Source organism: Sphaeramia orbicularis, chromosome 1 (assembly GCF_902148855.1).
Source record: "Sphaeramia orbicularis chromosome 1, fSphaOr1.1, whole genome shotgun sequence".
Lineage (NCBI taxonomy): Eukaryota > Metazoa > Chordata > Actinopteri > Kurtiformes > Apogonidae > Sphaeramia > Sphaeramia orbicularis.
Window position 1 is genome coordinate 28,986,365 of NC_043957.1, and position 243,793 is coordinate 29,230,157.

A 243,793-nucleotide genomic window follows, 5' to 3' on the forward strand; every position below is an offset into this window, starting at 1 on the left:
GAAATGCTAAGTTCATTGATGTGTACATCAAAAAGCATGCTGACTTTCTGCATATATAATGACTAATAAAGATCTATATGTGTGACTGTATGAACATATGACTGTATGTCCATGCTTACATACATGTGTGTGTGTGTGTGTGTGTGTGTGTGTGTGTGTGTGTGTGTAGGTGTGTGTGTGCGTGTGTGTGTGTGTGTGTGTGTGGCCAGCAGGGGAAAATAAACAATGTGCTCTCCTTGTCAAAGACAAGGCCCCAGGGCTGTGGAATATCTCGGACACAGCTCACACAGGGAAGGAAATAAGGCAAGGATGAAGAGGCAAAAAATGACTTTAGTCCATATGGCACATTGCTGAAACATGTCACTGTTATGTGCACATGTCTGCCACAACAGTACGTTACAGTGTTTGTTTCATGTGTGACTGATCTCATACTGGTCAGTGCCTGCACATTATGGGATTGATTTGATTCATTGAAAAATATTTTTCTCTTATGTCAAAATGCACACCCTTAAACACACACTCTCATTTTACATATGCAGACTTCTTGTTCTCTACTGTAACTGCCTAGTAAAACTTTCAGCCAGTTACAATACTGAAAGGTATGATGTGAGTGTTCTACAGTCATGATTTACAGATATCATGGTGGTTCATTAAGTCTTGTACAATGTAGCAGAGAAAGAAAGAGAAAAAAAAAAAGAAAAGGCTGTCAAATATCCTGACATACAGAGCCTGAGAAGAAGACTTAATAAGTGTGAAAGAAGGTGAGGAAGTTAAACTAATATACGAACACTTCACATCATTATTATCAGATCACACCTAAAGACAGGCGAAGTTGAATGAAAGATTGTCCTTATTTGCTTAATTTAAGTCAGTGGTTCCCAACCTTTTTTGGCTCATGACCCCATTTTAACATCACAAATTTCTGGCGACCCACAACATTCAAAATGGAGAATTTTTTTTTGTTAAAATTAATTTGTTTTTGATCATGTAATAGTTTGCTATAGCTACTATGTTGCAAATAAACTTTAATTTTAGACAACATTTAGGCAATAGCCTATAATGTATATTATTATGGATGGAGGCAGAAAAGCCAGGTGTAGATTACTGCACAAAGTGAAAATTTTATTTTCCTTGGTCAGGATATGTACAGTCAGTACAGCTTGTATTTACAAGGCTGCAAATTAATGTTGAACAAACAATAACTTAAACTATGAATTATGAAAGAGCTGCAACATCTTAAACCGGCCGCAGTGATCATTTGAAAGATAAACAGTACCACAATGCTTCAGTTTCAGCTTCACAGTTTGTCATGTCTTTTATGGATTGTGATTTTCCCTCTCAACTCACTATTTATTTATTTATTTATGTATTTATTTATTTATCAATTACTTGAAATTTCAGGCAACCCCATTTGAATTCCAGGTAACCCCACATGGGGTCCTGACCCCAAAGTTGAAAAACACTGATTTAAGTACTAATATCACACCAAATGCTTTACTCAATTACATTTCCCTCGTATTAAAAGCTGTTATTATTGCTTTATATTTTGTGTGCATTTTCAGCAGTTAAAGATGGAGCTGACAAACAGTAGACCACTGGTAAGAAGTTTAATGAATCCAATACATGTTAATGTTAGATGTTCTGTATTACCATTCACTATGTTGAATATTTTCATTACATCAGAGTAAACTTACTGTGTGGTCTTGTGATTAATGGTTCAATAAAGACAGACATTTCCGACAACTGCGGTGACACATGTGACAGTAACGATGCTATGCAAATTCATGGCTATCAATCTTGGCACAGAAGTGGTTAAGTTTCAGAGGGAGGTAGAACAAAAAGCCAGCCATATTGGCGGTGCAGTGTGCCAAGTGGTAGTCATGGCCCCTGCCCAGCCCTCCTATTACGAGGCTGGCAATAAGTTGGCCTGCCCGCTGGGGAAAACAGGGAGCTGACACCAGGAACATATGCAGCAACACCTGATTGCTTTGCCACCGCCATGGACCTGACTGCCAGGGAGCAAAAACATGGCACATGTAGATTCTACACACACACACACATAAACACACACACACACGCCTAAACACACACATCTGAATCTGTACAAACTTATATATGCATGTAGAAATATACATATGCACATATATCAATGAAATGTCTGCAGTATGTATTAAAATGACACAATCACACAATATGCATGAATGTCATGTAGAATATGCAAAACACAGTGACATTTTTACTTATCATCATTCATGCTGTACGAGTATTGTGTCAAATCAAGCACAAGCATGCACAAACACACATTCTGACTTACAGAGCAAACCCACTGGGGATTAATTTCCTTATTCAGAGAGTGTGTATGCCAGGCTTGGCTGGTGTGCCAGTTGCCCGCGGTGCACCACACGCTGCCATGCTGTGCCAGCAAACAGCACTGATGCCCTCCATTTGCAGTGTCACATATATCAAATGCATGCTGCTATCACTTAGCCCTCAGTAGCCTGAACCCTGCCTGCCTGACATACTGTGTGTGTGTTGTGTGCGTGTGTGTGTGTGTGTTTGTGTGTGTGTGTGTGCGTGTGTGTGTGTGTGTGTGTGTGTGTGCGTGCGTGAGTGCGTGTGTGTATGTGTTAGCATCTGGTTTCATCCACTGCTATGTACTCCATTGGATTTTTGATTGACGACAGTCCAGTATAATGCCATGATTGATTGTGTGAAAATCAGAATGAATGAAAGTGTTTTCGGGATTATCTGTGACCAGACAGTCACCCTGCTCTGCCTCAACACAAACTGACATTTTTTGGGATTTTATTTCCAGCCATTTTAGAGAACTTTATAGCGATTTGCAAACCCATGACCTTCTCCACACATGCAAACACACACAAAAAATGATGCACAGGCACACATAAATGGACATATCTGCACATGCACATTTGAAATTACACACATATTTCCTACATCTTGGCCAGTAAACGGCATTAAGTGCATCATTATAGAGCCATGTGTGGTAGTCTGAAAAAAAAGCTTCGGAGAGGAGGAGGTGGAGTTGTTAGAGACTAGGCCTGCATTGTCTGCTCCCTCTCAAAAGGTTTTAGTGTTGTTCATGGTCACGTTCTGAACTGGATGCGACCCTACAGGTGTCCCTGCTCTCTAAATGTGCTCTCCAGAGCCTTCACCAGCCCCCCTCAAGCCGTCCGCCTGTGACCCCTGACCCTACAGACCCCGGGAAGTATGGGTAATGGTAGTCCTGTCAATAAAGTCTAAGGTCGCTAATAGAATAGCTTTGTTCTGTGGCGTCAGCTTCAAAATAGGAAAAGAAGAAGGGGAGGAAAAAATGTCCTTCTAACCCACCTTTCTCATAACATATCTGAGTCTATTCAAATTAAAATGGGTGCGTTTGATTGTAAGCCCACAACCAGGCTCCTTTAGCCCCCCCTCTCCTGCCTGCCTGCCCGCCCGCCTCCCCTCATCTTCCTCCATCTCGTTGCTTGGCTCTCCTCGTCTTTAACTCCAAAGAGGTGCTTTTGCGTTGGGCTAAAAGGTCTTAATGTGTCTGCATTCATGGAGCCAGACCATAGAAGGCTGTTTTTAACCCTGTTTACGGCCTTGCATCCATTTGGCCAGGAGTCCTTCACTTCGTGTCCCTCCCCCTCTCCATATCTCTCTCCATTTTTCAACCTCCTTCACTCTCTCTTGCTCTCTCTCCCTTCCACCCACATCCCAATCCTTTTGTGATAGGATATGAATGCACTTTGCTAGTTGATAATTACACTCTCCTTCTCTGCCCTCCTCTCTCTTTCTGACAGTGGGATCCACAGGCAGTCCTTATTCAGCCAGTAATTTGCCTGTCCTCCTCATTCATTGAGAAGGTACAAATTATCCCTCACACGGGCACTGGCTATTCTCCCGCTCAGCCAGTGTGATGAGGACTGCACTAAAGAGAAAATAGCCAAGAATATGCACTTTGTATCTGCTCTAAGTGTAACCTAAAAGAAGAGATTTGTGTTTGATTCAAAAAGTGCAAATTTTTTGTTAATGTGCTAGGCAAATGGAAAGACGTAATAATGAACTCCCTTAATTGTGGGACATTTCAGAGTACAAATCAGATTATGATAATACAGGCATCTTAGTGGAACTAGCTTCAAACAATTTGTTTTTAATGCTTTGACTGTATCAAATACAAGATGTTTAGCTTGACTACAGTAATTACAGCAAACACCATAGTCAGCTATCTTGAGATAATTCACCGCAATGATTCCTGGCATTACACTGTCCAGGCTTGGGCACATTTGAACATTTGCTCCTCTTTGCCTTCTCATCAAAACCCATAGCTGAGGTCTCACCACTGACCCAACTGTGTTTAAGCCTCGTCCAAAATAGGCAGAGTGACAAACAGATAGTTAGCAAATGAAAGGATTCTACAACAAATTACTTACAGGACTCTGGTTTCTTGTGAGCATATGTGTCTGCAGCCATTTATATCGCCTTTATGAGTGTATAGTTTTGTCAGGATTTATGGTTGGATATGAATTGCATACAGTATAACACCCTTTCAGGCTGGAGTGTTTTGAATCTGCAGACAGGGTGGGTTTTGCTTCAGCATATCTGTGTGAATTTAATTACAAGTGCTTTGCTCAGTTAAGAAGTATGACAGCACCACGGGGCCATTTTGGTCATTTATTTATGGGCTGTGTTGGCAGGGCAGAGGAACCTCATTGGCTGAGAGTAAGGTTCAAGCAGCCGGTGGCGATTACAGGGCAAACATGACCACTGGACAGACAACGACTGGCCTAGGAAGTCAACAGGAAATGCTTTTTTAAAGACCATAATCGTGTTTTGTCAAGTAATTACAGAACAAGGGGGGAAAAAATACAAGGTCCAAAAACATGGTGATAATGAGGTGATGCATTGATCGTAACCGTAGAGAGCGATGCATGATGGTCAGGCAGGGACAATGGAGTACAGACGCATCCATTGTCCCTTGACTCAATGAACTATGCAGCTCGTTAGGTGGAGCTTCCCCAGATTAAAGAGATGGATATGAGCAGAGGAGTCAAGGCCTGAGGTTAGAACTGGGGGCGAAAATCGACACTCTGCCACAGCAGAGATGATCCAGCTCCTGAGCCCCTGACCCCACAGCGGGCTGCAGCCTTTGATTCCTCTCCTCCTTTCTTCATTCCCACATCAAGAACACACATCGTTTCATCTCTTTGCATATTATCAGGCTCCACCCCATCCTCCACATCTCTAATAAGGAATGTCCATCATTTTCTTCCTCTGTTTCCTTCCATTTTCTTGGTCTTTTACAACTGTTGCCGTCTTACTCTCTGTAAGGGGTCTGTAATTGATGGATTTCATTAAAACATATAGGTGTTGTATGTATATCTGCCAAATGCACTACGGCATTGATATTCTCCCCCAGGCAAAGGAAGAGAGAGGGAGAGAGACAGAGAGGGAAAGAGGTGACCCTGCTAGCTGAGTGGCAGTGGCCGTCATGCATAGCATCTCTAAAATGGAGGGAGAGGGGGTGGAGGGAGGGTGAATGTCACTTTCAAGTGTCTCCTCGGCACTCTCCCTTAATGAGAGATGGGTTCTGCTCCACAGACAGCCAAGGGGACCAAGAAAGGGCCCTCCCAGCCTCCTCCTCATTCTTCCCCTCCACCCCTCAGATCTCCAATCCTCCAAGGAGCTGACAGCTCAAAGATCCGTGAGCCTGTGTCTCCTCCACCTGCACAACCTCATTTCCTCATCATAACAACAACAATAAAGTGCATTTCTGTTTACTGACATTCTCCCTGTTTTCAGAAAATGCACATCCCTCATACTGCTACATTTTACTTCATCACTCTTGATCAAATGACCCCTTCTTATATTTTTTTCATAGTGTTGGCTCATATCGCAGCTTCCTATCTCACTCTTTCCTTAAGTGAGGGACGCACACTAATGCTATTTAGCTAGCCTGGCTAGTGATTCATCCATTCCAGCTGAAGGGAAAGGTGAGAGGAGAGATCTCCCAGGACTCCTTGCAGCCCCCATCTGTCAGACGCACCCGGCCCACTGATTTACATTTACCGCAAGGATTTATGGGATGCCCGCCACAAAACGAGTCGAAGCAGCAAGAATCATGGGGCGAGAGACAGAGCGGGGAAATTATTCAAAGCAGTGATTATTTTGGGACGGCCATTACGCATGCACACCTGATCAGGGGGTGTCACCCGTGACTCCCCCCATCCACCATGATGGAGAGGGGCCTCATCCGTGCTGCGCTCTTATTTTACCTGGCTTGCATAAAGGAGAATTCTCTTAGGCACCAAGAGAGCCTACTAAGGCTAAATTAGGCCCCCGGACAGGCAGAGGAGAAGGGAGAGAAGAGCAGATGAGGCAGTTATGTATGCACAGGGGATTGAGATGAGGGATACTGGTCAAATTCACGATCAATCTTAAACCCAACGTATTGTGGCTATATATTCACAAATGCATATTTGCTGCTTCCTGTGTAGTTATTCCTGTATGAGGAATACTAGGCCACATACGCCAGCTTCAACAAATATCACCATATTTAAATTCAAACATACAACCTTACGGTGCTGCAAATCAGAAAGAAAAAAATAAATAAATAAATGCAAATGGTTGTAAATGTGTGTGTTTCAGTATATTTAGCAGATGACAGTTACTAGTCCACCTGTGCTCTGTGCAATTCAGAAGCCCAGAAAATGTCACAATGACAGCCCTCCTTTCAGTGCTGCTGTTAAAGCTCTGTTCACTTAACACTTTCAGTGAGGATCATCACTTATAGTCATTACTTACAGCACTTTACAGTCGTTAGCTGAAAAAGGTTAGTGTAGCCAAGTTTGAGCACATGCTCTTCTGCTGTAGCGTTACAACCGAGGTCAGCTTAACTGAAACTCTCGGCCCTCCTCCCTTCTCTTCCTCTCTGCTCCCTATCTCCTCGCCAAGTTCATTACCAGTGGCCCCCAGGAACGACCTGATTTCAATTCAGACGCACTTTGTTCAATTGCCCTACATGGAAGAACTTGCCGGAATGGGGCCACTTGATTATCCTCTATTACCACTATGCTTATTTTATTTAATGCCCAAAACAGTGGATAATTTTAAAAATGTAGGGCAACTAATCAAGAGATTATTTTTATTCATTCATTTGGTACCTTATTCATCCATTTCTTCTCCTTGTGTTTTTTAACACTCTAAACATGATGAAAATGTTTATGGTACACTTGTGTACCATGTGTCAGAGTGGTGTCAAAGAGCAGTTGAGAATTGGTGATTAGCTGTTAGCAATTGGCTGACCCCAAGATGAAAGGAAATCTTAGCTGTAGTGATGAGGTCAACGTCACTGACCTCTAGTGTAGGCTTTGACCTCTAGATGATGAAGAAATGGCTTCAAACCTAAACTGACTGATAAGCAGCAGGACTAAACTGTAAGTTAGCGGGCGTTAGAGAAGGACTGTTCCTGAATTTGCCACAGGCACTTTCCTTTTCCTTTCATGTCCTCTCAGCACAGGCAGCTTGGTCTCATGAAATTTTGTGAGTCTGATGGCTGAAATGACAGTTCCAGGTTGACCGACTTACATATTTGTTCCATCCTTTAATGTGCTCTAAATGTTGAACATTTTAAAAGAGTTTGGCATGATTGAATTAGAATCCAGAGGCCACAGACAGAAAAAATCTAAATTAAAAAAAAAGTAAGCAATGCTCATGTTTTTACCTGGTTTATCAATCTTAAACAAATATCATACAACTGACTTAGAATTTTTGTTGTTATTTGTTGTTGTTTATTTGCTGAAAGAAAGCGCGTGAATTTTGTCATTTCACCTTTAGTGATTATTCTTTTTTTTAATTTATTTATTGGTTTGTTATTTGTTCACTTGTTTGTTAGCAGGATTACACAAAAATTACACAGATTTTCATGAGACTTCATATGAAAAATATATGAATAGTTTTATAGACCTTTGGTGCTGTAGTTTTTGCATAACCCTGCTGAGAGATAACCCAACAAACAGATCTGTGTGATTACATAACCTCCATGTATGTAACATCAGATAACGAGCAGATGCTGCTAAAACTGTCTTTTTAAGTTGTCAGCACATTTACAGTCATTCCACGTAGTTACATTATTTTAACCATTGCCAAAACCTTACCCTCTAACCTCAACTGAATGTAATATAAATTTTATATATCATACCATTATATATAATATAATGTAATATAAAATTCCCTGAATGTTTTGTTCTCACCTGATTTTAACTTGTGCTAAAATAACTTTAGGCTTCTTTCTGTAACTTCACTCTCAGCTCAATGTCTTTAACTACAGTATTCTTCTAAAACATTTTGAGTAAGAGGGGAAAAAGCCCTTACTGTGTCAGAGGAACTGGAGTGTTTTATTGTGGCTCTTTGGCCAAGGCTGTGATCCCCTTACCTATGAGACACATTTACAGGCATTACAGAACTGGACAAAGTTCAACACCAAGCAGAGCAATATTTCTGTTTTACTACACAGTCTTTCCCCTCCTCATCCACTGCCTGACTGCTATATAAGGGTCTTTATGGAGATGAAAAGCAGACTGAGAGTCACTTTTTGAATCCGATTCAAAGAGTCTTATTCGTTCTATGATAGTCTTTTTCCTGGCAGTGAAAGATCAGCTCGCTAAAAATGGCCTGCTCTTTGTGCCAGCTGATCCTAGGATGATGAGTCGTTTTCACGAGTCCAAAGGAAAGTTGATTTGCCCCCAAAATACAGAATCCTTGTTTTGTCTATTTGAAAATGGAGCACAGAGCAGCTGACTGTAGTCCATTTGTACCACACTAAATCTTACAGAAAAAGAGGTGTGAGCAAAGCCTGCTGCTGCAGGGCTTTAAAAAAGAAGAAGAAGAGGAAAAGCAGCTTGGACAGGAGCGCTGGACTAGGTGGGCAGATTAGTATCGCAAGGATCCTTCTGAGGGATGAATTGATGTTGGAAGATCTTGCTCTGGATTATGTCCAAATGTCACTGCGTATTTAAAGCAAAATTCATAAAAGAGACAAATTAAAATAACATAGAACTTTAACCCTCAATGAGAAATCTTGAAGCTAAGTTAAAACTGCTTAGGACTCTTCTCTAGCATAATTTAACAAATTAACAATAAGCACTGTAATGGTTATCATAATTAGCATGTCCCCAAGCACCCAGCCTCTCAAACCATTGTCTTTGCATTCATAAATGGATATGGTGATATGGCGGAGGGGGATAAATGGCATAACATATGTGGGAAATATTCTGAAGCTTTTGTAGCCTGAATGAGGAACCACCTAATCTCTGGGATTGCTTTGGCTCAGATAGCAGGTCTGAAAGGCTGTAAAGCGTAAACAGGACAAAGGAACTCTTAATTTCCAATACGGCTTCATCGGTTGTCAACCCAATTAACATATCGGGAGGGATCATTCTGTGACAACTGTCAGAGCACAACCTCAAGACAAAACCACCATTGTGACTGAAGGAAACCCACATACTCTGGTTAGATACACGGGTGGGAAGTAGGTAAGGCCAAAAACGGGGTGAAGGGTGAGCAAATGTGAGTGTAAGTGCACACATGCATGTTTGTCTGTCTTTTATCCTGTGTCCTTGCTCATATTTGTATACGTGTGTGTGTGTGTGTGTGAGTAAAAACAAATCTTCTCACACTCATTTATCGCCACAGCAGTATACACACACTGTGAGGCTAAGTGTGCCAGCCATTCTGACGGTATTTCTTGCGGGTTCACGGCAACATTGAGGCTAAGCGCTGGTGACAAAGAGAGATGCCTGGAGGACTCCTCAAACGTCCATCCTCACACGACATGAAGCGGACAAGTCCCGCAGCGGTTCTGAGATAGGATGCCAGTCTAAACATATGTTACAACAGGGACAAAGCATGAGGGAGAAACAAGGGGGCAAGATGGAGACGAGGGAAGCAAAGGGATTAATGAAAAGCACGATAAGAAAGATTAACGGACAGGCCTGCAGACAGACAGACAGACAGTAGGAGTGTAAGTGAGAGAAATAAAAAACAGAGAGTTGGGGGTGGGAGGGGGGAGTGGATGTTGAGAGGTTGTGTGTTAAAGGAAGGAGGGAATAAGGGGTGGGGGTTGTCAAGGGAGGGGGCAGGAATGGATGAGGGGAAAGAGAGGGGGAAGTTTGAAGTAAAACTGTTGGGACATGTGTGACATTAGGACATTGGGGCCCTGGCAGGAGTTGTGTCATTGGTCCATATGACTTGCGTGGAGCTTGGGTGAAGTAACGCGTTTTAACAGTGGTGGAATGGTCACTGTATGTCACTGCCCTTTCCGTCAGATGCCCTGTAATGACATGTCAAAACATTTAGTGGGCCGGTGCTTTGAAATGTTGCTGATGACTAAATGTCCCTCGGCTGACAGAAAGTGCCATTTTGGTTAAACATTTATTCCATATCTTAAATAATAAAGTTCTGAAAAAGAAGAAAAGTGCGTGAAATCCAAGCATGGTTTCTCCTCTTAAAAAATGGAACAAGAATTCTTGTCTCTGTGGGACCTTTGATGGAGGCGTTCAGTTGCTGAGGGCTGATGAGACTGAGCAGAGTCCTTCGGCCATATAAACAAAACCCCTCAGAAGTGAAAATGCCAGGGTGCCCCCGACCCCCCCTAACAAGAAATCTAACTTGACATGAAACAGACGCAGGTTCAAGCCTTGGCCTCCAGGCCCTACTACATTCTTCACCATTCCACAAAACATCAAGTGGTGCTCTTCTTGCACAGTTCCCTGTATTGCAACATAAATTGGTTAAACAAATGAAAAAGCAAATAATCCTGTCTTAAAGTAGTCACATGATGTTGCAGAACTAAGACACAGACTTGATCGGCTTGCAGGAAAAGTATTATATTAATAACATTTTACTATTATTACAATGTTATGTGTGTATTGATATTGAACATTCTGACCTGATCTGATGAAGTCTACCGTGAGACAAAGGATGATTTATGTAAACCTCTAAAACAGAAAGCACATTTAATGGTGAAAGATGCATTGTGTGTCATACAGACATGTTTTTCTTTGAGGTGAATGTTATCATTTAACCTTGGCCAAATGCTTTCCTATCTATAATCTTTAGCAGAGGTGGCAAAAGGTGACACTTTGTCAAACCCAGTAGATAAAAAAGACCCTCTACTGACAACTTATTTATTGCAGGGAAAAAGTACAGGTTCTGAATTGTTCACAAAGTATAAAAGTAATTGTCACACTAACTGAACTTCATATAATTATAACCATTTGTAAAACAATGATAAACAGCAAATAATGAACATTAACATCACTCCAATATTCAAATGAATTTCCAATGTCAACAACAGAAATATTACATGACATTTTCTCTCTGTGGTCCAATCTCCCTTTCATGCTTGTTTACATCTTCTATGTTGTTTTTATCTCATTTCATTTTTTTTAAAAAAAAATATATCATTTGTGTTGTTTTCAATTGTGATGTGCACTGACAGATACACCAAGGGACCATCTTTCAGTTTGCTGTAAAAAAAAAAAAAAAAAAAAAGAAAAAGTGATGCTTTCATTTAGGTTGAAATCAGTCTTGATGTTGTGAAGATGAAACATTGCAGAATAAAATCTATTCAAACCTATTAAATTGAAGTTATAAGTGACAAGTTTGCAATGTAAGTAGTAAAAGAAAGTACAGGTGTAGGGAGTGAACATTCAAAGTTGTTGGAAAAATAAATATAAATACATGAAAACTCCACTTAATTTATATGTATACTTTTAGTTATATTCATACTTCTGTATAACTATGTGTCAACTTCTCTTCTCTTCTGACAAAATATTTGTAACCTTGTACAATCTATCTTTACACATGATTTAAAAAACTAAGAAGCAACATTTTTCCGAATAAATATAATATTGTGTTTGGCTTGATATGTTGTCATATCAGCAAGTCCCTAAAAAGTCTTTCCGTATATCTCATGTTCATGGTCATCTCAGAGGGACAGTGAACAGAAGGATGTGTGTTCAGAAGCGTTTTTGTTTAAGATAAGATCTCAGTAAACTGCAAAACCTTTTTAATACTCTGGTTTTAACTATTATTTCTATGTCTGAGCTGAGATTGTGGATGCTGAAAGGCATTCTGAGTATAAGGTTAATGTAAAAAAGTAGTGTTAACCAGCAGTCAAAGGCCAGTAAAATCAGTTGTTTAATATTCAATAACTTTTTTTTTCTTTTTCCTAGTGTGAAATTAAGAAAAACATGGCAAAAAAAATGAAAGGTTGAAATATTGTGGGTGGACAATGAGCAAAGCAGCTGCCAAGACACTGAAGGGTTAGACAATGACTTTATTAAAATGATAAATGCCTTGCTGTTAACAAATACTGATAACAATAAATATCTCTTGCCCTGTTTTGTAAGATGACTTTGTTTCCAGAGCTGGATGATGGTTTGATAGTACATGAAAATGATACACTACTGTCTTATGGGTTTCTTCTTAGAAATTCCATCAAAAGCTGAGCAGCCTTCACCATACATTGTTCACAAACCAGCGGCAGCTAATTACGCACACTGACCGACCCTGTGTCAGAAAAAACAGGGCTTTGGCTATGAATTGTAAATCAGCCTTGGGTCATGCAGTCAGCTGGGTATTCATCTCTCAGGGTTAAATATGAAGCAAAAAAACCAGCTTGGAGAAGTGAGTGAAACACAGATAAAAGAAGACACCGCAAACTAATAACTTAAGAGCACACTCACTGTGGGCCTTCATGAGGATTAACTCTTTGTTCTCCGAATACTTGCGATCAATAACAAACAGTGCCAGACATCTTTATTCGCAGACAGCTCAAACGGACGAAAAGGAACAGAGCTCCTATTCTGCTCTCTTTGCATGTTTTCAAGGCGTAGTGATATTCCTGTCTCCCCTCCTTAATCTCGCCTGCATTCAACTCGTCCTTCTTTATGTGTAGCATTTATGTGCATGTGTGTGTGTGTGTGTGTGTGTGTGTGTGTGTGTGTGTGTGTGTGTGTGGGTGTATGTAGTTTTATATGAACATATGCCTGATCAGGCGAGTTGAGATCATGACACTAAATGGATTGGAAGCCATAATTATTCTACTGTTTTAAAAGACACACAAGAATAAAGTAAAGCTAAACTATAGGCTCCCTTTAAAAAAAATTCTTCATAGAAACACATTTTTATCAAACATAAAGAAGAAAAGATTCAAATAAAATTAACAACCTGGGGTGAAAGGAGCATTTGGAAATTGCAGATAAGAGATGAGAATAACAATACTGGAGTGCATTAAACACTGTTTGCCTCCATAATCCTTAGGCTTCACTCCCACATCTAGGCTTCTTAAGGCTAATCCAACTATAAACAAACAACAATCTTAATAACACATCTAATTATCAGAAAGATAACTGAATGAAGTGCGCAAGGAGGAAAAAAAAAAAACAAAACAGTTTCATCTTAAATCATGTGTCCTCATTCCTGCCTCCCGATGGTGGACTCCCACAGTCCTTGGGCCTTTGTGTCTGTCTCCCCTTTATGAATAGAGGCTTAACCATGGCCTGAAGCAATGTGTCTTCTGCTCCCTCATTGATAGCCAATGCATTATTCATTTATTTTCATCATATCATCAAATGTGCATAAGCATCACCCAGTTATTTTTGGGGAGTGGCATTTGCTATTATTTTTTTTTTTCCTCTATTACTTCTTAGGGTCTCACACAACACATTGGAGCTTTTCAGTCATTCATGGCCTCTCAACTTTATCAAGACCCCGACCAAGATCAAAGGTAGTCTTTATTATTGATTATTAGACGGATTAGCTCCTAGTGAAAGTTAAGGTTAGTCCCCCAGTGCTATTTGTCAATGGATGGGAGCCAGTCCTTTTTGTCAGGAGAGTGTCACTGCACGCTACCCTCTTATGTGCAGAGTAGAACCTTTGTGTATTTGCAAAGACAGGAGAAAATAATGTTCAAATCATACATGCATTCTTAACAGTCTTTTTTTCCCCTCCAGTTCATTCATTCATTCTTGGGGTTTATAAATCCCAGGCAAGCGACAAAAAGCTTCTTTCCATTTTTTCTGCAGACAAAGCCTGAGCAGGCCAATAGATAAGATGAGGAACAAAGACTTTGAAACTCTGTGTCCTGTTGTCCACAGTCCTGTGTGTAAGTCAGCGCCCTGGACCAATTAGCCATAGCTCATTCCCCTTACCTTTTTTTTTTTTTTTACCTTGAATGACAGACAAACAAAACCCCAAAAGCAGCTGGCTTACCCAGTGCTTGTGCATGAAAGCGCAGCCTCAGTCTCGTCCTCATCCAGTGCCCACAAGTCTACAGTCTTGACCATACATTGTCTTTCAGGCTTCGTGCTCTTCTTCCTCCTCTCCGTTTTCCCTCTTCTCCCCTTTTCTCTACCTCTCCAGGAATAAAGCGCTCCTAATGACCGTGGGCTCTCAAGGGCCTGCTGGTGCCCGGGTACTCTAAAGTGCGGCGCAGTGGAAAAGGGGGGCACCTCCTCCTTCTTTTCCTCCTCTTTTATCACAGGTGAGAATAGAGGGTCAAGAGGGGTTAATGTGCTGCTGTTGCACAGAGGTTTGGGCTATCACCATGGCAGCAAGCATGTTGAAATCCAAGGTGCATTTCCTTCCTCTTAAAAGAGAGGTTTGTTTGTGACTTGTTTTTTTGGCCTTTGGGTTCAACTTCATTTTCAAATTGTAGGTTGAAAAGGTTCAGCTCTGACACTTTCAAGAAAGTTGAGGGTGAAAAGATAATGTTTTAGTAAATGCTGTTGAGCCAGTATTAATGCAACCTTGCCCATGTCCAATAACCCAGCAGAGAGCACTAAATTATCCCTCTCGTTCCTGTTTAAACACCAGCACATTTGTTCTTCCTGCTGTTGTACAAAGCCTGCAGCACATGAACAAAAGGTCACAGGGTCAAGGGCTGAGGTCACCGGATGGGTTCAAGGGAAGATAACAACTGGTCAGTTGCTGGGAGGTTCAGTGGTGCAGGAGTAATGAACGCACACATACTGTACATGGAGGAAAACACGCTTGCCTTGACACGTGTGGCACAGATAGACTCGGCTTTAATCGTGGGAAGCAGAGAAATTGTTTTGCGTGGCACAGACCTGAGAAAATTAATCATTAAAACCCTGCAAGGCTCCATGTGCTAATTTAAATTCCACTTCTACAATGAATTAGTTTGCTCCTTTATTCTTTTCCCCTAAAACTTGAAACAAATGCGGGCAAATCTAAAATAATTAATTTCAAAGGGTGTGAACTAAGGAGAAATTCTATCTAACCATTCCGATGTAATTTGCTTTTTGATTTCTGCGATTTCTGCACTATTTTTTATTTTGCTCCCTCACGCTCTTTCCTCTCAAGGTTCGTGCTTTAATATCAGTGCGGATCAAAAGCCTTTCATTAACGTTTTCTGCTCTCCTTCCAGCATTGTTTGGCTCCTAGGATAACAACAAAGTACTTTCCCCTACTCCAGGGCCAGGTTAGCAAAGAAGAAAGGAACGGTTATTCCTGGGCTAAGTTCACATCAAACACAAGGGGCTCCGAGTGAGAGAAGATGAAAGCGCCAGGCCTGACCCGGAAGATTAGACCAACACTGCTGCCAGCTCTGTAGCACCCAGGGGCCATTCTCACTCCGGGATTCTACCCCTCCTCTTCATACAGTACAATGGACTTTAGCACCGAACAAGCCTAGAAGAAGAAGAGAGTATAATATGAGGAAGATGAGGAAGCAGACAGAGGAAACAAAGGAACAGAGAGAGGCAGACAAAGGAGAGAGGGAAAATGGATGAGCAGAAAATAAAAAAGAAAGAAAAATGTAATATAATTTCAAGAGTGCAAAACTGCAGACTATTCCAACCTACTTTTCTCGCCTCTGCTGCTGCCTCCTCTGACAGATAGCGGTGAGGCTAGGAATAATGCCGATTATCATAATTGCTTAAAGTGTGTGTGAATATTCATGGTTTTTCCAGCCTTATTATAGCAACAAATCCACACCACAATTAATGTAAATTCATTGTGATTATTTAACATAGCGCAATGCCCCCAATCCTTCCCCTCCTGCATCAGTGCGTGTGTATGTGGACTGCAGCTGCGGATGTCAAGGTTGGGTGCTATCTCTAACTGGCCCTCATCAGCTGCTCCATCCTTTCCAATACATCATGTACAGAGGACAGAAAGATCTTCATGTGAAGGAAATGGAGTTCTGCAGGTGTATTAAAAGTAACATAGATGACTGATGAAGAGAGAGTTGGAAAAAACCTTCTCTATAGAAAGTGTGTCTACATCCTGAGTAACTTTTTGTGTCACTGAGATATGTCGTTCCAATCTGAATTATCACCACAGGCGCAACTTTTTGAGTTGCAGTGTCTTTATGCAAAGTACTAAAGATCAGAATCAGCTTTATATAGGGTGTGGAGTGTTTTGAGACGTACCTGATAGAACATTGGAAGAGTTTTCTAGAAAACAAAGACAGTTGTGAGTGATCAAAATGATAAATGTATAGCAAACAAACAAAAAGTGTTTGGAGTGAACCTGCACAGGAAGTAGGGTGCAGGTTCATAAAGATGGGCACGTGGGGTTGATTAAAATGGGCAAAAAAAAAAAAGGACCAAAAATGAAAGAAAACATGATTTTGATGTGCTGAAGTACAACTACAAAGAAAGGAGGGTTGGGCTTAGGGAGCATACAAGGTACATAACAACGCAATACCAAGATGCTGCTCTAATACACGCACATGCTTTCATGCACGGACCTCCTCCTGCTCCCGTGCCCATGCTACTGAGGTGCCAGATGGCACAGGACAAACCCTCCTGAGGGGAAACAGCATGCTGACCCCTCCCGTTCTCACCCATACTTTCTCACACATTGAAGACACATGGAAAGAGAGGTTGGTGTTGGGGGGGTTGGTGGTTGAGGTTATCAGCGATGCCCATCAAGGCATACATACACACACAAACTATGCACTGACTCCAGAGATGCAGCGATATCAAAGCATGCCTTGACATATTCTGAGGCAGGCAAGAATTTGAATGGCCCTTCAAAAAATTTGGCTGGCCTGTGGGCTTCTGCACCGCCTCAAGGAGAAAGCCCTGCATCAAACATTAGCTCCTTTCACTTTGTCTGCCATCCGTGTACTGCTACCTGAAGATACTATCTCATCTCCGCCTGCATTGAAATCATGACCCACCCCCAGACCTCTGCCATGCAGCAGCAGGACCCATGAATCCTGTTCAAAACCTTTCATAAAGCCTGGCAGCGGTTCTGGGTGAGAGACAAAGAAAGAGACGGAGGCGATAAGAAGTTCAGGAATGAATGTGGGTGAAATCAGATGAGCTCAAGCAGACTGCTGATCCTAGTGGTGACCATATTAATCAAAGCACCATCATGACATATGACATTTACTGTATGTTGTAAGTAACGGCCAGTATTGAGAAGGTTACTTTTAAAATATCATGGGTTACAGATTACTTCTAAAAGATCTATGTTATTTACTAAAGCAAATACAAACTATAGCAAACTTAACTAATCTCATTTTTTAACTGAGTAATTAATTTTATTTATTTATTTATTTATTTATTTATTTATTAGGATCCCCATTAGCCAATGCAAGACATCAGCTACTCTTTCTGGGGTCCTTCCATCCCCAACAGACATACAGTATCCATTTACAAGCATAAAAACACTGTGATTCACCCTTATATTACCTTCTTAAGTACACTCAACAGTCAAACAAATTGGAGTTGGTAAACTACAGAAACAATCCTCAAAGTCTGAGCATATACCGCCAAATCACCAGGGCCCATGTAAACAAAGTGACGACACAGGTCCTTATAATCCACCATATGCTTAATGGTTTCTTCCAATGGCTTTGTTCACCTGTGTTGTTAAGACATGTTCTAAAAGAAGGCATTTCCACACACAGAAAAAGCACAAAACAATACAGTAACATTATATATGGATAATTATATTACTAAAATTTGTGATTACCAACATTTTCATTACTAACTTTTTATTTTATTTTATTACTGAAAATGGTTGTGTAAAAGCTGCTTAATTTGCCAAGCTATTAAAAACACAGTAATGCTGGTCAGTATAATCTTACACTCACAAGTAGCATTTTGATATGAGACAACATTGGAATAAACTGGAATGAATCCAGAATGAAAATGCAAATATCACAAATGATTGATGAAAAAAAATATTTTGCAACAGTTAGTACCTGAAAAGTACTTCTCTTTGACTATGGTGTATTTGATTTCCTTTAACTCTTCTCATTGTGTGCATGCTTGAAAGGAGAGACTGCAGTGGGAGGACAGGCCATGCCTTCCCAACGGGCTCCACCACTTATCACCAGCCTTCTGAGATTCCACCAAGATTCACCCCCATATGAATAATCTCACCCACAGGCACAGTGGTGCGTTGGAAGGGGGAAAGAAGAAACAGATTACATAGAATGACAGGGGGAAGGTAGAGGATTGTTTTAATGGGAACGAGAGAGAAAAGAGAATTAGAGACAGAGGAACGGGGGGAAACTAGAAATATATAGAGAAGTCAGGAGAGAGAGAGAGAGAGAGAGAGAGATAGAGAGAGAAGGGGACATGGGGATGGAGAGAAGAAAGGCATGGGGACAGGGGAGAGTGGGAGGGGATGAAGAGTAAAGAGAAAGCGAGAGGCAAGAGGAAGCCTTTTGATGTGTTTCCCTATCCAGAGTAGAGGCATCGGGTGGATGGTGGATCCGAAGCTGGCCTCGCTGCTTGAAGGGACTGACTAGTTTATTAAACGCTCCCGCCGCCCCCATGCCTCCGAGCATGATGGGATTAATGCTGGCATAACCCTTTACTTAATTCATTACAGGAGGACGCTGGCTAATTTGATTTGATATTATTTTAATAAAGTTCTGTGATGATTTGGAAGATTGTTTCAGGCTATCAGAAATAATTTTCCAGTTATTACCGCCGTTCAGGCAAGTCCTTTGATAGCAGCAGTCAGTCTTGGTGTGTGCTGAATACATTAGCCGTAAGTGCAAGTACTTTAGCTACAAAGCTACTGAAGAAATACTAATAATGAGACCACTCTGAATTGCTGAGTGTTGTGAAATGATGTCTAAATGTGCTGTGGGCAGACGCCATGTAAGACAAACATGACAGGAAAAAGGGAGAAAGAGGGGGGAAAACAGAGCAGAGGAGAGATATTTTGTATGCATCGAGCCTACACATGTCACCATTGTTAAATCTCCTAGGGATACATGGTTGCCTTTCAGAGTAGCACCAGTGCTTTGTGTTGTTCATGTGCTTATTGAAGAGTCTACTGCTGGCGTGGGTGTCTCAGAACAAAAAGATGGACCATTTTCTTTTTTCATGGTTGTGGGTTTTGTTTGTCAGTGTGCAAATGATGAGACATAAAGCATGTGGAATGACATGACACAGCATTATCCTCTGAAAACTATGATGTAACTTGTATTTAACACCAAATAGCACCTGATAAAAATGAGTGTATTTTTTGTACTTGCTTAGTTTGTACTACAATTAGGCTGGATCTGTCTCTGTTATACATTGGCCTCTCTGTGTTAGAATAATCCTGTTTTCCACTGAGCCTTTTGTCCACTTTATGTCATGAGCCGTTGCCAGTTGCAAATAATCCCCTCACTGTCTCTTCACCTATTTACATATTCCTCAAGATAATTGGAGACACTGTAGATGTCTCACACTATTTCCTTAAGCCTGCATCCAGACCCTGGAAGTTTTGGAAAAGAAGGGAAAGAAGTGAAGGAGGGTGAGGGGCAGGGGTGAGGGGGGGGGTTGAACTGTATGGTAGTGACAATGTTTTTGTTTTGCTTTTTCCTTAAACCCCAAATGACACACATTTCCCTCTGAAAAGATAAGCTCTCAGTCAAAGACCACGGGACATGTCTGGGACCCTGTGAAAGAAGTGGGGGAATTACCTACCAGGGGTCTGGCATGAAGAGAGGTGGGGGTGAGGACGGAGAAAGAGGTGGTGGTGGTGGGGGCGGCAGGGTTACCCTTATTCATTAGTCCGTCTGGGGTCCAAGGCGGGGTCATACAATGTGACGGTTGTTCTCCAGACCCCCAGACCCCAGCAGACACGTTTAATGGCCACCGTTTCCTCTCCAGACAGAGAGAGACTGGGAGGGGGACGGAGGTTGGAGCGAAGGTGACAGAGGGGGATGGACTTTGAGGGACTAAAGAGGAAAAGGATGAAGAGAGAGGTAAAGACAGAGACACTATAGAATGAGAAAAGGGGGAAAAAGATTCCGAAAAGGGAAATGAACGAAGGGGATTTAAGTGGACATGCACTTGGAACATGAGCTGCATTTTTGGGGCGTTGAGGTTCTCTCCCAGAGCCTGTTAGTACCTGCCCTGGGAAAGAAATGGCATTCCACCTCTGGATGTCTTCTTCTCTGTTTTTTCATGAGCTTAAAAGTTCACAGGTCACAATTTAGAACAATTATTGGGGTCAGAGGTCATGGTTATTGTGGGTAAGTGGAATCACACAAATGTGGAATTTCATGGCTCACAACAAATGTTTCTCCAAAAGAAAGTTCCTAGTAAGTGGATGGTTTCCACTTTACATAAATACTTCAACAGCACTCGGTGTAGATGGCTGTGAAATCCAGTTACAAACTTTGACGTTATCATTAAGACCGACACCTGCAAACCAGAGCAGATGATGTGCAACTTCCGATCACTTATGGAAATGCCCTGCAAATCACATGTATATTATGCTGTATTCTAGTTTCATATGTACGTTCTTACTGAGGCATTTGATAATGTCAAAATGTCAGAGGTTTCAGTAATAGCTAGCTTTCTTTAAGTTCATTATATCCACTGAGATACGCCGATCCAGGTCCACTCGTATGGCCCCGGGCAGAAATCAATGTCCGCAAAAAGGTTTTTGATACCAAAGCAAGTAATCAGGGTTATAGAAAAGGGCACGCATTAACACAATTTCATTGAAATATGCAGAGTTCATGTGCATATGTTCTGAGATTAAATCAAAACCTCAAATGTCAAGTGTAAATGCATGCAGATGCCAGCAAATACACCAGCCCTGCTGATACTGATACCATGACTGGAAGGCTTAGCGAGGTATGTGAATTTAGTTAATGATCAGTCAGTGAATACATATCAAAAATGACTAATGCTTAATACATGTGCTGTTAACAAAGCACCAAGGATAATGGCAAATTATTTTTATCTAATAACCAGTTTTTTGTACCATTTACAATAGAGTTTAAGATGGAATTAAAAGATATGACATTAACTACCTGGGTATCCTTTCCTACATCCATCTCTAGAGGTTCCCTCTTAGTCCCTTGTGTGAAAGGTAGTAATTTGTCACTTTACGCCAGCACCAATTAGATTAATTGCATTAGACAGGCTAGTTTAGTGAAACCCCCTCCTCTGGAGCTAAGAGACATGGGTTTTCTGTCTTCTTTTCTTCTCTCTGTCCTTTATGCGCCGTTTCTATCCCCTTAGGTTTTAGTCTTGATCTTGAAGGATTTTGGTATCCACTGTTGATTCACACAAAGTAAATAGATGCGGGGGATTCAGTTATTTTAAGAAAATTATTTGTGTCTGAGATAAAATATGTGTTTCCAAGTGTAGTTAAATATGCAGCATCCTAATATTTTTGCCTGAAATAAATTATTTTGTTGTTCTCTTTTGTTTATTTGTTTCTTTTTTCCAGTGATAAACCATGGAAAGATACTTGACCCACCTACATGTCTCAGCCGTAACAATGCAAATAGGAACTTGTTCCCCTATAAAACTCCTCCTTGTCTGCACCTTCCTCTTAAACGGCGGGTGTCCAAAACACATGTTGGTGCTGCCAAAGTGTTAGTTAGCACCGTTCAACGCGCTGACTAGAGCAAGAAGATTAGGGGTCATGTCAGCCACAGATTATTGGAGGATTTTACATTTATAAACCTGTGCTGGGTCTAATTTAACTGCACCTTCAGGGACCTTAAAGCGCGGCTGGAATGAGAGAAACAGATGTGGGCCGCTGTTAATGGGGAAGCAGCAGGGAGGGGAAAAAAAAGCAGCGGACACAAAGACAAGGCCAAGGCAGGCTGGGTTGAGCTTCAATCTCCCGTCTTTCCTGTCTTTTCCTCCTCAATCATCCCTCTTGTCTCTTGCCACTTCCTCTCCCCTCATCTCGTCTTCTCAGGTGCATCTTTGCTAAATCTGGCTGGATTTCATGCCATGTAGTATTGAATGGGTTCTCTGCCAAACGCTCAGCATCCGGGGATACTCAGCCTGGCACTGGCTCGCTGGCCGGGGCCCAAGCCTCCGTAGCTTGTGCTCTGGTCAGTTGGCAGAGCAGCTGAAAGTTAAACACCTTGGACTGTGAAATCAAAGGCATTGCAGTGATTTGACTCGTAAGATCTTCGCTGAATATTATGTCACAGAGCCCTGAGGGGAAGACGAAGGAAAAGAAGGAGATTATGGGATGGGAGATACTGTATCCTATTCCTGCAGTGGGTTTCTGAGGGGAAGAGGAGTTTAGCCACCAGATAAGATAACTACAGGGCATTTTAACTGACCCTAAAGAAAGACAGAGCTGAGTGAAGCCACAGTTTTTCTTTGAGGTGTGTGTGGGTCTGCCTAACTGGCCTGTTTCTGTGAATACTGATCAACTCATCTCTCAGCTTCGGTCCCTCTGAATGTCGGTCTCCTTTGGACTTTTTTTTTTTATTTTGAAGTGGGTCAGAGTTGAAAGGATCTGCTTCCCATTTCAGTGCCCTAAGCCCTCACTGAGCCTAATGACAGAGTGCCACTACATTGCCTTCTGCCTCAGACTGAGAGAAATCTTCATGAATGGATGGGCCATCAAAGAGAGGGCTCCGCGACAGCAGACTGCAGGTTTGAAGAGGTGCGTTTGCTATCCATGCAATAAAATGAATAGTATGTTATGAAATGCTGATAAAGCTACTCTGTGAAAATACTATAAATTAGGGATGCACCGATACCACTGTTTTCCAGACCGAGTACGAGTACAAGTGTAACAGGGTCAACTATTTAGCAGCAGTGTGGGTATGTATATTAGGTTGTGTATTGTTATAATTACACAAAATCAGTTCATTTTATTTCAGTTTCTTTTTTGTTGCTACCTGACATTGTGGGCCTCCGGATCAGTGTGTGTGGAACTTTTGGTTTTGGTATGTTCCCCAGCGAACGGTTTACAGTGTGACGCTGTGCACTATAACTTGAGTTTTCGCGCCCTTGCCTCCTCCCTTTTGTTCCGGGTTTCTGTGGGAGAGGTAAGCAGCCGTGTAGTTCATAGAAATTTTTGGTTTAACCTTTGTTAATTTAATTTTTTTTACATGAACCAGCTAGTTTAGGCTGTATTAGGCGCTTATAATGTATTTAAACATATTTCTTTATCATTTGGTTTGTGCAGGAGTGTGTTTTGTGGGGATTGCTGACCGGAGGTCTTTATGTTTTATCATTTTGTCAGAATAATAAACGGAGACTGTCTCCAAGGATATACGTGCGGGTCTCGTCATTAAAAGAAAAAGAACACAACGCAGAGTCCGACACCACCGGTTACACAAGTACTTACATTGAGTACTTGCCGATACCAAGTACGAATATGAGTACTTAATAATACCTTTACAGTTCTTAGTTACTTTTGAAAATGTGCTTTATTGTCATTGTTATTAGTCTGACTAGAAAAAAAGTGCTGCTGCTGACATTTAATGCGTTGGAATGAGCATTCCTCAATCAATCCACCAGAGGGCACCACTCTTAATTAACCATACCGGCCAAATACCACGAAGAAAAGTAAAGTTTTTCAAGAAGAAGAAGAAAGTCAGTAATAAAAAACATACAGAGGAGGTAATGCTAATGTGGATACTAATGTTGATATTGATGAGGGTAGTTGTCATAAATATGTCAGTAGTTTTTCACTAACTCACACCGTCACTCTTTGAGAAGATCTTCTACTTCCATGGTTCCTGGTGGTGTTCTCCGTCTGGGTACGCATCCGCAAGCACCTGGAAAACGATGGAAAGTACGCAGAGGACAGACAGAACACTCCGTCCGTATCAGTCTGTGTCTTTAACATTACTTTTTTCACCGTCATTTATTTTGAAAAATTTCCACACTGCTGACATTACTCCTCCGCTGCGTACCTGCTGCACTTAACTGCGAATGTCACGCTGTGGTAAGTGGTATCGGTGCAGTTATATCAGAGTACTTTTAGGAGTATGAGTTTGAGTACATGCGCTGGGTATAGGTGGATCCCTACTACAAATAAACACTCATTGCCAATAGAAGGTTACTCTTGCATTGTTGTCTTATTGCTCCATGCTCTTTGGTCAGCTCAACTGCAAAAATCACAAATGCTAAGCTGATCCATAAAGGAAAGTATTGGTATAAAATGCACAAGGGTAGGGGTTAGCAACAATCTATTTTATGTCTACTGGGACACAAATTTGCAAAAATACAGCAGGACTCAATGTAATGATAACATTTTTACTGATTCTACCATTATCCAAATAGGGATGTAACGATATGAAAATTTCATATCGCGGTCATTGTGACCAAAATTATCACGGTATTGTTGAAATTGTGCTCAAAATGTTCAAAAAGTATTAATACACACACACACTGAAATAATTTAATCTAGTTGTATTTTGAAAAATAAATAAATAAATAAATAAAATTAAGTAATAGCCACAATCTACTTTCTGTTGGCAGAAACATTAAAATATTAACATGTAAACAATCAAATATACAAATGTGCATTAAAAATGGCACCTTATGGACACTGTTTGACCATTTTCCATATAAAGTTTGAGTTGTTCGAGTTTCTTTTTCATAGATAGATAGATAGATAGCGCCTGGAGTGCTGCGGCTTCAACAGGAAATGAGCAGTACCATGAGTTTTCAAAGTGCGGTAATCAAACACGGTTATCATGATAATTAGAATTTAAACGGTAATACTAACCGTTGGGAATTTTACCGCGATTTATCGTTATACCAGTAATCGTTACATCCTTATATCCAAACAATGTTGAAATATGCCATGTCCACACTGATATGATTATGAGAGAGGTGGCCATGGCTCAGGAGGTAGAGCAGGTCGTCCAATAACCAAAGGCTTGGTGGTTCGAATCCCGCTTTGTACTAGTCATGTTGTGCTTTGGGCAAGACACTTTACCCTCCATGCCTCCAGTGTATGAATGTGTATGCGTATGGATGTTCGGTGGTGGTAGGTGGGAATTGGCGACCACGCTTCCGTCAGCCTGCCCCAGGGCAGCTGTGGATACATATGTAGTTTACCACCACCAATGTGTGAGTGAATGAATAATGGATCCACTGTACACGCTTTGAGTATGCGTTCATAGAAAAGCGCTATATAAATCTAATCCGTTATTATTATTATTTTTCTTCCTCCACCATTTTTCCAAAAATTCAGTTCACTACACCACACCACACTACACCCAAAATACTACAAACCAGTACAAATGCTCATGACAAACCATTGTTTCCAGTGGACTACAGACTGTGGACACAACAAACACAGGCTTTAATCTATCGTAAAGGGGAGCAGTAATGACAAGTTGACCGATCTATAAAGTGTTGGTTCAGGGTGTCAAAGTTTATGCTTCATTTTATGTAGACTTTGCCACAACACCAGTACAATGTCTGTACTGATGTATATACGATCTGTGTTTAATGTTTCAGGTACATGTTCATTGCACAAAGCAACAATTGAGCGTGTGCAAATTGTGGTGTGTTGATGTTTTCTGATCTCGTTGCGGTCTCTGTCCACATGGATACATACAAACAAGAACAACAACAACAACAAAAGTAATCTACAAAACTCCACAAATGTCTCCTCAGTGTTTTGTAAAACCTTTTATATGTGGATGAGACGCCCAAATGTGTACTGTGCTAGAGTGTCAGTATATCAATCACGGATAGTAAGACAATGCCAACAACTATAACACTGACAAGTAATTTTAGCTAGGCAGCAAAACACAGACACCAACTAACAGGCACATGTAAGAACTCAAACGCTAGCATAGACCTACACTGACTCATGACTGTCTGACTCTTCTGCTACTGTAACACCATCTGAAACCCTGTCTGTTTTGTTTTTCTTTTTGATGTTTTCCTCTAGTTGTCATTTTCTTGTTGCTGTCAATGTTGTTCTATTTCAATGTGCAAACCAAATCCACATATGGCGTTGTACTTACATATTTTACATTGGCAAATAAATCCTGTCCACAAAAATGTTATTTGCAACAAGAACTCCTGTTAACACAAGCTGTACTCACCTGGGTCTGCTGGCCACATCTGCAAGTCTGGAATCTGTTGTGTATGGATTTTAGGAAACTGTAAACAGGTGGTGCAGGTGTATCACAAGTTCCTAACCTGATGAAAGTGAAATGAAGAAATGTAAGGTTCCTGGAGCCATCAGGAAACAAGATGCATGATCTTGACAGCACTGCTGAAGCAGAACTGAACAGTTTCTATAGAAACAAATGCAATCACAGAGGTATTTTACCCAAATGACAGGTGGTTTAGCAGAAAACGAAAGGAAACTGAAAAGAAAACTCAAAGAGATATTGTCTGACCACTGAACATGGCAGCTACTTTAACATCAACAGAGTCACAAAACTGTAAGTGTTAAAGGTGAGTGATACTGCTAACACTACCATTAAAATGGGCTTTTGTTACAACACAATTATGCTGCTAATAACATCCTATTATGATTTGTCACCACTTTAAATTCCTCACATGCAGGATTTACCCTAGAGGACAAGAATCTGTCACATCTTTAATACCACGTATAAATGGGATCTTGGTGATGCAATAAAAACAGCTCCTCGACACATTTAGGTCCCAACAATATTCTTACGAAAAGCAGCCCTACAGATTTGATGAAGAAATGTGAGTAGTACAACAGGATCAGAGTTATGGAGTATGAGTATTAAAATCTTACATTCAAGCGTTTTATACAATATTAAAGAAAATCCTGTAGACAAACTAGTAAAATTAGAGCAGGCTCAGAAAACTGTGTTGTGCAAAGCTGTGTATTCTTTGTTTTTATTACTAGTCATTATGTGTCACTGAGTCCATCCGGCTGAGAAAGCGTCATATCATGTGTGACTGTTTGTACGAAGTTGATAATTATAAGCTGTCCCTTTAGATCAACTTACCCAACATGCTTTTGGCTAGTGCTCTCATCCCAGAACCGCAAAACTGAATCATCCTCTTCCACATAAAATTACTGACATAATTTGCACCATCACACACACACACACACACACACACACACACATACATGTGCAGGCATTGACAGTGACTTGGTGTGAGAGGGGCAAAGCGGTGCCTCTATCAGCGGCCAATCAGTGGTTCTGTTCCATATGGCACAGATCGGGAGGCATCACATGCTCGCCGGCTTCCCAGCCTTACTGCCAGACAGGCCTGTTAATTGGGGGACAAGATCAGAGGCAATATTACAAGCCAATTAAAGCGATCGGGACAGATTGCCAAGTGATGAGCTCCACTGCGTAATTGAGAGTGTGAAGTGCTTGTCGCCTCTCCCTCTTTCTCTCTCTATATCTGTCTCTGCCTCTCCCTGGGTCCATCTGAATAAGTGATGAAACTGTAGAGGACTGAAACTAGTTAGCACATTAGTGATGTCACTTGAGGCCCCTTCATCATTACTCTTAGAGCAGGACACAATGGATTTAGGTTAGAGGATTTGCTGCACTGCCTCACTTTAGTCATTACTGTGGTGAGTGGGCCCGTGGTGCTGATGTACCAACATCAGAACAGACGGCAGACATTATACAATGAGACGAAGACTCTCTTCGGACCCATCCATTCAAGTTGGAGGGATTTGTTGTTTTGTGAATCTCCGCTTGTTTGATTTCTGGGATTTGTGATTAGCTGTGTGATTAGATTTTTAGGGGGCTGGTTTTGTCGTTTTCTCCCCGCTCTGTGTTTTTGTGGGATTGTAGTATACATAAATACTATTTGCAGTGTATATATAAATGTGTATATGTATATAAAGTGTACTGTGTATATGTGTGTTTGTGTGAGAGAAAACGAGAGAAAGGGAGAGAGAGAGAAACACACACACACACACACACAGACTGATTCATACGACAGCTACTTTAATTTGTTCTGGGAATATTGTTGTACTGGTGCAGTCCACTGGGTAGCACCTGCATGCCAAGTTTGCTTAATCATGCAAAAAGAACAGAAAAATGCATTACAGATGTCAGACTGAGTCCCGGCAGAGACAGAGATTTGACAAACACCTTGAACCCTGAGAGAACAGCAGTGCAAAATTCATTTTTGTAGCGTTCAGGTAGATCTCGCTGTCACCAGGATGAGAAATCTGCCCCTGATATTTAGTGCACTAGCCATGCACAGTGTAATTAACAATAATTATAATACTTATACTAGAACTAATACTAGAACAAAAAACAAAACAAACTTCATCTGTGTTACTGTAGGTATGTAAGGAAAACAACTCTACATAAAGACAATGCAGTAAAAATACATAAAAGCACTGATTGGACAGTCCACTTGTGGAAAAAGCCGGGCTTTTCAGCTCCACAGCTCCCATTTATGATGCATTTCTATCAGAAGCATAACATCTGAAATCAAATCTAAGATTCCTATTAGGGATGTAACGATTACCGGTATAATGATAAACCGCAGTAAAATTCCCGACGGTTAGTATTACCGTTTAAATACTAATTATCATGATAACCTTGTTTGATTACCGCACTTTGAAAACTCATGGTGCTGCTCATTTCCTGGAGAAGCAGCAGCACTTCAGGTGCTATCTATCTATCTATCTATCTATCTATCTATCTATCTATCTATCTATCTATGAAAAAGAAACTCAAACAACTTAAACTTGATTTGAAAAATAGTCAAACAGTGGCCAAAAGGTGACATCTTTAATGCACATTTGTATATTTGATTGTTTACATGTTAATATTTTAATGTTTCTGCAAACAGAAAGTAGATTGTGGCTATTATTTCATTTTATGTGTTTATTTATTTATGTATTTTTCAAAATACAACTTGGTTAAATTATTTCAGTGTGTGCATAAGTAGTTTTTGAACACTTTGAGCATAATTTCAACAATATTGCGATAATAATGATAACCGTGATAATTTTGGTCAGAATAACCGTGATACAAAATTTTCATATCGTTACATCCCTAATTCCTATGTTTTGGTTTTTTAATATTTTAATTTACCAACTGTACATCTAAAATGAACAACCACTACAAAGGGGCTCATTTCACCCATTTCACATTGTTTTGTTGCCGATGTCCAATTAACATGGACAGAAGGTTCAGGCGCTGAACACTTGGCTTTAGCAGCTCCTTAGGGTTACAATATTCCTAAAAAAAAAACATCTGTGGGACACCGAGGGCTCAACGTCAACCAGGAAAGATCCCTAAAAACTTCTAACAGAATAAAACAGTAGATTCCATTGAGCTCAATGCAAACTCCAAACCTTGGTCTTAGCTTGAAACCCATGAAAAATGTCTTGAACTTAGGAAAAATTACAGCTTTGTCAATGCATTGAGCTGTTGGAGACCACCCGAGACTCCTAATTTAAAAACAGCTGATGAAACACAGTAATACTCAGATTTTGCTTTCATAAACCGATGGCACCAGAGCACATTTAAGCTCTGTGTGATTATGTTATGACAGCTACGACACTGAAGACTTATCTTTGGCGATAGCTTCATGTCATATGTGGTTTGGAGGTAGCTGGTATTTAGCGTAGCTGAAAACCAAAGTCTGTGCCCTTTGCTCTCTGTCTCTCTCTTCCTCTGTTTCTCTATATATCTCTCCCTGTATCTGTGTCTCTCTCAGCCTTTCCCACATCTCTCCATAATACCACGGTAGCCCTTTAATATCCAACGGCTGTGATTATCCAGTCAAGTCAGAGATTTTCTCAAATATTTTCCATCTGATTTTTAAGACTAATGGGGTGTTGGTGCATGTTCTGTGTACGATACACTTTTTAAAGGATTGTAGGGGCTCCTTCTTAGGGCTCGGAGCCATTGCAAATAGCGGCTAATGCTAGACTCAACTGACTTTGTTTGTTTTAAAGAGGGTAGAGTGACATTTAGTGGCTAACCGAGGGGCGAGGGAGAGAACATGAAAGTGAAAGTTTAGTTTTTAAAAAGAAAATGCCAGCCTTAGCTTTCTGTTACAGGCAGGTTGTCATAGTATGGGCTACACACACACACACACACACACACACACACACACACACACACCCTCGCTAACTGCACTTGTATGCACACATCCATGCAAAAATACATACATATGATGATTTAAGTTCCAAACAAAACTATTTCATTTCCTGTTGTGCACATCAGTCTAAGCGTCCTGCAAGGTGCATCCTCGTCACATGTAAGCACACTTCTCTTTAAACGGGCCATAACTTTAAAGGGAGTTGACACCAACTTCCCATTACAAAACAGTTACAACTTTCACAACCTTTTTTATGAGCTTTATTGACAAGTCTCCCTGCGACGTTGAACAGCAGCAGTTCAATAGTTGAATTGTCCCTCTCTCCCCTTTTCCCTCTGCTCGTACTGCTGATGTTGTTCTAGTGCTACTCTGGGAATAAGAGACCTCACACTATGGGGACTTGTAAAACCACTGTCATGTTGATGGGGAGACTCAGCAGTGTGTGTGTGTGTGTGTGTGTGTATGTGTGTGTGTGTGCGCCTTTGGATGAGGGTATGAGCACACTGCAGAGACCAGTAAAATGCTGTCTGAATGAAGTCCCAGTGCAGCAGTGGTGAGTAGTGTTTGATGGCCATGTGATTTGTTTGTTCAGCCCCAATGGCCTTTTCTCCTGGCTAAGGGAGAGAGAGAGCGAGAGAGGGAGGGAGGGCTGATCGCTTCACACCTTCTCCTCTCCTAGCCCCACCAATGAGCCATTTAATCCTCCTTCCTACAGCTAAATCAACACCTCTCACACACTCTGAGCTGGTTCAGACCACCACTGCCGATAGCCTGCTTAGCCATTGGACTGTGTCGTAGTGCTTTTTATATACATACCTATATATATATATATATATATATATATATATATATATATATATATATATATATATATATATATATATATATATATATCACGCCTGGATTTGCGAAACAGTAATGGCCACATTACAAACCACATACAAGAGCAACAGTAAACGGTCAACAGCTTCCATTTCAGCATCTTTCCAAGAAAATGGGAGCTCTCGTCTCATTCCTTCAAGTGTTGAGATGAGAAAAAAAGAGCATGGAAAAAAAAAAGAAAGGAGGAGTCGTAAGGAATGGAAAAAGGCCAAGCAGCCAAGAGTGTGAATGAGATGTACTAATAATGGAGAGAGAAAGAGTGGAGCATCAGAGGAAATGAGAGTTGGAAAGGGTACGGAAGGCCTTTGATGGGCACTGTATCTTGTGGGCGGCACATTTAGCCCGGTGTGGTAATTGTGTCTCTAGGGTGAGATCTTTGGACCTTATTCTGGATAAGATGAGAGAGTGAGGCAGATCACTACAAAGCACAAGAAGAAAGAGAAGGAAGTACAGAAAGACAGAGGGATGAAGATGAGGAAAGTATGCCGACATTCATACATTATGTAAGTTGATGTCATCGTAAGAGTCAGTGAATTAAGGCCATTTTTTTACATTAATAGGCTTTAGACATCTCGGTAGCATAGGTTTGGAGGCAAAAAACTTATTACAACTTCCAACTGATGCAAAATATTGATTACTCGTAACCCTAAATAATATGTCCCTTTTTTGTTTTTTTACAACTTCTTTCTTATTTTTACTGATTTTGGTATCATTATTTTAGACAAAGTTGACTGTTAAATTTAAGAAGCAACAAAGTTTTTTTTAAATTTTATTTTGCATTTTCTGGGTGTAACCACAGTTCTTGTGTAAAATGAAAAATTTGTTAAATCTTCCAAGTGCAGGTTTTCTTACTAAAAAAAAATATCCAACCAAAATAGCTGCCAGAACTGTAAAAACATGAAATAAGATGCCACGAATCCAATTCAACCTTTTGCTGTAACACTTGAGAGGTTTTAAATTACAGTATTTTTATAAGAAAGCTGTTAAATTACATTAGACATCAAGCATGCAAAAAGCAGAAAATTTCCCAAACAGATTACCTGTGATAGTAAAGTCTGAAGTAAACAATAGTAATTGCATTTTAGCGCATCTTCACATTTTTATTGCCCATGTCCTGCTCAGCTAATGTGTGAAAAGCTGGTCTTGGCTATTTTGTTGTGAGCCAATGTACAGAGAGGCCACTACTTTGCTCCCTGCTGAAAGACCAACATACACTTGTGTGAAACACCTCCTTATCTCCCTCTCCCAGAATGACCAGGTTTGTTTCCCTGCAGGCCCACCAGCACGCGCACATGCACGCACACACACACATACACACACACACACACACTGACACCACCCAGGGAGGTAGCATGACTGTTCACAGGCACATGCTGATGCACACATAAAAATGTGTATGCTGTTGGACAAATTCAGACACACACATACTGTTCATGGGCTCTCTCTTCATCTCTCTCTCTCTCTCTCTCTCTCTCTCTGTCTCTCTCTCTATCTGGTGACAGCAAGAGAGCAAGGGGAAACGTGAGCGTTGGCGGTCCAAGTGCCTTGGTGTCGACTGACAGATATAATTACAGGAGCGGTCTCTAAAACCTCACCCCTCCTCTCCTTCATCTCCCCCTCTTTCCTCTCCCCTGCACCCTCCCTATTACTCCTTTTTCCTCTTGCTACCCCCCACCACTAGCCTCACCCTCCTCCCCCGCCACCTCCTGCACCAACGCCACTCTTACCCCCTCGGCCCTAACCATTATTTATTTTAGCAACTCCAGCCCGCTTCAGAGGGCTCAGCAGCACTCACAGGGCCCCTGCCAAAAAGTGGCTTTCTGACTGAAAGCTTTCCAAACAAGCTCCGCTGGTCCATTTGGCTGAGATCCAACGCTGTGCGGTCTCCTTACTACTGCTCCCTCTCCCTCTCTCTCTCTCTCCAAGGAAAGAGGGAGAGAGAGAGAGTCTGGTTTGCATTAGGATGAATATGTGTATATGTGTGTGCAGCCACATGTGTGCCCATACTTTGGAGTTTGTGTATGTGTGTTTCTGTCTGTCTGACCTGGACCCAGAGTGATGGTCCCTGGAACCTGAAGCCACACCGTGCTGTATAAACAATGAGTGGTGTATTTACACAGAGCTAAGAGAGCAGGAGACTGCGGCTCCTCCGGTGCATCACAGTAAAGCCACAACTTTCTGATACTACGCAGACAACCTGTTTATGGCCTTGATGTGTGTGTGTGTGAGTGAGTGTGTGTCTGTATTAGAGAAAGGGGGGAGGGAGAGAGACCTTGCCTGGACCCCTCTCTGGTCTCCCTCCCTCTCAGGTATCTTATCACTGTCAGTGAAGATAGTAGTATATGGAGAAGCTGCTATAATGGCCGCTTAGATAAGTCTGTGTACAGGAGAGCGAGGGGGGGCAGATAACACTTGATTAGACTGAAAATGGTTGTCAGACACCGGAATATAATAAGTTCCATACTGATGCTGGTCAACACTCGGTACTCTTCTATATATTGGGTTTTTTTTTTTTTTTTTTTTTGCATCTACAGCTGAGGCCTAAATGTCTGTACAAATACTGCCCTTTACAGCCATACACTTATCCAAAGAAACATGAATATGTATTTCTGTTTGTAAAATATGAATTCCTGCTCTATGCATTTGACAAGAAAGACCGGAAAGTTTTAAAATTAGAAACCCACTGAAAATGAATAATTTTGCAGTGTGCAGTGAGAGAACTGTGAGTGAATGGAAAAAGATAAGTATGCATGAGCTCTGTTTGTGTTTTGCTGTGGCATTTGTGTGAGATGTTGCAGCTGTCCACTCTTCCAGGAATCAGGAACCAGACCCAATCTCACCTGACCTCCTGTGAGTGCTGGAGTGTGACCGAAAACATTCACATACACACATGCACGAGTACACACAAACCCCTAGAGGAACAGAGCAACAGGACATACACTCTTCCCCAGGCCAGCAGAGAGGAAGGAAGTAAGGGCTGGTGGTCACACAGCACGCCAACAGCAAACCTGCCTGTCACACATCTCCACGTACCAGCAGAACCTCCAAAATTAATAGATGTAGTGATGAAATATGTGGAATTATAGCCCTGACCCCCGAAGGGGAGGCCAGAGGTATTGTTTTTTATTCGGTTTGTTTGTTTGTTTGTTAATACTCTATCAGCAAAACTATTAGCTAAATTCATACCAAATTGGGCTTATAGATTGCCAGTGACCCAGAATAGATCTCATTACATTTTGGGAAAAGCAGGTCAAAGTTCCAATTTTTTATGAATGTTTAAAATCTATTTTTTTCCCCCCATTTAATTATAATTGGTGAAATTTCAAATGTCTGTAGCAGCAAAACTACTGGTTGAATTCATACCAAATTGGGTTTATAGATTGCCAGTGACCCAGAATAGATGTGGTTACATTTTGGGAAAAGTAGGTCAAAGTTCAAATGTTTTATAAATTTTTTAATGGGCGAAATTTCAAGTGTCTCTAAAAACATCAATTTTGTTTCAATTTACTTCAGACTTGGCACATATATAGAGGCAATCGAAATGCTAACATCACCACAGGCATAGACATGATGACAACTTCTGGATCGATGCCAAAATAAGATACAATACATGCTGGGGTGGGGTTTGTTGTGCCTGGCACCACTTGTTCATTTTTTGTTCCATAATCCAACAGCTAGGCTACTAGTTTTATGACTGTGACAAAATATATTCATGCCATTTAGCTTGGCTTTAGACATTTGACATGGAAACTTTTAATATCTTAAAAACTATTCACTGGGTTGAAAGTCGTGTGTTGTATATATTTTTTGCTTCATAAAACACTTTTTTGAAAAGTGTTGATTGAATTGAGCATACTCTAAATACATTACAAAATTCAGGGCAAAATATGTTTTTTTGAGACCTTTACTTGGGGAGCATGAAAAAAAAAAGATTTTTAATTATTTTCAGTCACTGCAATGTTGTTCTGTGATTGGCCCTAAAAAGTGATTCAAGAGTTGATTTGAATATCTAGAATATGTATGTGTTCTGGGTGGGATTATTTTTTATCAGATAATTTCAGGAGTCTGAAGATTCTCAAAATGCTCAAAAATGCTTCAGGATTAGATACATTTTGGCACCATTGTCTAGCATTACATTTTTTGGTCAACTAGACTGATATTTGCATGGGAGAGATGAATGAGGCACAAACATAGACTGTGTATCTTGCAAGTATACTACAAATACTTCATTGTTGTACTTTACCTTTAATTTTCTGAGAACTCCTTCCTACATTTTAACACAAATATCTGTACTTTCTATTTCTTACATTTTCAAATAGGCTTGTTATTTGTCTTAGAAAACAAGTAAACAATCAGTTACTTTTATTTGGCAGCATTGTACACCTCCCTAAGGTCATAACACAAAATGAAATGATCTCTTGGTGTGTCTATCACTAAGGGTTTATAGCTCACACAACAAATTAAACAAGACCAACACGGGGAAAAAATATGACTCAACAAAACAAAACATAATGTGCATGCACTTGAAAACCCTGAGCCTTCAGTCCATGCCAACGTTTTTGCACATACATACTGACAGACGGATGATGTGCCGGACGCTCACCTCCCCCACCCACCTCATCTGTACAAGCAACGTGACAGACCCTAATACTGGAATTGGTTTGTGCAATAGACATATAAAGAAATCCAAGATTTATGTAAAACAGTACATACAGTCCTGCGATGAACTGGCGACATGTCCAGGGTGTACCCCGCCTTCGCTCATAAGTAGCTGGGATAGGCTCCTAGCGACCCCCGTGACCCTAGTGAAGATAAAGCGGGTTCAGAAAATGAATGAATGAATGAGTACATACAGTGATAAAGAATTAATGTAAATGAACGATAAGTAAAAGAGAAGTAAGTCTAAGAGAAACAAGAAAAGCACTCAGAGGGCAGACCTCCGCCAAGACAGATCTGCCCCCCCCCCACCACCACCACCACCACCAAAATTTAACAATTTCTTCCTTGTGCCAGTATCAACATTTCCTGAAAATTTCATGCAAATCCATCCATAACTTTTTGAGTTATCTTGCTAACAAACAAACAAACACGCACGCACACACACACACAAAGCAAAGTGATCACAATACCTCCTGGTGGAGGTAATAAATACACAATGAGAAATAATTACCTCTGCCAAGGAGGTTATGTTTTTGCCGGCGTTGGTCTGTCTGTCTGTCTGTGTGCAAGATAACTCAAAAAGTTATGGATGGATTTGCATGAAAATTTCAGGAAATGTTGATACTGGCAGAAGGAACAAATGATTAAATTTTGGTGGAGATGGAGGGGGGGCACTGATCTGCCTTGGTGGAGGTCTGTGCTCTCCGAGTGCTTTTCTAGTTTAAACTGTTTAGATACTTAGCATGGTTCAAAGATCATGTGAGTTGGTGTCATGGCTTTAATGGTGAATAAGAAATAAATGCGAATGACATAATCCACAAAGTGGGATAAGTGTAAGAAAGATTTGTCATATTGAGGCTTGATTATGATTTATTTAAGAGAAAACATGTCAAGGAAGTGTAAAGGGTGCATTTCAAGTTCAATATACAGATATTGTAATTTATGATGTATTTATTTTATTTTATTTAGTTCTTTTGTCTGTAATTTGGAACCCCCTCCAGCAGATGGCGCCCTAGTCAGCCGCCTGTGTCGCCTTTACTGAGAGCCAGGCCGGACTCTAACATTGCATTATTAACATTCGGGTATTAACATTAGGGTCATTCTCACAGGCTTCCATAAAACACTGGTGAAAGTTATTGTTTAGTTCCATTTCTCTCACCCATTCCTCTGCACTATCGTCAAGCCGCAGTGAAGCTGGACCGGAAGTAGAGACTTCAGTTCGTTTTTCCAAATGATGGTTCACAGAGGCGTTTTCATTCATCCCTCTGTTTTTTTCTTAGCCATGCTGAGCACTGTCATGTCCGATTTGGGTCCACACTGAGTGGAATCCGAGCATGGGAGAACATGCAGATATCCAAGGAGTGTAATCTGTCGAATTCGGCCAAAATCTGTGGGGGTCTGCGCATGGTCTGCCCCTAGTGGCCTGACTGATCAGTGCATGGCAAAGTTTTATGGACAGACAGACAGACAGACGACCAACTGATGACGATACCCTGCAACCAGTGTGGCCAAAGGTAAAAATGACAGAAATGATGTAGAAATATGAAACAGACAGTGAAATGAGAAGGAGTACGGAGAAAATGTGACTTCACTGTAAAGCTTTGTGCTCTGTTGTGATAGTAAAAACTCAACATGGTATCATGAATTGCATACAGATAACACGTCACTTTTAACTGCCATGTTATAAGCCTTCAGCGTGTATATTTACACCACATAAAATAGCATGCCATTAGCACGATTAGCAGCTAGCACGATTAGCTGCTAGCGATTACTAACTAGCCATTGACATACCATTAAATGACGTTAAATAACACGCGAAAGGATGAAAATGTGTACGTATAGCACACCAAATGTAATAAACTGCTGTCACATACAATGCAATTTCATGAAATCAGTCTGGAAAAACTGAACAGCTGTAACAAATCTGGAAAAATGTCCACACTGTAATTTTTTTAGTCTTTATATTAAAATTAGAAGTTATATCAATATGGCTTGAAGATACAGTGAAGAGCATTGCTAAAAATAGTGATATTGATAATATTAGTAATTATAATGACAACAACAATGTGGATTTTTGCCCCTTATGATTTTTTGAAGACAAGTGTCAGCAGTGAAGCAAATGGAAAAGTGAGTGAATAAGTGACCCTCATTTTCCACAGCTATAAAAACCTACACAGAGGTGAAAACCTTTATAATTTGCTATATTTACCATGACATAAAGTGGGAGGTTACTGAGCTATACATAGTGATTCAGTGATGTTTTAACCCATTAAGGCTCAGTGCTACTTTTGTGGCAGTTTCCAAAGGAAGTTTTCTCTTCATTTAACAATTTTTATGTGATTTATCACCATTTATCATTATATTGTGCTCTATATTTTTGTGTTTTTCAGTGAAAATCAGGTATTTTCCTATATTTAATTCACTGATCATGTAGATGTTCATAAAAGCTCAGGTTAAAGTTGAGGATTGTTATATCAGAAACAGAGCGAACTGAAGAAAAATTGCCTTTTTCAGCAAAGATATCAATAACTGAACATAAACCAAGTGTCTCCATCCACTGTTATTTGTCAAACTCCACAGGTTTTCCTGGTGAATTAATGTTGTAGAAGATGACAGTGTTTCCATGGATAACTACAGAGCAAGGTTATTATCGTTGACGAAAACGAACGAAATGACGAAAACTAAAATTGAAAAAACATTTTCGTTAACTGAAATTAATAAAAACTCTAATTAAAAGAAAAAAACGATAACTAACTGAAACTGTATCGTGAGCTTACAAAACTAACTAAAACGTATAAAAATTATGGATACAATTCCCTTAGTTTTCGTCTTTGTCAATGTCAGATTGATATGAAATTAATTTATTTCGCTCCAGCAGTTTGAGCTGGTGACACCATACGACACTTCACAGTCTGTCATGTCTGGTCACTGGTGGTTTCCAGTCGTCTTCTGGTCCCCACTCTACCTGGAACATACAGACTAAAGCTGGGACACAGCAGCACAGTCCTGTCTGGGGTTTACTGCAGTGATGAGTGGGGTCTTTTTTTTTTTTTTTTTGGTGTACCGTGTGTGTGCGCGTGAGTGACAGAGACAGAGCAGAGCTAAGTAACAGTCAGACAGGACTAGCATCCAGGTTAAAACTGGAGAGTTTATCACCATGAAAAGGCCTTCCAAGCCCTGAACTGCACAGTTTAGAAGAGGAGAAAAGAGGAGGATGAAAACTAATCCAATTACAGAGGTATGGAACCTGTTATAATGTTAAAAAACGTTTGATGTTACTAGCTACAGCTAGCTGAACTGAACTGAAGCAAAGTTGGCTAATAATGGAACTGGAGATGATTAAGATATGAGAGATCTGCTAAGGTGTGTGTTTACTGCTGATGAACTGGGTTATTTATGTTTATAAGTGGTTTATATATGTTTCTGTCTGCTTTAACTGCTGGTTAGCTGGTTTATAATAGGCTCCTGTCTGCTTTAACTGCTGGTTAGCTGGTTACCTCCGCCAAGGAGGTTATGTTTTTGCCAGGGTTTGTTTGTTTGTCTGTCTGTCTGTTTGTTTGTTTGTTTGTCTGTCCGTTAGTGTGCAACATAACTCAAAAAGTTATGGACAGATTTGGATGAAATTTTCAGGGTTTGTTGGAAATGGGATAAGGAAGAAATGATTAAATTTTGGTGGTGATCGGGGGTGGGGGGGCCCACGGGGGGGGGGCCACTGATCAGCCTTGGCGGAGGTCTGTGCTCTCCGAGTGCTTCTAGTTTATATATGTTCCTATCTGCTTTAACTGCTGGTTAGCTGGTTTATATATGTTCCTATCTGGTTTAACTGCTGGTTAGCTGGTTTATATATGTTTCTATCTGCTTTAACTGCTGGTTTATATATGTTCCTATCTGGTTTAACTGCTGGTTAGCTGGTTTATATATGTTTCTATCTGCTTTAACTGCTGGCTGCTTTGTGCATCTCCTCTCATGCTTTGCACATCTTCGCATTGTTTCACGTAAGTGACGTTGTGTATGGATTGCAACCCCCCTCAACCTGCTATAGGGAATTTATACATTGTACGGTACATTGTGTCTCTGCTCAGTCCATGAGCCGCCCTAACCCGACCCCCAAATAGAGTGTCCAGGGTAACACATATCCGCGCCTCACTAATTTCTTTGAATAGGATGATGAGGAAGATAAAATATATGAAATAACTAAAACTAATACTAAAACTAAACTAAACTAAACTAAACTAAACTAAACTAAACATTCAGAAAAAAACGATAACTAATAAAAACTAACAAACCTGCTCTAAAAACTAATTAAAACTAACTGAATAAGAGAAAAAAAAAGTCAAAACTAATTAAAACTAAACTATAATTAAAAATCCAAAACTATTATAACCTTGCTATAGAGCCTCTGAATATTCAAATGGGTCTTATTTGACGACCATATAAAGATGACAAACTGCATTTTACACCAATTATTTACATGTATTGATAGGATTAGTGGATCAGCAGGTATTAAACATTTTAGATCAGTAGATGCTTTTGGTCACTGGTGACGGTTTGGGTCTTTATGTGTTAAAGTAATCTTCCTGCTATAAATTAATTTATATATTAAACTGATTCACCTCTAATATAGTTGAATTAGTGAAAATAGTGACAGAAATGGCAAGTTCAGATCCTGGTGGGACTGTCCAATGCTATTATCAGTCACATATGAAACAACAGGTCTAATAATTCGATAATAAAGCCATGTCAAATTGTCCAGTATAATATTCATTAGCCACAGTTATTTACTCACAAATAGTCATATTATAGTCATATAATATTAGATTAATTGTTTAGACGCTATAGTGAACTTTGTATGACATTTGTAATTTGTATAGATTTCCTCACATGTACAAAAGTACACATTCAGTATAAGTAGAAGTACAGATACTTGTATACAAAAATATGGTAAAAGTTGAAGTACTGATTAAAGTTCTTTACTGAGTATGATATATGTAAAAAAGAAAATAAATAAATAAAATAAAAAATAGTGCTGGCTCTAATGTACTCCAAGCATAAAATCAAATATATCCCTCTGAAGGACATTTCTATTGCCTGTTTCTGTGCAAAGGTAAAAGAACCTCACATCATATCGTACCAAGAACAACATTAATTAATATCAATTCATCTATTTAATGTCAGGTACTGAGAATGTGTTAGTTTAATTCATCATATCTATAATAAAAGTGATATAGTCCCTTACAAGGTGACTCGATTAAGTAGTAGAAGATGTCTGGAATTGACACTTCAGGCCACTGAGTCGAATCATTTGCCCAGTCTTTTAAAACGTATGGACAACAATCCAACTCCAGTGGATTTAATGTTTTAATATTTGATCCTTGTCAGAATGGCGACACAAAGTACATCATAACAACTTGTTAGTGTTAGCAAAACAAGTTGAAACTCCGTGTTTTTACATTATAGCGGACAGGGGGAAGGGATTATTTTCCCCCTCGGGTTTCCCTGCCTCCGGCTGTGACGTTGTTGCTGATTGCATCCATGGGGTTTGTATGTTTTATGTATGTTCTGTTGATAGTCATGGAAAGCAAACAATAGCAGCCTTTTGAATTACTTACAAGTTCTATGGCACCAACCAAAAAAAAAAAAAAAAAACATGCTTAGAAGTGTAATATCTGGTTTAGTGTATGAATTCATGTTAATAACCAGACTTTAAAGGCAGACTGAAGGAGCGATGTTGCAGCACAGAGAAGTGATTGTTCAGCTAGTTTGCAGTTGCTGTTTATCAGAGGGGTCAAGGCTGACGGTTATTGTCTGAGTGCAGCCACTGGTCCTCTGCTGCACGTACATGACTGTAATGAGCAAAAGTTCCCCTCACTGATAACTGTCACCGAACCACAGTGTCACTGCTTACATCAATCATTCCTCCGGCTGCTCAATTCACCCCTTTGTATCCGTTCTTTCTTCCTCTCCTACCTCCGTTTTCTTTCTTTTTTTTTTTTTCTCTCAATCTTTTTATTACCATGCAATTATAGCTTATCTGCAGTGGTAAACTTGGCCCCTTCACTTCCTTATCTCCGCGACTGGGCAGAGCAAGGGTCTCTTGAGTAAGAAGACTGGGAGGATAGAAAGACGAGGAAGAAAGAGAGAGTTAAAAAAAAAAAAAAGTGGGGGAGAATCAAGCATAGAAGAAGGAGACTCAAGAAAATGAATGACAAGTTGCTGAAAAGAAGAAGCTTCTACTTGGACTTCCTCCTCTGTAACAGCTAACACAATGCTTTCATTTTATTTTTTACCCTTTTCAATCTGTGAGGCTGTTAAAGAAAAGTAACTGGATTATATGGCTTAATTCAAATTCACCAAACAATGAACTGGATAAGTTCAGGGTTAGGGAAGTTTTTTAGTTCACTCATAGTTATGGCAAAGATGTTCTTTATGAACTAATCTGCCAATTTACTACATATTTGCATACTCAAATATTAACTTGCGTTTTTACCATTAACTCTCTGCCTGTATTCAAACCCATTCCTTTATCCTTTAACCCTCCCCCCATGAACTCCACCTCATGCACCCCCTCCTCCTTGGTGACCCTTTAACCGTTTTCTCTGGTCAGTGGGTTTGCATAGATGTATGTGTGTGTGTGTGTGTGTGTGTGTGTGTGTGTGTGTGTGTGTGTGTGTGAAGGGCCACTGGGGTTAGAGAGTAGACCATGGCCTTGTGGTCTGACCCCGGAGCAGAGACTGGTGTCTGGGTCTGAATGCCCTGTCTGACCTTGCTGTCACAGCTTGTGTGTGTGTGTAAGTGTGTGTCCATTTGACAGGGTGCTTTGTGTGTGTTTTCTGTCACTGCCTGCGTATATTGTCAAGCGTTCACCTTGTTATGGTTTGTATATGTGTGCATGTTTGTGGGGAATCTATATTTTTATCATTTGCACACATGCATGAGCATATCCAAGCTCGTCTGTGTGTCATGTTTGTGTGCGTCGTCAAACCAAACCCTCCCACCGTGTACGGGGGGTGGGGGGTGGGAGCAGGGGAGCAAGGCTCTAGACAGACGAGACAGAAGTGACAGGTATTGATCATCGTTGTTCCAGTCAAGCAAAGACCCTCTCAAGCCTGTGTGCTTTAGGGAGAGTCCTGTCTGCACCCAGGGAAAGAGAGGGAGAGAGGAACAACCACAATCAATGTTTGATCCTCCTCTCAGAGCGGCAGGGTCAGTCTGGATTTACCTCTGTTTTTTTTTCATGAGTGACAGTCATAAAATAAGATATGTCAGAAAATAAACATCCAAATAACAAAAACACCAAGATGTCAATATACATGTTTTTCCCATGTGTCGTCAGTTCAAAAAAAGAAAAGAAAAGGCCTTAAAAAGCAGCAGAAATGGTCAGATTGCTCAAAATATAATGTCATAGGGTCACAGCTGTCTGTCCTAATTGGCTTTCTTAAGAGGCTCCTCATTTCTAACAAATAACGCAAAGAAGAAGAAGAAGACTCTGACATTGTTTGCAGTTGCATGCCTTTCAGCGAGTCGTCTTCAGTCCTCCACAGTCCTCCCAAACCCATCTCCTTGCCCTCACCCCTTCCACAGACAAATTGATTTGCAAGGGTCCAGACTTGGTGAGCCCTCAGAGCATCACCTTTTCTTTTTTTATTTTTACATACAGAGCACTCCAGGGATAGTGCAATGACTCAGCCCAACAAAAGACAAGAGGAGAGAAGGATGAGGAGAAAAGAGAGGGAAAGAGAAAGGAGAGAGAAAGGCGATGTGTAGGGTTGGTGGGGGTTTTTTGGGTGGGGGGTTTGGTCGCATCAGGCCAAACGTAGCAGGAAACAGCAAACTGGCTGGTTCAGGGGTCCACAATATGAGCTAACACACACATGCATGCATACACTCAGACTTGCATATACACACACACTCCAGTGCCCTCATGCCCTCAGCCCTCCCTCCTTGTCCCTTTATCCCTGTCTGGCTGGAAAGGTCAGTGCATGTCTGGGAAAGGGGGTCCCAGGATCCCCAAACCCCACTATTACACTCACAGGCACACACATATGCGATGGTGACAAATGAACACACGTGTACCATTTTGTCCATTCTTTTTTTTTTTTGCCAAAATTTCCCATAGTTGAGAAATATTATACATAGTCAAACAGAAGTACTCAGTGTGTTTGTAGAGTTGCTTTGATGGAGATTTGGGGGTGGGGGATTTATGTGTGCTGGTCAGCATCAGCTGAGGGCCCCCCTTCTCAGACAATGTACTCCCCCCATAACACCAACCCAATCTCCCTCCAACCTCAGTGAAAGAAGAGTGTGAACACATTCAAATGGAAAACATAGTCTATTGTGACCAGTGTTTTGTCTACTCGTGATGTAAATAGCTACATTGGCCCACAAACAGCAAAGCGAAATTGTAGCCACGATACATAAAAGGCAGATTTTCACCTGCCATATGACTGATGATATTTTAATTACAATCTCAGTATTATTTTACTCCAAAGAAGAACAAAATAGTTATACATCTACCTAGAAATTTCTGGTCTGTGGCCAGTATTAAAACATAAACAAACTATATGATGGTTGATATTATACTAAACAAAATGAATATCGGAAGCTGTGGACAGTTAATGGTCTGTTGGATGTTTGGGTATGTAGCAGGATGATCTGCTGTCTGGTTCTCTTCCTTTTTTACTACCCATCCACACACAGACTAACACACTTACACACACAGTCTACGATGGAGAGGGAAACCCACTATATCCTTCATGAACCTCCTGACCTGGAGCCCAGTACAGCCTTCCAGGACAGGGGAGGATAGAGGCGAGGATAGGAAGGCTGAGAGAAGGGGGAGAGACTGTGGCCCAGCTGGGGTGGGGGAAAGAGAATAAGACCCCCCCTATCCCCCCCTTTCTCCCCCACCTCACCCTCTGCACTCTGACCTGCTGCAAAGAGGAGGACTAGCCATGTCTGGTCCACTAAAAGGCTGTCCACCAGCAGGCTGTAGAGAAACCATTACTCTGAATACAGATGGGAAAACAACTTCTCAAAGTTTTCTTTTTTCCTTATTCTGCTTTAATTGTATGATTTGTCATATCATAAAAAGGGGTGACTTGTTATGTAGTATTTAAGATGCATTTTAAGCTAAGGGAAACTAGACAGACTGATGGAAACTGAACAGAAATTCAATGTCTCAACTATTAAAAGATTAGATTTTGGCCATAATAAAACATAAAACATTGCATAAAACTATAGACCTTCATTTTTTTTAATTGTTCTCAAGCTACTATGATAATTTACCACCTCCAGAACTTGGCTGGTTATTTTTAATTTGATGGTGACATTGTCATCCATATTTATTTTGGTCTTTTGTATTACTCGTGTGTTAGAAGTGAGCCCTTTCCTGTTAATGTGTTCTAAGCAATAGATTGATCAGCATCACAGTTACTTTAACTACAGATAAACAGTTTTAACCACTGATATAAATACTTGCACTTAATAATTACTTTAAAATTGTGAATGCCAATAAAAAACTCTTATTTTTTTTGTAATATATTTGCAGTGCAAAATCACCTGTAAAAATAAATTACTTAACAGGAAAAGATCCAATATGCCTAAGATAAAGCAGCCTGGCCAGCCATCCGTCTTTCTCAGTGAGAAATCAACAGTCGTGACGCTTTTTTCAGAGAAACTTAAGAATACAGGCTGTTATCTGTAATTCAATCCTTATTTTTGAATCAACTGACAACAGTTGTAAAGAGATTTGCAGATTTGACACTGACTTTGACTCGCGACAAAAGAAGTCGGTGTGTATGACGCATTACGAAACCCCCCCCCCCCCCCCCCCCCCAGAGAAAACCGGATGGCTGGCCAGGCTAAAGATAAAGTTCATCAGTTAACGCCAACCAAGAAAAAGAAATTCAGTGTGCCTTACCCTTTAAAGAAAAAAAAAATAATGAAAAATCATTTGAAGAACTTCACAAGTGAGTCAGGTAACTTTAGTTTCAAGGTAACACACTTGTACTGAATGAGACTCTGCTACCACATTTCCATAAAGCATCACAGTAACCTCTCATTCACTTATATTGTCAATGTATCTGGCAGTGTACTTTTAAGCAAGATGGGCACCTCTTGCTTCCTTTTCCTTAGGAATATAAAAGCTGTTTTTGTACAAAAACTCCCAGGAGAAAGTGTCATGGCTATTGCTAGACAGAAAAAAACACCTTTTGTGCATAAATGCCTGTCCTAAGTTAACAAAATGAGAATGTTGTAGAGATGTGTGTGCTTGCAGAGTAAAGGTTGCTAGTTGTTGACTTCAGTTTGTGAAGATCTTTTTCCTATTTTTCACTGTGATCTCCGCTCTCAGAACAGCTGCCTGGAGAGACTAAACAGTGAAACGGAGCCTTACGTCTAAGGACAAATATAAAGATAAGTCACACTGAAGAAAATAAAGCTGAGAGAGGGGACATGAAGGCTATATTGTGTCTGAATATGTTTGTCCATGACACTGATGAAGTGCCATCCTTTTGTCTGTATGTGTGTTGTTGTGCATGTGTCATTTCTCTTTAGGGAGTACTGAATTTGTGAAAGCTTGTTTACTTTCACATATTGCATTTCAGCATTAAGCACACTCAATGAAAAGAACAAGGGTCATCATTTAGTTGGCCCTTGAAACATTAGGTGTTTCAGGCACACACACGTATAAATGCACACACCATCAGAGTTTGTGTTGGTCCTGCCCCTGATCTGGGTCAGGCAAGGCTCCATTCAGGTCCATTCCATCCCCCAGAACCCCCTGCTGTTTCTGCGCTCCATCCCCATCCCAGCAGCCTCTCAGTCCTCCATGCCAGGGATTGTTTCCAAAGATTAGACTTAATATGAATATCCATAAACAGAATGGGACTCCCAGACTGTGAAAGCTATCAAAGACATATTTGCATCTAATCCTCAAAGAACCCCCCTCCCACCCCTTATAGAGAGCTCTCTACCCCCTTTCGGCCCCGCAAAAAGATCCCACTAAACCTCCCCCGAAAAACCCCTCAAACCTGCCATTCTCCAGCCCCAGAAACCCTCCCCTCTTGCCCCGGGACCATCCCATCCATTCCCTAACCGTTGGGCCAGACAAGACCAGACCAATTCTGTTGGGGATTATTTGGCTTAGTGATGAATAATGGATGACCATCTCCCCTCTGGCTCTCTACCACAGCAGCACCTCTCAATTGGCCTTGGCATCGAGCCATTCACCGGCCTGTCTGGATGGCTGCTTGGCCGACCGGCTGGCTATCCAACCCACGAGATCTACATGGTGATTGCAATATTGGGAAAGTATAGACAGAATAAAAGTTATGAATAGAAAAACAAGTGGTGATCTGTCTGATCTGTATCATGTTGTTTCAGCTGGTAATATCAGGTGTGGAGTCACATATTAACATTTTCATGTACTTATTTTTGTTTTAAAAATTTTACTTATCAAAAAATAAGGGTTTGATTAGTAACATAAAACCATGTTTCAGTCGTAACATTAAGCATATTTGTAAACGTTTTCCTTCAAAAAACATTAAATCCAGAATCTTCACATTAATCATACAATAACTAAGTGCTTTTGAACAAATTAAACAAACTGATGTTCTTAGACACTAACGCAGACCATGGGGGCAGAGAGAGTGTTGTACAGAGCGTGGGAGAAAGGTCTGAACATTGTCCTTGCCCTGAAAAGCAAGGAAGCCACTCTTCTTTTATACCTCCTCTCATCCTTGTTTTGCACTTTATCTCTTTTCACTCGCTCTGCTCTCCGTCTTATTTTCAATGGAGCACTTGGGGCCAAAGAGATGTCATTGCTGCGGATGCACACACATGTACACACATACACACACAAGGACACACCTGGGCATAAGAGGGCCAGCTGAAAGCACAAGTTCATCCAAAGGGCCTGGCTAACAGTAACACAGGAGGGGCCAAGTCCCTTTGTGCCCCTGGTCCGCTCAGAAGCTTCTTACCCCTCAGTCTTCCTGAAGACAGGCTCCCAAGGTACAATTCGACAAGATGGTTTTTGTACACTCATTATTTGTGACCCTTTTTTGTCTTTCATTTTCTTGTTTTACGGCTTTGTTTGTTTGTTTCTTTCAGGCGAGGGAAGAGTAGCCTTGGGTCTTTTGACGACAGCTGTGCTGCCGAGTGCTGCATAGAAACAACGCAAGTTCAACACAATGACTGACAAGCGCTTTGTAGGACAGGAGGCCCACAATGTGCCCCACTAAAGACCACCGGTTGGCCCCATAAAGACCACACTATTACTGGCGTCTAGGTCCGACTGCACTCCTGCGATCCTCTGTAGTGGTGTGGACAACAGTAAGATCAATCATGTAGAATGGCAATAAATGGTATCAAAAATGAGTTTGTAAAGTATCAGCTAGAGGCCAGTGAGGGAAAAAACGTGAGGATAATTGTGAGGTGTAGTTATTTTTAAGTTTGACAAGTGGGTATGTCTTAAAGAATTAAATGATAGCTATTAGCTAAATGATACACATAGATAACTGTCACTCTGTCTTTGGAGCAACATCAAATACACATTTTCAGAAATGAAAGAAAAATATACTAACAAAACATACTGCAGGAAAAAGGAAGTATGTGCAGGGTGTAATAAGGTCAATATGGCAGGTTAAGCATGTGGCCGCGGTCTTGCAGGATCTCTCCCCCTCTCCTTCCCTGCTCCACTTCCCCCTCAGCCCTGCTCTCTTTGACCCCTGGGCCTCAGGAATGAACCTGGAATGAACCAGGAGTGGCGCGGCAGTTCTCAGAAACTTCCAGAAACTTCCAGAGCCCTCTCACCCTTTAGCCTCTGCTGGTCTTAGCCTCTGTCACCCCAGAAGCAGCTGGAGTCGCTCAGAAAGTTTTGCCGACCCCACAGGCTGGGTCAGTGTTCACCTTTAAAATACACAGACATATAGAAGGACACGCAATGGAGAATACATGTAAAGTCAAATATCAACACAAAAAACTAAAGGTGCACATAAAACAAACGGAGGGGCTCTTTTAACACTGATGTCTAACTCTTTTAGGAGATAGGAACATCAATACGGAGCACTAGAATCATTTTAAGAATCTCTGCAAAAGGGAAGTGGTGATCTCTATTGGAGTACTGGACTATGGGGTTAAGAACGGTAAAAACACTTTGACACTCGTTTGAGGGAAAGGAAAATAATCCAGTTACCTGCTGATTCATCATGCCCACCTCCAAACAAGGTCATTCATAGAGAACATTCTCTAATGACATCCTCCCCTTTCCTTCTAGTTTTATATTTCTTTATATATATATATATATATATATATATATATATATATATATGCCCAGTGCAAATATATTATCTTAGGTGATGGTTCTGAGACGGTTTCAAAGCCATTTCCACTGTCAGGAAATAAATAATCGACAGCTGAATCCTATTTTGATTTATTAACAAAATGGTTGTAGAGGAGCAGTCAGAGAGCTCAAACCTCCACCCTTTTTCATGTATTGCGATATTATTAAACCTCAAATAATACCACAAATTATGAGCTCCTCCTTCATATTAATTTCTGACAGTGGTTTACACCAATCCGAGTTCTAAATTAGTCATCAGTGCAAAAATGAAACAAAAGCAGTTGTAGATTTTTTTTATGAATCTGCACCAACATGCTGGGGTTTTGTCCTCAGCCTGTGCACTAATCTATATTTGTGTAATTCTGAGCACAGATGAACAGAAAAACCAGGTGTGATCATGTAACCTCCTTCGTGGAAGTAAATATGTGATTTAAAGCCACTGAAAAAAACCTCTCTACACCTTGACCTTAATGTCAAAGCTATATTCAGTCCTGGATACAATGACAGGTAAAGTATGGCAAGAGTTTCAGACAAGGGACAGTTCCATATATTTAAGAGAAATATCAGCCAAAATCAATCATTCTCAAAATCCCAACTGTTACAGATGACATAGTTTACAAGCTATAAATCACATATTTGCTGAGTTATTATCTAGCCTTAACTGACACTGAAATATAGTGGCATAAAGCGACCAGAGGATGAACTTTGCCTCTTTATTCACAGGACAGTAAACAGGCGCCCTACTGTCTCCCCCTGCACACACTGTGTAGAGCATGCACACATAGACACACATGCAGGTGCACTGAAAAGCAGATACAAGTCAGAGGGTACTGACAATATGACCCTGTTTTACTGGTCGTATAAATTCTACCAGCAGTGTTGCACCTGGAGAGCACACCTCCACACAAACATGAGCATAAGCATACAGTAGACCAACCCTATTTCAACATATGCATGACCATGTGACCCTTGTGTGTAGGTTTATCCGTGCACATGTAACAAACCCTGACACCCACACATGGACATTTGACTGCAGTGGCCGGGCGCTGAGGCTGTTACAGCGCGGTGCCACTCTCAGCTTCACGCCCCACAGTTCAAGGTCAGATCAGTCCGTCTCTGGAATCTACTGCCCCTGCCCTGCTCCACCTACCTCAACCCCTTACCCTCCCCTCAGCCACCCATGCTCTGGAATGAGCCACCCCTGCAGTGTGCCAAAGGAAACCCCTTCAGCGATAGACCAACCACACACTGATACTGTACAGTGCAGCTTTCACTGAATAGTGCTGACCTATACAAGCCTGGTCCTTATGTATTAGTGTGCACACACACAGCACAAACACACATGGCACTGGATGTAAGTAATATGCAGCAGAGTTATTAGAAATGTCAGGTGTCCAAAAGGTTAGTGATAATGGCAAAACCTTAAGGCTTATGACTGAATCTACTCAATTATGATCGACACAGTATTTTAACATTCCTCCCCCATCACCTCTTAGCCTCTGTCCTTTTTCACTCAGGGGTCAGAGTTTTCACCTTATCTGGAAACCATCAGCAATACCAATTCCACCTCTGTGACTCTTTTAGTTGAGACTGTTGCACATCGTTAAAATACTTCTCCCTAGGTTTTAGAAGTAGAAAACACACACACACACACACACACACACACATACACACAGACATTTAAAGCAATACTTCACAAGCGAGGTAATCCGGGTCTCTGCCAAGATTTTCACTGCCAGTTACTGCACACATTGTCTAGCGGGCAGACTACTACTCAGATGTTGTGAAGGGGGTGGAGGAGGAGGAAGGGGAGGGGGGATTCTGCTGTGATCCAGTTTACTATTTTGGCTGGTGCTTTCTTCTTGCTGTGTGGTCATGGGGGAGATCAGCGCAGCCAGCAGGCACTAAGGACACTGGCTGGCCACAACCCCACACAGAAGCCACATGGCCAGAGAAAGAAAAGGGAAGGAGATGGAGTAAGGAAAAGCGAGAGGTGTAAGGAGAAAAGTGAGCAGAGTCATAGGAGGAAGAATGCAAGTGAGGTTATTCTGGTTTGCTCTTTCATGTTCTTACATTTTCTCACTCTTAGCCCCAGTTTGTCTTATCTGGATTGTTTGCTTCCAATCACTTTTCTTTTTATTCTTGCACTTCAACTTCAGTCGTCTGAACCTGAACAAACTTCAACTTCAGCTGTGTCCTACTATCCATCGCCCTGTCCCTCTTTTCTCCCTTCCCCCTCTCTCTCTTTCCTCAGACAGACACAGCTACCCTCCTGGACGTTTCCTTTTTGCTGGCCTGCCCCAACAAAGGTGCTCAGTCATGTGAAACCTAATCTCCAGTCCCCCAAAACCTGACCCTTGACCCCTTCAGTCTTCACAGAGCCAGAGGGGGAGGGGAGCTGGGGCAGGAAAGGGAGGCTTTTGGGAAAAGGTCACATTCCCGAAGACACTTTTGTGTACACACGTGTGTGTGTGTGTGTGTGTGTGTGTGTGTGTGTTTGAGTGTGCATGCACCCAGTCCATTATGTGGTTTGTGCTCCAGCATTAGCATGTGTGTTTGATTCTGTCTGTCTACAAATGTGCATGAGGGAAGGTTTGCCTGTGTGCTTAACTGCTTTTTAAGTTTTGGCAGTCATGTGTGCATGCATGTGTGTTTTACAGTAGGTAAGAGCATGTGCGTGCATAGATGTACTGTATGTGGGGATGTGCATGTTTGTGAGAGAGCACTTTCAGCCCTGAAGCGTTGCTGCCCATAGACAAAACACAGACTTTGTTTTCCAGCCAGGCCAGACCTGTAAGTCTTGTCTGGGCAGAGCTCCTCTCCTTCCACCCTATACAAGCAATCCTCAGATCTTTGTGAGTGTGTGTGTGTGTGTGTGCGCGTGTGTGTGTGTAGCACAGTGTGTATATGTGTGAGGCACTGGGTGTCAGCTGTCCTGGGTGATTAGTGCTTTTATATTGTTCCAAAGAGCCCGGACGAGGCCCCCTCTTCACTGTATCACAGCACAGCTGCAGTCTGCCTCTCCAACTCTGCTCTTCAGCCTTCTTCTACTCACTGACGCTCGTGAAAGTTGCATGGGCAAAAGAAAAAAAAAATCTGAAACAGAAGCAAGAAGGAAAGGAAATGGACAAACAGAGTCTGGCCAGTGAACATAAAATAGGGAATGAAAATAGGAAAGATAGAAGAGACAAAGAGAGATGATCCACTGACAGTTGGTGTGAGGAGAAAGAAAATGAAGGAGAAAAGGAGGAAAGAAGTGAAATTGAGGGAGCACAGCAGACAGGGAGAAGGGGTATATTAGCAGGATTAGAGAGTCAATTCAACGCGGCGACTCTCTCCTGGACAGGATTTCCCCAGCTATGCCTGGGAGGCCTCCCCTGCTTTAAACACCCGGACAAGTCAGGACAGAGAGAGAGGTGAAAAAGGGGAGGAAGGGAACGCAAAAGAAGGAGGGGGAATCTTTATCTTTCCAAGTGTGTTTGAGAACTAGTTTCGATTAGCATAATGAAGTAATAAATTCTTGCCCTTCAACTGAGGATCTGTGTATCCCCCTAAGACAAACCAGAAATTAGGGTAACAAAAATAACACTTTTTCTCCTACGTCTTGTTTTACAAAAGGAGAAAAACACAAGGATAACTACTCCGGCAACATTTTGAACATTTCAGGAATTATTCAACACATGACAACCTTGTGTAAAGACTCTCTATTCAGTCAAAGAGCTGTGACTGTTGCCTTTATGAGTTAAGGACATATGTCTACACAAGAAAGAGGAGGAAGGGGGCAGGGGACGGTAGGCAAGGGCCAACGGTCTGCTATGGGAAAAGTATGTCTGCTATGCATGGGTTGTTTGGTGGCGGGATTTGTGGGCAGGCATTGTTGCTCTCTTGACATTGAACTTGGGAGATCGGAGATGGGGGGGGGGGTAACCACCCTCTTGAACATTATAAGTGTGTATATGTGCAAGAACACACACGCTAACAATTCCTCTTTCCCAACACCCACCCAACCACCGCCACTTCCTTGCGACTCTGCTTTATCTTAACTGTCAACACCTGGCCTAAGCAGGAACCTCTCTCTATCTGTGAACTTTAATCTGGCCCTGCTAGGCAAACAGCGCCAGGCTCGGACAAGGAGAGCGATTAGTCTGTCACGTTGCCCTCCAGTGCTTCGGCAAAGAGACGAGGAAACAGGGGAGGGAGAGGTCGGAAAAAAAGAGAGAGATCTGAACACGGGAGAATATTGAGAAACACACAATTGAAGACATAAAACAAATAAAATGGGAAAGGACAGTCAAAGAAAAAAAGGAGAGACAGGAAGACATGGGAGGGTCCATGTAGATATAATAAAGATTCCTAGCTGACCTGAGAAGCCCTGAGGAATGTGGTGGTAAACCTCTATTCCATCAGTTGGTGACTCACTCTCAGAAAAGCAAATACACCTGGGCATCATACATCTAAACACATACACCAGCTGTGTATGTGTCAACAAAAAGAAAAGCATCACTTCCAGATATGTATGTAATACTTTTTATTTTTTTTCAAGACAAAATGGCTGAGTGAAGAGAATAATGCAGACAACAGCTGAAAATAGAGTGGCATTTCCATAACTGAAAAATAACAGCAATAAAATCTGTAAGTCGAGCAACAACTAATAACTCTTGGTCAATGACCTTTGGTCATCACACAAAAAATTAAGCCATCAGAATTTAACAGGAGGGAGTGGATGAACTGATCTGTTTAGCCGTGACTCTGTTCAGAACAGAGCAAGTGTGTATATTCATAATAAATAATGTTGACCAATGCTCAAGTCAACTTCAAGTTGAATTCAGAACAAATAGCTTGATAGTAAAAACAAAACAGCATGAAATCAGGCTGAAAATTTAACTGTACCTCAATACTATCAACAATGATAACATGTACCAAATGTGTGTTGTTGTTTTTTTTTCTTTTTATGATTTCAGCTATATTTAGAATATGCCTTGCATATGAGATGTACCATATTTAAATTAGAAAGCACCATGGTTCTTTTGGCAATGAAAAAACAAAAGGTAAATAAAAAAAAAAAACTGTAGCAAAATAACATGCTTTTCAGATTGATGTTGGATTGATTGCATATGACAAAAGGTCAAAACGGCTGGAATGTTTTCAGGTGGTACATGTTAAAGGACAGTAAAAAGTTGGCTACCAAGAAAACCCAACAATAGCTTGTATTACTGCATATAAAATGGCAGGACAGAAAAATATATAAAACAAACTAAAAAGATATGTACAACCACCTGTTTTTACCTCATTGTGGTCACTCCAGCGGGACTGCCTGAAAAGGCCATTACATGACCTCTCACCCTTGAGGAACACCACAACTTTTTATTTTTCAAAAACATACTTATTTTCAAGCATACAAATTATTCACACTATATTATCCTGCCAAATTAAGAAAATATACGGTGGCAGCTTGTTGGGATTTTTTTTTTTTCACTACAGAAAAAAGGGTACATTGAAACCTTTAAAGAGTACAGGCAAAACAGTTAAAAAATACAGGCTCCAACATAAATACTATAAGTGCCTACACTAAGTGAACATTAATTTCAAATACCATTCTAAATACAGGAAAAAAGTAGACCATAAATGTGTTTTGAACATAGGAACTTACATGAGTGTGCATTTTCCTATGTGTTTAAGTTCTCTCTATATATTTATATATCATAAATCTCTCCCAAATGCAATGCAAATTTTTGTTCAACCTGAAGACTTGTGTATAGTAAAGGCAAAAAAGATGAGAGACATGTTCATTACAATTCATTACATAGTGATCAAGTCTCGGATTTCACCAAGACAGGAAAGAGAAACACCAATAAACAATAAAAAAAAAAAAAAAAAAAAAAACAAATTTAAATAAGGTTCTCCCCCTAAAGATACTGAAGTGTTACTTAAAAAATCAACAACACAATTTACTTATCTTTTTAAAGTCAAATTTGTAGATTTTTTTTAATCTTTCTGTTCTGAGCAGTATATTTCTATAGTTGGTATGAAGCAGGATATTTCTATGGCTGTTCCTGCATTGATACCCTCATGAGCCAAACCGATGTTTAGTTCTCAGGAGGAGACATGGCTGGCAACAGTTTGAACTCTCTTTTTTCCTTTTTTTTTTTTTTCTTTTGTTTTTTTAATGCAAAAGCAATGACACCACACTAATCTGTCAGCATAAGAGCAAGTTTTCCCTTGAGTGTCCAACTGTAAACTGGGAAAATTGAACAGTGCACGTATTAAGTACCAGATCTGAAATCTGGTCCATTTTATACTCAACCAACTGTACCTCCGATTAGAGAGACAGATACAGAATCCAAGGCAGAGTGACAAGTGCTATATCATCAACAATGATGGGGATGGAGATAAAAAAAAAATCTGCTATCACAATGAGGTCTAGAATAGTGTAACTCAAAAGAACAGTGTTCTCAAAAGAACACAAAATGTGATATTATTGTTAAAACGCTGCATCAAAGGGACCATTCTTGACATTTCATTTGGACTTCTGTTTAAGAGCTTTTCCAATATGAGTTAATTAAAAGGTTTCAGGTTACTTAAGGTTTCTAATATCTAACGCAGTAAAGACAATAAGCGCTATATGGGCATAAACACTTGAATTGTAGAGACACCTGGTCAACCCACTCAACAACCCCCACTCTGACCCACAACCATCTACACCCTCCCAGCCCACACCCCAACCTTTCACCATCCCCCACTCAAACAAAATCTGCCTGCAAATGAAACCCACTCTGTGATCTTCAAGTGACTGCTGGCTACACTGCCGGACTGGTTGACACAAAACTGACATAACTGTGCTACTTACAAAACAAAACCTGCAAATTTTTAATTTCCAAAAAAAAAAAAAAAAAAAAAAAACCACTCCAGAAAAGTAAGAGCTTCAGGTTGGTTAAAACGACTGTTCAGAGTACCCTCTAAGAATGGTACATGAGTACCAGAGAAATAAAATCCCTAAACCAAAAATCTACAAATCAAACTCCTACTCCTTTTTAGCATGTAACATGCCAGCAAACAGAATCTGGAGAATAACAATACACATGAATCAGGCAGATAAATGATTTACCAGAGACACAAATAATTTTCTGTTTTAGTTTCACCTGGTTCCTTACGCTCTGCTAAGTCACAATGTGACAGGGTCTTACAGGTGCTTGATGCAAGGACCTGCTCATTTCACATGTGCACAAAAATGTCCTGTAACCTTCTATAGCAGAAACTCAGAGCTTATAGCAAAAAGGGATGAACTAATTCCGTTAAAATATCCAAGGCACTCTTTGTTGTCATTTCACACCATATTGTTAATTTCATTGCTGTTTTTTAAAAGAAATATTTCATGGCGCCAGTGCCTAGCATTTCATAGGCAGCCCAATTTAATATATATAGGTATATATCTCTTCTCTCAATCTTGCATGGAAAATCTTTCACAAAGACCATGTGTTTAGTGTGACCCTGCTTGTCTTGATGTTTTGATAATATGACACTGTCCACTATGCTGGAACACAAAACTGTACATGATATGTAAAACAGTATGCACTGTATGCAGCATGGGTTCTCATAACTAACTTTTTTGTTGAAGAAATCAAAGTATCAACAGCAACACTACAACAACCAAACCCACCAGCCAAGGACAATTTTCTCTCTAAGTAGCCAAAACACACCGAGCATGCTGTCCAGTTACAAAAAATACAAAACATGTAAATTATTGCACAATAGAAAGGCTCAAAAAGTTTGCGTTTGATGCAATAGTATTGCCCCATTGATGGATCATGCATTCAGCTTTTCCAAACGGGGATAACAGGGATGTACTGTGTACTGGTGTTTAACCCTGTTGTCCTTTCCCCTCACTTATTGGCTAGTTAGCAAGGGTCACTTTTTAGCCAGGGGAGGTGAGAGAGAGCTGCCAGCATGCTACTCTTTGCCTACTCAGACTTAATGTCATTAGCCAGAGGGCGGTCACTGTGCCACTTCTTCATGTGTTTCTCCAGAGTGCTGTATACACTGAAAGGCATGTGGCAGATTTCACATTTGTACACGTCCTTGCCCATCTGTCCATGGGTCTTCATGTGGCGGGTGAGCTTAGAGCTCTGAGCACAGGCATAGCTGCACAGCTCACACTTATAGGGCCGCTCTCCAGTGTGACTGCGTCTGTGCACTGTCAAGTTGCTGCAGTTCTTAAACACCTTGCCACAAAACTCACAAGTGTCACTGCGGCGGCCGTCCTTAGAACTTGGCCTGCCATTTCCACTTCCACCGTGGGGAGTGCTGGCCCCACTGCCGGTGCCACTACGTCCCGAAGGCGCACGTTCCCCATCCAGCTCACCAGGTGGAGTAGAGAACCGCAAGCTGCCGTTCTCCGATGAGTGCTCAGATGAAGAGGCAAAGGGCGATTGTCTGGAGTCCCCACCTGAAAAGTTTAGGAAAGGGTCTTTGAGTTGTCGTGAGGCAGCGTAGCCAGCTAGCCACTGAGAGTAGACGTTTTCTGTGTTTGGGATGGTGGGTGTGGGAGGGTCGAGGTCCTTCTCCACCTTGATACGCTTTGACAAAGGACTGAGGGAGCCAGGGCTCACTCCTCCACCCAACAGTTTCCTTGACATATTGTCAGTGGAGAGAGGTCCCAGTCCATTCATGGTAGTTGTGGTCCCATCGTCTGCCCGGTCTGATTCCATGGCTGAATCCTCATCACCAGGATCCCGGGATGAGTTGCGGCGGTGTGGGTGTAGGGCCTCGCTGTTCTGGTGGTGCCGGGCCCCTTCTAGTCGCAGGCTGAAACGATAGTCATTCATTCCATCTTCTTCTCCAACTCCAGGCTTACTCTCCATTTCCTCCTCCTCTCCCATCTCCTCCTCCTCTTCCTCTTCTTCTTCCTCCTCCTCTTCATCATCATCTTCCTCCTCCTCCTCATCTTCCTCCTCTTCCTCTCCATTCTCAGGCATAAGACCATTATTCTCACTCTTGAACTTTGCTACCACAGACTTGAGAGCATCTGTAGCACTGTTCATCAGCTCACTGGTGCCAGGCTCGGGTGAGCTTGCAGTTGAGAGGCCGTCATCTGACTTTGCATTAAGCACTAACGACTTGTTCTGACAGTGTGTCTTCATGTGCCGTTTCAGTTTGCTGGCTTGGGTGCAGGCATGGTTACACAGGTGACACTTGAATGGTTTTTCCCCTGTGTGGCTACGTCGGTGAACAATTAGGTTACTCTGGAATTTGAAAGTCTTCCCGCAGAACTCACAAGACTTAGCCTTGAGAGGTGTGCCTGGTTGAACAGCGTTGGATGCAGGATTAGGGGTGGAGTGTGAGCCAGAAGGAGACTGAGAGGTGGATAGAGGGGACGTAGCTGAAAATGGAGGCTTAGAACCTGGTTGGAATGGCTGCATCAGCCGTTGCATAGGGTTGGGCCTATTAGGGGAGAGAGGCGGGGATGCTCCAGTGGCATTCCCAGCCAGCTCACGTAGACGTCTGGAGAAGTCCATGCTGGATGGGGGGTCAAGTGGCACTGAGTTAAGTCTCATGACTCTGTCAAAGGCGCTGGGATGATGGGTTGCTAGTGCCAAGTCATCAGGACTGAGATGATGCCGTGGTGGTGGGCTGAACAGAGGTGGCGTTCTGGGATAGCGCCCTTCACGAGGTGTAGACGCTGAATCCCGACCAGACCCAGAACCGGGCATCCTCAAGAGGCTGTAAGGACTGCCATCAGCTAAGTGAACAGCATGCATTGGAGGTTGGGATGAGGCACAGTCACCCCCCATTCCAGGAGCTGTAGCCACTCGGGGGGTAAGGGGGCTGCCAGGCTCACTCTCCAGGTAGATGCGGAAACCATGGGTGTTCTGGGCATGCTGAAGCAGGAACCAGGCACTGGTGAAGGGCTGCTTGCATGTGGTACAGGTGTAACTGCTGGGCTCATCTTTATCTGATAAAAAAAGAACACACACACAAAAATAACTGTGAGTTGATTTGGACATTAAACACTTTAAACACTTTAATATCAACTTAAGAAAAATCTATTTAAACTCGAAGTTATGTAACCAAAAATATCTTTTATTTTTTTAATTTTGTAAAACTGACCAGAAACCCATTTAATTTTTAAACTTGAGTGCAGTGCCATTTTCCTTTCTTTTCTAACTCCTTTCTTGCTCTGAGTTTATTGCATTGATAGTAATTTGACTTAGGTAAAGTTTAGAAAGTATCGTTCTAATTTTCAAATTGCATTATTAATTTTGATGAAAACAATTTCTAATGCAGTAAAACACAGCTAATTTTAAAGTCTAAGATCCTGAAATATCACATGTACAAAAGACTCAATGTGCATTTAACCGGCTTTTACAAACCAGTAACCACTTCTAGTCGGGGTGCGCTTAACAAAAGAATGAATAAAAAATGATAATAAGAGAAATCTCACGAGGCAAATACACAATTTAGACAGTGGTGAAGGCATAGGAATATTTCAAATAATAATTGACTTTCAATAGCTCTTACACAGTGACCCGAGATTTGCCTGACAATGCACGCCTAATCTCATTAAACACACTCATCGCCCCTCCAATGCCTTGTTTACAGAATTAGCAAGGCTAAAGTGGGACATGTATCTGATGCTGCATATTAACGCTGAATACAAATAAGAGGTCACATGTTAATAAATGGTACCAGCATTTATCACAAAAAAACACATTAACAGCAAGCAAAACGGAAAATTGTCTGTGTTTTTGTGTGTGGGTGGGGTGTGTCCTATAAAAATGCATTTCATGCATTACTTTTCTATTTCTGATATTTCATGCCTTATGGATTTATTTAAATCCTCTCAGGTGAATAGAAAAGGAGAAGAAGGGGAAAGCAGAAGTGAGAGATATGCAAAATAAGAAGCATCCGCCACTTGCAAATGTGCTCCCTCTTTCATCTTCTGGCTTTCTTATCCTTTCTTCTCTTTTTTTCTTTTTTAACTGGAGGGCATTTTTCTGAAGACATCTGTAGACACCGAACCCAGAACTATGGCAGTACAGCGCTGGAGAGGGAGAACCACGGAGGAAGTAAAGAGAGGAAGATAGGCCGGTTGTGTGTGATTGCCAGAATGAACAATCCCTAAGATGGTGGATGGACAGCCTTGCATGTTTTAAGCTTGCTGTGGCTAAGAGACAAAGGGGTGAAAAGGGGGCAGAAAGAGAAGACGTCTGCAGAAAGAAAGGAAAGATGCTGTGGATGAGCACTGTGGAAAAGTCCTGTGTTTTCTGGTTTTCCTGTCTATCTTGTGTCTATGGCCATCGCGGCCCCCTCTGAACAATCTTACTTAAAGACCAGAACAAGGCATAAAATGTGCACCCAATCAAACCTCCACGCAAACCTTTTTCTCTTGACTGAAAAGAGTTGGAAGGGGGGTATACTGGTAAATTATGGATCATTACAATCTGCAAAAATTACAGTTAATTGCTGCCACCTGCAAGGGGCTTTGACCCACTATGGAATTTTTCCATCATAAAAAAGCCATTTGCCCATACACGTTTTTGCTCTCCCTTTCTCTCTCATAAGCACAAATAAAATGTGCCCATTACATTGGCTTTAGCTCTATGTATGTTTCCTGATTATGTATGTGTTTTTATAGCTTTAAATAGAGACTCCCATATTACTCGTAAAACAATTGCAATAACCTGGCCTCTCCTGTTCATTTTGCTTAGATTTGCAGCCTGTACACACTTCCTCAACCTTGTCTTATTTTGCAAAAATAGAGTGTGTATGCATGAGGTGCAAAAGAGATGAATATTCTCCTGTTGTGAAGGACAAGCGAGAGATTGGTGGGGTGGGGGGGTTGGCTCGAATGTCGTCTTCTCCTCTGAGACACAGCCATGTCCATCAGAGGAAAGAAAGCACTGAGGGATTATGAGAGAAAAGGAAAGAGGCAGGGAAAAATGGAAGGGAACGAAGAAGTGAAAGAAGTGTGGCGTGAAGGGGACATTTCCTAATGACAACCTACCACATATTTGAAGGACACAAGAGCCACAAAACAACACTTCAAAGCCAGTAGTCAATTCATTTTCTTATGTATCAAAAACATCATGTCTCGTTCTATACAATCAGTTCTTCTATGGGTATATGACTAACTGTGCTCATGCCACAAGCAGCAGAGATAATTGTTACTCCAATCCAGACAGTGGACACATTGATGGGCATCTACAAACCAGTCCAAAGCATGCCCAGATTTACAACAATGGCAGAGAAGATATCTAAATAAACCCGCTGTTGTCCATAATAGCTGTCCTCAAGGGGATGGAAAGACAGTTTTTCAAAAGGCAAGAAGACATTCTGACAAGCTGTTTGATGGCCTTGAGGGTTTTTTTTTTCTATAGAAGAGCACAGACATGTGCAAGGGAAAAGGGATGATCTTATAAACGAGTCTGTCCTCTAATGGAATAACGGAGAATTCTCCCTTGCTTTCTTCATCTGTTTCTCTCCTTTCAGTTCCTCTAAGTCTGTGGTGAGTTAGGATTGGAGAGGAGGAGAGCTGGGGCTAATGCTGGATCTTCAGGTCCCTTTGAAATAGGATCAGGAGAGAGGAGAAACCACACTGACAACCCCTTAGCTGCCATTTCATGGCAAGGGCTGAAAGAGGGGACTTTGGGGGAGAGAAAGTCAGAGGTAAGAAGAAAAAGAGAGAGAGAGAGATTTGGGGGATTCTTCTTCAAGAGAGGAAGAGAATAAAGATGATAATAAGAAAAAACAAGGAGGTAGAACTTAGAGGACAAATATAAGGAAGAAAAATAATGGGTTAGTAATTCCTTCAAAGCCATTTCAGCTTACTGCAACACAAAGCAAAGGGAGGCTATTATGGTGTCTAACGCACACAGTGCACTGCTATCAGAGAGTGAAAATGATCTAGGGCACATGCAAAAAGCACAAGGCCAACTGAAGCGAGGGCAGAAGGGAAATAATGGTGCCTTAAACAACAAACACTGTCATCTGTGACCACCGACACCATATTCATCGTCCTATGCAACAGCTGTGACCAGATGAACGAATACACACAGAAAATCTACGAATTTGAGCCATCATCATGTACAATTTGCTCATACAAATTGCCAACCTCCGAAACCCAGTGTTACACCCACACAGAGTAACCACACCACCCTCTTCCCTCCTCATCCCATCAGTCCCAACACCACCACAAATAAACAAAACAACAAACACCACATTGCCATCTGTTTCTTCCTCCCCTCATCTCACAATTGAACATACCATAAATCTACCACACCTAAAACTTCTTCCACATATCTAAAAGTTAGCCGACTCGGCTTGACCTCCAATTTTGTTGCTTTGTCCTTGACCAACTGGAATCAGACTGTCCTGGTGTGACCATGCAGCTCTCACTGATATTGGTCATTTAGCTAATGGAGGAACAAGCTAACAGGATTAGCTTGCAGGCCTTCCAAAAGGAGAAGGCGGAGGAGGAAGGCACAGAGGCAGAGACACAGGGGACACAGCAAGTCACCGTCATTTCACAAAGTTATCAGTTGCCTTGGCTTTGGGAGCACTCACACACACACACCTGAAAAGTGATTATGCTAATAGCAGGTCTTTGCCAATATTCATAAGTGTTTATTGGTGTTGGAGTGAGTGCCTTGGGAAGATGGAGGATTGTCAATACAGTGCCTCTTAAGAATGCCTCAGCCGTAACTGCCGTTAATGTGATTACCACTCTGTTTATATCATTAGGGTATTCATAGTCAGGGAATGGGCAGGGGTGAAGGGTGAAACAGGAAAGCAGAGGTTGGAGAAGGTATGGAGGTAGATGAGTCTCATGGAATGTCTATTTTAAATATTCCAAACTTCTTTTTAACTTAATGTTGATTATCAAGCTGATCTATCAGTTCCAACATATATGTTTTTCAAATATCTTAAAGAGCAGCTGGCTGGCCTTGACCTTCCTCCTTATTCCTTTATCTATCTGTTTGTCTTTTTTTTTTTTTTCTTTCTGCCACGATCACACAAACCCAGGCTCATACACTCCCTTCTTTGTCCTGGGCAGACTCGTTGTGGTGTGCTAAGCCACTGGCCACAGACAAAAGGTTTGTTTGACCAACACTTGTTCTTGAGACAAAGCCGGATGCAGGAAATACGGTTTACTAAACAGAGAGCCAGCCAGCAAATAGAGCAGGCCTAAATCCCAGCCCTCTGCCAGTCTGAAGTGGCCCAGGGCCTGTAAGCGCAGCGTTGGGAGTCACACATTACACAATTGGTAGAAGTTGAAGCTGACCGCTAACCACTACACCATTTGGAGAGAGAGAAAAAAAATAGTGAGGGAGGCATAGAAAGAGGCAGTGAGAAAAGAGGGGAAAGAGGGAGGTAGACTGGGAGAAGAAAACCCAGCTGGCATGAACAAGTTGGGGTAGGTGGGGGTGGGGGGCAGATCTCCAGATAAAGATGTATGGTCGTCTTTGAGGGTCTGTGCCCAGTATAAAGTAATCTGCTGGCTGTGGCTTTGTCTCCAATCAGACTTTCACACTTCTTACCTTTCCTTTCCCCTTCTCCTTCTCCTGAAAGTTGATAAGAGCAACAGTGGAACTGAGGCGTCTTTCTGAGCCACTAAGAAACCATTATGGACAGATGGCACTCACACAGGAGCTAATGAATGCACGCACCATACACAATAGACAAGCAATGTTTGTGTGTGTAGAGGGGAATGTAATGTATTCTTGATATGCATGTGCTTCTGCATGTGTGTGTTGAGTGTGATCTCTAATGGGCAGGCAAGCATTTTGTCAGCAAGTCTGACCATGTGACTGCATCCTTCTCTGCATGGATTTGTGACTCTGTCTGTGAACATTTGTACATAATACGCTTAAAATCATTTTTAAATTAGCATTGTACTAACCTCTCTCTCCATGTGTAATCTTACTGCTGTTTGATCTTTTCTCAGTTGAACTGTTTTTGAACTGACCATTCACCCACCCATCCATCCATCCATCTATCAATCTTTCTGTCTCTCTCTCAGTATGCCTCTGTCTATCCATCCATTCATCCATTCCAACTAAACCCAGCTGGACAGCTTCGTGCTTGGGTGCGGCTCTGTCCGGCAGACCTTATAATAAGCTGGGCCAGGCGTGTCTCAGATGCAGATCATTATTTGCTCTCTGCTTACCAGCAACAGTGGGGAGGCCGCACACTGTTGTTTCTCATCCTAACTCTAATGGTACAGTGAAAAGACCTCTGGGCATCTATGCTTAACCAGTCTAATTAAATGGACCATCGCTTATGTAAGCATCCGCAGAGATTATTTATTGAGTTGGGATCCACTTCACAGGATCAAACCACAGTCAACAAATGCTAATACTCAGTGAAGTAGGTATTAAATAAAGGAGTGGAATCAAAGAAGCTGCAAACTGCCAAGTGTCAGTTTAAGCACACATATCCAGGTACATAAGAAGACTTAATCAAGCAGGAGTATTTTTGGACTCGGGCAATATCCCAGATGGGCAAGGAGTCTCTTAGCACTTCAGAGGGGAAATGTGAAAAGTGTTCCGTCAAAGAAAAGACACATCTCTATAAACTACAGCTTAGGGATGGAACCGTGGAATAAAATATGTTAACATAGAATACAACAGAGGAGAACAATATTCAATACAGCACAGTAGAGTTGAATGTAAGAGATTACAAGGACAGGCTGCAACATTCAGATGAGTACAGCTGCTGTCTTTCCTTGCAAGCATCATTCCTGTTTGAAGTGCACAGACAAGATAGCCTCCATGAGACATGAGGCCAGCAGCCTGAGCTTCACTATCTCTGCATAGCTCAGCTTATGACAGCCTGGCGTCCCTGCAGAAAGGATGGAGAGGGACCAGGGAGGTCGACTAGCTGCGCATTTCTGCATAAATCTCCAGATAGATAGTATCAGGAGAGGAGAAACGGGAGGGAGGCAAGCAAGCAGCAGAGGATGATAAGGCCCCCAGGGCAAGGCATTCGACACTGTCAAAACTGTTTCGTCTCTGGCTATTGGACGAGTCGAGCGCGTTATGAGCCTGCATACCATTTGCCAGGACAAGATTCGGCTTCACCAGAGCATACAGGGCCCTGTGTGTGACCTCCATGCTTCCTCCCTCTTCAGTCTTCACAGACAAGCAGGGAAATGGGCAAACCAGCACAGTATGCATCAGAAAAAGGCTATGAAGATTTGAAGTTTGCATTTCAATCACTTCTGAGGCACAGCTTGTGAAAAACCCCTTTACTGGTGAATATTCTGAGCTACTGTACATCAGACACTAACAAAAATATGTATTTGCATTAAACAATATCTATTAGAGCTTTCAAGTTTAGGAGGTGTAACATTTAGGAAAAACAGAGCAGGAATTACAAATGTAAGTCCATCAATAGGACTGAAATGAAAGACAATAATGATGTAAAAATGACCACAGAATTGTATCTTCACCTTCATAACTAAGATTTAAAATGTGTTAACATACTGTATGTCTGCCTTGCTCTTTGTCACATGTACTTTACAATATCTAAAATAAACACAGGAGGAGCATTTGCTTTTTTCCTACAGTGAATTGTTTACAGAATTCCTTGTAAAACTTCAAGAAGGATAAACACATAGATTTCTGCACAAAGGCTGGAATATAGAAGTAGAATGGGTGGATTTCCCTTGAATCAAGCACAAATTAACTGTCTTGCTTACTGACACTTGAGAAGGAGTGGCCACCCTCTCTTTTCTTGTAAACATGATTAAAGTTTTATGCAATACGCTGGACAGGAAAAAGCTGCATGTTGGTAAAATTTTGGAAAGTGATACCAAATATTGTTATTTAGTTCATTCATTGTGTCTTCAATCACATATTGGGGGAACAAATGAATAAAATTTAGATGCACTGGAGACAAATTATACAGAGCACATGACAGCATGTGTGTAACGATGCACACTGTCATACATGCAAATAATACATGTTTTATAACATCCACTAGGTTAATGGTGATCCATTTTAGGGTCAGGGCTATATTTGAGCCACGGTTAAACTGGGTTGTGTTTCAGCACATGTTCAACACAGAAACTAGAAGATGTTCCTAACATTTATTTGGGTGTTACACTTCTTTTGTTATAAGTCTAATCCTAGCTCTGGGTTAGGGTTCAATAAAAAAGTGGACTTTAAAAGATTAAATGTAGGAGCCGAAACAAGAAATAGACTAAGTACAAGTTAGGAGGCACTAGTGAGCCTACTGAGACGCTGCTGAGAGAGAGAAAAGTTAGAGCACACTGAAGAGAGAGAGAGAGAGAGAGAGAGAGAGATGAAGAAAAGATTAAAAGAAAGAAATGGGCAGTGAGGGTTTGACGTTGCCTGATCTACAGGCAGAGACCTGCAGCCGGGGTATCTCTGAGTAAATCGAAGTCCGGACACACACCCAGAACCATACACACACACACACACACACACAATCTGTCTGGACTGAGTAAACACTTCAGTCTGTCTGGAGGATAGAGTCATCCCCCCTCTGTCCCTCCCGCAGCCTGCATACTCCTTCGTTACTCCTCCTTCCATCAGCCTATTTCCTTAACACGCTCTGATGACAGCACTGAGAGAGGTTAAAGTGAGCCTGTCTTTCACAATCACATGCACATGGCTCTTTCTCAGCCTGTTCTTTAACCTCTAAAGTACTGTACCCTTGGCCTTTAACACACACAGTGATGTAACACACATGCCTGCATCACAACACATCTCTCGTCATCACATACACATTCATTAAGAGACAGTGACATCTACAAATCCATTCATCTGTCCTGTGTCTGCAAGTGTAGATACTCTGAGGCTTTCTGATGTTGGACATGAGACACATGAAAACAGGAAGGGAGAAACTGATATTCAACAATATCAGAGTTGCTAAAAGTAGTGAACAGGTGCTATTTTGTGCCTAAGTAATGGTTTGAAAGATCCAAATCCTCTATGATTACATTTTCTTTTGTTTTGCTTTGTTTTGAGGCATAAGTAGGGAACTGATAGGAAACATGTTGCTACTTATATTGACCTCAGTTGTTTGTTTCTGAACACTCTTGCAGTAGTCCCAGAACCTCTTAAGCTTGCTGCATCATTTAGATATCAGTGAACAAGGGTTGTTTTAAACATGCAGTTATTTTTCACCCTGTCCTACCACCTCGGGGTTAGAGGACCGGGGCATGTGAGCTTGGGCCAACCATAGCAGCTCGTTATGCATACGAGCCTCAAGGCATTGTGGAGGGACATGGCACTTTAAAACAAGAGGGCCAGTGTGTTAGAGTGTCCCGTGGCCTGAAGCTGTGGAGGCTGAGGGTTGAGCACGCGTCCCATCTGTTGTGTGTGACTGTGCACAGGGTTCTCGAGTGGTTAAGGAAGCATCAATAGCCGGACTCTTTGGATTGAGGGGTATCTTAGGGTCAGATGTAGCTAGAAAATCCATCTTCCTTAGCAGTGGAGAAGTTAAAAGTCAATCGAGTTATGTTGGGGACATGTGATTTCCACACAACCCCACACAATTGGGGTTTGGGTTTTAGATGAAAAAACTCCACTGACATTTTTTAATAGTTAACACATCATCACTTAAGCACATGAAATTGTCATAACTGGTAAGAGTTTTGGCAGGAAGTGCACTAATCTTGTGATAAGACCACAGCTGCTAACAGTGGGACCTTAGTGCCCCAACCCACCACCTTCTATTCATTCTACCCTGCATTCCCAGTTCCATTATTAATTCATCGAGGAGAAAACAGTACTGGGACACTTTTCAACCCAGACGCTTTCCAAATCCTGATTAAAATTGCAAAATGGCCTCCTGTTCAGCCCTAATTCAGCCTTTTCAAGACAATCTGACAGAAGCAGGAAGAAAGGAGGTGCTCACATATCCAAAGCAGCCTATGAATGTTTCCTTCACTATTCTTTTTCTCAGTGCAATAACTTCACATGAATACTGTGAGAAATATAGCCTAAAGGCTTGACACCAAAAGGGGCACGCCTTTATGATGTGTTCTTTTGGATAAATGCCCTAAATACAAATGGTTAGAAAATCAACTGATTCAAGGTTGGATTATTCATTGGAGGATAAAATTTTTATTCCTACTATTTACAATGACATGACTCTGTGCTGTGGTGGCCAGTAAGAAGACTGTAGGGTTAAAACAGGGTGAAGGCAGCCAGTTAATACCAACATGAAACATTTACCATCAATAACAGTACATAAGATGAATAGGCCATATGCTTGGCAATGGCAGGCCACGCTCCACACAATCCTTCATCTCCGAGGCTCACCATACCAGATTCCTGCCGACTAATTGAAGACATGTGGTCAGTAGAGCAACCTGACGGCTGAGTTAAATAGTGGACAATAGAACCTACTAGGTTCCAGAAAGTTTACACCCACTGGCGTTTTACTCTGAAAGGAAATTCAGCATTTTTATCTGATACATTTAACTTTCCTGCAGTGTAAATTCTTATAGGAATCATTGGGACTAAGTTAATGTTTAGTACAGCTACCAGTGTCTATTCAGTTTTGTCCTGCACATACCCATGCTGTCACTGGCCTGTTAAAAATACACCATGTGGACCCTTCCGCTTATTCTCTCCGGAGGTGTGTCAGGAACATGCATAGGTCCAAGCAATAGCGAGTGTGATATTAATTAAGGTAGCCAACCTGTAGGTTCCTTTGTGCCCAGCTGTAGAGCATAAATCAGGCTTTTAACGAGGCTAGGGCCCTAAGATCTCAAACCGTGCTGGAATGCTACCTGCACAGCCATGCCAAAAATCTGTCTGGGTCTAGGGCTCCTATAGATCACTATGTTTATAAGGGGGGGCCATAGCCACCTACCCTGGGGATGGAAAGAGGGAGGGAGAAGAAAAGGAGGGTGGCAAAAGGAGAGCAAGTGCTATTTCTATTAGGTCACTGGGTTTAAGTAAACACGTGTGTTGTTGGTATGTAAGTGGACATGTATTGTGTGTGTTGCATGAGTATGTATTTTACCCAAGCAATCTGTTTCGACAACAGCATGCAAAAAAGACATGAGACAAAAAAGAGAGGTGGAGCCACAAGAGAGATACAGGAAGGACAAGAGGTGTCAGTAACAGGAGCAGATGACTCCAGTGAATCAGCAACTCCTGAGGAATCCTAAACAAAAGCAACAAAACATCTTTTTCTTCCCCATAGGAGGAAATCTAAAATAGCCTCAGACCTGTAAGGTACAGCTGGGAAAGAGTTGATGAGCAAGTTATGTGAAAAAAGTCTGTGTGCCTTTGGTGACAGAAGGATTTATTCACAGACAGCTGCAGAACAGGACACACACATGCACACACTGATTGACTGACTGGTTGTACAGCCTGCCGAGTCCACCTCCAAGCCATCGTTTCAGCTCAGAAAAGGTCCATGAACTCAGACATTCCACAACAGGCACTAGCCTGTCCTTAATTAAATAGTACAGCAGTATAGCTTTCCAATTCACAAGCTAAACTCCTGGACAGCTTACTGGCTAACCAACTGTAAATGAGCCAGTGTGGAAGTGTGGAAATTTGGATTAATGGCTGATCAGGGATGGGTAGAGCTGGTTTCTCAAGCTGCACTCTGCAGCACCACCTGAGATTTATGGGCCAGATGTTTGTGCCATTGCATCTCAGACAACAAGACAGACTATAAAATTTAATTTACAGAAGGCAACAGTAGAGGTTTCATGTCAAGCCTCCACAACATGCTGACATTTTGCTGCATCAAATTTTAACTGTGAAGAAAAATAAAAATAAAAATTAAAAAATCCCACAAAGTGTAATTAATAAACAACTTTCATGACATGTAAATATATGTTCCAGCAGAATTTGCCCCCTTTTCTCACTTTCTCATGTCACATGTACAATGACAACCCTGACAGGAATGTAACTCCACTCCCTGCCAACACGGGCTCAGGTTCTGAAGATCCTCCCTGTCATTTTGAGAGGGGCTGACAACCCCAGAGTGACGCAGAGGTCATGGGGGCAACAACCCCAGTGGACTGCTTGTGTTGCATTCCGAGAACTGAACTTTGTGGGTTTGCACAAGGTCAAACTGTAAAGATCCTATAGGCTCATTCCATACATGTCCAGCTGATATGGTGTTGGCCTACAGAAAATATCCTAGTGGGTGAAAGTGCCCAAGAAAGCTTTGGAGGCGACCCGGTGGCTATCTCATGTACCTTTGACTCTACCGTGTAGACATATAAAGACATAAAAAGATATGTTTGCTCTTAAAACACATGGCCTTTATTACTCTCGTCCGGTTTCATCACCTTTTCCAGCACACACAGGGGTAGCTGATGAAAAGAGGAATTAAGGGCACCGAGAGAACAAGGATATTATCTGAAGAGGAAGTGGTGTAGTTGAAGGGTGTCAAGAATGGTGTAAAAAGCTGTGGAGAGGAGAAGAAGGGAAAAACAAAAGAGTGGTGGACAGCTTTACACTGCAGCACCCCATTCTAGATTACATTAGTGGCAGCTGCTTCCTTTGTGTGGTTTTATGGCCTGGCCCCAAGAAAAAGCTGCTAAAATTTCATTTAATCTGCTGTAGAAACTCAAGTGTCTGTCAGCCACTCAAACAAGTAGGCCTAAAAGCACTATGCTCTCAGATAACTAAGGCAAAATAACGCTAATAATATCTCTCTTCGTGGCCATACAGGCAGACATTTTGTGTAACCAAAGAGGGCTCGCCTGCACTGCCAGTGCATGGGAAACTGGCCTGTTCTCCCTGTCCAGGCGCAGGCCCTTAATGGCGGGTGAGGAAGCCAGACAACGTCCCCCTTCTTCCCTCCCTCTCTTCCCCTTTATCTCCACCTCCTGTTCATCCTTCCAAGTCATTAGCTTATGTTACTCACTAAAACTATGAAGAGTGACCCTCAATTTCATTTAGTATGCCAGTGTACTTAACACCAGATGACAACACAGCTGCCACAGTTGATTTATTAATGTAAAATAATTGCATGAAAAAGCATATATTTGGCGCTAATTCATAATAGTTGCCTAATCTTTCAGATGCTTTGTGCATTGAATGATTGAAAATACCATTTGCATTTCATTTGTTAAAAACATTGCCAAAATAGTAAAAACCCATTTCCATCAAATTCAATAAACTTTCATTTGTTTCTGCAAATATACTTTGTAAAAAGAATCACTAAGGACTAAGGTTTGAAATTATGTTTCACAAGATGAATTCAGCAAAAACAAAAACATTAGTCAGTGAAATAGCATAAAGTTGAATAGGATGTGTTATAAACTGTAATTAAACAATGACAAAAAGTTAGCCAGAATTATCCTTAAAAAAACAAAAAAAAAAAACAAATGCTAGAATTGAACTGCCTTCTCGATATCCTGCCTCTACAGACTTAGATACCCCAAAGTAAACACAGAAAAGCCCACAACATTTTGCTGGCAGTGTTAGCCTGACACAAGCATGGAAGTTTGACAGCAGTGGTAACTGACAGAAAGCAGCAGCACAGGCAGTGGTTAGGGGCAGCTTCCTTCCTGGGCTTAAGGTTCACAGAGAGACAAGTCCATCCACACACATCCATTTTACTCAGATAAACTGAGGGGGAAGAGGCTACTTTGCCATGTGATGCCACTGCTGTAGCTTACGGCAAGAAGCAGAGATGGGAATAAATGCACGAGGCTCCTTTCCTTCAAGCCCTCTTGGATAATAAGATGGCAGGAGTGGAGGCAATGAAGGAGGAAGTGGGAAGTGAGAGAAGCAAAAATGAGAAAAAAAAATGAAAAAAGAGTGCACTAAGTAGAGATACAGAGACAGTTGGAAGTGAAACAGGTCCAAACCAGAAACTCATTCACTTAGACAAAAGTATGTTAGCGAGTTTCTGTCCCATTGGAACAAATCTCACTTGCAAACCACATCCATTAAAATCTAACGTATAATTTAAAAACAGGAAAAACACAACATTAATAAACAATAATCATCCACCTTTCTCCTAGTCTGTAGTAAAAGGCCATGAAAGGTTTATCTTAATTCCCAAATCCACACTATTCCTCTAAAACAGTGTAATGCATTTTCTGCCACTTGTTGAACAACCTGAGCTTCTGAAAACCCTTTCAGAAGCAGTGCATTGTTTTTCTACATTACATTAGTTCTATTTTCACAAACAAACTGAATGGCATCGCATAACAGTTATTCCTCGACTAGGAATGGTTGGTTTAGTTAAAGTCAGAAGCCAGTTTTAATACAAACTGTGCAGCACACTGAAGCAACCGTGTCCTAAATTTACATCCATTATCCTCTTTATTGTACTATAATGGTTTTAAAAATGCAACTGTCTCAATGAGGACAGAAAAGAGATTTGAGAGGTAAAGGAAAACTAACAGTGAGATACAAATTAGTGCTAATGAAGACATAGCAAACTGTTATGGGGGAGGGGTGGGCGAGGGCAAATTAACCTTTTTAATTGGAGAGTGGTAGCCCTCATTGGACCTTGCAGTTGGATCCAGAGTGCTGACAGATGATGAGAGGGAAATGGCAGGCCTATTACAGGCAATCTGGCCCTGCAACTTGGCAGACCACAGCAGTACCAGAGCCTGGGGAGAACAGGGCATGTCCAGCATGGAAAGCACTCCCTGCCAGACCGCTCACTGGCAGAGAAGGGCTTGCCTCAATAAAGGTATAAATAGCGAGTGGTTATCTTGGCACTTTGAACTATGGGGTAAAGGGTTGTCATAAGGGAGTCTGGTTTCTTGTCTGATAACAAAATACTACCTGGTCAAGAAAAAGGAGAAGGGCTTTGCTTTAATGAAAGAGAGAGAGAACCAGTCTGACAGGTATGAGAGCGGAGAAGAGGCCAGGGAGGGAGGTGTGGAGGTGCACAAAGGTACACACACCATTTGGCATGACTTGGTACTCATGCACACACACATGTGAGCGTGTTTTTAAACTCAATACATCTTCCCGGTTTTCACCAAGAAGTCAAATGCAAGAGAGAGACATCAGAGAGGCTAACTTCCTGTACGTCTGTCTGGATGCAAGAGCCATGTTTATGTCTGGGGATACAAGGAAAACAAACATCAAGGTCAGAGAATCTGGAATCTGTCCAAGCGATAGATAACCCCTTTCTTAACATACAGCCCCAGGGGGACACGAGGATTTAGGCCGAGCCCTTAGGCAGAATTTTACATTGACTAGCAGGACCTGTAACACGCTTCGAAGTATTTCCCAAGCTGGATACTTTAAACCTGACATCTGAAAGACATTTGTAAATAAACAACACAAACAAGAAAGATGAAGGTTGTTCATTGTTTTTCTTTTTTTGTATTTGGGTTGTGTTTTGTTTTTCTCAACTGAAATGCTGTTCCCTTAGTGCACACATACAGTCAAACTTAGTTTCATCCCATAGTCTCTACACTATAAACAATACCTCGTCCATTCTTCACGTACTGTCCAGTCGACAGCTGACGTAACCATAATCCTGACGTCTGGTCCTGAACACTGACCCCATTAGCCAGATGTTCATGGACATCTCTAGGTCATCAGCATTAAGACAAAGAACGATCAGTCCTCACCTCCATCCCACTCCAACCTCCCCTTACCCCCTTGTCTTTCTATCAGTTCATGTTTCACTTCACAGCATCATTTCTTCTGGGTACCTCTCACTTTGTCCATTTCAATAAATGCATCATGAGACACAGACAACATGCCATATTTCACTGACATTTTTGCTTTTAGCCACATCATGCAAAACTGTCCACAAAATTTGACACTTTTCACAAAGTTAATGCCTGTGAACACTCATGCTTGGACTGCATTAGCATCCTCTCCCTGCATCTTTCTCCTTCACTTTCGCCGTCTTTGTATCTGTCTCTGTCCATAAATACACGCACACATCCACAACCAGACACATGGCCGAAGAGAGCAGACTACCATCTGGGAGTAGTGGCCGGCTTTGTCTGGGGGGTGAAAGCGCAAATACGACCCCCCCCCCCCCCTTTTTGACACACACACACACACACATATAAACTATACACACAACCCTTGCATCGGCCCCCATTGCCCTCCCTATCCAACTGCTCTAAGTGTGAGAGCTCTTCTCATACAATCTGCACATATACATATGCAAATTCGTAGGGGGGTATTATAAAACAGGCATCATCACACACACACACACACACACACACACACATACAAGCAATATATTTAGTTGGCTTTGGCACCAAAGAAGCCATGCAAGAGTTTTGGAAAAGAAAACATGTTTCTGAGAAATAGAGCAAGAGCTGGAGGGCTGGAAGAAAAGACCAAAGAAGAGGGAAGATGAAAAGAAGAACCTTCTTTATAAATAACAAATTAATGTGAGCATGTGTGAAATACATGCAAAGCAAATGCAAATGGGATTGCATGCATTTACATGGACACACATATAAACACATGCACACAGACACGCAAAGATTCATTATCCATGTTTGCCCCCCAGCATGCATATGATAAACTAAAAAAAAACCTCACTCTATCAACCAGTGACGACTCTTGACACAAGATGCATTACAACTGTCCTTAAATTAAACTTCATATGAAACAGGAGGCCCTCTATGATATTAACAATGACACGCCACATATCACTTAATGATATGAAGTGGACACGTATAAGACTAGAGATGTACAGATTGATGAGTGGCGCATACATGGTGATTATTTGAACATTTCTGTTTCACAAAACAGGCCTCATGGCCTATTGAAATGTGATTAGAAAGGTTTCCCGAAGTAGATCAGGGAACTTGACAAAGGAAAGACAGAAAAAGAGAAAGAGAGAGCACCTGTATGGTGAGCTGAAAAGGGGACACCTTATCTCCTCCTATTCTTGGATAAACCTCCACATAGCACACATTTTCACACAAATATAGTACTCTACAAATCACTTTTCTCAGCACTTTTGTTCTTTTTCACTTTTACATTTAGGCATCTTCAGTGTTGTGCAATTTTTTTCATCGAAGCAGAGATTTTGATTTTACATCTTTCCATAAGCATGTCAGCCTGAGCCTCAGTTTAATGGTCTAGCAAGAACTCAAATGAAGAAATTCTACAATCCTACGGTGATGAACTCCTCTTCCCTGATTCCTCAGATGTTCGTGATGTGACAGAGCTTTTCTGATGTGCCATCTCGAAGCAGGGTGTGTGCGAGCTGAAAGCATTTGAAGTGGGATAGTGAACAGCCTGCTCTCAAAACCCAAGGGACACATGTGAGTCGTAATTTGGAGAGATGTGTCTATATTTCATAGCGTACACAGACACAAACACATTCACAGACACGACTGCCATTACTGCCACACGTGTACATAGGTGATATATGCATCAACGGATATACTCATGCAAATAAAGCTGTCACAGTTAGAAGGCTGCTCGCCCACACAACACAACAGTCCATTATGTACATCTTCCATATCAAATTCTCTCCCCCAGTTTTCACAACTCTCATGTTTGCTGTAATGTTTTCAGTACACAATAGCGGCAGCGGTGTTAAGCTCATGTTGCCCCATCAAGAGAAGAGCACCAACAACAACCAAACACTTTTCCCTCCTCTTCCCACCCTGTTTACGACCGGATCCATTCGTCTCTCACTTTGTTCCCACGCTCCCTCACTTCTTTTTTCTCTCCTCTACATTGTCCTGTGCCCTCAGGTTAGAGGTTCTCTCTGTTTCCTCCGCTAAAGCCTGAAAAACAGAGGAGGGCAAGAAGAGGCAAGCTGGAGAGAAGCGAGAGGAGGGCTGGTCGAAACGAGGCCTGTCCGACTGCCTCCTTCGGCCTGGCTGGCTAACCGGTCTGAACTGGTTCTGACATAGGTGAACCGGAGACGTGTCCTTTTCTGCCTCTGGACAAAAAAGAACCATGGTGGCATTCCATCGGCAGTCAGCAGGTACCAGAGAGGAGTGCATCAATGTGTATGTGCGTGCACATGTGCGAGTGCCTGTCTCCCAAGACCTTTGAGGCCTGGACCATTGCCAAGTTCATCTGTTAATGGACAGCTATGAGGAGAGCTGCCCCATCCCCCTCTTTCTCTCCTCTCTGTCTCTCCAGCAGCCGTGCCTGCTCACGACCCCCCCTTAACCTCCCCAACCCCCAGCCAGGCCTGCCCAGATACAGACCCTCACTCTCCCTCTCCCTCCTCCCCCACTCCCTTTCTTTCCCTTCCCCTGAAAGCTATATCATTCCCTTTCTCCCTCTCCTCCTCCTCCTCCTCACTGCCCCCCAACACTCTGTGCTTCTCCTATTCAAGATAAACAGAGTGCTTCAAGTTCAGGGGACACCCTGGGACCCTTTAACAAAGCCATCTATCATGCTGTCTGCCTGAGACTCCTTTGGCCATAGTCGGCTATGCTGCTGCTGCTGCTACGTCTCTCTCTCAATCTGTATGTGTGTGAGTGTGAACACACACAGGGTGGACATGGACCAGCCAGCCAGCTTTGCTAACTTGGACTAGCTACTTGCCTGAGCTGGACAATTTCCCCATTGTGTCAGGTCCCTCCAAGACCAGAGCAAAGACAGATCCTCAGTCCACCTCTTTGCTCAAAGAAGACAAATTCATGACATGAAGGAATGCCACGGAGCAGAGAATAGCATGGACACACAGACGTATGCTGCCGCTTTCTCTCCACACCTCTGAGACAAACTCTGCTGACCCCTCTCGGATTCCCCGAAGTCATACTGGGGGACGATTAACCAAACTGTCAACAGCTTAATAGTGTGGGAATAAGAGACTGACAGTAGGCCTACGAGCTGTGTGTAAACACTATGGAGATTATGAATGGTGCATGAGACAAATAGACAGTACGAGAAAACACACTGTTAGTACGAGATTCCTGCAATATCTCAGGTTGTTTTTTTAAATGGGAAAATTTTTTTAATCATTCATAAATATAATAACTGTTACAACTTTTGCATCTGGCAAAATATTACTTTTATTTGTTGTTTTTGAAACTATGAAAAAAAGGAAGCACTGAAAAAGACTGATTTAATTTGCCAGAAAGGCTGCAGAATAGTGGACTTAAAAAACTTCCTCCCAATTAGATATAACTACTTCAAACTAATGGAACTGATGTTAGTGGTACTGTCATCACAACATTACACTGAAAGCTGTCTCACATATTGTGATCACTTATCTGATTTCATGTAGTGGCCTCTGCTTTTGGGTCACTATACCTAGCTCACTATACCTTTCCAAAAACTGTCCTTGCTTCTGAGCAGGCTGTTTAAAAGTGTTTTACATGGAAAAATGACTCCAGCTCATGGAATATTACTGGGATATTAACAAGTAAAGGTGCATATACTTATAGGGCCTGAGAGAGACTTTTTCTGGCAAACAATTGTGACAAGAGCTGGCTAATCACCTCTTCACGCCACCAGCACACTACAGCTTTGGGAGAGGGAGTAGCAGTCACGCCATGGTCACACAAACACTCAAACACATTTCACTCTCTCTTGCTCCCCATCCCACTCCCTCGTCCTCTTCTCTCTGCTTGTCCTCATGGCTCTCTCTCTCTGACACACACGGCCACGGCAGCGGCCCCAAAAGCCCAGCAGCTGTCCTCACTAGCCTGCTAGAGAGGGGACTGGCCTGCTGGTTTTAGAGCTCTAAATTATCCATTAGATGTTATCTAGTTGTAGCAGGGCGATGCCATTCTGCTAGGAGCCATCAATCTTTCATAAGTCCCAGGCACAGCATACATTGGGATGCACTGGCAGAACCTCCTAGCACACCGCCTGCCCCAGCCAACACACGCAATGGCACGCAAACTTGGACAAGCACACACAGTCAGGGAAGACATCCATGCTCACAGTCAACAAATACACATGTATGCCGACAGGTACATAGTCTTCTGCGCTCAAGCTCAGCAGAAACAAACTGGACGTAGTTTGCTCAGGGAACAACCAGTTCTACATTTCTTGCTTTGTGTCTATCTTCCCCCCCTCAAGCACCCCTAACCTTCCTCCCTAAACAAATCATTTTGAGCCAAGCGCTGAAATTTTCACTGCCTAAACCATGTTTCACTATACCTTGCACTCTCCTGTTTTCTCTCCTCTTCCTCTCTCCCTCCCTCTACCCACTTTTTACCATGGCCTGGCAGGCAGGCAGGGCAGACATGTTCAGAATGCACTCCAGTAATGGGCTAATCAAAAATGCAAAACAATTGGCAATTACCGCGCGGGGCCCTAATGGTCATTAGAATTTACAACAAGGTAATGAACTGAGAGTCAGCTCAGTCCATGCATATTCATAAAGCAATCAGGCCTTTGAAGATTAAAGAAGCGCTTCAAATTTAAATGAGGGCGCCAGCATGTTATCAGTGAGATTCAGCCTGCAAAAGTAAAGGGTGCCTGGGACAGGAGTGTGCATTTATGAGCGTGTGTCTGTGTGCACTGAAGGTTGGGGGTCAGTTTGGTGTGGGGGAGTGAGTGGAGGTGTAAGTATGTGTGTGTGCATGCATGAATGCACAAGTGATTGTGATGTGTGTGCCGCTCTTAGTGGTGAGCCAGCTTGTGCCTGCATGCTTTTCATACAAGAATGAAAGCAAACTACTCTACACCAATACCCTCATATAGCCTCAAGTCATTCTAATACCCAAATTAAGAGTCTCTGAAAAATGAATGAACGCCCTATCTTAAGATCATCATTTAAAAGACATGGGATTTAAATCTAAGATCAAATGTTCAGTTAACTTGAGCTATTACGAGGCAATGAGCTTTTGAACACAAAACCCCCTGAGGAATACAGTAACCTATTAGTATACATTTATGAATAAGTGCAGCAGTAGACATGCTTTGCATACACATGTACGTGTTAAAGCACTCCAAGCCTATCTCCCACTCACATACAAACATAAGGCTGTGAGTTTTCACAAGTGTAACGTCAGACACAGGGGCCCTCTCTGTCTCGTATCTCTGTAGTAGAGATAAGGCTGGCGAGACACAGCTGTAGACGACCACCCACCCACATACAAAAGGTACAAATAGACACACAGACACACATTTATGCATTATCATACACGCCTGCACCCACACACACATACTGACAGGCCAAACCCAGTGCTGAGACCTGTAGTGGGACAGATAGTGGAGGAAGAACACTAGAGAGACAGATAGTGACCAGGATCAGTGGGTTCAGACTAACATGACGCCCTTGTCTCTGTGGCTCTCCCATGGCCTTAGCATTATCACCATGAGTATGAGGAAGACAAAGCAATGGTCCTTCAGCCCCACAGCTATAAACATTACAGTCACAATAGGAGCAGCATAGGTTGACATGACATAGTAATTACTGATAAAAGATTTTAAAAACACCCTGAGAGAGAGAAACAAAATCAATCTATGAGTAAGGACCTGCAGCATTGTGGCATAATAAATAATTATCTGCAACATGAATTATGTTGTATGCACGCTAACCCCAAACTAAACTCCCTAATTCCTAAAATACCTCTTCTCTCCTTTTTGTTCACATTTGCCACCTCCTGAGCTACAGCTGTATCAAAGATGCTTTTTCTTCCCTCTTTCTTTTCTGTCTAAAAATAAAGTCATTAACCTGCAGGTGGTGAAGCCGGCGGCTGGCGTGACAGGCCCTGACGCTGTCAGATGACCCCTGACCCTGTGATGTGACTGTCTGCCACACTATTGACAGGACGACGGCAGGACACACTTACTTCTGAGAGTACTTTTTCATCCTTTGTGACGTGGCTGTGGACAAACAAGGTTGTTTCTGTTGTATGGTTTGATTTGACAGTAGGTAGAGGGGATTGAAAACGGCTGTGTGTGCGCATTTGTGTTGTGTGTGTCATCTGGCTTGTTCTGCAGCCAATTCTTAGAGAGGGAGAATGAGCTCGAGTGGATGTTGGAAGTCTTTGAGAGGTGTAGACACTCTAATGTAGCCAAAACTTTGCGTTTCGACTCCCCCGAGACAAACTACTGCTTTGAGGGAGTGCACGACAGACGAGGACAGCAAGGCAGAGAGAGAGAGAGAGAGAGAGAGAGACAGAGGGGAACGAGACAAAGAACAGGAGGGGAGGGGGTCGAAATAAGGATCATATGTTTCTGACAGATCTCATCAAGTCACAACACTTCATGGGACCACTGCCACAACACATTTAATACAGACATAACACAGGTTCACAGGAGGGGGTTTACACTGTACATCTGTGTTTGTGTGCATGTGCATCTGGGGGGCACATTGTTGTGTACATAGAACAGGTGTGTGTCTGTGCATGTTTGTGGGTTGGTTAAGTGGGTGGATGCATTAGTGTGTATGTGTGTGCCTTTGTTGTCTACATGTTTGTGTGTTTCTATGTGTGTGCATACTTCAACTAGCCTCCACCTGAATGGCCTGAGGCTGTGGTACCAGGGTTGTTAGAAGACAAACAGAGACACAGGAAGCACAAGCCAGGAGCCCTGAGGACAGTGCAGACACACACACACACACACACACACACACACACACACACTACTGCATACCTACCCTTAGGTACACTCCCGCTGTCTGTCAGACACAAACCCGCCACCTCACCATAAGTTCTGCTTCCTAAACCCACAAAACATCACTTTAAGACACAGATACACCTCCTCTACCTCCGTGTTACACAAACACACACACACACACACATTTATGCCCTGTCTGTCCCTCAGGCCCAGTGCTCTGTGCCAAGTCTGGCCTGGCATGGTCCACAGAGGGGTGTCCTCAGGCAAGCGTTGCCAAGTCAAAGACCCTTTCATGTTCAGCCTGCACGCCCAGGGTAGTAAAGCTTTAACAAACACCTCGATACACACTTTTTCTGCCTCTCACACACACACACAAACTAAAAGCTATAAACAGTTTAAGTGGTCAAAACCGCATTCAAACACACATGCACATACAGTTTCACCCAGCATGCACACTCTGGATGTAAACATCAGCTACACTTTTCAGCACTTTTAATACAGCCAGAGTAGCTAACACTCTGTTTAACACCAAAAAAAGGGGTTGTTTCTGCCGACAACATTTGTGGGTGTTTAGAGCTTGGCTTGAGAAAACAAGAATGTCCTCTATGAAAAATTCATCCTAAAAACCAGTACTGTTCACCTTCATTAAAACTTAGCAGAGCCCACAGCCAAAAATAGAACCGATTTTATCAGAGCCCAGAGCAACTGTAGGATCAAATTAGAGTCAGTTTTAGCAGACAATGGAGTGCTTATGTTGAAAATATTAGCCGGTGTCCAATAATTACAATAGCATGCATCTGTGCCTTTTCAGTATCAATTAAAGTGATCACAGAAAGGCACACACCGCATGTGAACTTGCACCCCGACCCATATGCACACGCACACAGACCGACACTGGCCACAGAAAAAAGATATCACTACCAAGGAGCCTCACCCCCCTCTGCTCACACACTCGCCAGGCACTGCCCAGCCCCCCAGTTCTGCCTGACAGATATCCTGTGTGTATATGTGTGTGCTTATGAAGGAGAGATGGAATGGGGGGGGAGGCTGGTGGTTTGGAGAAAGGTGGCACGGTGCCAATATGGAGCTTGCTAAATACCTTTGTCTCCACAACACACAGGGACGAGCAGGACAGGCAAGCTGCTGCAGGAAGACACACTACAGACATCGCCAGAGAGAGGTGTTGCAAGAAATATTGCTCTGCTGTTTGAATGTTTTCCTCCTCATAGAGAAAAGAAGGGGAAAGGTGGTTGCCATAATTAACTCAGTATTGATTCAGAACCCAGGTTACAATGGAGGCAGAGTGGTGGAAAGAGGCAGAAGTGTGAGATGGTGGTCGATTTGAGCAGCTACAATGGCCTCATTAACACACATGACTACACTGGCAAGAATGCAAGAGGTGTTAATGCTGGGATGGATAAATACACACCACTGTAATGTAGCAATACCAGGACAACATTTACTCATAGTGCAACAGTTAAAAAAATCCAGTGAAGACAAATGATTTGTAAAAATATGGTATGTAGGACATGATAAGGCCTATACACAGTAGTGTAGTTCTTCAATGGTCCTAATCCTAAATTATAACAATGAAAAGCATCTTGCTCCAATTACTTAGTGCAGGAAGACCAAACGATCACTTATCCCACTGATAACAATCCCATTTATCCTGTTCACAGAATAATGAATGTGAATGTAAATACAAACCATGAATCTACTTCACTGGTATACCTCTTTAATTGTGATTATATCCTGTGAAATAAATCCAGTTTTTACAGTACGCTCCAGTTTGTGTGTGAAACCGTCATCTGGTCTTTTTCTGGGCCATCCATAATCTGGAGACAAGCTATGGTGTCCCTATGCATATCTTAAATTGTTTATCATGCAAATGACGGCACACAGGCTGTTCTGCCCTCTTCTAACGGCCCAGGGCTCCAGACTGCAGACCCCAGCCCCAGCTGCAGCCAGAAGACTCCCAGACAGTCTAAGCTGCCCCGTAGAAGAAAACCAAGAGCTTCATCTCTCGTTTTTTAGTGTACTGCAGAGAACACCCTACCCCATCCCACCCCACTACCCCCACCTTCAGGTTCAACCATTCTGGGCATCAGTTCTTCCCTAAATGTAACTAAAACTCTTTTCTACTTAAATCTGTCATCAATGGAGGGAAAGGACGAATCACATTTACCAGCTTAGAGAACATTTTTAAAGATACAGCTTGTGAGAAATGTAATAGATGAATTGGACATGAATCCAGGATGGCAGAGATGCAGCGCAGTGGGAGAATGTGTATTGAGATGCCTCATCTCAGTGTCATCTTCTAACTGAGTGGGGTGAAAGAACATGGCAGCTAGCATATGGGGTATGGGGTGGCGCACTGGCACTGCCAGTCTGGATCCATCAATCTTGGGTATGGAAAACAGAGGTGGGGGAGGCTGACTTCTATGCATATGTGACTGATGTGGAGTCTGATCTGCATCGTGGCTGTATCTCCTGCAACTTCCCTTGCGGGTTTACCTTTTCCTTATCTGTAATCTTGACCTTATACATTGGTCTCTGCTATCACACTGACACGAAAAGGAGTATAGATGAACACAAAGAGCAGGTAAGAGAGGGTTATCGCAGTGAAAGGAAGGATCACAATGCAGATTCTCTCAAAGTGAATGTATTCATTATCAATCCAAGCCATCTTTGATTGTTACATAACATTCAAATACATAAGGCCTAAAAATAAAACCCTGCTCAAAATGCTGACCTTACGATATCATGTGAACTCCAGTGCATGATGATCTAAATGAGCAAAGAAAAACATGTTCGAACAGCTGACAAGGCCAAAAGGCATGTCAGATGTGTGTGTGTGTGTGTGTGTGTGTGTGTGTGTGTGTGATTATGTGTCGTGTGCATGTATGTGCGCTCACACACAGGGAAGACTCAGCAAACCGCACACTAATGAACAGTGGTCATTCTGTATGGCGGAGGCCTAAACACTTAACGAAAGCTGTACTTGCTTTAAAATGTGATCTGAAAAGCTGCAGCCCTTACTAATACAGTACAGCAGTGTGTATTGTTGAGTGCTGTTCTTCATGCATTTATCTTAAATTAAATCCCAACTGCCAGACTATGAATGCAATCTGGCCTACGATATCGGATGTGTTAAAGGAAATTAATACATATTCAGATAAGCTGGTTAAAATCAAACCTCACTCAGTAAGACTAGTCATAAAGGACTCATGCTTGTTTGCACAGCGACTCATGTTTTCACTCCAGCCTCATTTAGCCCCAGTGGACAACCAACAAACCGACCAGCCGTCTTAAGAAGTCCTTAATTACTCAAATCAAGAAAAACACTGACAATTAGTGGCTCTTGGGTTCCTCAAATAAATGCTTCTTCCTTGACAGTTCAGCATAATTACATTCTTTTCTATCTCTTTTTAATTTTAGCATCAGAGTGAGCCTTTGCAGGCGCATATTTGAGGGAACTAGAGATATGGCAGTGTAATAAGCCAGGGAGGGATAGAGACACTGCTCTCACCACCACATGAGAGAAAATGTGGAGGCCACAGGATCTGAGCACATCTGTGATGCAGCATCACACCAAAAAAAAAAACCTTTTTTGTTCTCTTTTATAATTTCTTTCTTTGTCTGTCTCTGTGTGTCTTTTTCACTGTCTGCAAATGTTTCCTTTTCTCACAATCATTTTCAGGATGGCTGGTCTTCATGTGGGTTCATGGCTCAGCTGAGGGAGATTCACTGGTCCTAAATTTGGTCCTAAATGCAGCAGCAGTTTGTTTCTTGCACTCTATTTATGCAGATGGGATACATTCACACTACCAGAAGCAAAACCACACAAATCAGATAATTTCATTCGCTTTACCCCTCTATGAACCTCTTCAGAGTGTGACACACCACATAATCCATTTTCACATTTTTTATTCAGTCATTTACTCCTACAGTGCAGTTGATACAATGCTGTATGTTTACCTGTAATGTTCTCCTGCTTGGGGATTATTCCTGACAAGGGTGCAGATAAACAATCCTCATCTTGTGGCGACACCTGAACAGCCACCTCCACGGGGTGACACACCCTCCGTGGGTGTTGATGGGTCCGCGAGTGTGAGGAGGATGTGGAGAGGGGCGAGGCAAGAGGGGAGGATGGTGGCCTGTCCAAACTTTTGTCCGTACAGAGGCTCCCATGGCACTGCCTCCGTTTATGTTCAATGAACAGCAGGATGTCAGCCAGGGGGAAACGAGAGTGGCACTGGCCGCAGGTCAGCAGGTCCTGGTCCCCTTTTAGGGGCTCACCCTGAGCCACTCCCAGCCTGGGGGAGTCCTGAGAGTCTTCTTCTGGTAAAACACCTGACAGTGGCTCAGCTGGATGAACAGACAAGGAAAAACATGTGAGACACAGAACAGAGAGGCTGTGGTTCTGTGCAGCTTGTAAACATGTACATCAGTTATATAGCACAGTACAGCTGAAATAGACCAACATCTACAGTAATAAGGTCATGTTGTAAGATGTGTATAAAAAACTTTTAGAAAGAAAGAAAGAAAGAGCACAGAGACTACTTCGATAAGGACTGACATGTTCAGCTTGCAGGCAGCAGCCAAACGATTAAGTTGCTTGACCCTCTTTATTGTGCTGCCAATCTCGCTTTTTTAATGAACCTAACACCTCTGAGAATCAAAAAATAGATTCTAATTTGAGTTCAAGATGATTGGACCCCATTTCGTTAAAAGTGCTGGGATCTCGTGAACCAAGGTTAGACATTGAGGGGTTGGATGTGGAGTAGGTCCCTGAAGTACCGACAGAGAGAGAGAGGGAGAGAGAGAAGAGAGAATGTGAGAGAGCATTTTAAAGAAGTAATCTAGCCACACGGTAAACGACATTGGGTGCCCCGACTGGGATGTTGAGATAAGATTTGATGAATTCTTGCAGCCGGTGCAACCTTTAATTCTGTGTCGGGTCAGATGAGAGGGTGGTGAGGGACTATGCAAGATAGACCCTGTTACCTGTATGTTGAACTGCATTAAAGATGAGGGAATTTGCTCCTATTTTACTGGAGCTTATCTTAACCAGCTTATGTCATGGACATTGGAAAAGATGTGTGAAGCTGGGTTAGGTGGAAAGATTTTCTTCACACCAAATAATCTAATTTTGATGCCAGGCAAGAGTGATGTGAATAAGTTTGAAAACTAAAATGCAATTTGTTTTTTTAGACATCTGACTACACCAGAATTTAAAATAGTTTAGGCCAGTGTTTCCCTGTGGGCTCCAGGAGTAGACCTGTTTTACTCCCATACAAGTCGTTAGGACTCTTTCCCTCATTGGTAATTTAAGTAGTTTACACTTGCATCAACTCAGTCCCTGTAATCACAAAAATAAATAATTTCTCATTTTATACATTATGGAAGTTTTTTTTAAGTTTGGTTTTATAAACACTGTCTTTATGAGTCAGCCCTCACTTTGCTTTATAACAGCTCACCTTAAAATTAAAAAAAAAAAAAGAAAAAAAAAAACAATTATGGATCAAAATCATTTTGCTGCAAACTATATCATTTTACAATGAATTAAAACGATATTGTTTGCTTAAATGTTACAGCCTCTGTTGCGTCTACATCTGCATGTTTTAAATAACTCTTTAAAATTTCTACATATTTTCCTTTCCCACATAAATAACACATGAGGATGACAAGGAACATTAAATATAAAATTGCTGTTTCTCCTAAAACGATCTTGCTTGCGCTTGGTCAAGCAGCACAGGGATAAAGTGGATCAAGTTCAAGTTCATAAGTGGCCTACATAGACTACAATCATATTGCGCCCCCCACTGGTAAAACCTTTTGCAATTATTCTACAAATGAACACATATATGTTGCGAAACCATAACTGGTTAAAAAAGAGGAAAGCGGAGACCGATGACGAAGAAAACATATAAAAACGAAAGACATGCATGTGCTCCTTCTGTTCACCATGATCTCAAATGAGGACAGTATGTGTTTCATATCCTTTTCGCATCCACTGAGCGCACATGACCGTATGAATATGCAGTTCCTTCTATCATCACATCAAACCTGAAGAATAATTTCAGCACAAATACAGCTGTGCCATCATACTATGAACATCTCATCATGCACTTTTTATTAAAAGCATGCAGTTTATCACAGCACACGCGTAAAACGACTTGCCTCCGTTTCACTCCATGTTCGTAAAATAAAGAGTATCGCGCAGGGAGATATCTGTGGATTTATGCAAATGCTCTATATTAATGACATCGCATGACCTCGTACACATTTAAAACATTGTGTAATAGTGCAGTTTGGCGGAGGTGAACGGTGGGGCATAAACTGTGCCTTATAGGTAACGCACACGAGGTCTCTGCGCTGTGGACAAGTGGATATGTAAACACCACTTCCCCTTGTCCAAAGCAGTCAAAACCTTTGTAAATACAACCTTTACAGGAAAAAGAAAATAAAACATCAGAAGAATGCGGGTTGTTGGAGTGGAAGTGCTTTACGCACAACACCTCCGTTTGCGCCTGATGAAAACTTATGGACGGACCGCAGCGGCACACAGGCTCCGGCTGCTTTCATATAGGCAAAGGTCTCTGGCCATAAAGGTTGTGCATGTCCATAATGGCGAAAGGAACCTTGAAGGGTGCGTTACACAACACATGAACTACGGCAAGTTTACGCTCTCTGTCACATTTCCTCCAAACTTTCACAGTCAGATTCCATGTTCATTTAAAGAACCTGTAGTCCTGGTCATGTGTTTGCGGTCTGTTATTTCACTGAGGACAGCAGTGGTTCCGTACGTGGCCTGATCGAACCTATTAAACATTTCCCAAGGAAGTTGCCCTTAAATGAAAAAAAACACACAGACAAGAGGCAGGTCGCGTGGATGGGAAGAAAGCAGCAAAATTCATCTCCACTTACGCGAAAACTCCCGTTTGCTCAAGTGCTGGGGTTTGCCTTGCTTGCGGCGAGACATGTTTGTTTAGTGGCGGCTTTTCAGCTGAGTTCACATTGGGAAATCCGTTCCTACAAGGTAGACTCCAAGTGAAATATCTTCATTGATGCATCTGACATCCAAAAGGGGAAAAAAAGAAAAAAGAAAAGAACTGCAGATCATACAGCGGGTGAGGCGCGCGTCTCTGGCTGTGCGGAGCTCTTCATGACTTTTTTCGCAAAGAGAGAGAGAGAGAGAGAGAAAGAGGGAGAGGGTGATGGGGGTACGAAGAAACCCCCCTGAGCTGCAAGTTCAAGTGCGGACGTGACGTTCCTGCGAACTTGAACGTCAGGAGATGGACGGACTGAGACATACAAAACATGGGCAGGGCGAAAGCAGCCGATGGGAGGGGGACAAGCAGTAATAAAAGCAATGGACACTCATTATGGACTACCTATGGAAGGAGGGAAAAAAGGGAAGAGAGACCCCGAAGACACCAATGGACAGAGGGGATCAAGGGGGCTGGGCTAAAAGAGAGAGAGAGAGAGGGAGAGAGAGAGAGAGAGAGACTTGAGTTGTCCTGAAAGCAGCACAGAGCGCGTGAACCAAGGAGTGTAAAACAACTGATCCACGCAGCGCGCATTCATTCATGTTTATTAGAGATGTTTGGATATGCAGCGATTATATACAATTATAGATTAAAGGGCCATTGGAGGCCATTGGATTCTAAACGTGATTATTCAGATGCATTTTAGTGGAAAGACAGTGTTTACTTGCCTGACCGTGAAGCACTGAAAATAAGCAAGTTATCAAACAATAAATCCTATGACTTGAAAGAAAGAAAGAAAGAAAGAAAGAAAGAAAGAAAGAAAGAAAGAAAGAAAGAAAGAAAGAAAGCCATTAAGATTAAATAAGCTGCATTATATCATTACTGTAATAATAATAATTCATAGAGGAGGAAGGGGAAGGTCGCCAAACCTGCTTTATAACAACTAAATAAATAAGACCTCTAAGACACTATACTGACACATTGATTTAACAGTATAATTCAATTTAATATCACATTACCTCAACATGTAAATGTATTATACCCTGAATGTTAACCGTTCATAGAAAATAATCAAATAAAAGTGCAATTCTGTCTTTTTTGTGCTTATAGGACAGAGCATAAACTGGAGAATAGGCCTACAACAGGTAGCCTATTAAAAGCTAGAAGGTGGTTAAAAAGAATAAATTCAGGCATTTGTGGCCAGTGTAAAAGCTGTAACATTCTTTATTTGTGTAGTATATAGAGCGAGAGATGGGACCTATTGACTTGATTTAGGATGTATAGCTGCAGAATCTGTTGATATAGTTATAACAAGCTGTTTAACTGTTTTATTTTGTCTGAAACTACAACACATAATGCAGGGTCACAACACATAGAAGACACTGATTCATGCTTTTTCGTATGCAATAAATGTAAATGTAATAAAGAGCAAAATTAACCCAAACAAAAACCATGAATGACGTTGCATTACTTCTGGATAAAATTCACCAAATTAGACATTTTTTTTTAACACCTCACAGTGAGAGAAATCTGCATTGAAATGTTGTTATTCTGAACAAACAGGTTTAGTTTGCAGAGTTGGTTCCCGTAGAAGTGTCAGTGTTTGTCTTCTGAAGCCTCACAGTAAAGGATCAGGTTGAACTACAGAGCATTCCTCATGTGTCATCTCAATACTTTGGCTCCATCTAGTGTCTAAACATAGGAACATTAAACACAGGGTCACAGCAAATACTCACCTATAGTATGTTGTTACATAGAAGTACCATGGAGCACCTTGATAGTGTGTTCACTGTTGTTGTTTTTTGTTCTTGTTCTTGTTCTTCTTCTTCTTGTTCTTCTTGTTGTTGTTGTTGTTGTTGTTCTTCTTCTTCTTCTTCTTCTTCTCCTTCTTCTTCTTCTTTCTAATAATAATAGTATTATTATTACAGTTCAGATGCTAACATGATTAAATAGATTTAAAGTTGTAACACATTAATTTAGATGTTCTAAAATAATGAAATGCAACTTAAATCATTCAAATAGCCAACTTCATTTCACAGTAAAAGAATATAATGTGTTAAATATTAGTTGAAAATTTTGTTACATTTACAGGCTGTTTTCAGTAACTTACATTCTAAATGCAGTTACATTAACTAAACTTAAGATCATTGCAGTTGTTATTTTATCATCAATAATATAGTTTAAATTGTTCATTATAAAAGAATACAATGCATGAACACATAAGTATCGTCAAACCTTTTTTGATTATTAAGTATTATTTTTTCAAAACCTTCAAAATCAGGTGGAAATTCTAAATGACTAATACAGTACTGAACAGAAGTCTGAGGCCACCTTCAGCTTTGTTATTTTTGCAGGATTTAAATGAACACACATATTTATTCCTTGTTCTCCTTTCTTCACAAAACACAGGAAATATTTTCACACCCTTAAATGACACAAAAAATAAAATTAAACAAGTGGTTCCAGGCACAACAAACCCCACCTCTCGCATGTATTGTAGTTTATTTTGGCATCGATCCAGCTGATATCATCATGTCTATGCATATGCTGATGTCAGCATCTCAGTTGCCTCTATATATGTGCCAAGTTTAAAATAAGTTGAACCAAAATCGGTGTTTTTATAGACATTTGCAATTTCCCCCATTATAAGTATATGGGGAAAAATATTTTAAAAATTCATAAAAAATTTTTTTAACTTTTACCTACATTTCCCAAAATGTAACCACATCCATTCTGGGTCACTGGCAATCTATAAACCCAATTTAGTATGAATTTAACCAATAGTTTTGCTGCTTGAGTGTTAACAAACAAAGAAACAAACAAACCAAACCAAAAACAATACCCCTTGCCTCCCCTTTGGGGGACGGGGTAAAAATAAACTAAATTTGTTCTAAAGGTTAAAGTCTCTATTTAGTGTGACCCCTGACCTCATGAGAAGAAGCAGCACAAACAGTTAGAAACATCTGACATGTGTTGCATGAAACCTGGTATAAAACACCAGAACAATTATGTCATAAATCTATTATTGTCCGAACAAAAAGCTTAAAGACATGTTAAGTGCAAAGAGAGGTCACACTAAATATTACCACTTTGGTTTATAGAAGCTGTTTTTTCCCTGAAACTTTTGTTTTTAATTCTGTAATAATAGCTCAATAACCTATAAACAGTGATGATTATGTATTTAAAATGTACTTATTTTTCTTAATAAATTTCAGGTTGTTCAGGATATTCACATTTTTTTGTGACAGAATAGTGTGTAAATTTGAACGTTTTCATTATTTAATTTGACATTTTTCCACTAAAACAAAAAGCAATACTTTTGTTACATTAATATTCTGTCTTGTCTGATTGTGTTTGTTCCTTGTTTTTTGTGTGCTTGTTGATTGTTATGTTTTGTTTGATTGCTGTTGTTGTTTACCTTGTCTTATTGTTTACTTTATTGCGTATTCATTTGTGTTGCCTTTAATGAGTTATGTATATATGTGTGTACTTATTTATTTATTTACTTTTCTGGTATGTCAGTATGGGTGTGTGTGTATGTATGTGTATGTGAGGATGGTAAGTGAGGTTAATTACTAACAAAATCTAAGATCTAAGGGACTTGACTTTTCATATATTTTGCTAATAGGAAGCTAAAGGATAGACTGTTGTGTGGAGAAGGGGCGGGATTAAGTAAGTTCTACTTCCTCCAACTCCTTTTTGAAAGTGCAAATGAAGTCATGTATAGTATAAGTTTTGTTTTTTGTTTTCTTCCATGACTTCTTACTACCTGTTTTATTTCTAAGGACTAAGTAAGATACTTCATCTTGTTGCATATTCAAAATAAACTAAACTAAAAAAAAGAAAGAAAGAAAGAAAACTTGGACTTATCATTATTTAAAGATTATTATGCTGTTATTTTACTGGTTTGAGATGGAGAGGCTAACCTGCTTTGTCACTGCTTGTGTATTTATCATCATTTTCCACAAATCCACAGCTCGCCCTTTTTAAGATGCTGTTCCAGGCCGCTCACAGTTTGCTGTCTTCAGGCCTCTACTATTACATAACCTTCCGTTCTGTTCCTTCTTGAGGACATAGCGCCACCGTGAGGCCCAGACAGGCCAGTGTTGGAGGAGCAGGGCTGGGCAGCGGGTATGCAGGAGCAGCAGCAGGACCACCGCTTCTCCCAAACCCTCCACATATCGGATGCTGATTGTTTGCACACGGATCAGCTGGTGAGTGACATTTGTGCTCCTCCGTTTGTTTGGCTTTACCGATGCTTCCTCCGGTCCTCGACGGTGAGGATGGACGCGCTAAAATGAACATCGCTGTGTTTGTGCGACAAAACCTATAGGCTATGTCGCCCGGAACCAGAAAAGAGAGCCTGATCTGCACATCACTATCCTAAACCTTAACCCGATTCAGTCTGCGTTCAAACACGTGATTATTGGTATTATGTGTTTGTAAATTAGCCTGCGTTTGGTGGAGAAGCGTGCGTAAATCCACGGGGATATCCTAGTCGTGGATAAATAGGCTGCTTCCATATGACAAGTCGGTAATTAACACACTGGGACAGGCCTACGTGGATTTCCACCATAAAACGCGTGATATTTACTAAAAATCATCTTATTTTAAGTGAATCGTCCACCCTGGAGTGATGTTAAACCGCTCCGTGGTAAACGCTGGACTGAGACATGGCCTAACCGGGCTAATTTTCTGCCTGTCATTGACCGACTATGAGCCGTGGGTTGCCTTTGCTTCCACGCAGGGTTGATGTATGATAATTTGCAGAGTGGATTTATATCCGCCAGTGGATGGGGACCCGTGTGCGGCCAGGCGTAAACACCGAAATGTGGGCCACTGAAGCCAGTCTGATAGAAGGGTTAACCCGTCCATCCATAGAGAGGAAGAGAGAGAGAGAGTGAAGGAGGAGATGTCACGGCCCATTCGGATGGAGTTAATGCACACACACCATGTATAGGCCTACACACACACACACACACACCTACACAGAACACACACACATACATACACAGGAAGCGCAAATTTGACCTAGTGTGCGTAATTGAAGCCCGTTCATTCACCTATGGGTCCCACAGAGCGTGAGTCAGCAAGGCCTGCCTGCTGATGATGGTGAGGATGATGATGATGATGATGATGCTCCCACAGCAGAACCGGCCGCTTGTTTCTGTGAACAGAGCTGTTGTGTTTGTTGTTGTGCTGTTTTATGTGCATGGAAATCATATGAGAGCATCATGGGGACAAGGGATGGATTTTCACAGGAGATGATGATTGCTCTCTTTCTTATCTCTGCTGGGTACTTTTTCTGGGTTTTGTTGGAAATATGTGATGTTGTCCTGTGGTTGATCGATTAAATTAGCTGTTGTGTTCTGCTTTTTTTTTTTTTTTTTTTTTTAAATAATTTCCCCAAAGATATCCATCCTCACTTGTTTCCTCAGTATCTGCTTCCTCTCCCCCCCCCCCCCTGCAGTGACATGGATCTGGATTTTTATGGGTGATTCTGCTGAGTAATTCAATTTGGGAGTTTTGCAAGATGCCTGCACCTCTGTAAGTATACAGCAGCAATTTTTCCCCCCATGTTGTCAGTTGCTCTACAGCAGAGCTAAGTATGTTACTGTCTTCGGGTGATACCTGAAATAGCAACTGTACATCTAACACCCTCTCACCCACATGCTCGTCATTTGCTTGTAATTGCATAAAACAGGATGCCTCTTTGACTCCTGTGAAGCCCTGGAAGAAGTTTTTATCCATCAAAGCATGACTCACAAGATGAATTTAGAAAGATTCAGACACAGAGAGATAGGTAGATACACAGTGGATATTGATGTTTGCTTGTTTGTTTACTTCGAATATAACATTAAAATCAAACAACAAAAAAGATTTGTATTAGAAAAGAAAACATTCAAAACGGAGCGGGATGATTTTTAACTTATATACTATATACACTCCCTTATCCCATCCTTCTACCTACCCTAAATTCCCATGTCAGATCCCATAAATAACTTAAAAATCCTACACATCAGATTAAATTCTGACTAAGCACAAAACACAAAATGCTAAATATATTACAGATGTACTTTGTCCATTTCACAACAGCATTTCACATCAAAATAACTTCTAACAGTAATATACATATCAAAAACAATGTTTGTGTTCTCAGCAGGATGCTTTAAGGGTGAAAGGTGAACCAAGGCAGAGATGAGTCTGACTTCCTGGTTCCTGGTGAGTGGCGGCGGGACACGTCACCGTCTCCCCAGAGAGATGATCTTCGTGGGGAGGGACGACTGTGAGCTCATGCTGCAGGTAAAGCAACTCCAGTGGATACAATCTCTGAGCTGTCATTTCTTCAGACTGCTGTGTCTGATGCATTGAGATTAGCACAGATTACACTGATGGAGTGGATTTTGTGTGATTCAGTCCCGCAGTGTGGACAAACAGCACGCCGTCATCAACTACGAGCCAAATACAGATGAACATAAAGTTAAAGACTTGGGCAGCTTAAATGGGGTGAGTGTGTTATTTATTTGCTGTCAAAACCTCTCCATTTGATGCTTTAAAGAGTTTTATATCATACATCATAGTTTTACAACATATGCTAAAGCTTCAACATTAATTCTAGTGCAATTATCCATATGTAAATCATGATTAATTCTAACACTGAATGGTTTTATCTTTAAATCGCTGCTGAAGTTCAAGAAATCGGTTTGATTTAAAGAATTTACTCCTGTGTATTATTATTATTTTCACTACTACATTCTTTAAAATACATTCAAAGTGTCAGATATGGTATTTTAGTTTAATATCAGTCATAAAATCACATTTGAAGGGGTATAAACTTTTTTTTATTCTATAAAATTCACTTCTATTTTACAAAATTAGCTCCTTTTTTGTTATTTACTGCAGCTACAAACCTTTGGCTAAATGCAGTGTAAATATTTAGACCAATCACAAAATTTGATTGTTTGCATTCAAATACCAGAGACACACATCAGTTTTTACTCTTAACTACACTCACATTCGATGGTCTCATCCCTATAATATTATCATTAAACACAATTTCTTTCTGTTTGTAGACATTCGTCAATGACGTCAGAATACAGGAGCAGATCTATGTCACGCTGAAAATTGATGACAAATTGAGGTTTGGATATGATATCCTTTAAATATGGTCTTGTTTTATGTTTCCGGTGGCAGTGACACACAGCCTTCGGACATGGACTGCTCTGTAACTTTATCTGTTGTTGAATAGCTTTGAATGCTCATTGTACTCTGCCTTGTGCATAATAGATAAGGCGATCAGTGCATGGTTGTCGTTGTTGTTTTTACCTTAACCTGCCTCACATACCAACCTGTTCACTGTGGTTCGAGGAGAGCTACATATTCCCGAGGAGGCCCTGAAGGTTAGCCAGCACACTGTGCATGTAATGAGAAACTGATTGCTGTTATTGAAAGCTCATGTGTTCACGTCAGCATACGGAGTAAATATGCTTGCTCAAAAACATGGCAGCCAGCTTGTGTTTTTTCATCAGTTTATAGAAAGTACCTGAGATGTAGATTTCAGTCAGGGACAGCAAAGAATTCTGCTGAATGTGGGGAAAACAGTACTTTGTCAGAGTGATGAATCTGCTTTTTCATCACAGTAAACTGCACTGGTAGAAATAAAAAGGCAAGGTAGATGCATAATCGAATTCAGAAGTAGAAGGAATATATCTTCGTGACATAGAGTGTTTCATAAAGTTTAGTTTCTTTATAGTTACTAGTTTTACAGTCCTGTTTAATCTTTATCACTCTAAATTCTTTCTGTTGTCATCCCATCTTTCATGAGAAGCATGAGAAGCTCAGCAGCCAGCTGCAACTCAATCAGAAAAAGCCTATGGAGGCGGAGACTGCAAAGTCAGAGGTGAAACCATCAGAGGCAGCAGCAGCTCCAGTGTGTGAGGGGGCTGCCGCTAAGCCCCCCGAGGCCAGCAGAGTGGAGGACAAGACAACAGGTGGGAGTATCAGGGAAAACAGGTCTATTACTCTATCAGCATGGCAAATTTAGGCCTTTAACACAGGTTTACTGAAGATGTAGGTTAGCATATCAGTGGTTGAAAGTTTGAAAAGGAGCTAAATGTACTTACAGATAAACAGTAGTAAATAAACATAGATCCTAGCTGCTTAAATGTGAAGATTAGTGGCTTTTGTCCGTTTTATACCTGTGTAAACAACATACACAAGTATGTATCTTAGAATGACCAGGTGACTGTGCAGTATTTTTGTCCCATGTCCTCACATCCCACACAGTGTCCTATTTAGATTAAAACGGTTAAAGACAATACATAAATTCAAGCGGAGTAAGGTTCACTCATATTACACATTTTCAGCAGATGTTTAGGAAATGTGCAAAAACAGCGGAAAAAGTAAATATCCGCCTCCAAGTTATTTCCTAGACAGAGGGGTCATTGCTCTACCAAAATATTCACTTTGTTGCTTTTTGTTCATTTTATTCATTACTCACTCATAATGGGGTGGCTGTGGCTCTGGAGGTACAGCAGATCATCCAATAACAACAGTGTTGGTGGTTCAAATCCCATTTTATCCCAGTCATGTGCTGCTGTGTCCTTGGGCAAGATACTTCATCCACCTTCCCTCCGGTGTTACTCATCCTGGTGGATGAATCCAAATGACTGTGTGGTGGTGGTGGTGGTGGTCAGTCTGCCCCGGGGCACCTATGGCTCCAGATGTAGTTTACCCCCACCACTGTGACTGTGGAGTCAGTGAATAATGGATTCAGTGTAAAGCACCACATAAACTCACTGCATTATTATTCATTTTGTGCTTTGTTTGTTCATTTGCTATCCTTATCTGCCTTATTTCATTTACTTTTGTACATTTTGTTGTTCATTTACTTGATTTTAGTGTTTTTTTTATGTTCATTATTGTTTGACTAAATCAGAATGAACTCTTTGAACTTTAAACATTCTTTTTACTTTCAGCAGCAGTAGGAGATAATATCAAGTAGTATAAAGTAGAGAGTCAGAATCAGACTGTACTAATGTTTGTGATCAAATACCCCTTAAACTAGATAATACGGCCAATAACCATGTCAGCTATAGACAGAGTGATCCACTATTTTGCTTCACTGTAGTGTTTTCCTCTAGAGTTTTTTCAGAAGTTTTTATTTGTAGCTAATGTAGACATGTCATTTCCATTAAAGACTTAAAAACTAATGCATTGTTTTTCCAGTGGATGTAGCAGTGTTGCACAGGGGCACACCGCTCTATGGTCAGCCTGCCTGGTGGGGAGACGGAGACACTGATGAGCAACAGTCAGGGAGGCCAGAGGAAAAGAGTTCAGATAGGAAGCGAGAAAAAGCTGAAACAGGTATTTAAATATGAAATCATTTTTAAGTTGATAGCAAATTAGCTTTCAGTCAATAAATATATTACATGGTCTTTATACTTTCAGACACCAGGAAAAATGAGACCCCAAAATCTGCCCTGCAAACAATGTCCAATCAGGAGCCGAGCTACTTTGAGATTCCGACCAAGGACACGCCTTCGGGAGGTAAAGCGGATAGCGAGGCCCCCTCTCGAGAGCCAGATGCTTCCTCTGCTGCGGAGCCTGTTCATGGCCACGCTTCCTTCACCATTGAGTTTGACCCCGGGGCATCAGGTAAAGTAACTGTAAAGGATCGAGTGGCCAAGGTGGGACCAGAGACCAGGCCCCGTCCTAAAAGAGCCGTGGGGGAGGAACTTAGCCCACTTCAGACGGCAATGGTGGCAGCAGAGGTTAAAGTTGCAGACTGGCTGGCCCAGAATGAGCTGCCATTGGCTCTCAAAGAGACGGCTGCAGAGGAGGATGGGGAAAGCGTGAAGAGTGATGTCCCAGTGCACCTGAGGAGTCTTAAAGGTGTGCGTGTGTGTGTGTGTGTGTGTGTGTGCATGCAGCCATTTATACAACATGCATGAGTGCATAATTGTACTGTATTGAAAGACAACAGGCAGAGCAGGTGATTACAAAGCTGAAGATGTTGAGATTTTCTTTGGGAGTGACAAGGACTGACAGGATTAGGAAGGAGCGCATCAGAGGGACAGCTCAGGTTGGTTTTGGGGGACAAGACCAGATTGAGATTGTCTGGACATGTGCAGAGGAGGGAAAATGAATATACTGGTAGGAGGATGAGGAAGATGGAGCAATCAGGCAGGAGGCAAAGAGGAAGACCAAAGAGGAGATTTATGGATGTGGTGAAGGAGGACGTGCAGGTCAATGGTGTGAAAGGAGGGGGGGGGTAGTGGCAGCAGGGGACAGGGTCAGACAAAAGCATGTGATTTGCTTCAACCCCTAAAGAGAATAACCTAAAGTAGTAGTAAGATGAGTGGACTGAATTTATCCTGAAATGTGTGAACTCCATTAGGTTCGGTTTCATTCATGCTTCTCTCTTTACATTCTGACCCAGGAAGTAAACACGAGGATGGCACTCAGAGTGACTCGGAGAACGCACTCGGAGACCAGCGTAGGGCTGCGGTTCTGGAGGAGCGTTCATGGGGGCTATGGGGCGGACCAGGGATGAAGATCCGAGAGGGCCGTGCTAATGTACCAGAGGGTCTCTTTGCAGAGGAGGACAGTCCTGCACGACGTCGCAAGACTTCAAATTCTAAAGCTGCAAGTGGGTTAGTGGAGAGGCGGCGGGGTTCGGCACCTCATCAGCAAAGTGGACGTGACGAGTGCTGTCATCACGGGGATGACTTTAGTGACAGAGGGACCTATACCATTGAGCTGGAGAATGGAGACCATGAAGAGGAAGAGGCGAGAAAAATGATTGATAAAGTGCGGAAATAGAAAGTTGTGAAAGTTATAAATGTTTTCCATGTCAGTCAGTATTTCAGTATAAGAGTACCTGTTTGCATGTGTGTCTTTGTGTGGTTCAGGTGTTTGGTGTGGATGAGCAGGAGCCAGTCTGTGTGTCCAGGTTGGGTGTTGGTGAACAAAGAGAGAGGATCACATCCCAGAGGTCTGGAGCAGGAGAAAGAGGAAAGCCCGGGCGCATGGAGACAGAGGTGCAAAAAGAAAAGCATTCTGCTCAAACACTTACAATCTGATCCCAGCTCTAGTCCTGTGCTTCTTTTATGTTGGTGATTTTTAGGCTTCTTTAGACTAAGGTTTTACTTATTTGTCATACTGTCCTCATCCAGGTCCTGCCTGAGGAACTAATGGTTGGCGGTCCTCGCTGGGTCTCACAGTGGGCAACACTAGCTGCCAGTCACATTCGGACGGACCCAGAGGGATCAGGAGGCGAGACTCACATCATGGTCACAGAGGACAGAGGTAGCTATGAATTCCTGTCTGAACCAAGTTGTATATGCTTTGGTTGATCAGTTTAAGTGATTTGCAGAGATATATATAGTGTAAGATTTGGTATTTTATTAGAATTCTCATTACTGCCAAAAAAAAAAGGCCAAAAAAAGTTCCCAAAATTCCAAAAGTTTCTATTTCTTAACATAGGGCAAGTTTTTAAATTAATAGCTTCAGTAAAAACTCATCTGATTTCATTGTGTTTTACTCTATAAATGTATAGTGTCACAATCTAGTGGAGAACTTTGCCCCCTCTGAATGCTTTCTATTTGAGACTGGACAGACCTGCAAAAGAGTCACCAGTCAGAAACAGTGGATGTCTTTGGACGGGGGGGAGGAAGCTGGAGTACCTGAAGAGCACCCACACAGATATTGGGACAACATGCAAACACCACTCACAAAGGCCCACAATAACAGTCAATAATAAAGCTTTAACATTTTAAAATTCACTCTCCTCATGGAGTGGATGTTTTAATGGATGTGAATATAATGCATGTATTAGATGTAATCTGAAAGGGAACGTCTAGTGTCTGTGTTTCGTTTTGTGGCTGAAACACAACCTAGACTACATTGGTCTGAACATGGCTCAGATGTCACCCTTAAGTGGTTAGAGTTGGATCACTCACTTGAGGACAATTTATAGGTAATTCCATTAAAAGGTTGATAGTACCTGAAATCACTTTTTCCAACATCAATGCACACATGAATGATATCTAAGGTTAAGTCTACTTTTATTACCCCGCCCCATGAAGGGGAGGCAAGGGTTATTGTTTTTGGTTTGGTTTGTTTGTTTGTTACCACTCTAGCAGAAAAACTATTGGTTGAATTCATACCAAACTGGGTTTATAGACTGCCAGTGACCCAAAATAGATCTGATTACATTTTGGAACAGTAGGTCAAAGTTCAAATTTTTTATGAATTTTAAAAAACTTTTTTTCACCCATTTACTTAAAATGGGAGAAATTTCAAATGTCTGTAGCAGCAAAACTATCGGTTGAATTCATACCAAATTGACCATCAATTTCATTTCTATTTACTTCAAACATGGCACATATATAGAGGGAATTGATATGCTGACATCAACACACGTATAGACATGATGTCATCAGCTGGATCGATGCCAAAATAAGCTACGATATGTGCGAGGGGCGGGGTTTGTTGTGCCTGGCACCACTTGTTTACTTTTACATAGTTTATGCTTCCCCTTTCCAAGTTGTGCCAAGGTGCATCCAGTGGCATGTCCATAAATGCACTCATACGCATGTAGTGTTGACGGGCATACACATTCACACAGCATTTAACAGTCACTTATTACATTTTTGTCTCACATGCCTGTTATGAATTTTTCAGTTTGTATTTTCTTACATTTTTTTGTCCTTTTGTTTGTACTTGTTTGAGTGAGATCATTTAATTGGTTTTGTTCTCACCAGTATTCTTTGTGTTTGACTTTTTTTTATTGCATTTTTGTACTGAGTAAAAAAAAAAAGGAAATAATTATTGTTTTTGTGCTGTAGTTTGTAGATGTGAGTAGAGCAGTAGAGCTTCATAAATGAGTAACATGAAAGGGCTATTTCTTCTTTGACTGTCAGGAAATCCATCCAATCGTGTGATACAGAGAGCACTGATGAGTCTACGGTTGTCTTTTGCAATAAAGCATAATGCACATCATCATATAATGGATTTACTGGAGTGTTGATTGAATATGAGACTTGAATAAATGTCTACTGTCAAGCACAGTTTGCGAGGACTGATATGACTCAGCAAGAGTGATGTAGGTGCCATTTTAAGTTTTAACGGCAGGGTAGTCTGAATCACTGGTGGAGGTGGCAAATACCTCATAGTTACATAGAAGTACATAGTTACACGATTGAGGACTATTATTAGATATTATTGACTGTCAAAAATTATTTATGTGTAATGAAAATGTGGTGTTATATCATACAGAGAAAAAACCTTTTACTTTAAGATGAAAAGTGAAGTTAACTGAACATGACTTAAATTTTTATTTCACAAACTTGTTAAAACATTGCTTTTTAGGTTCATTTTCCAGTTACTGCACCACATTATCTACTACTATCTACTTCACTAAGAGCAATTGTTTTCTGTATTTGCAGCTGAAATTAGTGAGTCCAGAGATTCAACCTCTTTTGCATCATCTGGATACACAGAGCGTAAGAGGAGAACTCTACCACAGCTGCCTGGTGAGGAGGTTGGTCTGGGAAGGAGGACGCCAGGGTCTGGCCTGCGCATGGATATGGGTGAAAAACAGGACACAGAGCTGCAGGAAAAAGAGAGCCAAGAGGAGAAATTGACCAGGGGTAAGAATCGACCTGGTTACAGCAGTGGAGGTGTAGGCAGTCACAGCGGCAGCCCCAGTCGATCCTCACCAGCAAAGTCACAGGACAGCGGTGGTGGCAGATCGAGTCAGTCAGGTGTTCTGGCCAAGCTGCCCCCTCGTCCGCTGACTAGTGGGGAGAAGAGAATGGAAGAAGCACGCAGGAGGAAAAAAGAAGATGAGAAGGCAAAGGAGAGTGGTGGGAAACCATTGCTGAGGCAGGAGAGTTTTACTGTGGAGAAACCCAGCGCAAATGTGCCCATTGAGCTCATCCCACGCATAGATGGGTACACAGGTAGCAGAACTCAGAGTAAGGAGACTGGTATTGACAGCTCTACACTGCAGAAAGACTCTGAAGCTGTGGCAGCCTTTTTAGAGACCACTGTATCAGACCAAGGAGACCCACCAAGTCAGTCCATCGAAGGCTCCATGTCTCCAGAGTCAGACGTGGACACAACCAGCACAGTAAGTCAAGCTGATGGAGCGAGGAGAGTTGTCCAGAAGCGGCGTACACTTACAGGACAACAGAAGGAGAAAACAATTGTGTGTTCTTCCAGCAAAGGCCCTGCAGGCAGCCAAGAGTCCCAGGAGAGGAGGGTCAAGACCAGAGCAGCTGGTCCTCAACAACCCAACCGCCCCTGGACTTCCTTAGACCTCACAGACGATGATGTCAATTCCAACTCCCTTCTGTCCGACTCCCAGCCCGCCTCCACACAGGGGTCCAGAGGTTCACATGCCAGAGCTCAGACAGGAAGCACCACAGTAGGAGCCAGCACCAGGTCCAGTCGAGCAAAGAGCGTCCAGGCCCCCACCTCTGCTGCCACAAAAAGCAGCAGTGTCCCCAAGCCCAGGCCCACCAGAGCATCTCTGCTGAGACGAGCCAGACTAGGGGACTCATCTGACACTGAAGCAGCTGATATGGACCGGATGTCCGTTGCCTCTGAGGCATCCACCGCCAGTTCCACATCTCGAACAGGGATGGCCAGAAGGGGAATGTCGAGAATAGAAGCTTTGGCTCAACCCAGGAGGCCACGGGTGGGATCACCATCTGCTCAGAGTGACTCAGAGGCTACTGTAACCAGGAGTCGGGGTGTTGGGGCCCGCAGTGCAGCAGGTGATTATGCTCTCAGACAAGGACTAAGGGCATCCAATGTGACACAAGTGTCTGGACCCAGAGCAAGGGCTAACAGCGCCTCCAAGCTTCCTGACAAGAGTAAAGGCAGTTCTTCATACGGACATGCCACACCTGCATGTGAGTGTTCTTTTTTTTTTAGAAAACAATTCACTCTAAACCGTATGAATTCTGTTCCTATCCTGCTGTTTAATGGTTTTTATGCAAGGGATGATGTAGGTCAAGCTTTTGGGGTGATAAAGAAGTCCTGTATCATCCTGTCAGGGTTTATTTCACAATAATGACCACTTGCTGTGCAATATCCAACTCATTACACAAAATCAATAATTTGAGCAAAGTCAATTAAAAACAAGAGGCAAAGCCCTCAGCTTCAAAATGAAGCTAATGTGGAAGTATCTATAAGTTGTAATACCACTGACAGCTACTCGGGTTGACTCCAAAAAGCCCTGGCTCCCTTAGATACATATACTTAGATTTTTATCAGGATTCTGGTCTCATCTGTTTTATTTGGCTCCTTTTTTTAATAAGTGATCTGTTGGCCCATCTTTAATCAGATCTCAGCCAATCAGAAGGCTGAAGGCTGTCTGTCTTGTCAGGCTTTGATACACAGGTCTGTATGGTAGCTCACTCGTCTGCAGGGTCAGATGTTTTGGTTTATTCATTAAAAAACTTTTTTTCTGGATGGACAGCTTCATTATAGTTCAGTCATGACCACTTTCATCAAAATAAAGAACACATTATATTTGGCGGTATGGCTTTGTTCTGGGAGCTCTCTGCCCCTCCATGTGCAGACATCAAAAACCGAAGCAGGAAGTGCACATGTTCAAGAGCAGAGCAGGTATCAGTAGTCGCTTTTCCATTGACCCTCAAATTGTGCGAATGTGACTTGCACATAAAAATTTGCCTAATGGAAAAACGACAATTTCACCAAACTCTTGTTTTATTTGAAAAGTTTTTTCAGTGACAAGAGGTGGTTTTTATATGTTTGGATAGTGAAATTGGTATATCATGCAAAACTGCAATGGAAAGACCTTTTTCCACAACTAGTCACGTGAAAAAAAAAAAAAAAAATGGACATTGATGGATGTTACAACAAGTGAAGAAGAAGAGTTTTAAAACAAACATGGTATGGTATGTGTGAACACAAGAGGAAACTGAATTTTGAATTTAGTACAGGGTAGAGGGGTAACAAGCATTCTGGATTCAAAACAACAGATATTTATGTTTGCCACCATGTTTATGGAATGACTTCTCATGACATCTTGCGGTAATACATAAACAAATCATTCCATTTGTGATTTAATGAAAAAAATGACATTATGCACTTCTGTTTTTTCGACATTTAGTAAATATTGGTGAAGTTGTATGCTTATGTCCAGTGGAAAAGTGATTAGTGACAGCAAATGAGATTCAGTAAGTCAGAAACACAATGAAAAAGTGGAGCATGGGTGGAGGTGGGTTGTGAAAAAGAGCAACAAAGACAACAGGTTGTAGCAGAAGTGATAGCGTAGCATCTACATGAGATTAGCCAATAGGATGTGCACAATAGAATCCGCTGATGTGGGCTGGTATTGAGATCAGCTGCTGTCAATCATCCACCAATATGTGGGCTGAACTTGGTTTGACTGAACTAATGTTAATGTTTCATTTATGGTTAATAGTTCCCTCTAAAAACATTGTAAAATGACTTTGTCACATAATGCTTAATGAAGTTTACTGTTTGAGTTTGAGTCAGTAAGCTAAACTAGCACTTCTAACATATCAAAACTGAACACTACTGGCCTCAAAACAGCACTTCAGAAACCAGTGGATGACATGATGGTTCCTCTTTCCATTTATTTTATAGAGTCTCTGGTTAAAAGGCTGTTCTTCTAAGTGTGTATAGTGGTCTGTTATTCATAGCTGCTTCAATCTGCTACACAGAAATAAAAGAAAAAAAGTAATAAAAAAAAAAAAAAAAAAGACTGTAGAATGCCATTACAGAACATTCTTAATCAAATCTTCAACAAAGACATATCATAAATTGTTACTGTTGATATAGTTATTGTGATAGCTTCTAATTTGTTTTCATTACATATGTTTTTTTAATATTAGCTGGGACAAGATGGCGCCGCATACCTGTGGAGTACGCCTCGACCTCAGAGGATGAGTACGGCTCAAATCGCCACATATCCAAACAGAGCCATACTCAGCCGTTTGCCTCCACACGGGTAGCCCAGCTGGGAGGTTCAGCACCACCCACTCCGAATCCTACCGGCCTGTCTGCCCTGAAGCAGCACTCCAGGGAACAGGATGAGTACATGAGAGACTGGACGGCCCACAGTGAGGAGATAGCCAGGTAGGTGGTAGATGTCACATGAATAAAACATGTTTCTCCTGCCGTTGTAGCATATTGAGAACTTATTTACTGATGTTTTGTTTTCATTTCATATTTGTTCAAAAGGATTAGCCAAGACCTAGCCAAAGATCTAGCCATGCTTGCCAGAGAGATCCATGATGTGGCAGGAGAGATTGACTCAGTCAGTCCTGCAGCCAATGACCCTGGAGCTCTGGTATAATCACTATAAAATTTTACCCCATAAAGACCCAGGCATCCACCAACGACCAAAATCATCTACTGATAGAAACTGTATAATCCCGTTGATTCACTTATCCTATCAGTCCATGTAAATAATTGGTGTAAAATGCAGTTTGTCGTCTTTTCATGGTCATCAGATATGACCCATTTGGACATTCAGAGGTTCTGTAGTGAATGTGGAAACACCGTCATCTTCTACAACATTGATCACCAGTAAAACCCATGGAGTTGGATCAATGACAGTGGATGGACACACTTGGTTTATGTTCAGTTAATGATATATTTTACTGCAAATGTCAATTTTCTTAAATTTTCTCTGTTTTTGATAATGATAGCCCTCAACTTTAATCCAAGCTTTTATGGACATCTACGTGATTAGTAAATTAAATGTTGGAGAATACCTGATTATCCCTGAAAAAAACACAAAATACAGAAGATAATATTGCAATAAATGGTGATAAACCACTTAAGGACGGTTAAATATAGGGAAAAATTCATTTGGGAACTGACACACTGGGTCCTTATGGGTTAGTGATAAAGCAGCTGCTAATAGAGTCATGTGATCAAACAGGACACATGTAAGTCTCATATATGTCTCATATATTTTTTTGAAGTTGGAGGAGCGTGTATTTGATGACAGCTTGGAGCTGGGTGGTCCCTCTGCAGAGCACAGTGGCACTGGGGGAACCAACGGTCGTTCTGTAGAGCTCCGCCCCAGAGGCACTAGTGGGTCCCGTTCTATCCGTCGTCAGACATGGAACAGAGATGATGTGAGTTGCGGCTTTACCAGCTTGGATTAGTATAGGTTGTATAGCTCATTGGTTTACACAACAGGCATCAATGCAAGATGCCAGTGGCTCAATTCCCGCCATGAGTAGAATTTCCCTTACATTGATTTTCTATTTTTTTTAATGCCTTGCATGCGATCTACCTGCACTACCATCACTCCTGGTCTAAATGCACTGTCCATACTATCAGTGGAAAATACATTTGTCAGGGACATGCCTGACTTTAACAATTTGGTTATGGTGCAGCTGAAAACTGACTTGGATACTGTGCCCCTCAAAAAAATAATTTCACCAGCCTCCACTGACAGGCACTAATAAGGTAAAAGCTCTGTTGCACATTGCATCACGTTATTAATAAAACAGAAATCCCGGTTCACAATTCCCCCTCAGTCATACAATGTTAGCCTGGATTCTTACAAATTAATATAAATTAGATTAGGTAAGTGTTGCCCCCAAACACTGACTCTTAGAAAGTCACCATGGGATTGCCTGGAATGTTAATAATTATCATGTTAAACACAGATACCATTATTATTCCACTGGGCTTGTTTCATATTCCCTCTCAGTTATTTTAGATAGAGTTTTTAGATAATATAAAAAGTCTGTCGCTGGAGTTTGACATACCAGACTTTTCCATCTTGTGTCACAAGAGGGAGCCAAAGACATGCTGAATAATTAAACTGTGCTTATTGAGGGGAAACAGAGCTCCTGGTTACTCTGATATTAATGAAAATATTTGTAAATACTAAATTACTTGGTTTGCATCTTTAATTTTCACTCCCCGTTTCCACTTCTGTTCCTCAGATTTACAGTTTATCACTGTTGAATATATGATGAGATATTATTAATTTTATTTATCCCTTAGGGAAACTTTATTTAGGTTGACATTGATGCACTTCTGTTTATTATCCTTCAGGCTGCGCTGGACAGTTTACTACTCGCATCTGTGACTCAACTCTCGACTAGAATACGTCAGTCTGTGGATAAGACAACCTGCAAAATCAGGTACCATCACATTTAATTAAGTCTTATATTATAATTTGGTGCAACTATAATACATAACATGGTTAGAAATGATAACACTGAGTAGAACTGCCACAACAGGAACATATTTAATACTCTGTTGAGATTCCTGTCAATGTTTTACGCTTAAAATGAGGCCAACCTGTGCTTTTTGAGCGACACATCACAAAGATTCACTGACACCCAGTCACAAACCTTACGCATTATCACACATAGGATGGCAAGGACAGTTTTTTTTCCTTGCAATACGCTTGACACATGAATACGATCACTCTCACGCTCACTTGAATATTCTATTAAGAGCTATAATAAACATATTTTCACGTGTTGTCATTTAATCTATTTCTGTAATAGGATCCTCTTCAAAGATAAAGAGCTAAAATGGGAAGAGATCGAGAGCAAACTGCAAGCGGAGCATGACTCCTTACTCCTCAAGAGCTCCAACAAGGTGATTAACAAGTCCAATTCGCACATTTCACCTTTTTTAACTGCTCCGGGCTTCGAAAGTAGAAAAGTTAAAAATGTCTTACACAGCGCAATCGATGAACATTTTGCTAAAAGCCAAAAATGTCAAGTGTTGGAAACTACCTCTCACTCACAAGTTTTGTAAGTGTAACATTGTTTGGTTTATCGATAACAGGGAAGCATTTTAATTATAAGTGATCAGTTACAGGAATGTCAGGAAAAATTAATCATCATAATGTTTATTTTTTAGCTTTACGCTGCTATAATTTAATATAAACCCACATAAAAGTAAACTGATATGGCAACTGTAATGAATGTTGAAGAATTAATTTATGTGAGTAATCCATTAGCTGTACACAAAATAGGACTGATGCCACACAGTCTCAATTCCAATCTTTCCCCTTTTTCTGCAGATGTGCAAAACAACAAAATATCTGATCATACACTAAAGTCATTATAGTGAGTGCTGACATTATTACAGCTGTCAGAGAAACTCAAAGATACTTTAGACTTGTCATTATGAGAAATGTGCAAATTAGTATTTTACTGAGATGCTCCCTTTAGTATTAAGATACGCCCCAAATGTAGCATACACTAACCTGTTTTACAATGATTTCCACATTATCAAAAGTGTTTGTACTTTTTTCTTTTTTGTTTTTTATCTTTTACTTGGCCTCACACTCAATATAATTAAGTATAAAGACTTATGAGCTGTTGTTGCCAATGCAAAAAGTTCCATAAAGCTTTGATCAAACTGTGGCCTCTGCCAGGGGCAGAGTTATAAATGTTGCTTTTAACCCAGCGTGGCCTCAAGTAACCCTTGAAGAGATTTGTCAATCCACCATGCAGTCACAGGGCTCATAAAATATTACTACGTGTACACGGCTCTGATCCAAACTTACTCCTGCAGCAATAGTAAGAAGAAATGAGTTGATTTATCCGGTGGTTGAACTTTCACTTACTTAATCATCATCCTCGACCGGTCTTAATGTTTTATTTATGTTCTTCTACCAGGAAATTTCAACCATCATTCAAGACCTAAGGAGAGTAGAGAGACAGCTGCTTGGTATGGATCTGATGTTTCTCTTGAGAGTTTTTGAGACTGTATGTATGAACATTTGATCTGCATTTTAAACATTTCTAACTGGAAATGTTCACTCTTCCCATTCTGGTAGTCATCGACATGATGGTGGACCCAGATGGTACCCTGGATGCCCTGACCACCCTGGGCTTGACCAGCCCTCTGTCTGACCAGAAGATCAGCCCCAGAGCTCAGCTAGGGGCATCAGGGCTGCTGCAACCTGGACCAGAAACTTCCAGTGTAGTTACTACAGCCTCAAGACCTGAAGGACCTGAACCTTGTGGACCCTCAGAGCAGGCAGAGGTTTGAGAGCAAGAACAAGGGCGCTACAGAGCTCTAGATCCTACAACTGAGGACATATTTCAGTATGCATCCTTTATGTCGGGACATATCCTGAAGCTTTTGAGAGTAGTGTTTGAAGTATTTGGACAAATATGATGCCTATTCAATGAGAAAGCCTGGCAACCCACCACTCAGACTGGAGCGGTATCCTGGAATGGTCTTTGGAAAGCCAGAAATATAAATGAAACCTTTTTTTTTTTTCTGGCTTATGAAGAAGCTATGACATAATATACAATAAGCCTTTTGTGTCTTTGTGTTGCAGCTCGTTCTTGGGATCCGTTATCCTTAAAAAGCATTCTTAAAAAGAACAAATATAAAGGATAATAGGGTATCATGTTAATGGTACATTTTCTTAACACTTTGTATTATTTTACTGTGTTTTACTATTCAATCAGACCATCTCTGACAACTGTTACAAGAAGGGGAACTCTGTCTTTTCATAATATTACAAAAACCTTTGTGTCCAAATGACAAGCCTGTCAATCAGCTGACCAGGGCCAATGCAGAAAGGAAAACCCAAAGGTGCAATGGTGTCAAAAATAATTCAGCACAGTGTGTGCGTGTGTGTGTGTGAAAAGTGTTCTTCTGTCCTGCCATAAAGTTATTTATAAAGAAAAAATAAATATAATATATTATTGCCCTATTGCATTTGCAATTCCCTGTCTCAGTAATGATTTTCCATCAGAAAAGGCTCTGTTGCTTATTTGGTGGGAAAAGAACTGGGTATGTACAGTATATATACCTGTGTAAACAGTTATTATAGTTTAAGTGACAGTTCCCATCCATGCCTTTTTTCTTGTCCCGGTGTTGTTTAAAACCAATATATCAAAGAAAGACTTGTATGTTCATATTAACTATGACTCAAATGTAGCTCCCAGAAATGAGATGTTCCTCCTCCAAATGTATTTTGTCACAAGTGCCCAGAGTCAAACAATCATCGAGATATAGGCTAGTGATGCTTCAGTATATGGGAAAAACCCAGAGGACTTAAAGTTGTTTCTTTGCACATTTCAAACCTGAACTATGTTAGTGTTCGTTCCTGAGAGACTAGGACATGACCTGCCCCATTGACTCTCCTCTGTCATGACTACTTTGATGTCCTCGACCAAAAACCAAGCAGGGTTGAAAGCCAGCTGCCTGTGGAGGAATCGTTTGTCAAAATGATATTCTGATTACAAACGGAATGCTGTGTCCGAACCAGCATCGACAGGGACTACCTCCGAGTCCTGCAGCTGCATTTTACTGTTAGTGATGCAATCGAAAGAAGAACACTGTAATGACTGTAGGTTTTCCAATGTCTTGCCTCATACCAATGTTTACACATGAATGTAACCTGATCAGAACTGTTGCAACATTTTAGCCAAAACAACTTTAATAAAGATTAATAACTGCATTTTGTGCGCAGCAGCTACTGTATTTTGTCTTTGATTATGTTCGAGCATTCAGATTTTTTGTTTGGATGTTTTGTATGAAGTTTTTTTCTTTTTTCTTTGTAATGATGTTAAGTTAGATGTTGACCTTGCAATACCTGTGTATTGTTTGTCTCATTTCCAATAAAATGCATGATATTCATGAAATTTTGTGTTGATTTTATGGATAAAATAGTGATACGAAATATATTCTTGACACTTCAGAATTTAGTATATCTTGTTGACTACTGTATTATATTTAGAGGGACTTGCATTTACATTTTTACCAATCATACTTAATATCTAACACTTTCCTACAGATAAACTGCAACAGATCACATAATAAGACAAATGAGTAAATAAATAAAACAATGATAAAAAAAAAAAAAAATCTGTTAAATGCCAAATTACAAACATGGGCCTTCAGTTTGTTTGCAGAAAATACTAGATGCTGCCCTCAGTTTGTCAGAAAGGTTGAATCATAGACAGTTTTAAGAGGATACTGACTGCACTGCACATGTTTTTGTACTGACATTATTCATAATTAAAAAGTCATTTCCAGAAGACCTGACAGTTCTGGAGAAGGTTTGTAGGCTAAAGTGTATGTGTTACCTGACCACTATGAGCCTCATAAATCAATAAAAGAACCAATTCTGGGGCAGAGTGGCAGTCAGTGAAGAGATCTAAAAAAAAAAAAAAAACTTATTTGATGTGTAGCAACACACATAGAATGAACTATAGTTGATTTATAGTTTTTTTTAGCAAGACATGACAGCAGAGTATTGAAATGGTCAATTATACTGGTAATAAAAGGAAAAAAAAGTGTCATGGAGTTGGTTTTAGAAAGCGGTGATCAAACTTTGACAATGTTTTCATGGTAATATGACAGACAATCTTGGATGTGCTTCTACAGTTTTTTACTTGTCAGCGTGTCTTTACTGCCAGTGCTTGCAGTTTTGTATAGACTTTGATTTTCAAAGCCTCCTCACCAGTGAGCAAGACTTCAGTTTTTATCAGAGATGAGCTGTAAATAAGATGACAGTCCAGAAATATTTATGTTGATCCTTTGTCATCATGAGCCATGACACCTGCTTTTCCCAAACTTCAGGTTGGGACCAAAAATGAGACATAGAGCTTTTTTTTATTGGGTTGTCACAATTGACACTAAATATGTGAATTCATTTTCATAATTATAATACAGTAGAAGAGGAGTGTTCTCTGGAGGAATTTATCAATGTTGACTTCATTAAAGCAATGTGAAATGTAGAAGAGAGGCCTCAGATGTAAAACACAAGCAAGAAAAAGATGAAAAAGACAAAAATGATGTAAAAGACACAAGATGAAAACAGCATCTACTGTTACAGAAATAGATTTACAGATATAGTGTTTTGTAACAGGAAAGTGAGTCGTGCTTTCTCGTGTATGATACCATTTTAGTGTTGTTTCACATATTTGTTAGTTGCTGCTGATGGCCAATATTAATGTCAGTATTAGACACAATTATTGACCTGATCTTTACATGTGATATTCTGACATTCCAGGAAAGAACATTTAGCTCAACACTTTTTATGAAGTCAAAGGGATGGAAAAAAATGTCACCATTAAGCGCTTCATGATTTATCTTTGTAAAATTCTGCCCTGAGGAAAAAGAATTTGAGAACCACAGTTTCAGGGGATTATATTGTTATTATTATCACTGACTTGTTAAGTTGTAGATTAAAATTCTACACACAATGATGAGCTCACTGTATACATAATAACCCAGCAGTGAGTTTGTACTTCTGTAATAAGCACAATGCAGTTTAACAGTTCCAACACAGAGCATGAACTTTACAGATTATAACAAAGAGTATCATATACAGATAAACAATAACAGATGGAGTATGAGACACAACTAATTCCTACAGCCCTGGTAAAAAAAAAAAAAAAAAAAAAAAAAAAAGATAAGTCAAGTTAGATTCTATTTCTACTCTTAAAATGTCCAATATCCAAACCTACAACCTCCCAGGTCCTCCCACTAATTATTGCTCACAGTCTTCCTCCTGTCAGGCCTCTCTCACTCTTAGCAGACGGATGCGCACGTGATAAATTAGGTTTTAAGACCACGAAGCCAGAGCCAGTGAACTACTAATTGTATGTCTCCAGTTATTCTGCTCCACTTCCCTAATCCTTAAAGCTGTGTCAGGGTTTTTTTCCCTTGTGCATAACATTCATCGTGACTGCCGGTGTACATCAGCGCTTCTGCAGGTGTTCACCTCAATGGGAACAGTTTGATTCAATTGTTGCCACTAAGTTTAGGTTCCCTACAGACTTCATTACTGCATTCATAATGCTTGCATTTATTGCATGAGAATGAAATATTCATTCTGTGCTTCTGGTTAGTTCTGAAGTGTCGGTGTGGAACTCACTGAAATAAAAAATGATGTGTTCATTTGCTCCTGTAAGTGCATTAAAAATTAATGTGAGGAGAAAAAAATAATTTGCCAGGTGATGCACAGCATGTGCCCTATGCACTCTTCAGCACTATTTGAGCTGCCATTGATGATTTAGCACTTTAGTGGTCTCAGAGTGAATAAGATGTATGATGCAACTGTGTCTGTTCAGGATACTGGGAGCATTTACATATTCTGCACCTCCTCATTGATGGACTATCACTGCTTATGGGCATTGGGGAGAACAGGAACAGACTGAACACGCTTTGTCAGCAGAATCTGCTGAAAGGGGGTGCAAAATTAGTGCATGAGCAGAAGTTTGGGTAGATTGTTCAATCAAAAGTAATCACGGACTGATCGTTTTCTGCGGTGAAATTACAAGATTAGTCACCTGAGGATGAAAAATCAGATAAAACTGTTCAAATACTGGCAAGTGTAATGGCTTTGGTTTAAAATCAAAGATTATAAATTAATCACAAAGACATCTTTACTGTAATTGACAATAATAGAGTCTCATAGGGATTTGATCACTGCAAAGTCAATTTTTCTTACTTTGGGATAATTTTTGTATCTGTTTCCTAAATTGTGCTGGACTTAAAATTCTGTAACTGTGTGTGCTTCATTTACAGCAAACATATGGTGTCTTTCTAAACTGGTGCAAAAGGTTTCTTAAGGTGAAGTCTGTAGAGGACATCCTATCTCTGCCCATCTGTATTCAGTGTGTGAGCTGCAAATGGTAACAATTTGATTTATACAGTTGAGTGTAAGAAAGTGTGTATGTGTCTTCTTGTCTGACAGCCTCCTCACACTTTTCACAATCAGATTATGCTCCTTCACTTCCTGCTGCTGTCTGTCTTGACCACTGCAGCATCTCCAGTGTAAAAGCCCACAAAACCCCACTGCAGGCGCCTCCTACTCACACACTGACACACACATACACCCTACCCAAGTGTGTGCATGTGTGTGAGGAAGCACTGGTGCTGTGTCCACAAACAGAACAACTGAGTCTCTGGCGGCATGGAGTTATAAGGCCAGTCACTGATAGTGGCTGATTCAGCTGTTTAAAAGAAAGGAAAAGAGGGACGATAGAGTAGGAGTGACATCATCTGTGTGTGTGCAGCTGTGACTTTGTGTGTCTTCATCAAACTGTGTCCACACCCCAACAGTCAGCAGTGCACTGGCCATCAATGGAAATGTCAGATGATCCAAGGTCGAGGGGGCAGGAGGAGGCTCCCCCTGTTCTTATGCCATGTGTGTCCCAAGTGAAAAGCAACAGCTACAGTGCTGTCCAGCAGCAGGGCTACTCTGCATCCATCTTCCTCAGACGCAAAGACAAGCTGGAACAGGTGAGAAAACTAATAAGTATCTCTCCAGCATCCTGACAGTGTGATTTATTTACCTGTACATGGACATTTTTTAAAGTGAGGAGGTGACTGGTCTTCATTGATCCTCCAAATCTCATTACTTGTAATTTAGAGACAGAAAATGGGTTTACAATTAATCATATTCAGCAAGAGATTAAATTACTAAAAATCACAAGTACAACACCAGACACACTGTCGCGTATGCGGTTTCACCCTGTTGAAACTCATTCATTGTGGATGCTTGTGGTGCAGCAGCCTCAGCATTGGTGCAACTGAGCTCCGTACCCCCACAATGAAAATTAATGACTTCTATCGTCACTTATGCCACACACACACGCATACCTAGATTCATGCTACATATTTAGAGATCTTACTATATCACCCTCAGAATAATTTAATATTCTTAAAACATCCCAGTGTGTTTTATCCCTAGCAAATGCTTCCTTTCCCTTACAAAGTACACAGAATTACATGTTATATGCATGTGTTGAGATCTGATTTGGATTTTTTAAAAACAAAATAACGATGTAAGTGTTGTCAAACTACAAATACTATTGATTTTTTTTTTTTTTTTTTTTTAATGTAGTCAGTTTATGGTGTGTGATTCCACATGCCCCAGGGCTCTCCCAGCATGATACCAAAGGCTATTTCCATCCTTTAAGAAATATGCTCAGTGTAACAAAATAAAATCAATGTGTTGGCTTTAAATATATTTTATGAATGATTTTCATAAGTAATGTCGACTCTTAGTTATTGTCAGCTGCAGAGTTATTGCCTCCCATAAAGGCAGAGGCCTATGTCTGGTTTGTGGTGAGTGCTATTATTCTTTTGAAGCTTCATTATGTCAAAGCAGGTTAATAAGGTCATAAGGGCTTAGAAAAATACAGTGAAACTACTGGTGAATGCATTTATTGATTTTCATGAAAATCATCTATGACTAATTAAATGTTCGTTTCTAAATCCACCATCTGTTTGGATTGTATGTATTATATCTTTTTCAGTAAATTTTACCTTTGCTTCAGTAGCTTATTTATTATAATGAGGTTATATTATCTCTGTTTATGTTTATAATAATAAGCTGTCCACACTCTGAGAAAATGACAGTGAAATCATCGGCGTTGCCTTAGCCTTGGTTATGTAAGCAGCAGAATGTGAAAAAATCTCCACTTTACACTCCACTGCTCTTGTTTCTAATTCAGTCAATGTTAAACTAATTTATGAGCGAGACTGTCTAACATATTTTAACGGCTGGATTCCTATCTGTGACCTATCCACAGTCACTTTGGCATGTGACCCAGTTGTCTCCCATAATGTTGTGCCCAGTCAGCCGCCACTCAGCGCATATCACACTGACTGTGACATTAAGGGGGTAAAAAAAACTTTTTGCATGCATGGAAACCTGCTGCTGAGCTTTTGGTGTGAAGGTGAAACCCCTACATCGTGACGTCCTTTATGGGAACTCACAGTGGTGTGTTTAGACAGGTAGGTTGTCAGCACAATTCATGTGTATATACAATGAAAATAGATAATGCTGAATAATCATAAATGTATGTAACTGGGTGCTTCTATGAAACTGGGTATATTTTGGTGCCTGGCACTTTGCCAGCTTTTTCGACTCAATAACAAAAGAGACATTTAGACATATTTCCCCTAAAATGTACCTACTGATGACCTCAGATAAATGCAAAAAAATTATACTCTTGCTCTGAGCCATCCCAAAATTAATGAATTTTTAATAAAATATTGGGGCCAAAAATAGGACCGAAATTGGTTCATGAAAGACTACCTAGGTGTCAGTGCATTTGATCTTGAAAACATTGCTGTAAATGGTCTTATATACCGCTATAAATAAAGACGCTGTGTTAAATTTGACAATCCTGGTGGTTTTTCTAATCCAAACATGCAGGTTTTTCATGAATCAGCAGTCTCATTCCAGGCTTTGTATGTAACCCATCGTGTCCACTTGTGTTACATGCCGAACCTGCCCAGTTAAACACAAATAAATCGCAAATGATTTTGTAACATGGGTAATTTTTGTGAAACACTCTGCCTTGCATAATTAGTTCAATTCCCAAAATGTACCTATGAGAGAATAAAGAGATATTAAAAAAATAGTAGCTCATAATTTTCGTGTCCTTTTGAATATGTTACAAACAGATTTTTGTATTAAATATAACAGAAAATAATATGAAAATGTATTTTATCTGAAATATTGTTTCTCTTTTATCTCACTACATATTTATTTTCTAAAATAGACCCAAAATGCTCCCAAACTTGCTTCATAACATTATTTTACATCTGGTTCGAATTTTTAGTCCCCATTCCCTGTTTTTAGGGACCAGTTTCACAGAAGCACCCAACTACAAAAAAAGACCAATATTTCATTGTTAAAGATAGGATTCGAAGGTATAATAGCTGTGTATGTCAGCTGGGTTTTGTAGCATTATTAATAGCGTCAAAATATGAAGCAGGTTCCAAATCAAAGGCTGTACATAAATAGTAGGATCTGGTGGAATTAGATGAACTGCCACTGGTTTCTGAACTCCTGTTTTGAGGACAGCAGATTGCAGTTTGGCTGTTGTCATGTTGTTTTTTTTGCAGCCAGATGTGATATTTGGACAAATGTCTAGAACTGCAGGAGCCTGAGAGGTCAGAGGTGAACTAAAGTGCTAGTTTACCGATCCAGGTAAAACCATAAACTTCATCAACCACTGCATAACAAAGTAATTTTACAGTCTAGTTGGTGAAATCTATTCATCACAATGCAGTCTATATATATAGGCCTATGTCAGGAAAAATGCTGTTTTATCAAATAACATGAAACTCTGAAAGCCTGTTCCAGTAGAAGCTTCTTATTTGCCGTGAGATTTGATAAACAAAGCAATAATTTAAGCGATTCCAAATCAGATAGATGAACCCTGAATAAGCCCTGGAAAAAAATAATTTAGTATTTTGTGATAGAGGTCCCTTGTAAGTCCATAGGAGCCAGAGCTTTTTGGAGCCACCCTCAGCAGCCTTCAGCTGTATTACAACTGTTGCATTGGCTTCCTTTTGCAGCCCAGGTGGTTGCCCCTTGGCTCAAGTACACACTGAGATGTGATAATTGAAGCACTTAAAGCTCCCAGGGACAGCAATGAGAGGACCCACAGCCAAAATCAGAACAAACATATGGTCCACAGAACTCTATCTCCTGTGTTTCATCTGAATATGCCCAGACAGTTTTTAATTGGGCAATTGTGATGAGGAATGTTGCTGTACACCATCAAACAGATCTCAGAGAGAATCAAGAGGAAATAGGAATGAACTAAAGGTTGCTGTGACCTCTGAATCCTCCTCCTGCAGATAAAGTGCACAGATCGAACACAGCTCCAACATCTGGTCAACAAAAAGGAAAAGGAAATGCACTCTGAGAAATTCCATATATCAGTGTTTGGTTGCATTCACATATTGACATGAGAGTGACTGTGCATTTGTTAAATTGATTACGTAAACAGTTTCTTGGCATGACCGTCGTTGACCGTCGGCTGGACATATCATAGCATGTACTGCTCAGCAAAAACAACTGTACTGTAGTTCTGTGTCTGTTGAAGCCAGCTGTGATCACAACTGTCAGAAAAAACTATCTGCAAAAATTCAATTGGTTCAGTGTTGCTTTCTGTTTTAAAGTGTGTTCATTGTTTTGGCAGCGTTCACCTCTCCTGGGAAGAGACTCAAATATTTCTGTCCCCTCTGTCTCTCTCTATATCTCTTTTGTTTCTCGGGGTGACGTGTAGAGGTCACACGACCCAGACAGACACAGCAGGTTTCACTGCTGTGACTTTGTTCAACTCAAACCAATTACTCTGTGGCGTCTCATGCAGGTCACAATGTATAATTAAAACTGAACTAATACTTACTGTATAGTGGCTGCAATTCTCCATAGTCCTTAATATAATGTACTGCTGTGTCAAAATAACAGTTCTGTTAGATCAGACTCTTAGTTGAAGTTTTAATACATGGAGGAAGGAACAAAGTCAAAGAGAAAATCTTCCACCCATCCTCTCAGTATACCTCTCTCCCTCTCTTCTATTTTTTTCATATCTCATTAGTTTCTCCCTTTACTCCCTATACAGTGCTGGACTCATAAAACAGAGCACCAGCTTGCCTGCAGTCAGCAGCATATGTTGTTTTCTGCTATTGGGCAATGCTATATTCATTGGTGTAAATGGGGCTAGGGCAAATAAAAGAGTGGATGACAGTGTTATAAATTGTGTATTTCCTCACTAAGGCCCACTTTTGTGCTATAGGAGAAAGAGCTTTAGATGTGAAGCTATATTAAATGAATAAAGTGAATGTATGGCCTAGAATCTGGTCTGTTACTGAAAACCACAAGTGATTTAGACACAAGGGGATTAATACAGACAATACTGCTGACTTACAGCTATGTTACGAGTTGAAGTTGCAAAATTAATTTAATAGTAGGCGCAGAACTGTTTTATGCTTCTTTTCTTCTGTGGGCAGAATTGTGCACATATATATTCAACCTAATAAATTCAGAATTTGGAAATTTTGCAGCTGCACTGTCACACACGATGGATCACCACTCGCATGTTTCAGCAGCGAGCCCTCGAACACCAAACCCAACTGCTTTCTGACGGAGGGATTTGTTCACAAGGCAGATAAAAGAGGAAGATAGGAGAAGATGAGAAAGAGGGGAGGGGTGTGCTTAGGATTGGAGCTCCAGCTCTGTATTGGCCATTTGAACAAGAGGGGTTGGTCTTTCTCCATCTCTCTCACTGCCTCGACAGTGTCAGTACAGAGAGGGAGTGTGAGCAGCACATACACAGTTCATGGCTCTAGGCAGCATGTCAGGACATGGGACGGACCTGGAGACGAGGTGCACACACAAGCCTTTCAGGACAGTGAGCGGCACAGGCTGTAGGCAGTAGAGATGAAGGCAGAGGTAGAGTGGGAGAAGACTGGACTGGGGGACAAGGACAAATACACAGACAAAGAAATGTGACTGAGCTACTGTTTTATACCTGTCACAAAAGTTCGAAGGAGTGCTGCTCTCATGGCTGGACAGACTTCCCAGGAGCCCTTGAAGGTGACGTTTACAGCTCTGAACTGCACTGCATGCTCTTCTATGAGACGTTTTCCTCAGTTTGTCTGCTGAAAGCTTTAAAGAACCTGTCTGACATAATTACTTGTTTGAATAATTCCTTTAACTTAAGCCTTATGTTCCTCAATTATCCTACATACACCACATGTATAATTAACTGAATCCAAGCTGGGTAATGTTTTTGCATGATAACAACTCAACAGCTGGAACTCTGTATCCAGTGTGTGTTTATGTTTGTGTAGTGAGGACAGTTGTGTTTCTTACTGCATCAGCAGCTCATGTACTGTAAGATGACTAGCCTGTCATATGCTTGCCAGTCCTCTTTTAGGCCTTTTTTCCTTGTTGCTGGGTGCAAATTCATCAAAAAGTCTCTGATTAAAGCTTACAGATGCTTTGGCATTAAATGTGTTTGAATAAACCACATTCAATAATATTTTGAAATTCCAAACAAACTCTAAGAGTACATTTATGGCTGCTGTGGCAGCCACTAAAGATAGAACTAACTGAATTTAGTGGCGTGTATGATTATTTCATGAATGCGCAAATATGTTTCCAAACAATGAACTCCACTGGTAACAAAGAGTTCTGTTAGTACATGACCATAAAGAACTTTATGAGCAGCAGAGCAGAGTAGAAGACACTGTTGTTGATAAAAACACACAATGTTTCTAAACAACAACTCACATAAAGGTAAAGTAAAGGTTCTAGTCCCAATGCATTAGAATACACACACACACACACACACACACACACACACACACTCAAAAATAGAGATAAATTTGCTACAGTAGACCAAATTGTAATAACACTGGACAAAAACCTTTTCTTTTGCTACTGTAGAAAAATACATATGATATATATTAAATCAGTCATGCTCATTCCAAATCTGAAATCAGAAATACTCCAGCATGTCAAGAGTTTGGGTTATGTGAGCATGTTAAAGAAACTAGAGTTTCCCAATCTTGTACCAACGCCATCCATTGTGTATTCACAATTTGAAGATAATATGTGATAAATTGGTCAAATTTACTTATAGATATGAATCCAATGAAGAGCAAACCTAAGCAGTCGAGCCATCAGCTTGGCTCAAAATGTTTCAAAAATGTTTCAGACACTTTTTCACCAATGGAAACCAACAGTAAACACCATCACTTTTGGGTTGAAGTGTCTTTGGTATCTAGTTTCCATTTGAGAAATATCTTAATGCATCATGCAAGTGGAGGAATTTTGATTGACATTCTGCAACCAATCTGTTCATATGCTTTGAACATGTCTTTAAGTAGATGATTGTAACTTGAAGCTCTGTGGGTGCCCAGAAAATTCTGCACCACTTGCACAAATGAATCCCAAGCTGTTCATTTCAAAGGGCTGAGAGAGGAATATGGCAAAAAGGAATGAGTTCTCCATTCTGGAATCCAATGCAAATTCCAGCCTTCAGCTCTGCATCACTTTGGACTGCAGCAGTTTTTTTTTTCACTGGTATGATACGCCCTTAGTGGCTATGTATTGACTTCAACCTAATTAAAAATGATGGAATTTCATATTTGGGAACACCTTTACCCAGGGGTGTCCAGTCCTGCTTCTTGAGTGCTGGTATCCTTCATGTTTTACATGTATCCCTCTTCCAACACACCTGATTCTAATGATAAGCCTATCATCAAGCTCTGCAGAAGCCTGATAATGACTGTCAGCTGTGCTGGAAGAGCGAAACATCTAAAACATGCAGGATACCAGCCCCCGAGGACCAAGAGTGGACACCCCTGCCTTAACCAATTTACGTAAAATCAGCTGCAAAATTATTATTGACCACTTTGATTACTAATTTTTCTCTCCTATATAAAATTATAATACTCAAAAAGTAATCAAATACATATTTTAAACACATCTAATCTCTGGTTGCATAAATGTGCACATCCACATGTTAGGTAGAGCTTTTGTCTGTGGTAAATGAGATGTAGAGCTCAGGGGTCTCAGTGGATGACAGAGGGTGTGGGTTACATCTGGTTGGCACCAGCCTGTCAGCCTCACTGACTGACACACAGTGTACAGATGGGGTTAACAAACACACTCCATCCCTTGTCTTTTGTAAAGACAGCACAATTTGGTAATGTTAGATTCATAAAACCCATAGTTCTGTGTAAAACTTCAAACATATCAGCAAGATGCAAATTGTTTGACTGATCGAACACCACCAAAAGAGAATATGTAATGCAATGTTGACAGCTCATGTAACCCACAATGCCAAATTAGGCTGGGAATGAGATGGTGAAAATCTGTACACGTAAGCAAAACAGAAGTGCTAAACTGCACTTTTAAACTGTGAAATCAAGGCTCTTCAGCCTGGATCAGGACAATAAGGCTGCTGCATAAAAGCCACTGACCATAAACAAGCACCCTGCCCTTATTACAACCAGTATGTGACACATACTGTGCAAACATACATGCACATCCATACAGACTTCAGTATTGCCTGTCCTGTATGTCACTTTGGCTCTAACCACCCTGGCACAGAGGTCATAAAATCTTGTTCAAATGGAATTTGCATCACCAACAAAGTAACAGAATATAGCAGGGTATAAACCAAAGGCCTTCCAATATTCCTTATAGTGTTTATCAATTTGCCTTCACTTGGAGAGTGTTCCACTTGACTTACCTTATGCTCACTGCATCAAGTGGGATTTAACAATGTAAGGGATTTTTGCTCCAGACACTTGACTTGCTCAGCAGCCTGGCTGTCAAACCAAAGGTCTCTAATAGTCGAAAGGAGGCAGGTTTATTTGTTGTTGTTCTATTGATCACAGACCTTAACCTCACATCAATAATATTGACTAAGAACCTTAGCATTAAAGACCTGATAATTTTCCTGTTGTACCCCATCTATATGAAGTCTCACATCAGTGTCTGTCCATAGGTTTTCTGTCTCTCCACTTTAAGCTGCAAACCTACTGTGAAGTAGAAAGTATTACAATTACCACTTCTACTAATTACTGTGATTCTTTGTATGTTTCCTGAACTCTAATGCAGAACAAAAGCTCTGACAACAGAAAGTATCTCTAATTGTAGTAGTTGTATGCCGTTTGAGACTGGAATAAGTAGTACTTAGAAATGAAAAAGCAATATTTAATGAATAAAATAAGGTAAATGCTCTTTTACAAATGAAAAGAAATTTTGTAAAAACGTCATTCCAATAGAAAAATCTGATAAACAATGTCATGGAAAATGAAAAAAAAAGAGAATTTTATTCAGTGAGTCACTCAGTTCAATGATTTTGAATGTGTACTCAATTCAATGATACTTTCTTTGCACTATACTAAAAAGTTGTGTTTTTTATTTTTGGAAAAATAACCTCAGATATGTAAATTTACTTAAGTAATTTGTCCAGATTATTTTGTATAAATAGAGCTATATGGGAATTTGGTCAATCTAAATACACCTGTGTGAAATATTTAGCAATTGTAACATTGTGTAACATGTTTTTTTATTAATACTTTAGAATTAAATGTAAAAAAAAAAATTACTCATATTAGATGTTATTTGTTGCCATAATGTTTTAAGTAACCAGTGATCTTATTTTTTACGGAACGGTTTGATCTTTCAGACACAACAGAAGTGCATTGCCATCTTTGCCCTGGTCTGCTGCTCTGCAGTCCTGCTGGCCCTAATTTTCTCCTCCGTAGACATTTGGGGGGATAGTGAGGATGGAATCACAGAGGAGAACTGCAGCAGAGACTGTCGGTGAGTGTGACGCAACAAGGGGACGAAAAAAATGTTTGCACTGGTGTTGTGTAATATTTAGAAAAGCATATTTATTATTTTTAGCATCGTTCTTGTGGAGAATATTCCAAACAACCTCTTTCTCCCCACGGATGGCAAACCCAACCTGCCCCTCTCCGCTGGCTTTCACACACTGTTGGACCAGGCAAAGCACTCAATTGAGCTGGTGTCACCTGTCTGGGACTTAAACTCCTGGGACGTGGAAACAACACCAGGCATTGCTAAACAGGTACAAAGTCATGGCCGACAGTCTGTGTACATCCCCTTATCCTCCTGCAGAAGCTGAACCAGCTGTGTATCTTATGAGTTTTCTAAGATAGAATGCAATTATATTTCAGTACAGATGTAAAGTACATCATGTTTTAATGAGATTAGTCCTGCAGAGATATAAGAATTGCCCTTTGAAGTGACATCATGGTTGTTCTGTTCATATGCTGGACTCCAGTAATGCAGAACATTACACTCTTCCTCAGGGTCAGCTTTTGTTCCAGAGTCTGCTCAGCCTGAAATCTCGAGGGGTTAAACTGAAGATTGCAAGCAGTCTGATTAACTCTGCTGAACTGAAGACCTTGGCAGCACATGGTGAGTGACTGTCATTTTTATATTTTCTAAAAGCTATTTATGATACTAGTGTTGGATTTAGTACAAAACCAAAAGGAAGATTTATATCACACTGGTCAGTTTTTTCCCTCTTCAAGAAATAAAAGGTCCTTTACCACACCACAACACTACATTGACTGTACCTATTATAGCAGCCAGTGGTGGAATGGAAGAACCATAATTCTTGTACACATCTGAAGTACAAATTTGTACTATAATATATCTGAAATATTTCACTTTTCACGCACATAGAGTCTGTCTACAGCTTTATTTAAACCCTTCTAGTTCAGTCCAAGCTATGCATTTCCAAGGTATGATTTTCTGTGTTGCATGATAAAGTGAAGGGGAAAATGTTTATGTGTTGTCAAAATTCCTAAACTCCCAATAAATTAAAACTCCGTAAGCGACAACACTTATGTTGAGCATATCCTAGAATATGGTACATCTCTGTAGATAAACTTACTCAATGGTGGATTTACTTTTTTTCTGTAACTCATAAGTTAGTTGTGAAGACATCAGAAGGTTTTTTTTTTATTTAAATATGATTTATTTTCTGTCAGAGGTTGAATATGACAGATGTGCTAAAGAACATTATACAGCTGTTTCAGATAAATAAAACAGGTACATATATTTAAAACTAAACTAAAAGTCTGAGCAGCAGGTAAAAGCTTTCAAGTTTTAAAAGAGAACACAAACAAAACAGATCATCTTCACGAAACAATACTGGGGGTATATACATGGGGGTGCGTATTCCTTAACTGCTGTAACTGGCATGAAACCGAAAGGGAAACTTAAGCAAAGGCAAGCATTTGCATTCGTCACATAGGCTACATTGTTTGATACACCACATATTGTACTGACATGGTGACATGTATGACATGGTTCGCACCCTACTTTTCAGTCAGCCCATCCCCTGAGTTCTCGGTCAAATTTTCACTAACCCTTACACCGCCACTGTGTGCGTCAACCTAACTTGACATTGGTTCAGTGCGGCGCTACGTAATCATGATTGGCTGTTCTTATGTCTGTCAAAACATAGACAAAAGAATTGTATCAAAATTGTAAAAGTGGTCCAAAGATGGCCACATTAGTGAAGTTAAATTGTATTAATTTTATTATGATAATAAAAGGTACAGTTTTAAGCTCCGCCCCTGGACCTCAGCATTTTTTCCGGATCCACCACTGCTTAGTTGATAATGAAGTAGTTCAAATGAGCTCAACCTTATTATGTACAGTAATAAAACTCAAAATGGACATCAATGCAGCAGTAAAACACATAAAAAGCAGCATGGCATCATCTTTAACAGTAAAACATTGACTGGACAAATTTTGCTGCACAATGGACATTTCAACTTTTCACACTTAAGAATATTTATTGATTTGTTTAATTGAGTTTTTAATGCCTATCTTCTACTTTCAGTGGAATAATTTCACACAGTATGATTAGTGCTTAAGTAAATGATGTGAATACTTCTTCCACCCCTGGTAGCTGCACTATACTGAACATATTGCAAACACCATGCAAGTATCCATCCAGCAGCTCCACTGCAAGAGTTATACCACCTTCATGTCTGCCAAATTTCACAATCAAGGTCAAAACATCATGAATGTGCAAATGTGTGTATTCACCAGTATCCTGTCAGAGCTTTTCCCTCTCCGGCTGCATGCTTGTTTTCCTACTTGTCCATCTGACAGGCCAAGGCCAACCTGGCAAGTTTCCAGTTCTCTGCCCCTCTCATTCTCTCAGACTTTTCACACTCTGACCAGCCTGTGGCGGTTCTGTCTCTTTCTGTCCAGATGCAGAGGTTCATTTTGTTAATATGACAGTTTTTACCAGAGGAGGACTGCATTCCTCATTTTGGATCGTAGATCGGAAGCACATTTACATTGGGAGCGCTGATATGGACTGGAGGTCACTTGTCAAGGTAACGACAAGCATCAACAATCTTATATCATAAAAGACAAGTGGACTGTGTGTGTGTGTGCGTGTGTGTGTGTGTGTGTGTGTGTGTGTGTGTGTGTGTGTGTGTGTGTGTGAGGGTGTGTGTGTGTGTGTGTGTGTTTCGAGCATCACACAAAATCTGGAAGGAGCTGACAGCTGCAGTTTGGCATTTGGTGGAGGAAGAGACTTGTAAAAACGGCAAGTTGATAGGCCCCATATTTTGGAAGATATTAGTAATTTTGGAATACAATAGCCTTACAATCATGTTGCTAAGCCCAGAATCACATTGCCTACACTTAGAACAATGGGATAACATTACTAGGGTGTCACATGACCTTCTTTGAGTGACATCTTTTTCCAGAAGTCAGCTGTCCCCAGCATATAAACTACCATTTCTACAACCCGCAGTTCCCCACAGGTCAACACACTAGTGTGAACATTAAACATAATATCAGTACAGGAACAATGGGCCTCTGCTCTCAAGAGTCTTTTCTGGGATGAATCATGGCTTTCATCTCAGAAAAAAAAAAGTGTGAATATGACTAAATGTAAGCCTATGCACACCTATAAGAACCCAAAAACAGCACAGAGCCTTGACGTCAGTGTGCTATTATTTCCACTGTACACCTGTACTTATGCAGTCGCACCAGCAACTCCAAATGAGCATCAAGGATGATTTAAGATTGCTGTCTGTGGTTGGGCCCAAAAGACAAGTAGCATTTCACTTTGCATTAAGTATATAATTCACAATTGGGGGGGGTTAGCATACTGTAACTTGAAGTGATTACCTGGCGCTTTTCATGCCTCAGTGCCAGCTGGAGGTAGAGCTACTGTTGAGTGTAATTAACTAAAGAGCCAGAAGGAAGGACTGGACACATAGAAGTGTGTAGTAGTGGCACATGCTTCAAACACATGCAGAGCTCATGACAGACACGCAGGCATGAAAAAAAGAAGGCAAGAGTGGGGAGGGAGGGGATATATTCACTACGCTACATGGTATAACAGTAGATTGTACTTCATTTGGGGTCAAACATAAAAATAGAACAAATGCAAAAAGACATTTCTGCTGTGTAGTTTAGAATGGTGTAATATAAAGGCATTAATCCTTGCTGGGTAGTTACTGTATCTCTGTTTTCTCTTGTTTATCTGCCTGTAAAAACTATTCCACAGGATTGATTCATTTCCTTTTTTATGTTTACCTCATTATATCCTCTCTCAAACGTATTCCTCTGTAACCCCTACAGAGAAAAGAACTGGGGGTGATGGTGTATAACTGCAGTTGCCTAGCGCTGGACCTCCACAGAGTCTTTTCATTTTACTGGCAGCTCCATCAGCGGGACTACATCCCCTCCATCTGGTCAAAGAGAGTTACAGCTCTGTACAGCAGACATGAAGCCCTGGAGCTCCAACTCAACTCTACCCAGGCCTCTGCTTATGTTTCTGTGAGGAGACAGTGCCTTATGCATGTTCACTTTTAAACTGACCACACAGACAATGTCAAAATTGCACTGATTATGTGTCTGTAATCAAGTCTTTCATTGCTTTATATTTTTCTTAACCCTTTGTAGGGCACTCATAGAAATACTCAAAATTTCAAACTTAGTGTGTTATTGAAGGACATATCAAGACTGTATTACTTTTGTGACATGTTTTAATTTTTTTATTGTCATGTAGAAAATCAATAATAATGAAGTTACCATATTTGTAATAATAATAATAATAATAATAATAATAATAATAATAATAATAATAATACAAGAAAAATACATTTAATGTGAAAGGAACATGTATTTTAGACCACATTGGACCTGAGATTGTTGACTCACTGTCCTCACTTTAACTGTTGCTTTTACTGTCCTGTATTGTATGTGGAAATTACCAAAAATAGTCACTTGTTCGATAAAGGATTAAGGAACCAATTGGCTGACTTTGGCTACTATATGTATAAAACTTTCATTACCAGCTAATGGCAAGACACACATAGGGGGTTATTAATCATGTTAGCATCATGCTGAGGAGTATCTTGAGTTTGAATATCTCAGCACCTCAGTGTAATTTGACAGTAATGAATCTTGTTACCCTCTAAGCGACAAGATTTCTACCAGTTACATTTAGAGCATTTATCATCCTGCAGGAACTAATGGAGCCATGCTGTCACAGGCTGGTAACTCCATGCAGCTCCTGTGTGGCACTTTCTCTAAAAATGACACATTGTTGTGGAAATGTGACTTGTTGTTTTTCTGGGCCTTTAAGAAATCGAACGTAGATGCTGCATTCAGTTCTTTTCATATAATTTAACCACAGATTCCTACTATGTTGTTATTACCAGTGTAACCACACTTGTTGTGTGTGGGCGTGCATGCGTGCGTGCGTGCGTATGTGTGTGTGTGTGTGTCTTGCAGAAAACCCTAGCCACATTTGAAAGTTGCTTAGATTTTTGTGTATCTGATTAAATGAACACTGCAAACTTGTCTAAATGATATATCCTTTCTGCAGACCTCTCCCGAACTCTTCTGCCCTAAAGATCGAACCAGAGATATAGACGCCATATATCAAGTCATCCAAAGTGCAAAGACATTTATCTTCATATCTGTGACCGACTACCTCCCTTTGGTGAGCAGGAGATACAGAGGAACCTCAGTCACAAGGTACAGATGCTGACAGAACACCATAGCATGACCAGCCGTGACACCCAAACATGTTTGATATGTTTTGTCTAACAGCACAAGTTCTTTTATTAGGTATTGGTCACCTATTGATGAGGTGATCAGAGAGGCTGTGGTTCTGAGAAGAGTCACAGTTCGGCTGCTCGTAAGCTTCTGGAAGAAGACTCATCCCCTCACCTTTAACTTTGTGACCTCCCTCAAGTCTCTGTGCATTCACCTTCACAACTGTTCACTGGAGGTGGTACGTAAAACACTCAAAACACTCACACACATCAACACTTTATTTACTTCGGCCAAAGGAATGAAATTCTGATTAGTAATGCACTATCAATTATTGTGCAATATAGTTTATTGTATCCAGTCTACAATGTGTCATTGCCAATTGATTTTTCTCATTGTTTATTATTATTATTTACATACTTATGTTACTTATATATCATTGTCATGACTACTAATACCGTTATCGCTTATACACATATTGTGCATATTATAATATTATAACAGAAGATAATAGTTTTTATTATTATTTTTTTTTATCATTGCTACTACTTCATTATCCCTATTTTGTTATTTGTTGTTTTTGCTAGTACTTACCAATGTGCAGCTGCCTGTTTTTTCACAACTATTTTTTTTTTTTATAGCTTTTGCATTACTATTTTCTTATGATATTTCTTACATTGTACATTCAGTGTTGTGCTGCTATTGAATCCTCAATTTCCTGAGGGCTCTGCCCAAAGGATCAGTAAAGTTCTATCTAATCTAATCTAATCTAATCTAATCTAATCTAATCTAATCTAATCTAATCTAATCTAATCTAATCTAATCTAATCTAATCTAATCTAATCTAATCCAATCTACATATTAAACTGAGGATCAGACCAGTGTCTCCATCTATTTTTTGCAGAGGTTTTTTAGTCACAAGGACCAAAAGGATGACATGCAGTATTTTCTCAACCACAACAAGTATGTGGTGACTGACAACGCCTTATACATTGGTAAGACATTCTTTATTTTGTATACTCTGCACGAAGGTTCAGTGTGTAAGATCAGAGATTTACACATCCACTATTTTTTACAAAACAGGGTTAGAGTTAGGGTTAGTCTTAAAATAAACAAGAGTAAGGCCAGTATGTATGTAGTAAAGTTCATTTGAGAAGGAAAATATTGAGGTTTCTGTGTTTAATATGTTGCTGGAACACAATCTAGACCTAGTGATTTTAATTATAGCTGAAATCATCACTAAAATGGGTAGTTGGTGACCTAATGGATGACAATGAGAGAAATGATGAGTTTCAGAGAAAATATAAATCATTGCATTTTCATCATCTCAGAATGGGTCATTTGTATCTCCAGATGATGTGGTTTACCATTCAGAGTCTGTCATGTTTGTGCAGGTGCTGAGAATGCTCTTTTCTTTTATCCATTTTACAACAGGTGGCATCTAGCATTCAGATGCACTGTTGCCACCTAGTATGCTTGAGTGTGAACCACCATTAATAGTCCTTGAATTGAAGGAGTGGAAGTCACTTTTTAAGGTCCTACTCAAGGTGAAGGTCAGAATGAGGGCAGTGTAGTGCAATGTGCAACTTAGCCACTAGATGTCATTGAATTTTACACACTGAACCTTAAGTAGAATGGGTATATCGTGTGTTGTGCTGTAGAATTTACATATTTTCAGTGTGGTCTTTTTTTTTACTGGGGCGATAATTTCCCTCTACATATATGAGCTTTGTGTGTTAAATGCTAACCCACTTCTTAAGAGCTTGAATGTGTCTTACATGGCTTCTGTTTGTCCACAGGCAACCATGACTGGGTGGGCAGTGACTTTGCCATAAACGCTGGAGTTGGACTGGTTATACAGATGAAAAATAGTCTTAAAAACAGTGGTGTGACGATCCTGGAGCAAGTCAAAGCTGCATTTGAAAGAGACTGGAGGTCACGTTATGCAAAGAACCTACAAGGAGGAAAAGATCAGGACGGCAAATACAGACACCTGAGAAAGACAAAAAAAGTAATGGAAACTAAGGAAGAGAATGAGTGGAACTATCCTTTATCTCTTTAAGCACTGAATGTCTTCTTATATCCAACAGAGTCATAACCCTGAAACTTGCACGTGCTTTAAAATGTACACCTACGACAATTAGAAGTAAGGTTGTTTTAAAGACAGTGCTGACATAATATTCTGACCAATACAAATAATATTAATTCTATTGCACTACTTAATAGTTATATGAGCATGTGCTAGAGCATGAATATTGAAAGAAAGAAATATTCATATTCAATTAGAAGAAATGATACAGTATATGATAATATGTGAAATTAATATGCTCTATGTGAAACCTATTTAGATCCATAAATCCACATCAGACTCAACAAAATAAAGCACATTTGATGTATTTAGCCTGCAATTTGAACATATGTTTTAGAACATTCTTAACATATTGGATTTACATAACAAGTCCAGCCTATGTTGCTTACAATTGTACTAAATGCAGTTTTAACGATATCCAGACACAGTCTAATGCAGTAGTTTTACAGATACAACAGCTGTGCAACATCTCATTGTAATTTTTCATGTCTTTATAAAATCTTCCTTTTTTCTTAGGTGTTTTTGTGATTATTTCAGTGTTATGTGTGAAGCATGACGTGGTCGACATTTACACAGAATCCAACTAAAAGGGTCAATCTGGTTTTATAGATAATGAGACCCCAGTGGTTCACACCCACTTGATGAATTTATTTACAGCACCACTAAATGAATGTTCTGCAAAAAAAAAAAGCATGCACCCACAAAGTTTCATTCAACACATGTCAAATGGTTCTTATTGTTTGGGTCACTTTTTTATCACAGGAACAGAGATCACACTAAATGTTGACTTTCTCCTGTTGATACAATTTGTATTTACCCCATCCCTCGAAGGGGAGGCAAGGGATATTGTTTTTGGTTCGTTTTTTTGTTTCTTTGTTTGTTAACACTTTAGCAGCAAAACTATTGGTTCAGTTCATACCAAATTGGGTTTATAGATTGCCAGTGACCCAGAATAGATATCATTGCATTTTGGGAAAGGTAGATCAAAGTTTAAAAAATGTTATGATTTTTTTTTTTTTTTTTAATCTTCCCTTCTACTTAGAATGGGTGAAATACATGCAAGCGGTGGGGTTTGCTGTGCCTGGCAACACTTGTTTTTCCTATTTATTTTACTATTAGCTATTCGTACAATGTCATAATTTTAAAACATCAAACAGAAATATTTAAAGGAACATTGCAGCACTTCAGGGCGTCACGGTGGTGCAGTGGATAGCACTCGTGCCTCACAGTAAGAAGGTCCTGGGTCCAACACCAGTCGACAGGGGGTGGGACCTTTCTGTGTGGAGTTTGCATATTCTCTGGGTTCTCTCCGGGTACTCCAGCTTCCTCCCACAATCCACAAACAAGCACTGTTAGGTTAAATGGTTAATCTAAATTGCCCATAGGTGTGAATGTGAGAGTGATTGTTTGTCTCTATATGTCAGCCCTGCGATGAACTGGCAAAATGTCCAGGGTGTACCCCGCCTTTGCCTGTAAATAGCTGGGATAGGCTCCAAACGACCCCCATGACCCTAGTGAGGATAAAGTGGGTTTAGAGAATGAATGAATGCAGTACTTCATAATTGTGATATCACTATCATATTTTTAAAAACTGCATAATTTGTGGGTTTATGTGTAAATCATAGACACCCCTCTCAGCCTCTGTTTGCTAAAGCGGGTGTGCTTAGTGTTTACCAAGTTAATCATTTCCAAATTAAGCAATTTATTTATGCCTCCATCAAAAAGCTCTTGCCTCAACATTTCAATAATATTTTTTCCTTTAACACTAAAAACCACAAGTATTCAACTTGTAGTAGCAGTCTTATTAGAGCATCCTTTGCTCGTACCAGTCAGACTCAGTTCAGTGTTCTATACAGGAGACCAAAAATATAGAAGAATCTGCCATCTTCCGGAGCTTTTTTAAAAAGCTGTGAAAACTCTGTTCCTGAGTGACTGTAATTTTCCACATGGGATACATTTATAAGCTTGGTATATCGTGGAATTTTATTTGTTGAAAATGCACTTTTGTGCAGCTTGCAAATATTTCTTTTATATTTTTAATTGCAGTTGCAAATAATCTTTGAAAGCTGGAGGTTGCTGCTTGTTAAGCCTCTTGAGGGTTTTTGGTAACCATCCATCACAATTTTTAACCAACATGTATTATATATGTTTTTTTACTATGTGAATATTAAATGAATAAATAGAAAATAAATTAATAAATAAATTCAGAATAGTGATCTTTTCAGCATCACCGATCCGTTCTCTGATTGACAGCAGAAGAACCAGTAAAAAAGAAGATGATGTAGAACACAGGTGTCAAACACGCGGCCTGGGGGTCAAATACGGCCTACCAAAGGGTTTAGTCCGGCCCTCTGGATGAATGTGTGAACAACAAAAATTACACCAAGATATTAACAATCATTTTAGTTCAGTTTCCACATTCAGACCAATGTGATTTAAAGTGGGTCGGATCAGTAAAATACTATGGTAATAACCAATAAATACTCACAACTCCAATTTTTTTCTCTTTGTAAATCTAAACATTTTCATGTATTTACACTAAAAGTATAATTTCACAAAAACTGTGAATAAGCTGAACAAATATGAACCACCTGAAATGTCTTAAGAGAAGTAAGTGCAATTTTAACAATATAATGTCTATAAATGATAAACTGAAGCATAATATAGTTAAAATTGCACTTATCTATTCAGTTTGTTCATGTTATTCACATGGTTTTGAAGGATAGCTTGTAGATGTAAAAATTTTCATATGTAATCTTACGTTTTTCACACTAAAGCACAGAGGAAAGTTTGGAGTTGACATTATTTGTATATTAATATGTTGTTATTTTACTGGTCCGGCCCACTTCAGATCAAATTTAGCTAAATGTGGCCCCTGAATTATAATGAGTTTGACACCACTGATGTAGAATTTCTCTTGGGTTCCTGGGCTGTAAAAGTTTGTGAACCTCTACACTGAGGTATTTAATTTAGATTATTATACATTCATGTCAGAGCCGTCTGAAACACAGGGTGGCGCTGTTGCACTATTACAGATGAATGGCAGCCAGAGTAGGAGCTGGGATGGTTTGTATTCATACAACAGATCCTCATCAGCTGTGTAATGTTTATAAATGTGTTCCTGTGGTGAACTGTGGTTTATTAGGAACAGCATAAAGTCTGACACATTCAACAGGCTTTATTTCATTAGTTTTCCAAAAGTTGACTTGATACAAGGTCCTGGAGGTTTTATTTCTGTTGTCATCCTTCTAAGTTTCTAGGACAAAGTTTGCTCTGTAGCTGAAGGTGAAGTGGATGTGTATATGTAACAAGCGACGTCCCTTTTGTCGTGGCGTGAAAAGAGGCTGCTGCGGACGGGGAGGGGAGGGGAAGGGAGGGGTGGGGGCGCCGTTGTCATGGTGACAGATTAAAAGAGAAGATATTTCAGATCGGTCTGTTGGCTTTGGAGAGGAGACATCTCACTTTATATGTGTTAATAACGGGTATATTGGGAGAAATTATTACTTTTAGTTGGAATATCAGTGATTACTGCCAACTCTGTCTGTGTGAGTCTGACGGGTATCTGAGGAAGAGGAGGAGGAGGAGGAGGGTTTGGGGAGAGGGGGTCTGACGGCGGATGCCTTTGCAGCGGAGGACCAAGGAGGATGTTATGTTGCGGGACGAAAAAATGCGGACAAAAACTGCCTTATCGACGCTGAAACTGCCAGATTTGATGGATCTCAAAGGAGAAAGGAGTGAAAACCTTCTACCATCCGATATGCAAGCAGCCAAATAGCTTCTTCAGATAGTGTAAATGAGATGGATGGGTCACTTATGAAGACTGAAGAGCATGTAGTCATAATGTGGCTCTGAAAACACCCTGGATATTCTGTTGAGATTCATCACTGCAAACCGTGCTAAAGATGGAAAGCGGAGTTTTAATGCCTTGTCTGGATCAGTTCATGCTGAGTCCACTTGTCACTTGGGTAGGTGATGCAGACTACATCTTTTTTTCCCACTGAATGCACAATGATAACCTCAATAACACCTTTTTTTGGTATTTTAGTTGAAGACATTTGTGCCAAATGATGGAGGCATGCACCTGGACTTCTCTGAGCTGTTGGATGGAGTATTTCTGAATGACATCATGATCCAAATGTAAGTTGTGCTTTTGGTTTTAATGTGTCACTTCCCATCAACTATCCTTCCACTGTCTGTGTTTCTGCCATCCCATTTAGAATCTAGGTTATGAGCTGTGTCCTGATGGGTGTTCAGATGAGCAGCCATGGACCTTGATTATATCTTTCGTTATTACTTGTTTTACTGCAAAGTAGGGATTTTACAGAAATATAAGAAATATGTGAGAAAACTTCATCCAGAATGGAATACATCTCTTCCCTCATACCATCTGAAACATTTGACATACTTATCCCTGGCACCAGCAACAGTACTAGCTTTGTCACTCTACAGTAATAAAGGGGATCTTTGTGGTCTGCAGCAGTTTTTTTAATGTGACTTCCTCATGATTTACAGGTTAAGGCTGATTTAAAAAAAAAAAAAAAAAGAAAGAAAACAAAATAGAATTAGCATGAAAATTATAGACATGCACCGTTTGTGTCAGAGGGATGTCAGTTTGAAGAACAAATCTGCCAAGCCAAGAGGGACATCATACACACTGTCAAGATGCTACTTAAGGGCTTATGATTTGGGTCCCTTATGGTCTCAAGGAATTACCCTCATCCACAACAAACATTAACTAAGTTAAGTGGTCCTGTGACAGTTGAATTGTGATAAAGGGTGCTTTCACACCTGTCTCATTTGGGTTCAGACTATTGGATATTTCAATACATAACTGCGATCTGAAATCAAAATTAAATGGATCATGCATTATCGCTAAAATATTAACCTTGGTTTGTACTAGAAATGGACATTAATCAGTTCTGGTGACGAAAGACCACCAATAAGATACAAACTATTGGGACTGGAATTAGAGAAATTTAAAAGAAGATTATGGCTGCAAAAAAAAAAAAAAAAAGGTTCAATCAAGAGTTTTACACATATTTTAATATTCATTTCCAGGTTGATTATTATGAAGGTGTTCACTTAAATAGTTACACATGTTCCGTTGAGGTCAGAGACAAAAATTTTAGATGGATTAATCAGCCAATTAATCTGTTATCGGCTTTGTCCTGCTCAAACCAATTGTTATTATACAGGGGTTGGACAAAATAATGGAAACACCTTAAAACATCAACAAAATATAATTTAATATGGTGTAGGTCCGCCTTTTGCGGCAATTACAGCCTCAATTCTCCAAGGTATTGATTCATACAACTTGTGAATTGTTTCCAAAGGAATTTTAAGCCATTCTTCAGTTAGAATACCCTCCAACTCTTTTAGAGACGATGGCGGTGGAAATCGACGTCTTACTTGAATCTCTAAAACTGACCATAAATGCTCAATAATGTTGAGGTCTGGGGACTGTGCCGGCCATACGAGATGCTCAACTTCATTAAAATGTTCCTCATGCCATTCTTTAATAATTCTAGCTGAATGGATTGGGGCATTATCATCTTGAGGTGAAGGTGTTTCCATTATTTTGTCCAACCCCTATATCAGTCTTTTAAAATCTACCATCTCAAAGCTTGTAGTGGGACGATAGAGTAGGTAATTAAAAATGTCTTGAACCTCCCTGGTAAGATAAATGCACTGACCCAGATGAACACAGCGATTAAATTCTTCAAATTCTCCAAATACTTATGGCCAAATGCTGACTGGAAGTATATATCCTTAAAAAAGGAATAGAAAGACCAAAACTGATGACCCAGTGGACTTGTGGATAATGCTGTCTAGTCTAGCCAAACCAAGTCGACAATAGCCATTCATCCTGCTTATCTCCAATGGTCACAATAACCTGCTCTAATTGCAAAACAACGTTGTGCTGAGAGGAGGGGAAGAGGCGGGATAATCTCCTGGATTGGGAGACCCTCTGGGATTAGGGCCTGGTTGCTGCTGTTTAGTGGTGCAGATGGGAGGGAGAGGGGGAGGCAGAAGCAGGACAAACTGCACAGACACTCAACCAGACAGACTGTTGGATGCACCAGCATGTTTTTCATCTCTGTCTGTCTCCCTCTGCTTGTTGTAAAATTAGTGTTTGTCATCAGCATATGTTTGTAGTTCATAATTCTTTTTTTTATGGTAGTCCATCTCAGATAAAACTATCAGCTGCCACTATCCAGTCTTTTATTTCATAAATAGTAGGTCTTCTTCTTCTCTGAGCAACAAGGTGAACCCTCAAAGATCTGAACATCCACTTGTGACCAGAAGCATCTAAAATGTATAACTGTTGAGAGACTAATCCTACCAATGCATGTAAATAACATGCAAAATACAGTTTCTCAGCTTTTCATGATCATCAGTTATGACCCATTTGGACATTCAGAGGCTCCGCAGTTAACATGAAAACACCACCATCTTCTGTAACATTGATTCACCACTAAAACCCATGGGGTTTGACAAATCACCGTGGATGGAGACACTTGTTTTTATGTTCAGTTAATGATCTATTTTGTTGAAAAAGTCACCTCTTTCTTTTCTTCAGTTTTCTCTGCTCCAGTATAATAATCTTTGAATTTACCTTGAGCTTTTTTGAACATCTACACAATCAGTGAATAAAATATAGGAAAATACATGATTTTCACTGTGAGGATAATATTATAATACATAGGAGTAAATCACATAGGAATGGTTACACATGTGGAGAAAATCCAATTGGAAGCTTCTACAAAAATAGTTCCAGATCTGTAAGGGTTAAATCTCACTGAGCACCATAAGTAATACAACTTCAGCCAAAGTCTGTGACATTTAAGCCCCTCTCTACAGTAGACCCTCACTACTAGCCTAGGAATCTAGCTAAAGGATTTCTTTGGGATAAAAAGTCGAATGCCACTCAATTTGGCTCCAAACCAGTCTTGTTTGCTGGCTGAAAGGAGTGAAGTCATACAGGCTAAAGTTAGGACTGAATAGATTTCGCATCCATGTTTTCATGGTGATCCTTGTGCCAAGTCTTTAACCAGGCTGCAGCTTCCTCTCATCCCCTTTCCACTGACAAGCATTTGTTTGTTGGTGAATGAGTGGCATGTCTAGAAAAAAATGTTGTAGTGTAGGTTTGTCTTAGTCTGGTGTTAGTCTGGCATTTTTATTATTATTATTATTATTATTATTATTATTATTATTATTATTATTATTAATAATAATAATAATAATAATAATAATAATAATAATAATAGTAATAATAATAATAAAATGCATTTATAAAGCAATTTTCATTCAGCAAAATCTCAAAGTGCCACAGAGAGAAGACAGTCCAGTAGAAAATAGAATAGAGTGATTTATCTTCTCTCACCGGGTGGTCTCGGTAGTTAAAAAGTTAAAAAATTAAAAAGTTTTTGCTTTGGTTAGGAGAAGCAGTGAACAGACAATGCCAGCGTCCTCTTCCACCATTGTCACGACATCAGCCTGTTGTTTAGCGCCATCTACAGTCCCTAGCATTTTTTACTTGGTTTGTTTGGTTTTTGGACAAAGACGATATAGGGTTTCATTTCAAGATCGGTCATGCAGGGATATCACTGCATTCCCAGTGCATTTATTGACTTATTACCAGCCCCTGAAGAGGAGGCAAGGGGTATTGTTTTTGGTTTGTTTGTTTGTTTGTTTGCTTGCTTGCTTGCTGGCTTGTTAACACTTTAGCAGCAAAACTATCAGTTGAATTCATACCAAATTGGGTTTATAGATTGCCAGTGACCCAGAATAGATGTCATTACATTTTGGGAAAAATTGGTCAAAGTTCAAATTTTTCATGAATTTTTAAAATCTTTCTTTATCCCATTTACTTGTAATGGGCAAAATTTCAAATGTCTATCAAAACATCAATTTTGTTTCCATTTACTTCAAACTTGGCACACATAGAAGCAATTGTTATACATCAATCTGAGATAAAGCTAAGTCATATGTATTTTTTCACATTCTGGGGACATTTTTTTCAATGTTTTTTTCCACCATTTATCTAATATTGTGGTACTCCACCATTATAAAGGAGAGGGAAATCAATCCAATCCAGTCCAAATTTATTTGTGAAGCACTTTAAAACAACCACAGTGGACCAAAGTGCTGTAGAGAAAAATAATTAAAAAACAAAATAACAGAGTAAGACACAAGAATAGATGAAAAGACATAGAACAACTGTAAAAAATAAAAAATATAAATAAATAAAAATACAGAAGAATAGATAAAACCTAAATAAAAGAATAAAATACAATACAAAATTAGTAAAAAAATAAATAAATAAATAAAAAATTTGTCATTTCTAATTAACTCATTCTGAAAAAAAAAAAAAAAAACTTGTTTTAATAAAAGAATGCCATTGATTAACTGATTAAACTTGCTGTGGGTTAACTCGTTGTGACCTTGAAATAATATCAAGTAAATAATATCAAAACAGAAAAAAACTCCTGAAAACATATTGTGCATTTATTTTTTCAACTTCATGAGCATTATCACAATACAAAGGTGTATGGTAAGCTACAATACGTGCGAGGGGCAGGATTTGTTGCCCGGCACCACTTGTTTGTTAACATTAGCCATCCATTCCATTACAAACTGCCTCACAGCAATGAATCAATGGATGTGCAGGAACTTTCTGAAATTGAATGAGGAAAAAACTGAAATCCTGCTTGTTGGCCCAAAAGCAAAAAGGGAAATGCTGATGAATAGGATGGGCAAACTCACTTCCTGGATCAAACCAGAAGTGACAAGTCTGGGAGTCATTATAGACTCAGACTTAAACTTGAAGTCCCACATAAAGAAAGTCACTAAAACATCATTCTTCCACCTCAGAAACATAGCCAAAGTAATGCCGGTTATAAATCGAAAGGATGCTGAAAAACTGGTCCATGCTTTTATCTCCAGCAGACTGGACTACTGTAATGCACTCCTTACAGGTCTCCCAAAAAGCACCACAGACAGACTTCAGCTGATTCAGAACTCTGCAGCTAGGTTATTAACCAAAACCAAGAAGAGAGAGCACATTACTCCAGTGTTGGTTTCCCTGCACTGGCTACCGGTAACCTACAGAATTGATTTTAAGATACTACTCCTCATGTATAAAGCTTTAAATGGAACCGGACCAAGTTACATTGCAAACTCACTGATCAATTATGTACAAACTAGAACACTGAGGTCATCAAACGCAGGGTTACTAGCGACTCCCAGAAATATTACAAAGAAAATGGGGGACGCAGCCTTTACTAACTATGCACCAAAGTTATGGAATACAATTCCAAAAGACATTAGAGAAGCCAGTTCACTGAATATATTTAAAACCAAATTAAAAAAAATTTTATTCTCATTAGCCTTTGAAAGGAGATAAAAATGGGGTCACAATTCAGGAACCAGGAATGTGCGCTATTTTTATTTTATTTTATTGTATTTCTGTTTTTATTTTTTATTTTATTGTATTTCAAATTTCATCTTATTTCTTGCACTTCAAAAATTCTATGCATAATCTAATATTTTAATGTGCGCTGTTTTTATTTTTATTTAATTGTATTTCTCTCAAATTTCATTTTATTTCTTGATGTATAATCAAATCTTAATGTATTTTAATATTGTATTTTTTCAATCAGTGTGAAGCACTTTGGGCTACAATTTCTGTATGAAAGGTGCTATACAAATAAAGTTTATTATTATTATTATTATTATTATTATTATTATTATTATTATTATTATTATTATTATTATTTTTAGGTGTAAAATTTTTTTGCCAATTCTTGAATTGGTTTTCCACAAGATTCCTCATTCTGTTACTCACTGTCACCAAGAATTATCTGATCCCTCGTACCACATCAATGTATAATACTTGAAAAACTTGCCCCTGTTGTGCATCTAGTCTGGTCTTGGCATCGATTATGACTGGACTTGACTTCAACCCTTCAAACTCTTGGTCTTGTCCCAGTCTTGATAACATCCTGTCATGATTTCTCAGTTTACATGGTTTTAGCTACAGTAGTTAACTAGTTTTAACTAGTAGTGCTGCACTGAGCAAACATTTTACACCATAAGTAGGTTTGTTGGTTTAGCAAGAGGCAAATGATATGTCTGTACGCATCTCTCAGTTTCTATAACAAGATACAACTGGAAAATAGAACAGCATTAAAAACAAGATTTTCAGAGGGAAAAAGACCAGACAGAAGTATCCAGTATTTGGTGTGACCTTCCCTTGTACTTAATGTGTCTTGAACTCTTCTGCACAGATATTATGAGATTTACTGAACTAATCTCCTCTAGTTTTACACCAGGTTTCATTCAACACATGTTCAATGGTTCTTATTGTTTGGGTCACTTTTTTGTCATAGGAACAGAGATCACACTAAATATTGACTTTCTCCTGTTGATGTAATTTATATTTACCTCAAAGGGGAGGCAAGGGGTATGTTTTTGATTAGGTTTGTTTGTTTGTTTGTTTGTTTGTTTGTTTACCACTCTAGCAGCAAAACTATTGGTTCAATTCATACCAAATTGGGTTTATAGATTGCCAGTGACCCAGAATAGATCAGATTACATTTTGGGAACAGTAGGTCAAAGTTAACATTTTAATGAATTTTTAAAATCTTTATTTTCCAATTTATTTATAATGGGTGAAATTTCACATCTGTAGCAGCAAAACTATTGGTTCAATTCATACCAAATTGGATTTATAGATTGCCAGGGGCCCAGAATAGATGTGATTACATTTTGGAAAAATAGGTCAAAGTTTAAATTTTGTATACATTTTTTACCTCCCATTTACTTGTAATGAGCAAAATTTCAAAGGTCTATAAAAACATCAGTTTTGTTTCAATTTACTTCAAACTTGACAGATATATAGAGGCAATTGATATGCTGACATCAGCACATGCATAGACACGATGACATCAGCTGGATCCATGCCAAAGCTAGAAAACTAGACAACTCAGAGAGCACAGACCACTGCCAAGGCAGATCCTTCCATAACTTTTTGAGTTATCTTGCTAACAGACAGATAAACAAACAAACCCCCCCCCCCCCGATCACCACCAAAATGTAATCATTTGTTCCTTGTGCCAATATCAGCATTTCCTGAAAATGTTGATGTCCATACCTTTTTGAGTTATCTTGCTAACAGACAAACAGACAGACAAACCTCAATGAAAACATAACCTCCTTGGCAGAGGTAATAAGCGACAATACGTGTGTGTGTGTGTGTGTGTGTGTGGGGGGGGGGGGCGCCTGGCACGACTTGTTTTTGTGAGTTTTTAATGCTATGTGTAATATTTACCTCTATTTTTGTTTTAATTTAATGAAGAGACTGAGAAATAGATATTACGCTCTTTATAACCATTACAACATAGCTAAGGGTGGCCTAAGACTGTACAGTATGTGGTAATGTACGCTGTGTTTTTATCATCTACAGAAATCCTTCAGCTACACCACCACTGGGGGAACTGAGCAAAATGAGTCGCATCCAGAGTCTGAACTTTCTAGTCCAGCAGATCAAGACATATTATCTGGTGAGTTCTTTTCTCATACGTACAATATTTTATATAATACAGTATATCCATGCTACAGGCTGCTAATCTCTCCATCTCTTCCTACATCGGCTTATAATATCTCAACATGTAATTTTTTGATTCCAACTCGAAATTTACATCACGCAGTCACGCACACATCAACTCAAATGTGCAAAACCAGAGAGTCGGTGGCACTTGTGTCCCTGTGGATCATCTAGTTCTTCTTAAGATGCATGTCCTAAATATCAGTTATGTACACAGCTGTGTAATGAGAACAGAAGTGAGGTTAGAGCACAGCAGCAAGACACAGTAAAAGCTGAGATCAGAGCCACAGACAGGTTTAGAGTCAGACAGAATCAATCACTGCCGTTGAGTTTTAGATTTTCTTTCTATGTTAGAGTAATTAAGATCACAAGTAATTTCACATAGTCTTGACCCATCTGTATCTTCAGACTTCTAATTATATTTTTTTGCCATACTTGCTCCAAACCAGAATAATTATTTCATTAATGACAACAGTTCAGTCCTACTCAAACCTTCATTAGGTCTGAAGCTTTGGTGAAAGGAAAATACACCTTTATTTATACGGTACATTATGTGAACGAATTGGCTGACAGTTCTATGATTTCACATGAGGATAACCCTCCAGTGATGAATCATAGAAGCTATTAATTAAGTCAGTACAATCACACAGAAGAGAATACATGGAGAAAACACAAGGAATTCAAAAGTCACACTTCAGAATGTCCAAATGTAGATCAAATGTATAAAAATCACAGGATCAGACTCATCATCCCATTTATCTGAGTATTTTTTTACATTTATCATAATATACTGTTGTGTTTAAAGTTGGAATAAAATATTTTTAGCTCTTCTTATGAAATGATTGGGACAATGTGATTTATTTTTGATAGATAAAGTGTAACTGGGACTCAGTATATAATCATTGCACCTGGTCAAAGGTGATCACTGATGTGTATAAATAGGAATAAAAAGAGGAACTGACTGAAAACAAAATTATTTCAACTTTATACGTCATAGTGTATATAAAAAACTATGACAGCTTTTAAAGAAAAGGTTTACTCTCATACTGCTGGTTTAGACTTCCAGATGAGAGAGTCTGGAGAGTTAACATGTTAAGTTATGTTCCTCTTTCGAGGATGAAGAGTTTATTTGTCACCTCCTCTTCTTCAAGGTTTTATATCAATATATCTAAGCGTGCTAGTCGGTTTTTTGTCGGTCCTAGTTTCATGTACAGTTCCTGAAACTGTGATCCCCAGTGGCAGTTAAGTAGGTCTGCTACAGAGCAGTATCTTTGAGTTGAGTTGTCACATAAAAGCCTCATTTAATCCAATCCAGTTAAAGCAGGTTTATTTTTTGCCTCATAAAAAAATTTCCGGAGTGTGTTCTTTCTAGCAATTGTCTTCAACTTCAGGTCTTCACTCACTTTATTTGCTGTTAAATAAACATTTAGGACAAAGAATGATTTCAATGACAGAAAAAAATACTGTATTGTAAGGTAGATGACAACAGACAATTGTATCTCCTCTCTCTTCTCTTAAGTAAAGTGTGTCGATGATAGGCCAGTGTACAAGACACAGTCATACACAACAACATAGCAAGAGTTCACAAGATTTAGTTTATTACCCCGCCCCCCGACGGGGAGGCAAGGGGTATTGTTTTTGGTTCGGTTTATTTGTTTGTTTGTTTGTTTGATTGTTACTCTAGCAGCAGAACTATTGGTTGAATTCACACCAAATTGAGTTTATGTATTGCCAGTGACCCAGAATATATGTGATTACATTTTGGGAAAAGTAGGTCAGAGTTCAAATTTTTTATGAATTTTTAAAATCTTATTTTTCCCATTTACTTGTAATGGGTGAAATTTCACATGTCTGTAGCACCAAAGCTATTGTTTGAATTCATACCAAATTGGGTTTATAGATTGCTAGTGACCCAGAATAGATGTGATTACATTTTGGGAAAAGTAGGTCAAAGTTTAAATTTTTTTTATGAATTTTTAACTTTTTTTTTCTCCCATTTACTTATAATGGGCAAAATTTCACATGTCTATAAAAACATAGATTTTGTTTCAATTTACTTCAAACTTGGCACATATATAGAGGCAATTGATATGCTGACATCAGCACACGCATAGACATGATGACATCAGCCGGATCGATGCCAAAATAAGCTACAATACGTGTGAGGGGCAGGGTTTGTTGTGCCTGGCACCACTTGTTCTGGCAGCATTACAGCAGACATGTCTTCACTGATGCAGACAGGTGGATGTTTGTTCTCATCTACACCAAAATAAGTTGGGGTTTTTTTTTTTGTCATATGAATTGATTTCCACCCATGCACTTTCAGGAAATAGCCAAGCCCAATTTATAAAAACAGATCTAGTCATGATTACCTCCGCCAAGGAGGTTATGTTTTTGCCAGGGTTTGTTTGTTTGTTTGTCTGTCTGTCTGTCTGTTTGTTTGTTTGTCTGTCCGTTAGTGTGCAACATAACTCAAAAAGTTATGGACAGATTTGGATGAAATTTTCAGGGTTTGTTGGAAATGGGATGAGGAAGAAATGAGTAAATTTTGGTGGTGATCGGGGGGGGGGGGGGGGGGGCACTGATCTGCCTTGGCGGAGGTCTGCGCTCTCCGAGTGCTTCTAGTTTTATTATAGTATTGTCACATTTTATGTCCAGTCAGTGGAAGTCAAAATGCAATGTGTTTGGTTAGTTCTTCTTTATCTAAGGCAGTACAGACAAAATAATACAGTTCAGTGGTAGGGTCTCCTTTCGCATCAGAATAATATGTCATTTTTTAAATATTAGAGGGTGTGTGTTTGTCATTGTAACTCATTCACATATTAAACTTCACACACCGGCACAAACAAGAGCCATTGAAAGCCTGAAACAGAGCTGCATCAAACTGCTCTAAAGAACCTCATCACTGCACCAAGGAGACTGGCTCTGCCGTTCACATATTTAGAACACTCCTCGGTTGTTGGCTGTATTTCTATACATGTGTTTAAGAAGCTGCTATGTGCTGTACATACATACGCTCTGTCCTTTCAACCACTTTGGCCAGACTACAAGAAGTGTGTTTTTTCTATCCTTGTTTCACTATGGCAGAAATGTGCTTATTTTCTCTTTTCTCTACTCATCTTCCTCTCTATTTTTCTTTGTTTTTGCAGGATAATCTCAGACAATTGATCATGATTCCCTTGCCAAATGTGTTGCTGCTTGGCAGGACTCCTTACTGTGGTATGCTCTTTTGAAGAAAACCCTTAAGTATTCCTCAGCTCTCCTTTCTATTTGAGCTACTCAGCTGTAGTTGAAACCCAATTTATTGATGTTTACTATAACTCAAATAGAGGCATTCTACTAAAATGAATCGTATAATTATTTTTTATACTTTAATGACAATACTGAATACCGAGATTTTTTAAGAGTACACGGAAATGATTTTTTTCAGATATGTCAAGCTTTCTGTCTGTCTGTCTGTCTGTCTGTCTGTCTGTCATGGCTCTCTGACTGGTTTTAATTCAATTGCACACTATCAGTCTGATAACCACACTGCCATGTGATGGTTAAAGCTTTGACTACTGCTGACCCAAATTTTATCAGTCAGCAAACTTAACTCCCTGCAAGCAGTTATCAGTACTTTAATCGGGTAAGTTTGATTTGAGGTGATTAACTTGGTGTTGCTTTATACAGAACAAAGTCTGGAGGAAATGAAGAAGCTTTTGCTGTTACTACTGGGATGTGCAGTCCAGGTAAATACTGGCTTTCAGAAAATGAACTCAATCATTCATGTGTGTAGACATTTATAGTAAGATTTTGGTTGCAAATAACTATTCATCTATTTTGCTTGTCAGTGTGAGAAGAAAGAAGAGTACATTGAGAGAATTCAGACACTTGACTTTGAAACTAAAGCTGCCATAGCTGCACATATTCAGGAGGTATCTGACATGACATCCATTTTTAACAACAACAGCTTTGAGATACTACAGCTTTGTAGTATTGTAGATCAGTACCAGTAAGACAATTATTTTGTACATGTATTTTAATAGGTTCTCTGTTTGAGTAATCCATGATTTTAAACTTGTGCATTTTTATATTGTGCTGCATTTAATATTTGTTTTGTCCTTTTTCTGTTCTGAGTTTTTTTTCTACAAATTTTCTACCATTTTTAGCACAAGACTGTTGTTTACAATTTGTATCATCTGCCCGTCTTTTTCCTGTTACCATAACTGTTTCTGTTGTCATTACCAGCTGACCCACAGTCAGGAGAATGTGGTGGATCTTCATTGGCTGGAGTTTAATGAGGTGCAGCCAGATGAGCTGGAGACTGTCGCGAGGAGCATGGCCCTGCATCTCCGAAGCCTGCTGGATCAGAGGGATACCCATCTGGAGGTACGGAACTAATGACTTGTGCGTTCAATTGAATCTGTTGCTTGCTGCAGTTCCCTTTAAACGTTATGTTCTTTTCTGCAGACCATAGCAGAGCTGATGCAGGAAAGGGAAGGCATGGGTAGTTTACTGAGTAGCCCCTCTAGTCCACACTCAGCCAGTTACTCTCCCACCACCCAGCAGCAGCAGACAGGAACCCAGCAGCATCTGTCTGTGGAGCTGGCCGACTCCAAAGCCAAGATCAGAAGACTTAGACAAGAGCTGTAAGTACCAAGAGGACAGTTTCATATACACACAATAATAAACAATCTGCAAGACAACATACTAACAAATACACTGAATATGATTAATGTTGAAAATATTCATTTAACTCAGTGTATCTATGAAGGAAGAATGCCTTAAAATAAATCATACACTAATATATAATAATATGATATAAATATGTACTATAATGATACTTCTGATTAACCCGTAAAGACCCAAACATCCATCGTTGACCAAAACTATCTACAGATCTAAACTGTTTAATACCTGTTGATCCACTAATCCTATCAATACATGTAAATAATTGGTGTAAAATACAGTTTGTCATCATTTCATGGTCATCAGATATGACCCATTTGGACATTCAGAGGCTATGTAGTGAACGTGGAAACACCGTTATCTTCAACAACATTGCTTCACCAGTAAAACCCGAGGAGTTGGATCAATGACAGTGGATGGAGACACTTGTTTTTCCATTCAGTCTTTGATGTCTTTGCTGAAAAAGTCACTTTTTCTTCAGTTTTTTCTGGTTTTGACATCATAACTCTCAACTTTAGTCGGCGCTTTTATGAACATGTACATTATCATTGATTTAAATATAGGAAAATACATGATTTACACTGAAAAAACACAGAAAACAGAGGATAATATTATGATAAATGGTGATAAATCACTTAAGAAAAGTCAAATATTGAGGAAAATACTATTTTGGAAGTGCCACAAAAGTAGCACTGGGTCTTTATGGATTAATGGAAGCACAGATTAGTTCTGGTTCTGTTCAGAATTCTCGGATCCCTGATGCTATCTGATGCACCAGCAGAGCAATCACAATCCAGGATGCTTTCAACAAAGCAAAGCACTTACTAACATGAGATATTAACTTGCCTTTTGGGATTTTGACTGTTCTTTTTCAATTTCATAAGCATTCTCTAGTTTAGTTTAGTTTGTGTATTATGTCCTTGCATTCAGGTGAAACCAGCCTTGAGCACCTCCTTGACTAGTTATTCCATTTAATACTACTTTCAGGCTTTTTATGAAACCTCACAATGACCAAAAATGCCACCAAGTGCTGGATTTCATTGCCAAACCAAAGCATATTGTTTTTCTGCCAGTTTCTCTTGCTGTCGTCTTTTCCAGCCTTAAGAATATGAGGCACCCACATCATTTCGCACACAGGTCAAAGATAAGCCTCGTATTTTTTGGTCTCAGCTGGGGATTATCCTTTCAGGGTCCCAAATCATTTGGGGTGAAAAGCCTTAAATGGTTCAAACTTAGGTTTATTAAACCAGAAAATTTCAGCAGAAACATTTGTATGTGCCTGCTTCTTGTGCTTGATTCTCCTCTATATCACAGCACCTCTCTCATAGGTGGATAGTTTCACTCAGACATGCAGGTTCCAATGCAGTTAACAGTGACTCCATTTTGACTTAGTGTAGTCATCAAACAGCAGTTTCTCAGTCACAGGCATAACTCATATCTCCAACGTCTTTTCACCGTAGAGGAGAGGTAACTCGGCATGCCAGGTGCGTAAAATGCAGAGACCAAATTTCCCTACAGGGATAATAAAACAGGTTAACATTTAACCTTTAAGAAGGTGTTGATATATATTTTTATTTAGGGTTAGTGGTAATTGTGGGAAAGACAGATTTATAAAAACTCTCTGTATTTTAGCATAATTGATTTTCTCTGATTTATTATTGAGTTTAATGGAACAGTTAGATGGTACTGCTATCACTTTGAGACTGATTGGTCAAATTCTTTAAGATACTGATTTTGGTAATTCCATTGTCTGGAAGTGCATGAATGTTGTCTTGTTTAAAGTAACTATGGTGTACATGTTATAACTGGCCTCAGAGTAACAGCAGGTTTAAATAAAAAGTTTTAAATATTTCCAAGAATCCTTCTGCCAACATATTTAGTTTTCAATCATTTGTCTACATTTAAGCATGACAAAGAAGATGTGGGTTTTGCCAATTTCATAGTGTTCTGTAAGTTTTGTTGCCGTGGAAAAAGTCACAACATACTAATCTTAAATTTGTCATACGTTGTGATATGTGATGTGCATGTGTTCTTAAAGCTGCAGGGTGGCAACATTCACAGTGGTTGTTAGGGTCTCTCAGTAAACTATATGGTGGTGAGGAGGCTGAGGTAGCCTCTCCTCTGGGGCACTGCCAACAGAGAGCGAGAGAGTGAGAGAGAGGGATACTACAGGATAACAGATGCCCTGGGGAGATTGGCCCACATTACTGCCTGCTTGGCAAGTTCCATAGCTGTGCACTACCACTGACCCATATTGGCTCTGCATTTCTTCAGATTCTGCATGCTCACACATAGACACCACACACTCTAACCCTGATCCAATCAAGATCTCATCCACATCCTCTTCACTGCATTGTCCACGGTTGCTCAGATTCTATCTAATACTATTGCCCCTGAGCAAACAGGGTATGGCTTGACTTTTGTACTTTAGAATGGCTTTTCAGATTCTTTTCTCCATATCTACATCTATAACATGCATCAATTCTCATTCCTTATCAATAAAGTTATACGATTTCAGTGTCTTTACACAGACATGTCATGTTAGAAAATTATCTAAGATACTTTTGAAAATGAAAGTGTAGAGGGCTTAATTATCATGCTGAATTGGATTTCAGCATTTTAAATCCATTATATGAAAGGGGAAATAGGTATTTGGGCTGTTTAATATGAGTATAAAAGCAGTACAGGAAAAAGTAAGTAGTGCATGCTAACTAATCCATATTCTTCTCCTTCTGCACTGCACACTGGACCTCACCAGGGAGGAGAAAAGTGAGCAGATGCTGGACTGCAGACATGAACTGGAGAGCATGGAGGCAGAGCTGAAGAGGATCCAGCAGGAGGTCTGAAATCTAAGGAGACAAAGAACTAATTGCAGCTTCTTCCTCTGAGAATGACATGCAGTAACCTTATGACCCGCCTGCAGATTATACAGATTAATGCACACCATACTTTGTGCAGAGCAGTGCTTAATGACAGAAATACAACCAAGACTTATATGGATTTGAACAGTAGATCTTGATTTGTATTCTCTGTTAAATTCAGATGGCTGCCACAGTTAACATAGTTCATGTGCTTGTAAGGGTTGTAAGGACTTATGGGAAGTGTGAAAAGTACAACAAAGTGATACTGAGTGCTTTGAAACCTCTGTAGAAAATGCAGTTTCATAAATTTTAAGGGTGACTGACATCTACTTTATGTAGGATTTTAGGTATAAATGATGACTACTGATGATACATGGTATGTGACCCTTTACCAGAACTCCCAGCTGCTTGTGGACGCTCGTGCAGCTCGTACTTACCGTGACGAGCTGGACGCCCTGAGAGAGAGAGCCATCAAGGCGGACAAACTGGAGAGTGAAGTTGGACGCTACAGGGATCAGCTGCACAAGATGGAGTTCTACAAGGCCAAAGCGGAGGTCAGTGCAAGCAGTAATAGTTTGAAATTTATTTCTAAAGGGTTCATCCATACCACTAAATAATGTGTTTGCAGCTCAGATGAGAAAGAAGAACAAGATATGATTAGATATGGACATGAAAAGTAAAAGCTGGGGGTGAATATGATGAAATTATGTAAAAACTCTGCCAATGTTTGAAGATTTTAACATTTCTTTTCATGTTTATTCAAATTGAACTTTTTCATTGCAGAAAAATATAAGTACAGTAGTGGAAAAAGTTTTTGGACACCCCATGCATTTGTGATATATTGCATTAAGAATCATTCTTAAGTCACCGGAAGCGGCCGAGAATTGTTCCATTCTCCAAACCCACATGCTCCCTTCTACATATGTTCTTTTCCATTGAGGTCTAAACTGGAGGTTTCAGTAAGATAATGAAACACATCCAGGCCATGACATGTTGAAACTGTCAAAAATGTAGTTATGTTATTTTTTCTTCTTAACAATAAACAAAAAAATAAGGCAATGGCTACTGCCACAGTACTGTGGCATGAAATATTAATTTGTCTAATGCCACAGAGCCAATCAAATGTTAGCATTTGTACCAGAGCCAATCATAGATACTGTTCCATGACCTCATTAGCCTCCTGTTGCCACAGTACTGTGGTGATGTATGGTGTATACTTCAGTGCATTCTTTTGTGTATTTTGCGACCACAGTACTGTGGCAATTGATGGAAGAAACAACAAATTAGTGATAGTATATCATATAGGATGGGAATTATTGTTCTAAATACTCATAATATATGTTGTTTTATGGTGTTCTTTGGTCTGTGCAGTCAGTGAGGCTGGACAAGGTGGGTGGAGCTACATGTTAGATGCAACAGTGTGCCGTGTGACTTCTCAGTTCTGTGTCAGTTCAGTGTATTGAATCCTGTGCTCCACATTCTGCACTGTGAATGTTGTCCCAGTGGCTGATTTATATAAATGTTGGATTTGCCCCCCGCCCCCCCATTTGAACATCTTCAGAAAAAAAAACAAACTGCTATACCAACTAGGAATTGAACTTGAGTCTTCCACATTACAGTCCAGTACACTACTGAGTGAGCTAAGTCTTCACTGGATCCCTGTGAGACCTATTTGCTATCTGATTGTCTTGGTACTTTTTGAAATATAACAAGTTACCAGTCTAGACATGATATAACAAGGGTGCTGACTGGCTCTGTGGTAATAGACAAACCGATATTTTGTGCCACAGTACTGTGTCAGTAGCCACTTTGAAAAAAATAATTTGCATTTGTTTGTGTCTATCTGATGTAGCCACACAAAAAAGATTTTTCCATGAATATTTTATGATAATACTTGTAGAAATATTTGTAAATTTTAAGGGTGTCCGAAAAAATTTTTTCCCCACTGTTGTAAGTGTGACAAGCATTTATTTGGTGTTCCTTTATTGCCTCTCAGGAGCTTAAGGAGGATAATAGGGTGCTACAAGAGACCAAAGAGGTGCTGGAGGATCAGTTAGCGGGCTGGAGGGCACGATCAGATAAAATCCACCAGCTGGAGAAGCAAAACCTTCTGCTGAAAGCCCGGGTTCATGACATGGAACAGGTTGGACATCAGCAGACATTTTACTCTATAAACCAAAACCAGATAGCCCAGCTGGAAATAATGTTCTGTTAAAAGCATTGAGACAGAATTTGTGCTTATATTTATGTCTTCATTTCAGGAGAGGGAGGCAGATCAGAGGCGTATGGAGGAGCTACAGGAAGAGAACCTCGCTCTGTGTTTGGCACAGAGGAGGAGTATGGAGGAATCCCAACACCTAGGGTGGGAGCTAGAACAGCTTTCCAAGACGACAGAAAGTTACCAAGGTAAGCACTTGTTATGGTAGAAGTAACAGTTACAATAGTAAAGTAAATTATGTAGATACAGTACTGTACACAAGTCTAAGGCGGCAACCAAGTGCTGGGTTGTAATGGGCATGTGTCTTTAATTTTAACAAGAAATATGCTGGAAATATCAGAACTAAACATCTTGTGCAGGTAAAGTCAGCATTTATTGTGACCTCCATTTGGATTCAGTTAATGTTAAACTCTCTTGGGTCAACTGTCTGGATGTTTTCTTAAATAATCTTATATTAAACACCTTCAGAACATCCCAGAAACTTTCATGGTTTTCTGTACTTTTCTCTGTCCAGATGATTCCATGTTGCTTTTATAGTACTCACATTTTTTTTTATTGAAATGCATTTTTCATTTTTAATACTTTACATATTTGCTGTATATTCCAGTTGTACATATATTACTACAAAGACTGAAAAATGCATATGTGTGGTCATGCATTTCAGAAAAAAATATGAAGATAAAAGAAAGAAAAAATGGAGGAAATAAAGAAACATAAAAAAAACATCCAGTTTTGTGTTAAACACTTCAATGGACACATGGCACCAGCATGTGGCACATTTTCCATCAATCTTCAAGAGTTACTTATAAAAGTATGAAAATAGGGGAAAATCATTACAAGTGTGATCATGTCTCTGCACACCTTGTGGAGAAAAAAAAAATCACTGACGTCACCTCTGGAACCTCTCGGGTGTGTAGTTTTTTTTACATAAGTATTTTCACTGTCTGATAGTTCAACAGTTTTACAAGAAAATCTAACTTTCTTGATTTGTAAAATTACGTATCATTTGTGTATATTATGTCATATGTCAAACAGGATCCAAAAGTCACCGGTCTCTTGCCATTGACTGTAATGTAATTTTTTTTCCAAAGTAAGGTCCCATGGTGCACAGCTGGACAGGACAGGGCATTTGGCTCAGTACCTTTTCTACCTAAATGCAATTCTGTAGATAGATAGATAGATAGATAGATAGATAGATAGATAGATAGATAGATAGATAGATAGATAGGTAGGTAGGTAGGTAGGTAGGTAGGTAGGTAGGTAGGTAGGTAGGTAGGTAGGTAGGTACTTTATTGATCCCTCGGGAAAATCAAGTATTCAGCAGCTTAGCATACAGCACAAGACAAAAAACAGACAGACCAACACAAAACAAAATGAAAAACAGTGGGTTAGTTACCAGGTTGACATTAAGGTTAGTATATATACTCTAAAATACACTTGCTTAAGAATTTCCTCTAAAAGAGCTTCCTGTACAGTATTGTAAATAAAGACTTTTGATTATATTTACACATTTCAGGGCAGTGATATAAAGTGAAACAGTGATTTGAGTGATCTACAGGGGTATGAAGAGTAGGTGTAGTCCAACTGCATGAGGTGCTTTGATGTTTTACAGTCTCTTCGTGTCAGTCCTAATGTGGTTCTGACTGAGATAGAGATAGAGACCCCCCCGACCACTCAGTGATGAGTTGGACTGTACTAAGTTACTCTCAATTTACATTCTTAAACCAGACCTTTACAATTTACAATGATTCTTTTATTCCTTCAGACATTAGGTTAATTTGTGTGATCTGTTTGTCTAAAGGCCTGCAGACTCTGAGTGAGGAGGTCAGTGAGAGAACCTGTAGTCGGATGCTAAAGCTGGAGAAGGAGAATCAAAGCCTCCTGAGGACCATAGAGGAACTCAGAGCCGCCTTCAACAGTGTACAGCTGAATTGCAGCAACCAAGAATTTCAACATGTCCACCACGTGACCAACAACTACACCTCATCAACAGAAGAACCCGCAGGATTACAAACTCCAAGCATGAATTCAGAAAACCATGCAATTGGTGAAGTAGCACAACAGATGTGGAACAGAGATTTGAAACGCCACCAGCAACCTGACACAGAACATTTGGAGGGAGTCCAGAGTGACATTCACCTCACAGAAAATCCAGATCTTCATTTTCAGGAAAAAGGACAGCTGGGTGACAAAGATGGAGAACATTTTAAAGAACTGATGTCTGATGTCGAGGTGCTAGAAAACAATCACAACAGGTTTCATTGTTTGGTTGGAGGCGATCAGTCCCCTGGATCAAAGAGTGGAAGCCCCTGCCACAACAGCATCTTCTCAGGTCTGCCAACACGTTCCTCCTCTTATGCCAGCAAACACACACAGCGGCTGGAGGCCAAGTGTAGGGCTCTGGACACAGTCAATCAACATCTACAGACCTCCCTTGATAACACTGGTAAGTTCAATATGTCCATATAAAGCTCTAACCCCTATACACACATGTTGAATTTCTAAACCTGAAATACGAATGTGTAAAGCATGTATGCATTCAAGGTTGTATTATTTTTGCTTTTTAAATTGGGGGTGGGATTATAAAGTATGATTTTTATAGGAAAAAAACCTGTTCTGTAATGTAAGGCTGTTTCCCTATCAAAGCATACATGTCTGCTTTAGGTATAGCCTTGGTTTTAGCAAGTTTTGTATGAATATTTTTTTTAAGTATCAGACAAAACCTTATACATTTGAAACATCAATTACCAGCAAATGTAAAGTCTGTTATGTGCAATTATTTACACATGAGGTGGTCAAATTTTTTCTTATGTCTTAATAGAACGAAAAGTTCAGCGTCTGGAGGCTGAGGTTCAGGAGCTGGAGGCAGAAAACCAGAGCCTACAGGCCACCTTGGAAGAACTGCGCATCTCTGCACGACGACTGGAACAACTGGAAACAGAAAAGCAGAGTCTGGAGCAAGAAACCACAGTCTTGGAAAGGGAAAAGAGACAGCTGGAAAAAGAGAATCGACGACTCCGCCAACAGGTGGGTAGTTTGGTAGGCTTAGATTGAAGGTGCAGAATAGTGTAATATCAATGACTCACATTGATTATAAAATGTTCTGTTTTTCAGGCCGAAATCCAGGATGCAAATTTAGATAGCACTAATGTAAGTATGACTAGTCTGGAGAGGGAGATGCGCTTTCTGGTGAAGGAAGTGGAGGGATTAAGGGAGACTGCTGAAAGAGTCAAAGGCCTGGAGAAAGACAACAGAGAACTGACCAAGCAAAGTGCTATCGACCAGAGAACCCTGGCCACGCTCCGAGAGGTGAGCAAGGAAGTGTGTGCTGTCATGATTATGCTGAGTGAATAAATAACCCACCCTGACATAGCCTTCTTCCCACAGGAAAGCAGTATGCTGCATGTAATTTACTGTGTTTTTGTGTTTTGTTTAGGTTTGTTGTTGAATTCTTAGTATTTTCACCCTCTAAAAGTAGTCTTTTATTGAACCAATCCTTACACACCCATATGAAAAATATTTCTATTTACTTTAACCATTAAAGACCCACAACTATTTTTGTCACAACTTCCAAATTATTCTTTTTTTTGTCTTTCCCAAGTCATTTATTATCATTTATTATATTATCCTATGCTTTTTGCATTTTTGGGGGGTGAAAATCAGGTATTGTCCTATATTTTATTTATTAATCATATAGATGTTCATAAAAGCTCAGAGTAATTTCAAAGGTTATTATATCAGAACACAAAAAATGAGGAAAAAATGAGGAAAAAAATGATTTTTTCAACAAAGTATGTAATAAAATGACCATAAAACAAGCATCTCTATTCACTGCCATTTGTCAAACTACATGACTTTTACTGGTGTTTCAATGTTGTCATCAATGGGTCATACCTGATGACCATGAAAAGATGACAAACTGCAATTTACCCGTATTATTTACATGTATTGATAGGATTAGTGGGTCAGCAGTTATTAAACATCTTAGATCAATAGATGCTTTTAGTCGGTGGTGGGTGTTTGGATGTTTATGGATTAAACACTGAAAATTAAATGAAGTGAAGACTACATCCATTAATATTTAACATTTAAGGAGCTGGTGAATGAGAAGCTAAAGACTCAGCAAAAAGACAGTGAACTGGAGCGGCTCACCCATGAAATGGAAACGAAGGCCCTTAACCCAGACAGTTCACAGGAAGCGCTGGGAGAAGCACCAGACAACAGGTACACACATACCTGGAGCAGAGTGAAGATGTATAGACTTTAATATACAATGAAGAATACACTGATGTAACAGCTGCAACTGAAGTTCTTGAAGAAAGCTTCAGGATTCAGGATTCAAAAAATGTATTGTCATATACACAGCAGAAACACATTTAGAAGGAAATTCTTACTCTGCGAGTTCCCTTCACACGACTGAAATAACAATTAAACTACACTAAATAAAGGAATAAACTTAACTCCAACCATAGGAAATAAAGAAAATACCATATACAAAAGGGTAGAGTGCAATCAACAATATATGTGCAATGTCTGTGGTGAGACATTTAGAATGTACAAATATTGTTTATATTATATGAACATGTAAAGGATATGTGCAAATGTCTTTCCTGCAGTAGATTTAAGATGTTGGAGTCAGAACTGGAGTCATCTCTAAAGAAGTCTCTGCAGATTAAAGAAGAAAAAATTGCTGCTCTAGAGGCACGACTGCAGGAATCCTCCACCTTTAACCTGCAGCTGCGCCAGGAACTAAAAACTGTAAGCCATGTTCAAAAGTTCAGGTTTGCTTCATATTTTTTGTTCTTTTTATAAAGTGTGGTTTGTTACACATAGACAGAACCATTTCATTACACAGGTGAAACTAAGCTATGAGGCTCTGCAACAGAGGCAGGAGGAAGAGTGGACGGCACCGAGCTCCACACCTCAGAGAGAGACCAGCAAAGCGATGAGCGAATGGTTGCGTGAAAACCAAGAGGCTACGAAGGAGCTGTTAAAGCTCAAAGACCGACTCATTGAAGTGGAGAGGAATGTAAGTAGAAAGCCATCATTTAATTAGATGAAAGATGGGGTAACTTGAAAAGATTTAGAAGGGTTAGAACTGTTAGCCACAACTTACAGTGACAGCAACTGAAGATGAGTGTGCTGTACCACTGAATCAGAACTATCCTGCAACAGGCTTTAATTCCTTCACTGGAAAAATGCCCCTCTAAAAGCAAGTTTTAAAAAATTTATACAAGATATTTTTGCTTGAATTAAGCAAAAAAATCTACCAATGGAACAAGTGAAAATCATCTTGGTAAGATTTCTTGAAATACATTTTTCAAGATCTATTGTCTAAAAATACGTTTTTATATCTCACTGAAAAATTACTCCTTAGGTGATTATGTCTTATTTTAAGTGTGATGAGATATTTTGACTAAAAATGAGACAAATACACTTGGTAAGATTTTGATTCTTTTTCCAGGGTTTAATTTCCTCTTTTTTTCCTCTTAGCCTTTATACATTCATACTTTCCACCTTGAATTAATAAGAAGTGATAACTAAATGGCTCCATAACAACATCAGTGCATAGCATTAGCATTGTCAAAAAAATACAGAAGCTTCACATCATTGCTACTTTGCTTCGGTTTTTCAGCATTTTATCTTCTGCTGATTCATTGTTCACAAAGCCCTCACACTGTCCTGAGGTGGTTTTTGTGCACACTCTGTCCTTCGTCCTTTCTCCTCCAGTTCAGCAACAGACCTGTGTCTCTGCTCTCTCATGTACAGAATGCAACACTGGAGGCAGAGCGCCAAGCTATGCAGACCCATCTGAAGCAGCTGGAGACTCAGTCTGACAGCCAGCAGGCTCAGATCCTGGCCCTGCAGAGGCAGGCTGCCACACTGCAGGAGAACAACACAGCCCTGCAGACACACAATGCTAACCTGCAGGTACTATTACAATACACAGTATTTCCTGGACCAAATGTAACATAAAAGCCACATTAACACCCGGTCAACTCGGCCTCCTTCTCTAGGTGGAGAAGTCCACACTGAACTCCCAGAGTGCCTCCCTCCTGGCCCAGAATGCTCAGCTACAGCAGCAGCAGTCAGGGACAGAAAGTGAGCGGGACAGCGCAATGCGAGAACGTGAAGAGCTGCGAGTTGTCCACGAGCAGCTATTACGAGATCATGAGCGACTGGCTGCGCTACATGAGCGGCAGGCGATGGAATATGAGGCCCTGATGGGTAAACATGGCTGTCTGAAAAATGCCCATCGCACTCTGGAACTGGAACATCGCACACTGCAGGACAGGTGGGGGAAAGAAGAGACAGGGACAATGATAGCTGACAACATGAGACAACATGAGAAGATTTTAACATGTTATTTGTACTAAATTCACTATATTATTGAAGTGAGACTTCATCAGAATATGGTCAATGCATTGTTTTGTTCTACTTTTACTCCCATTAGTAATGTACTGCATATTGTAAAGTAATATATGCAAAAATATTCCAAAAGTATGCACATGTACAATTTTCAAGTCCTGTGCATTTAATGTGTTTGTGTGTGTGTGTGTATCTGGGGTATATGTAGGTACAACACTCTCTTGCAGCAGCGGACTAAACTTGAAGACCTGGAGAAAGCCCTGAAGGAAGAGCAGGTGAAGATGGCTCTGGAGAAAGAGCAGCACAGGACGACTGCTGCGGAGTGTTGTAGGCTCCGTGATGAGAAGGACTGGTGAGGATTCACACACAGATACACAGCAGCGCAAACCCACTAATAAACACCTCTACTAACGCACAGATGTCAGTGTATACAAGAACACAAACATACCCTCTGTTACTTTCACCCTCGTCAAAGCAAATGTTCAAATGTTGTCATGAATGTACTGTTCAAAGGCTGAACCAGACATACCGCCAGCTCCTGAATGACAACGAGTTACTGACAGCAGATCACAAGCAGCTCAAGGGTCAGCTGAATGAAGCCAAACTGGAGCACACCTGGCTGCAGGCTGACTTCTCCAAACTCAAGAAGGAGTTTCAGCAGATGGATATCACCTCCACAAAACTCACCAACCAGTGTGAGGTACAGACAGGCTGCCTATTGTTCCAATGTTCTGAACTTAAAGCTGAGACTATTAATATAGAATTAAAAGGTGCCTGGAACCCAAAAAAACTGTGAATAAAACAAATGTCTACCAGCAAAAATCAAAGCTAATCTTAATTATACACAAAAAACGTATAGCTTCTATACTTTATATTATGAGCAGCTGCTAGTGAGTCCTAGCACTTTTTTCCCAAACCTGATAAAAAAAAACAAATGTGTATGGTTCAAATAACATAAAGTTACAAACATAACAACATTACCATTGGTGTCATTCCACAAGTATTTTATGTTAGTTGTCAGTATATTGGTAGTACACTAATAGCTAACATTACACAGTCCTTCATATCAGTAGAAGTACATACTTCATGCACACCCACAGTAGAAATACAGAATAATAGAATTGTATTTATTATCAAATAACATAAAACTGTCTGTGTCTGCATGTCATTGTGATACAGTTGTTGAGCCAACTGAAAGGGAATTTAGAGGAAGAGAACCGCCATCTGCTTACCCAGATCGAGACCCTAATGCTGCAGAACCGAACCTTGTTGGAGCAAACTATGGAAAGCAAGGATCTGTTTCATGTTGAAGAGCGACAGTATATGTAAGCAGATCATAGTGTTTATGCCATGCTATTATGTTAATTTGTGTTTGAAGCTTAAAAATGCTAGTTTTACGGAGGAGGAAGACTGGTGTGAGCATGGTGTGATAACACTCAGCAGCAGGATAAAAAACAGAACTGATGATTTATCTCATGTTTCACTCACCTCAGTGACAAACTAAATGATTTGAGGAGGCAGAAGGAAAAGCTGGAGGAAAAGATTATGGACCAGTACAAGTTCTATGAGCCCTCACCTGCTCGCAGGTAAAATGCCTCTACCTGTTGCATTTTATTCCTACAATGAAATGACACATTTCTAGATTTTTACTCATTCACAATGTGATATTTGTTTAGCAGACTCTGTTTTCTGTCTATGAATGATGTAAATGACCTTACTGCAGAGGATGTGGTTGGTGCATGTGTCAGTGTCTGTGATGAGTGATGATATGATGTGTGTAAGGATTGTGTTTGGATTTAAGCAGTGCAGTGTTAATGTTAAAATGGTTGGTGGATGTGGTTCAGCCAGAGCTGATTAGATGCTTCAGTGCAGGTGGAAACAGATTTTTTATTTAGCATTCATGCCACCAGTTCAGTTGGAATCTATAATGACAATGATTTGACTCGGTTTGAAGAAGTATTGTCCATGTAACCACAGCTATTGTTTCTCATTGCTCTTGTTCGTTGTCTGTTTCATAGACGTGGGAACTGGTTAACCCTAAAACTAAGGAAGTTGATGAAATCCAGTAGCCGTGAGCAAGTAACTGAACGCCCACCCACACCCACACACTCAGCGACTACTGAGCAGCATCTCACCTGTCATGACAACAACTCCTTCATCAGCTCAGATGGCTCTGGAGGCTCTGCCTCCACCTTGGCAGGTGATGTCATCTCACCCAAACGCAGCAGCAGTGAGTATGAGCTTCTTCAATCCACCTAATCATCAGCTATTGGCTTGTCAAAACCAGAGTCATCAAAGTACCAAGTCACATGAGTCATCATCTGAAGGACATATACAGCTGATAAAACTAGCCCCACCACCTCAGCATTTTTAAGGAAGATGTAAAAAGTCTAATAAATTTTTATTCATATAAAACTGTTTGAGCAGAGTAATGCACTTTTTTTGTATCCATCAAACACAACGCAATATTTCAGGTCTCAGTCTCAGCTTTAATGTAATTTCAGAATATGTTGTTTGTGTTGTGTCCAGTGAGCCATTCTTCCTGATGCATGATGTGTGTGAACTTTCCTCGATATGTCGTTCCTGTGTCTATCTTAAGTGTTAATGTATTTCTTCACTGCTTCCACCTGTCCTGGCCTCCTCCTACCCCTTGTCTTTCCCTCCCTTTCCAACCTGCCTCCTCCTTTATTCCTCTTACCCTCTGCTTGCTTCTGACCTCCGCTCACCCCCTCATGATCTCTGTCTGTTCTGCATTTGGTTGGGTTTTCTGTTAAATAGCCACACTCAAAATGTTTCCCCGTATGAGGAACAGACTGAAGGACAGAGACAAAGTCAAGTCCCTCTTCCGTCGTTCCATGTGTAAGAAACACTGTGGTCCAGTCTCTATGTTAGCTTTGTATTTATCATTTTATGTCACTGCTAACTCAATAACAGCTTTATTGTTATTTCTTCATCATGTCACACTGCTAATATAGCCTTAATTTGTGCAGAACTTACTATGCTGTGCAAACTCTCAGACACCATACTGTTATTAATGTGTACATCTACACAGGCCTCATTCATCCCATATTACAAATAGCTTTTTTTTTGCACAGTGTCTGCTTTTTAGGACTATCTAGGGTATTTTATCAGAACATTAGAGGTCAATAAAAAACTGCATTGCAGAAGAACGCTGCTGCTGCAGTAGTTCTGCTTAGAAGAGACAGCTGTGATAGCTCTTTATTATTGGATGGTCTGTGAGAGAAGCAAGCTATTATATAATCTCCACGACTAGTTCACCTCTTTATCCCCTTCCTCATTCACTCCCCACTCCTTCTAATTCCTTGATCCACCAATGCAGCCCTGAGCAGTCTGGCATACCCTTCACCCCCGTCCAAGGAGGAGTGGTGGGCGCTCAGCTCACAGCAGCTGGAAGGGTGTGAGGCTAATGTGGAGCCAAACAGAGACGACACATTGACCTCATCCCTCACCACATCCATCTTGTCCATTCTCCACCTTCATCCCACCAATGTGCCATCAAACAATCATCACACCTCGATTCAAACCACTGAAACTGGTCCAGATGTGTCTGAGCTGTGGGTGACAGGTAGAAGAACTTCATGAGACACTGTTTTGTTCTTTGTTTTACATCATTTCCATTTGACTCATATTGTAATGTAGAGAAGAGTAGAGCAAACTCAACACACTGTGATTTTCTTGTTTTTTGTATAACAAGGTGAAATTGAGATCTTTTATTTACCTATAACCATTAAGTGATTTTTCATTGTATATCCATTTATGCTGTTTGCTCCACAGACAAAGACTCAAATGATAGTGCCGTGCCGTCTGGATTTGAGGACAACGATGAGCCTCAGAACGATGGTAAAGCCCTGCCAATACTCGCTTAGAGGGTTCCACCATCATACAGATGTATTACCAGCTCAGGAATTAGAGTAATTCCATCAAATTGCAATCATGACCTTGTTTATGTTAATCTCTATGCTGATCACACGACCATCAGCTGTGTAGAAAACTTACTTTTGCTGCCCTCTGTTGGCCATAAACAAACCTACATACACGTTATCAAGTGCTCAGATGTTACCATCAGGCATGTAGGTCTTAGTTGCTTCATTAGTATATTCATATGTTGGCATTATTGATGAGGAACTAGCTATATGCAAGGGCATTAAGTAATTAAATTAGAAAGCAAATGCAAATACAGTCTTTTCCAGAAAAAGTCATTTAGGTATAGTTACTAACCAAAAAGTTAAAATCAAAATCTGAATATACTCTTTTCGAGAAATGGTCTTATATGACAATTATACCTGTGATATGTTTTTAAGATCAAAATATTCTAATCTTAATTCAAGTTGTGTTAATCTTTTAATGAAAGTTTGATAGTATACAGTGTTGAGTCATGTTGTGGGGTTATATTTATGCTTTTTTGTATGTATAAGCGTAAATGTAACATTTATTAGCACAGTACAATATAAGTTACATCAGTTAAAATAATAGCATTAGATTTTAACACAGTATCTAGTAATCTATAATCCATTACATTTCACAAGTAACCACAAGACTGTGATCTGTTTCTAGGGGTGAATGGCAGTCAAAGTCGAGCCCAAAGTGAGAGCAGTGGCGAGTTCAGCCTGAGCCTAGAAAATGAGCCTTGGTCAAATGGCAGTAGCCCTGTCCAGCAGCCCCCATCCCGCCGCTTGTCATCCTCCTTCCAGCCACCCAGCGACACCTCCACCCCACAACATAAACAGCAGCAGAAGCCATCCACTGCTGCACACAAGGAGAAAGGTTCTACTTTACCCACACAGAAGGAGCCTGGATCCACTCAGGACTTCTGGCTCACAAGGGGTACAAAGAGCATCAGGAGGGGCCCAAGAAGCAAAGCTTTACGTCGATCATCAGATACAGGAGGCAAAATGACTCAGGGCCTCAATGGGATGAACACAAAGTCAGCCTCTAGCAATGTCGAAACTACCCGAGCTGTAGCTTGTTCTCCGATCACAGTTCTGTATGTTCAGGGTAAATCATCTTCAATGTCCGGCTGCCTCAACTGTTTCTCTACCCCGATAAGCAAAGATGGACGACAGAAAGGGAATAGGTCCCCCAAAAGTCTCCCTCGTGCCAGCAGTGTAATTTCCACAGCAGAGGGCTCATCTAGACGTTCTAGTGTCAACAGTGATTGTAGGGTAGCGGGAAAGGCTGATCCTCCACCTGTCCAGGTTTCAGTGGAAATCAGTAATCCAGAGCAGCAGGATATAGTAAGTCCAAAACAACAAGCAGACCCAGAAACCATTAACAATGAGCCTGAGCCCATTGCCCCAGTCAAACCTCCTAGAGACCCAGCAGCCGTGGTTGCCACCGACCGCTCAAACTCTCCAGTGCAGGAGTCACTTTTTGGCTCCTCGTTCACTTTCAACTCTGTTTTCTCCAACACAATATTTAGTGATTCTGTGATTCGTACTACAACTAGTTTGGATGCACTTCAAAATAACGAGACCCTCAAACGTCTACATCCACCTTTAGTGCAAAATGGTCAAAGCCTGGAGTCTGTCTGTGACACGCCACAAACACAGCTCAATGTAGAGGATGAGCAGAGTCAGAATGCACACCATGGAGCTGGACTGAAGGAGAAGGACAAGACACTTGCTGTTGCATGAAAACAGCTGCTGCATTGTTGAATGTTTGGTCAGTTTGATGATGCAGGTTTGCCTGTAAGGTCAGTTTTCATCAATGTAGCACAATAACATACTTTAAAGTCAGTGCACTCCAATATATTTTGCATTTTATTCCACTGACCACAGTCATCTCAAAGGTGCAATTTTTGTTCAAGTTGTTTTGTTTTTTTGTTTACACTGTGGTCAGTAAGTACATTACCAGCTTTTACTTTATATGCAGTAGCTCTAGAAAACAAATGTTCCAGCAACTCTGATAATTATGTTTGTGCTCAGGTTCTCCATAATGTACTAAATATTAGATGTCTTCCTTTTCCCCTTATGACTAGAGGTAGTCTGCAGCATTTGTTGTGGCACAAGCCTGCTTAATTTCACAATCTCTATGACAATCCTGTTATGTACATTTGTGTTTGCCAAAACATTTTGCCCATTTTTTGCCTATTTATGCTCAGATTGTATGTTTAAGTTATTTTATATGGATTTCTGCCTCTTTAATATTGAGCCATAGAGAAGGTGATGTTTATGTGAGAATGAGTGTGTTTACATGTGCACTAGTTTTACTGGTTCACCTGACTGGAGAAGACCTAACCTGGTTATATGTTACACTCGTAAAGCTCTTGTCCTAAGATGGTGAGATATCGAAACATACAAGTACAGAGAAGACAGAATCTTGGATACTGCCAGAATCATGGAAAAAGGAGGATGATATTTGAAATAGGACTGTGCTGCATTTGGTAATGTTTTTTAATCTTTCATGCCAATAAAGCCCACAATTCTCATATTTCTTGTGACTTATGAAAGGCCCTAAGACTGGACTCCAGTATACCGGTGTGCATCTAAATACATTCAATGTGTACATATCTTGTAAAAAAAAAAAAAGAAAAAAAATAAGAAAATTATACCTGAGTGCTATTTTCCCTTAAATAAAGACACCCACTATGCAAAGTCCATCGGATGCGTTGTCATTCTTTTATAACGATGCAGAGACGTTGCGGCCTGACTGTGCTTTCATTGGGTGACAAATCAGTCACGTGACTGCATGCGGAAGTGTTTTTTTTTTTTTTTTTTTTTTTTTTCTATCAGAAAAACAAAACATTCGTAGGAGGTTTTCAGTTGGAGTGACCCACTGGAGTTGCTTCGGAAGCTTCGTCGTTTAACCGGACGGTTTTATCCGAGCTTGTTTGGGACTATGCTCAACGCGGCCGCAGCGGAGAGGAACAAGGAGCCCATCCTGGCGGTGCTCCAGGACAGCGTGAACACCGGGAGACCCCTGCAGGCGCTGGAGATCTCCTCCGGTACCGGGCAGCACGTCACACACTTTGCTCAGGCCCTGCGGAATATAACCTGGCAGCCTTCAGAGTATGACCGTCAGTCTCTAGCCAGGTGAAGGTTTTTACATACCGCTATTCTGTTATTACATGCAATGAACGAGTAATAGGCTGCAGCTGAAGCACGACATTGGTTATATAACTGAGGTGTAAGACTGTGGCTATTATAACTGCATTTTGTAGGAGGTTTGGTTGGATAACATTACCAACTGCATAAGCATCATAAATAGTGGTGATGTGCCAGGCGTTGTGTGCTGGTATTTTGTGTGTTTTGTTCTAAAGTGCCTGCATTAACAATCCTTTGTTTTGATTCCATTCCCAGTATAGAAGCATACAGAGCACACTACAGGCTGAATAATGTGAAGCCTGTTATCCACCTGGATGCTTCTCTGCCCTATGAGTACTGGGGAGGCATCCAAGCCGAGAGCCTCGACCTGGTCGTCAACATCAACATGATCCACATTTCTCCAATAGCTTGCACAGAGGTAGAACAGATGATTTTTAGATGATTATATGAACAATGTGCTGTGTTTGGTCTCATTTGACCCAGGAGCATTATCCTAGCTGAGACTAAATTAAGAGCTGGTAACCAGGGCAACTGCCTCAGCTCTTCACATTCTCAAAAACCTTTCAAACATCCAACACTGCATTCAGACTGCAGAGCAAAGTGGCCTAGGTCTTATGTTTTTGATGATCCATGACTCAGATCTTTTTCTTCCATAATGTTAACATCAGTCATTGAATCAGGTCTTAACAAATTTCATCTTCTATATATGAGTCACTTCTGTGTGGTCCTGAATCAGATAAAGATGTGACCTTTTTAAATGTAGTGTCAGTCTGCACAGTCACATCAAAATAATGTCATTCTACATTAATGGGAAGAGGTTCTCTGACACCCTTCAAATTATGCAGTCTCAAATATTATCAGGAAATATTTGTGGAAAAATCTTATTTGTGTTTTAAAAGCTGTGGCTGCATCAGATACACACAAACAAATGAAAATGATTTTTTTTTTTTTTTGTTTATTGTTAACAAGAAAAAAATAACAAAAACTAAATTCTTGATCATTTCAACATGTCTTACCCTGGATGTGTTTCATTGTCTTGCTGAAACATCCAATTTGGACCTCAATGGAACAATACAGTTGCAGATGGCAGCGTGATTTTGGAGAATGGCACAATACTTGGCAGAGTTAAGAGTGATTCTTAATGCACTGTATCAAAAATTCATGGGGTTGATTTTGAATGCACAGCCCTTACTTTGCCACTTCTAAAAACTATGAACACTAAAGAGTCAAACAAAGAACTCTGAGCCAAGCAATACATCTCAAATGAGCACTGCAGTGTGAATGTAGCCCATGTTCACTAGATTTCACTCAGTAAAGGTAGTAAAATTGCAACTTTGTTGAGTAATGTGTATAAGAGCAAAGCACAATCTTTCTGAAATTGTTCAGATCTGTTCTTCATGTGACACACTGTTATCCCCTCATATTGAGGGATGTCTAAACAAGGTTTCTGCAGGTCTTTACAAAGTCTTAATAGCAATAATGTGAATTTTAGGCCTAAAAATGTCATAAATGTGATTTTGACAGGTCGTAAATATTGATTAGATTTTAGGTTTGTTTGAAACTTGGTGAAAATGAATGCAGAACTTGGAGCTGGTTCCTTGAAGCTCCTTTGAATTAGGAACATTTATAAAGACCTTAGACTCATATAGGAAGAGAAAGACATAGAGCTGCCTCAAAAAATAACCAAAAAAACAAACAAAAGCACATTCTGTCATCACCCAATATTACTCTGTGTTCACACTGAAGGCAACACCAAAGCTTAGTAAAATGTCTCATATTGTGTTTATTATGGTCATAAAAACTTCTTAAAATCATAGCATGACTTGTTGAAACTTGCAGAAACCCTGTGTAGAATAGGAAATGAAATAACTGTTTTGGTTCATCTTACCCTTAAATGTCTCTATATAAAAAGGTCAATATAAAATAACTAATTTGTTCACAATAATTGGAGGATGAGAACAAAACGTTGAATATTTACTGATTGCCAGGCCCTTCTTTTCAGTTTCCATCAAGTCAACACTATTGCATCATGCACCACTTTACAATGTCTGCCTCAGGACTTTAGATCTAGATAAAAAAAAAAGAGACTATGAACAAATAAGGCTGTAGTAGTTGCATCTCTCACCACTCAACTCCCACTGATGTTAGCGCCTTAAGACATCACGTTTTTTTTTTTCTTCAAGGGTTTATTCAAAGGAGCTGGAGCAGTGCTAAAGCCACAAGGTCTTCTGCTGACATATGGCGTGAGTGAAAAACCATTTATTTCAAGACATAAACATGCTTTTACCATACGCATCATGAAAGTGTTATAGTATATGCTACATAATGTCTTTTCTTACCATCTGCAGCCCTACGCAGTGAATGGTCACATCACCCCACAAAGCAATGTTGACTTTGACTACAGCCTACGGCAAAGGTCGGTGATCCATCTTACGTGAATTTGATGTTGTTCAGGATTTAATTCAGTTATTAGATTATTTGTGACTGATACTGAGTTGTCAGTCTTTTGTGTTAAAATCCATTAATCCATCTAATAAGATCAGACCTATGGTGGCATAAAACCAGAACTTTACACAGATAATGAGAGTAGTGTTGTCATAAAAAAAGGATGCCGTGATTGTAAGAATTGTTGTTTTATCTCATAGAAACCCAGAGTGGGGCCTCCGGGATATCTCCTTCCTCAGGTCTATAGCAGAAAGAAATGGTTTATTCCTGGAGAAAATGGTATGTAGCACACTATCTTTGACATGTGGTGAAAGATAAGATTATGGGAATACGGGGTTAAAATGTGCACTGCTGAAATATTTTTCTTTGTTAGGTGGACATGCCGGCAAACAACAAGTGTCTTCTGTTCAGGAAGGAGAGTTTGGTGTGAAGTGTCCTGTCATTCCCTATTCTGGATTCAGGACTGGAGCAGGATTACCAAACGCCTTAACTTCAAGTGGAAGTATTGCCAAATTTTCTAGGACTGTTAATGCACCATGTTTCCCCATATTCTAAAATACAGTGTGTTATCAAAATGAAACAACTTGATCTGAATGTAACATGAGCTACACTCTTCTGTGCTCTACACGAACGTTAAATCATAGAGTTCAGTTTTTTGTTCCCTGTGCATAAGTCCATGCAGATCCAGCCACCTACTCTTTTTTTCCCTTATTCATTTTTTAGAGGCTGTCAGAAAACTAACGTGGGAGAAGTGCTTTGGAGAGGAAGATATTGAACATAGAATGCACTGGAAATTTCACTTTGAAAGCACACAAACTGTAACAATAAAAACAATGGAATGCCAGTGTAAATGGTGGTGTGAAGAATTTAAATAGTCCAGTGTACAATAAACACAACGTACTACAACAAAAACATAATAAAAAACAATAATATAAACAAAGGTGTCTTTCTTTAGTATCACAAGTTATGCAGTATACAAGCTCACCCACTTGTATGGCTCCTATTATAACAACTACTATTTTTCAGAATAAAAACATTGAAAATACATTAAAAAATACATATTTGGGGTTGTTCCTTTTACATAAAAAAAGCACTGTATCAGGAGTGATATGTTTAAGAATTCATAGTGACCAAGCTCAGTGACTAAGAAAAACTACATTTAAAAAAAATAATAATAATGTGCATTCCATGAAATTCTAGTACAACTTTTACCCCTAATGGAATCTAGAGGTGTCCAACTTTGGCTAACTTACCCATAGAATTATGAGTTATTACCATTTACCCAGGGTACCTCCTATATAACTTTTAGAACAATGTCAAATTTATATCTTTAGTAAGTTACCAGTGAGCAAAACACATGCAGGAGTGACAACTGAAGTTTACTTTCTTACATAATTACACTGCTGAATTCCTGCAGCAAAAAATCACCTACTTTCAGCAAATTCTGAATAGTATCATATAAATGAATACAATAAACTTCAACGTTTAAATATAAATAAAAAGGAGTGTAACGTAATAGGAAAGTGTGTTCAATGTCAGCTAACTCTGTTCAAGTAAGAAGACCTCAATATAATATGAAAAATTAGTTATGACTGTGTGATGCATTTTATAGAAAATATGAATCAGTAAATCATATGGACAGAAGTCACTGTATAACAGGAAAGACCACTTTACAACAAAAAAGTTCATTTTAGCATTTAGATTAACGCTCAGGATATATCTGGAATGTAGAAAAACCTGTGTTGTACTGAACATACAAAATGTTCCTTGTAACATTTAACATTGAATTAAAAAAGAATAATTAAATATCTGATTCTGCTCTAACAAGTCTTAAAGTCTTGGGAGTTTTACGATGTATCACAGCCCTTTTTGCCCACAATCTCACGCAGCCTCTTGAGTCTACGCTCAGTTATGGCTCTGACGTAGCTGTCCGGCTGGATGATTGCCATCCCATCCTGCACTACACCCATTACCAGCAAAGGGTTTTCCTCCACAGTGATGTTGGGGCAGGGACAGCTCCAGTCTATCTTGGCAATAGTCACCTCTAGGTGCTTGGTGTTGAAGAAAGTCAAACCCATCTTTTCATCTCTGAGGACTTCTTCCAGGCTGAAGCGGGCTAACCCAGAGTCCAGATCCTCAACCAGCTCGGTCAGCCGCCCCACAATGGCAAAGTCACTTCGACACAAGCTGGGCACCATTTTCCCCTTTACCCGGCAAGTCTTACAAGGCCTCTTTTTTGGTTGTGGACAGTTGGCCTCACACTCCTTTTTGGTCTGGAAGCTGTTGGCATTCCCATGGCAGCCACCGTAGGCAAAGGCTTGGCATTGTTTCATGATGGAATTCCATGCCCACCGAGCCTCCCAGGCTTTGCAAGGACCTTGAACAGCAGGTAGGGAACATATTCCCATCCCCTCTCGCTGGCAGGATGCCTTGCACTCCTCAAAAGTCTCGAAACGATTGCGGCTGTCATCACACCCACCATTGCTGAAGGCCAGACAGGAGGCCACTTTGCTGTCATAGTACCAGTCCACATGGCGCTCTCCACTGCATGTTCTCAGGTCCACCTCTGCCAGACAGTCAGCTGGAGAGAACGGCCGCCCCATTGGCATCTCAGGGTCTTCAGAGAAATCATCATCGGCCCTGCGGATGACAGACAACGGGTAGTCTGCACGAAGAACCCCTGCTGAATTCCTTGCAATACAGGTGTAGATACCTGTATCCCACACCTGAGCGTTGTAAATAACCAGTTGTCCTATGTTGGTTATAACCACATTGCCATACATCTGGTCAGGTCTCATGACCAGCCGCTCACGCCGTTCACTCTGTTTCTCCCATGTTACATCAGGTCTGGGGACTCCAATAACGTCACAGTGGAAGTTGACTGTGCCTCCAACATAGATGGACTGGTGGTGAGGGTTGGAGTACAGAGTGGGGGGCATTGGGTCCTCTTGGGATGATGTAGGGGTGGGGTGAGCTGTAGTGTCCTGAGGCAATGGACTGGTGTGGGGCCCAGCAAGGTAAAAGCGGCAGGCGACCACAGTTAGAGTGACCCCCCGGATGCAGGCCTCTGCATCCATGTAGCAGCGGTTGAAATAGGTGAGGCCATCTGAGGCACAGGTGAAGTTGGGCTCTTTCTCACAGCGGTCCTGACACTTGCAGATGGGTTGGCCGTCCCAGATGTCACAAGTCGCTCCCTGCTGGCTGCAGATAAATCCATCGCATGTAGCTGTGGAGCTCGGGTCAGCGTCTGCCTTCCCTCCACCTGGCTGGGCTGAGGTGCCATCAGAGAAACGTGCAGCCACACAGCTGTTGAGGCCACACACGTTGGTGCAGCATTTCTCAAAGTCAGCACAGTCCTACATACACAAAATGCACAAAGCAGCATTTGGATGATAAATTAAAATGCACAGAAATCAACAGTGAATGTTTAATCACTCTCTAATTTCCAAAAGTAGTGATAACAAAAACAACATCACCTCATCGACGGAACATTCTCTCTCGCAGGTGCTTTGCGCATCAACCCAGAGATTGGAATTCAGTTTATTAGGACAAAGTCCTTCGTGTTCAACTTTGGTTCCTGCCACACTTGCACTCCGGGAAGGACCAGGTGTTTTGCAAACCAAGATGATGAAAAAATATGCTCGTATCCATCCTAATCGTCTATTTGATTTGGGTGCATTTTGCAAAGGTTTATCCTTTATATCCTCCAGGAATTTATACATTGTTGCTGTTCTGCATGAGCCACCCTATTATAAATTCCATAACTCATCCAGCTCTGCACATTTGGAAGAAAACTGTCGATATTATAAGTGGTCGTCCGTTTTGCGCGTAAACGTTATGGAAACAAGCGTCAGTGTGCTGTACGCAGAGAGGAGAGCTGCAGCATTCCCAACAATCAAGACGGATTCCCATACGCCGGCCATCTACCAAAAAAGTATGTTCCTGAAATTAAGTTATTTTTAAAAAAAAAAAATTATCCAACTTCTCGGCTGCACGAAATACTTGCTTTGATCTTCAAAACAAACAGAGAAACAAACATAAAGCAAAAGCTCATTTAGGTCGTTTTTTTCCCCGAACAGCGACAGAAGCGAACGAAACTGCACAATGAGAGTTGACGACGCAACATCAGCCTTTCAGAGTGTGAATGGAGGTGGAAAGGGCAGCCCCCCTGACCGCCCCCACGCTCGTCCAGAGTCTGAAACTTTTATGAAGCAACACCATGCGCTCAGCAACTGGACAAACACTGTAAAAACATCAAAGAAAACGTGGGCCAGTAGTAGCAAGCTGTCCCAACAACTTTGCGCACGGACGTACACATTCCGGTGAGAAATACAAGGTTAAATGTGTCCAGACTGAATATACAGAGGTGTCATTCATTTTAAAGAGGTCATAAGCCGTATTCTCTTTTTTTTTTTTTTTAAGGGAAAAGAGAGAAAAGAAAAGGCTTGAGTATGTAATTCTTCCGCAGGCATTTCCATCCATTTGGAGATCTTTCATTTTTTTCAACATAAGCAGATCCTAGTTTTCTTTCCCAAATCAAAGCATGTTGTTTAGAGTCGTTTAGTGGGAGGCTGAAAGCATGAAAGCCAAACACGGGGCGTGTCGCATCATGTCTTGCAAAACATGTTGTTTACGCCCTCCTTGTCTAGACGTCGCTCAATTTACCACCGTCCCTCATTCACACGGAGCTCAGAGATGCCACGGTCAGGTGGGAAGACATAAAGCGCCACATTTTCTATAGTGTGCGACTCATCTTTGTCCCGGCACCGCTCCGAGGCTCTGAGAAGCTGCTCCCCTCATCTTTTCATTGCAAGTGACCTCCCAACCTTTGGGTGACTTTTGACCGAGCTGCATTCATGCGCCCCGGCGATATCCCGGTTATCCAAAAGTGGCCAGTACCGACAAAGAGACTAATCAATTCAGCACCCCCACCGAGTTTATGGCACTGACACACCGACGGCCCCGCACTGGACAAAGGGAACAAAACAAATCCCACTATTCCCACGACGACCTTGACAAATGTGAAATGAAAAATATAATATAGCACACACACTGATAAAATACAATAAACTGTTGGAATTTACTTTTATTTTCAGGGGTGGCTTCAATATCCGTGTCAGATACAAAATTGTAATCCATCTGGTGTCCAGTCCATTTTATGACAACAGCTCTGAAGCTACATTCAAACGTCCACTCGAGTTGTGTAAAACCGTTGTACTGGTCTCAATACACAACCACATGCACCCACTTATCCATCTGGTCTTATTACTGACAGCCATGAACCTGGGAATGTTTGAGTGGAAATGCAGCAGATGTTCAACAGGAGTGGAAAGATGACTGAAAATTCAATATTGGTTTTCTGAAAAAGGTAGGTACATTTCTTTTTAACAATCATTGGTTAGTGATTTTAACCAAAAGTTGAAATTGTGCATTTCCAAAACAAACTTTATGAGGCACGACATTGTTTCTGGTGATATTTTCAATGTTGAAAAAAAAAAAACCTGACAAATTGAACATAATTTGTCTTTCATCAAATGTTCTCCTTTTGTAAATGCATTTCTAAGAAATCTTAGAAAATCACATTAACCAAATAAGCAGCAATAAAGTATAAATGCAAAAACATAAAAAAAGCAGCAACATTCAGTAAAATATACAGTAGCAGATGGCTTTTCACCTCTGATTATGTTAATCCCATGTATAACCACACAGCCACAGAAAATGAATACCAGATGAATATTGTTGTACATTCATAAATACAGAGCATATACATAAACACATTGAAAATTAATATACACAAAATTAAAAAACTTTCATCACTTTTCTGAGAGTTCAACCTGTCCATTACACAAAGCTAAAAAGACTCCTTTAACAAACCATGCCTCTGAAGGCCAAAACACTGACAGGGTATTCAGTATGTACATCTGCATTTGTTTCCTCATCAGCACCAACCAATCTTTGAATAGCCCACAGAATTAACATATGAAAAGTGATCATGCTGTTTACATAAACAATCAGTTTCAGCAATGATTAAATCAAGGATATGCAATTTAGAGGCATACAAGGTCTGCGCTGTCCAAACCAGTGACTGATGGAGATTAAGGAGGAGTGGACAGGACTATAAATCAGCACATCTTTTCAATAAAACAACTTTACTTGCCTTTGCCGGATCGTCTCACAATCTGGCATTAACCATTTCTGACCTAAACATTTTTTCTATGGACATCTTTACCAAGCTTTAGTCCAGCACTAGCCTGTCATGCAACCAGTCGTGCATGTATGTCTTTCTCAAAACTAATCTGAGTTTTGAATAATGTTCAGGTCGTAAAAAAAGGTTTTTAACTCCTGACAAAGGCTATAAGTCCCACAGATAAGTTATGAATCAATGCAGGTTTCCCACAACACTCAAGACAAAACAAGCACAAAGGGCTCATCTCCAGAACAATCACCAAATACACATCACAAGTAACACGCACAATACTTGTATGTACAACTTCAAGTTCAGTTTTAAATGCCACTTTCCAAGCAAAAGCTAGCTAGTGTCCCTCCGCGCATTCGTAGTGTCATCAGGTGAGCGATAATCCTTGATTCACATCTGTTGGTCCCAGAGACTTTCTGTCATATTTGATCACAGTGAGCCTCTGTAGTTAAGAGTACAAGTAAACAGACATCCACAAGATGGCACCAGCAAGCCCAAGGACAACAGAGACAATCCAACCATCCATGTCATTTTGCAAAGTTCACAGTAAAATCCATCTCTGCTGGTAGCTCGCCATACTCCTCTCTGGTCTTGTGGCCTCTTAGGAGCAGCAGTTCCTTTAATATTGGCCCTATGGAGGCAACATCCTCCACTTCCTCACTATGATATCTTACAGTTCCCCTTGGACGACGTTGAGTTCTTTGGAGGACTCTGCGGAGGCCTGAAGGACTTTGAACGCTTCAGACTGTTGCCTTTGCTTCCACTACCACTACCACCAGAGGCTGCACTGTTGGCCACAGAGTAAGAACGTCCATGCATCATGACTGCATTCATGCCATTGGCCATGGAAAAGGACTTGAGGTGGGACTTGATGGCCACAGGAAGGGGCAACTTATCGATGAGGTGCACCGGTGTGCATGAAACAATTGAACGGCAGCACAGATCTTGGAGGCTAAAGACTGCATGACAGGATGACAAAAAAAAGAAATATAGGATGTTAAAAACTGCAAATGAGTTTACCTACATTGGTCTTCAACAGATTTTAGACCTGAAAAACATTTTACGTACACTGAATGGGTTCTATGGACTTGTGTTATAAATCATTGGGTGTCTTCAAGTATCACTGTAACATGCCCTAAAATTTAACAATCACAACATTGGTGTACAGAATCGGTTGAAAAAAACTGCTGATATTTAACAATTTGTCTGTCTTGCAGTATATATCACTGTAATGGTCATTTCTAATGGGGGGCAAATCTGGAAAACTCAAGAGTAATATAAGTTCTCAAAGTAAAACAGGCCTCACTGAACAGCTTTCACTAAAATAAACTGTTAAAACTGTTCTTCAAAACTTGATAGATTTGATTATTTCACTCAAAATTATTTCTACCACAGACCTTCTAATTTCAATTTAAAAAAGCAATCGTGATCTGACTCAGAAGGCAAATGTGTTGAAACAACTCACCTCTATTGGGTCTCCAGAATTTCTCCATGCCATGTCTCATCAGAACAATGCGTGAAAGTTCTGTGAAGGACTCAATGACATTGAAGTTGCACAGCGGACTGACCTCAAAGAAAGTCATGCTGTTCTTCTCTGCATAAGCTCTTGCTTGCTCTGTTGGAACCTGCCGCTTGAAAGCCAGGTGCAGGCGGTTGCCTACTAGAATCCTTGGCACACCTGGGGCATGCTGAAGTGAAAATAAATGATGTATTATAAGAGTACTGTTACTGAAATATTTTAAACAGAGGACCCTCATAATCCTAAACATGGAGATTACAATCCTTTAAACGTATGTTCAATATTTCTTAAGCAAAACAGATCAAACATATACTGGTATACCTCGTCAATTTCCCGGATCCAGCGGTCAATGCCATCAAATGACCAGCCATTGGTTATGTCATATACAAGCAGGATGCCCTGTACAATTGAATTCAAGAATGTAAAAAAAAAGTTTACATGAAATTGAAAATTACACACATTAATAGTTTGATGGATCCCAACCTGTGCCCCCCGGGAGTAAGATCTGAAGATGGTGCAGAATCTGCCTTGCCCTGATGTATCCCTGTAAGGACATACACCCAAAATAAAATAGTCCAACATGTTACAGATACAGTTATTACTGCTGCAACCAATACAATCATCTTACCATAATTCTAATTTCACTCTTCTCCCATCCAGCAGAATTGTAGTGGTTTTGTAATCAATGCCTGGAATTGTATACATAAATAACGTCGGTTAATGTGGAGTTTCTATGTAATTTACCAAAAAAAAATGGACAACCTCACAGCCACTCACCACTACTGTAGGCATAGGGAGATTCCACTGATCCATCTTGCAAACTTTCTAAGATCTCTCCCTTCCCAACGTCGCTGTCTCCCACCAAAAGAAACTTCAGCAGATAGTCATAACTCTTGACAGGACTGCTCTGAGTTCCCATCATCCCACGCATTGGATCCGATTCACAGAGAGCTATATAAGCTCGCCAGACCACTGTTTGGGGAAAAGGGCAAACCAAACGGTCCCCAACAATGGTCGCTAGACAAAGCCGTTTGACGTTAGCCTCACAGCCAACTAGCTGGAGCACAACCAGTAATTTATATTAACTATATTTATCTACGCGTTTTCTTCTGCGGGGTGATTATTTAGCGATTCGACCAAATCTGACATTTATCGAAAAATTGTTTTAACAATACTACAGAGCGTGCAACAAACAATGACAATATTATGTTTGCGTAAATATAAATAATCAAAACAACCTTAGCTACTAGCTGGTTGTTAGCTCCCCAGCTAATCCAAACGACATTAACACACTGTCGCAAATACAATGGTAACAAAGCCGAAACGATATTGGCTAGTACAACATAAAACGACACTCAGTTTAATCTAACGCGACTTTTTACTTCGCTCAGGAAAAACAATTCCTAAGATGAAACATATCCATCCATGTTCAGGTATCGACCACAACCTCCTACCAACGGACAATTTAACTTCCTGGTTGTGACATCACAACTACGCAATATCCGGTGTTCGCTCAAATCCTACCGGAAAGTACAACAAATGAATAATTTTCCCCCACTCTTGTCTTATTATATTGCTGCTAAATTTTACTATCATAAACTTAATTTAAAGAAGTGTAAAATAATTTTTAAAAAAATTACAAGATTGTGCCCCAGTTTTAACATTTTCATTTAATCTTTTATTTATGCGTTTATTTATTAACCCTTTGTTTTTTACATTTCCCTTTATTACTTTACCTTTTTTTCCCTTCCTCACCTCCATTTTACTATTTGACAGTGTACTTTGATAAACTGCACTCATACTGTACTAGATGTCTCTCTATTAACCAAAATCAATTCTAGTAAATTATTTTAAGTTAATTACTAGTGCATACTAAGTTTTTAGTTTGTTTATTTATTTAATCAGTTTTGTTTCAATGATACATTTTCTGTTTATAAATTTAGATTAAATCTGTCTGATATCAAATGATGTTGATTCTTAGAGTGTATTATTTCAGATTTTTTTCTTAAGCACATTATTAACACATTCTCACAGCATCTTTTAAATATTCAGACATGCATTATTAATGTTATTTACCCATTTGGCCAAACTGTCATGGTCTTAAAAATATAGTAAATGAATGACAGAACAGAATGAAATGTAGATCATGTATTGATTGTTGATTTAATTTAAAGTTTATTTGTCATATTACATTGTTGGTTGGTAAGAGTAGATAGCATGTTAAATAAGGATGGTATAAGGATGAATATTATTGGTCTGCTCCCAGTGGTTGTTTTTGCAGCAGCTGTGGAAATCACCCCTTGATTGCAGACTACAAAGCCAGGTGAAGCTCTCCTGTTCTGCTTAGCTTGTTTACCTGAGGACTGTTGTCAGAGGGGCCAGCTGGTAATGGAAATGGGGTTAAAACATACTAGTCTTTTAGTAGTGCTGTGTTTTGTCAATGTTTCTCAATCAAGGAGTTCATCTCAGTATGGCCCTCTTAGCTCCAATCCTGAGCAAGAGTGGAATAAATTGGCACTTGACGATGAGAGAGCACTTGCTCATGGGCCCAGGAGTAAGTCAAGCAGTAGGTCATCTGTGGCTCAAGAAAGAAAGGTTCCTACATATCTCACTGTCTCTGCTGACATGGTTCAGAAGAAATTTTTCAAGCCAGAGAAGGGATTCAGATCCCTTCCTAGTTCAGTTGTGGAAATATTGCGTGCAACTCCTTCTCCTGCTTCTCCGTCAACACCAGCAAACTCTAAGAAGAACATTGAAGTGTTGTGCCATATTGACAGAATGTATGTGAGAATCAAGAAGGAGCTTTTTAACAATAGATATGCATACAGACTGTTGAAACTGGGAACCTGTCCTGTCAATAAAGATGACAAAGACTATTACTACTTCCTCCACCTCCTAAAAACAGATTGTGGCTTCAAAACAGAGGTTGGTGATTGTTTTGTTTTTGTTTTTTTTTAGTCCTAATTTGTTTTATTTTGACAAACTACCCACTAACTGGTGTTACTTACTGGTGTTTTCCAGACTACTGCAGATACTATGAACATTAAAATTACTCTGCACTACAAACCACCCCAATCAAAAAACCGCTGGATTCGTCTGAGGGAAATGCCGTTCAGCATTTCCTTGCAGTGTAAATATCACAGGTACATACACTACACACTGTGTATAGTTTGAATTCAGTGTTTTGTTATGACAAACTAGGTGGTGAAATATGGCAGCGGTTTGACACACAAACTATATCTAACATGTAATTCAAGGTATTCCGGTCAGTCTTCAGTGGGCTGGAGACATGCTGTCTACATAGGCTGTTTTGTCTCCAAAAAGTAACTGATGCAATTGCATTTGTAATAACTTTGAGTCTTTTGCAGATGGTTTAATTCTTACATGATTGGTTTCCATCCCAAGCTGATGGGGGGAACAGTTTTTAAGCAACTCACACAGAAGAGCAATTTTCTCCTCATCGCTCAAGATGGTATGTATCTCTAAATATTGAGTAATTCCTATATTCATATGTTGCTTTTTTTGTTTTTGGAAAGCAAAGCTGGTGACCAGTTTCCACATGCTGAATGAATCAGTGATGTATGACCTAAGTAAGCATGGCATTTGTAAACTTTAAATAAACTGCATTAATTTAATGCATAAAATAGTAAGCCTGAAGAGATATTTAGATCTAAAAGTTGCAACTGCCTCTTAAATATGACACTATTTGCCTGGAAAAGCATTTTGAAGGTAGATATTGAACAGGGAGTTACCAGAAAGACTGACTTGGTGCACCAAATACAGGTTTTGAGTATTTGATATAAAATATACTTTTTTTTTCCTGGAGAAATTCAATACAAATTATTCAAATGCCAGTTTTGATATTTTGCTCTTTTGTCGTTCAGAATCAGCAGTTTATATTACTTCTTGATAAAAATGGGATTTTGTTAATTTAATAGTTAATTTTAAATTTGTAAAGCAAATAATGTGTTTTGCCATATTTTTGCCTCACATTTGAACACATGACAACACTGACAGCTTTACAAGTCACTTTAATAACATGTCACATATAATGTTATGAGGTAAGTAATTTTCAGGAGAGGGACATCTAGTTTTTTTGCGGCAGGAATTCAGTGTAAGGGTGAAGTATCTATAAAGCTCTTCAGGAGAATGCAAATGCCAGTTTAAAAAAAAAGGGCAATTAAGAAGAGTGAGGTTTGAGAAACACTGTGCACAAACTTTTATTGCTGTTTCTTTCTTCCTCTAAATGGTGAGGTCTGCCAAGACATTTTACCAAGCACATGAGAAAGCACTCATACAGCAAAAAATACAGTATATATGCAACACATTCGGGTATTTCCTGTCTGCAGAGCAACTGCATGTTTCTGATGCAAACTTCAGCTGGAATATGTCAGAATATGTCAAAAACATGTCTTATAGTAACCATTTTTGAATTAGCATCAGGTGATAAACTCACTGGATCCAAAGTCTACACCTTGGGACAGACCATGTACTTTGCGGCCAGAAGAGCTGACAGCATTGCAGTTTCTGATGATGAGAGGATTTACATCAACAAGTGTTCTGTGACAACATCCCAAGACCCCAACTCAAGTCCTAAAGTAATAGTTATTGACCAACAAGGGTAAGGTTGTTTCTTTTCAAAATAATGATGCTTGACTTGAACAGAGGTAGTGAACCCGTGTATTGTCTCCATTTGTAGCTGTATGACAGATGGCAAGCTGACAAGACGGTCACGTTTCCTCCCTTGTGCCTCAAAGAAGATTCAGAGGTTCAGCTTGGGTACCTTTGTTTTTCAGGACAAGATTTCTGGTTCAACATCACAGGTCTGTCAATATGAGCTGGTACAGAGCTATGTACTCCCATGTAGAAATGTATCATGTGTGACAAGGCTTAAATGTCTTTTTTTGTTTTTTTGTTTTTTTTTTAGCAATTCTTCATTCACTGTGACATCTCTGTGGGTAAACTTAAACCGACCCAGACTTCAAAGGCTTGTAATTATGATTTACAAACCAAAAAGTGAGTGATTTTTGGACGCAAGACTTTGGGCTGTTGTATCTACTTGGTTTTAAGTCTGTTCCGTCAACCTTATGTCTGTGGTTTAGGTGGAAGGAGCTATATGGTGATGATGCAGTGTGCGCCTGCTGTGAAAAATCCACCTGCTCAGCACAGATTAGGGGTAAAATGTTTCTTTTTTTTTTTTTTTTTTTTTACAGCTTTTCCATTAAGGGAAAAGGGAAAACTGTAGAAAGTTGAAAGATGACTTGATATTAGTGTCATGGTTATTGATGTTTTTTTCTGTCTTTTTTTTTTGTATCCTATTTACAGCTTCCAAGAATACAGACACCAGCATGTATACTTGGAAAGTTGACTTTAAGGATGGAAAAGTAAGACCCTTGGACACTGAAATATCCAGTGGCCAGGACACCGTTGGGGAAGACCCCACAAACTTTGAGAACTACTGGGAAGATGAATATTAAATGAAATGTAAACTGAAGTAAAATGGCTTGGTTCTTAACTTTATCCTTGACTTATTGCGTAATTGATCTTGGAGTAAAGTCACTTTCTTAAGATTAAAAACTTGAATTTATTACATTTTCTCTAATGGAAACTCTGGCACGGTCAGTTCATTGAACATAATCATGTATCAGCATATTGGCATTTCTAAGCATCTCCTGGAAATGCATTAGAGCGTTTCTGTAGATACACTTGTGTGCCACAAGGGGATGGAAGAGATTCACTGGCTTACCCTGAACAAATTCAGCTGGGAGTTGAATGATACCTTGTGTTAAAGGGTTTCCTATCAAAACATGGTACAGCTGCTTTGTCTCAAGGCTATGTCCCATGAAGGCCAGCAAATCCTGTAGCCTATAAGCTACAAAGTGAGCTTTCCACACAGAGGGGTCTTTGGTCAAAAGAAGATGCATTAGCGCAATTTTGAAATGAAAATCCTTCAGCGTGCTACTTCCTGATAGCACTGTCTGTCTCTTGTGAAGGAAATGTGCAATTTCTAGAACCTGAATGTGGCACGAGTTGTCAGGTAGGCGTTGAGAAATGTGCTCTAAGAAACAATCTTCATATGAGATCAGGGAAAGTGTCCAGAAAGTATCCAGTTTGACAGGAGAATACGGTGTAATAAAGTAATGAGCATCTGTGTTGAATGTAACCACAGGATTCATACAGAAATGTATTTTCTTCCCAGATCTGAATCGAACTACCAGAGACCCTGCAGCATCAGTTTTACAAATGTCAAGCTCAAACTCATACTTATGTGAGATGAGTGACCATGCTTGTATTATGGTGCTCTGAAACCACCTGGAAACCTGTAACTTTGAGAGGAAAGGGGAGTTCTTTTGGCAAAGCAGTCCATCGTACGCATCTGTTATTTCTGTCTCTATCTTTTGACTGTCACAGTGAAGCAGGCAAACCATATCCTCTGCACCAGCAGTCTGACAGTGGCAGCTAATTTGGGTTGTTTTATTTTCCACCAGTTTTATTTGACCACAAATTTGCATATTGAGCAGTATGTCACATATCTGGCTGTTCCAAGGAAGACACTTGAAAGAGTACGGCTCTGGTGGGCTCAAAGGAACACAGATATTATAAGCATCTACAATCTGAACATCCTCAATCGTCATATCACAATTTTTCTCACATATTGTTCTCATGGCTTCCAGTAGGTCATTTGTAAATCCATCCAAAAACTCGGCCTCTATCTCCTTCTTAGTGGATGTGACTTGAACACATTTAGAATGAAAACGCTGCAGAGTGTTGCTGTCTGGTAGAGACACGTCATCAGCGCTGTAAGTCACCAACAAAGGACTCCCTTTATTGTGTCTCATTTGGGAGTTTTTCCCCATGTATTTCCAAAAAAAGCGGATTAGTGAGACAACAGATAACGTGTTCCATATGTACCAGAGGTAATCTTTCTCCTCCTCCTCAACAAGAGCCTTTTTTGAAGTTTGGTTTTCTGACGTCTTGGTGCGCTGGTGAGGCACTTCTTTTGCCTCTGTACTTTCTTGTTGCCACTGGGATGTGCCCAGGTCTCTTAAGTGACCATCACTTTGAATGTCTTCTCTCTGATTCCGGAGCGTGTCCAGCTGCAAATTCCTGTTTACCATTTGATCATCATCATGGTCTATCTGTGAAGTCTCAGGGTACATTTTGGATTTATGTGGCAGATCCACGTCATCTATCAAATGTTCATCTAGTAATTTGTGATCATTACCAACATTGACTTCTAAGAGTGGTGCAGCATCATTTTCAGTAACATGTTGGTCTGATTCTTTTATTTGAGCGTCATTTAGCTCATCATACACATTTTTTGCAGCATTTTCTGTTCCTTTATCATCAGTGTGCATCTCTGTCTGACTTCCAGAAGCCATTTCCTGGTCCAGTTTCTCTCCTTCTCTGAGTAGCCTCTCCTCATGTGTTTGCATCTCTCCTGTTGTGATAGTATCCCATTCCTCAAGCCCAGGGTCATTTTTTGGACTCATTAGGAGACCCAGAGCCACTACGAACACTCGCAGGAAAGTATCTTGCATTGTCACAGCCTGTGAAAAATTGTTACAAATCATGTCAGTGCTTACGAGGAACGTATAAGGGCCTGGCCAAGCTAAAGTGAGCATAAGGGTCAATTTCTTTTTTCTCTAAAACAATATTTTTGATTACTCAGCATGTATATCTCTAGTTTCTAAAACTGTGCTTATTTAATTTGTACCTGAATTACAACTGGATGTATAAGAAAATATATGAGAATACAGTGTAAATTAAGAACAGTAAAGGTTGTAAATTAATGTATACAGCATCAATTCAGAATGTAAATAACTATGTTCAAAATTTATACCTGTGTCTAATCATATATTTCATTATAATCAAATGCTTCAGTGATTTTGAATGTTATTTATTATTAAAAAAAAAAAACAGCAGAAAGATGTGTATTAAATATAGTAATGAAACCTATGTCACCAAAGACTGATAATTTTATCAGTATCTTAATAAAACCTTTGATTATCATTACGGTGCATCACACTGAACAAACACCTCACTCCTTTACCATGAATTAATGTCTTTTAAAACTAAAATAAAAATATCAGTTTCATTTTTGGATATAATGTACTTTCATTTATTAAGAAAAGCGTGGTATGTTAATTATTTGCTCTTTTCTTGAGGAACAGCACTTTTTGGTATTTTTTCCAAACCTTGAATAACTGCAATATATTTTTCCTCACTCCGTTACTTTGTCAATAATGATAAATTCATGTTTTCATTAAGTATTTGGTTATTGTTCCTTAATGGCATGTTAGTACTTGCTTAGATGTACAATTTGAGCTATTATGGTTGCTGCTAAATTAATTTTTAAAAACAGATATGGAATGATTAGTATTGCTGCACAGTGCTTCCTTACTCCGTTACTTGCTTGGCCAGGCCCAGAAATGAAAGAGATTATGTACATTACAACATTGTAAGAAATGTCCCTGCAGGTATATTTGACAACTTACATTATTCAAGTGGGAAAGAAACTTTTTCCTCAACATTAGCTCAAAATGTCGAATTTCTACAATCACATTTTTTATCAAAGACAATTTATTACTGCATATACAATCAAAAGAACAGAACGAAGTATACGCACCTGAAAGAACGAGCAGTTATCTCAATACGGCAGTGTTCTGGTGATCTGTGAGCTGTGTAGGTACGAAGGAGGAAGCTAGGCACTAACCTTGTACAGCCACAGCTCAGTGGTTTTCTTCCTATTTTAGATGTAGTGTACGATGTCTTTCGTCACGTATTTCCTGCACATGCTTTGCTATGACACTTTCATCAGTAACACACGTTGAAAAACTTCCTGTAAGTTTATGCACATACTCATAGAGCTCAAAAATGAACAATTCACGTTGTTCCTCTGATTTAATCAAAAACAGGATAAATGACTGCGCTCTGGCTTGAACAATAATATGAAAGACATTAGTTTCGTACAAACAAAAGCTTGTTGGGAATGGTTTTCTGTCTGTGAATAGAATAGTAAGCCCCTGCCTTTTATCCTCTCGTGGGCTTCTAACTGGTTTGTCCAGCTTTACTCCATTCAGTGAGTCCAGTGGACTTTAAAGGCCTATGTGAGAAAAAACATTAGTAATGCCAGAATTGTATTTTGCATGAAACATTATCTCTTGATTTATTTGGTTCTAAAAAGAAGGCCAGTCTTCACCCGAACAACAACCAAATTTTCCGACCAAAGGCACACACATTTGAATGGCCTGAAAGTGTTTTTGCATGTCTGGAGTGGTTAAACTACAGCTGAACACACTACATCTGAGGACACATCTACACAGTAAATTTAGAAGTTATTAAAAAGGGTGTGAATTGTTGAATTAAAAACAGTGTAAGCATTTTCTAAACTTTGCTTTAAATTCACTTTTGTAAAAGTGTGAGTTGAAAATCTTTTGTCACATCACATTGCACAAAGGTGTCTGTGAAGGGAGGGGCCTGATGACAGATGATGCGAAGGCTTTAAACATCACAGAGAGTTCGAGAAACACCTTTGAGCCAGTCACACGTACAATATTTAGTTACATGAAGAACCACTAGATACGTGCAATGGATATTGTCATTTCTTAATTTTTTTCATCACTACTTTATTCATCTACAAATAGGTGAGTGTATGTTTTTCTGTTACTTCTACCATAATTTAAACCATTAAATTGATCTATTTCCTGATATGTTTTGCTTTATTTTCTAAAACTTTCATATACAAAAAATTTTTTACAAATTTTTTATTTGTTTCTATTGTTTATCACATTTTCATCTATCTGAAACCAATGATTGACAATCCATTGTACATTATGTTAGCTGAAATGGTTTTATCTGCACTATTCTAATACAATATTTAATATTCCATTTAAAAATTTAAATTTCATTTACTATTTTAACCCATTAGGCACCAGTTTTTTGTTTGTTTGTTTTGTTTAAATAATCAATTTCAATATCAAGATTTCCAAAAGCTGTGTGTTTCATTTGGTTATTTTGCTTGTCACAGTATAGCAACTTTGGTGCTTAAAGGGTTCATCTTTATTCTAGCCTATGTATTTAATTTTTGTAAAGCATTTTGATTTACTCTGTGTATAAATTGTGCTATACTTGCCTTACAGACTTATTCACATTGTAACTAAGGATTCAAGAAATCTCTCAAGATGGATAAGTTTCGTATGATGTTCCAATTCCTGCAGTCCAACCAGGAGTCTTTTATGAATGGGATCTGTGGTATTATGGCACTGGCTAGTGCTCAGATGTACTCTGCCTTTGAGTTCAACTGCCCCTGTATGCCAGAGTACAATTATACCTATGGAATCGGGCTGCTTATTATTCCACCCATATGGTTCTTTTGTTGGGTTTTGTGCTGAACAATAATGTGTCCGTGCTTGCAGAAGAGTGGAAAAGGCCAACAGGAAGCCGGAGCAAAGATCCAACAATCCTTCGCTACATGTTCTGTTCGATCACACAGAGATCTTTGATAGCACCTGCAGTGTGGGTGTCCGTCACCCTCATGGATGGAAAGAGTTTCATCTGTGCATTCAGTGTCAACCTGGATATTGATAGGTTTGGGAATTTCAGCATCATGAGGGGATTGTCAGAGGTGGAGAGGATCAAACAACTGGCAAAGATTCCCTGTAAAGATTTAGTGGAGAATCAGGAAATGCGAGTGGCAGCATCACGATACATCAAGTGTATATCACAGGTAGCCTATTCTATGTTTTCATTCTCTGTTCACTAACTCATTCACTCATGTGAGGTAGTTCTCTGACAGTTTTTAGATGGCAGTGCTGAAAATAAATTACAGCATTTAGAGAAAGTACAGAGTTCCTAATGGCAAACATGAACAACACAGGAGAAAATGGAAATCAATAAATAACACTGACCTAAATAGAAATAACCATTTTTGATGGTTTCTGAATGTAATTACCCATCTTCTTTTTATCATCAGAGCTTTAGCTACAGTCAAGGGTAATTTAAAGTTGTACTCTAGGCCAGGGTGTGATTTGTCAAAAAACCAGAGGGGGGGGGGGGGGGCGGGGCATACATACATACTTTCAACGTCCAACTCCCGGGTTCTATTCTTCTATTATACAGTGGATCTTACATGAAATTTTCACAACTTCTAACCTGTATCCACTGGACACATAAATGCTGGGCCCCATGAATTTGTAACGTTTGCTATCCCCCCCCACCCCCTTTACATCATCCCAGTGTATGGGGATGTTCACGAATTCTGAGACTGCTGACAGTTCGGTTCAGGTGAACATTAGTGCCAGTAATGTTGGATATAGGTGTAAGAAAACTCAGTCACAACCTGCCTGTTTTTTTAATTGGTTTGTTGCCCCCCGGCACGAATTAAATTCATTGAGCAGAAGTTGGGATGTAAACGCCAGACAAAGTGCACCCTGCTCGAGGCAGTGGATTACACAGACTTCCCTCTCCTAATTTACATCTAATATATGCATCTTTAAAATGTTCTGTGTTAATTAATATAACACATTGGAACACTTTATTAAAATAACTGTGCTGGATCAAAAAGGACAAACTAAACCATGGATGGTTGTGCACCAGCATGTTGGATCATGTTCATTCCAGAACCACTTAGTCCTCGTGAAGGTTGTGGGAATACACCCTGAACATGTCAACAGTTCACTGCAGGGCTGACATGTAGAGACAAACAACCATTTGCTAACACAGGCAATTTAGCTTGACCAATTCACCTTTTGGTGCATGTCTTTGGAAGCCGGCATACCTGGAGAGACCCCAGGCAGAGGCAACAGTGTCCCACCCACTTATGTTAATCTCTACCCCAAATCTGGTCAGATGGATAATCTATGTAAGATCATCTGTGTAATGTAGGCAAAGGTCACAAACAAAAAGAAACTTTTACACAATATCTTGCACTAGTTGGCAGATGCTAACAGTTAACAGCCTAACATTAGCTAATGTGAGCTAGTTTATTGTCTAGTCTGAACCAGGCAAAAATGAATCTTATTATATTACATTGGCATAATGTTATGTTAATAAAGTCCTACTGTCTTTGAATTTCCTGTTTGATTTTGGAGTAAAAATGGTTGAATGTTACATGTAGATGAGTTGCAGAAAAATGAGCTTCATTTTCTTTAGAACCCCTAATCCAGTGATCCATTAGGTCATTATTTTAAACCAGTTTTAGGTCAATCCCACCCAAAATATGACCCAGCAGCCATGAATATAAAATTTGAGTTATTAAGACAGTGGACTGAGGTTGGAACCATTTTCTTTTTTCTTTTTTTCCAACATTTTATTTTTCAACTTGATAAGCAAATTTAATTGATTAGCTTAATATAAAATAGAAGTTTAATCCTTTTTTTCTGCCAACCTCCGGCTCCCTTTGCCCTTTGTGTTCAACAAGGCTTTCCTCCTCTCTTGTTAAGGGTATAAGTAAGTTACTAAATACATTATTCATTAAAATGGCAGCCTTATTCCAGTCCATCCAAAACACTGTTATTTAAGTCTTTGATCAGCAGACGGGCAATTACACAGGCTTAAAAGTCATGCATCTGAAAAATCTATTGATGTAAAGATTGTGTTAATGAGTGCTGAAGATGTCAAGAAACTGTTGCAAGTGCAGTTGGAACACATTAACAGTGGTGATGTGAAGTTTTTTTCAGATGCTGAGGGTTTAAACCAAAGCCTGTCTCTATATCATATGTACATATTTTCATATTTTGTCTGGTCAGTTTTTCTTTAAGGCTCAAACTATGCCACAGCATTTACAAATGTCTATATTTCACAGGCATGCGGCTGGATGTTTTTGCTCATGATGACCTTTACAGCCTTCATGATCCGGGCTATTCGGCCGTGCTTTACCCAGGCTGCCTTCCTCAAAACCAAGTACTGGTCTCATTACATTGACATTGAGCGCAAGATGTTTGATGAGACCTGTAAGGAGCATGCCAAGAGCTTTGCCAAGGTTTGCATCCATCAATACTTTGAAAACATCAGTGGAGAGATGCGTAGGATTCACCATCACCACAGGAATGACAGTGATGACGAAGACGAAGAAAAGAAGATGAGCGATGAAGAGAAACTTCTCGGCATCAGGGCTCAGGATGATATGAATAAAGTTTTGTGGAACTGGCACACCTGTAAACCAGCTCTAGCTCTCAGGAAGGACCAAATAAATGGTGAAACTAAGGGCTTACTGAATGGACATGTCAATGGCATAGCAAATGGGTTTGTACAGGGACACACCCATGACGTGGAGAAAAAGGAATGGGCAGTGTATTACAGTAAGGTCTGAGTTCAAATGAAAGACAAAGAAAAGCGCCGGTGGGTTCTTTATCTTTCAGACAATCAGATTGTTTCAGAGTTTGACAAAGGATTGTTCACTAAGTTAGTAAGTTCTACTTTTGTGCACTCATACAAGTAATAATATTCAAAGTGCATGAAACTGTGCTTGTCAAAAGATTTGTGGTTGATTTTACTTGGAAGAAGCAGTGGTGTCCTGGGTGTAGTGCAAAATGTGTTGTTTTTAGAGTCACAAAAATGTTTGACCTATTAGTCATGAATTTCTGTAGAAAACACTAAACTATTGGTTTCTAAGGAATAGCAGTTGGAAAAAATGGTTTATTCTTTAAAGTGTATGCTGCAGGAAAGAACTCCCATAACTGGCTAATAGTGACACATTACTACATTACTCTAACATGCTAATAAATATTTGTATTGCTCTTAAGTGTGAGGCAGTGTAAATATTGCACAGCTTAACTGGCCAAAAGAAAATAACTACTTGTACTTCATGCCCCCGCTCTTACTTGGCACATTTATGATATAGCAAATATTTGACGTGCCATTGTCTAAAGACTTTGATCTGGAATTGTGGAATCTAAGATCATTAGAACTTGATTATTCAAACAATAGAATATAGGAGTTACATTTTTTCTTCTCAAATCATGTCCTCAATCGACACTTCACCAGTGCTTCTGTATTTTCAATTGGGTAAATCTATGATGTATGCAAAAACTAAATGTTGGGATAGCCACAACAATTTACATGTCGCAAAGAAAACAAGGTCAACATTTGCATCTCTCTCCCTCTCTCTTATTTTCATGCTTACTCCCTACTTTCATCAGTAGCTCCTGTAAAATCCTGTTCACTCTGGCTCTGAGGAATTAACATTAACGGTTTAAAAAGCTTTTAACAGTGGGATTATTTTATAGGATGTTCATAACAGTAAATATTTATGACTGGTGAACATTTTCACATAACAATGGTTTTCTCACTATATTTCACAAGAGGGCGTGCTGGTACCGAAACCAATATCCTCCCCATGCCAACAACGACAAAAAAAACCCATAACTCTGTCATCTCTTGAGTTTGAAACCTGTAAACATCCAACTTAAGCGTGTAGTGTATTAAGGACTGTATTTATACTCGTGCATCTGTGCAGTCAATCCAGCTGTTCCTCAGTATTCAGCAGTAATGTCATTACTAGAAGAGGGGAGGGTGAATGAAAATGGCATGGATCCCATTGAAGCCTCTCCCTCCCTCTGGGGATTAGTGGAGCAGCACTCCCTTTGACCGTCTCACAGCTCGCCTAGTAGCCCAGCAGCTGCTGCTCTCTCCCTCAGCGAATTGGCAGCCAGGCCTGCTGGTGTGGGGGTGGATGTGCGACTTTGCGTCTTTGTCCAGGCTTTTATTTTACCTCCTTTTCCCTTGATATTCCCTTCTCTTCTCTTCCTGTCTCTGCCCACAGAGGTACCTCCTCCCTTCATCGAGGCTGTTCCTGCCTTGTCCCTCCGTTGCCAAAGAATGACATGATGTTTTTACAGAGAAAACACAAAGCAAATTCGAGAAATAATCAGAGCTTGCTCTTGCTTTGGAAATACTATGTTCAGAGGAGGGCAAATGAGGTTGCTGACCTCCACTTCATACAAATGGCTTTGTTTTTGGGTGTCAGGACATCAGCCATGAACATTAGTGACCAGGGCCTCCCTCGACTTTGCTGCAAGTGTCTCTCTTGTCTCCCTCTCACATATACATGCACAGGGGTGTGCGCATACAGTCACATACACATCAACATGCTTGCAGGCGCCCTATTCGTCAGTGTCTGGCTCATTCTGCCTTCCTTCTGCCTACAGATTGGAGGACAGAGGTAGCGAGGGAGGGCTGAGGGAGAGGAGAGTTGCGAGGCAAAACGGCTGGTCACATGAGCAGAGATCTGTTTACAAACCCAAGGCAGAGCAGAACAGAGCAAGGGGAGGAAAGGAAGGCGAACTGCAGGCTCTCTGAGCACCATTATGGATTGAAAGAGGAAGAGGTGAAGCCTGCCATGACAAAGCCAGCTGGAGGTTGGAGAGGCTGAACACAACACGCGCAGACACACTCATGAACACACTCTGCCTTTGTCTCTGATTTTTTTTTTCTCAATTGAAGGAGCAGATGGTTAGAGGGAGAGTAGGATCCCCCCTACGCACACATACACACACACACTCTGACTGACACACAAACAGACATACACCAGCAAAATACCAAACCCTGCTTGAGGACTGTTGTTGACTGCATGGAGCTGTCCTCACTTTGTTTGGGCTTTGAGGGAAGCACATCTTTGGCCTCTATACCGAGGAGGAATAACCCCTGCAACATTAGAGGATTGAAGAAGGAGGAGACAACAGAGGAGAGGAGAGGGGGATGAGAGTCGTGAAAATCCTCTGTTAAAAAGCAGCTTGGAGGGGAAGACAAAGCAGAGACTAATGCCAGATAATTACCTTCATTGTACAAGGAGTGTCATTTTGAACTGTGGATGTTATTGATCGTGAGGGAACATTTACTGCAGGAGCACAGTGAAATCAGGCCCCTTTTCTACTGGAAATGTAAGTATTTTCTGTTACTAAGGAGCTTGTGTTGCTATGACATTGCGACTGAGGGAGATTCAGCTGTTAACAATAACAACTCCTGAATGACACATGCTACGAGGCAACTGAAAACAACCATTCCCACTCAACAAGATTTCTTTGTCTCTTCTTCTCCTCTCCTTTTGTGATGACATCATTCTCACTAGGATCCAGGAGCACATGAGGTCTCCAATACTGGTCCAAACCCCCTCCCCAGTCCCAAATCTCCCAATCTTAACACGGAGTGGTTAATCCTAGATTTGGGAATGCTGGGTTAGCAAAAGATTGCTGAGCCAACAAAACCGCACCTCTTAAGGATTTGTGGAATCTGAGCAAATCTGAAAATCCTGATGGTTGTTTTTGAAGGAAGCTAACAACTTAACAAAAGAGTCATCCAGCTCAGGGTGACTGATTCCAGGCTCCAAACAGATTCAGTGTCCGGAGCTCCTGCCCACGAGCTTGGCTCTCATCCAGGGCTCAGCCTTCTCCTGACAGAGCCCGAATTTACTGCTGTTGCCCTGGGAGTCAAATTTCATGCAACCATTCCAATGGTGTAACGGTAAGTAAGTGGATTTCTCTTCTGTCTGCCAAATACACAGGGGTGGTAGCACATGTGTGGTATTTACTTGTACCTCATAGCTCAGTTACTTAGTTGCTGGCTGCTGGCTAATGGGATCTACATAATGGATGTGTTTGTGAAATGGTATTGACAGTGGAGGCCTCGGTTTGTGTTTTGAAGAAGCTGACAGGGCACTTAAAATAAGTCACATTCAAGGTCATGTTTGTTTTTGTGCTATGGCTAGTGTATGAATGTACAACTAAACAAATGTTTGTGTCTTAACTCATCATTTTGTCTCTGTGTGGTGATTCTGCCTTGCATCCATCTTCATCAACCCCACTCCTCATTATACTCCACTAGGTCTTTCCTCCCTTGTAAACCCCCACCCCCACCCCTCAGCCATGTCAAATTATACTACCCATACCCCCCACAGTCTGCAAGCTGGACCCATTCATTCACTCTAAAGAGAGACACATGGACATTTAGAGGCTGGCAAAGAGCATCCTCGCAAATTAATAGGAACACGTGTGGCCTGTGGAAGTGGGGCTTCCTCTGCTATTGTTTTACCAAATGGCCCTTATGTCCCCAGAGCTCATGCTGTTTATTATGCCCCCCCTACCCTGCCACCTGCAACACACACACACATTTCAGCATTACCAACAGAACCCCCCTCACACACACACCCCACTGCCACTTACTTCCATCCCCCCAGTGCTTACACTCACACACACTCTTTACCCATCACCCCTATAGGGTCTGTGTAACAGATGGTGGTGTGACAAAAGTTCCGTCTCTCCTCCATGTTTGTCTTGTTCACAGCCAATTAACATCCAGCCCTATGAGAGCCTCTGTTGCCACCACAGTGCGAGTCACAGCTCCTTGGGCACATCCAAACACCAGCTATTATGCTTAGAACTCCTTAAGAAATACTTTACAACCTGTGAATAAGCCACAGACACTCTGACACTTTTAGACATATAAGGGAAAACACACCAGGTAGTGTAAATAATGTCTGGCTCTTACTTTGTACAAGATATTAGACAGTAAAAAATATTATAATACAAAACAAATTCCTTAGCTTCTTACTAAACTCACAAAAGTGAACTTGTCAAAGGTGAACTGTCAATACTAACTACTTCACGCGTTACATTGTATACTGTAGGTCTTCTGGGAAAGTAAACACTGATGATTCAGAAGTTGCAAAGCAGGCAAAGCAAATAGCTTGCTATTTTGAAAGAAATGCTTAAAATGACTAAGGCTCTGAACAAACATATCAGCTGTAAATAATGTCATGGGACTCTCACACAAACACACTTACTCTGTGAAAAAGAAAAACACAAGTGGTGGTGTATGTACGTGAATGTACCGTTTTGTAAAGTCGACTTGGCATTTAAGTTTGTAATCTCTATCTGCATGTGGCAGGATGCCTGTGTGGTTTGGGTTCTCAGCGCTCTGAACAGTACTGCAGCATGGCGTCTGACATCTACCACCTTCCGCTCAATGTGTACGTCATTGTGCTGGGCATCGGCCTCTTTGTCTTCATGCTCAGCCTCATCTTCTGCTGCTACCTTTTCAGGTAGGTAGAGGCTGTGTCAAAGGGAGACATGCTGGGTGACATCTGGAGAGGAAGTGAGATAGGCACAGAGGAAATGTGGGGGAAGAAGCACAAAATAGAAGAAGAGACATGACCCCAGACTAAGAGGGCAAAACAGGCAGAAGAGGAAGCATTTTAGTGTGCAACAAGAATTAAACTGTATTCATAACTACCTTAAACCATTACAACTCAGAGCTACTGTTGTGGCAGTCCCCGAGTGATGTTTTTCTCTATTTTTAACTTTTCTTAAGTGATTTATCACCATTTATTCCAATATTATGCTCAGCATTTTGCATTCTTGAGTGAAAATCAGGTATTTCCTATATTTAATTTACAGATCACGATTAATGTCCATAAAAGCTCAAATTAAAGTTGAATGTTATATCAAAAACAAAGAGAATGGAGAAAAAAGTGACTTTTTCTGTAAAATATATCAATAACTGAACATAAAAACAAGTGTGTCCATCCACTGTCACTGATCCAATTCCATGGGTTTTACTGGTGAATCAATGTTGTAGAAGATGACGGTGTTTCTGTGTTCACTAAGGAGCCTCTAAACGTCCAAATGGGTCATATCTGATGACCACGAAAAAATGGCAAACTGCATTTTACACCAGTTATGTACATGAATTGATAAGAATAATGGATCAACAGTAATGTAACCTTTTATATCAGTAAATTATTTTGGTCGGCAGTAGATGTTTGGGTCTTTATAGGTTAAGAAAAAAATCCTAATTTGTGTTCATACCAGCAAACAGAACTGGTAACATTTTAAATACTGGAAAAGACAAATTGAAAAATGTCTTTTGTTTGCACACATGTGCCACTGCTGCAGGACTATTGAAAAGAAGAGCCAAACAGCTGATGAGTCAAATCTATCAGATGTATAAATATCTCTAACTTCAAAAATGCAGTACCAGTCACATACATAAACACATTTTTAGCATTTTAGAAATGTCTGAGGAATAATTTGTAAAACTAGCCTCTAAACCTGCATATTGGTGATGTGCATTGACAAAGCACAGAATATACTGCAAAAAGATAAAATTATATTGTTGTCATGGATTTTAGCTGTAACATTTAAAGGTCCAGGGTGTAAGAATTTGGGGGATAGTGGGGGGACAGTGCATGTGCAGAAATTAAGTATAATATTCATGTATGAGTGTATGAGATGAAACTATGATCTGTGTTTTTATAACCTTAGAATGAGCTATTTGTGTGTGGATTCACAGAATAAACTTTATAGCACGAAACACCTGACTTTAAGGTATTTTATTGTCACCTACTACATCTGAGCAGTTAATATCATTTAAAAAGAAGACAACAAACAGAACAAACTCTGGCTCTAATTGAGAGTTAGGGGAGGTGTATTCAGATGGTTGCATTCTGTAACTTCACTGCTAGATATCACTAAATATCAAAAACTATCAGTCTTCCATGCTGTTGTGGCTGGTAATTAAATAGAGGAGTTAAAAACTCCATGTGTACTGAAGAGTTGGATGTTGTGGAACATGTCTGTTGAGGCCTAAGTGTAAAGGATGTTTTTCCTCCCCACTGTCACACTTGGAGGTTTTGTAGGGTTTCTTCTCTATATAGTGATTTTAAGGTTTTGAATTGAACTAAGATCGACTTGATTTTTAATTAACTAAATTTGCTGTATTTACCACACACGTTCTGTCCTGTTCTTAAATATACAGTATATTATTTTTTGTTGATCATATGTAGAGGATTTATTTATTGCTGAGTAAGCTGCGTGGTTTAAGTTACAGTTGCTACTGCGGTGGATTCTACCATACAGATGTTGTCATCTCTCTCTCTGTGTCTTTCAGGTTGAAACAACAAGGAACCAGAGAGCAGTTCAGCTACAACGAGGTACGTCCAGTATCTGCGGTATCTTTCACCATGCCTGCACATGTAGCACCCACTTCTGAGGCTGGTTATAAATAATACTTACTATACTATGTCACGCTGTTGTTGTCAGCTGTGAAACTTAACACTACTCTTTATAGACGACCTTGACTTCATCCATGTGTCATTACCTACACTCTGTTAATCCAGTTCCAGTGGGAAAAGGTCTAATTCGGTACACAGGTAGTGACAGGGTGGCGTTATAGGTGTGGTCACAATTCTAACATTATTTTTAGAAATGGTTCAAAACATTGCTCTCCAGATGGAGCAGCCTTTGTTTGTCATTAGAATTTGATTTTTTTTTTTTTTTTTTTTTTTTACATCACACACACAAGAGTAAACAGCCCTCTTGCTGATATTTTTTAAGTCAGTGACTCTAGGACATTGAACCCATCTGAAGTGTTTGTTATACAGCATAGATTTCCTGCCAACATAATATTGCTGACACATCATTCACATGATCCAACGTGTCATCCCTTTCCCTTTTCTTGCTGTAGGTGGTGCTAAAGGGAGCAAGCAAGAAACTGAGCCTGCTTGGAGTAAGTCAGTGGTTCTACGTTTTCACATGTCTCTTCCAAGAAGCTGAAATGTTAGAAACTAGGAGTGGTACACATTTCACATGTTCCCTCCTGGCTGAGATGATCTGCTATGACCAAAAAGAGCAGGGTTTGCTTTGGTCACTCAATCAATTCCTCCCTGTAGATGTAATTAACACGCTGTATGCACAAACTGGGTGGAAATGTCCGGAAAATATCTTGTATCTCCAATGTAGCCATTAACTAAAAAAAAAAAAAAAAAGCGAGAGAAATACGTCTAAGTGACTGCTTGGCTTTGTGCTTCTGGATGAACTCTGGGCACCAGGAATAGCTGCACTCATTCAAAATGCATTATGAGATCCTTTCCCTGTCTCTTGTGATTCTTAAAATTGCTCTTTGAGGTTTTTACTTTTCTATCAAAGCTGCAGAGATAGTTTGAGCATAAGTTTGCTTTTCAGCTAAATTTCCAATCCGTTTCTGTTCAAAGTTAGGTTAAAATAGTCTTGCGATTTGAAAACAGCATTTCAAGAGACAGATTTATACTTAAGTTATGCTCCAAATGTTGCTGAAAGTAATCCAACTGACCACTTAGATGCACAAAGGCAGTGTTCTTGGCTGTGGTGAGATGCAGGCCGTCTGTTCAGTATACAGTAAACAAGAGCAGGAAATTAAAAATCACACAACTTTGACTCACTTGGGTTTTTTTTTTTTTGCTTGTTCTTGCAGCAAACTTGTGCAGTGTGTCTGGAGGAATTCAGGACCAGGGATGAACTGGGAGTGTGTCCGTGCTCACATGCATTTCACAAGAAGTAAGTGACTCACACAGAGTGAAATATTCCTGTTTCAGAGATGTGCGAGAATGCATCGACCAGGATCTGTACAGATAAAATATTAAAATACGAGCCAAAAATAATTACATTGCAATTTGTTTTACTACTGTATGAAACAGCTAAAATAAAAGAATTAAAGTCATGAACAGTGATGTGTTTTGGGTATGAGATTTGAAGTTATGAGGTTTTCTGTTGCATAATTTCATTACAAAACTAAATATGCAAATGCAAACATATCCTAAAAAACTAAACTGATACTTTTACTGTATTTTGGACTGACTAAGTATAATGTGTTGTTAGTTTTTTGCCTTTTTTTTTATGTTGTGGCCAAAAGAACTAACCATGTGGCTTAGGCAATGATCAAGATGCTCTTCAGACTGCTAGACAATAATAATAATAATAATAATAATGATAATGATAATGATAATGATAATAATAATAATAATAATAATAATAATAATAATGATATCCTTTTATGCCATAAAATTATATAATTTTTGTTCTGACAAATTTCCCTCTAAATCAGTGGCTACGATTAGCATAATAAAATGATCTGTAATGCCATTGTAATATATTTGTTGTTTATGCAAGGCTGTAATTAGGATATTTTGATGTTTACAAGTTACAATTATAATTGTTATGCATGTTCTACTACTAGATTTCTGAAATGTTCCGATTTCTTCATCTTCCACTCTGGACCAAAAATTCTGCCTTTAAATGTTATAGAAATAATGATTTGACATTTATTGGGGTACTTACAATTACACTGGGTTACAAAAAAATGTTTTTTGCAAGTTGTCGAGGTTTTTTCAACTGAATTAGGACAATTTTGCACCGCTAAATCCAAAAATGACATCTGTTTTTCTCAATCGGGTCAGGTTTTTTTGCTAATTTGATTTTGAAAAATTTGATCTTCTCACAAAATTGATTACATTTTGTGACTTTATCAGTTGATTTTTTATATAGTTCACACCCAAAATAGGTTTTAAGAGAAAAAAAATCATTTTCTAACAGGATTCTTGTTAGGTACAATGGTGTATTCACCGCAGATGTAGCAGAATACGTCAGGCTTATTTTTGCAAGATCTTCTAGTCGAAGCCATTTCATTCACCTGTAATATTAAAAAAAAACAATCATAAATTGGCAAAAGTAAAATCTTCAGAACTCGTTTATTGCAAGAAATATGAAAGAATTTTGTATCATATGATGTGAAAAAGCCCATAAATGTAAGCAAAAGTGTTAAAAAGCCAATATGTAGCATAGTTCAGAAAGTTGACCTGATTGAGCAAAATTAATGTGAGTTTTGGACTCAGCACACCAAAATTATCCTAAATCAGCTCAAAAAACTTAAACAATAAATTTGTTGTTGGCCAGTGTTATTGACCAATATGTAAATTTTTTATCATGGCTGCTATTTCTGGCCATAATCACTCCGTATACACTAAACTCACTAAAGTTTTGTTTTTGTATTTGCATCTCATCAGGTGCCTGCTTAAGTGGCTGGAGATCCGCAGTGTGTGCCCCATGTGTAACAAGCCCATCCTCCGGCTCCACACAGACGCTCCCCAGGGTGCTGAGGGCCCTATGGACCCAGAGGAGGTGTGAGGGACATGAGGAAGAGGAGGGGGGAGAGAACAAACCTGACTCCCTCAATGGAAAATACACACATTAAAAACAAACAAACAAACAAACACTAATGGATGATGGACAGCGGTCATTGTAAAGACATCTCACAGGATATGTTGATAATGATCCCAAGTGGCCACACCTCGCTGCTGACCTTTGAGCAATACGCCTTGGTGGGTAGTGGATAGCGGCGGTGCCAAAATGATTCGGTCAGATCGGTCAGGGAGAGGGTAGATGAATAGGATCTTTTCATAAAAATGCTCCTAGTTCTACTTCCATATTGCACTGTTCACCAAAAAAAGAAACATGACAGGAAAGGAGCCACATTAGAAAGCAGGAGTTTCATTGCCACTGTCACTGGACAACTAGTGCAGCACTGCCAGAGACAAGAAAAAAAAAAAAAAAAAGACAACTACAGGCATTGAGAGGGACATCAGAATACAGGACGAGTATGGATACCTCTAATATCTCAGGGGTGTTACCAATACAGCCAGCACAAACCATGTCCGTCACCCTATAACGCTGTGCCACACATGCATATTCAGTACTGCCAATGTAGGTGAAATGCTCTATCGCAGTCAGGGTCAGCCACCACCTCTGACTCAAACCAAGACCAGCGGGATGACAACTATGACAATTTAACTCGACTATATTGTTACCGATTGTGTCCCAGGCCCTTTCCTTTGAAGAAGAGACTGATAGAAAACTAGTCTTGCCTGTATGTATTGTATGTAAACGTGTCCCTATATATTGTTATTTTGTATTTGTTGCTTTTAAATAAAACGTCACGTAATGTATTGTAATGGTGTTGGATTTATTGAAACCAGACAATCACATTATAACTCCTTTTTAAAAATGCAGCAACAAACAGTTTTCCCGTTTGAAAATCACTCGAGAGCTCATTTTAAATTTCATACAAAACTGACTAAAGCTGAAATGGTAAAAAACTACATTAACAGATGTTTACGGCACACTTTAGAATAGTGTAATCTGCAGTGTTGAGTTCAGACGTTCAGTTTCAACAGTCCCCAGTCCACAATGATAAAATGTACAACCTTCAAAAGGTGAATATTTTAAGGAGAAATCTTATTTTGTACATTTCCGTCCATCCACACTCTCAAGTCTGTATGACTGTGTGTATTGGGTCCTTAGCTTGCAGCCTCCGTGCCTTTAGCCTCCACAAACTCCATGGCCTTCTCCTTCACAGCCTGGATGCTCTGATGGGTGCCATGCTTCTTCTCATAGTCCAGGTAGCGCTTAAAGAAGAACTTGATCTTCTTCACTGAAACACTCAGGTGGATCACACGATCAAAGAGCGCCCTGCAGGAGACGGGAAGCTCGGATATTTAATAAAGCACTCTTTATGGTGGTCATAAAACTGGTCTAGGGTTAAATGTTTCCATATGTGACCTAAGGGCCTCAGAATTTGTGACTGAAAAGCTACAAGAGGGGAACAAAACACTGCCAAAGAACTTGTTCTCACCTGACATCGTTCTGTGATCCGTGTTTGACCATGAGGTCGATGAAGACAGACCAGAGGTCAGTGCGTTTTGGATAGCTGGTCAGGACTTTGTCAAACATGGTGCGACCTTTCTCTGCATCGCCGTAACGGAACTCCAGCTGAGCAAACTTGGCAATCATATCTACACCTGAAACGGAGAATGATAACACCTAAAGGTTAAAACCTGTGGAGATACACAGCCGGGTCAGGGAAACACGATCCCAAAGCTTGTACACACAATAGTTACATAGAGAGTTTACATAGAGATTAATACCAAATAATAAATCTCCTTAATCTCCTTCCAAGAACTAGAAGCAGTTATTTTGGACAAAATAAATCAAATTCATATAAAATCAATGTCAGAAGAATGAAGAATTATTAAAATAACCTAGATTAAATAGTTGCACTTCGTCCCTTTTCTTTTCCAACTTTTTAGCTTCTTGGATGTGATTACCATCTCCTCTAGCTTGTATTTTTTGTTTACACATGCAGAAATAGTAATTGTCCACAATCATGTGATTATTTTATACATTTTACTGAACAAATCAAAATTGTCTTACGAAAGAACCCCCAAAATCATCTGGTGTGCATAATATTTCCACAAACTTAGCAAAATGCTGCACATTTACAAAAAATAAATAAATCCACTCGTTCGCTTATTTAACCCATAGAGACCCAGAGCTACTTTTGTTTCAGTTCCCAAATAATTTTTCTCTATATTTAACCTTTCGTAAGTGATTTATCACCATTTATTGTAATATTATCTTCTTGATTTTGCATTTGTTCAGTGAAAATCAGGTATTTTCCTATATTTAATTTACTGATCATGTAGATGTTCATAAAAACTCAGATTAAAGTTGAGGGTTATTATATTAGAGAGAGAGAAAACTAAAAAAAAAGTGACTTTTTCAGCAAAGTTATCAATAATGGAATGTAAAAACAAGTGTGTCCATCCACTGTCATTGATCCAGTTCCATGGGTTTTACTGGTGAAACAATGTTGTAGAAGATGAAGGTGTTTCCACGTTCACTACGGAGCCTCTGAACGTCCAAATGGGTCATATCTGATGACCATGAAAAGATGACAAACGGTATTTTACACCAATTATTTACATGGATTGACAGGCTTAATGGATCAACAGGTTTTAAACATTTTAGATCAGTAGATAATTTTGGTGGGTGTTTGGGTCTTTATGGGTTAACCAATGACCTCAGTCGTTAATGCTTTTAAAAGTTCTCCAAAACTATTGAAGAGACAAGAAATTTACAATTCTTTCTAAATTCTTTTGTTCCACTGTGTTTACGCTTGTGGTCCCATCTTACTCTCTTTGGAAGGCAGACTCTTCAGTGCCCTCTGCAGGAGAGCGCTGGCAGCATCACTCTGACCCTGCTGGAGCAGGAAGGTCCCGTAACTGAGCCACACCGCCTTATTCTGACGGAAACGCTTCACCATCGTCTTATACAGACCCTCCGCCTCCTGGATGCAAACACGTGAGAAAAACAAGAAATATTCTAATGTTACAGAGGATACAGAACATTACTAGAGTTAATGTAAAGGCTGTAGAGCAGGGGTGTCAAACTTATTTAGTTCAGGGGCCATATGTAGCTCAATATGATAAAATAATAATACAGTACAATAATAGCTTTGTTTTAGTGTGAAAAAAGTAAAATTACATTATGAAAATGTGATTGACCTGAACACCCATATACAAACTGAAATTTCTTAAGAAAAATAAATAAAACGTAAACAATATTACGTCTCATCCTACTATGAACACAACTTACAGACCACAGGGGATCTATTACATTAAGACAATTGAGGCTGTGGATATTCATTCAGGATATTCACATTTTATTGTGAAAGAATAGTTTGTAAATGTAAATATTTTCATGCATACATATTTCATATACATATTCCAATATGTATAATGTATTTTTACTTTTTACACACTAAACCAAGGAGAAAAATTAGAGTCGTCATTATTTATAGGCTATTACACTGTTATTTTACTGGTCCAATCACATTAGGCTATATGTGCCCCCTGACCAAAAATGAGTTCGACACCCTTGACTGTTAACATCTTCAGTGTAATATTTGTATTTTGCAAGTACATCCCACAGGCTGGACTGGAACCTTTGGTGGGTCAGTTTTCGTCCGTGCACCTGCTATGATATAATAACAAAAGTTCAGGTGAACCTTGATCTTATCTGACTTGGCGTAGATGTCAGCCAGCTGCTGGTACACGGGCATGGGTTCGCAGAACTGCAGCGCTCGCTCAAACACTTTCTTTAGGCTCTCCTCTGTGCCGTACATGTTCTCCAGGTTGAGCAGGGCCACCCACACATTCAGCTTCTCCTGCTCCTCCCTGAGAAAAGTAGGGTGAGAGTTCAGAAACAGGTCAAGTACTTCCATAATTTGTCAAAACCTCCCTTCAAGTCAATGCCAGCAAGCACAGACAGGCTTACACACATCACCACTCTATGGCCAAGGACTGGACTGGAATATGACAGGAGAAAATAAACTTTAAGGCACAAATTCTCCTGATTAATGGTTCTCTTTTCTTACCCCAAATATATAAACAGTGTTATAATTTTAGATAATACTTCCCTAAACTAAAGTACACCCCCTCCAGCTGTGAATTCTTCAGTAGAATGTATTACATTTGGCTCAAAAAGCATAGGAAAAAAATTAAGTTTAACTTACACGGAGGCTTTTTACCTTCAGGGTTTAACTGCTGTTTAAAAATGTGTAATATTTTGACTCTTGTGCACTTTTTTTCTTCCGGTGAAACTCAGTACTTGTTTTTTTTATTTTTGTACCACTTTCCATTGAAAAATGGAAATAAGAGAATGAATCCTGGTACAATGTTTCTTTTCTCTTATAGGAAGAACGGGCCTCTTACAGGCTCTTACCATAGATTCTGATATTCTCCAGCATTCTCTTACTTAGGATTTATTCTTGATTAAGGTTAGAAGCATGATAACTCAGAGACAGGAGATGAAACCACTGGGCCCAGATCTGTGTTTCAATGCTCAGTGAATAATAGACTCAAGGATGGCGTGTTGTGAATAATAGCTATGAATCACTCATTTAGCTGTAAACCTGTCCTCCTCAAGTGGTTAGTGTCAGCAATAAGTGACTGACAATATTTTTTACAGATATTTAACTTCCATGTTGCATTTTCTAGATGGTGTGTGAATGAGTAACAGTGTCCCATGTATCTGTTTTTTGTACATTACATCCACTAGTGAATATGAACATCTATGCACCCCTCACTTCGTGTAGCATCACTATCTCAACTACTAAAGTTGTTTTTTTTTTAAAAAATATGTAGCATCTTGGCCTTCTTTGTCTTTCATTTTCTGTGAGCAGACAATTCTGTAGTCACGGTTGTTTAATGGCAGAGTGTTTCACTTTGCTACTTGCCTTCTTTTTAACAAAACAAAGGGGATTCATTACTAGACATACTAGACATTACAAGAACACAGAAGCCACTCTGCAATTTAAGAGTCCAGCACAAATTAAATAAGAAGTTATAAGTTATATCTCTCCCTTTTCTGCACAGAACTCACATACAAACATATTTTGCCTCTACAACATTTCTGTAGATGTGTGGGAGTGTTCATTTGTTTTAGAATATAACCGCTGTACAGGAAAAAATCATTTCATTCTTTTTTCATTCTGTTCACAGCTTTTTTGTTGCTACGTTGCCAAGTTTGAACAGTTCTTTTTACAAATACAAGTGACATATTTTGTCAATATCAGAATAACATAAACCCTACCAAACTAATGAGATCAACTGATTTGAATGCTTTTATAATTCAACATTCACCTGAAGGAGATGGTCTTGAGGGCCCTCTCGGCTACAGCTCGGGCCTGTTCGATCTGGGTTGCCTGCAGATGGTGTGCCATGTACTGTAGCCAAAGCAGCGAGCTGTTTGGAGAGGCCAGAAGCAGCCGCTCAAAGGCAGCTGCATCTTGAGGCTTCAGGTTTGGATCCATCAGCTCAGCCTCCCGCTGGACCAGAGCCTTCTCTGCCGCTTTTTTCTCCTGCTCCAGCTCATGGCGAGACTTCTTCTGGGGCTGACAGAGGACAGCAGTAACAAAAAGACATGAGCATTCCAAGGACAAGAAAGAACAACAAGAGGATGTACTCTGATGAAGCAACCCTGAGCTATGATTGTGAAAATAATCCAATTTTAGTTGAAAGTACATGATGTGTCTCCCCAAATACAATTCTGCCTCTTTTAGTCACAAAGTTATTACTGTAAAGCCCACTTCAAATTACCAAAACAGACCATTTTTAATGACCCAGTTTGAAATCAATTCAACCAATAGTAATCTGATATGTTTTCTGACTGGGTCCTTATACACACTGTTCTTTGGGGTTTTTGAAAAGTTTTTACAATGTAATAGTTTAAAGAAACATCACAGTGATCGCTGATGTAAAAAAAAAAAAAACTGTCCATATATCAGTGTTGAGATGTTGAGAGTTGTTTGCATAGAAAGTATAGTGTCAATAAAAGATGAGGTTACTGAAGTGTCTGCCTTTGAAAAGAAGGGACAGAAATGGCTGTGTTGTTTTTGTATTCCTGATTAAAAATGTGTCACAGTAATGCCCTTACTTCCTCCCTGTGTGTCTGAAAATGTCTGAAACTGGCCAAAAAAGTGAACACAGAATAGCTTTTCAAAATTAATACTGAAATTACATCCTTGCTTGATATAAATGCAAAAAAGTGAGTTTTGCTATAACTTACGAAGGGGGCTGAAAAGTTCATAGCCTGACTAAGAAGGAGTTATTGCACAGCAGTGAAACTTGGCAAATATTAAATTCAACCTCTCCTGATACTAATTGTACGGTTTTCTTCCAGACTGGAAGACCACACTGGATAAAAAATTTAGGACTTTGAAAAGTAGTACCAGAGACATTTCGTGAACCATCCGTGGCACCGTGGTCTTACCAAATGTCTGTAGAAAAAGGGGTTAGCCCCCAAGGACATTCATGCTGACATGGTTGCTATAGGGGATGATGCTCCAGCTTTATCAACTGTGCAAAACTGGGAAGCTAAATTCAAGAGGGGTAGGGAGAACGAGGGAGGGGTGAAAAGCAAGCATTTTCATTAAATGTCTGTAGTACTACTTTTCAAAGTCCTAAATTACTTATCCAATGCGAGTTTATCTGGAAGGAAACCATGCAGGTAGTATCAGGGAAGGTTGAATTTAATGTATGCCAAGTTTCATTGCTGTGCATTAACTCCTTCTTAGTCAGGCTATGAACTTTTCGGCCCCCCTTCGTATATTGTGAATCCCCACATATGAACACTAAGCAGAGATAATCTTGAAGCTATAGTAAATAAAGCTACACTCCATTAAAGGTATATTATGCAGGATTTTCTTAGAAGTGAGTGAGGACATTATGAAACCATAGCAACCAGGTTACATCAGTGTCTCCGACTCTGTCCTCTGGTGTGTGGTGGTGATGGATGTGTGAACAGCTTCAGATTCGTGGTTCTACTTGACTGAGGGGCCTTTGTACACAATCCACCAATGTAGAACATAGGCATGTTTATTTGTGATCTACACTGTAACCACAGTTAAACAATGGTACAATAATTCCAGACAGACAAATCCTGCATGATGTGCCTTTGACAAGTGAAAAAGTAAGCAGAACTTACTAATACTCCTAACCAGTCTATTATTAAAATATCCTAGCTACACAGGGATTAATTCTGAGTCTTAATTTTAAATCTTTAAAAAAAAAAAAAAACTTTTAAAAAATTTTTAAAAAAAAAAAAAAAAAATTTGAGAGAAAGGCGCATGTGAAGAACATGTGTGTGAAATTTGAAAAGAATTGGGTGAATAATGTCCGAGAAATCAGTTTGACTAATTTTCTGAGTTGAAATTTTCAAAAATTTGTAAGAATAAATAATTAAATTGAAAATTTTAATTTAGCCATCACACAGTACACTGCACCTCTTCTAGTGGTAAAGAAGATCTGTGTAAATTTGAAAAGTATCGAGTGCATAGAAATGGGATGGAACAAAAATCACGGACAGACGGCCTTCCTGGTATATCTATCTACCCCCGGCCTCTGGGGCAGGTGTGGGCATAATAACCCAAAGCTCATATATTCTTTTAACAGGTCAGCTCACCTTGTTGCTCACTTCTTGTTCCTCTACATCACTAGAACCCCCATCCTGCACTGCAGAAGCAGGTTTGAGTGAACTCAACCCCACGTCCCAGGAGAAACCTCCCGCCACCTGCAATCTGGATGGTGCTGCTGAGCTGGGTGTGACCTGCTGAAAGAGATGAACAGATTTTATTAATTCTGGACCTAAAGCTATAAAGACATGCCGAAATGGGCAAAACACTAAGCATCACTGTTTACCTTTACAGGAGCAAGTTTTGGCTCTTCATCATCTTCCTCTTCTCTGAAGTACACCTCCACTCCACTATCATTGCCATCAGACTTTGCTTTCTTTGTTTTCTTCTTCTTCTTCAGGACCTGCAACTCTGCCTCTTTCTAGCAAATAAATGTGAGTGAAGACATCTGTCAAAGACTAAATAAACCCCAACACGTACCTAAGTGCTTCAGTGAATCAGCTGATGTGTTTAATGTGTGAAGGGTCCGAGATCAATGCAACATTTATTACTGCCACACTGGAAGATAATGAATGAGTGATAAACTGAGATGGCACTGATCTGTGTTTAAGGAACTGCTGACTTCCTGGAGACCTGCAAATGTTAAAAGCCTGTGTGGTGACTCAACTACAACTGGGATTACTATTCAATGGGGAAATGGACAGGAAGAAGGTAGTATTTGGTGTGAGACTTGTGGGAAATTGCCAAGCATCGTCTGTTACCTGTTGGCTCTCAGAGGGCTTGCGCTTTTTCTTTTCAGCATCATGTTTCTTCTTCTCCTCTCCTGTTAGACGCAGTGGCAGGTTGAGAGATTCAGGAAGGACGTCTGACTTCCCAGTGTCCTCTGGGAGCAGGGAGAGGTCGACTAACTGCTCCGTGGTGTCAATACTGCAGATAAGAACAGACAGAGCTGCGGACTAAAAATTTCTAAAATGACAAGACTGTCAAGATTTTATATTGAGACAAATTATCAGCAGCCCTTACACATTCTTCCTTTTGGTAAAAATGACTTATGTCTGATTGTTACTGAAAGGATTTGGTCCCATATTTGGTAATTAGAACAGATCAAAGTGTCACCTGAGGCCGTGGTCAGACTAAACAGTTTTTCTGCCATTACATTAGATTAGGTGATTGTGAGGTCATAAATTCTTGCAGTGTTGATGCTGAGGGACATGACAGATAACAGACTGCCTGGTTAATGTTTTAATGTTACTGCACTGAGGAAGGAGATTCTGTAAAAACTGGAAAAAATACATTATACAAATTCATAATCCTCTGACTTCAGTCATGCAGTGTACTGTACATCTCTAGGTTTACTGTTACAGGTATGACTATAAATGGTGGATTTCAGATGCATTTTCATAAGAATAGGCACACTTCATAATCCTCGGGTACACAAACACTGGTGTAAAAACAGCGTACTGACAAAGAACTTAAAATGACTACATTTACATACACATGCTTTTCTGCTTTTTCCGTTATTGCAAAAAAACGATTTCCACTAAGCTGTTTACACAGCTAATGAAAATCAATCGCCCATTAATTCCCCTGTATATGTGCAACCATGCATGCTCTGATTAAAAACCCTTTTCCCACTGGTGGCAGATATTTGCATGTGAGAACTGAGCCTCCGTCTTTTGTTCCTTCAAACGCATTTTTGAAAAGGTCAGTTTTTTGATATTTGCTCGTGTCCAAAACCCTGCTAATAACCTCTTTCATCAAAGGAGATAGGTTTCATCTTCCAACCAAGAATATAAACTTTTCTCTGGACAACTCATCTCTCTACCAGAGTCATAAAACCTGAAATGAGACACATATTCCAAATGCAATCCAAACAAATCGCCAAAGAAATCTAAATAAAATTGGCATATCCAACATGTCTCAACTGAAAGAGTCCATTTAGAAAAAAAAAAAGGCCAAAATGGAAACCAAATGGAATATGTGGTTTGCATGACAACTACCAAAATCACAATACCACCATGTTTTGAATAATGGTGAAATATTATAAATACATTGGTTGCATCGCCTGTCACAGAGTTATCATGTTTCTATCCTGATTAAAGAATAAATCCTGAAGTTTTCAATGGTGCTTTTCTGATATTCTATAAAGGGAAAACCCAAACACCCTTACAGTTGTGCAGAACTTCTTTCCAAGTGTCTAAACCCACTCAAACATGCAAGGCTTTTCTGTCATCCACTATGTGACATAGTGGGTGTCATCCACTATGTGACACTACACAAAAAAGTGATTGTGATGCCTGACACCCTCAAACCAAAGCCCTACATCAGCCTGATTTGACTTGTACTGCATTGTGAGTCAAATTGTATTGTATGATTATTTAGGTCACAGGCAACATAAGGGAAATATGGGTCATGCCGTATATGTTGAAATGTTTTCTAGACCTGAGGATCTTGGTGGTGAGCAGGGTGTTGGGAGGCAGGTGCTCCACCAGGACTTTGTGGTTTGCTACGAAGTACTTGGAGGACTTCTGAAGCTGGGCTCTTCCTGTGATTGTCCGAGATAATCTGGAATTAAAAAAAGGAGATATGAAAAAGCTCATTGTCAGTGACTGGAGTGAGACATTTTATCTGCACCTTTTTCAAAAAAGCTTAATTTCCCATCTCTTCCCTAAAGAGCTGGATTAATTCATGGCTTACCTAATGAAGACCCCCTGTTCGCTCACAGACTTGACATAGCCCCTTACGGTCTGACCAGCCTTCAGATTTTCAACCGACAAAACTTCTTCGTCCTTCGCTGGCTTGGCCTGCTGTGGGTTAAGCCTGTGGGACAGGACGTACAATCCATCACACAAAAAATACAACACTGCCAAATGATACACAATCCCCAGAAAAATAAAAATCATGACTTCACAGTTCTCTTACCTTGATGGACGTAGGGACAAGTGCCATTTTCCATTTTCATTCCCCAGGAGGCAACACCTGAAGTAATGAGAAAGGAAACTACTTTTAAAGTAACCAAAATGGGTTCTGAAGGTTGACAAAGAACCAGTTTGTCAGGACTCTCAATCATCCATACCTGTACTTCAGGCAGAAACAGTTTTAGACTCATACAGATAAAAGGTTCAGGTTCTCAAAGTTGTATTTTGTTAAAAGCATGCTATACAGGATATTCTTAGGGGTTCAGTGTGTGATGTTAGATGATACGTAGCAATGAATACTGAGGCCACGAAAACACACACGTCTCCATAAAGTGAGTGTTTGGTTTGTCTGCCTGTTTGAGCTTTTTTGATACAGGGATATTAACTCGACTCCACACTCAAACAAAGTGAGTCACAGAGATGCCCCCTTACAGTGGAAGCCTGCTCTAAGCTAGGGAGTCTACAAGTATCATACAGTTATATTCAATGTTTTTTTGGAAAAATCATGTCATATTTAAGCGCTGCAGTCATGTTAAGCATGTACATATATACATATATACACAGCCTGGTCAAACTAAAAAAGTTCCACAATCTAAGCTTATAGAATGTTATAACATTCATTTCCATCACTTTATAGATGGAACTAAATCTCGCACCAGACATTTAAAGTAGAAGTTAGTGAGTTTACAGCTTAAAATATAACATCAGAAGGCAAACTGATCACTGCCTCTGTTACACAGTAAACAGGACAGCCATTTACATACCTGAGCAGCTGATCCTTACTGTATGGCCCCAGAGGGTTTGGCTTGTACGCATCAGCCAAGTCAGTGACAGCAACAGTCCCTGTACCACCAAAAGGAAGTTTGACATGTAGACCGACTTGTGGCTGAACACTCGTCACCATCCCCAAAGTCACACTGCCTGTCTCCAGTTTACAGGTATCTGGAAAGAAGAGTAAACCCTCGAATGAAACAAACTAATGGCTGCTTTGAAGTATAATATTAGACAGTATGAGCTCATCCTACCTGTGAGCGACAGTATAAATCGATGAGGTTTAGTGCTCACTTCAACCACTTTGGCACGGATGGCTTGGCCCAGTTTATACATTTTCTCAGGGTGAGTGGCATCCTGATAGATTAAGCACAATATAAATAAGAATCCCTTTTGGAAAAGACTTCAACTAATGACTTTTCCCTTAAACTTCAAGTTACAAGTCAAGAATTTTTAGCCCAAATGACAGCATAAGAATCAATCACACACTCTCAAAGCAAGTCATTTACTTTAGGGTCTGTGATCATGGCGAGAAGTTCAACCGTCCCAGTGACACCAGGATCTGTGGTGACCTCCAAAGACTTCCTGTCTGAATGAAACTGGGGACAGAAACAAAAACACATGGCCCTTTTAGACTACAGACATCTCAGTCTATCGGTTGTATTAACTTTTATTTATTTACTTTTTCTCGAGGTTTATTAGGCATTTTTTAAATCAAACAAGTTTTTACAACTTTATTGACAACTGAGAAGAAAGAAAAAAAAATCTAAGGTGAGCAAGTGAAATCTCATGAACTTACCTTGGACACGAAACAGGTAATTTCTTCCCCAGCCTCATAGCGCCTAAGTTTTTCTTTTGCAGAAACTGATTTTAAATCAGCACTTTGGTCCAGTTTGCTACAAGAAGAGAGTACATAAAATATTACATGTACTGCTATTACTAGGACGGAGATGAAAATGGTGAGAATACCATATTATATACTAACAGATGCACCCAATAATACACATTCGACTACTGATATCTCAAGATGGTGCTTTTAATAGACTGAAAATTAATTATATATTAACACAATAACAAATCTGGTCCTAACATTGTAGAATGAATGTAGCTTAGTGATTAACTGCAGAAAGCATTTACCTTGGTATAAGTGTGAGCTCAGGTAGAGTGTATGTAAACTTGGGATGGGAAAATGGCAAAAATCTGAAAATAGACAAATGGTTATTTTAAGTTGTAAACAGATCCACACAAAGAATGAGTGCAGTCTTTACAGTCAACAACACAGCAGTATTTGTTTACCTGTGACTGGAGGCTTCTCGTCCGCCGATGACCCTGGCTGTGACCACGCTGCCAACTTTTACAGACGATGTGGGGAACGATCCGGGGTGCACGTCTGCGAGCTCGAGCACCTCGGATACGTGCACGCTGCCCATGCCCCCAGCATCTAGCACCACCTGAATGCATGTGGGCTTCACTGATCGCACTTTACCGTGCACAATTTCACCAAAGCAGCTGCCTTTAGAGCCCAATTGGTTTTCTGAGGTCATACGCTGTCGTTTTGGTGCAGTTCGCTCCCATGACACCAGGGGGAGCCCTTGAAGTTCCTCACAACTGGTTTCTATAACCTCTGCAGTCAAACACTTGCCTGTCTTCATCTTCTCAGAATCTGACAGGAACACATCATTCATGTGGCTGCGGGTCTGAATCAGAGTCAGCTGAGCAGTGTCCTCCAATGAAATGACAGCGAAGTCTTCGTCTAAGTGCTGCACTGTTGCTGTGTACTTTGAGCCTTCATTTAACTGAAAAGTAAATAAATGAAAATGGTATATGGAAAATGATTATAATCTTCAAACATGTGACTGCCTTGAAATAAAAGAAAAATAAGCAGAGATGAGAAAGAAAGAAATACACTTCAAAAGGTGAAACATGATCCCAGTTGTAAAAAGAAAAAAAATCATGACGGGCATCAAAACTCACTGATTTCTTCTTTGCCACCAGCTTGGGAAGGATGGACACATGGACCCATGTGGACTGGATGTCAACATGGAGGATAACTGCTGTGACTTTTTGTCCACCCATCAAGTTAGTACCTGAAAATGAAATAGCTTAGATTGTTAACAACCCACAGGAAGAATAACCAGGGGCCTCATGTATAAAGCGTGTGTACGCACAAAAACCTGGCGTACACCCTTTTCCACGCTCACGTTCAGATGTATAAAAAGTGAAGTGACCGTGGAAATGTGCGGTCCTCCACGCCAAGTCCATAGCTGGCGTACGCACGTTTCTAGTGCTTTGGAACCTTTGGCGACACTTAGAGGTGACACTGAGAAACTGTTAATAATGTGAAAAAGGTCATTCCTCCGATTGATGTGCACATCGGAGATACACAGAAGAAGAATGAACACACCGGCATGTCATCCTACTGTCAGAGCAGCACATCCACCACCAGAACCAGAACCAGAACCAATTAGACCCTGTATCCATCAATGCCAATCCTGCCCGGATGGACATTCAGCAACAGCAAAGAGACAAGGACATAAAATTCATTGGTTGACAAATATAGTGTTCATGTCTGTGAGAACATTTATTAGTCGGTCCAGTCGCTCATTGACTCCGCCGATTGTCCTCACGATGTCCTAATGTGACTCGGGTCAGTACAGACCCATGCCGGTCAGACGGGCATCAGCAGTGGGCTGTGGCGGACCGGAGGACCGGCTAACGCTGGGGAGGCAACAGGAAACCTCTGTGACAGGAAGATGATACTGCGTCTGACTGTCTTCTGTCTCATTGTTGGAAAATAATAAATTGAGTGATTAAACATGAGTCAAAGTCATTGATTTCCTCTTTGATATCCTGACATGATCACACATGAACCTTTATCCTGTTTGGCTGTGATCAGACTGCTGTATGACCCGTAGAAGGAACTAATGTGTGAGATACACAAATACTAAATATATATTTATCTTGGGGGTGATCCGCATCAGCCCTGTAAGAAAAGTGTCACAATATCGGCGACTCTTTCCTCAAATGGTCTCAGTTCGTCTCTTTTCTCCTTCCGCCTGTTTTGGCCTCCGCTTCGCGTCCACCTTGACGTCATCGTCTGATCACGCAGACAGGGGAATCCCAGAGGGAATCCCACCTGCAGACCCCGTTTATGTTGATTTGCATATTTAAATGTGGGCGTGGAGAGGGAGGAGTCAGGTAGTCCAACATATGCGCTCAATTCCACCCTGATTGAGATGTATAAAGGAAATGTACTTGGATTCGGGCGTACGCACAGTTTTATACATCTGGATTTTTTTGTGCGTTCAGACTTTTCTGGATTTGGGCGTACACCAGGTTTCAGTATGAAATCCACACAAGTCTTTGTACATGAGGCCCCAGATCCTCACTTTCCATCTCTTAACAGAACTGATAGTAAAGGTAGAGCTGTCATCTCTGTAAGAAGTGTGATACATGTGGGTTTTAGGCGACACATGCGCCAATATGTTGTCATTTTAAAATGTTGTGTTAACATGACCCAAGTTCATCTGCATACTAGTGTTTCAGTCAAGTTCCATAAAAAATAAAACAACACTTTTTGACATGGGAATTATCACAATTTCTCAAATAACAGTGCAACTCTTGTGAATGTACTCAGTATCATGATACAATGCAGAACTAAACTGCAAAACAGCTAATAATGGAAATGACAAGGACAAAAATTAGCTATCCATATTGAACTAACTGCTTTTGGTCCAAGATGATGCCCCGTATTCTTACATAAATATCACTACTTTGTTCCTGTTACAGTCAAACAGTCCAGTAGCAGTATGAAGTATGTATGTACAAACAAAACAAAGAGTTGCAATAAGTATCATTTGGATAATTACAAATGTTTGTGTTTGTTATATTTTGCTGAGATTTTCTTTGGGTGAGGCAAGAATGTACAAGACTCGGAATGAGCACATCAGAAGGACAGCTCATGTTGGACGTTTTGGGGGCAAAGTGAGAAAGGCCAGATTGAGATGGTTTGCACATGTGCAGATGAGGGATAGTGAATATATTGGTAGAAGGATGGTGAAGATGGAGCTACCAGGCAGGAGGCAAAGAGGAAGAAAAGAAGAGATTTATGGATGTGGTGAAGGAGGGCATGCAGGTAGAAGATGCTGGGTCAGATGGAAGCAGATGATTTGCTGGATCAACCCCTAAAATGGGAGCAGCCCAACGTAGTAGCAGTAGTAATGTGATTGTTATATTTACCTGTGATATGTTGTTTGTTGGCCAGAATGGTAGCACCAACCAAATCATCCGATTTAAAGGTGGCACCGTTGTCCACAGTATCCACAGTCAACTTCAGCTTCTGGCCAACACACAGAGCAAACAACTGCCTACGGAGATCGCTGTCATCTAAGTCAAAACACATGGAATGAGCGGTCACACAATGAATCAAATAAGCAAAATTATGCATTTCATTTAGGATGTTCATAAAATGGTTCAGAACTCTTCAAATCCAGGTGTAAATTGCTTCAGCAGAAAGAAAAATGGTGAAAATGCATACCTCGCATTGATAACATTTTAGTCACAGCCCTTCTCTCCTGCAGACCATTAATGAGCCTGGTCTGAACATCCCCAACAGGGGATATGACCTCAGAAATCTTCAGTGTAACCAGGAACCGCCGCTTCTCCTCATCCAGGTTGGTAACCTTGGCCATCACCGTCTGGCCCAGCTGGAAGGCTACCGTTGGATCAGTGATGAACTTGTCTGTCATAGCCTGGAGAGGAGAGCAGAGGAAGGCTTTCAGAAGGAAAACAGACACCAACTTCCCATTTTTTAGGTTAAAAACTTACTAAAAGATAAATGAAACAGCTTCAAGTCATGGCCTTTTACTCACAGATTTGGGAGCAAGTCCGACAAGGCCATAGGGGAACTCGACAAAGACACCGTAGGACATGATGTTCCTGATCCAGCCAATCAGCTGCATTCCAACTGTGATCTCAGAGAAATCCTTGGCGACCACACCTTCCTCCAGTGACCATCTCACTGTTGGTTTCTTGGTCAGATTCTTTGAAAAATGAACAGCTAAGGAAAAACAGGGACAACTTTCCTACTTTTTCGATTTAGTAAACTTCTAAGCTGGACCCTTACTCACAAAAAACAATGCTAGAAGTAGTCAAAAATCTCAGTAAAAACATGTATGATGACAACAGGTCATGAATAAATCATGTGGATCTTTATAGAAAAAAAAAAAAAAAAAACAAATACGGAGGCAACAAATTCATTTGTAGGATACAATATTCTGTTTGTTATTGTTGAAGCACACAAGGTTTGAGATGTTGTCTCCCACTTGCAGGTTCTCCCACAGCAGAGGGCAATTGGAGAGGTGGTCAGAGAGGTGCATCGTGGGTAAAACGGCACGGGTCTCATCAGGGAGAATGGCCACTTCGAGACCAGTGACTACCTTTTTCAGCACCCTGGCCTCTACTTTCTACATCACATACAGACCATGCAGATGATATAGATTGAATATAACTTATCATAAGGAAAAGCCAAACAAAAAAGAATAAAAGGTTTGAAAGTGTTAGACATCTTTGACTTACCTCTCCAACCTCACACTCAGACTGAGGCCTGGGAGGTTTCTCTGAATCCCCTTCCAATGCAGCCTTAAATGACAGAAGCAGCTTCTCCCTCTCTGGGTCACACTGAAGAACCTTCACCTTTAACACCTTGAACATCAACAAAACTAACTTGTTATCAAAATATCAGTCAAATACTGCACTTGATTGCACACAAAAGGAAGACCTGACAGTATCTGCATCCATAGAGCTTGAATTCCACACCTGCCCAATGTAGAAGACATCCTCAGGACTAACGATCGGCTCAAAGCTAAGCTCGCCAAGCGACACCAGGCCCTTGACGTTGTTGTAAAAACGGACAATGCAGCCAAAGCTTTTGATGCAGACGATGTAGCCGTGAGACACGCGTCCAGGACGGGCATCTAAGTAGCTGAAGAACAACGGCAGGGAGCTCTCGACCATGGCCTTCTTTCTTGTCAGACACAGCTTCTTATTCTCTGCATCTACAGACAACACCTGGAAAAAAATCAATTATGAGAGGATGAAATGTCTGTTATGTCATGTATTTTTAAATTTGCTTTAAGTCCCAAAATATAACATCTATTTTAAAAATGTCCTCTGATTTTTGAGTGGCTTAAAAAAAAATAAAAAACACACACACAGCATGGCATAGAAGTAAAAGGAACTAAGGTCTGCACTACTAACCCGGCATTTAACCTTCATGCCCTCCATATACTTCTTCTCTGGGTTCTTAAGGACAATGTCAGACAGGTGGGTCCGAGGCACCAGGCCTTTAATGTGGTCAGAGATGTGCACCACCATCCCATGGTCCAGCAGGACTGACACCTTCCCCTTAAAGAGAGAGACCCCAAGGAGAAAGACAACATGACATGACAACAGAGGCAAACTGTTCTGTGCTTTGACAGATGGATAAGAGGTGAGGTTTTATTCTTACCTCTACAACTTGACCTGCTCGGATGTCCTGGTATCTAAAAAAAGGCTTCTCAATCACGCTGCTAAAAAATTCAAAGAGGACAATCTTGTCAGTGGCTCAAAGTGTAATTAGGAGCTGTACCCTCAGTATGAAACAAAACAGATAAATGAACTTCTATACCTCCGTAAAGTAGCAAAATGAATTTGGTCTATGAGGCTAAAGTCCACAATCCTGCAGGTGTGCTCCAGCTTGGCCAGCACTTTATTCTCATTAGCTGCCACAGAAGGCTCCTTCAAGTTGTTCCTCTGTGCGAAAAAGCAAAATCAAAATATACTGAAGTGCAGCTGAATCAAAGTCTAATCAAATGTTCATCAAGTATGAGGCTGACTTACATGAACAAAAGCTGCAGTCTTGTCAGGCAGTTCTAAGACGGCTCCAGACATGTGGTGGAGAGATGTCATCTTGCAGCCTTTGACCACCTCGCCAATGCGGTCCACAGGAGGCAGGTCAACTCTGCTCCCGGGGGTGAGGAGGTGGCTGCGTAAGCTCATCCCCACCAGACGAGTTGTTGGATCAACGTACAGCACGGAGGCTCGCATCTGAGTGAAGACAAACAAGAGAGGTAATACCAACAACAGTCACTATGTTTACTTACAGAAAATGCTCCAGTTTTGCCCTTATGGTGAAAAGGATGAATATTCCAGTATTATTCCTGAACGCATACAGCTGTATCTAGTCAAATCCATAAACCTCTGTGCTCTGCCATATTATTTAAAAGTAAATGTGTTTCTTCTTCCAAAGAAAAATAAGGACGTTCCTTTTTTCTATCGAAGAGGATCTTTGTCTCTACTCCAACTGACTGGAACAGTCACAACTTAAAATAAACACTACCAATAACACTCTAAACGTAGTGATGACATATCCAAAGACTCCTCAAAAAACTGAATAATATCAACATAATCTACATGTCTCTGTTCCAAAGTTCTCCATTTGGAAAAGCTCTAATTCATAATATCCAAACACTGTTGTTTACATGAAACTTGTAAAAGCAATTCAGAAAACTGTCATTTTCTGAATAAGAGTTGAATTTTGTTGTTTATGTAAAGAAAATCATCAATATACTAACATTCAACAATTTCAACTTGGCTCAGTCTTATAAAATACATTTCAGTCTAGAACACCACACAACGAGCTAACCGACTGCCCCTGTGATCTGTCACTCAGTTTACCTCGTCTCCTTCTGAGTAGCTGGATGCCTGTTCCGGCTCCATGTGGAGACAGTCCACCTGACCACTGAACCCTGACAAGAAGTCCAGCAGGAGGCCATGTTTGGTCACCTGAAATAGACACGCACATTTCAGCCGACAGTAACTGACTACACAAAAGAACTGTTCGTAGTATCCTCCAGGACTTGTCCCAGACCCAGACACAGTTTATTGAAGTGCTGCCTTTGGGCAGAGATTTCCAGGCAATAAAACCTGTAACAGACTTAAAAAGAGCTGTGATCCAAAAGCAGTTACAGTCCTAAATGCTGTAAAGATATTGTCACATATAGCAAGACTTCATATTGTGCAACATTAGAATCATGCAATCCCAATTTTTTTTCCATCTTCCTACTGACAATGCGCGCGTTTGCCCTGTTATTTTATATGTATTTTTACTTTATTGTTTGGGTTCCGGCATTTTTTTTTTTACTAAACATATTTGTAAACATTTATGTAAAATATATACTTTTTGAAAACTATATTGCAGCTTAAAGATGACTGCATTTTTAAATGTATTGTACAATGAACAATAACAATACAGAGTTCATTCTATATACTTAAATATACTGTATGCATTTTTATTTATCAATGAAAACAGAAATATACTGTAACTAAGTATGAATATAACTTGGATAAACTAAGTCTGCTCCTTAAGGCCTACTCTTTATTCCCTTGCTTTTTCTAGCTCTTAATTTCTAGTTATTACACACACACACACACACACACACACATATACACACACAGGACGCTTTTAAATATTCATTTCCTGTTTTTATTTTGGTCAGATGACCAAAGTAAAGTGTCACATATGTATATTAATCTGCAGCTCCAGAATTTGTCATCTACTTTTTTTTTATATTTTCCCTAAAATTGTGACATTTTGGAATAGATCCAAAAACAGGAGACAGTGATTCACATTTACGCAGCTCCTCCATCATACATAGCATGATGTTTGATTAGAATTCAGTTTTGTTTTAATGTATTTTCATCAAGGTTCTTCCAACAAACTTCATGACTCTTAGGCATTCAATTGTTCAAACTTGTTTATTTTTCGTAGGATTTCCAGAGTTTTAAAATCCCTTCTACCTTATTTCTATTTCAAAATTGTTTTTATATCCTTTTTATATTTATCATGCACATTATAGGCTGATTGTGTAGATATATGCACATTTTTATAGAAGTCTTATAAAATCATGCTTACTGTTAAACATCTATACAAACAAAATAAAATGAAATACATGCAAAAATGCTGCCTTTACCTTTTTGATAGTAGCTTTCATCAGAAGACCAGGTAGAAGGTTACTGAGGGTCCAGCCCTGCTTGGATTCAGCCAAGGCCTGGGCGATCGTCTGGGCGCCAATAGACAGACGCACCACACGCCCATTATTTTTCACTTCTTCCACATATGAGATGACATACTGACCAACTTTCAGCTCTAGATACACATGAACAAAGACAGAGTTACCTGGATGATATTGACACTTCATATAAGCAATTATTTTCCCTTTTGAGACCAAAGACTACAAGTGGGTACTCAAGGATACTAATGCTCTATATTTTTTCTGTCTCAAGAATTTAAAAATTTTACATGTCATACCGCCAGGATTGTTGGGTTTGTCTTTTACAGCTGTTTTGGGGAGGAAAGCCTTAGTTTCTGTGACACCAATGTCAATGATGTAGCCATAATCCTCCACACTCTCCACACATCCAGTCAAAACCTGAGTAAACACAAACAACAGGAGCCTTTCAGTTGTGAAGTGTGATGAAACATGGTAACATTTGTTTCACTGAAGATGCTCCGTAGTGACTCACCATGCCAGTTTTTAGAGCATTGGGGGAAAGACCCTTGTTGACCATCTTGGGATTGACTGACAGCTTTAAACTAAGAGACCCTCCTTTGGTTACATCCAGTTTGGCCACCACACATCTGAGCACCATGCCAGGGTAGAAGAGATGTGGCAAAGAGCAAAACTCCTGTGATGAAAAAATATATAAATCCCAGATGTAAGAAAAACATATCACAGCATCTGCAATTAAACAACCCATAAATTTGCTACATCCTTACCTCTGTATCATCTGATTCCAGTTGCTCACTGAGCAGCTTGGTGTATGAATCACTGATATTTTTGATGCTGAGAAAACCTTGAAGGCCACATGGCAGACTGACAGTCACCTCGAAGTCTGTTACCTCTTTCACGCAACCCAGCATTAGCATACCCTCTTTCACATTCTGATAAGAGAAAGACATTTATCAAAGCCTGCAAATTCTAAAAAAAAAACAACAAAACACACATTTAATTGTTTAAATAAACCATATTACCTTGATGTGAAGAATTTCCACACATTTGGCATCTGCATTAAGTGTCAGACCATCTTCTTTTTCTTTGCCAGTTTTTGGCTTCTTCAGTTTCTTGCCATCATCGTTACCTGCCCCCTTCCTTTTCTTTGTCTCAATTTGCTCATTTGACTGTAACAAATAAAATTGCATCATACTGTCAAGCACACAAGGCAATTTACTTCCATCCTTAAATCTAATGTAACATAGTCTGAGATTTTCTACAATATACTGATAGCAGAGGCATACACTGAGATAAATAAAGCTAATATGAAAGAATGGCCTCCACTTCAGCCTGATGAAATGCAATATAATGAAAAAGACACAAAATAAGAGAGAAAAGTAGAGTTCAAATGTACCTCAAATAGGTTGTCCACCTCTGTCCGCTGCACCACTATTTTACTCTCAGTGGGTTTTTTGGCTGTTCCTCCTCGAGGGAAGTCCTCCTCCACTGATGCCATTTTGATGTTTGTTGTTTCTCTTCCTTCTTCGCTGTTAATAATGATAAACAAGTCGGCTGAAATATCGAATAAACCAAAATAGTAGGACTCACATCAGCTGAAGGGTTTCACTTTGTTGATTTTATTTCAGACCAAGCACATATCCCCCTTCGATACAGCTCAAAAATAGCTTTAACATTTGAAAATTCTGCACACTTTCTACAAAAATCACAACATCATAAATGCTACTATGTTTTCACGAGAGACTAAGAGTAGTTTTTTAAGCAAATAAAAACCTAATAGGACTCATTCGTTCACAAATAGTCTAACTAAACTGAACCTCTCAATGCTGAAATTCTGCAACTTAGCTAGCGTACCTGTAAGACATTCGGAATTACAGTAGCTACTTTTCTACAGTATATAAGCTGACAATTGAGACAAATATATAGAAAGTTTTTATTTTGCTATACATTAAAAATAGCAGGTACGAACGGTTACTTACATTAAATCTCCGAGCTGAACTAGTCCTAACTCACATGTTGTTCAGCAACACGCCATCATGAACTCGGAAAGAAAATGTAGGTGGGCGGTTCATCTTTTGGCCAATCACAAGCAAAAATTATACAATGGACAGTTTGACTAGCCATTCGACGTACGCTTTCTTCACAAAACCCCACCTTCAGTATGATTGACCTTATATTGTACCAATAATTAAATAATTTATAGTAGGCGGGATTTCCTCCTTTACTTTAGCATTGCGGCCTCTGTTGAAGGGCACCTGTCTGAATTGGTTTGCACAAGGGGTCGTGTGTTAAAGGTAAGGCTTAACGTACTAATTTATATTCAGGTGTATGATTGTGCTAACTTATGATCAAATAATACAAAATTTCATCTCAACTGTTATTTTACGCAAGAGGCAATGCAATACGCCATAAAAATAAACCGTAAAGAAACTAGCTAGGAGCTAACCTAGCAAGCTATCGTCAGCTCGTATTAATGTGCTAGCTCCTGGCTAACATGATAGCTATTACTGAACAGCGAAAGTTAGTCTGTGTAAAATATCTGCTGCTATTAGGTTTCTCAGGATCAGTATTGATGAACTGAATAAACCGTTTCAGTATAAATGTTAATAATTAATCGTGGGAACTTCAAAGTGATTGAATCTGACTGAATGACATTAGCGTGCCAAGTTAGCTAACCTTCTCCTAAGTTGCACTCTTAAGTTGTGTAGTAACAGAATGGAAGGGCAATTATTTGTCCTTGTACCAAAAGTAATATAATATGTTTTCTTATTTTGGCAGCAGACAGCAATGTGCATTAGTACAGTGTATGATTTTAATAAATCTCACAGTTGAAATGTCTGCGTGATGCTAGAGGTTGAGTTTTAGAGTAAGCTACTTTAATTTCCAGTAAGTATTGCTACTGCTATTGTGTCTCATTTTTGTCTTTTAACTATTGACAGGCATGAATGGGGTGAAGTGAAAGTTGTCATGGATATGTCTTAGGGTTGGACTAGATCATCAAAGTTTTCATCAGTTAATTTTTTATAGATATTCCCTATTAAAGTTATTAATTTTAATTAATTCCTCTCATAGATGACTACTTGTATTTTCCGGTAAAATAGAATCTTTTCAATGGAATGCCATAGTAGTTTGGATTTCAAGGACAAAGACAACAGTATTTTAAATTATGTCATTGTAAAGTGCTCATGCATCTTTATTCTCCCTGTGGCAGGACCATCAACAACCCATCATGGGAGGACATGATGCAGGAAGCCAGCACCAGTTCACTGGACTTGCGAAGTACTTCAATGCATACACAATCACTGGAAGGAGGAATGTAAGTTGGGTGCATCAGTTCATTGCTGGGATTAAATTACCCACCACACCTATCCACCAGCTACATTTATAATAAATTGTAGTGTAAATGTGTTGTACATGTTGTTTGCCTTTTCTATTTCAGTGTGTCTTGGCCACATATGCTAGCCTATTAGCAATTGGTCTCTTCTTCAAATTGAAGCCTAAGAAAAAAGCTGTCACAGACAAGTAATTATGTAAGTATATGCACCTTATTTTGTTAGTTTCCAAATCTATTTACTGCATTAATCACAGTATTACCTACCTATATGGCTTTTGTCTCTTCACAGATGTCGCTTGGATCATCATTTCTAGCAGCTGGAGGTGGAGGAAGCAGCTGGTTATGCTTGTAACAGTGATTGTTTGGTTTCCTTGTGTTAAAAATAAAGAACATTTATGGCCAAAATACAGAAAACTTTTTTTTTTATTTACAGTGTAGACCAGTATAAAAGATTAGTATACAGAAATGTCAGCCATGTGTTGAGCGTTACTCATGGCAGTGAATTTAAAAAAAAAAAAAAGTCTTCAACAATGGCACTTCTTTCAGACAATGGGATATCTATTCAGCTTGCTTTTAGGACCTGTGCTGACACAACAGGAGAAACCTAAGTTTACATCTTTATTCACAGCTAGATGCTCACAGATGTGAACTGTTCATATAGTTGCTTTAATCCCACAACACCACAAACATCTTTGAGTTACTTGTGGAGCTCAGGGGACCTGAAAGTAGCTTAATTTCACATGCTCCTTTAGAAAATAATTTAACAGTCTCATGGATTATAAGCCCCTGCAGCCAGCAGCAGGTTCCTTCGGGTGAAGTGAAGGTGAATGACAGGTGTGGATTTGCTCATGTAGGTGCCTAGCAGAAGTTCCTGGGAGTTATCTTGTAGGTGAATGTGTCCTGTGGCGGCTGTGAAGTCATCAGTCTCTAAATCGTCAAATGCTTTCATTGAATCCCATAAGCGAACAGTGTTGTCCATGGAGCCTTAAAAAAAAAAAAAAACACAAGATTGAGCAATGTCTCTATATATATTTTCACCATTTGTACCGTCAGGCATGTCAACTATTTCACCAGTTTGTATGAAACTTGGAAGAAAAATGCATAGAAAAAGGAGGAACCCATTACATTTTGGAGCAAATCCATATATAAATGGCTGTATAAAAACTGTCAAAAGGATCATTACTAATGTGATATTTCATAGTTTAACTTGCAAAGACTTGCAGGAGGCATGTATTCTACAGAGTAGCCCTGTAAACAGTGCAAACAGTGTTTTACACATATACAAGACCATAGATTCTAACCCAGTTTGAAATATCAACTCACCTGAAGCCAGGATCTCGCCGTCCCTACTGAACCGCAGTGCATAGATTGTATCTGTGTGGCCTTTTAACTCTCCAATCATGAGGCCATGACCGATGTCCCACAGAAGAACTCTGCCATCAGTGGCTCCTGAGGCCAGAAACTTCCCATTAGGAGAGAAAGCCAGTGCATGTATGGGACCCTGAAAGACAAAGATTATTTGTTAGTTTGTCTCCATAAGCATTTCTGCCTGCTGTAGTCAACCACTTAAAGCAGTTTTCACTCTCATTCACAAATCATCATCCATTATAATCCTAATTAGTACCATCAATAACTGACGGACGGACAGACAGATTTGCAAAAATAGACTGTAACGTTGAAAATTGTATGCCGTGGATGGTAAATAAACCAATATATTATAAATAAGTATATGGTACATAGAAAGAATGGGAAGTCACAGAGTAAAAAAGTTCTGGAGATGACCTCTGACCTTGTGACCAGTGAAGATGCGGACACAGTTCCCAGTCAACACATCCCAAAGCCGGATCGTGCGGTCAGATGATCCTGTGGCCACATAATTAGAGTTTGGGTGGAAGCGTGTGCATGTGATATCAGCTAGGTGGCCAGCGAACATCCTCAGCGGCTGATAGTGATCTGTAGCCCAAAGACTGTTGGAGAAAACACAACCCACACTGCTAAAAGCCATCATGTGTTTACAGTGTCAGTTGATATAAATAAACACAGCAGTTACTTACCGGGCAACTCTGTCATGTCCCCCAGAGACAAAATAATAACCATGTGGAGAGAACTGAGTGTCCCACACGGGATAATTGTGCCCTTTGTAGCCCACCAGACATGTAAATGTTTGTAGGCTCCACAGTCGGACTGTGCCATCTTCAGAACTTGACAAAAGGTAGTTTCTAGAAGATAAGCATTAAATGAAAACCCTTTTATTATTTGTATTATAATGCAAACTAACTGCATTCACAAGCAAAGACATAAAGTGGTTAGGTGTCTTCAAGCCCCTGTTTTGTAAATAAAACATCAAAATTTTCAAAGATAATTATTTGTATTTTCATCACTCAGTGTGATATGGAAATGCATGATCTGAGGAAAATCTGCAGTGTATGATAGCACTGATTAATACTATGATGGTGATTTGGTATTTATAAAATGAGCAAATTAAATTAATCAGTCACCATCATCCATGGAAACGTCATTTAACAGTCAGAACTATTGAGGCTTTTTTCAATTCTGATTCAAACATGTTTATCTTTAAGTGGATGTACAATGACACATCAGAGTGCTGTACCTGTCGGGGCTGAAGCTGATGCCATACACTGGGCCACTGTGCCCATACAGGATCTTCGATTCACTAGCGGTCTTCTCATCCATGATCCTCTCCAGCACGTCATCTGACTCTTTGTCGATCAGATTCAAGTCTTGCATAGAAGATTGGAATAGAAAACAGGAGAATATATTTATTGGACAAGTTTGCACTAAAAACAGTCAGACATTGTTAGTTACTGCTATATGTTTTACCTGCTGCAGATTTGACCTTGCGGAGCTTTTTCGGCGTGACACACCACACCCGTACTGTGGAGTCAGCAAAGCCTCCAGCAATCAGGCTGGAGTCATCTGTTAAGTCCACTGCAGTCAGCCCCTGTGGAACAAAGAGAAAATACATAAAAGGACTGTTGGAGAAGGAGGAAATACAACTCTTGCTGTATGGTTTAAATTCATTACCTGGTATGCATTAAGAAAAGAGTAGAAGCAGATAGAAGGGAGTGTTTCAGGTCCCAGACGGATCCTTTTGGTGGCCTCCTTCATGTACATGATTTTATCCAGCTTATCTGAATCTTTTAGTTCAGGAAGTGGTATCCTGAATGACAGAAAACAATATCATAAACGAATGAAAATGTTTAAATGATCTTAATATTGGAGCGTTATAGCTTTTAACAGCCTGAACAATGGGTATGTCACCAGAAGAGGGTGTCAGACATCGACTGTATTGGTGAACGGGTATTAACTAGAGTTAAAACTTTTCATTCAGAAGCATTACATATGCACAGTTGGTTAATGACCAATTTCCCAAGCTAAAAGTGTAAAAGTGCATTAGCACCACAGTAAAATAAACCCAAAAAGATCAAATGTTATTGTTATTTATGTGTCAGAGTATCTTTTGCACCATTTTCATGCTGTGGGAAGAGTTAAAAACTAAAGCATTTTATGATGACATTACTATTTTAATGAAGATCAGTTATAACGGTGTACCTCAGAAAACTGAAAACAAAATGTTTTATTACAGATCTGTCCATTCAAATCTACAGTAAAACCTTTCTCATCTTTATTTATTTACTTTCACTGTAACGTCATGCTTCGGGAAAACAACCTTAAAACTAATTGAGACGTCATTTTTTTTTTTTTTTGTCAGACATCATTCTGCTTTTGTTTTCATTCCTGGGGTCAGTCTGCTTGAGGCAGTAGTACTGTATTAATGCTTCATGTATTCAGTTAAATACAATAACAATTTAAAACAATGGTTTTCTTGCTTTGTGTGATGGGTCGTAATACATGACAAATGAAATATAAGTTTATATATTCTGTTGTCTGATGTGAATCTTATTTTAAAAGTGACTCTCCCACAACTGTGAGGAGAACAGAGGGGTAATGCTGTGTGAATAAATACCTACCTAGTCTGTGAAGGTGCGTTGGGATCCTGTTTCTTGCTTTTGGATCCCATGCTGTCTTTTTTGGGTTTCTTCTTCTTGGGTTTACCCTCTTCATTCTCTGCTTCCTCATCTTCATCATCAAGCGGAAGCTCTATTTCTGGTTCCTTCAGCAATCCATAGTAAACCTACAGTAGATAGAGTGAAAAAAAGAAACAAAGATTTGTCATATGTCATGATTTTTATTAGACACATACTGTATGTCATTATCTGTGTATATGTGGATTAGTGTAAAAAGTCTACCTTCGACTTATTAGCATCTCTTTTGGCCTCTCCAGCCAAGCTTCCAGACATGGCATCAATTTGGCTTTTGCTGCGCGGCATGCCATCAAAGATGTCAATGTAAAGGTGTTCTTGTATGATGTTCCAGATCTGGTTGTTCTGACGTTCCTGCAGGTGCCTCTTCAGCAGCTGGTAAGAGTCACGTGAGATACGTAGGACAAACTTGCTGGTTCGGAAGTCCAGCAGAGTTTCATTACCTCTCATGTGCTCCTTCTTGGTCAAGCTGGACAAAACACGAAGGTCTTCTTCATAGTAACACTCTTGATCACCACTGAACCTAAGAGGAGTGATGAGTAATATGTTATCAAGCTGGGATTTGTTACCACCATAAAATAATTACACAAGATGTGAAGGGAACTTACTTTTCAAAGAAAGACTTGGCCTCATTTTCATGATTATTGTACACCAGTTCCAAATACATGTGGACAAAGAGTGGGTAGAAGACCTGGGACAGCTCTGCTCTGTGACAGTCCAAAACTGTTTCTATGAACCTCTTCAGGCCGCTGTAGTAAGTCTCATACAAAGCTGGGTCTCCTTGTTGACTATAAGCAGATAGGACCACATTGACATCTGGCTGATCTTCCCCTGAGGCTGTTAAATGAGAAACAATCAAAACCTTTAAAACACTACTATGTGAGTTTATCATTAGTTTAAAAACATAATTTCTTCTGATGTGGCTTGAAACTGTAATATGCATGACTCGCAAAAAATAGTTAAAAACACCTAAATTTCAGACACACTGAACTACAGATTAGTGTCAATGGACAATGAAATGAAAATAGCAGGTAACCGAACAGACATTAAAAACCTTTATTCCGGCGCAAAGGAAACCACTTGAACGCATCATGTCAAAACTCTGTAATAGTCCAAATGTTAATCAATGAAACTACGCGTCAGGACCAATTGTTGTCCGACGCCTAGTTAGTGTTCTGTTAATAGGAAACATAGAGAGTCACTAACCAGCACTCATTAACACCTAAAATCAACATTTTAGCCAGAAGATAGATCGTACTTTTCATTGGCGCCTGGACTCCGGCGGACGATGAGACGGTCACCCGGCTTAGGAGAGCGCTCGCATCCACTCCGACTCCGTCCACACCACCGGCAGAGCCACCGGAGCTGGCCCCGGAGGAGTCAGAGCCTTTCAGATCCAGTGAATCCTCCGGTAAACCCGCTTCACGACGCAAAATTTCGACAGACTCGGTGAGATTGTTCTTTTTGAGGAATTGTAACACAGCAAGTAGGGTCTGCTGTTCCTCCGTGGATCCTGACGAGGTCTTGGCATTTCCACCCGGCGCATTGGATCCGGGGGACGTAGAGAGCGGTCTCGCGTCGTTTGTATCATTATTTCCACAGCCATCGCTTGATGGTTCTGTTTTTATGTCTTTTTCTTCGCTTGCATCTACCAGGCCACCTTGTACGGCCGCCATTTTCAAAATGAAAACACCAAAAAAAGAAAACACGGACCAGGCAACATGAGCTGATCTGATTGGCTTTTACTGAAGCAGTGCCACCCCCTGGAGGACCAAAGTCCCACCCCCTTACACCGACCAATGAAAAATGGCCGTTTGTGACAGAGTGGAAAGAAAATCTGAAATAAATGTATAAATGCCACCTAATTATTAGTTATTAGTTATATTTTTCTCTGTTACGTGTTTACGCTGCAAAATGAATTAATACTAAGTCACTCAATCAAACTGCTTTTACTTAATTGAGTTGAAGGTAGTTTTAACATATATTAAGTTAAATTAAACATATGCCAGTAATTTGTTGACTGAATTTGACCTGATTTCAGCTGAAAAATCCAGTAATAAGAGTAGAGCTACACAAACTTCGTTTAATATTTTTGAAAACAATGTTGTTGATAAGTTTTTTTTTATTCCTTTAAATATGCATTAAATGATCTAAAATTAAGTAAGTCTGTTTAACTTAACTAAAAGTCTAAAATTTAACTAGACATTTTATAAATATAAAAATATTTAGGGCTGTAAATCTCACTGAATGTTTGAAATATGCAGTAAATCTACTTAACTATAGCTAATTATCTATGTGAGCACAGTTGAGCCACTTTTTAATTTATTTTTTAATTGTTTCAGAACTTTAAATCAATCACAATAATATTAAATAACAGATTTTGTTTTAAGTGACCAGTGTTTAATGTTGCGTATAATGTTTATTCCATGTATGTTTAATTCAGGTGTATAAGTACACCATGCACTAGTGTAACGTTTTTACCTGCTCCAGTTCCCTTCTGTCCATGTTGTACCTTGTTGTACCAGGTGGTGGCACTTTGGTCCCATACAACTCTTGTCCAGTTTCATAGAACCTCACCAGCTCTTTTGACAATGTACAGCTTTAGTTACACATAGAGAAAATAAATATTTTCATGTCAGATATAAACAGAGCCTGTATTTAAATCCTTGTCAGATCATTTGCTTTTTAAAGACAAATTTATGAATCATAACATTTAGTTGAAATTGGGTGATTTCCTTTTCCTCCATTTGAGAGATATACCAAGTCAATAGGTGCACCATCACTTTAAAACAAAGCAAAGGCCTTGGGCATTGTCAAGAAAGCACTGATCCCTATCATTGGCTCCACAGTTTTGCACTTGAAATGTTTTATTCACCATCACATGTAAAGCTGTACATTCAACTGGTAGAACATGCGCTGGGGAGACAGAGACTACATCCAAGTATCAGCAGTTTTCACTTTACATACTGCTGAGGCGGAATTTTTTAGCCCATGAAGTCGAATGCACCTTCTTCCCTCTGTGAGCTCTGTGAGTGTGAACCCCCCGTCAGAGACACACACACACAAATACTGCTGACTGTGTACTTTTTGGATATGCACTGCATTTATTTTCATTTCTATCCTTTCATTTCAACATAATTCAATCTCACAGAACCAGCTTGACTTGTGCGTGCAATTTCTCTATTATATTTAAAATCAATGAAAATCACAACTTAATAGTTTTTCTTTTGACTTTAGTCTGTAACAGTGAAGAAGCCATGTTCCACTCGATCAGACAGCAGTTTTCCACCAGGATGTTCAACTACATAAGCCAATATTTGCAACTGAATGAAATGAAACAAAAGTAAATATTTTAATCTTTAACCGGATCTTGACAAATCATGCATCACTTTTTCTTTTGAGTAATTTTAATGACACATGGTTTTTGCACCTTGATGTTCTCCTGTAGCTATCTGTTGTGTTTTGATTTTTATCTTTTCATTTCTATATAAATCTATGAATTAGTTCTCTAGTAGCTAGCAGCTTAACTGGTGCAGGTAATGTCTTCAGTTTTATTGAATGCCTTTGAAAATTTGGCTTGAAGTAATAAAATGATAATATAATATCAACTTTATTGTCTCATTGTGCATCTACAAAAACTGGATAAAGGTAAAACTGACCACTTTTACAAAATATAGTCCAAAAACAACTCATAGGATCATTTTGACCATTTTTCATACTAGCAGATTGTGCTACCTAGTGATGTTTCTTTTGTTAATAATGTTAGCTATACTATCACTGGGGCTAAACATTTTTACAACATTTTAAAGTGGGTTTTAAATGCAGTTAAATAATGCAGCACTGATTCAGTTACAAGTAACACTGAGCTCAACTGTGTCTAACGTAATAATTTACATTATCAATCTCTGTTTCAAAAACAATGAAGATCACAACTTCTTTAATTTTTACTTTAGTTTCTCATAGAGCTTTTTAAGTTTAAGATTTTTAAGTAAAGTACGATGATATGTATTTGCAGACAGTTTAGAGCCAGTTACTTTTCCCTCATGAGCTGGGCCAATAAATACTTGTTCCAGCCTGTTTGTGCTGATGTTACAGGAGTTTTAGCGCTGCAGGAGGTTTAATGTGCAGACTAAGGTCCATAAAGGTTATAAGGGGTGGATGAATAGAGATGCTCACAGCAGAAGCAGTAGGGTGTTGTATAACGATGCGGAGAGCGGCATTGCTCCTAATGGAGGAGAGATGTGGGGTGTGGCTTGTTCTGGTTTGTGTCTGAGATGTACATGCCCACCAGATGCTCAGGCCACGGTCAACAGTGCATGTCCAGAGCAGCTTTTACTATCTTATAATTAAGAAGTGAGCCTCAGCCTCCCTTCAGTATTAAAGAGTGAATAACAATATGAGGCTATGAGGTGTTTACACAATAGTACTAACACACGTGGATCACAGCTAATGTTTTACCGTCACAGAAAATGCATGATCATAGCTGAAGGTTACTGATTACCTATCCTACTGTGCTGTGCCAAATGACTGTGATCTATAATACTGTGCACTTGTATTACATAAAATATGTATCTGACTTTACATCTACAACCACTTCATATTACTGCACTGCTGTGCCTTTATCATAAAACATGATAATAAATAAATTCACTCTTTTCTGCTGTTGAGTTAACATTGTGTGGCAACTAAGCCACACTGACATTGATTTTTAATAAAAAATAACAAATTATATGCACCAACTTAGCAGATTAATGTAAAAAGGGGCTTAAATTCCTTTCTATAAGATGCTATGCAAAATCAAGGACATTTGCAGGAAGAAAAAAGGACTCGAGCTCATGAATATGATGAATTCAACACCACCTCAATCATGCTACATTATAGACTGGTGGCACCATATCTGGGTTCAGATGTTTAAGAAGGTACTGTTATTATATGAAATTATATAAAATTCAGGTTTAATTCAGTTGAATTTAAAGCTGTTCCATTAAGATTAGAATAGAAAGGCTGAGTAAAACGATGAGAGCGATGCTTGTTCAGTGCTATCTTCATTTCACACCTCAGTGATGTCTGTCCTCGCTTCCATTGTGTAGGGAAGCAGAGGGACTCCCATCAACACCCTTCTCTCTCTCTCTCTCTCTCTCTCTCTCTCTCTCTCTCTCTCTCTCTCTCTCTCTCTCTCTCTCCCTCTGTCTCTCTCTTCTCTAGCAGCAGGGTGTGGCTTCACCCCACAGAGATGGTTTTTTTAGGAGCAGACACTGAGTACAACACCATTTCTAAAGGGCTTGACTGAAGAATAACACACTGTATCAACCAGTCCATACAAAAAAGCCACAACATCACTGCACAACACTCACACTTTCCGTTATCACCTCAATTGCTGTGGTTTTGTACTTGTTACCTCCGCCAGTGGTGTTATGTAATGATTTCTGTCTGTCTGTCTGTCTGCTCTGTCAGCAGGATTATACAAAAATGACTGCACTGAATGTAATAAAACCTGATGGAAAGGTAAAGCGTGATAGGCCAAGGATGATCCCCTTAACATTCACAGCAGATCCATAAATAGCACGGGAAGCTGGAATGTTTCACATTATCTTCAGAATTGGAGATTCCCTGGCTAATAACCTACAGACAAAAAATTAGACCTGATGCCTTTTTACCTTTTATAGTAAATTACACTAACCAGGGGCTCAAAAAGGAAAACAAAACGTGTTGTTTGTTTATGGTTTAGTTATACAAGTTACCTACGTGTTATACAAGTTTTTATTCATACAATACCTCAAGAATACAAGTCACATTTAAGGTCCACACACAAATATAGCTGTTGAAAGTAATGTACCTTAATCCTGGATGCTATCTGCTAAAAAATTAAAAAAAAAAAAAAAAAAAAAGAAGCCAAAGTCTATTCTGAGCTGCTGTAGAAACATCCACCATGTTACAAAATCACTCCTACTGCTCAATCTATGATTTCCTTGAAAACATAATAATGAATATATGTTCCATCTCTGCAACCCCCTCCCAAGCCTCCATAAACCTTACACACTGGACATTATTACATGTTATTGATGATATTGCGTTTAAGGCTAATGATGTATTTTTACATGGTATAAAGCAAAGATGTGTGTTTATGGATATCCCCTCAAAATGTCAGGTTTGTGTAACAGCAAAAACATTAGATGGTTGTGTTTGCTGACATTAGTGGCACTAACCCATCACTGAAATAAATTATCCAAAAGCAGAAATACTGCCAAAAAATGCAAGCTCTATGGATCCCAGAATGAACGTGTATATTTGCTGGATTGTGTTAATGGAGAGTGATGTAGTAGTGAGAGTGCAGAGTTGGGTGGGGCAGTTCCCTGCTTTCTTTTTATGTTTGTTTTTTATGTGTGTGTGTGTGTGGGGAAGCATCAGCTGCAGAATATAAAAAAAATACTGCAGTTCTGTGCACTGATTCCCCATACCGTGAAGTCTTTTCTCGGTGCATTATTTTAAAATTAACCTTTTTAAGCCATAATTTTCAATGCATATCCACAAGATGATGCGGCAGTTATTCTTCAGTTTCATGTCAAATATGTTATTTTTATATTAAAACACTAAAATGATACTTTGGTCTGTTTGACCTTCTTCTCTTACTTACAGTACGATGGGGTTATTGTTTGCCAGGTTGGCCCACTCAGCAGTCAGCCAGTGTGTGTGTGTGTGTGTGTGTGTGTGTGTGTGTGTGTGTGTGATGCAGTGGATCTTTCATGCTTACCTGCACATTTTAAGGAGACACTTGTAGTGTCTGTTGGAAAACACCGCCTGTCTGTCTTTGAGCAGTAAACGGTAGGAAAATGCAGCAAAAGCCCCTAGTGAAAAGCACAAGTGAATAATTCATGAGGTGTGACTCTCAGAAGAGGTAGAAAATGCCCTAAGAGGAGGGAGGAAGGCATGGAGAAAAAAAAAAACATGAAGAGGAATAAAAAGGAGGGTGTAGGGCGGAGGTAGCAAAGGAATATGGTGGGTGGAATGGGGATTGACTCAGAGAACAAGGAGGGGTGGGGCAGCACATGGGGAGAGGTAACAGTAAAGAAAGGACGGTACCTGAAACTCTGAGGGTGTAGGGTTAGAGCTGAGATAAGGAATGTGAAAGGAGATGTGACAGTGAAAGGTAGGTGTAAAGAAAAGGTGTGAAGCAGAGGAGTGAGTTAAATGAAGAGAGTCTTCAGTTGATTCCTTGCCGTGACGTAAACAGAGGCTGGAGGAAAAGCTTGATCAGTTTAATGCCAGTGGAGCATTAAACTGATTGGAGTTAATAAAGGATGATACACATTCATGCACTGTTTTGCTACATCATTAGCTTCCAGATGTAGCTTAGCTTTCACAGATACAAGGAGCTGGGGGTTTACACCTTCAGTTTCCTTGTTTTTTTAGCCACACAAAAACCTAAATTCACAATAGGTACATTAAATAAAATCCATCTTTCCTGCTCCCGCCTTGCTGTTTCCTTTTGCTTTTGCTGTTGTACAACTGAGTGAGTGTGTGCGTGTGCTGCATCAGAGACTTTTGCCTATCCGAGCGGAATAATGGGTGTGAAGGCAGAGCTGTGACACAAGAGATCTCCACTTTGGTGGGATGAAATGTGGGGGGTCTGCATTATTCAGTACTGACCTAACTGGGGGAGTCAGATCTGCACGCAGCCGTCGGCTTCTTATGGAAGATCCAACAGAGGATGGATTCTTTAAAATCCCCAGACCAGGCAGCAAAAATATGGAATGAGCTCATTGGACTTCAGTGGCTTCTGTGGTGATAAAAAATGACAACTTGCTTTGGTTTAAAGTGCTGATATTAGTTTTAGATTTTTATAGTTTCTAGATTAAGGTGAATCCACTTATCCTCATATAAACATGGCCAGCATTAGAATCAGAATACTTTATTAATCCCAGAGGAAAATTATTGAATACTAAATACTGCTCTTGCCTGAACAGGAATAATTAAGATATTAGAGAAATATGTGTTGCAGGATACAGTGAGATTCATAAACCCTCTATCCACATATGTCTCAGCCTGCCGCAGTATATGTACAGTATGTGTGCATCCTCTGGAGATAATATGATGTAAGACATAACAACACATGACATACTATAAACTAGAAAAGCACTCGGAGAGTGCAGACCTCCGCCAAGGCAGATCAGTGCCTCCCCCCCTATCACCACCAAAATTAAATCATTTGTTCCTTGTGCCAGTATCAACATTTCCTGAAATTTTCATCCAAATCCATCCATAAGTTTTTGAGTTATCTTGCACACGGACAGACAGACAGACAGACAGACAGAGAAACAAACCAACACCAGCAAAAACAGAACCTCCTTGGCGGAGGTAAAAAAAGGTGGCATGTTTTGTGACACGTCAACACACATTGTGCTAAACAGGATTATATTACTGAATCCCTAGAGGTGTTACTCTATAGATCTGTAGCTAAACAGGTTTAAATTGGTCCATTTTTGGACTAAAATGTTTGAATGTCGAAATTTATGAGACTATTTTGGGTTTGTCTCCATCTTACCTTTAACTGTAGGGACAATAGGTAAAGTGATGTTACACTTAAAAGTGTGCAACAGATGTAAGGTATATAAGAGTAGTAGCTATAGTAGCTAATCTGCAGACCATAGTTTTGGTTAGGCCTTCAAGAAACAACATCACCAGGATTTATCCTCACTATCTGTCCCAAAGGGTTGGGAAAACATTTTCAGCTTTCATTTTTGCTGCTTTTTGCTCAATTACAGGAAGCTAAAAAGTTGGTCTCAGATGCTTTCTTAGTTATCATAAATGACACAAAGGCAGGTTGAAGAATTTCATTTGCTGACTTGATGATTCTGATGAATATTTGTTACTTGTACACAAAATATCTGATCTGAAACTATGACTAAACAGCTGTGTAGCCCTCAGAAAAAAAAGAAAAAAACTTGAGAATAATGGTAAACAAAAAAAGGACTTGATGAATTGCAAGATGTGCGATACAGTGGTGGTGCAGTGGTTAGTACTGTCGCCTCACAGCAAGAATGTCCTGGGTTCGATTAAATCCAGGGACCTGTCTGTGTGGAGTTTGCATATTCTCTCTGTGTCTGCATGGGTTCTCACCACATACTCCAGCTTCCTCTCACCATCCAAAGACATGCACTGATTGGTCAACCTAAAATTACCCATAGGCGTGAATGTGAGAGTGATTGGTTTGTCGTCTCTATATGTCAGCTCTGCGATGAACTGGCTACTCATCCAGCTTGTACCCCGCCTTCGCCCATAAGTAGCTGGGATAGGTTCCAGCACCCCCCATGGCCCTACTGAAGATAAAGCAGGTTCAGAAGATGAATGAATGAATCAAGGTTATAATAGTTTTGGATTTTTCATTATAGTTTAGTTGTATTTAGTTTTGACTTTTTTGTTCTCTTATTCAGTTAGTTTTAATTCCTTTATAGAGCAGGTTTGATAGTTTTTATTAGTTTTGTTTTTTCTAAATGCTTAGTTTTAGTATTAGTTGCTGTTTTTTCATATCTTTTATCTTCCTCGCTGTCGTATTCAAATAAATCCCATACAGGATTCTGCTGCTTTCTCCCAACTTTAGTCTCCATGTTGCCAGGTAGAGTGGGGATTTAGAAGCCGACTCTAAACCACAAGTGACAAGTAGTGACAGACCCTGAAGTGTCATATGGTGCTGCCAGCTAAAATTGGTCAAGCGAAATAAATCGATTTCATATCAATCTGATATTGACAACAACAAAAACTGCAGAGATTTTCTCCATAATTTTTATATGTTTTAGTTAGTTTTGTATGCACACAATACAGTTTCAGTTAGTTATCCTTTTTTCTTATAATTATAGTTTTTATTTATGTCAGTTAACGAAAATTTTTCTTCAATTCTAGTTTTCATCTTTTCGTTAGTTTTCGTTAACGATAATAACCTTGGAAAGAATTGCAAGACAGCATAAAGACTGGACTGTGGATAAAGGCCATGTGGTCTGATGAGTCCAGATTGATCCGTGAGAAGACAAGCTGTGAGGGAAATGTTACAATGTTCAGTTGGTCAGGTCTAGGTTCACAACATTATATATCCAAAATCTATTTTGAGTATTATTGAATTTCTTCTTCATTTATGACACAGACATTTTCCAATATGACAATGCTAGGATTCATCAACATCATATTCTTAAAGAGTGGTTGAACACCACAGAGTCCAGACCTGAACCCCACTGAGAATCTTTGGGATGTACTACAAAAGTCTTTACACAGTGGTCCGACTCTCCATCATCAGTATAGGAGCTTGGTGAAAAATGAATACAACTCAGGAGGGAACTAAACGTAACTGAATAAGCTGATCGAAAAAATGCCACAGAAAATATATGTTGTAATCAAGGCGGTCATCACAACCTCATTAGCTAGCTCCATTCAATTACAACCAATATGTAACTAAATCTGAATTGCTACAATTTCAATGGACAAAAATACTGCAGTTGCACCATTTTGTGCACAGAAAACATAGCCCAGCATTTGGAACAACCAATGAATTGAATTTATCCATAACTGACCAGGCACAAGGTCACTATTTTTAATCTAATAATTTTGGAGTAAAAGTGTTTTTCTTGGTTAAATAAAGGTTATTATTTAGGTGTCTATTTTCTCAGTAATTTTTAGGCATTTTTGACACAGCTTCTGCTCTCATTTCCTTTCCTCTTGCTGTTTCTCTCTCCTCCCTCCCACGCATTTTTTTTGAGCAGAGATCTAACCAGGCACTTACACAGCCCCCCTAGCCCACCAGCAGGTCACAGCGCAATGGTGTGCACCACACTTTCTCTATTACTATAAATAATGCAGGCTCCATGTAAAACTAATCAGACGGCACGGCACAGTGGGGCAACATAACAAACTTGCCAAGGCACATCCAAGATCTATTAGAACATTTTGATTCTAATTTAACCAAAACTGTGAGACCCTGCATTTTGGATTACATCATTATTAATGTTGCACTAATATATTATGGTTTACCAACATGGTGTTGATATGAGATTGCAAATGAATACATGACAGCCAATATACAGCATCAATGTCCCTGCAATTCAAAACCCTTCAAAAAGCTTCTCCAGCCAATTAACCCTCTCTCTGTGTCTCTGTCTTTTACACACACACTGACAGCAGCTGTGAGGTTGAGATAAAGGGGTGGCCTCCAATTTGCTAAAGGTCACAGCTGTGGTACTTAAAAAAAATCCAGAATCAATAATTATAATTTGCTACCAATAGCAACATAAGCACATTAGAGACAAATAATGACAAGATATTATGAATGTTAGAGGTATATTACTCTTCACTGATGTGAAATTCCTTTTATAAAGGTGCTTGCTTTTGTGCAGTTATTGAGTGTGAACATATTTGAGTTCATAACCTAGAAATGACGAAAGACAGATGTATTGTTATATCATTCCATCCATATTTATCAGTGAAGAATCTATTCATAAGTTAGAACAAATTATCAAGGTACATCTCACCTCTCCCACCTAGTGTGTGTTGCATTGGATGGAAATCCCCTTGTAGGACATTCAGGACAAAAGACTGGCTGATAATGATCCTATCAACACAGGCAGGGAGATTTTGTAAAGTCTTGAGATCTGCCGATGGGACTGAAAAACTAAAACCTGATGTCCTTTGTATGTTAAAATGTTCAGGGACACCTTTTCATTGTAGGTCATCAGTTAATTTGTGCAGAGGATGCATTGATTTTCAATGACTTGTCTATGTGGAAGTCAAAGACTTGTGCTTGGACACAATGTAAATGTATAAAATATAGTAATAAAACAGGCACATGCATATACCCTTCCGCTGGCATGTTGCAATTTCAAAATGATGCAGAAAATATTGTTTGTGTGAGATGCAAATAGTTTATGTGGATCAGTACTTCTTTTGTTCCAATCGTTAGATGTCACTAGAAGGGATGGGAAAATCCTTGGAGACTGAGTGACTTGTGCAAACACAACACAAAGATAATGCAGATGCACAACAATGGAAATTCATTAACATTTCAGTTCGTCCTCAGTCATGATAGCATTTTTCTACAATTCGATATATTCATTAGATATGAAAAGATCTCCAGTTGACTGTCATGTGTTAAATCAAACATTTTCATCTTAACAGCAGACATAACTGAATCTTGTCACATCCAGAAATTGCTACTGCTATTATGTATCAGGGATGGATGGAATGAAATACAGGGACCTGATTAAAGCCTTCAGTGACCGGAGTCACAAAAACTGTCTCCTACTGAACACCTCCTAGACCAGATCGTCCCCACTATGTCATTCTAACAAACCAGAGAAGCAGCTGCAGTGGACAACTCACCTCATTATGATGCAGGACTGATCCTACATCTCCACTGCATCAGACTGTCTGATGACTGATAGACTGGCAATTACTCACTCAATTCTATTTTTATTTTGCTTTCTTTTCTTGTCTTGACCTGATGGAAAATGAATTTGAACCTGTGGATTATTAAAGATGATCTGTATAGATCTGTATTATTTGGAAATGTTAAAAGGGGAAACTATATGCTGGAATGCCCTCTTTTTATTATTCATTTATTTTTATTTTTTCATCAGGGGGCTCAAGTGACAAGCAAATAAAATAAAATACCACCTCTTTGTTGTTATTTTATTTATTTTTAGAAATATCTAAATTTACCCTTGCGTTAAAAACTAATAATTTATTTACCCTTGAGTTAAAAGCTAATAATTTATTATTTCTATCTCAAATAGAATCTGAAGCTGCTGAACCAGTGCCTATTTATACTGTCCAGTGAGAACACTCAGATTAAGAAAACAAATTACTGAGTATAATTACCACGACATTTCCATCTCCCCACATAGTATCTTTGTGCCTCCTTCTTCAGAGACCCTGTGAAAAAAGAGACTCACAATTTACAGAATCAGTGTCACTGACTGATCTGCAGGACACCTCAGAACATCTTACAATCTCACAAATACACAAATACACTAAACTGAAAATGACTGAAATTATATTGATATATAACCAAGACCTGGGTTAAATATGACCAGTCTGCTCAAAGGCTGACCGAACAAGCCTGTAAACTGATTTTTAATTAATTGCTCATTGTGCTGAATTGATCCACTCCCTAATTATGGGCGCTTGATTTGTTATAGATCAGCGGATGTCGTAATTCACAGTCAGCAACATCTAACACAGACAGAAGCATATCTACACAACATTCAGCTGGATGTTTTATGGTAACCACTTCACTGTGGCAGCTAAATAATTCAACACTTTGCCAGTGAGATGTTGCAGCTTCTGAATCCTCCAAACCACTTGACATTTTTAATTATGGCCACGCCGAGATAATGGAATGCTTTCTGTGTTTTCACCTCGATCAATAGCTGTTTATGTGTGTACAGTGACACTGTATATCAGCCTCTGGGCAGACCACCAGCAGGTGGGGAATGACTCCAGTCAGCACTTTGGAAGATGGCAAAAGGAGGAGAGAGGCAGAGGGAGGGGCCAACACTCATACACGTACAGTATACAAACAAACTGTAGGTGATGGGATGAATTGGGATTGTGTGCATTTGCCATGTTGTAGTGCAGCAAAGAGGGAGGAGCCAAGGGTGTAGAGGTGCATAGTGGGTTTGAAGGCTGATGGATCTCAGACTGCAGCAATGCAGCATCTGTGTGTAACAACATCCAGGGTGAAGGTGAATGATACAGGGACGTGGTGTAAAGGAAAACAAAAAAACAGGCTGCATTAAATCTGATCAATGACAGGGGCTATATAATTAAAGGGATTTGTGTGTTTTTGCTTCTCAACTGAGCTGATAAAGATGCTCATAGTTCTTCACTGATGGATACACCAACACTCCATCACATATAATGCATATTATATGTCAGACTAGTGACACTGCACAAGGTAAGTATCACATATTTGGATCAACAATGACTTGCCAGGATTCATCTTCTCTTGTAACGCCTCCATCTTGAATTAATTACGATCTCCCTGAAGGTTTCCCACACTCAGCTGTCCTCACTGGGGCAATGTTTTTGATCAATGATGACATTTGATTAGTCAAAGCAGGCATTAGTGTAACATGTTCTCACACCAGTCTCTGCTTTTATTTCAAGAACCATTGCCCTGTTAGCTTCAGCCACATCTTCACCATGAAATGACAATCCTGGGAAATCATAACACCATAAAGTCATTCTTTACAGCCTTAGCCTCTTTGAATTATGTTGTGTAATTACCCTGCAGTCACCCATGACTACCAGGTTACACACTGAATGGCTCACTTCACTGAAAACACTCAGCCACACCAGCAGCAGGCCATCTCTAATCTTAATGTCATTTCTCCGAGCGTCAAGGTTGAAACAGATATTGCTACTCCAATGGGCACTGGGGAGTTTAAGGTGGTGACAGTGTAGTTCTATGCTGTAGCACCACCCACTTACGGCGATATGTACCACGCCTCACGACAACAAAGACATTATCACCTCCTCTGGGAAGGCAGAATGGGAGTCTACATCAGTTAAAAGGGTCATGAAAACTGGCAGCCAATTCACAGCAACTACTCTCAGTAATGACACTCAAAATGTGTACAGTACATTAATAGTACAGCTTTGTACAGGCGTCAGTATTGTGATTGCTTTATTATAGTTAATAGCAAATCAAAGCTTTAAAGTAAGCTGTAATGTGAATGAAGCCATAACGTCTGCAGTTAAAATGATGCTTTTATTATTAATAACCTCACTTTTTACCTTCAAGATATCAAACGTAAGTTCATACAAACACTGAATCTTTTATGGCAGAAGAAAATTCTCTTCACACATTTCAACAAGGTCAAATTCTATACATTGTAGATTTAAATGTATTGTACACCTTTTCATATCTTGAAATGCAGATTTTTGCAATGTATTGTGAATATGCAGAAACCTTGCTGAAAAATACATCAAATGCATAAAGTAATTAAAATGAATTATGAGTAGGGTGTCCATAAGTACATTAAAACAGAATTTTGTGTTTTCTTTTACATAAATAGACGTTTTCACTGTAAACAGATACTGGCAAAGCTCAAATATTGCATACAAATTCACCATAATGCCAGAAATAATGTTGATGCTCAACATTTCCCCAGATCCCAAATTAATGTGTCCTTACCAATACAGAAAGAAAACAAACAATCATAAAGACCTTAAATGGAAGGTTCAGTTGAGCAACTGTGAATAATCCAACGTATCTATGCTTAAATCAGTCAGTGTTTGCCAGTAATTGATCATTACAAAATGAGAATCAATCTGCATGCGGCATGAGCATGAAGCACACCACCTTTAGGTCACTGTTGTTTCTGCATCTAATGGAAGGACGATGGATGAGACTCTGAATTGACAGGGGATCATGGTCAGCACCTCCCCCCGTCATGAAGCCCCCAACCTCCCCTTCCAGCTGCCCTCTGTGCATCTGAGTGTTTGAAGACGACATATGGTGTGGAGCACGGGGAATTTGTCAATACCTGGGCCTCTGGAGGCATGTAATCTTTATTCTTCGAGTCCGACAGCATGCAGCTCTCTGTGCAGGGAGAGGAGCGTCCCTCTGATTCCCTCTTACAGATTTTACGTCCTTTGCAGCACAAGGATTATTATGGTAATCTCAGGCTTGGTGTGAGGAAGACCAAGGTGATGACTTCAAAGGTGGGGCAGGTTGTTGTGTAGGACATTTTCTATCATACGGAAATGCTTGCTGAGTTTGGAGTCAAGAGGAAAAACTGGGATAAAATTCAGCATCAGATCTGTATAAATTTAAATGGCCAATGGAAACCAGGGTCCTCACAAAAGTCCATGAAATATAAACAGACAAAAAGTTCAAGTCACTGTCACTAATTGTTTACCAGTTTCTAAAAACAGGATTGTAGTCCGTCATGCATACACATGATTTAGTCTATGCTGCAGCAGGGTGGAGAAAAATTGATCACCATTCAGTGTTACAGCACTGATAATGAGAACTGCAAGTAATTTTTGACCATGCCATTAAAATCATCTTGTTTGCTTTTAACATGATTTAACACCGTTCTGCCAGAGGAGAGAGGACAGTGATAAATCAGCAGGAAAAAATCTGCATACACTTTTTTTTTAAAGAATGTTGATTGAATTTCTGGTGGTGTGAGAATAGTTTGATGTGTAATACAGCAATATTAATAAATATTATGAGGAAAAAAACATTATTCATCAGGAGAGTTATTGGTAAGGAGACTCATCACTAGTCTCAGTAAAGGCTGATTATTGTTCTATTATTATTCAACAGTATTTGATTCTAATATGTCTCTTTATCATGTTAAATTCACATCTGCTGCAGGAGTTTTTCTTCAACCGGAGGAAGAAGGAGAAAATATGATACTGAGATTGATTCAACTATTCTATAATTGGGGAAATAGTAATTAATCTGATGGTGTAATTAATGTCATTAATAATATATGTTTACTTTTTAAAGGTGCATTGCCTACAGCCCTGTCCCTGTCCACCTGAAGATTAATGATCGCTGCATTTCTTCTCTCTGACCTCTCAGTTTCACACCTGTTCAGTAGCACAGGAAATTAAAAGTCAGAGTGATTTGGCCTAACAATGCTTAATGAGAGCTAATAATAAAATGACTTCATCTCTGAGGGGGTTGTATCTCAACAATATCACTGCAAGTCTACGCACAGTGAAGCATTTTATAGCAAAACAGTGAACAGTGAACTTAATCACTAGGGAGCAGTAAAAAAAAAAAAAAAAAAAAGGAAAGGACTTTGATAAATGTCTGGTAAAATCAAAAATTTTCTGTGATTGTTCAAAGGATGAGGTTAACACTGATTGAAGCTGTAACATATGGAAGAAAGAGAATTATTCACAGTGAAGTAGAATAATCTGAACCCCTCTTTCTCCACTCTGAATTTTCTGAATATTAACTATTCCATTTGACACTACTTTTTCTGTCCCTCATGATGCCTTGAAGAAAGTTCTTTCTATTATCAGGTTCAGCTTTGATTTTTTTTTTTTTTTTTAATATTTCCAATTTCCGTTTGATGCTCCCTCTCTTGCTCAAAATGCTGTGTCACAGGGTGCAGGCTAGGCTGGATGTTGAATAGAAAGCCTCAGATGGGCTCAGCTGCTCTATTATGGATTAGCCAGCAGCGACCCACACCTCTAACCCCCAATGAGCAGAGGGAACATTTTAGGACACGATAGTAAACTGCAGCAGAGCAAACCCTTCTTTAGGTCTATCTGTAGGATCTATTTATTTGGCAAAATGTGTTACTGACGTATGTTTTGGGGATCTTCCAAATATGACAGAATTAAGATTCATTTAGTTTCTGACCTTTTCCTGCAGATATCTCAATAAATCAACATTGAATGAAAGTATAAAAAATAGCAGTGACATTGATGTTATATTATGAGGACAATTCTGTGTTGTAAACTTATTAAACAGAAGGTGATCGCTCAAATGGAACTCAAACTGTCATGATGAAACCAAATTGCAAATCTGGTAACACTGTCAGAGAGTTTAACGCTGCAGTACAAGGTTACCATAAGGACACATCCCCGTAGGTTGAAGTTGTTTTGCTACTCTACTATGCCCTGCTTGGCCCCTTCCAAAATAATGAGTCCCGTCTGAATAGGGACCAAACATCATGTCTCCTTTAGTTCAGCAACTGTACTTTGTCTGTAGATCTCTGAAACATTTTTCAGAAAATACAGCTGATGTTCCCTATGAGCAAAAAAAAAACAAAAAAAAAAAACAGATGAATCAAAAGGAGCAAAACCATCAAAAAGATTCCAGTTCTATAATACAGACTGACTGGAGAAAAATATGAAGCTTTTCCCAAGTGGTCTGAAAAGTCTGAGAGGCATGTGCATGTAACCATAACAGCAAAAAGTTAGGAGGATATGTGGAAGTTACAGAACACATTACATTGAATTTCTCTGTGGACATTATGAACACCACATACTGTATTGGATGTTTTGCTTAGTGAGGTGTATTTAATTTCTTAAAAAAAAAAAAAAATCTATACCTCTCAGTCAG

General features: G+C 39.9%; 14 protein-coding genes across 23 annotated transcripts; 8 read left to right on the plus strand and 6 right to left on the minus strand.

Moving 5' to 3' along the window:
* Positions 1-54,087: 54,087 nt before the first annotated feature.
* LOC115427688 (B-cell lymphoma/leukemia 11A-like) lies at positions 54,088-87,938 on the minus strand. The gene is made up of 3 exons (XM_030146350.1): positions 87,552-87,938; positions 84,600-84,989; positions 54,088-59,134 (listed from the first exon to the last, which is right to left on the minus strand). Exons 1-3 carry the CDS (start codon positions 87,604-87,606, stop codon positions 57,144-57,146), a joined length of 2,436 nt encoding a protein of 811 aa, XP_030002210.1. The 5' UTR covers positions 87,607-87,938; the 3' UTR covers positions 54,088-57,143.
* Positions 87,939-91,721: 3,783 nt separating this feature from the next.
* Positions 91,722-110,271, plus strand: cep170ab (centrosomal protein 170Ab). Of its 3 annotated transcripts, none has more exons than XM_030144958.1 (20): positions 91,722-91,827; positions 93,084-93,160; positions 93,774-93,916; positions 94,031-94,120; positions 94,687-94,765; positions 94,955-95,013; positions 95,442-95,604; positions 96,842-96,979; positions 97,064-97,507; positions 98,055-98,425; positions 98,527-98,655; positions 98,791-98,923; positions 101,065-102,537; positions 104,512-104,755; positions 104,861-104,969; positions 105,610-105,765; positions 106,700-106,788; positions 107,161-107,254; positions 108,286-108,337; positions 108,447-110,271. In XM_030144958.1, the coding sequence occupies exons 3-20, from the start codon at positions 93,812-93,814 to the stop codon at positions 108,659-108,661; spliced, it is 4,143 nt and encodes a 1,380-aa protein (XP_030000818.1). In that variant the 5' UTR covers positions 91,722-91,827; positions 93,084-93,160; positions 93,774-93,811; the 3' UTR covers positions 108,662-110,271. The 3 variants fall into 3 exon arrangements, with proteins under 3 accessions (XP_030000818.1, XP_030000833.1, XP_030000826.1); XM_030144973.1 differs by having other exon boundaries at positions 98,055-98,404; XM_030144966.1 differs by having other exon boundaries at positions 93,777-93,916.
* An 8,462-nt stretch (positions 110,272-118,733) lies between these two features.
* Positions 118,734-130,515, plus strand: pld5 (phospholipase D family member 5). Its single transcript, XM_030134503.1, has 10 exons — positions 118,734-118,985; positions 122,599-122,735; positions 122,820-123,003; positions 123,248-123,356; positions 125,172-125,299; positions 126,561-126,758; positions 127,813-127,964; positions 128,058-128,223; positions 128,887-128,977; positions 129,782-130,515. Exons 1-10 carry the CDS (start codon positions 118,953-118,955, stop codon positions 130,042-130,044), a joined length of 1,461 nt encoding a protein of 486 aa, XP_029990363.1. The 5' UTR covers positions 118,734-118,952; the 3' UTR covers positions 130,045-130,515.
* Positions 130,516-133,485: 2,970 nt separating this feature from the next.
* Positions 133,486-164,415, plus strand: ccdc88aa (coiled-coil domain containing 88Aa). Of its 4 annotated transcripts, none has more exons than XM_030134464.1 (29): positions 133,486-134,036; positions 134,117-134,208; positions 141,539-141,635; positions 144,829-144,898; positions 145,352-145,410; positions 145,513-145,596; positions 145,910-146,050; positions 146,132-146,310; positions 149,109-149,190; positions 149,607-149,765; positions 151,208-151,354; positions 151,473-151,617; positions 153,231-153,875; positions 154,251-154,456; positions 154,544-154,738; positions 155,523-155,653; positions 156,046-156,187; positions 156,285-156,458; positions 157,199-157,360; positions 157,447-157,724; positions 158,007-158,150; positions 158,312-158,498; positions 158,978-159,123; positions 159,292-159,384; positions 159,817-160,028; positions 160,577-160,657; positions 161,139-161,384; positions 161,594-161,659; positions 162,374-164,415. In XM_030134464.1, exons 1-29 carry the CDS (start codon positions 133,974-133,976, stop codon positions 163,450-163,452), a joined length of 5,505 nt encoding a protein of 1,834 aa, XP_029990324.1. In that variant the 5' UTR covers positions 133,486-133,973; the 3' UTR covers positions 163,453-164,415. The 4 variants fall into 4 exon arrangements, with proteins under 4 accessions (XP_029990324.1, XP_029990333.1, XP_029990342.1 ...); XM_030134473.1 differs by having other exon boundaries at positions 156,049-156,187; XM_030134482.1 differs by lacking the exon at positions 161,139-161,384 and having other exon boundaries at positions 133,487-134,036.
* A 124-nt stretch (positions 164,416-164,539) lies between these two features.
* On the plus strand, positions 164,540-168,724 carry mettl26 (methyltransferase like 26). Its single transcript, XM_030134535.1, has 6 exons — positions 164,540-164,850; positions 165,118-165,280; positions 167,046-167,105; positions 167,211-167,278; positions 167,508-167,586; positions 167,681-168,724. The coding sequence occupies exons 1-6, from the start codon at positions 164,657-164,659 to the stop codon at positions 167,735-167,737; spliced, it is 621 nt and encodes a 206-aa protein (XP_029990395.1). The 5' UTR covers positions 164,540-164,656; the 3' UTR covers positions 167,738-168,724.
* On the minus strand, positions 168,014-172,179 carry wfikkn1 (WAP, follistatin/kazal, immunoglobulin, kunitz and netrin domain containing 1). Its single transcript, XM_030134500.1, has 2 exons — positions 170,784-172,179; positions 168,014-170,663 (listed from the first exon to the last, which is right to left on the minus strand). The coding sequence occupies exons 1-2, from the start codon at positions 171,027-171,029 to the stop codon at positions 169,155-169,157; spliced, it is 1,755 nt and encodes a 584-aa protein (XP_029990360.1). The 5' UTR covers positions 171,030-172,179; the 3' UTR covers positions 168,014-169,154.
* A 196-nt stretch (positions 172,180-172,375) lies between these two features.
* LOC115419625 (ras-related protein Rab-40C-like) lies at positions 172,376-176,493 on the minus strand. 2 transcript variants are annotated; one of them, XM_030134523.1, is made up of 6 exons: positions 175,800-176,493; positions 175,651-175,711; positions 175,506-175,566; positions 175,344-175,421; positions 174,969-175,191; positions 172,376-174,462 (listed from the first exon to the last, which is right to left on the minus strand). In XM_030134523.1, the coding sequence occupies exons 1-6, from the start codon at positions 175,951-175,953 to the stop codon at positions 174,164-174,166; spliced, it is 876 nt and encodes a 291-aa protein (XP_029990383.1). In that variant the 5' UTR covers positions 175,954-176,493; the 3' UTR covers positions 172,376-174,163. The 2 variants fall into 2 exon arrangements, with proteins under 2 accessions (XP_029990383.1, XP_029990376.1); XM_030134516.1 differs by having other exon boundaries at positions 175,344-175,566.
* Positions 176,494-177,647: 1,154 nt separating this feature from the next.
* On the plus strand, positions 177,648-180,499 carry zp3c (zona pellucida glycoprotein 3c). The gene is made up of 9 exons (XM_030131638.1): positions 177,648-177,947; positions 178,044-178,165; positions 178,391-178,494; positions 178,559-178,612; positions 179,277-179,643; positions 179,722-179,845; positions 179,950-180,038; positions 180,125-180,198; positions 180,348-180,499. The coding sequence occupies exons 1-9, from the start codon at positions 177,648-177,650 to the stop codon at positions 180,497-180,499; spliced, it is 1,386 nt and encodes a 461-aa protein (XP_029987498.1).
* On the minus strand, positions 180,179-183,727 carry LOC115421810 (inositol 1,4,5-trisphosphate receptor-interacting protein). Its single transcript, XM_030137788.1, has 2 exons — positions 183,652-183,727; positions 180,179-182,572 (listed from the first exon to the last, which is right to left on the minus strand). Exon 2 carries the CDS (start codon positions 182,561-182,563, stop codon positions 180,647-180,649), a length of 1,917 nt encoding a protein of 638 aa, XP_029993648.1. The 5' UTR covers positions 182,564-182,572; positions 183,652-183,727; the 3' UTR covers positions 180,179-180,646.
* Positions 183,728-184,414: 687 nt separating this feature from the next.
* Positions 184,415-189,140, plus strand: calhm1b (calcium homeostasis modulator 1b). The gene is given in 4 exon segments (XM_030134570.1): positions 184,415-184,669; positions 185,165-185,396; positions 185,399-185,751; positions 187,828-189,140. Coding segments are annotated over 3 exon segments (1,050 nt in total). The 5' UTR covers positions 184,415-184,669; positions 185,165-185,206; the 3' UTR covers positions 188,335-189,140.
* A 1,099-nt stretch (positions 189,141-190,239) lies between these two features.
* Positions 190,240-198,405, plus strand: LOC115419664 (RING finger protein 122). Of its 3 annotated transcripts, none has more exons than XM_030134593.1 (7): positions 190,241-190,903; positions 191,092-191,483; positions 192,906-193,059; positions 194,907-194,949; positions 195,483-195,524; positions 196,248-196,330; positions 197,836-198,405. In XM_030134593.1, exons 2-7 carry the CDS (start codon positions 191,459-191,461, stop codon positions 197,954-197,956), a joined length of 468 nt encoding a protein of 155 aa, XP_029990453.1. In that variant the 5' UTR covers positions 190,241-190,903; positions 191,092-191,458; the 3' UTR covers positions 197,957-198,405. The 3 variants fall into 3 exon arrangements, with proteins under 3 accessions (XP_029990462.1, XP_029990453.1, XP_029990443.1); XM_030134583.1 differs by having other exon boundaries at positions 191,099-191,483; XM_030134602.1 differs by lacking the exon at positions 191,092-191,483 and having other exon boundaries at positions 190,240-190,903.
* Positions 198,406-198,774: 369 nt separating this feature from the next.
* Positions 198,775-220,361, minus strand: pdcd11 (programmed cell death 11). 2 transcript variants are annotated; one of them, XM_030134557.1, is made up of 36 exons: positions 220,299-220,361; positions 219,716-219,854; positions 219,342-219,488; positions 219,087-219,251; positions 218,834-218,995; positions 218,619-218,739; positions 218,281-218,456; positions 216,986-217,093; positions 216,149-216,355; positions 215,937-216,061; positions 215,778-215,838; positions 215,528-215,674; positions 215,087-215,338; positions 214,847-214,972; positions 214,540-214,734; positions 214,141-214,311; positions 213,807-214,020; positions 213,509-213,655; positions 211,244-211,356; positions 210,566-211,065; positions 210,407-210,469; positions 210,069-210,165; positions 209,779-209,868; positions 209,524-209,626; positions 209,263-209,440; positions 208,503-208,559; positions 208,278-208,400; positions 208,023-208,145; positions 206,342-206,507; positions 205,867-206,001; positions 205,631-205,774; positions 203,311-203,561; positions 201,675-201,843; positions 200,801-200,954; positions 199,461-199,626; positions 198,775-199,297 (listed from the first exon to the last, which is right to left on the minus strand). In XM_030134557.1, exons 2-36 carry the CDS (start codon positions 219,815-219,817, stop codon positions 199,126-199,128), a joined length of 5,430 nt encoding a protein of 1,809 aa, XP_029990417.1. In that variant the 5' UTR covers positions 219,818-219,854; positions 220,299-220,361; the 3' UTR covers positions 198,775-199,125. The 2 variants fall into 2 exon arrangements, with proteins under 2 accessions (XP_029990417.1, XP_029990408.1); XM_030134548.1 differs by having other exon boundaries at positions 205,631-205,777.
* A 170-nt stretch (positions 220,362-220,531) lies between these two features.
* Positions 220,532-222,060, plus strand: atp5md (ATP synthase membrane subunit k). The gene is made up of 4 exons (XM_030145368.1): positions 220,532-220,613; positions 221,531-221,635; positions 221,759-221,849; positions 221,943-222,060. Exons 2-3 carry the CDS (start codon positions 221,549-221,551, stop codon positions 221,843-221,845), a joined length of 174 nt encoding a protein of 57 aa, XP_030001228.1. The 5' UTR covers positions 220,532-220,613; positions 221,531-221,548; the 3' UTR covers positions 221,846-221,849; positions 221,943-222,060.
* Position 222,061: 1 nt separating this feature from the next.
* On the minus strand, positions 222,062-227,395 carry taf5 (TAF5 RNA polymerase II, TATA box binding protein (TBP)-associated factor). Its single transcript, XM_030145355.1, has 11 exons — positions 226,976-227,395; positions 226,326-226,554; positions 225,925-226,240; positions 225,646-225,809; positions 224,699-224,834; positions 224,495-224,615; positions 224,265-224,394; positions 223,708-223,872; positions 223,443-223,620; positions 222,977-223,154; positions 222,062-222,637 (listed from the first exon to the last, which is right to left on the minus strand). The coding sequence occupies exons 1-11, from the start codon at positions 227,391-227,393 to the stop codon at positions 222,423-222,425; spliced, it is 2,250 nt and encodes a 749-aa protein (XP_030001215.1). The 5' UTR covers positions 227,394-227,395; the 3' UTR covers positions 222,062-222,422.
* Positions 227,396-243,793: the final 16,398 nt, after the last annotated feature.

Excerpts from the sequence above, each read along its gene's own strand:
- LOC115427688 (XM_030146350.1), bottom strand. The coding sequence starts at position 87,606 with ATGTCTCGCCGCAAGCAAGGCAAACCCCAGCACTTGAGCAAACGGGAG. Across the intron at positions 84,990-87,551 it reads GAGCAAACGGGAGTTTTCGC|CTGAGCCACTGTCAGGTGTT; the intron begins GTAAGTGGAGAT and ends CTGTTCATCCAG. Across the intron at positions 59,135-84,599 it reads CAAGCAGGAGAACATTACAG|ATAAAGATGAGCCCAGCAGT; the intron begins GTAAACATACAG and ends TTTTTTTATCAG.
- zp3c (XM_030131638.1), top strand. The coding sequence starts at position 177,648 with ATGGTTCAGAAGAAATTTTTCAAGCCAGAGAAGGGATTCAGATCCCTT. Across the intron at positions 177,948-178,043 it reads ATTGTGGCTTCAAAACAGAG|ACTACTGCAGATACTATGAA; the intron begins GTTGGTGATTGT and ends GGTGTTTTCCAG. Across the intron at positions 178,613-179,276 it reads ATCAGTGATGTATGACCTAA|GTCTGCCAAGACATTTTACC; the intron begins GTAAGCATGGCA and ends CTAAATGGTGAG.
- LOC115421810 (XM_030137788.1), bottom strand. The coding sequence starts at position 182,563 with ATGCAAGATACTTTCCTGCGAGTGTTCGTAGTGGCTCTGGGTCTCCTA.
- ccdc88aa (XM_030134464.1), top strand. The coding sequence starts at position 133,974 with ATGGAAAGCGGAGTTTTAATGCCTTGTCTGGATCAGTTCATGCTGAGT. Across the intron at positions 145,411-145,512 it reads TACTGGGATGTGCAGTCCAG|TGTGAGAAGAAAGAAGAGTA; the intron begins GTAAATACTGGC and ends TTTGCTTGTCAG. Across the intron at positions 154,457-154,543 it reads ATCGACGACTCCGCCAACAG|GCCGAAATCCAGGATGCAAA; the intron begins GTGGGTAGTTTG and ends TCTGTTTTTCAG.
- pld5 (XM_030134503.1), top strand. The coding sequence starts at position 118,953 with ATGGCTGGACAGACTTCCCAGGAGCCCTTGAAG. Across the intron at positions 118,986-122,598 it reads CTTCCCAGGAGCCCTTGAAG|ACACAACAGAAGTGCATTGC; the intron begins GTGACGTTTACA and ends TTGATCTTTCAG. Across the intron at positions 128,224-128,886 it reads ACAACTGTTCACTGGAGGTG|AGGTTTTTTAGTCACAAGGA; the intron begins GTACGTAAAACA and ends TATTTTTTGCAG.
- cep170ab (XM_030144958.1), top strand. The coding sequence starts at position 93,812 with ATGAGTCTGACTTCCTGGTTCCTGGTGAGTGGCGGCGGGACACGTCAC. Across the intron at positions 96,980-97,063 it reads GCGAGAAAAAGCTGAAACAG|ACACCAGGAAAAATGAGACC; the intron begins GTATTTAAATAT and ends TTATACTTTCAG. Across the intron at positions 98,426-98,526 it reads CGAGAAAAATGATTGATAAA|GTGTTTGGTGTGGATGAGCA; the intron begins GTGCGGAAATAG and ends TGTGTGGTTCAG.
- mettl26 (XM_030134535.1), top strand. The coding sequence starts at position 164,657 with ATGCTCAACGCGGCCGCAGCGGAGAGGAACAAGGAGCCCATCCTGGCG. Across the intron at positions 167,106-167,210 it reads GTCTTCTGCTGACATATGGC|CCCTACGCAGTGAATGGTCA; the intron begins GTGAGTGAAAAA and ends TACCATCTGCAG. Across the intron at positions 167,587-167,680 it reads GTTTATTCCTGGAGAAAATG|GTGGACATGCCGGCAAACAA; the intron begins GTATGTAGCACA and ends TTTCTTTGTTAG.
- LOC115419625 (XM_030134516.1), bottom strand. The coding sequence starts at position 175,953 with ATGCGTGGGATGATGGGAACTCAGAGCAGTCCTGTCAAGAGTTATGAC. Across the intron at positions 175,712-175,799 it reads TCCCTATGCCTACAGTAGTG|GCATTGATTACAAAACCACT; the intron begins GTGAGTGGCTGT and ends ATACAATTCCAG. Across the intron at positions 175,192-175,343 it reads GGATCCGGGAAATTGACGAG|CATGCCCCAGGTGTGCCAAG; the intron begins GTATACCAGTAT and ends TTTTCACTTCAG.
- taf5 (XM_030145355.1), bottom strand. The coding sequence starts at position 227,393 with ATGGCGGCCGTACAAGGTGGCCTGGTAGATGCAAGCGAAGAAAAAGAC. Across the intron at positions 226,555-226,975 it reads AGTCCAGGCGCCAATGAAAA|CCTCAGGGGAAGATCAGCCA; the intron begins GTACGATCTATC and ends CTCATTTAACAG. Across the intron at positions 224,616-224,698 it reads CTTTTCTTAATGCATACCAG|GGGCTGACTGCAGTGGACTT; the intron begins GTAATGAATTTA and ends TTTGTTCCACAG.
- wfikkn1 (XM_030134500.1), bottom strand. The coding sequence starts at position 171,029 with ATGTATAAATTCCTGGAGGATATAAAGGATAAACCTTTGCAAAATGCA. Across the intron at positions 170,664-170,783 it reads GAGAATGTTCCGTCGATGAG|GACTGTGCTGACTTTGAGAA; the intron begins GTGATGTTGTTT and ends TTGTGTATGTAG.
- atp5md (XM_030145368.1), top strand. The coding sequence starts at position 221,549 with ATGGGAGGACATGATGCAGGAAGCCAGCACCAGTTCACTGGACTTGCG. Across the intron at positions 221,636-221,758 it reads CAATCACTGGAAGGAGGAAT|TGTGTCTTGGCCACATATGC; the intron begins GTAAGTTGGGTG and ends TTTCTATTTCAG.
- LOC115419664 (XM_030134593.1), top strand. The coding sequence starts at position 191,459 with ATGCAACCATTCCAATGGTGTAACG. Across the intron at positions 193,060-194,906 it reads TTCTGCTGCTACCTTTTCAG|GTTGAAACAACAAGGAACCA; the intron begins GTAGGTAGAGGC and ends TGTGTCTTTCAG. Across the intron at positions 194,950-195,482 it reads AGCAGTTCAGCTACAACGAG|GTGGTGCTAAAGGGAGCAAG; the intron begins GTACGTCCAGTA and ends TTCTTGCTGTAG.
- pdcd11 (XM_030134548.1), bottom strand. The coding sequence starts at position 219,817 with ATGGCATCAGTGGAGGAGGACTTCCCTCGAGGAGGAACAGCCAAAAAA. Across the intron at positions 218,457-218,618 it reads CAAACCCAACAATCCTGGCG|AGCTGAAAGTTGGTCAGTAT; the intron begins GTATGACATGTA and ends ATGTGTATCTAG. Across the intron at positions 209,441-209,523 it reads ATTTATACTGTCGCTCACAG|ATACCTGTAAACTGGAGACA; the intron begins GTAGGATGAGCT and ends TCTTCTTTCCAG.